This window comes from Biomphalaria glabrata, chromosome 7, assembly GCF_947242115.1.
Source record: "Biomphalaria glabrata chromosome 7, xgBioGlab47.1, whole genome shotgun sequence".
NCBI lineage: Eukaryota > Metazoa > Mollusca > Gastropoda > Planorbidae > Biomphalaria > Biomphalaria glabrata.
Genome location: NC_074717.1, coordinates 7167804 through 7398016, shown reverse-complemented (window position 1 = coordinate 7398016; position 230213 = coordinate 7167804). Strand labels below are relative to the sequence as shown.

Here is a 230213-nt window from a genome sequence, read left to right as displayed (position 1 = left end):
GCTATTCTTTTGGTCTCATGTGTCCCGCGATTGATCTTCGTGAGAGCTCTCCAGCGCCCAGTTGTCTCTTTCAGAATCCATCCGCTGCCATCGGCTTCTTTCCTCTATGCCAGTAAGGGCAAAAGGGCTCGATCATGAGATGACCTTTATAGAGCTTTCACGCATCTATAAATGCTCATCGAATGCTTTTAAATCAAGGGGCCTGCACTCTATAGTGAGCAATACGCTGCCAAGACTAACCGAGATGAAGACAGCTGGCTATTGTTACCGACAGTGGATACTATGCACATTTAAATTAGAACGATTATAAGAATGATGCTTGGTGTCCATGATTTAGGAGTCTCGATCATTTTAACTAAGCCTACCAGTTGGATGCGTCCTGTCCATGTATAAAAATGTATCGTGGATAGCCTACATCTTTTGTTACCTGCCGTCATAATAATTAAAGTTTTGATAATGTATCAAAAACTAAAAGTTAGCATGCAGACGTGAAGACTGGGACTTTTGGGATTTTAAGGGCGCCCCTGAGTCTATCCAGCTCTAATGGGTACCTGACTTTAGTCGGGGAAAGTAAAGGTGGTTGGTCCTTGTGCTGGCCACATGACACTTTGCTAGTTAACCGTTGGCCAATGAAACGGATGGTCTTTAAATCCTTTGCCTCATACGTATCGCAAAGTCATGTCAAAGGACATGATATAAACGCAGTGGACAGATTCACATATCTTGGCAGCACACTCCCCAGAAACGGAAAGATTGATAATGAAATCGTCCTGCGTATCGCCAAGGCCAGTGCATCCTATGGCAGACTGTATAAAAATGTCTGGAACAGACGTGGTATCACCATAAATACAAAGCTAGGGATCTATCGAGCCGTCATCCTCCCTGCATTGCTCTATGCCTCAGAAACGTGGACAGTGTACAGAAAACATGCAAAGAAACTGAATCCCGTCCACATGACATGTTTAAGAAAAATACTGAATGTCAAATGGCAAGACAAAATACCAGATACTGAAGTCCTTCGAAGAGCGGGTCTGCAAACCATCCATACAATCCTGATGCAGTCCCAGCTGCCATGGGCAGGACACGTCTGCAAAATGGAAGACCACCGCATCCCTAAACGACTCTTGTATGGCCAACTAAGCGAAGGAAAGCGCTTGCAAGGTGGTCAAAGAAAGCGCTTCAGGGACACCATCAAAGCTTCTCTGGAGGCGTTCAGCATAGACCCAGCTTCCAAGGAGACAGAGGCACATGACAGAGCATCATGTGAAATCTGGCGCACAGGTTGCTGAGGAAAAGAGAACAACGCTGGCAGAAGAAAAGCAAGGCCAATGACACTAGCTCCAGCTGGAATAACCTGCCCAGTGTGCAGCCGAACATTCCGGGCTCACATAGGTCTCACCAGCCAAATGAGGAGACATAGAACCCCAGTGCAAAGCCCTCAACCCCTTGGATGACAAAGTGGTCATCATCGAACCACGATGGATGAACTATATATCGCAAAGTCTGAAAGGAGGCACTTTACACTTTATTGTAGAGTATTTCTAGATTTAGATCTCAATTAATACCAAAAAAAAAAAAAATAGGTCAATTGTGACCTTAATTAGTTTGAATACAATAATTAATTACATTATTTTTAAACAATTTTATATAGTAAAATGAGTGAAGCATAACACTCGAAAAGGAAGCAACATGAAAGCTCTTGCAATACAATAATTTATCCAAATTCCATGATACAGAAAGGTCCCTCATCAACAAACTTTATCAACAGCCTTACAAGTGTTCTTATGTCATGATGCTTTTCAGCCTATTGTGTCATTCAATGTGGATTAACTTCTCTCACAAGTAACTTGCTTAAATATACAACGTAAGTACTAACGCAACTTCTACGTGACTTTACAAAATATAACCCTTATATTTGTTATTAGTTAAAATCGCATATTATGTAGAGAGGATTGTTTATGGCCAGTTGCATGGTATATGGATATAAGTGACTCCATTATTACGTACGTGGCTATTATTACACAGTAAAGACGGTTAAGTTCTTTTATATAATGTAAGCGAATGCTTGTCACATTCACGGTAATTAAGTGTCATTCAAAGTGGTCCATTCGGCGACCCCCTAACAACCGCCCACGGGCATTAGCCCAGTTGCACACATGGCCAGTCCGCCCCTGTCCATAGATCGCAATTTTAAAGGGGAACTTTACATTAAACATTTTTTTTTACTAACAACAGAAGATAGATTTACAGCACATTTGCAGGACATGGCTAGTGTATGGTCTATGATTTTTACCAGAGACAATTACCTGGGATGAACTATTGGTAAAAGATACCGAGGACTAGACCTCCTGTTTTGACTTGATAAAAAAACAAACTCTGCCGTTTGGCGTAGTGTTTTATAGCTCTCATATATGTCACGTGCCATTACAGATATGTGTTCCTTCACATCTCAGAGCAACGGACACTCACCGCAGTGACGACAACGGGCATCAAACATTGGACAGAATTTGGTAAAATGTGAACCAGGGGCGGACTGGCTATATGGGCATTCGGGCAAATGCACGGAGGGCCGGTACTCAAAATGGGCCAGTAACACCACAGAAATCATCTTTTTTTTTTTAAAGTCACATCTGTATTTCATAAGATACGATTTTATAGTATTTTATTATAAAAGGGCCCTATGAGTGACGTATTTAAAAAAAAAGTTATACAGAATCTATTAGGCTACTAATTTAATCTACCACATTTTCCAAAATAATGCAATAACCTACATCCGTAGATCTACTAGATCTAGTAGGCTTCATCCTTTTAGGGGCCTACACACTTAGCGATTAAAAAGCAACATACGGCTACGGTATATTCCTTATAAAAAAAAGGATATAGTGTTTACTGTAAGAATGTGTACATCTATCGATAAATTATCAAACTTAACAATGATTTTGAATTACAGGTAGGCCTACCTAGAATTGGATGGCCATTATATAATATACAGTTTATGGGCCCAATAGTAGGCCTATAGAAATTCCCGGGCCGATGATGACACCCAGTCCGCTCCTGATGTGAACCTAAGGGACAGGTTACCGTCCTACATTGTGCAAGTATTATTTCTTCTGACCTTTTTAGCCTCCATCACGTGACCACAGCCCAAGGGTCATCTCAGTTGGGGCGGCGTGTCTGCTAGCAGAGTGGCTCTCAAACTGTGGTCCGTGAGACAATCGTAAGGGGTCCCCATAAATATAAAAAAAAAATTATACAATTAAAATAACTTGTTCACTAAACGCCAGTTTATCCGATCGGGTAGTTTTAATAAGAATCAACTCGCCCGTCACTGCTGTTTTCATATGTCTATTACCTACTATTTTTTGACGAACCATAATTAATATACTATGCATTTATGTATTTTTTTCTCTTATGGGTTCTGGGGTCCCCGGGTCAAAAAAGTTTGAGAAACTCTGTGCCAACAGACTCTTCTGGATATTTTTTCGGATTCCTCCTAGAATTTCATGCAACCGTTGGTCCTGTAGTCACTCTGGTATGGCAATCGTAGCCTGTTGAAATGTACAAGTAGGCTGCTTGGAACGTACTGGCGCGGCAAGCGTTCCTTCTCGAGCTAAAGCATCAGCTGCCTCATTGTCCCTCACTTCACAGTACGATGGGACATTACTACCAATTGGAACTCCAATCTTCACTACCGGTAGGTAGAGAGAGAGAGAGAGAGAGAGAGAGAGAGAGAGAAAAGAGAGAGTCTATAATCGTTTTCATCACTATGAAAATTTCACGTTGGCCTATAGGCCTACAATCCATTCCAGTGCCACTACAGCCTGGGCTTTACGTCTCCATGTCCGGAGTCTGTTGTCTCTAAATCATCAGGGCACCCTACTCGTGGTCTTCCTTTGGGTCATCTGCCTTTTGTTTTTTTGCCGGTGAACAATCTTTGCTCTTCTGTTCTCTGACATTATTTCGAGGTGACCAACCCAACGTAATATGTTCCTTTTTATTTCCGTCATTATGGAGGAAGTCTTTATACAGCTGGTATAGTTTTCTTTTGAGTAGGCTATATGTGTTCGGTTGCCTACCGCTCGGCGCTAGTCGTTCCTTTACTTCTGACATTAGGTCATTTTTTGATTGTATACTAAAAATCCATAAATATGCGCTACTTAATCACTATAAAGTCGTTAAAAAGCTCATTATGTCCGACAGCACGCAGTAATGCCCACAATACGGCCCACAAGCCATGTCCAGCTTGTGATGCGATGTTATCTGGCCCACAGAAGTAACGTCTGTATTAATAAGATAAGATAAGACACAATGCATTATGAAGCCACCATAGACGTTTATAGAGATCTATGTCTATGGAAGCCACCGAGATCCATTTTTTATGTGTGCCACTTGGCATTCTACGTAGTCGTAAAATATATTTATAAAATTGTTTTAATTATTTATTATTGATTTTATCAAACTATTAATATAGTTTATATATATTTTTTTCCCTTCACAAAAATTACAAAATGACGTAGAATTATAGATATATTCAATTTAATTTCCAGCTTTAAAAAATAAATAAAGGTGTTCTGATCACGTGGGTATCTATTTTTATCTGAATTCGCGGGAAACTCTACGCGGCTTCATGACTTTATCCTAATTAATCTGGTACGATATCAACAAAAAGCTATTAGCTTTATTATTATTATTTTATGTATAATTATAAATTATTGTTTGGATACATTTTAACTTCACACCTCTTTTCGAAGTTGTAAGGTATCTTATTTAAATCTAAGCTTTAGTTAGATTCTAGTTCTAGTAAATATACTCTAAATTACTAAATTGCACTGAATTACAGACTGGTAACAGACGTTCCTTGTCTCACTACACTAGTCTCACTAGATCTAGATATCTAGTCACTACTGAGACACTACTGACACTAGTCTCAGACAGTCACAGTCAGTGACTCTGAGTGAGTTATGACAACTTTTATGACTAGACTCTAGTCTATATGAGTTACAGTATGACTATGAGTTGAGTTCCTAACTACTAGACTACTAATAATAAATGGCTCTAAATCAACACTGATAACAGTAAACTCAGGAGTCAGGTGTACCTCAAGAAACAGTCTTGGGTCCACTACTATTTTTAATTTACATAAATGATTTACCAAATTGCATTACTTCAGGAACAAAAGTCAGATTATTTGCAGACGATTGCTGCATAATATATAGAACAATAAAAACAACACAAGACACAGATATTTTACAAAGAGAGTTAGATGAAATGGGAATCAAATTGAAGCATGTCTTTCCACCCAGAAAAATGTCATTGTTAAGAGTAACAAAAAAACTAAAACAAATTAATTCCACTTATCTCATTCATGGCAAACCAGTAACACAGACTAAAAACGCAAAATACCTAGGTGTTATAATAAATGAAAAACTGTCATGGAATCCACATATTGATGAAACTACAAAAAAATCAAAGCATTAGGATTTATCAAAAGAAATTTCTATAAATCAAATAAGAACATAAAACTAAAATGTTATTTAACCTTGGTTAGGCCAATAATAGAATATGCATCCTCCGTTTGGGACCCCTCAACTCAAGAAAACATTAAGAAACTGGAACAGACACAAATTGACAAAATAGAGCAGTGAGATTCATAACAAACGAGTATTCACATTTGACTAGAGTAACACCTTTAGTAAAATCACTAAATTTAGAAAGCCTTCAGGACAGAAGGCTCAAAAGTAAAGTAGCAATCATACATAAAACACTGAACCATAATCTTCAAATACAAAAACAAAATTTAATAAAATACTCTGAAAGACACAAAGATAAAGGCACATTCCTCGTCCCATATGCTAGGACAAATTTGTACAAATACTCCTTCTTCCCTAGTGCTATTAGAGCATGGAATGAGTTGCCTGAGCTAGCCAGGAAAACCAGTGACTTGGCAGAATTTAAGTCATTGGTTAATATGCATGACTAAATGATAGTAAATGCATGACGCGTAGGACCTAATCATCTTCTTTTTTGAAGTAACGTCTGTATTATATAAGATAAGATAGACTCTAGATCTAACTAGTAACTTCCTCTTTCACTCTTTCATTCATTGCCTCTTCCAGAGAGTCAAAGTGACACCTGACGTAATTATTCTATTTCTAGTTAATCAAGATCTAGATTCTAGACTAGTTACTTTACTTTTACTAGATCTAGTTACCTAGAATCTGGATTATAACACTTAAAATTAAATAGATTATGTGGGCTTCACTACTAGATCTAGAATCTAGATCTAATACTAATAGTACTATAGTAAACTATAGTGTCTATATAGTTAATATAGTCACTAGGATAAAGTTTTAGATCAGTAGCATCACATGATTGCTGCAAGCTGCCTAATTCATTGGTGCTGATTGCTGGCTCATAGATTTTCCTCCCTCAGGCTGTTTGTGGGTATAGCGAGTATTATAGTATCTAGCCTCAAGGCAGTTGGGGGTTGGGTTGGATTCAGTTTTCCTTTTCATGAGTCAGTGATCATTGAGTGGGTAGCCAGCCAAATCTAACAAGCCCCTCCTGCCTGAAACTTACCTATTATTAGTTTATGATTTATGCCTATTATGGGTCAGTTTCTCACCTTTTGCCCCTTATCCTGTTAGTGTTATGTATGAAAGTAGTATGATTATAAAGTTAAAGGTCTAGAAAACACAATGCACAGACTTGTATATAATTATTTAACATTTCTAACAGACTAGATGCCATGATGTAGCATATATTAAAAAAAAATTATATATTTTTTGTACTGATGTAAAATGTAATTTATCTTAAACAGTAAACATACAGAAAGATGTCATCATCAAATGCATCTACCCCTAGACGAAGTAAGCGAAGTCGCACCTCAGAAGCAGGTAGCCCTGACAGTAAAGACAGTAATGAAGTCAGGACACGTAGGTTTAAGTTTTCTCTATTGGATCTAAGATTTTAGATACGAATTTCAATATATATAAAGAATAATTAAAGTTGCAGTTTTTCTCTAATTTTATTTCTTTTAAATTAGTAAACAATGTTGGGAAATAATAATAATATATACATATGATATTTTATATTTGAATGTTTTTCTAATTAGCTAAAAAATGTCTCTCTATAGACAGATAGTCTTTATCACTAGATTATTTGTGAGTTAGGGTCCTTTAGAATGAAATGTAATGATCAGCCACTAATTTTATATTATAAACCTCAATAAAATATGTCTGAAGCGCTAGCATAAATTGTTTGCTTGGGTTCTTTTTTGACACTTTCACTAAAATGTCTGATCACGCTATTAGCAATTGTGTGCCTAGAGCCTTGGTCAACACTATTAATAAATTGTTCACAATGAATCAACATAAGGGTTTAGTTCAAGGGTCAAATGGTGACAATTATTACTTAATTAAATTGGCCTGTTAATATTAGTAAACCTCTTTTCAACATCTATTTACAGCTACAAGACGGTCCTCAAGAGCCTCGACTGCAACACGTAAGTGAAATTATTTTTTCGTAATATAGTATAAATCATGATGAGGCTTGAAAGTTTCTTCTATTTTTAGTGGGAAATTAAAGTAAAACTATACAAAGCCTTTTTAGACACGTTCAAAATACGATTGTTTTTCCTCTTTTTTTTTTTTTTTTTTTTTTTTAGAATGTATTAAAATATAAATGACATTTAATTTAAAGCTTGTAAAATCAAGCCCTACAAATTGAAATAATTAATTAGTAATATTTTTCAACTTAAGATGAAATTTTGATATAGTGAATTTTTTTTTTTACTTTTTAGAATCTTATAATAAATCTGTGATAAGAAATATTTTTACCCATTTTTTTTTGTTTAGTTTTTAACTTTCTCAATGCGCTATGATCCTATCTCTTGTTGAGACCAGTTGGAAAGGGTGAGGAAGGAAGGGGTATCTTGGTGAATGTTAACCTGATTGTTGTTTTTTTTAATGCATAAAAAAAAATGATGTTCACTAAGGGTTCAAGATTCCTCAAGGGGACTAATTCAACTTATACCATCATATCTATCAAGTATGATTTCTTTCCCTTGTTCACGATTCTAAACAAAATAATTGTGTAAACCAATAGTTAATTAATTGATTAATTATTTATTTTTATTGATTCATGTGTTGTCTGGAAAAAGAAATAATTTTGCAAAATTTCAGTTATATCAGAGATGTGGTGTGGGAGAAATAATGTGTAAAATGCACATAGTATAGGTAATATTTTAAAATACGTTGTCTACATAATTATTTAAAAAAACAGTGAAAAACTATTTTATGTTAAAAGAAATGTAAAACTGACTTCATATCACATCTCCATGTTTTGCTCTCCACCTCCCACCCCCCTTTGTTGTATAAATCTTTAAGCTAAACTTAAATGTTTTTATCAGCCACAAGGTCAAGTGCAAGGAAAGCAAAAGAAGGAAATGAATTTTCTTCCCCTCCATCACAAAGGCGCAGAGTTGAGCCTTCGTCTGATATTGGCCCTTTGGACTCATCTTCTGTCGCAGCTGGGGATGAGTCATTTGTCACCAGTCCCAGAGGAGGTTAGTTTTACAATTTTTAATAAAGTTAATATGTGGTAAATATTTGTTATGTTGTTTTTTTTTATCCCAAATTTTAAATGTTTTGGGGGTTCAAATATGTAAACTATCTTGCCACAGCTATGCCTGCTAGTGAAATAGATCTCAGCTCACCACTTAATTATGGCACCCCTGGATCACTGAGTGGTGGAACACCTGGTCCTGGCGCCACACCAATCAGACACCGCCCTGACGTAAGAAGTGACAGAAAGCTCCGCCAAGTGGCAATAGGTGGTGCTGATCCTCCATCAGTAAGTACTAATAAAATAATTGTATAATATAGTCCATTTTTTAAATACATTTTTCAAATTGGTTTTGTTGATAATCAATTATTCTATAACAACAGGAGACAGACCGCAGTGAGGCAGGTAGCGATTTGGCTAGTGCTGGACCGCAGCTGGTTATCTGGGGCACAGATGTTGTGGTCAGTCATTGTAAGCTCAAGTTTCGTAGTTTTATCAGCCGCTATGTTGATAGGAGCATGGCAGATGATGAGCGTTTCTCTGGCATGGATGTGGATCAACCATATTATACCCAGAGATTAGATGAGGTAATGTTATTTTTTTATTTGGTCTGTATCATTCATGTAAAGTGAAGCATCTTTTTAGACCTTGCAATCAATGAGGAAGATGATGTAAAGGTTGTCTGTTTTTGTGGCCCACAGTTAACCACTCTAATTGAAGGCGGTAGTGCAAGAAGGTGGTTAAGTCACATTTTTATGAAAGTTGAGTTAGTTACAAATAGTCACCAGGATTCTCTGTGCACATTCTGACTAAACTTCCCATCTGTTGAAGTGTAGATATGTGTACATAGTGCCATTGAAAAATGTACATGTGATTGCCCTGTCCATCCTTAGCCATTTTATGCATGAAACTGCATGGAAATGACCACCTTATTGCACTGATTGGTGTTAAGAAAAGGAACACAATTTACCTGTTAAACTTCTGTATTGGTTTTAGCCTTTTAAGATAATATAACATAACATGTTACAATATTTTAGCTCAGAGTAGACTCGTATATAAAGAATTATTATGAGCATATTATCTCTTTCAATAAAAAAATAAATTATGGAGAATTGCCCCAGATTCCTAAGATAGCACAGTGGAAAATTGCCAATACTGGAAACACTAAATTTTAGTTCATAACCCTACAAGAACCAAATATAAAAAATAATGTGTTTTGCCATTTTTCTTAAATTGATCAAATTGTTACTTGACCATCTTCTTGATCCTGGCCCTTCAATTTTCCAAACAAACTTAAGACCCTCAAAAAAACAACTCTATGAAAGTGTTATTATTTCATGGATCTAGGCCATGTTTACAGAGACAAGATCGAAAGGATCTAGATCTAATTTTAAGAACTACACTTTGCACATATATTTTTTTACTTTGACACATGAAATTATAAAATACTGATTTCATTATTTAATAAAATTAACCTTCAAATGTGTGTTTTAAAAGCATTTTTACATAAATTCTTTCCTTATATCTGCGACTTTAGACGTCCTGACATACTTTATAATCCCCTTCTGTTAACAAATCGGGTAAACCTTTTTTAATTGTGCTTTATATCCTATTCATCTCCCACTACTTTCATTTTTATTGCTAAAGTTATCTCTATTCGCTTTTAACCAATCAGGTAAATTCATTTCCATAGTATTTTATATTTGATATGGATGTGAACCCTTTTTTGCAAAACTACTTTTATTTTTGTGGCGAAAGAGAAAAACTTGAAAGGAACATTAGCTAAGTTTGACATAGATATAAATCCGATCCACTAGTTTAATAATAACACAAACTAAGGCCCGCAGGCCGGAGGTAATGTCCTGCTAGTGTATATATATATATAATATGTCTAGACATTGCAGTGCTTGGGATTTAATATACTTTTCATCTTAGTGAAATTTCCATATAAACAAATAAATTGAATTTTTAAAGACATAAAAAAATATCTCATTGATATTTTAAACTTATTTTTAGATCAATGTTATCGGTGAGCCTTTCTTGAATGTCAACTGTGCACACCTCAAAGAGTATGATGCTGACTTGTATCGTCAGCTAGTCTCTTATCCCCAAGAAGTGATTCCAACCTTTGACATGGCTGTCAATGAAATGTTCTTTGAGCGATTCCCTAATGCCACAATGGAGCATCAGATCCAAGTCAGACCCTATAATGCTGAGCATACTAAGAACATGAGAGGACTAAACCCAGAAGGTTTGTTTTAAAATGGTTTAGGTATTTTATATGTTTAAAATTCTGTAAGCTACCATTTCAGAAAACATGAAAAGGACCAAGATGCCTGTGTGTAGTCGCTGAATTAACTTTTTATGTTGTGTCTGTTCTATTTATGTGTATGTTTCTGATGTGTTGTTTTTATATGAGAAAAGAGTCCTTGTAATCACAACAAATTTCCGTAAGGATCAATAAAGCAGTCTTAGTCTTAGTCTTCATTTATATTTGATTTAAAAGAAATAGTTGAATCCAGTTAATCAGACCACGTAAAGATGTGATCATTTTGGTCCTAATAAATGGCTGGTCCAATCAAGTGGTTTCAACTTAAAATATATTTTGTTTCGGTACCTTAGGTTCGATCTGGATTAAGGGTATGGTTGATTAACCAGATTCTGCTGTATTCTTCCTTATAACTTAAGTTCTTCACATATTGGGGAGAAGGGAGATAAATATTAATTCAGCAATAAAAGTTGTCAATCCATCCATCTTATTCTTAGCATCCGTAAAGAATGTGTATGATCCTTAATATTTCTATTGATTAATTTTAAACTTTAACTTTCAGACATTGACCAACTGATAACTGTCAGCGGCATGGTGATCAGAACATCTTCCCTCATTCCTGAAATGCGTGAAGCATTCTTCCAATGCCACGTTTGCCAGAACACCACCACCGTAGAGATTGACCGCGGCAGGATAGCTGAGCCCACCCTTTGCACCCACTGTAACACCAAATTCTCATACCAGATGGTCCACAACAGGTCACAGTTCTCTGACAAACAAATGATCAAAATGCAGGAATCGCCCGGTAAGTAAATATGATGTCAGTAAATCTAATGTCAATTCTAGGTGTTGATTGACAGGCATTTTGTCTGACCCCAAGCAAATGTCATCAAACCCTTTATTGATTCTTTACATTGCCTTATATAAAATTATCAGCTGATATCCATTGGTACCTCTTTTTTTTTTGTTAAGCATTATAACATTTGTATAAACCAATCAAGCATTGCTTTGTGAAATGACTTTTAATTACACCTATGTTATAAATCTTGCTCTCTGCACCAAATGCGCAGTTTTGCGTGACAAAAGATTTATTTTTACAAAGATTATATAATTTTAATTTCATTGTATTGTTTCATGCTTTGTTAGGGCCAATGAATAATTGTGAGAAAGGGAAGTAGGAGAAAAAACTTTTACAAAATTTGTCTGTCTGGTACATGAAACAATACAAAAAATTAAACAGTTAATTAACTGATTAGTGGTATTGAATTAACATTATATGTTACAGTACTGAGAGATATGGATAATAATGTGCATTTTTGTCCCTTAGTCTTTTAAGTAATATTTTTTATATTTTGCTTGTTAAATTCTATTTTGTGGTGTCCACACTATCACGCATTTCTTGTGGATAACTAAAACTGATTGTCAGGCCACATAGATATAGCACCTTTTATTTTGTTCTGGTTAAAGAAACAGTCCCATTTCAATTCCCCTGCATTATGAGCCAATAGCTCTTAGAGGGGTCTTTTGGTATATTCTTATTATATATAATCTTAAGTTTACATATTTTTTATTTTATTTTAATGTTTTTGTTAGAGGACATGCCTCCTGGACAGACACCTCACACAGTTATAATGTACGCTCACAATGACCTGGTGGATCATGTCCAGCCTGGTGACCGCATCACTGTGACTGGAATATATCGGGCAGTTCCTCTGCGTGTCAACCCTCGCATGCGTAATGTCAAATCAGTCTACAAAACACACATTGACGTAGTTCACTTTAGAAAATTGGACGTCAAACGACTGAATGAGCCTGTTGAAGATGGGTAGGTCCTAATCTTTCTTAAAAATTCTTTTATTAACCTAATCTAAATGTTATTTTGTTTATATTGCAATATTTCGCCCATATATGGCATAAAAAATTTAGATTTAAACCTTTTATTCAAATTTTTAAAAAATTCTTACATGAGAATAGAGTTAACAGACTTTTTTAAAATATGAATATTTCTACTTCTAGCAAAGTCTTACAAATGAGTGAAGAAAGAATAGAGATGGTGAAAAATCTGTCCAAGAAACCTGATATTTATGAGCGGTTAGCAAGAGCTATAGGTAGAAAAACCTGTTTTGTTTGTGCTGACTAATTATTACAATGAATTCATTAGCATAAATAGATTTAGTTAAAGTTGAATTTAATTATTTCTTATGATCTTTAGGTCCAAGCATTTATGAGAATGAAGATATTAAGAAAGGATTATTGCTTCAGTTGTTTGGAGGAAATAGAAAAGATTTTACAAACACAGGTCGAGGGAAATTCAGGTATAAAAAAAAACCAGTTTAGCTCAGATTGAATTTTTTTAAAAAATTCTTTCCCAGTGGTGCTACAGGGTCATGGCCTACATCAAAACGTCTTTTCATGCTGATCTCTTTGAGTTTTTTGTCTTCATGCTTGAACACTTGTTGTAGATTTCCCTCAACAACATCTAACATTTTATTTGTGGTCTACTTTTTGGTCACCTGCTATTGGTTTGCTTTTTTACCTTTCTTTTTACCATACTTCTATTCAAGTCACAACTTCATAGAACCTTCAGGAACCTGGATGCGTATCATGGATCTCAAAAACATCTCAAATGATTTTCCTAGAAACAGTTGATGTATACTGCTGAGAAAAGAATTACTAGCTCGTTGGCCACATGGGCAGGGACATAGTTTGACAGTTATAATTTTTCAAAGTAAAAAAAAAAATAAATGTAAATTTGGCTTGAGAACTAGACTTAGATCTAGAGCCAAAATTGGTTTTGAAAGGACTAATGCGTTTGGGAATTTACTAATGTAAGTCATTATTAATTCAAGAGTATAGTAAATTAATATTCAAGTAAATTTTGCACATTGTCTTCTAAGTCTTAGATTTAAAGGCCTATCATTGGAATTATTCAATAATTAAAAAAAAAACATTGCATAGTCATCCGTAGTGTATCAATATTATGCGATAACTGAATAAATTTAAAGTTGCTTCAAGTTTACTAAAAGATTATCTAAGCTTTACTTATAATTTTACATAAATGTAATATAGATTACACCTAGATTCTGGATCTAGAAGTCTAGGTCTAGTGTTAGATCTAGATGTCCATAAAATGAAAATACGAATAAATAATCGCACAAAAATGCATTGCCTACTGTCCGAATCAGTAACATTGTACCTTCATTCAGCAGATGGAGACAAAATAACTGGTTTAATACCTTATTTGAACCAAATATTTTTTAAATTTTCTAAAAATGATTTTATATTTCAAGTTTTATAATGGCGGTATTGTTTTTTGTATGAAATGTATTTTTAAAAATGTTTTTCTTGTTTCTAAAATGTTTCATCCAGTTTTATTTAGTATGGTTCTGTATATTTTCATAAGAATTCTCTTTTCCCAAGTATTTAGCAAATGTTTTCTGTTGTATTTTGTCTGTGTCCAGGTTTCACTTACATAACTACTGGTCTTATACTTTTTTCCTTGCTTCAGTTATAAACGTTGAAAATGACTTTTAAAAACTATAAAAGTGGGTCCTTTCTTTGTACAAGTTAAGATTTTATTATTAAACATATTGTTACATTTCTCTTATTATCAGGCCTTCTGTAAACATTGCTAAACACAACACATCAAGAACTTGACAACAAGGCTCCAAATAATCTGGTACTTTAATAATGGTCAATTAAATCAGCCAATATGACACAATTGGCAACACAATAAACTACTACTACAGTACTGAACTCTACTGTCTCTATTTCTTCCTGGACTCGTACATAACACTTGAGGTCTCGACCATGACCGACTTCAACAGTCCCAGTGTCAACGCTCTCCAGTCTTGAACTGCCGTTTCTTACACACTGTGTCTCTGGTCTGCGCAGGCTTATGATCAGATGACCATAACACTCGTCATATTTGCGTGCAAAATTCATACCAGTACTGTCCTTTGTCTATCGACAGCCCTTGACCTGTGTGTTGGCCTGAGTCGTGTGTGTCAGTAGGCCGCACACACATTAACCCTTTTGTGCCGCCAATAGGGTTATAACAATATATTGAGATATTTTGTTAAATAGAAGTTAAGATGATATTAGTACAGAAAAGTTTTGATTATAAATAACTTACCAACCTTTTTTTTTTCCAGAGCTGAACTTAATATCTTACTGTGTGGGGACCCAGGTACAAGCAAGTCTCAGTTTCTTCAATATGTACACCATCTTGTTCCTCGTGGTCAGTACACCTCTGGCAAGGGTTCCAGTGCTGTTGGTCTGACTGCTTATGTGACCAAAGACCCAGAGACAAGACAGCTGGTACTGCAGACGTAAGTGCATCTTCTATTTAAATTATTTTTAAAAATTTTCCTTTTTTCAATTTGAAGTAGGTTATATAGGGTGACTTCTGAAACATGACTTCTGTTTTTCTGAGTTTTATTGTTAAACCAAGCAGTTCAGAGTTCTTGAACATCTTTCATTAGAGATGTCTGCATTCCATCATTTTATGATGGCAAGACCGCACTATGAAATAGCGATGTTCTTGTGAATGCTGTTGTGGACATTATAGAGGGACTGCTTATAGCTTGGCAGCTAAGGCTGGGTATCACAACTTTAATAACAGAATAGAGTTATGAAAAAACGTAAAATATTGTCATGAACAACTTCAAAATAAACAAATTTGTTTATACATTTCAAAAGTATATAGTTGTTGTTTTTTTCTTTGAATTACTGTTAAAAATGTTAATGGACACATCATGATATGAAAGTGAATCTTAATTAAGAACTAAAGGCTGAAAGGTTAGACTTAGTTTTTTTGAATAAATAGCTTGTTATGATGTTAACAGGTATTTAGTGCAGAGAGAAAGATACATCACATAAGTCTAATTAAAAGTCATTTCAAATAGCAATGTTTGATTGGTATTATACAAATGTTATAATGCTTAACCAAACACTGAGGTACCAATGGATATCAGCTGATAATTCTATAGAAGGCAATGTAAAAATCCAACATAGGGTTTGACAACATATTGGGTTCAGACAATTAAAATGCCTGTCAAGCAAAACCTACAATTGACATTAGATTTACTTACCTGGTGATTCCTGCATTTTGATCTTTTGTTTGTCAGAGAACTGTGACCTGTTGTGGATCATCTGGTATGAGAATTTGGTGTTACAGGTAGTTGAAGGGTTATAAAGCCCTGAATGAAATTTTGTCTCACTATAATGTACTGATTCGTTCTGTTACAATGGACAGAGCAATTTTCTTTCGTTAAGTTAGAATGGTGTTTGCCATTGCATATAGCTCTCATTACCTGCCAAAAAAATTTTGCGGAAGTAAATGACATTTTTTTTTATGTAGTAATGATTGCAACAAAAACTTCTTGTCCAACTAAGAACCTAATTATATTTTTCAGAGGTGCTTTGGTGCTTAGTGACAATGGTGTATGCTGTATTGATGAATTTGACAAGATGAATGATAGCACTCGTTCAGTTCTTCATGAAGTTATGGTAATAATAATAACTTTGAATAAAACCCCTAGCTCTATTATTTAGGTTATTGAAGCTGAAACCATATAACGTTTTATCATCTAGAATTCACACATTTTTTTTTCAATATAGATCGATTTTAAAGAAAATAAAAGCTTAGCATATTTTCACGTTTCTTGTGAATGAAAGATAATTTAAGTGACAAATGTAGTTAGTTTTGTAAATGTTGAGGCTGTGTATAATATCATATATAACATGTTTACAATTCTAGGAACAGCAAACTTTGTCTATAGCAAAGGCAGGAATTATTTGCTCTTTGAATGCCAGAACATCAATTTTAGCTGCAGCTAATCCAGTCGAGTCTCAGTGGAATAAAAACAAAACGATCACAGAGAACATTATGTTGCCCCACACACTGTTGTCTAGGTAACAGTTTGTTTTGCCATTCAGACTATTGGCTATCTATAACTTATCAAAATAAATGACTTGATATAAAAGTAAACAAAAACATCTTTAAAAATTTCATCAAATAGTAAAATTCTTTTTATTGAAAAGGACAAGTGGAATACTATGAGAAAACTAATAGTATTTCAGGAACAATTTATCGAGTACTTTTTATGTATTGGAAATCTCTTAACAATAACATGGCAACTCTTAAAATTGCTGATTTGTTTTTCTATTATAGGTTTGATCTTATTTTCCTAATACTGGATCCCCAAGATGAACTGTTTGACAGACGTCTAGCAGGACATTTAGTATCTCTTTACTTCAGGAGTAAAGAAGCTGAGGAAGAGGACAATTTGGTTAGTGGCGATTTTCAAACATGAAAGTTAAAACGCAGTAATCTGCTCTTTGTTTACACTTCGATTATTTAGATCCTGTCTCCTTCTGTCTCGGAAGACAATGTAAGCACCTAGATGAGTCACTGGTTTTGGTTTCGTTTTGAGACAAATATATGTTCTTTATGCAAAAAAAAAATGCAGTAAGTTAGAAAAAAGAATATGAAGAAATGCTGTGATAAAATGAAACCTAAAGGAAAAAAAAAATTTGAAGTTAGCATAATTAATGTCAAGGACACCAAATAGAAATATCACTTTTGTCAACAAGATAATAAAAATTGCTTTATACTGCAATGGAGAGAGCCTTGAAATTCGATTCTACAGTGCTGAAAAGTCCTTTAAAAAAAAATTAAATGATTTCATTACATCCATATTTTGGATGCACCAAAATGCTTGCTATTTATGGAGTTTCCTCAATGTATGAAGATCTTCCTCAATGTATGAAGATCTCCAAACATTGCCTAATTTTTAGTTGTACTTGTTTTCAGAATTTCCTAATTAAACATATGGTTAATTTACAGAATAATTTATTTACTATTTAAGGATATGACCATCTTAAAAGACTACCTGACGTATGCCAAATCTTTCATTCATCCCAAAATTGGAGAAGAGGCTAGCCAAGCGTTTATCCAAGCTTATGTGGAGATGAGAAAAGTTGGCAGCTCAAGAGGTCAAGTGTCAGCCTACCCAAGACAGTTGGAGTCATTGATTCGTCTGGCAGAGGCCCATGCAAGGATGAGGTTGTCAAATGTGGTGGAAGTAGCTGATGTTGAAGAGGCCAGGAGGTAAGCACAAAGATTGGATTAAAACCTGAGTAATGCTTGATTTCTTTCAGCTGACTAATGTTAATCAGAAGCTCTCACCTCTTGTCCTTTCTGAAGGTCCCTCAATATATGTGTCATTGAATCACATTGTAGTGATAGGATGTGCTGTGGCTGAGTAGTAAAGTGCTTGGCTTCAGAACCAGTGTACCAGGTTCGAATCCTGGTGAAGATTGGGTTTAATTTTGGATCTTTGGGTGCCTCTGAGTCCAGCCAACTCTACTGGGTACCTTACATTAGTTGGGGAATAGTAAAGGCGGTTGGTCTTTGGGCTGGCCATATGACACACTCATTAACGGTTGGCCACAGAAACAGATGACCTGTCCTATAGATTGCAACCCGAAAGGGGGTACTGTACTTCTTTTTTTTTTATATGTGTAGTGCCAAACACCCAGTGGCTAGTATCAAAAATTGATACCCTAAAGTTTGAATAAGCAATTTTTAAATTGTTCTTTTACTTACATTAGCATTGAAAAAAAGTTTTATCACTATGCAATTACATTAGCACATGAATATCCATTGGACATTAATAATGATCTTTTTTTGGAATGCTCTAAAAGTTAGTAGAGAATGTCTTGGTTAAAATCTATAGTACACAGGAAAGTAAGAGCATGTCTTGGTTAGCATCTGTAGTACACAGTAAACTTATAACTGATATAATAAATAGCTGCAAGACTTCAATGACTTTTCATCAACCCAGGTTGTATAAGGAGGCTTTGAAGCAGGCAGCTGTAGATCCTTCCACTGGTAAGATTGACATCACCATCCTGACCACTGGCATGAGTGGTGCTGCTCGTAAGAGAAAGGCTGAGGTGGCGGCAGCTCTCAAGAAACTCATCCAGTCGAAAGGCAAAGTTCCAACACTTAAACACCAGAAGTTGTATGAAGATTTCCGTGAAACTTCAGACTTTGTAAGTCAATTTTTTTTTCTCTCTTTTTATGAGTCATTGCTGTCATCGAAAACTAAGACAGATAACACTTGATACCAATAGAGGCTGTTGATTGATGTGCTGGCCAATTTTGGTATTCACATTTATACATCGAATCGTAAATTACGGATAAATAAGAATATAAATAAATAAATACAAATTTAAAAAATACTCGAGCAGAGCTGTGTTTGTTGAGCGCATTAAGGAGACGGAAACCTTATCCCAGATACCCCCTCCCTCCACACACACACACACATAATCACTATGTCCATAAAAGAAATTGGACCATAGCTCACTGTTATAAGCATGAAAGATGCGCTGTAAAGAAATCAATTAAATAAAATATATGTTACCTTGAAATTTATGGGACAGGCGTGTTAGAGCCATTTTCTATCGCAGCACTAAATTTCAGGATTCTTTTAAAGAGTCTTAAAAACCTGAATTATAAACAATTTGCAGTCACGACTATGATTGTAACTCACTGCTGTTGGTTTAACAACCCAAGGCTTCATCATCACTTATTCATTTTATTTTATTTTTTAAATAGAATTAATTCTTAGATTTTGAATTATATAGATTTCATGAACCAAATTAGTTACGTTTGAATTTTATTTATATTTATATAAATCTGCACATATACTTACAGATTTTAAACATTTGTTAAGTTAATTTAAATTTGTAAAAGTTGGATAGATTTTATTATTAATTTCATAAGAAATATAAAGTTTGCTTTTCTTTACTTCTGCAGCCTATCACAAAGGAGATGTTTGATGATGCTCTACGTGAACTTCAGGATGAAGACTTCCTGATTGTAACAAACAAGGTCATCCGACTCTGCTCTGTTTAGTCACCTTTGGTATCACACATTAATCATTGCACAAAGTCTTGTTTTAAAATTTTTGTGAAACATGAATGTCTTATGTGGCAAGTGAGAACTTCAACTTGGTTGTACTGTTATCCTTGTCGAAAGTGTTAGCCCAGTAATTGCTAACAAGTGTATATTTAAATCGATTAATGTTTCGGAGACATTTGTTGGTTTGACTATACTTTTCAATAGTTTTAATATTTTAATTCTGTTAACTAAGATTTTTGTTAACTTCAAACTAGTTTAAAAAATAAACTTGTTTAAGAGTTTGACATTCATACTTAGGATGCAAGATAATATTGTAGAACCTGTATAGTTCAGGATTCATCCATGAAATTGTTTTGTTTATGTAAAATAATGTCAACAGTTATGTATTTTTATCAGTTCAGAAACTTCTTGTAAAACAAATATCTGTGGATTTACTTTACTTTTTGTGGTTCTGCTTTTGGTTAAACACATTTTGTTTATTTGGATGAAATAAAGTTGTACAGAGAAAGTTGTCAGTTGTAGTAAATTTGTTAAATAGGAAACTCATATTACAATAATTTGAAAAAGAAGTGTGTTTGTTTTTAAAGTAAGTAGTACTTTTTATATTACAATTTTAGTTCTTGGAGTTTATTTTGTTTAAATACCGGTAGTTGATTTATTTGGACATCATTAGAAATATATGTTTACAAAGCTTATATCAACTCGCTTTAAAACATTTTACAATTATTCATTGGCATAGACAATACAGGAATCTTTAAAAATAATAATACAAAAACAATTAGTCAATTACTTTTCTCAACAAGGGAAATTAATCCTTCAGTATTCACAGATATGGTTAAATAATAAATATGTAGGGTCTTGTCTCATTAAATAACCGTACACACAATTTCCAATCTCGAATAAGTTGAAATCATTTATTGTACCTAACAAAACATGAATCAATTTAAGAATTTACAAATTAGTCAATAGGTTGTTTTTTTTTAATATTGAAAAAGGGAAATGACTAACTGTGGAGTTCTTCAAAAAGGTATATTTTGCTAGTTTATAATATAATTATATGTGATAAATTATTTGTAGCCAACTCTTGTTTTAGCTTAAAACTATATTCCATGCACATTTTTGTTTGAGGGACAACGGTTACATTGATAAGGTCTTCGGGAAATTTTATAATCATTACTTACGTTATAACTTAAAAATAAATGATCTAAAACGTGACACCATTTTGTAAAACAAGAATGTATTTTAAAAACTGTGAATGTTGACAAAAATGTGCTCACATATTTATGGAACAAAACAGTGGAAGACTTTTCCCACCTCACAAGTCCAGTAGTGAAATAACAAGACAAAATATCAAAGCCTAAAAAATTGAAACAAAAAAAAATGTATTCAAATTCTTCACCAGGTTTTCTATGTTTATGATCAAGTAAGTCAAACAATGACTGATGGAATGTACTGAATGCAAATGTTTGTGCAAAATTACAAATATCTAAAGAAAAGAAAAGAATTTGAAATATAATACTCCTTTTTAAAAAGGAGAGAGCAGTGAGTGTATGAGTTGTTTTCAATTACATTACAGGATTTTAAAAAATGTAAAATGTTTTACATGTATTGGACATTCCTTCAGAGTTCAAGATAGTTTACTTCCTAGTCCAAACCTCCCGCAGGATGTTGGGGAATGGGAGCGGGCAGGGTTTGAACCCGGGACCATTGATAAATCCAAATGACAGTCCAGTGCACAAACCGCACGACCAGACAGCCATCCGATTATGTACACACATAAGCAATACCAGTAGCTCATTAGAACTCCAGGAGGAGATAACTGTATCAACCTATATTATTGGCAAGAACTTTTCTGATAACAAAGTTTTCTAGCATTGTAAATTAACTTCGTTAAATTGTAATTTACAACTTGTGACCCTGTGAGGAAGCATTAGAGTTGGTAAGAGAGAAGTACAATTTCTAAATAATGTAATTCTACTAAGATTCAAACTACATACTGTTAAGTGATTCACTAAGTATACATTCTGCTTTGTTAATAAAGCAAGCAATGAACCATTCTACAACAAGGCCAAGATAAAAGAGACCCCAGAGTCATGCTTATTTGTGAATCCAAGTTTCTGGTGCACTCTTTCACCCCCCCCCCCCCCCTTTCCTTTTCTTAACTATGAATGCTTGGCATGTTAACAGTTCTTACGGACATTATATTTTTGCTAATTTTACACAAAAATGAAATATATTGTAATTGAATTTTCTGTTGGTATTTGTACTCCTGTAATCATACCAAGCCTCTTTTATCCTGGCCTCCCTGTATTAATAATAATTAAGAATATACTCTAATTAAATTTTGCTTTCTTTAAACAAAAATCTGGCTAACTGGGTGTGTTGAATGAATGTTAAGTATATAGATCTATAATAAAGAAACAAGAATAATGGGAAAAGTCCGTAGTAACTGGCATATATACAAATATATATATTTAAGTGAAATTAAGATGATATGTGAAGTTCTATTCATAACATGAATAAATTTATTTTTTTTATTGAAAAAAAAAAGTCATAAATGCTAATTACCCATCACAGTACTGCATACTAAAATAAGATTTAAAAATAAACTTTCCTTACAGTATTTTAGAATTTCTATGCAACAAAGATATATACACATTTACAACAAATAACCAAAGTAATAAGGTCAATGACAGCCATTTTGATGTCTGAAAAAAAAAAAAAATTTAAAAAATGTAACGAACTTAAAAGAAAAATCACTTTAGTTTAGTTAATAGTACTACAGAAACACGTCAGTTGCTGTACGCTGGCAAATGAAAAAAAAAAGACTCGTAGGACACCATATCTGAAATCCCTTTTTTGATAAAAACAATGTGCTGAGACATTGTCCCTTGAAGCATGTGAGAAGTTTTTCTTAAGATCTCCCTAGCCTTATACAAGGGAAAGCCTTACCTTTGCCTTAAATCAGTTCTCTATCATAAGTTATGTCCCCTGATGTGTGAAACTACATCCTGAAAGAATCTATCTCACAGTTATGTCAACCTCTTATGCAGTGTCAGTTGGCATCATGTAGCATAATTCTCCGGGAACAGCTCAAATAATCTCTATGGGGCAGTCTGTTAGTCATGTTGACTAATGCTGAAGTTCCCTGCGTACATGTTTGATGACACAGATATGATGTAAACCACATCTGTTGGTGTAAGCAAGGTGGAGTATTAAAAAAAGGACTTCTAGGGTTCAGCACTTATCAGTGGCTGAGTGGTAAAGCACTTGTCTTCCAAACCAGGGGTCCTGGTTTTAAATCCTGGTGAAGATTTTTAGTTTCAGAATCTTTGGGTCCCTCTGAGTCCACCCAACTTTATGGGTACCTGACATTAGTTGGGGAATAGTATAGATGGTTGGTCGTTGTGCTGGCCACATGACAACCTCGTTAACCATAGGCTACAGATACAGAAGACCTTTACATCTGCCCTAAAGATCACAAGGTCTGAAAGGGGAACTTTACTTTACTTATCAAGAATGATTAAATCTTAAGCTTTACAACAGTTTGATATGCTCCTCATATATCTACTGATGCATATAGACTACTCACAGTGAACTCTTAATTAAAACTACAGTATTGATTAAAACAATATTTGGTGGCTGTATCTAAGTTTCAACTTCCCATTTTCATTACATTTCATGACCATAACATAATCATCTTACCTCTAATGATTTACAAGAAGTCTGACCATCTTTCAATAATCAATAGCTTTAAAAAAAACACATTTTATTTTAGTACTTTATTTTTTTATATGTGAAAATAATCAGCAGTTTTAGGTATGAAAAAAAACACAAAAAAACTAAACAAGGCCAAGAAAGTTCCAAAGTAACAGCTATCAGAAAAGATCTGAAGCTGCCTTGAATCTGAAGACAAGAAGACATAGTATGCATAGATGTTCTTTTGTAAAGTGCAGTCAATAAAAATACATCAACAGCAGTGAAAAATAAAGGAAACAAATGACAATTTTGTTCACCCTGTCTTGTCAACAAAGGCTTGAAAAAAAAAAAAAGCTTTATCAATGCACTCTGTTATCAAAATAATTTACCAAGTAACTTAATAAAAGCCATTTTCACAAAATGTTCAAACTTAAAAAAAATTGTTTTAAACCATGCTCACACAATGTTTAAAATTCTTTTCTAATTTTCAATCTTATCACACAACCGACTATGCACATCTCAAACAATCTAAGATAAATAACTATCAAAACATTTTTACTCAAATGTAAATGCAACTTTCACTAATGTCAACATTTTTCACACAATTTTTATCTCCAAAAGAAATTGGCAAAATGGCATGAACACCCATGTGTGATGAAATTATATTATTCATATATTGGGCACCAATCTAACCAAAAAAATTTACAATACTTAAAAATTTAAATAAAGTTCTTATTATAATGTCAGCTATTTGCACAAACTAAAGATGTTAAGTGTAAAGCCTGTGCCTTATATGAGAATTTACTTAGACATACGTCCATCCTGTTTAGTGCATAGCTGCAAGTTCTTTAAATATAATTTAGAGAAAACATTGTTCTCAAAGAGGAATTGAGGATTCTTTCATTCAGTTAATGGCGTAACAAATGTTTGGTGTTTCTAATCAGACTCTGCTACTTTTGAAGTTGTCAAGATAAACATTGTAACTTAAGAGTTAATCATGTTAAAAAAACCCAGTATGAAATGAAAAAAAAAGATAGAATGAAAATACATTCTTAATCAGAATGGGAAAGAAATAGCTCTGAAAGAAATAGTGCTGACAAGCTAGTGCTTTTCACATAGACATGTGTCTTTAGAAAGAGAAATTACAAACAATTTATTTTAGGTTGAAAATTCATGTCAAGAAGAAAAAAACTGAACTATATTAATCAACTTGCTATTCAGTGCTGAGAAACACAAAGTTGGCAGCTGATCGGAATATTGAGAACAAGCTGCAAAGAATAAATATCTACAATCAGCAAGATTACCAGAGAAAAAAATGCTTAACAATAAAATTGAAGCTATTAAGATGCAGGAGGTCAATAAACTCAGGGTACGGTTAAATCTTGAACACAAAAAGAACCAAAATTAATCAACTTACAACATTCCTGAAGTTGTGAGGAAAAGATTTGAGCAATCTAATTTTCTTCTTGGATGATTAGCTTAACAACTATAAACAAATGCAACAATCATATTGCTTAAAAAGTAGATCTATGTCTTTGTACAGCTTAACATTTTAAATACAGATCAGGACAATTTTCTATTAAATTCACTTTTTTAAACATGACATTATGATGCCAATGAAAAGTAGCAACATGCTTTAAAATGTAGTAGACCTCCTACCTGTATTTCATAATTTAAACACACATTCAAAAGGTTCCTACTGAGAGTTAATTTCAGGATTTAATGGGTAATCAGATGGCTACATTTGTTTTTAAAGTAGTGTTTTATTAAGGACAAATAATTTTTTCTAATTTCCACTCCATTTCTATCAAGTCTCTAGCAGTGTTAACCAAACTGTGTTCCGTGGAACCCTAGTGTTCCACAAACGACTGGATATAATTAACTAGTAGGCCACCACATGAATTAATCTCTCTAAACAATAAGCAAAGTGTTCCACTAAATACTCAGAACGTGCGAAGTGTTCCATTAAGGAAAAAGCTTGGGAACCACTGAAATAGAGATATTGCGATTTTGGCTTTTGAGGATTGAATAACCAATAACAATGTTCTAGCATACTTCCATAAAACCTTTTTATACACTGTGAAAACCATTTTCAATCTAAAACAAAATAAAGAAATGTAGAGCCCAATCTCAAGGAAATAAAAATTAAGCTAAGATTCATTAACTATATAAGCATTTACATGCTACTAAACATAAGTAGAAGTGATCAGTATGTACATTCTACAAACACCTCAACCATTCGGTACTATAAAAGCCCTAGAACCTCCTCATTGGTACTCTGAGCTAACAAGGAAATAGTTCCACTTCTTTGTACAGGCATACATTCATTCATAAAGATTAATTTTATAGAACTCATTCTAATTAAATGAAAATGTGGCTAAATGTAAAAAAAAAAAAAAAAAAAAAAATCTATTTGGAAACAGTCAGATATTAACACAGTCTATGATTTCATAACAGGAATGTTGAGCTAGGTGTAATGAAAAAAAAAAAAAAAAAAAAATTTAACAATGATTGAGATTGATTAAGACAATTATCTCTGAATACAGTGCAGCCTTTCAACTACAAAAAAAAAAATAAAATGAATACTAAGAGTACAGTAGAATGACATGAACACATAAATCCCTTATATCTTTGTTCAATACAATGTATTAGAATGGTGCAAAATGTCATCAAAGTTTGAACTACAATAAGAAATTGGGAGATCATAATATGCAGGTTTTTTTTTTCAAGTGCATGAAGTGGACATTAAAGGTAGGGCCACGAAGACTTAAAAATAAACATCAGTAGATTTTACTAAACAAAACCTTTTAACCCTTAAAGTGCTGAGCTGTTTTACTCTAAGTGCATACAAAAAGGAGATTGCATTTCTGATGTTTAGAGGCTAAACTACCACACGCGTTTTAAGTGTTAACAGATACTTTTTTTTTTAAATAGCCAACACAATGTCCATCAGGCACTGATGTCAAGCAGGAACTGATGACACTATTCAAATTAACACACAAAAAGATTACATTAGATCTCTCATGATGTATTATCTACCAATTCCCATTTGTTAACCTATTCCCATATGTTGTCTACCCATTCCCTTAAGTTATCTACCAATTCTCTTATGTTGTCTACAAACATGTCTGTGCCATCTTCTAATGTTGATAGCATAGTCTAGCTTGTTCTCAGCAGTGTACCTAGGCTTGGCTTCAGCAGCAACAGGTTTGAATGTTTCTATCTGTTCTCAACTGTCAAATGTTCCATGTGGAGCATGCCTTTCTTGATCTCAGCACGATATTTGGCCAAATCTTTTCTAGTCACCATTCCAATAGGCTAAAAATCAGACCAAAACAAAATCTCAGGACTTCAGTGAATTGAACTAGACACAGGCAGGCATGTGACTTCTTTCAAGATCATTCATCACAGAAGGCTTGAACACTGACCTGCAATGTTGCAACATGTGGGCAGTGGAGACCAATAGCTTGTTGCCACATTGTACAGAATTGTGGTGATGTAGCAACCAGCTATTGGTCAAAACGTCCCAAATGTTGTGACGTTGCAGGACAGTGTTCAAGCCTTCTATGACCATTGGTCTCGCTAGTATTATACACAGGCAGACCTGACAATGTGGCACTTCATAAATTCATATATAGTAAATCATCAGTCAGAAAGCAATGAAAATACTAATTAATATTGTTATCCCAAATGGTTGATTACAAACTTCATACTTTTATTCCACTCAATGTTTTTAAAAATATTTTTAAATGTATTTTATTATTTAATACTGTCCTGTCTTATCCGAAGTAGGGAATTCTGAAGTAGAAATGCAATTGTTTTTTTCTGAGTTCACCATTATGGAAGTGGGGATAACTGATCTATGATCTTGATTGTTCGTACCAGTCTCTGTTTTTGGCATGGGTTCAAATCCTACTGCTGTCTAAAAAATTTATGGATGGAACAACAGACAAATGAAGTTAAAGAAATGGTATTTAGAAATGTAAAAGACAGGAGATGAGTCTACTGGGGTAGAAGAGGGAAGGAAGTTTAATATTCCAGCGATGATGTAGTTTATGTCAACAGGCCACCTTGCATGTGCACTATGGGCCAACAAATATAATATAATAACCTATGTGCGAAACTAAAAATTAATAAGAAAAAAACTAAACATTTGGTTATAACTTTAATCCCAGAGCATTTACAAAGAAGTTTACCTCAAACTCATCACTGACAACTACAAGATGTCGAAGTCCAAGACCTCTGAACAGCCTAAAGACCCTTGGCATTGAGAAATTCTGAGGACACAATATCTAACAGTTCATACTTAATATTGAAAACAATTTGTTCAAGTCTTACTCTACTAAACATAGAACTAAGCAGTGACTACTTCCATTTATAACATTATATATTAAACTAGAACATTAGTTGCTAGGAAAAACCAAATGCAATGAGTTACCAATGAAACTGTGTATGGTGTCTGATTCATAAAGGGACGGAAATCAATCACATACTGTTTCTCTTGATCAGTCAATTGAATATCCTATAATGAAACACACCTAAATTACTTTGAGCTCAATATCTCACAAAAGAAAACACTTTTACTACTATAGTAATTGTTGTTTTTTTCCCTAACCATCAAGAACAATAAAAGCAAATTTAAACAATCAATGGTAAAAAAAAACAACTATATAATGTGACAAACATCTTCTTCCATTTAGTCATTCGTGTCTCTAGGTTTATTACTAACTTTACTACCATTTGTAACATTTTTTACATGTTTTGGATGCTGTCAAGTTATTATAGAATTTTCTCTTTATCTAAATATATCAGGGAGGCGCAGTGGCTGAGCGATAAAGCGCTTTGCTTCAAATTCAAATCCTGGTGAAGACTGGGATTTTAATTTTGGAATCTTTGAGCACCTCTGAGTCCAATTAGCTCTAATAGGTTGGCTACCTGACATTAGTTGGGGAAAAGTAAAGGCGGGAGCTCGTTGTGCTGGCCACATGACATCCTCATTAACAATAGGCCACAGGAACAGATGACCTTCATATCATCTGCCCTATAGACCGCAAGGTCTGAAAGGAACTTATAAATATATCAGATAGCCCTACAATATGTATATCAGATATCCCTACAATATGTATATCAGATATCCCTACAATATGTATATCAGATAGCCCTACAATATGTATATCAGATAGCCCTACAATATGTATATCAGATAGCCCTACAATATGTATATCAGATATCCCTACAATATGTATATCAGATAGCCCTACAATATGTATATCAGATAGCCCTACTATATGTATATCAGATAGCCCTACAATATGTATATCAGATAGACCTACATTATTTCTAGCCTTGTTGAGTACTACTTTGGAAGATTATGAATTGTTATATGTGTTTGCTGACTTCTAATCTTTACTTTTTAATATTGCATGAAAAACACAAGCAATCAAGTCTGATTAAAAAGCAAGTTCAAATATTGACATAATTTGACAGTGAGTTTTCAAACTTTTAAAATCTAAACACTTCCTCACCTCTATCCTGACAGCAACTGGACTAGTTTTCTGAAAGTCTTTAAGTGTGATACTGTTTTGATTGGAGGGTACCTGACCTTCCTGACAAAACACCTGAGGGAGACAATAAAATCAATGTTTGAATATAGGTCAGTGGCACAGCTAGGAATTAGACATCATTTAGGGGCACGGGGGGCTTGACCTCTTTAGGGTCGCCTGCATATTGTCATTCGACATCATGTAGTGAGATAATGAAATAATATTTAATATTTAATGTAAAAAAAAATTTCAAACACTCATTTGGGGGCCCACCTCAAGTGGGGGCCAGGGGGGATTTTCATATTCTCTCCCCCCCCCCACCCCCCAAACCATAGCTATGCCACTGAAATAGGTTAACATATTATATGTTTTTATAAAAAATCTAGCTAGCCTTCATATTATAGCTTCATATGATGGCTGCTTGGTCAAAAGATATGTGCTCTGGACTGTCAATTTTATGATGCAGGGTTTGAACCCTTTCAGCTGCCCTCCCCTGACATCCAATGGAGGGTTTGGGCTAGGATATAATTATCTTCAGTTCTGAAGGAATGTCAAAAACATGTAAAACAAACAAACAGGTATAAATAGTCATGCTTCTACTATTCTCTTCAATCCCCTTATATGTAATAATTAGATCAATTAATACTAAATAGTTTACTTAACTTTAATCCTTAATACAAGCATTTAAATGATAATGACACTATCATTCATCCACAATCCAGTCCATATTGGCACAATTTATTTACAATGTCATTATGCCAATAAAATGCTAATGGGAAAATTTCTGCAAGAACTTTAGAAAATAATGACCTAACTAAGGGGAGAGAAGGCTGGACTTTAAAAAGTCCATATTGCAAAGACAAAAGGAATGTGAAATAAGCTCCCTTTTCACTGGCAAGTCTTTTTGTTAAGACCTAGTTTCAAACAAAAATCAAACTCTAGAACATATAGAGACAACCTTAAGAGCAGAAGGGTTTGGAAGAAAACATTAGTAAAAGATAGCAGAGATATAATAGAAACATCAAATAACATAAACATGACCCACTTTGAAAGAAATAGAAGACCTATCCTCCACAGCTCACATTTGTTTGTTTTTCATCTTTTGGTCATTCCTCCAGATTTGAAAAAAATTACATCCTAGCCAAAACTTCATGCAGGACGACAGGGGGGCAGAGTTTGAAACCATGACCATTAATCAATGGTTCAGAATCCCCACCACATGGCCAGGCAGCTCATAATTCTGTAAGGTGTATATACACCAAATGTTTTTAAAGTCAGTGGGGTTTCTTTTAAATGTATATTTTCCAGTCATATGAATTCATCAGGTGAATAAATACCTTTTTACTAAGAAGCACCAGTATCTGAAATCGTAGGATGATTCCTCGCAACTTCCCTTTGTATCTTGAGTCACACTGGACAAGATTAATAGACATTTCTTTTAGACCCATTTGTTTATTTTAAAAATTTACTATGTACTAAATAAGAATAAAGGGAAAATAAACAGGTAAATTTATAACAGGCTAATTAATCTCAATAAACAGATGAAATAAAAAGCCTCCTCATTTAGCTATTTAGAAACTGGGTAAAAACTAGACTTATATATGAATAGAGCCAAAACACTAATTGTAATAATTACATTGGGATCTTGTTCAATTATAGGAAAACCATTGAAGGATTCCCCCATCAGACATTCATACACATGACCAACTTTTTCTACTGGCAGGAATGTCATCACTGGCTGGCTCATAAAGTCACTGAAATCATAGTAAAAGTCAGGACTCACTAACCCAAATTTTTGTCAAACTTGCATTGTCTTAACTAAATTTACATTGAAAAACTTTAAACAGACTGAAGAGTAGAATTTTTAAAAGTCTACCTGACATAAACATGGTCACACAATGGTGGTGGTTCCCATGACAACAATGGAATGCCACTGACTTCTACATTCATGTCGTAGAGTCCCTATAGGAAAAACAACACATAAATAAAACTTTTATAATTAAAAACAAAAACAACTTAAAACTTTGTTGTGATTTAAAAATAATGTGTCTTTTAAGATTTGAAACAAATTTAAAATAAATTATTTTAAAGATTTGTAATAATTTTGCAGATGTGAAAGAAAAATATTTACACGAGCAAAATATTTTTTTTTGTTACATATTTTACAAAAAAAAAGGCAAGGTTACATTTTGTCATATTCTTCATACCAGGATGATTATTTTTTAATAAAGCAAATTAATTTAACAAACTTTTTATTTTACAAGAAATAATAATTTTTTTTTAAACCATAGATACATGAAAAATATTTTTGCAACACTTATATTTGTGTTTTAGGCTGAATAGGTGACTGACAGAACTCACCGTAGTAAAGAAATCCCCAACCCACTTTGAGATCATAAGAGCCAACATGATGCACAAACCAAAAGTGATGTCCCCTGTACACTCTACAATAATCACAGTCAGAGAAATGGTGGTCCTTAGACAGCCACCCAGCTGAGAGGCTGCACCAATCAAAGCATATTTCCCAACATCTTTAGCCTAAACAAAAGTAATTAATTATTAGGCTAAATGGATAGGTTTATTACTATTGCTATTGTTCTTATAGAAAGCTCAACTCTTTGGTGGACTTGTGGGAAGGTGTTATCTGGGAGAAGATCCCATGATGCCTTTAAGCGTTCAGCAAACACAAGTTTGCTGGATTTTGCCTATTCTTATCTTATAAATTACAGACGTGCCATCAAAAGATAAGACAATTATGTCCTATGCATATCCTTGAGTAAATCTTGGCATGAATGGTAATTAGAGGTTTAAACTTTGCTAAGACTCTTGTTTCCTGGCTGATTCAGGCAACCCATAATGCTGTAATGGCTCTAGGGAAGAAGGAGCACTTGTATGATTATTTGTCCTAGCATAAGGATTAAGAAATGTGCCTATATAAGAATAATGTCTTATTCAAAACAAAAAGAGCAGTCTTAATAAAGAAAGGGTATTCCATAATCATTTTAAAAAAAAAAGAATTTAACATATTCTCAGATTATTCATCTCAGAAATAGAAATAATTATCTCACCCATCTCTATGAGATCAATAAAAAGCAGAATCAATTAATTAATATCAATTATTATCAGTGATGGGAACAGACTTTGCAAAAATTTTAGGAAATTTTCCACACCTGCATTTTTTAACCGGCCAGTCGCAGTGACTCAAATAAGAAGTTGCTGAATTCTTTTTAAATTATGTATAATTATTTATATTTAATATTATCTTTAAATAATATTACATATTAATCACACTGCATAAGCTTTACTGCACTCATACACACAAAATAGGCTACATGCACTGTTTGTACATAAGAGGACTTAGACAGCTTTCTGCAGCTTTATATCTAGTCCAGGCAGTCTGAGCAATCTATAAAATATAATTATTTACAGACATTGTAACAACTTCTCTCTCTCTAGGACAACTATAAAGAATTAATGTTTTTGTTAATCAAAACATGCTTGAATTTTTTTGAAATGCTTCAAAAGTATGTTTGTTTCACAGGACATTAAACTCTACATGAATGAAAAGGAACTTCCTTGGGTTCACTAAAAATGCTTACAAAAGGTTGGGGTATAGTTATAAAAATAATTTAAAAATCTGCTGTAGGGCTAAGTGATGTATATTTAAGTTGAATCAAATAAAACAGAGAGCTAGAGATCTTTTTCCTTGAAAGAACTGAACACACAAAAAAAAACTATTTTCAAATCATTTGATATTAATAGTTGAAAAAACTAAACTTCAGAACAAACAAGTTAAAGAAAAGAAATCAACCTTTAAAATCATATACCTTTGATGTCAACACCTAATTGATGCAAAAAATAAAAATATTGATTTTCATTTCACCTCAGGCTAAGTTCATAGAAGGATTGAATAAATAAAAAGCTTTTCATCAATTTCATTTATATATAAGTAAAATGTTTCTCTTTCAAAGCTTCAATATATTTAGAGTTAATTTTCACATAGCAAAACGTAATTCATTTTTGTATCAAGGGATTTGCAATAAAAATCGTATGAAGCGAATCAAGTAAATGCATTAAGTTTGCTAAAACCAGTTAAATCTAAGTACATTCCCGTATTCAGGCTCTGGGAATACTTACTTTCTCTATTACTTCACAAAATGACCTACCTGGTTAGGGAAGAGTTGGATCACTCCCAGGCCAATGAGCCGGCCCCAGGCAGCACCAATGGTCAAGGATGGAATGAATACCCCACTGGACACACTCAGACCATAGGTCCAGACACCAAGAAAGAAAAACACAGTAACAAACAGCACAAGTGTGAGGACGCTATAATTATCTGTGAGACAACAAAACAAGTGTATAAGGATGGTGTAACTATGTGTAATACAACAAAAGTATAAAGCCCTTACAACTATCTGCAGTGCAACTAAACAATGGATATTATCTATAATATAGCAGCACAGGTTTGAGGCTGATAAAATTATTTATTGGAGAATATTTGAAAATAAAGTCTGAACTAAATTTTCACCATAATGGTGTGCTTATTGAGCTTCTCAAAAGATCTGTATCCCAACCTTTTGACCCATAATGTAATGCCCAGAATTTTATAATAACAAACATTTTTTAAAAATGATAGTAATTGAAAAAGATTCTGATTGATTAGAAAGATTACCGTAAGAATCATGTAATAATGCTTTCAGACATCCTTCAGGAGTTGTTAAAAACATGGTTGACATAGCATTGTGGCCTTCCCCATCACACCCCATCTGAAATAGAGTTCAATGGAAACTTATTGAAAGTCTTCAAAGTCTTTCTCTGCTCCTGTTTGGCAACCATTCTATACTATGGATTCCAAGTTACTTAACTAGTATAAAACAGAAGGCAACTGAAAAAGGTGTTGGAAACTATTTCACTCTGTCACTAATCTGATCTTATTTCCTTAAAAAAAAAAAAAGAGCACAACATTTTCATTAATATACCAAAACAATAATAAGAAAGTAATATATGAAATGGAGGTGCTGTGGCTGAATGGTAAAGCATTTGGTTTTCAAATGGGGTCCTGGGTTTGAATCCTGATGAAGACTGGTATTTTTTTATTTTGTGATCTTTGGGTGCCTCCGAGTCCACCCAGCTCTAATAGGAACCTGACAGTAATTGTGGAAAGTAAAGGTGGTTGGTCGTTGTGCTAGCCACATGACACCCTCATTAACCATGGGCAACAGAAACAGATGACCCTTACATCATCTGCCCTATAGATCACAAGCTCTGAAAGGGGAAATTTACTTTTTATAAATGAAATGCGACTTTCTTACCGTTGTATTAAATGCATGGCCATTGTAAGGCTCAGCGGTGGTACAATCTTTAATAGTAAACATTAGAACAAATGCTGCTAAGGCACTGACACCTGAGACCAAACTTGCTTCAACGACTTTAATCCACTTCTTTCTATGAAGATACCTACACGAACACAGCATGAAAGGGATAATACTCTTGTATATTTTAAATAATACAGAACAAATTTATCTACAAAAAGACAACATAAAAGGAGCTTACTCGTGTGTTTTAGAGAATATAGAAAAAATAAAGAATAATTTTTTAATTCACTGAAACATGAAAGGAAACTATTAATTCGTATGTTTTACTATAAGAATGTAAATTTAAAAAGTAAAATTTTTGCCTTTGAATAGTTTTGAAAGCATTTTTTTTTTCGCAGATATTTGTTTTAATTTTTTACTGTACAATTTTATCACACATATATCTATTTTTACCTTGCAGAAAAGTATTATTTTCCCTAATGTATGTTGAATGAAACATATTATCTTGCATTCAAATGGTTAAAAGTATTGTTTTAAATTTCATTTTGAATCAAGATCATTTAAAATTTATTTTGGACATTGACTATACCAGAATGGGAAATAAAACCCCCCACTATTTCTGACTAATTTTTGCAGCTATAATTTGAAGTGTTAATTACATTAAATAAGGAGAGGGTGTACACTGATCTAAATAACTAAATAATGATAAAACAATGAACTTACTTTTGTCTAAATACTGTCAACTTGTAATTCATGACAACAAACAATGAACCAATCAAACCACCTGGCAAGGAATGAACAATGGCATTAACTCTACCCTACTTTTGGTTAAGTACAATGCACATCCTATGGCAGCCTACATACACACACACATCTACTATACATCCATCTATCCAGTAACAATACAGCCCATGGAGGGTTTGGCCTGCTTCAACACATCCCTCCATTCAGATCTCTTCTGGGCCTTTTGTCTTCACCATTTAATCTAAAGCTGTTGTAGATCTGCCTCCACATCATCAATCCATCACATTCGGGGTCTGCCTTTTTGGTTTTTGCCTGTATACAATTTTCACTCCTCTGTTATCTGACATTCACATACACACGAAAATTCTTTATATGGAAAAAAATAAATTAAAAAAAATATACTGAGAAAAATAGTATTTGGAGTCTGTATAGTCTTCAAGACACCAGTGAGATGTTGGTAGAAACAGTTTCATTCCCAGACAATGACTTTGTGAGAAGTGTAACTACAGATTCTTTAACCTGCACACTTCATGACTCACCAGCCACCTAGATTGGTCACTAAATAAAAAAGAGAGGGACATAGGTAGTTGGGAGTAAACAAAAAAGTTCCCCTTTCAGACCTTACAATCTATGGGGCAGATGATGTAAGGTCATCCGCTTCTGTAGCCCTTGGTTAACGAGGGTGTCATGTGGCCAGCACAATGACCAACTGCCTTTACTTTTCCCCAACTAATGTCAGGTAACCATTATCGCTGGGTGCCAGAATATTAGAAATCCCAGTCTTCGCCAGGATTTGAACATGGGACCCCCAGTTCGGATGCCAAGTGCTTTACCGCTCCGCCACTGCGCTTCACGGGTTGGGAGTGAGAGGTAAGAAGTTAAGAAATTAATAACAACATACATATCAAGATGTTTTTACCAATTGATTGATGGAACTAAAGAACTGATACATCTTTGGCCTTCATGGATATTCTTATTAACATTTATATATTACAGAAGAAAAGAATAAAGGAAATGCAAAAATTTTTTGTTAAAAACATTACCTATAGCTGCCATAATGATAAACACAGGAATTTCAATCAAATCAAAAGTTAAATTCTGTTGAAGAAAAGTAACAATTGCAAGAAGCCCAAACAACAAAGAATAGTAATTGTATGTCAAAGTTCCAAAACACTACAAATTATAAAATAATATTTAATTAAACTAAAAACTGACGGCTTTGACATTTATTTTTGAAATCATGCTAGTTAATCTAAGTTAAAGATCTTCTTATTTAGAAAACATTTTCATGCTCTACCTAACAATGGAGGGAATGACAGCTGTAGGTGATATGTACTAATGAGAGCTGAAAGAGCTTTACCTACAATCAGGTTACTCTATGATAACAAAATGTTATATCAGTTTAATTTTACATTATCTATTGAAGTTGAAAGAGATAGGGAATGAAATCTTATTTATTGCAAGTTCATTTCAATCTTTCTTTTTAGCCCTTTTTATGTACTCCCAACGAGACAACAGGAGGTCACTCATGAAGGCCGCGGGATACACATTTGAGACCAAAAGATAATCTGCTGCCGAAAAAAACGCAGACGACGAAAAGAAAATCTAAATCGACCACCTGCGGACAATGGTTATGCTTGCCCTGGATGTGGCAAAATATGCAGGTCACAGCTGGGGCTGCACAGCCATGGGAAATACTGTATTCCTCATTAATCTTCGGACTCAAAGACAAGCCTTATATGTACTCCCCCACAAAAAATAAAGGCAATTTTTAAACCCTTGATGTGTTTTCGTAAATATATATATATATATACATATATATTAAAACATGAGTAGGAATGGGTTTGAAGTCAAGCTTAAAAAATTATCGATTTTACATTCAAGAGGAACTATTTTGATTATTAAAATAAACCTATTTAGTTAAGAAGACTATACATTTGAGTAGGTCATACAGCAACAAAAATTCTGTAAATATGACAAATTACAAACACTTCCAATAGAAAATCTAAAATGACATAAAAATTGTTAAAAGCCATAAAATGGGAACAGCTCTATCAAAATTTGTATTTACTAATCGCTTTACTATAACAGAAAATGCATATTTATTCAACTGCATAAAATATGTCAAAGTTCTAAAAAATCATTTGTTGGTTCTTTCTTTTTTAAAACTTTAAAAAATCTATAGATATAGGCGATACTGTTTATTTTTTTGAGTAGTAGTATTTGTAAAATCAATAAATCTGTCAAATATCAGTTATTAGTTTCATTTCTTACTGCTAATTTTATTAAAAAGATATTTCACTGATTCACTAAATTAAACTGTAATAAAAAGCATGTGTGTTTATAATACTCACAGGAAATGTATTGAACCGCACTAAGCCTGGGTTAGAAAGTTGAGTTGGATGACCTTCATAGGCACTTAGTAGAAAGTTGGTGGAAAAACAAGCAACCATGGCTGAAAAAAACTAGAGAAACAAAATAAGTCATTTTTGTTTATTAATAGAATGAGAATGTTACACTAAGTTAATATGAAAATTATTCAATCAACATGTCAAAGTTAAAAAGATGGCCAGGAAATGTAGAAGATGTCTAATTGAACAGACCAGCAATTCAGAAGAAGTCTCATTGGACAGAGAAAACGTAGAAGATATCTAATTGTCCAGAAAATACATGTTAAAGATGTCCATTGGCCAGGAAATACAAGTTAAAGATGTCAAATTGGCAAAGAAATAATGAAGAAGTTGTCTCATAAACGGGTAATGCATACAGACAAGATGTCCAATTGGCCAGGGAATATATATAGTAGAAAACAGCCATTGATGAATAAAACAACTCAAAACTATGATTGCTTAGAAATCTACAAAAAATCTTGCTGTCAACTGTAAATGCTAAAGTTAAGTGCTAATTAAGATAAGACATGATAGACTTGTTTAATAAAAGAAATGCAGGTTGAAATATATAGATCTTTTACTATCAAAAAATATAAGCAAACTTGAGTAGTAAATAAAATATGCTCTAGTGCTCTACTTACCACTTTCCACACAAGTTCTGTATTCCAGAAACTGGCAGCCTCCTCCACACTGAAAAGAGTTCCTCCCACTGGTGCTCCGAAAGCGGCAGATACCCCTGAGGCGGCACCAGCTGCAACCAGGTCTCGAATGTTATGGTCTGTCCTGAAAAGCCCATACAACTGTAGACAACAAAGTAAAGATTTACAAAATTTACACTTTTGAGCAACTAAACAACCAGGTGACCTATATCTGAATCAGAGAATTTTACAACTATAGAAATACAAAAATAGTGTTAGTGGAAACTAGCCAGATAGACAGAAAATAACCAGGTGCAGTGAGTTCAGATCCATGTCCACATATAAAATGTAAATATGTTAAAACAAAAAACCCTTTTTACAATAAATAAAAAAGTCATATTTTCCCACATCAAGTTTGTTTTAAAAAGAGACCTAGGTGGTGCAATGTGATTAAACTAAAGAGGACTACAGTTCACACCATGTGGTTCAGTAATAAAAATAAAACATTAAAATTGTATTTCTTCTTCTTCCTCATTCTCATTGATGAGGTTGCGTGTCAATGTGTTATGTGACAGGAGGCCCGCTGACTCTGATTTAAGCCTGCTTGCCTTTTTGGGTTAGCTTCCATAGCCTCTGATCATCCAAGATCATCTGCAAGGCAGCAGGTGTTTTTTTTTTCAGAGTTTTCTCTCCTAGATGAACTGCTATCCCAAGCTAACGAGCTTCATCTGCCCATTTTTAGAGTTAGAGCGCCCTATACTTGCATTTTGCAAACATTTTCCTGGATTTCTGAGATGTTTTTAGTACATATTCTAATCAATAAAATACTACACCTCATTCTCAATGACTGCAAACCAGTTGGTCTGCTGCTGTTTATTTGGTATTCACAGCTAACCCTTTTATCTAAGGGTCCTCCCCTATCTGCCACCTGGGGACGATCTTGGTAGAAGGTGGTACCTCCCCCAAATTGTACAACCACTGTATTTTTTAGCTCTTAAAATCAAACATCCTTAATAACCAAAGAGAATAGTAACATTCCTATTGAACAGTGCTAAGATGGGCTTGAGGAATTTCTGTACATTGGCCTCTGGATAATACAAAGAAAACCATTTACAAAAACCATCATCAGACACAGTCATACATGCAAGCAAAACCTCCTGGATGCTGGCAAAAAACATAGAAAATCTGATAGATCGATTTAAATATGACACATTAAATATAGAATCTATGCATCACCTTTCCATATCCCACTCCACTTGGGAAAGAAACATTTATCATGCCATACATGAGGAAACTGGATGGAGGATTTGCACCAACCAAGAAATATACCAACTATATGAAGACCCCTCCAAAGTGATGGAAATAAAAAGGAACAGATTACGTTCGGCAGGTCACCTCGGAAGAATGCCAGAGAACAGAGAAGCAAAGATTGTTCACAGGTAAAAAAACAAAAAGCAGGCGCACCGAAGACAGAAGACAAGTACAGTGGCTTGATGACATAGAAGCAGATCTACAACAGCTGAAAGTCCAGGCATGGAGACGTAAAGCCCAGGATAGATCAGAATGGAGAGATATGCTAAAGCAAATCGGGGCCCTGATTTTCCGTACACACCTACCTAGCCTAACCACTCCCAACACTGGGTAACCAAAGGTATTTATATAATATGTGTAGAAAGTTCTGATAGTACAAAAGAAAAAACTTTAAAGTACCAGACACTTACATCTATATATTTCTTGAACCAAGGTATTCTCCCTTTCCCAATCCCAGCAGCAATGATGCCTCCTGAGTGGGCCATTGGACCTTCCTAGAGAAAAAAAAAATCAAAATACAAAGAGTGTCCATGAACACATTTTCTAGATTTATAAAACACATTTCCATGTTATTTTTATCTGCATTTCAAACATGTTGTTTTTGTGTTATGCTACATTAGATATAATACCCTAGATTCTATGTAAGGCTATGTCTCTAACTCTATGATTATCATAATAATATTAATAATTATTATTTTATATAGATCTACTTTTCTATGACCATGCCATGATGCACTATGCTCATAATGATTCTTACATAAAATCTTGATTAAAATTATGAATTTATGATCTGCTGAGCTGTTGAATTTACAGCCCTACAAAGTACATTTAACATTAGTAAGTAAGTGCATTATAATATTATATTAAATAATATTATAATTATATATTAATAATAATTATATAATATAAATTTATAATTACCATATAAATGGTATATATATATATATATATATATATATATATATATATATATATATATATATATATATATATATATATATATATATATATATATATATATATATATATATATATATGACCTGACCTATAGATCTGTTTAAATATGACTTGCATTAAATCTAGAATCTATGTATCACCTTTCCACATGCTAGTCCCCCAAGAATGGACAAAACTACACCCACACATTTGGCTACAAATGCTTGCAATGACAGGAGACCTGGTATTCGTACACCATTCAAATAGGATTTGATCAAAGGTATGCCACTTCCTGCTGCCATGGGCTTTTAAGAAAGTAAAGTCAAATGTAAAGAAACAACAAACATAAACAATAGTACATAAAATAAATTTCCATCACAATATTTTATTGTGAACGATTACATTTAAGCATATATAGATCTATCTAATTAGTGAAGTAAAATCATAGACAAGCTAGATTATCAAGCTTGCTAATTTCAGAAAAAAAAAAATTAGGCCCTACCTGTAAATACGTGACTAGTGCTGATGCCAGTAACGTGATGCCAACATTGATGCTCATCCATATTAATATTGGTTGGTACAAACAATTTTCTTTATCTGTACTACATTTGTCTAGATCTGATTCAAGTTAAGATTCTTTTCAACACATTTGCTACATAAAAAGACCTTGCGATCTATAGGCTAATGGAGATGTTTCTGTGGCACAAAGTTAACGAGGGTAGACAACTAAACCGCTATATGCATATTATATTTTAACTTATAAAACTTGAAATACAATAATTTCTTTGCGATCAACGATCAACAGCCTTTAATTTTCCCAACTAATGTCAGCAACCCATTAGAGCTGAGTGGATTCAGAGGCGCCATAAAGATCCCAAATATTAAAAATCCCAGTCACCACCAGGATTCAACACACAAAACTCCCAGTTCGGAAGCCAAGCGCTTTACCACTCAGCAAACGTAAAGTCTTATAATGAAGATCTAGACGCCTGTTCTAGATCTATATTTATAGCTCCTACTTCGTGGTCCAAGAAAATCACAAACTTATTTCTTATGAAACCTTCGCTTTGAATAGTCGAGTAGGGTTGGTCCTGTTGCAGAGTTGCCCCCCTTTCTTGTAGAGTTGAATAATATACAAACTGACAACTGTGTATTAGACAAAACAAGCTTTATTACGAAAGGCCGGGGAATTTACGCCAAGCTAGTCAAAACTATTATGAGCCATCCTCAACCATTTTAAAGACATGTATAACAAGATTTCAAGAAGTATTAGTAAAACTATCAAGCCATTTCTCTCTTGGTATGGTCACAATTCAAGGATACATGTTTTCAGCAGACTAAACTTCTGATGTGCTATCAATTCAACTATTATCTGTACACCGGCAGCCATCAACGCGGTACCAATGCCAATAGCGAAGTACACCAGCCAGTTGCTCAACATCAACATCGCTAACTTTCTCTGTTGGAATGAAACATTCATCAAGTTTAGCCGAGTTTGAGAGGGAAAGTGAATACATTATCTTAGGCCTATCCTATAGGCCTACATTGCAGAATTTCTTCATTGCGAAGAGGTACTCCCGTACTTATATTAATGTAGCCCATAGCCTAGGAGGATCCTAGGCAGGGGCGGACTGGCTATATGGGCATTCGGGCAAATGCCCGGTGGGCCGGTACCTAAATGGGCCGGTAAGGCCACCTAAAGGGCCTCACGAATGTCACTATAGAAAGTATTAGGCCTAAATTTTTGAAAGGTTTATAGCAGCATTTTGTTGCAAAAGGGACCTTCTGAGCGTCGTGTTTAAAAAACAACTTTAACAGACTCTTACAGTATAAAGCTCATTTTATCTATCACATTTTCCGAAATAATGTAGGCTACTAGCCAACACCCGTAGTAGGCTTCATCCTTGAAGAGCCCCTACATACTTAGCCATTAACAAGCAACATAACGCTTATATTTCTTATAAAGATATAGAGTTTACTGTGTGCATGCGTTCAGTTATCGATACATTATCAAACTTAACACATTAATTTTTAGGACAAGTAGAACTAGAGTTGGATGCCTATTATATGACATTCAGGTTTGGGGCCGAATGGAATAGAAATGCCGGGGCCGATTTTGACAGCCAGTCCGCCCCTGATCCTAGGTATCACATTCAAAGACCGCATCACAAACCAAGAGATTAGAAAAAGGGTTACTGCAGCGATTGGACCCCATGATGACCTGCTAACGATCGTTAAAAAAAAAATTGATGAGGAGACCCCTGTTCTCTTTAAGCTTCATTATAAATGTAGGTCATATTTGTGAAGAAAGAAACGAGTAATAAATTTTAATCTCAATTTTCTTATATTTAGAATTTATGTTTTGTTATAAAAAATATATGTTTTTGCAATGCGGAAGCTCATAATAAGGGGGAGGCCCTGTGTAGCCGCACATTCTTGTAATGTGGTAAATACGGCCATGGTAGTATGAAATTGTTTGTTTCCTTTTTTTTTAAATTTAACTTTCTTCTTGTCATAAAAAGAAAGTCCCCAATGCCGAGCTCTCCAGGCTGACAAAACAATACCTTGGAGACTTTCTCCTCGTTCAGTTTTCTCTGCAACTGACTGTCTATAATCTCGTAGTTCATACTCTGAAACAAAAAAAAAAATACACCAATGTTCTTCCTCTTTTTTTTACAAAGCTTATATATAACTCAATCTGTCTTTCAGTCAGTGTGTCTGTCTGTGTGTCTGTCTGGCCAAAAGTTTGTACACGTTATTTCTCCAAAACTCCCAATCTCGGATCCAGCTAAAATTTTGCACAATTATTTCTTTTACCTGACAACACAAGAATCAATAATACAAATTTACCAATTAGTTAATTAACTATTGGTAATAAATTACTTTGTTTGATATCTCAAACGAGGGAAAGAAAAAGTACTTGACTAAAGTGGTGGTATAAGATGAATTAGTTCCCTTTATATTAGTCTGCCGTCTCAAGCTTATTGAGCACAAACATGAATTATAAACAATAGTTAAAGATACAATCTTCCAAGGCTTTAACCCTCAAGTTCGGATTCAGGTCGTTTCCTTTTTTTAAAAAAATACATTTAAAAAGCGATCACCCAGATACCCCGTTCTAAGGCATCCTGGTATCTGGGGCAATCAATGAGGATATGATCCACCGTGATGCGAGAGTCACAGTACTCACAAAGTGGGGTTCCTCTTTCTTCAGCACAAAGGAATGCGTGATGTAGATATGTCCAATCCTAAGTACATCCATGCGGTACACCACGATAAAAAGGAACGGAAAGATAACTCTTTTATTTCTGCAAGTCGGACAAGAGTTACCCCACGTAACTTTCGCGGTGACAGAGAAAGAGGCTCAGAAAAAAGAGGGGGAGGCGTATGCTACGCGCGGGTCGGCTAGTTAACTATAATAATGTAACCAGACCGATTGGTTTAAAAGTACCTAATAATGTTTTACAATGGAAAGATATAATCATAATACGTATTTCATTGTCTTTAAAAAAATACATTTCTGCAAACAACAATGATTCTTGACTCTTTTTTCGAATATATTTTCATATATTTTTCTCTGCTGGCCAGCGAATTTTCTTACAAACAACAAGGCAAGGTCTCTACTTGAAGCTTTGAGGGACGTCCAGAACGTAATATTTTCTACTTTTTTCAAAGCTTCTATCAACTCACTCTGTTTGACTGTCTGTCTCTTATTTCTTCCCATTCTCGGATCATGTAGAAACTTTGCTTAATTATTCATTCATTCAACATGTGAATCAAGCATAGAATCAAACAATTAGTTAATCAATTTGTCGTAATTAATTTTATATATGTTATATATATGTTTTATATAGAAATATTTTTTTAAGCTAAGGGGAGATAAGCCTTGTGTGATGAATTTGGTCGTTTGCTAAAAATTTTGTTTACTATAAAACCTATTTTTATAAGTAAAGCTAAAGATTAGTGGCTAACGCGTCGGCCATCCATCATGTAGGCTTGTGACCCCAAGTTCACACGAAGAGCATCACGGAAACGTTCTACAAAGTACCCCCTCAACCATAAATGGACCTCATTCACCAATCGTAAACAAACAACATTTAGCCACGTGATAATATTGATGAAACAATGAGAAAAACAGTATCACGTGATGGCCTTTATGGATTGCGTATTTTGTATAGAAGAGATAGAGAACCACGTGCCTAATTGTTGTTTGCTGAAAAGTGTTTGGACTGATCATTCGGTAAGCATGAAAATTTGTGCTAAACAAATTAAAAATGAATAAAAATGTTTCCAAACGCACGTATTTATTATTGATAGTTTAAGTCAATTACAAATTAATTTCATGACTGATTTAAGACCTCTTTTCAGCTGTTTTAATCCAAAGGTCCAGGAGCGCAGGCGTACAGGGCTGGAAAGATACAGGCGCCCAAAATTCTTTACTACCTCTTGACAACTACATTGTTTTGGAGTACCAACAGTTTCGCCGTAACATTTAGCAACAGGCTGTTTCACAGGGGGACAATGACCTTCATGCCTGGGAGCCACAGATGTGTTGCTGCACTCTAAAGAAACTAGTCACACCTCACAGACATAACATTTTAAGTGAAAGGTTGATCTAGACAGTTATACACCTAAATGTAACTCTTGCATTTGTTTGTTTTCATCGCGTTCCCAGGATTTTAGCACCCGTAGAGGTAAGCAGAGTATTGCGTCAGTTTCCGCAAGGGAAATAACTCCAGACTAGAGGTTCTCAACCCTTATAAGAATTAAGGATTACGTACAAGAACATTGCGGGCCTATGGTCGTGCGCCCTTATATCGTATTATTGGAGCGCTGTATAGTAATATAATGGCTATTTAAAACATTAAAATATTGGAATCTAAACTTAAATGATGGTGACAACAGGCCTTACAGGTAGACCTATTCTAGGGTCCCTGAATGTACTTTTGGTAGTTTTTTTGTGATTAGTCAGACTAGTGTTAGTGTTGCAAACGTGTCACGTGATAAGAAACAACGGTAAAGACAGACTATAAGAAGTTTTGTTTCTTTTAAATGCCTCTCTATCCAGCCAGCAGATAGACAGACAGACAGACAGACAGATAGATAGATAGATAGATAGATAGATAGATAGATAGATAGATAGATAGATAGATAGATAGATAGATAGAATAGATAGATAGATAGATAGATAGATAGATAGATAGATAGATAGATAGATAGATAGATAGATAGAAAGATAGACAGACAGACAGACAGGCGAACGTGTATACTAAAATACATTTGCCATTCAAGATCGATGAGTAAGCCATGTTAGGGTGAGGAATGAAGGTAGTTGGGCTACTATTGAACAGATACATCACCTATACAAAGGCACATTCTTCACCCCTTTCTCCAGCCTCACATTTTGTTAGCAGACTTCCCGAGTTCCAAATAACAGCATATGTTGCGTTAGATAACAAATCGGATTGTGTATCAAAACCACGGGATTTTTATTTGCCCCCTGTACAAGATTCCTTCCAACTTTTGCATGCCGGAGCGTGCTGATTCTAAATAGCTAAGACAACTCAAGGTGCAACAAATTCGAAGGACTATGCTAATAAACAGACTGAAACGCTCAGACACATACACACACACACATATATTCTTGCACGCTCATACATACTCGAGTTAGACGCACGCACACACACACACACGCACACACATACGAGATAGGCGCCCCCAACAGGTTGGCTAGGGAATTCATTGAAGTCATTTTTCATCATCTTTGACATTCTTGTGAGGGTCGCTCTGCCCTTATCCCAGGAGACCCAAGAAAAAAAAATCAAGAGTGACTACCCCAAATGAGTTTATGGTAAATAAAATGGATGTACCAAGCTTGTACCAACCTTGCACTAATCGAACAGAGTTGTAATTCATCCTTACCCGGAAACTTGAAATTACAATGACTTATAATAAAAATAATTAATAAAAAAGCTTTTGTTCGAGTCCGAAGATTAAAGAGAATACAGTATTTCACGAGGCTACGCAGTCCCAGATGTGACCTACATATTTGGCCACACCTAGCGTAGACATAACCGTTGTCCGGCGGTGGTCCATTTAGGTTCTCTTTTCGTTAAAATAAAATGACCGAACCGAAATAAATTGTATGGTTTTATTAAACTATCTTCAAAATATTTAGTACTCTGATAGCTCCCCCAGCGGAGTCCTAGTAGAATCCCTGCGTCAAGCGCTTTCTTGCATTCTAAGCTGACGAGAAACGCAGGAATGCATTCTCTTGGCGTCTGCTGGGCAATATTCATCCTCTAAAAAAACTCAGGTCAATAATTCAAATAAAGAAGTTTTTTTTTTTGGGGGGGGGGGGGGGCTATGAAATCTCAGAGACATGCGAGATACAGAAAGTGCATGCGCGTTTCTGATGGTTGTAGTCATCGTAATATTATCTTTGGTTGTAGCAAGATGTCTTGCAGTGAGCCTGTTCTAGTCAGAACGATGTATGCTAGCTAAGATTATTGAAATGTCTTCGTAACAACAACAACCACAACATCAACAAAACAAGTTTTGGTCAATCTTGTTGCCGAACTTCGGGATTTGTTGGACGCCCTTGAATCCCCCCCCCCCTACCTTAATGGCTACCAGACATACGTTGGAAAAATAAAGGAGGCTAGTCGTTTTGATGGATACATGACAACCCCGTTAATGGTCGGCCACAGCGGCGTAGCTAAAAATTTGGGGGCCCGGGGGTGCTCATTTTGACATTCGACAATATCATGACATGATATAATGTACTTAATAAATATATGTCTAAATTCCAATTGGCAAAGTATAGAAATAAAATTAATAACAAAAAAAAATTGATGATTAAGATTCTTTAATTGTAAAATACCGTTATTTATTGGCGAGATAATGCACAAGTGGCAAATCTCAAATCATATCGCCTCACGTCGTGCTTTCTGTGCAGCAAAGTTTTCTATAACATCATCTAGATTCTAGACCAATGCTGCCTTGTATTTTTGACTCCACGTTAATAACAAGATTACATTACGTAACGTGACGTAATATTTAATAAACATAAAAAGGGCATTCATTTGGGGAGCCCCTCTCAAGTGGGGGCCCGGGGGACTTTAGAATTAGGACCCCCACCCCACCCTAGCTACGCCACTGGACGGTCACAAAACCATCATCTGTCACCACAGAAGGGGTTCCTTTACCTTACTAGCTATCACTATATTAATAGCCGTTTCAGTACAAGGCCCGTGCTAAACGAATTCTTTGTTTCCACTGCTTGAGTGGACCATGGTGAGGATGGTATGTGTCATCATACTGTCATATATCTTGTGGTGTTAGGCTTTTTTACAATTCCTCTTTTCAGCTTGCAAAGTCATCTATAGCTGTTTCTGTGGCCCACGGTTAACGAGGGTGTCATGTGGCCAGCACAACAACCAACCGCCTTTCCTTTCCCCAAATAATGTCAAGTACCTATTAGAGCTGGGTGGACTCAAAGGCGCTCAAAGATCCTTGAATTACAAATCCCAGTCTTCAATGGGATTCGAGCCCGGGACCTCGATTTAGTAGTCAAGCTCGTTATTGCTCAGCCACCGCGTCTCCTATTATCAATACTGTAAGATTTATTTCCTCTTTTCTATATCAAACAAAATGTATTAACTACCACTAGTTAATTAATTTAATGATTAATTTTTTGATTAATTCCTGTTTTTTTTTTTTTTATAGGGGCTGGGGAATAAATATTTGTGTAAAGTTTCAGCTTGATTCAGGAAGAAGGGTTAGAAATAACGTGTAATATATTTTTACCAGACATAAACAGTAAGATGATATAGACTTTGTAAACAAAAATAAATAATTAGTTATTATAGACATCATTGGACGCCGCCAAGCACTATATCTGGTATTGAAAGCCAACAAAATGCATATTCTGAGGTATCTACAGTGCATTATCCTGCGCTGTTGAAAATGTTTTATTTCAAAAACATAATGTACTGACTTAGACCCTCCCGTGCCGTTCGGTGCATTTGCCGTCAAGCTGTTTGCACAAAAATCTGTCAATGGTAATGTCTGAAGCCTCTGAAGCTATAAGGTTGGGAATCACTATATTATGGATTATTTACAATGTACTGAATGTACATGATTGATAGATCTAGATATGAATCTAGATTTTAAAATAATCAAGTCACGCTGCTGTGTGAAGTTGTCAAGAGTAGAGCCCCTTGACAGCTAGTAATGTAATGTATAAGCCCGGTTAGCTCAGTCGGTAGAGCATCAGACTTTTAATCTGAGGGTCAAGGGTTCAAGTCCCTTATCGGGCGATATCTTTTTTTCCCACATTTTTAAACTGTCTTTTTTTAGAATTATTTCTTTATTTTCGTTATACAAAATTCATTTAATAATAAAAAAAAAAAATAATTTGTCCTCTGAAATATTTAATATATATTTATGTACGGGGGGATGCAAAATTACAGTTGGTATCATGGGCGTAGCCAGGATTTTTTTCTGGGGGGGGGGTAAAAAAAAATATTTGTATGTATATATGTATAATTGTGTGTGTGTACGTAATTAATCTTTATTACAGCCATCTGTAGGAGAGGGGTTTAAACTCAAACCAGCCAGTAGGCTTGGCTACTCTCAAATAATTTTAGTATCTAATTTGCTTTTTTTTTTATATTAAAGAGGTATTTTTTAGCATCCAACCCCTCTGAAGGGGGCTTTAAACTCAAACCCCCTTTTGGCAATGCTCATAGCATTTTCAGTGCGTAATTTGCTTTTTTCTTTTATATTATATTATATTTTTATATTTATATTTTTAGCTTCAAACCCTACAGAAAAAGGGGGGGGGGGGTAAACTCAAAACCCCTTTGGCTACGCTCATAGAATTTTGAGTGTGTAATTTGCATTTTTTATATTGAAGAGGGGGTTTATCGTAAATTTCAGAGGGGGTTTTAAAATCAAAATCTTCCTTAACTGTGCTCTTGGAATTAGGGGATTGTTGTTTGCATTTTTTTTGTTTTGTTTTATAGAACAGGGGAATTTAACTGCAAAACCCCCGGCAGGGGTTTTAAACTCAAAACCCCCTGGTAGGGGTTTCAAACTCAAAACCCCCTTGGTTGTGCTGGGGCAAGTGATGGTTTAGTATTAAAATCTCACCTAAAATAAACAAAATCAAAGCAAAAAATCAGTCACTAAATTCCGACCCCCCCCCCCCCCCCCCGCGGGAAGTTGGGATTTCATTTCGGGGGGCACCCCCTGGCTACGCCCATGATAGACATATTTATTCTAGAGAGATGTAGATCTAATCTATGAAAGTATACACGTCAGTGACGTCTGCGGATATGACAGATGATAGCTAGTTGACAGTGCAGTATCCAATTATTAGATCCAAACTGTATTCAGTAATGTAAAAATGATCAAAATTACAATAAAGGTCAAAGTTTACCAAAAGTAACAATATAGGTTTATTGGTGTAATTTGATCAGCGAATAATATACATTTTTAGAAAATAAAAAACTAAGATTTACTTTTTTGTTTTGTTTCATTGGTTCTATTATTTCGCACATACTTGAGCTGCCAGCACTTCAAGAAATAGTTACACTATTGGAAGACTTACCTCCCACTTGGAGTGAAGTCTTTTGCGGAACCGCGGTGAGTCGACGCCATATTGTCTCCATCTTTTGGCTACGTCCTGTTGAAAAGAAACACAAATTTAAGAAATTTAAATGGTTTATTCTAAAAATTCACACGAGTCAATGTTTCTCATGATCTTTAGGTCTATCTTGTGAAGCAATATAGCGATTTGATGATGACATTGTTGCTACTGCACACATACCGCTAACACTTAGACGTTAACACTGGATGCACTCACCAAACGAAACGAGGAGACTCTCTTAAAAGACATTTGTTACGATTCCCTTCAGTGTTTTCCCATTGAGAGATAATGAAGACTAATCTCTCGTTACAGTTACAACACGGGACTACTACTAGACCACTATACAGTGAAAATGAATGTCAGAGTTCTTAATAATGATAATATACAGTACTGATTGACATGGAACTTAGGCCTGTCTATGGTTGGTGGTCAAATGCGTCATTGGGCATTTAGTCTTCAGGACAGTACCTTGTGAATATTGTTTCTTAAAGATAGTACCTTGTGAATATTGCTTCTTAAAGACAGTACCTTGTGAATATTGTTTCTTAAAGACATTACCTTGTGAATATTATATCTTTAAGACATTACCTTGTGAATATTATATCTTTAAGACAGTACCTTGTGAATATTGTATCTTTAAGACATTACCTTGTGAATATTATTTCTTTAAGACAGTATCATGTGAATATTGTATCTTTAAGACAGTACCTTGTTAAAACTGTATTTTAAATACAGTACCATGTATATTTTGTCATAAAGACTGTATCTTGTTTATATTTAGAGAAATTATATAATCACTTCATCTGCCTGTCTGCCTGCGTGTCTGTCTGTCTGTCTGTCTGTCTGTCTGGTACAAAACTTGTACCCGTTATTTCTCACCCCATGACAATAAGCACGCACAGAACAAACAAGCAGGGAACTATGTTGTTGGCTAAAACTTTCAAACTAACAATAGATTAATACAAACTTCTATTTTTATAAGTACTTGAATAGCTCAGTGCCAAAACACGTCGGCCTTCAATCATGGAGGCCCGAGTTTAAATTCAGACTTGAGCTACCCGGGTTTAGAGTTTAAGCGCCCTATACTCGACTTATCACGGGGTCTTCAGGGCTTGCAAAGATTTTCCTTCAGGGAACAGTACCAGGAAAAAGAAGAGGCAGACAGAGATAGCAGAAGAAAGACAACATTAAAGAATGGACGTGCCCATTCGATTGAGGCTCCACTCAGTTACTAATTATATTTCTAATCATGATGGTTATCACAGGTCAACTATAACCTGAACCTTAAAGTCTCTGTTTGAATCCTACCATATAACATCCTTTCTATAATAATTTTTTAAAATCTAAACTCTCACCACTCACACACACACGCAGGTGCACACACACACAAAACTGGTTTTGATTTCGGTTTAACATTTTCCGTTTGTTTCTGGTGAAATGGACATTGGTCACGACGCAATAGTCACGTGACGAGGACGTGCAGAACCAGCGTTCAACAATATCAGTGAATCTTGAATAGGACTTCACGCGCCACGCACGCGCTTCCGTGATTTGAAAGCACGAACGGAAATTTGGGATGATGTAGTTTTCACTCTTTTCTTAATAGCAATGGGCGATGGTACGGGGCGGTGGTAGTGGGGGGGGGCTATGTTTCGGGCGGTGGTACGGTGGGGGCGATGGTACGGGTTGGTAGTAGGGGGGCGATGATACAGGGTGGTAGTGGGGGGGGGGCGATGGTATCGGGTGGTAGTGGGGGGCGATGGTACGGGGTGGTAGTGGGGGGGGGATGGTACGGGGTGGTAGTGTGTGGCGATGGTACAGGGTGGTAGTGGAGGGGTTGCAATGGTACGGGGTGGTGGGGGCGATGGTACGGGGTGGTGATACAGTGAAGTGATACGGGACAATGTTAAGGGGCGGTGGAGCGCAAGACAATAACACTATGTACTTAAAGTATTATTTCTAGTTGTTCAGCTTTGAAATGATTTCGTTCCTTGGACTTTTACAACAAAAATGGCGTGGTGGCAAAGTGATAAAGCGCTTGGCTTTCTCAACGGGGTTGACGCAAGTTCGAATCCTGGCTAACATTTTGGATTTTTTAGGGCGCCCATTGAATGGGTTCTTGGCATACGTTGGGAAAGTAAGGGCGGCTGGTCTTCGTGCTAGCACCTTGGACACCCTGGTTAATAGTCGGTCATTGATACGCATTTAGACTGTCCGCCCTCATAGATCATAAAACCTGAAAAGGTTATCTTTACTTTTACAAAGCTTATAGCAAACCACTTCGTCTGTCTCTCTGTTAGTCTGACACAAAGTTCGTACAAACTTATTTCTCCCACTTGCCATTTTCAGATCAAATTGAAACTTTGTACAATTTCTTACTGTCCCTAACGAAACATGAATCAATCAGAAAATTAATCATTTAACAAGCTAATTATTGGTAAATAATTGATTAAGTTTGATCTAACATTATTGAGAAAAATACTTATAAATGTGCAGTTCTTTGCCTTATATACGCTTTGCTTTTTTATGTTATTTAAAAAAAAAATTGTTTGTTTTTCTTTACAGTACAAATTAGGCTTTACTTCTTGACATCTACCTAATAAAAAACGCACTATTTATAGTGTATAATGCGTTTGATATCTAGTCGAAAAGTTGGCCACATAAGAGTTGTTTAAGCGAAGGAAAGTGCTCGCAAGGTGATCAAAAAAAAGCCCTTCAGGGACACCCTCAAGCTTCTCTGAAGGCGTTCAGCATAGATCCAGGCACCTGGGAGACAGAGGCAGAGACAGAGCATCATGGCGACGCGCTGTGAAAACTGGCGCACAGGTTGCTGAGGAAAAGAGAACCACGCTGGCAGAAGAAAAACCTCAGAGAAGAAAAGCAAGGCCCACGACACTAGCTCCAGCTGGAATAACCTGCCCAGTGTGCAGCCGAACATTCCGGGCTCACATAGGTCTCACCAGCCATACGAGGAGGCATAAAACCCCAGTGCAAAAAGTAAATACGTCGTATAAAGCCAGAAAAAATGAACCGTCTCTGTAAGACTTGAACCCCAGAACTGTCATGCTTTATTTGTATTTTTCAAAATAGTCCAATGCATTGTGCGAGTGCGTATTTTTTTTGTTGTCCTCAAAGCTTATAGCAACTCCCTTTGTCTGTCTGATACAAATCTTGTACACGTTTTTTCTCCCAATTACCTTTCTCGGATCAAGTTGAAACGTTGAAAAAGCTATTCATTGTCCATAACACATGAATCAAGGAGAGAAAAAAAGTTTGTTAATTAATTAGTGGTAATTAGATAATTTTGTTTACATTGAAAATGATAAATCTGTTAGTATTTAGATGTATGGCAGCAATTGTGCGGTTCTTTACCCTTTATAAGTTGCTGTTATTTAGTACCTTGTAGGCTTGAACCCTCGAGTTCGAATTGAAGTCTCGAACAACTTTTTTTTTTTTTTTTTTTAATTGATTTTAAAAAGCGAGCACGTAACCCTTCTCCCAGATTACATCTTCGTTTTGACCAAGTGGTCAAGTGCTGTGCTTTCAAGTCGAGGGGTCTTGAGTTCAAATCCGGGTGAAGACTTTTAATCGATTTCACCCACTTACCTGCCTAACCCTTGTTACCATCGGCCATAGAAAATTAAGAGATTCACATCGTCTGCCCCCTTAGATCGTAAGATATCAAAGGGTTATCTTCCCTTCACTTACATCTACAAATAAACACGTTGAAGACCAGATTGTGTGCCAGCTAGCTTAACTGGCATAAAGAACACCTGGCAACAGATGGCTTACCGAGGAGACAGCTGAAGATCTTTTACGACTACGGGGTAAAGATTTTTGAGACCAAAAGGAAAGCTTTTGCAGACGACAGGTGTAGACGGGGAAAAGAGACCTTGCAGACAACGGTTTTGTCTGCGATGTACTTGGCAAAATATGTAGATCACTTCAAGGACCTTAAAGACAAACCTAATTATATACAAATTAATCATAATACATTCCCTTTAAGGTCCACCATAACAATTGTATTTGTCGCGTAGTGTACGCGTACATGTTGCCACAGACATGTAAGCAGAAAGTTTTTACACTTTGGTTTCTAGTTGCTTCGAGTTTCTACACAGAATAGTAAAGAATGAAAAGGGAGATAAAAAGGTTAGTGTATCAGACCATTATTGAACTTTCGATTTCTGAGTTTGGAATATTAAAAATTGAAGGATCGAGCTTACTTCAGGGTCCATACAGTTCATAAATTTCAAGCGTTAAACTCTAGTTTGACCGTTATAATTTTTCAAAGCTGGAAACTAAATCTAGGTCTAGAGCCAACATGGCCTAGTCAGCCGTCATCTGTGGCGTTTTACGTCTCGAGAGATGATCTTTTCCCTTTGCAACTTCTTGTGTGACTAAAGAGGCTAATCCTTGATACACAGCTGCGGTCGCATGTTGGGCATATATAATCACCAGGCGCCGATGCATTTTCACCCTTCTTTCTGCTTCTGTTATGTATGGCATCTGCAATCCGTGACTCTTCCTTTATGCTCTCTCTCCATGTGGATCTATCCAGTGTCACGTTTCCGAGCTGCTAGTGTCAATTTTGAAGAGCTTCATGTCTCGTTTGCATACATCCGTATACCGTAAAAGTGGACGACCAGCGGCTCTCCTGCCTTCTGTTAGATCGCCATACAGAATGTCCTGTGGAAATCGACCTACTGGCATTCTACGAACGTGGCCAAGCCAGCCAAGGCGTCTGCTGCTGATAACAGCGCGGATGTCCTGGCACCCTGCTCTTCGTTGCACTTCCTCATTGGTTATTTTATCTTGCCACATTATTTTAAAGATCCGCCTTAGGCATTGGAGGTGGAAGACATTCAGCTTTTTTTTTCCTGCCATGAGTAGGTTGACCATGTCTCACTTCCGTTAGTCAGCAGTTTTACCGTAATTATGCCATAACTGAGTAGATTTAAAGTTGCTTCAATTTTATTGAAGTATAAAAGTGTTGCTTATACTTTTACGTACATCTAATAGAGATTACATCTAGATTCTAAATCTAACGGTGGATGTAGACTAGATCTTAAGAGTTCCAATTCAGAACTTTAGGTCTAGTGTTATATCTAGATGTCCATACTGAACCTGAACATACCAATAAATATTCGAATATCTTCCTCGCTGGTCTAATAAAAAATGGCGAAAGTTTTTGCAGGTGACGGTGTCACAGGTTCGATATTCAACTGAACCAACAATTATTTAAAATTATTTTTAAAATTATTTTTATTATATCTGAAGCTTAATAATGGATTCGAGGTACTGTCTTTAAAAAAAAAAATTTCAAAAATGCTTTTCCTGTTCAATTTGAATTATAAAGTGTTTCATTTCTAATATCTGAAACAAAGCCATTTCCTGTTAGTTTCCATTGAGATAATGTTTCAAAAATCCTAGATGGAAATAACTCATGTCTGTTTGATTTTAATCATCTTATGTACATTTAAATAGAATGATTACATAGATCTTTGTAGATTAGGTATCTAAAAATTGCAAAATAATAATTATGAGACGAGAGTAGGCCTACTCTTATTTTTGATGTTCAATTACTAGATCTAAATCCAAAAATTAAAAATATATGTTACATAGGTTAGGGTTGAAAAAAACAACAATATCATTTATAACTACTTTACAAAACAACACCTTGTTTAAAAAAAAATTCACATTTGTTTTGTAGTGTTACAAGATCTCCATGTCCAGTCTAGATAAAATATATATAAGTCTATGATTATAACATAATACTGTCATATTAAATCTCATAAAGTCGCTTCACAAAAATGCGTAGGTCGGTAAGAAGTTAGAACTAAAGATTTTATATAGGCTATAACCTAGACTCCTATAGACTGGTTTAGATCACCGTGACCCAGATAAACAGCGGGCATCCTTTAACTTATTTATTCTTTAAAATGTAGCCGATAATTAAAACCCGCATTGTTTTGTTACGTAAAAACAAAATTGTCCACACCCCAAAAAGCCGGCAAATTGTTTTGTTTTAATTTGAAATAAATTTGAAAGAGAATTGTTGGGGAGGGGGGGTGAAAATCAATAACAGCTCTGTTTTTTAATTTATTTTTTAAATTCCTCTATTCAGCTTGCAAATTCTTCATCGACAAAACATGGGGACAGCCTGGAACCTGGACACGTGTCTCGAAAACGGCTCTAAAAAAACAACAGTCAACTTCGGTAAACATAAAGTTCTATACGAAATGTATGAATTTTCTGTTAATCTGTCATACTAAGTGCCGTTAAGAAGCTTATTACGGATGCCCAACCTGTGACCGCCATTGTGTATCAAGATTTGGCCTCCTCCGTCACAAGAGCAGTAGCAAAGGGAAGATACTCTTCTCTTAAGACGTAAACTGCCACATCACTGTTTCTGTAAGCTAGTATTTAATACAGTTAGTATCACTATATTCATGGGTGGACTAGCAATATTGACATTCGGGCAAATGCCCGGTGGGCCGGTACCCAAATGGGCCGGTAGGGCTACTATGCCACTGTTGCACACATCAAATTGTTAAAGGTTTTATAATATTCTCTTAAAAAAAGGCCCACAGAGCGTCGTATTTAACATATATCTTACACAGACTCTACAGTGTGACACTATTTTAAGTTAACATTTTCTGAAATAATGTAATAGCCTTCATCGGTAGGCAGTGCTACTAGTAGGCTTCACCCTTTTAGGGCCTAAATACGTAGCGATTAAAAAGTAACATAAGGCCTATATTTTATATAAACATATAGAGTTCACTGTATGCATTCATATCAATACACTATCAAACGTAACATAATGATTTCGAGGACAGGTAGACCTAGAAATGGATGTCCATCATATGACAAAGAATTTGTGGGCCGCATTATTTAGAAAAGCCCGGGCCGATTTTGACATTCAGTCCGCCCCTGACTATATTGACACTTCACAGTGCATTCCTTGGCTAGGCCTAGTAGTTTCATATCGTCTTTAATAAAACAATTAATATTGAAATAAAAATAATTAGAGAAGAATCAGAATCCATCGAGCTGTGAGGTCTAAAAAAAACTGAGAAGTGGCAATTAAAATTACATTTAATTATGGCAATTAGAACAAAATTTAATTAACGCCATAATTAATGTTGTCTTTGATAAATCTTTTTCTCTTTCTATCTCACTCTGTCTCCCCCTCCCTCCTCACCCCGCCCATTCTCTCTAACTCTCCCTCTCCATTCCCTGTAGATGTATTATTATAGAGCTGCATTAAAGATGAGGGTTAACAGATGCCAACTTGATACATATTTAGGGTGAGTTGCTTCTTAGAGTAAGTTAATGAATTGTCTGTTAACCCACGAAGAAAATTTTTTTAATGACTTTCGAAGTAACTAATGTTAACCACCCCTGTGATCTAGATTGGTCACAGTAAGACTTGAAAAAAGTAAAGTTCCCCTTTCAGACCATGCGATCTATAGGAAACATGATGTAAAAGGTCATCTGTTTCTATGGCCGACGGTTAACGAGAGTGGTGTCATGTGACCAGCACAACCACCAATCGCTTTTCGTTCCCTAACTTTGTCAGGTACCCATTAGAGCTGGGTGGACTCAGGAGCGCCCTTAAAATAATGAAATAAAAAATATCGGTCTGCACCGAGATTTGAACCTGGGACCCTCCGTTCGGAAGCCAATAACTTTATCAATCAACCACCACGCCCCCCCCCCACACACACTTTTATGTTATGTTAGTAGATCTTGCTATTCCTACAGACCTAGTGGTACATAGATCATTATAGCAGATCTTGTGGTTCCAATTGATCAATTAAAGACAGAAATTTAATTTTTTTATGAGTGATGGGAGTCGCATTCTTCTTCAGAAACTACACCCATAGGTTTATTTCATCTCCACAAGGTTTGATTGAGGAATAGTTATAATGATAATTGAATTTACAGAGGCTATTGACAATCAAAAAATAGTCTATCAACTATAAGCAAGTTGTAAGTTCCTGAATTAAAAAACAACAACTAAGTCGTAGATTAAAAAAAAAAAGAAAAGAGAAATTATCTAATGAGAAAAACTCCACATTTACAGTCATATATCTCAACACTGTACCATTTATTTCCCCTTACGTTATCAAACCAAAATATACCGCTATTTCACTGATTGTTTGTTTTTTTTTAATTGATTTTTGTTTTGTTAGACAATTGTGCAAAGTTTCAGCCTGATCCATGAATAGGAAGTGGGAGAAATAACTTGTAGAAAATTTTACCAGACAGACAGACTGACTCTTAGTGAGCTGATATAAGCTTTGTAAAGATATACACAAGTTTTGATGAAAAAAAAGCGTTAGAACTAGAATAGATTAGTCCTCGAAACACAGTACATTTATAATGATTCGATTACTGATATACAAGAGTATTTTATCATTATAGATTCACTGATGTCAAAGTGTTAAAACCTTGTAATCGATTCTTACACTAGTAAGATCGTATGTATGTTTGAAAGCAGCCTCGCCCCTAGACTTGCGCAGAACTATCCGCAGCGCTGGTGTGTTCCTTGATACGCAACTTACGCACTGCAACACACCTTGTTCCCATCCTTTCACTTTCATGCTTAAATGTCACTTACCGATTTCTTGCTGGTCACTCAAACATGCATACCAATCAGTTACCCACATATACCCATCACTAACCCCACACATACCCATCACCTACCCCGCAAGTAACTATCACTTACCCTAAACTTCGATGACAGTAGTGACGTGATGCTGTTCTGGGTCAAAGTGTCCGACTGGTCAGCCTCCACGTCATAGCCCTGGGCCGGACTTTTAAGGCCAAACTTGTGACCGTTTCCAGTTTGTTTCCCTTCGCAGAACTGACCATCGTTGCTGACCGGAACGACGGTGAACTGCAAGTAAAGAAAAACAATTTTAAAACAAGTTCATTTAAATAATACAAACTGGATTCTGTGGCCGAGAGGCATAGACTACTGCCTACTTATCAAGAGGGCTTTAGTTCAAAACCCGACTCGAGCAGAGTTGTGTTTGTTGAACGTCTTAAGGCGGCACGGAAACCTTTTCTTCAATAGCCCACCCACCTACTGTTTTGGGAAGACAGGGGAGTTGTTTTCCCCCCCAAGAAAAAAATTGATGCAAAAACTTTAATTTTCGAAAATTACAGAGCACTGAGGAAAAAAAAAGGTTGTTCATACCAAATACTAATTAAAGAAAAAAGGTTTTTGAGGACGTGAAAGAGCGTCCAGAAAGTGTAAGTATGAAATAGATGTATACTAGAATCATATGTTTAACAACAGAGGGCGTGGAGGCCGAGTGATGTAGCGCTTGGCTTCCGAACCGAGGGGTCCAGTGAAGTCTGGGATTTTGAATTTTGGGTTTATTTAGGGCGCCCGTGAATCCACCCAACTCTAATGTGTCCTGACATTAATTGGGCAAAAGTAAAAGCGGTTCGTCGAGTACTGGCCACATGACAACCTTGTTAAACATGGGCAAAAAAAAACAACAGACGGCCTTTACATCATCTGTCCTATAAATCGCAAGGTTTTAAAGGGGGAGCAATATTTAACAAGAAATGATAAACTCAGAGTTCAGGCTAGCTCTACTTTAAGAAGATTGCAATGTTTAATAATCTGACAGAGTTCAACTCTGGTACTTCTATATAATAGCATTAAAATACATTTTAAATAATTAATTATTCCTTCACCAATTTTATTGTTACATTTCAATATATAAAAATGATAAAGTCAAATAATATATATGTAAATTACCATCAATAGTACCTAAAAGCTCGGTTACATTTTTTTAAATAATGTGAGCCGCGAACCGATCTGACTTTTGATGTTGACAGTTGAGAAAAAAGGAACACCGTTTTTCTTGGGGCGCCAAGGTGACACAGGTGACACGATGACGTCATTAGGTGAGTGATGTGAAAGGTGAAAGATGACTGGCAGTGACATTGTCAGTAAACACGCACTTCCACGTCGTCTACATTGAACAAATCCTGAGCTTAGGTCGTAATTGTACGTTTAAGATTAAGACACTAAACTCAAAAGGAAGGTGACGTCACAAAAGCCATAGGTCATCAATCCCCTTCCTTAAACCCCTTCGCCCCGAGGGCGCTGAAATCTTATTTCAAAGTAACCTAAAGTAGAAGTGTGATCAGGCTAGGAAGCCATTTCAAATTTTGTTAAGGGAGTTGCGTTATTAGTAGTGCACTGGTTCCGCAAGGTTGTTAACGCCGGAAGTGATAATGGTTCTAAGCCCACCTTTACCTATAAAATGCTTCCAATGGCACGCGTCTCAAATAGCCTCTGACAACCAGTCCAACTCCTGGCCTTCACGTGCGGTTCAGATACTGAGCCCGGCGGAACGGTTATCACCAACAGGAGAAGGGACAAAGGCGAGCAACTGGCGCCTAAACCATTAAGCTTCTGGCAGGAGGGGCTCGTTAGCCTTGGTTGGCTAACGATCTAGAGAAGGAAAACTCTGAATCCAAACCTCCGCTGCCTTGCGGCTATACCCAAACATTGGAAAGGCTTCGGGAGACAACCCTGATGAAAAATCAGGAGCTGATGACCCTTAGGCAGAATGCTGCACACTGTGCTACGGCCTGGCAGAGCCTGCGGCGCTACTGATCCCAAACTGTATCGGATATTCCGTTCCCTTGGTCTCATCAGCTGCCCGGAGAGGGGGGAACTGCTGTGTAGGCGACATCGTTCCGACCATAAACAATGCCGAGGCTTTCATCTCGCTTGTTCGAGATGAACCGTAGTCGTTTCACGACTGAAGGAGGCCAATGATGACAGGTAGCGTAAGAGTACTGTAAGAGCGTACAATGTTTTTTGTTACTAATGTTTCTACTAGATGATAATCACGTTTAATGTTAAGTGAACATTTTGCACTTAAACATCAGGTTATCTGGTAGTGGGGGGGGGGGGGGGCTGAGTCGTACAGCGCTTGGCTTCTGAACCGAGGTGTCTCAGTTTCGAACCCCATTGAAGACAGCGATTTTGAATTTCTGGAGTTTTAAGTCCACCCATCCCTGACATTAGTTGGGGGAAAAGTAAACGCGATTGGTCGTTGTGCAGGCCACATGAATCCTCGTTAATTGGCCACATAAGCAGATGACTTCTACATCATCTGCTCCATAGACTGCAAAGTCTGAAAGCGGTATTTACTTTTTTTTAAAACAGGTCATCTAAACATGGCTGTATATTTGACAGATTATCGATCCGAACTTATCTTCTAGAACGACTGACATTGGAAGGAATACATCTCGCGGGCACGCTGCCCTGCCTCATCGTGGCGCCCGCGTGGAAACGGCCATTTGAGGAAGTGGCTAGGCGAAATGGGTAGCAAAACAGGACTCCCGTGGGGATGCCCACGGGTAGACGAGAGTCCACCCCTTGCACGGGCGGGGTTGCAACAAAGTCCCCACAAACACGTCACCAATCCATGCGCTGTTCCTCAAAGGGACCGTTACATAAATGGCGGATCCCGCACAGTTAGCTTGGTACATTGAAGGAAAATGGCAGAAGTCCCCGGTGCAGTCCCGGCCTTCGGCCGTGTCTCTAGTCCACGTGTCGGGGGCCGAACGCATCGGTAAACAGCAATGCCTCACATAGGCATTGTCTAGGGTCTCTCCCAAACAGAACTGTGTGTTCACACAGGTTTTTTTTTTTTTACTGTTTGGCGTCCAAGCAGGTTTTTTTTCAAACTTAGAGCTCGAAGAGCCTTCGGCTCAGCTCTTAGACATCAACAAGGAATACATCTAAGCTCAGCTGCAAGTATTACAGGATGTAATGGATAGAGATATAGAACATTCACACAAAGTCGATAAAAAAGACACATTATGACTTGGAGTTGTCGACGTTTTGCTCCTAAAACTAACAGGCAATAAATTAAAAAAATATTAAACCAATGGAAAGGAATCGAGACAATTTAAAACGTATTGAGTGTTTGAGATGACTTACTCAATGAGTCAAAAAAAAAATAAAAAAAAATTAGGTCGTCTAGGTCTCACGCTGACAATAACAGGAATCCTGTGGGTGTGGCCTGATAAAAGATTGAAGGGGGGGCAGATATAAACGATGGTTTGGGGGGGGGGAACAATGCTCTGTGTCTAAGGAAACAAATAATTTCATTGTGTTTACTGTTTTTGTCTGTTTCCTCCATAAATTGAAACATTAAAATCATTTTTGTATTCACACAGAAACATAACCCTTAACATTAGTCAGAGAGAGAGAGTGAGAAAGAGAGAGAGAGTGCAGATGCTAGAGACAGAGAGCAACAGAGAGAGAGAAAGAGAGTAAGAGATCCTAAAGAGATTAGGAGAGAGAAGGAAGGAAGAGAAAGATTGAGAGAGAATGATGATAGAGACAGAGAAGAGAAAAACAAAGAGAGAAAGATAGACAAAAGAGAGAGAGAGAGAGATGGAGAGAGCGTATGATAGAAAAACAGAAGAGCACCACAGGAAGAGAAAGACAGATGGAAGAGAGAAAAGTAGCTACTGATTTCGCGCCCCTGGATAGACAGTACCCCCAAGTTCTAATCAAATCCATGTAAAAGATCATCATGGATACGATCCAGGAATCTCATTAAGTCCTTGTGCACTAACAAACACATTGTTCTATTTACATCGACTGCTTCAACTAGTGTAATTAAACAAAATAAATATATAACTGGTAGTGTGCATTACAAAGGGTTCAGGGTGAAGTTCTGCGACAATGAACCCTAAAAGTTTAAATCTCACGTTTGTATAGCTTTGTTTACAAAAAATAAACACTAAAACTCACAAACAATACATTCTTAGTTTACAAACCTACAGTTTATGTGTTTCGGCAATAGCGAAATGTGAGTATGTGTGTGTGTGTGAGTTTAGTCTCACTGTATATGTAGCACTACTAACGTGAATGTCGTTATATTTAGTGCTAATAACGTGAATACAGTCAGATTTAGCGCTACTTATGTAATGCAGACATATTAGCGCTACTTATGTAATATAGTCATATTTAGCGCAACTTATGTAAATACAGTCATATTTAGCGCTACTTATGTAATGCAGTAATATTAGCGCTACTTATGTAAATGCAGTCATTTTTAGCTCTACTAATGTAAGTATAGTCATATTAGCGCTACTTAAGTGAATGCAGTCATTTTTAGCTCCACTAACGTGAATACAATCATATTTAGCGCTACTTAAGTGAACGCAGTCATTTTTAGCTCCACTAACGTGAATGTAGTCATATTTAGCACTTTTTAGGTAAATGCAGTCATTTTTAGCTCCATTAACGTGAATGTAGTCATATTTAGCACTTTTTAGGTAAATGCAGTCATTTTTAGCTCCACTAACGTGAATGTAGTCATATTTAGCACTTTTTAGGTAAATGCAGTCACTTTAGCTCCACTAACGTGAATGTAGTCATATTTAGCACTTTTTAGGTAAATGCAGTCATTTTTAGCTCCACTAACGTAAATGTAGTCATATTTAGCACTTTTTAGGTAAATGCAGTCATTTTTAGCTCCACTAACGTGAAGAGTTCTTTGTTTTGTTTTAAATGTTTGGATGTTCCTCTAGAAGTAAAGATTATTAGACCCTAGCCCAAAGTTCCTGCAGGACGGACGGGATGGCGGAGTGGGCAGGGTTCGAACCCGTGACAATCCATAGGATAGTCCTGAGCGCATATCATATGACCAGGCAACCATCCAATGCAGTCATATTAAGCACTGCTAATGCTCATGCAGACACACATTGAACAGAAATTTCGGAGACCCTTATTACATCATCTCTTGATCCATTATGCAGTGTTGACCATTCTTCAGGGACTGCATGGTTGCTAACCCCTATTAAGTATCAGCCTTAATAGCGATCAATATATTTTTCCCCCACCCCCCTTTATTCCCCACAGCAAGCGTCATGTCGAGTGGTACCCCTGTCCCAAATCGAGGCAAAGAATAAAAAAATCCTCGCGTCCCTACATGTGTCATCCCTAACTGACCTCCCATCAAACTCACCATGGTCTGTAGTTCTTCAATCTCTGCCATTTTGGGCTTCTGTACTGCCTCGCTTGGGCGGCACGGGTGACTACTCCTTTTCCCCCCCTTCCGTTGCACGATTCTATCAATAAAAAGGGAGGCAAACACGGGAAAAGTGTTCGATACGGACCACAGAGACAATAAAGCATAAACAGCCACCAAATTTGTTCTTCGCCAGATCTATAAATGGAATTCCACTTTGGAATATGTTCCTGACATACAAGGCGCTATTTTCCTAGTCCAGCCACACTAAATGCGATAATGTGTTCAATATCCAATTCCAAGACCAGAATAAAAACACAAAATCAAGATATTGGAGTTATCGAACTTTGAATATTTATTTTAAATATAGAGTTATCGGACGTTGAATATATTTATTTAAAACTCAGCCATTGAGCTGTTTCCTTACATCTTTATTTCACATTGCAAATAGACACTTTTTTGCGTAGAGTTTAGTATTTAGTTAAAGAAAATTAATGTTTACAATGTATGAAAATGGCAAAAAAAAACCCACATTGGCAACAAATACATGTAAGTAAAGTTCCCCTTGTGGTCTAGAGGTCAGATGCTTTAAAGGTCATCTCTTTCTGTGGCCTGCGGTTAACGAGGGTGCCATGTGGCCAGCAGAACTACCAACCGCCTTTGCTTTTCCCCAACTAATGTCAGGTACCCACTAGAGCTGGGTGGACTCAGAGTCGCCCAAACATCCCGAAATTAAAAATATCCAGTCTTCACCAGGATTCGAACCCGGTAATCCCGGTTCGGAAACCAAGCGTTTGACCGCTCAACCACTGCGCCTCGTAAATACAGGTAGATGAGCATATATAAATAAACTTATGATTATCAAATAGGCACGTTTCGGTTGAAGCTGCCAATGATCAAGACAAATACAGTACAAATATTTAGAGACTATCGTTTTGTTTCATTAAAATATAGCCTACGCAAAATAGTTTTAATGTACTAATTAGTTAACAGTATAACACGTTAATATAAATAAGCAAATTCTAGGCGAACGGTATAAACTAAATATAAGTGAACAAAAAAAAAAAACCAACTTGCTGCAAAGGCGCATTTAAGGTCGTTAAAAGGGTGACCTGTATTTACACATGTTAGTGGGGACGCTATATTCTTCTCCGTGACCTATCGAGTCATTGTTCAGTCAGCTGCAGAGAGGTATATATGTGCATATAACTTTTTATTTTCTTAACTTATATATAGTTTAAGCCTATGTGCATATTTATGCAATAGAAGTGTGTACATTTTTGGATGATCTTAAGTAAAGTTACACTTATTTGAATCATGATGAGGACGACGGGAAAAGGGACACATTTAGTTCAGGTCTGAATAGTGTTTCTATTTACAGTGTCCAGTCAGTCGACAACCGGACCAGTAACTTTTTTACTATTACTCTCCCAAGGCCAGTTTTTTGTTTCAAACTTAAATCGAAATAAAGTGATTCAGAATTGAAGACTATTAGAATATTACATCTTCTACATCCTGGTCCAAGCCAGAACGGCGACCATCAAAACGAATTCCTGAGCGGATACCATACGACACAAAGAGCCATTACGAGTTTCTTTATCCATTTAATTCAGGGCCGGATTTAGGACAGGGCAGGCGAGGCTTACCACCCTGGGGACCTCCACAAAAGGGTTTAAAATATAATACAATTTTTGACAGGTCAACAACTTAATGTTTTTTGAAAACTTTTTTTCGCATTTTTACTGGCAATATTTTAAATCTTACGGTTGCCAATAGTGTCGGAGTTAACCCTTAAAATACTGAGTTATTTTATAATGAGTACATAGAAAAACAAATATTCCAAGGATTAAATGTTCGCTAGTATCAGGAAATTCCAGAGGAATTGCCAAAGGTTTATTAGAAGCTATGCAACAAATGTAGATCTAAGTATTTTAAAAATATTTTTCTTGTCATATTTCAGTGTGTAATTTTTTTTCTTTTGATGGTCTCGCAGTGTACTGGAGGGCTGCTCGTTTTTAAAAATGATAATGATAAAGAATAAGCTCTGAACGACAATTGGACAAAACCGGCTATCGAAGCTAACCCCCACACTTAGTAGTGAAAGTAATTAACTCCGGGAGCTAGAAGCTAACTCCCACACACTTAGTATTGAAAGTGATTTACTCTCGGAGCTAGAAGCTAACTCCCACACACTTAGTATTGAAAGTGATTTACTCTCGGAGCTAGAAGCTAACCCACACACTTAGTAGTGAAAGTGATTTACTCCGGAAGCTAGGAGCTAACTCCCACACACTTAGTATTGAAAGTGATTTAGTACGGGAGCTAGGAGCTAACTCCCACACACTTAGTATTGAAAGTGATTTACTCTCGGAGCTAGGAGCTAACCCCCACACTTAGTAGTGAAAGTGATTTACTCCGGAAGCTAGGAGCTAACTCCCACACACTTAGTATTGAAAGTGATTTACTCCGGGAGCTAGGAGCTAACACCCACACTTAGTATTGAAAGTAATTAACTCCGGGAGCTAGAAGCTAACCCCCCACACTTAGTTGTGAAAGTGATTTACTCCCGGAGCTAGGAGCTAACTCCCACACACTTAGTATTGAAAGTGATTTACTCCGGGAGCTAGGAGCTAACTCCCACACTTAGAATTGAAAGTGATTTACTCTCGGAGCTAGAAGCTAACCCACACACTTAGTAGTGAAAGTGATTTACTCCGGGAGCTAGGAGCTAACCCACACACTTAGTAGTGAAAGTGATTTACTCCGGGAGCTAGGAGCTAACCCGCACACTAAGTAGTGAAAGTGATTTACTCCCGGAGCTAGGAGCTAACCCCCACACTTAGTAGTAAAAGTGATTTACTCCCGGAGCTAGGAGCTAACCCCCACACTAAGTAGTGAAAGTGATTTACTCCCGGAGCTAGGAGCTAACCCCCACACTTAGTAGTGAAAGTGATTTACTCCCGGAGCTAGGAGCTAACCCCCACACTAAGTAGTGAAAGTGATTTACTCCCGGAGCTAGGAGCTAACCCACACACTTAGTAGTGAAAGTGATTTACTCCCGGAGCTAGGAGCTAACCCCCACACTAAGTAGTGAAAGTGATTTACTCCCGGAGCTAGGAGCTAACCCACACACTTAGTAGTGAAAGTGATTTACTCCCGGAGCTAGGAGCTAACCCCCACACTAAGTAGTGAAAGTGATTTACTCGCTAGGAGCTAACCCCCACACTTAGTAGTAAAAGTGATTTACTCCCGGAGCTAGGAGCTAACCCCCACACTAAGTAGTGAAAGTGATTTACTCCGGGACCTAGATTTCAGGTAATTAATCAACGACTTTTCATCCAAAAAAAAAAAGCCCGCCAACTTTCATTCGTTAACTTCGCCATTTAGTTTTTCATTAAATTGAAATTTAACTTTTAACAACCTACAACATTGTTTATTCAACTAATTTTATTTCATGGCAATACATTTTTCAAAGACGTGATGGGAAAAAAGTTTCGTTTATTTGGAACATAATTAGGGCCTCCACTCCTATGTTGCTCCCCCGGGGCCTCCACACCTCTAAATTCGGCCCTGGTTTTATGACATACTGTTACATAAAGCTCACTTGACTACATAACAATTCTTATCCCGAAGTAGTCACGTGCAAGCCATTCTTGAACGTGCTGAGCACGTCCAATGACTCTTTAAATATTTTAAACAATTCGATTGATTTTTACCGACCTAACAGTACACCCTATACTTTTGTTTCCCCATAACAGATCCCAGAGATAATATTAAGAGACATTCGGTTATCAAGTAAATAATTAAACAGTCTCACCATCTATATAGCAGGCGCGGTGGCTGAGTGGTAAAGCGCTTGGCTACCGAACCGGAGGGTCCCGGGTTCGGATTCTTGTTTTCGGGATCTTTAAGGGCGCCCCTTAGTCCAGCGAGCGCTAATGGGTACCTGACGTTAGTTAGGGAAAAGTAAAGGCTGTTGTGCTGGCCACATGACACCCTCGTTAACCGTGGGCCACAAAAAAAAAATATGACCTTAATATTATCTGCCCTATAGACCGCATAGTCTTTACTTTACTTTACCATGTATATTTTCTCTTTCTTTGGATATCCAATGAACTAAGCCACCTTCTACCAAGCCGCAAACGAAATCTTAAAAAGATCTACATTAAAACTTGCAATACTCTGCAGAAGGAACGGAACAAAAGTTCTCGGACAAAACCAAAATATAATATTAGTATAGAAACTACCGTGCTCAATATTTTTAATTCAAACGCGCTCTTATAAATAAAATTTATTATTATTCAGAATCAATTCTAGTTTATTCTTCAAAACAAAAATTATAAACTAGATAACATATATAGAGTACTTTTCAGCCGCAGTTAATATTATAGACTACATACAAATATCACGTGATACCATTCTATTAGTTAACACTTTTTATGACACCGTAAGATGTTTATTAACTGTATAAAAATTATAAGTGCAGAAATTATTGAATTATTTTGAGTATTTCAAAGACTTGCGGAATCAACACGGCATAATGATTAAGTAAAATAGCATAGAAATGTTATAATCATCAAACTATGTTTAATTAAGCGATTTACACAAAACACAATTTGTCGTTTCAAACGTATGCACACGAGTTGTCTATAGTTGAAATACAATTCCTATTGACATATCCCAAATAAATATGTTAGAATTATTTGTTTCACTATTGACTTAAACTTTCATAAATAAATCATAAAAGTAAAGAGCCGCAAGTGAGTCTTTAAAAAAATTGGAATTGAACTAAATACTGCATCCTGCTGGTGGTTTTATCTATCTCTATATTTGTTTTGTTTCGTTATTGACCAAGATGTCAGTTAAAAAGAGAATTGTCTTTTTTTCTGTTCATAGCTTTTTGCGTCACGAGCTAATTTGCGGTGTTTCGTAGACGATTTGGGAGGAGAATCTGGACAAGAAAATGTTGACACGTACATAAGATGTCTACGTTTACACGCACACATACACATGTTGAGCCATCAAAAAATTAGACCTACTCTTGTCAATGCCAGTTAAAAAAAATGAATATCTTGAATGAACCTCTGTGTGTCTGTCTGTGTGTGGCTGTATTAGTGAGTGCGCAGTTCTCAGACATAGAGATGTCTCCAGATAACGCTCAGATATCTTATCTCTACTTCTGCGTAGAACAATTAATAATAACAAGTTGAACTTGAAATACTAATTAAGTTTAAACTATATAACAAATTTAATGAACAGTAATTGCTACCGATAAAGCAAAACAAAAGATTGAAAACTAAAGGCGGACAAAACTTTTAAAGAAAGCTAAGAAAGTGGGATGTATAGCTGAGGGAAACAAACCGCTGGGCTAACTATCAAGGGGCTAGAGTTCAAAGCCCTTCTTCAGCTAAAGGCAGAATGGAAACCCCCTTTATCCCAGATGTCATCAAAAGAAATTGGCCATATTGCAGGGAGAATGCTATAGCAAGAAAGAAGCGCCTTGAAAGAAACAAACAAACAAATAGATTGGTAACTATTAGAACCTGTCAACTTGAAGACGTTTGATAAAACTCTGATTACGAAGTTTCTAAAGAAACTCAGTAACTACGAGCGTCATAAGCAGATTTTTAAAAAACATTTATAAAATAAAAAAGATAAATCGACCTGAATTCGAACTCGTGGCTCAAGCCTCCTCAAGCCGACATGCTAACCACTCTGCTAGTGAGATGCACATGAAAATAGAAGATAGTAAACTATCTGGGTTTTTTTTTGGGTCTTTTTCTCTGGGGGTTCCACTCTAAGGCCTGCCTTGCTCTGTTGCTGGTATCTTTTCTAAGGGTGTGACCAATCCATCTCCATCTCCAGAACATGGTGTACTTGAAGAAGCAGAGAAGACCGGGAAGAGCTGGGAAACCATAAAAAAAGCTAGCAAGAGACCGTGGAGAGTGGCGTGTTTTTGTCGAGGCCCTATGTTCCATGAGGAGCTCAAAGAAGTGATGTTGATGATGAAACTATCTGGGTGTCGGAGAAATAACGTTTACATACGTTTTACCAGACAGACAGACAGACAGACAGAGTGAATTGATATAAGCTTTGTAAAACAAATACCCTAAGCTAAACACTAGGCATAGATAAACTGAAATTGATAAGAGACATGAAGATGTCACTTTTAAAATTTCCTAAATGTCACCAGGTGACACACATTATGATGTCAACTGTCATTCATCAGATTCGTTTTTCTACACTTATAAACCAAAATGGTTGCCATCACATTTTATATCTTTCCCGTTACTGTTTAAATAAACATTCATGCATCTAACACACTGAGTTGCGATTAAACCAACAACAACATAAAAACCTACATACTACATAGATATTGTGTATTCGGTTGTAGTGGATATGGATGCGTATCTCAGCAAAAGATAAATAAATTGATTCCAATGTTTATTCTGGTTAGATTACATTTGCATATTAAGCATGTTGCATTTATAACAGCACGGCGTTAATTTCATAATAGTTAAGCTACCCTTTTTTTTTAATTGTGCAATGCCCTATAGATGCCAAGAAAGGGGAGACTAGAATGCCTTCAAATAACAATGGATAAAATTCTACTGGGAAGGCGAGTCGCAAGGGTGTGGTATTAAAGATCTAGTGTTTCAAACATTCTTAAAGCGTCAATACCCAATGGATCGCATTCACCAATCGTAAACAAACAACATTTTGCCACGTGGTTCTCTATATCTTCTATACAAATTACGCAATCCATAAAGGCTGTCACGTGATACGTAATTTTCATTGTTTTATCAATATTATCACGTGGCTAAATGTTGTTTGTTTACAATTGGTGAATGAGATTCATTAAGAAGAAACAATAGATGCAAATAAAAGTTTACATGCAACATTTTGTTCACCTTATTTAAAACATTTACTTAAAAAATATACAGCATTAATACCAATTTCTTAGTAGGGCTATATCCACACAGTATAGAGTAAACTTTATAATTATACATTTACAGCTATACTAATAAATGTATTTAAACAAAACATGATGACCTCATTAATCTTTGCCTGCGACAAGTTCCATGACTGAAAAATACCACATTCCATTGGAAAGTTCAGAAAATAAATCTACTAAAAATGAATTCAGATTCACACGATTAATACTGGTTCCATTAAAACAATTAATTATTTTTATTTATTTTTGTTTGAGTAAAATGCAACTTTTTTTGACTTGGATATTATATATCACCATGGCCAGCGTCTGCAGTGTTGAGAAAAAAACACGTGATATTACTGGTGTAGATCTGTTGTTTGTCTTGGAAGGACTATCAGTAAGATGGGTGGGTAGACATAGCCGGGGAGAGGAAGGGTGATAGAAATTTGCAACTTAAAGCTGGCTAATAAATCAAGAGGTCAATATCAACAAAATGTAGATAAGAATATTTCCTTTCTCGTGCATGTTTAAAAAAAAAAAAAAGCAAAATTTTCCATCCCTGGGGCCGATCTGTTCATATGGTCAAGGACTAACGAGCGTGTCATGTGGCCAAAGCAAAAAGACAAAGCACCTTTACTTTCCCCAACTAATATCTTGTCACCACCTCAAAGTTGGTGCCATAGAGTAGAAACCCTAATTCTGTATTGTGTATGTTAATTCCATATTGTGAATCTTATTCACAACCCATGTTGCACTAAGGTGAACACTTTTGACCTTAGGTGAACCAGAGAGTTAAAGGCAGTCAGTCCACATAGAGATCTTGTAGCAAGCACTTGTATTGAGTCACTTAAGATATAAGCAGTAGAGTTAGATGTTTAAAGTAGTTGGTTATAGAATAAGTACTAAGTTGTGATATTCGTATATTACTGTTGGATTAATACTGACCATTCCTGGGTCGAATTGTATGGTGTATTCACTATGTGGTGTTATATTAAACTTATTGTATCTGCTACACCCAGCGTCATTTCATTATTCTGTGATTTGTAACAAGAACCCAATGTCACCACCACGCCTACATTGATAACCACAGCCACATTCATAACATATAAAATCACACAGTGACATTTATAAAATAATTCGGTGACATTTTGGTGTCAGAAGTGTCCAAAGTGCAAGTCATTTATTGTCAGAAAATGACATCTTTGGTGTCAGAAGTGTCAGCAAACAGCATTTATAGTGTCAGAAGTGTCAGCAAACGATATTTTATGATGTCAGAAGTCAGAACTGCTAACTTAAAGGATTTATGAGCACCAGAGGAACAAGTGTAGAATTTTTTTCTATTGCTGTCAGAAGTATTTTAATACTACAGTTACTTACAGTAACATTTATAGGGATATTTTTGAAGTTGGCAAGTGAACTATTTAGTTAACACATGGAAAAGTAACTCTAAAAAATATTTGTTTACACAAATCATGACGCCACTCAACGAGCAAGAAAGCTAAAACCTGATTATTATAGACTCTACTATTTTTCTCATTTGGTCGTTCAGCGACACATTCAACATTATAGAGATGACCTAGATCTACATTTATTGAGACCAGCACACAATTTTTCAAGTGAGATTCACGTGATCCAAGAGTGACATTATTATTATCTTCAGCTAGTCTAACACTACTAACAGAAAACAGAGCTGAAATTGAAAGTTAACTGTGCCTACTATTTTAACTTGTACTTCAAGATTGAACTCTACATGAATTACAACGAATCCAGAATTTATTAAATTTTTTTTGACTACACACTTGGTATCTAGAGCTACTACTACATGTCACATTGACCTGCCATGACACAGTTACCATTAGCAAGCTATTTTTTTCATCTGTGATGAAATGAACAATTTGAACTGTTCCTGTCTGAGCTGTATTTTCAACTTTTCCAGTTGACTACTGTCCTAAGTGTCATTTATCTGGAAGCCTGATTTATGTGGTTGTACTTTTACACCAGTTGAGATAGCTTTAGGAGCACAGCATTGTTCAAAGTTACTTTAACATCATAAGCGAAAGAGATCAAACATGATATGCTGAGACAACCTGATCTTACAACCTGTGTGGGTGAAACTAGACAACCGTGATACTACAACCGGTGTGGGTGAAAATCTAGTACTACAAGTCATTCAAGTCATCGTTTGAAGACAGCTGATATATGGTCAGTCGAAGTAGCTGACATATTCAAGAATCATCTACATCGAGTGCTCGTCATAATTCTAATGACACACTCCTATTGTCGCTGTCTAACAGCACAGTTAATAAGAGAGCGCCCTCACTCTTAGACCTCTCTTGTCGTCACTACCTAAGGTCATTTTTAGTTATTTATATTTGTTTCAGCAACTGTATGAAAATGGATTACTATTGTTCAAGGACTTGAGTACCGTATCATTTAACATTGTACTGTGGATTTAACAAGTGGATTACTTATGAACTGTAACATTGTACTGTGGATTTAACAAGTGGATTACTTATGAACTGTACCGTTGTGCTGCAGATTTAGCAAGTGGATTACTTATGAACTGTACCGTGGACATATTTTATGTGGAGCATCACCGGAACTTTATGTACAAGTCAAGCATCAAGTGAATATTTAAGGGAAGTAACTTTAATTACCCTTTAGTATTAATGAATATTGATTAGTTCTCTTTGAACTACACCACAATTTTTTTCATTGTCTACATTTGTATTTATATATATACATTTGACTTTAGGGACTAAATTTAATTATCTATTGAGTCTGAGCATTTATATTTTTTTTCAAGTAAGCATCCAGGTATTGGTAGGGACTCTTTAGATAAAGTAAATACTTGATCGTATAGCTGTATTAGTTAAGTTTGTATTTCGTCAAGTATCTATCATATTGTTAAACTCTTGTGTTGATATTGTCTTGTTTACATCTGTTGAATTTTTTTTTTGCGTCATTGTTATTTCTCATTGTAATTCTTTTGTCTACTATTTCTACTATCTTGTAATGTCTCTTTAAAGCAGACTGTTTAGTATCTATAGTGTATTTATGTTTGTCTAATTACTTATTAATATATATATTTATTTACTTCTTATTTCAACCTATTTTTTATTATTATCAACACTACACTACACACTTGATACACTATGGGATATATTTTGATTTGAGATTGTGACAAGATTGATTGTAAATAATATATACTTTGAGCACATTCAACTATTTGATACTATTGATACATTGATCACTATTTATCAGACTAATAAGGCTCACACAATTGTGAATTATTTGTTGCAATAAACTTTTACATTGCAAGGGGAGATACTAAAAATACATAATCACATAATTGATCAGTAAAGTATTACATTACGAACTAGACAAAGTACCAAGAATAACTTAAGATACCTCATAACCTCAATGGTTTCGCACAAAATATATATCTACTATTACCTGTAATTACTATTTGAGCAATAATAAGTATTTATTGTACAATTATTCATTTACAACTACCTAGTACACATATCTATTAATTAACTATATTACTAATTTGAATCTTTGAAAATGGCTGAGTATGAAAAACTAATAGAGATAGTGGATAAACTAAAGTTAAAAGAAGATGATAGAGCTGCATTCATTAAAATTGAAATAGATAGAATTAGAGTAGAAAAAGACAAGCAACGGGAAGAAAGGCTACATGAAAGAAGACTGAGAGAGAAAGAACAAGAAAACGTAGAGAAAGAAAAAGAACGCCAGCATGAAATAAAATTAAAAGAACATGAAGAAAAAATGGCCAAGCTAGCAAAAGAAAATAAAGACAATTCAGCAAGTCAAACTTCATCTCATCATCAGTATCATAGCAAATTTAGGAACTTTGACCCAAAAGAAGACACATTAGAAAATTTCATAATACAATTTGAATACATCTGTCAAACAGCAAATATGAATAGTGCACAAATGGCTCAACAACTTCTAGCTAACCTAAGAGGTGAACCACTAAACATCATCGACACACTAACTATGGAGCAAAGAAAAGACTACAACACAGTAAAACAAAGACTAATTGAACATTTTGGCAAAACGGAGGAGCACTATCGAAAACTTTTTAGAGAAATAAAACTAGCCAAGAATGCAGATTTAAAAAGAACAATACATGACATGCGCCAGAACATGACAAAGTGGCTACAACTCGCAAACTGTAACTTAGATGACCCCAAACAGATCTTAGATTTTTTTCTCATTGAGAATGTGCTAATTAATGTTACAGATGCAGCATTCTCATTCCTGAAGGAGAGAAAAATAAAAAATGAAGCTGAATTGATATCAAACTTAACAACATACAAAGACTCACACCCAAACATCACCATTGACAAAAGGGAATTGTACAATGTAGCTGCAACAGTGACAGAAAACCATCCAAGATCTACAAATAAATTTAAATATGCCAAGAGCATACAATGTTTTTTCTGTGGCATATTGGGTCACACCAAAGCAGAGTGCAGAAAGAGAATGGCATCAGAAAAACAGCAATATGTAAATAGAAACCATAAATATGGAAGAGATAACAGAACTTTCCAGAGCTTCAGTCCTAACTATAATAGATCCTATCAACAACAATATAACAGAAGAACATGGCAAAGCTACAGTCCAACTAACAGTAGATCACATCAAACAAACAGAAGATGGCAAAACAACAGAATGTCTAGAAGAGATCAATTTCAAGATAGACAACATACTTACCACAATAACAATCATACCAGACAAAATATAGCAGCTGTAGCAACTGAAACACCAATAGAATATGAAACAGCAGCATATATACAGACAAAGGTAGCCAAATTGAAAGTGTATCCTGCCTATGTGGATGGCATTAAGGTATATGCATTACGTGACAGCGGCTGCACCTCAATCATTGTGAAGAAATCACTAGTAAAACCTGAACAGATACTTGAAGACAAGGTCACACTGACTTATGCGAATAAAGACTTATGGGAAGTATGTGAAACAGCATTAGTTTTCATTGAATCACCATGGTTCACTGGTCAATACAAAGCCATAGTAATGAACAACCCAGCTGAAGAACTAATTATAGGGAACATAGAAAACATAGTTGAACTGTCAGAAGAAGCCTTAGTAAAATGGGCCAATAGTGTAAAACAAGAAAACATTGAGTTAGCATCAACTACTAATTCACATGATTACAACAATATCAGTATAAATGAAACAACTAAAGATAATCAGTCAATTACAAATACAAATAAAATAGATGTAGAATGTCAAACTGATTTGCTAACAGAAGCACCTAAACTAAATAAAGATTGCCAAACAATTAACACACAAACAAATGATAGTGAAATACAAACAGATGAAATACAAATAGATGATAAAGATAAAGCTGAAAAACAAGAAATACAAAATGACATTAACACTAGCTCACCTAAAATAATAATAACAGAGGAAATATTAGCCTTGACATTTAAAAACAGCAAACAGATAGAAGTATATGATCTAGAAGTCAATTATCAGGATGTTGTATGCATAGTTGATGAAGAATCCACAATCACTTTTGTAGAGCCCAATTTAGTAGAAAAAGAAGATTATTTGAATGATATAGCCATTGTAACCTTACCAAACTCTAGAAAGATAGAATGTAAAACTGCCATTGCTGAAATCAAATCACCATTTATAAAAGGGAAAATAAAAGTTGTAGTACTTGAAAATACTATCAGTCCAGTAATTATTGGATCTTATCCAAAAGTTAAAGTGCATCAAAAGCCAGTAATACATAAAACAATATGGTTTTATGACCTGTCTGATTCTGATTTTCAGAAAGAAATTTTTCAAATAGTACAAGAAATAACTTGTGATTTTGGATATAAAAAAGTTTGGAAACATCCAGAACTTGGAGAGTCAATGTGGGTACAAATAAAAAACTTTGGCCATTACAAAGAGTTATTACATAAAATATACGGAACACCAATTAAGGGACTCACAATTAACATCAGTGTTGTTGACTTAATACATCGCATCTGGTAAACATTGAGCATTATTCTGTAAACATTGAGCATTATTCTGTAAACATTGAGCATTATTTTGTAAACATTGAGTACTATTTGTAAACATTGAACTAGAACTAAGACTTCATTTTTTAAAAACTCTATTTGTAAACAAACTTTGGAATTTGATTACTACATTGTAACCAACAATTTTTTCACATTCTTTTGTCAACAAGAATAACATTTTTGTACTCAACAATGTAAACAAACATTGAATTTTTTTTCCCAACTTATTCAGTACCTAGCTTAATTTTTTTTCCATGCAATGTAAACATTATTTTTTCTCATTGTATTGAGAACAACTTTGACAATTTTTTTTTCTACAGCTATTGTAAACAAGATTGGAATTTTTTTTACTATGTCATTTATCACAATTATATAACTTAGTCACATTTTTCAATACTATTGATAAAAAGGAGATTGATTCATAATGTAACTTATTTATTTAACGTCAATTAGTGTAATTAAATATTGACATACACTTGTATTTTTTTGAAAACATTTTTGTCAAACTATTCTTATGGACTATATTTTTTTGTAACAATCATTGATGTAAACAAGAAGATTGTTGTACAAACTTTTTGATATTTCAAGTACTGAAAGAGACACTTGATATTATTCTTTTAAATTGGACTTACACATTTTTTTACAACAGATTAAAATGAATACAACTAAACTAGTAGGATGTTATGCTTGTATATATATGCTTGAACAAATTAATGTAAACTCAAAGATTGTATCACAACTGACACATTTTCTCAGTTGAATTTTTTTTGACAAAAGAGTTTTTTTTGAAATTTGTACACAATAATTATTTGATAAACAATGTAACATTAAACTTTTGCCATTACTAGCTACAAATTATTTGAACTGTCATATGGAGAAATACTTAATTGAAACATAAGGTGCATGCAACAAGCACTATGAAAGATATTTATTTTGATTTCATGTTGATACTTTTGATCCAATATTTTGATACTTGAATTATACATATTTACTTGTGTAATATTAATGCACAACAATTTTTTATGGAGATGTCAAACCTCATATTGAAGTAAACAGATACATTGAATTTGTAACAATGATCATTAATCAATTTGATCTTGAATTTTGACACATATATTTTGAATTTTTCTATACTTATCACTTACATATTGAGACTTACTTGTAACATTTTCTACATGATTTATACATATTGTATTATTGGTGTCAAAAACCAGACTTCTAACATTTCTATAGTGTCAAAGATTTTTTTATAAATAGATATTGTGAATAAAAACTTGTATTAATTTTTCACATTGTGACATAGGAGATTGTCATTGAAATTTTTGTCACACTTTGCACATATTATTATGAAAAAGACTTGTAAATATTGAACACATTTGAATATTGATGTATATATTAGAACTACATGTAAAGAATTATTTGGGATGTTAAGCATTTGACTCAGAGAATTATTTGAATTGCCTTACAAGAATATGATGAATTAGAGAATTTTGCCCTTGTATGAATTTTTTTTGATTCAGCAAATATTTTGTGTAACACTGTCATATTATATATTTTATTGCAAGTTTGTAGTTCTATTTGAACTCAGCAATTGTACATTTCATAGACCCCAAGAATTCCAAATGATCCTACTTATGATAATTATGTCGTCAAGCTGAAAAAAATTTCTTCAAAATTTTTTTCAAAAGGGGGGTGATAGGTAATGTCACCACCTCAAAGTTGGTGCCATAGAGTAGAAACCCTAATTCTGTATTGTGTATGTTAATTCCATATTGTGAATCTTATTCACAACCCATGTTGCACTAAGGTGAACACTTTTGACCTTAGGTGAACCAGAGAGTTAAAGGCAGTCAGTCCACATAGAGATCTTGTAGCAAGCACTTGTATTGAGTCACTTAAGATATAAGCAGTAGAGTTAGATGTTTAAAGTAGTTGGTTATAGAATAAGTACTAAGTTGTGATATTCGTATATTACTGTTGGATTAATACTGACCATTCCTGGGTCGAATTGTATGGTGTATTCACTATGTGGTGTTATATTAAACTTATTGTATCTGCTACACCCAGCGTCATTTCATTATTCTGTGATTTGTAACAAGAACCCAATGTCACCACCACGCCTACATTGATAACCACAGCCACATTCATAACATATAAAATCATACGGTGACATATCTCATACTCGTTTCAGGAGCTGGTAGGACTCAAGGGTATTTAACTCTTTCTCTCCGTAATTATTTACCACATGCTGATGGAATCAACGTTGGTATCGTCTGTTAGGAGAGAAAGAGTTAAACAAAATATCACCGAGTTCAAAATATTAGACATCGCAGTGATTCAAACCCGAGATCCCCAGTTGTGAAGATTTATCACTATATCCTAATGTAGATCAATATGCTTCACTTTTAAATTAGATCATTTCATTTTTTTCCACAGAAAATAAAAGTTTTCCTTCCTAAGGTTTAGAGAAGGAACATTGGGAAGTTTCCCCGATGTACTTGGCCGTTGGCCTCGCTACTAACCTAAGTGTCTAGGGATACGAGATCATTCCCAGATAGAAGTTTGTTCAGACAGGAAGGTGGAGGCGAGCTTCTGTGAGTTCCAAAAGTCTTAGACTGAACTCTAAGGTCAATAAAGAAGAAGCTTAGTGCACGTGTACAGCCTTTATCATCCTGGGAGGCGCATAGATTTTAACTCTTTGACACCCATGTCACGGGAAAGGGTATTGAAGAAAAGAACAACAACAACAGCAGCAACAACAACAACAGCAGCAACAACAGCAACAAAAAAGAACAACAACAATAACAACAGCAACAGCCGCAGCAACAGCAACAATAGCAGCAGCAACAACAGAAGCAAACAGCAACAGCAGCAGGAACAACAGCAGCTACAACAGAAACAATAACAACAACAACAGCAGCAGCAACACCAATAACAGCAACAGCAGCAGCAACAACAGCAGCAGCAACAACAGCAACAGCAGCAACAAGACTGGAACTGAGCCTCGAAGCTTTTCATTATGAACTGTGAGCAAAAGTTTCGATGGACTGGATATAGCACAGCGTCACGTGACAAGTAATTTAAAATACGCACACTAAAAGTACACGAAGGAATCTTTAGAAAATCTTCAACCTATTTACAGAAAACTAGACACTTTTCAAGTGCTACTTCCTATCCCTCCTTCGTCGTAAAAAAACAACAACAAAACATTGGAATAATTTATTTTGACTTTTTCTTCTTATCCTCTCGAGCTGTAATTGTGCATATAAACAATCGGTATGACACAATAGTTTATTACAAATTCAGAAAGATCCCTTCATTAATTATGGAATAACAAAAAAAACAAATAGTTACCATTACAACCTGTGGGAATCAGAGAAAATAACAATTATATTGCAAATTTCTTATTACTGAGTATCAGATATATCCCTTATGCATATGGCCACCCCCATGCAAAAGCTAGAAAAAGAATATGAAAATTCTATTTGAACATACAATGGCAATAATTTTTTTTTACTTTCAAAGAGAATGACTCTTTTATGCAATAAGATGGTACTTAACAAGTCAAGAGTTTGTTTCAGAACAAGACCATGAGTAGATCGTCCATCGTAGCCATATGAATACACAGTCGTTCTGGCTTTATTGAGCACTCTGAACAGAGGTTTCGAGGGACTAGCTTTGGCCCGCGGGGAGTAGGTTTGACATCATTGTAATAGAACAGATAGTGCAAAAATTTTTTTTTTTGTTTCGCACGCGTTATTTCAGAAGATTAAAAAAAAAAAACTTTTTAGAAAAAAATCCTACCATGACACATTTTCGCCCTGCCACCAGTGCCCCTTTCCCCAATCTTATTCCCCAACTGATAAAGTTTTGCTAATTACAACGTGAAAGGTAGAAAGGAAAACAAAGTATTTGTTAAAAGATAAGGTTGAATACCAAAGAGACGCAACTTGGGCGAGAGCTGTCTTTCTTAAATGTAGCCAAAGTACGAAGTAACAATGCCCCTTATGTTCAGAGCTAGAAAACAAAAATCCAACTTAAGAAAAAAAAAAAAAAAAGAGCTTATCTAATGGGAAGAACTCCACGTTTACATCTAAATCTCTCAGTAATGGAGACGTTATTTCCCTTCTTCAAATATCAACCAAAATAATGATCAGTAATTAATTAACTAATTGGTTGATTTACGAATTGATTCATGCTATGTCATGTACAATAAATACGTTTTCAAAGTTTCAACTTGATCCGAAAATGGGTGTGGGAGCAATAATGTACACAATTATCTAAAGGTACAAAACCCTATATATTTAGCCATATCTCTGAATACAAAAAAAAATATATATATCTTTTGGTATACACAAAATTAATTATAGTAGTTCATTGAGGTAGGCACAGAATACAAAAGAAAACATATATAGATTCCCCGGCGGACAACGGCTTTGTCGGCAACAGATGTGCAAAATATGCAGGTCGCCACTGGGTTAGCGTCATGTGAAACACCGTATTCATCTTTAAACTCCGGAATCGAAGACACTGCCATTATTATTATTTATTCAAATTTAAAAAGCTAGAGTCTCTAACAGACCACGCTATCAAAAACTCAATTAACCCAACCCTTCAGTCAGACTCCTTAACAGGTCACTAAGGTCAGAAAGTCTTGACATGCCTTTATGTCTGTCATCAATTAAAAAAAAAAGGAAAGTAAAATTTCCCTTTCAGACCTTGCGATCTATAAGGCAGATGATGTAAAGATCATCTGTTTCTGTGGCCCACGGTTAGCGAGGGTATCATGTGGCCAACACAACGACCTACCACCTTTACTATATCTCAAGTAATGTCAGGCACCTATTAGAGCTGGGTGGACTTAGAAGCGCCTAAATATCCCGAAATTTAAAATCCCAGTCTTCACCAGGATTCGAACTCACGACCCCCAGCTTGAAAGCCAAGCGCTTTACCACTCAGCTACCGCGCCTCCGTTGCAGATCAGTGTTGAGGCCTTGTATAACGCATGGTCTCGCTCTAGACCTAGACCAATCTCTTAAGTCGACATGGGGAGGGAGGGGGGTAGAGCAGTGTATCTCAAACAAGAACATTGTGGCGCCGTTGCCAGTCAATTAACTTTTCAAGGGATACAAAATATGAATATTAACCAAGTAGATGAACGCTATTGTAAGTGAGAAGGAAGATGTATCGTCTGCTACTTTAATAGGTAGACTTTTCGTTGCAACAATATTGACTTCAGGCTTTACTGAAGGATTAATTTCCCTTGTTAGTATCAAACAAAATAATTAATTAACTGATTGGGTATTTTTTTTATATAGATTTACGTTTTGATAGGTATAATAAATAATCATGGAACGTTTCAACTTGATCCGAGAATGTGTGTGGGAGAAATAAAGTGTTCAAAATTGTTTACTTGACAGACAGACAGAGTGAGTTGGTATAAGCTTTGTAATAATAATAAAAAGAAAAAAAAAACGCTACCATTATCGACATCGCCGTACCACTGTCTCATAATTTAAGAAAAACTGAGATAGAAAAACCAAGAAAATATGGGAACCTAGGCTTGGAGATTAAGCGTCTATGGAAATTGTCCAAAATAACAATATACCCCATTGTTATATCAACCGAGGGAATAATAACAACTGACCTCACAGACACATTCAAGGCCCTTAACATTCCTAGGAACATCCTTGTTGCCTGTCAGAGGGCGGTACTGCTGCAGACCTGTCACATCACCAGAAAATTCCTCAGTGGAAACTGTTAAAGGGACTACGATGAATTTTGTTTCTCTTTAGCGAAACTCGACCCTGGCAGCGCCAGAGAATGACTACTCGTTCATTTCTAACATAATAATAATAATATAAATAATAATAATAATAACAATAACAAAAAAAATCAAGAAATTGGGGTTCTGAGTTATTGTTTATGTGTTCACTATACGCATCCATTGGATGCCCTTGCTGCCCAAGGACTATATCACTGAGCATGCTTTGGCGGCCCGAGGGCTGTATCAAAGCGCATGTCTTCGCGGCTGTAATCCGGACAAGATTGTTGCCGCTCTGACATTTTATCGCTTTCTTTGACCTTTGTTGTCTTCTGTAAACCCCCTACACCTTGGCTCACTCAGGTAGAGATAGTATTGTCTGACGAATTCAAACGATAAGATTTGTCAATGGACAGAAGGTTAGAACAACAAATAACGGGCCCATCTCTATTCTCTCTATCAACCTGCGTGTAGAACTAGAAGACAAGGTTTCTCAAACAGTTCTTCCCGGCACTACAAACCCGTGAACAGGAGAAAGCAATCGAAGATGTTGACACAATAAACACGGAATAGGAGAAAGCAGTCGATGTTGTCACAGTAAACGTGAAATAGAAGAAAGCAATCGATGTTGTCACAGTAAACGTGAAATAGAAGAAAGCAATCGATGTTGTCACCGTAAACGTAACTAGAAAAACAGTACAAATACAATACCCACTTTGTACAGCTCATAATAGCTTGTTTTCGAGTCCGATGATTAATGACAAATGCAACTTATAGAGCAGAAAGTCGAAATCGGTTAAATATTATTTGTTTTTTGTTTTTTTGTAGGAGATCGTTAGCCATGATTGGCTACCCACTTAGGAGAAGTAAACTCTGAATTCAAATCTCTGCTGCGTTGCAGCTCCTACCCAATAATGGAAAGGCTTCGAAAGTCTACCCTGAGGAAAAATTAGGAACCGGGGACCCTTAGGCTGTTTGTAGCACTCAGTGCTTCACACTGGCAGAGCCTGCCGCTGGCCCCTCTTGCCGCTCCATTGGATATATCAGCTGCGCAAAGAAGAGGGAACTGCTGTGTTGGCGACATCGTTCCGACCATTGCTAATGCCCAGGCATTCATTTCCATGGGATTGGGATGAACCATTGTCACTTCGCAACTGAAGGAGGCCAAAAATAAAAAGAATATTTTTCATAGATTTAGATTACATTGGAAAAAGGTCTATTGCGTCATCAAGGCTTGATGTTCATTAGCAGACGGTGCATTAAATTATTCTTTAATTTATTAAATTCTTTAGGTAATTAGTAATGCCAGTTCGGAAATTCACGAACGCGATAGTCCTTTCAAAATCACGTTGGCTCTAGATCTAGAAATAGTTTTAAAAATCTAATTGAAATGTGTTTCTTTTTTTTTATATTTTGAAAAATTATAACTGTCAAACTAGAGTTTTTCCAGTGTGGCCAACGAGATAATAATTCTTTTCTCAGCAGTATACACCAACTGTTAAATTTCTAGGAAAATCGTTAGAGCTGTTTTTGCTATTCGTGTCCAGGTTGCACACACCCCAGGTTCCCCAACAAGGTTCTGACTTGAATGGAGGTATTGTAAAAATAGGATAAAGCAATCGATGTTATCAAACGTGAAATAGGAGAAAGCAATCGATGTCACAGAAAAAAAATGGAATAAGAGAAAGCATTGGATGTTGACTCTATCAAGGTGTAAAAGGGAAATACATCGATGTTTGTGACTATTTACACTGAGTTTGAAACTCCAGGACCCTTGCATTCATAGCCGAATGCTGAAGCCTGCCATTTTTTACCTCTATTCAAGTCATATCTTCATGGAACCAGCACAAACCTGGATCTTGGATCCTGGACAGCTGATCTAAAAAATGACTATAACTTTTAAACTTGTAAATTATATGCATTGATGTGTATGTGGTCGTGGTCGAGAGGACAAGTGCGCTTGAACTTGGCTACCCGACTCGGGCAGAGTTGTGTTTACTGAGCGCCTAAAGGCAGCACGGAAAACCAACTCCTAGATACCCCCTGCCCCCAACTGGTCCACAAATGAGATTGGACCAAAAAGCGCTCTGAGCATGCAATAAGCATGAAAGTCAAAGCATAAAAGCTATAATAATAATATGTAATGTATTCGCCATTTCCACCGATTTAAAAACAACAACAACAACAAAATCTGTAGGTCCCGGACGTCAACAAAAAGGGCACCAATTTAAAAGATTAGGCCCTGTCATGACATGATTAGGATTTAGTTATTTGTTTCGGGAATAGGGGGAAAGTTTTACTTAGCGACGATGACGTAGAGTTGGTTAACCCTTAAAGTGCTGAGTTGTTTTACAATGAGTGCATACAGAATGGAATTACAATTCTGATGTTTAGAGGCTAAACTACCACAAGCGTTTTAAGGGTTAAAAAATAAGAACGCTCCATTCGACACTATCAACAAGACGCTTTTCATTAGAGCAGTGAAAACAAGAAGTTAGATCCAGACAGCTAGTAACCGAGGACATTAGACGGATCCCTTCTTGAGGATTAAAAATGTTTCCTATTTTAACCCTAGTGTCGACTACCTATCTTGATTGTTTTGGCATTTCGCCGGTGTTTGAAGGTTACCTCCTGTTTATTTCATTGTTTGTATTTGACACGGCGGAAGAGCCCCAACAACCCACATAGTTCTGCTAAATCTGCTTTATCAAGTGTTAATTTATTTTAATTAATTGGACCTATGCATTGATTTACTGCTTTCTTTTTTTTTTTTTTTTGCAGACGAAATCATCAAAACTCATCAAAAATAAAAAGCTGGTCATTAAACAGACATTTCGAAAGAAGCTGTAGACAGAAATAACTTTAAAATTACAATGTCTCGCCAAGACCAATAAAAAAAAAAAAAGAGTTCGTTAATGTTTGTTAATTATCGCTAATGGTCGTTAATTTCTGTTAGTTTTCGTTAACTTTCGTTAACTTTACTGTTTTTTTAGATTAAGAGAACGGTTTTCGGCATTGCGTCAGCCTGCTACAAGTCAGGGACCACGTGGACACAGCTTGAGAACAAAGTTTCGAGATAAGGTAGAGATATGAACGTGCTTGTAAACAGACTATTGGTGTTCAGACTGACCCGCATAATTATAATTAAACCAGTGATGACCAACCTTTTTTTTTTTGACCTTAGTGACCCTATATGCAACATGAACATTAGTACGAAAAATCGCTGAGATTAACGGCACCAATCTCAGTGTAGGCAGACTGATAGGCGCTTTACCACTGTGTCTTACGCAGAAAAATCAAACGGAGGTAGCACTCAAAATAATCCAAATAACACAGGCGAAGGTCCAACAATATAAGTTAGTCGACGCTGAAAGCGAATGTCGAACCATGAAGGGAACCGTCGAATGTCGTCAGGCTAAATCTCTACGTCCATAAAAAACTGTCTCTAATATTCCTCAAAAATAGTCTGTTTACATTTCGCTATTTTTGCCTAAAACCTTAGTCTTATTTCTACTAGATCTAGCCGTGTCATTGTCTCTAAGTCAAAACTTTCCCTTTCTATGAAACAAATAACTAATTCCTTAATCATGTCACAAGACGATAAGAGGGGCCGGAAAGAGTACATCAAAGTACAGCCCAGATCAAAATAACATGATCTTTTTTTTTATCATTCGTCAGGTCAAAAAGATGAGTATTATTTATAATCTCCTCTTAATTAAAAATAAATAAATCCAATGACTGTGCTTTAGTTAATAATTATGCAGCTAGCCAAAGACTAGATCAGAAGATGCATTGTAAATGATAAATTGCCCGCGAACTCCATCTCTTTTCTTCCACTCCCCAGGGTCCGTCCACCTCACCCGGACTTCAAAATTCTAACACTATCAGCAGATCACGTGAGCAGGTGACGATGTTCGGCACGCGCTCCACCAGAAAGAGAGAATAACGAGTTTAGACATCGGAAGAATTTCTGCGACATGACGTGACAGGGCTAAAGACGAAATTAATCCGCCGCTAAGAAGAAAGTTAAAGGAAGAATGAAAAGAAAAAAAGATCACGGAAGGTCTTTAAAAATGAATTCGATGGCTAAAAGAAGAAAAAGAAATGCTCTTAATTAACTCAGAGGCGTACCGAAAAAGAGAGATGGGGGAGGGATCCGACAAGAACGCAGGAGCATAAAGAGCGCCAAAATGAGCATCCAAACACTATACAATATATATATAACAGTTGCTACATATAGTTCGCTTATTAACATCGTTTACATTATATGTAAGTTTTCTATTGCTTACTTGGGACGCTTCATATGCTAATATGGATTGTAGGAGTAAAGATAGATAGATAGCAAGAGAGAGAGAGAGAAAGAGAGAGAAAGAATTACCATAGGGAGGGGCGAAGATGCCGAAAGGTCTTGTTTCCCACGGTCGCCTGGTCTCCTCGATACGCCATTAAGTTTACCAAAGTTAATAAAGAAAATTGCAATAATGATTTCCTTACCTTTTCAGACTTTGAAACGTGACTAATATTAGCTGTTGTTTTTCACTACAACTTTCGTTGGATACACTAAGACCGAATCTATAATTAAATCCCTCAGAAACAATCTTACGATCCGCTGGACAGACTAGATCACTAACGAGGAACAGTGGCAAAGAACAAAGCATCTGCCTGTTTAAGTAGGTATCCTTTACTTTTACAAAAAAATTCCTGATGCTGTTCGACTAGTTATGGGAGATTTCAATCATCTTTCGTTAGCTCAACACTTGCCAGCATATAGTCAATATGTTGATTGTCCTACAAGACACGATAAAACCTTGGACATGTGTTATAGCAACATATAAATGGCCTACACATCTCGATCGCTATTCCTCCTCGGAGAGTCAGACCACACAATGATCCATCTTACACCCACGTACAAACTGGTTTTAAAAACAACAAAACCCGTAGCACAGTCCATCCAGTCATGGTCTGACGACGCTGTTTTACAGCTACAAAGCTGTCTGGAGCAAACAGATTGGGACATGTTTGTAAACAACTGACCTGACATAGATGAACTTACCACAACTGTTAATTCGTACATCCAGTTCTGTGAAAACATGATTGTACCGAAGAAGAAAATTAAAACATTCAGTAATAATAGACTCTGGGTGACCAAAGACATTAAGGAAGCGATTCTATACAAGAAAAGAGGGTTCAAGAGCAGTTCTTCTGAATTCATCTCAGCCAACAAAGCCCTTAAAAAGAAATTATTTGAAGGAAAAGAGAGATTCAAGGAAAAAAAATAAAATTGAAAGCTCTTTCAAGAAAAATAACTCTACAGCTTATTGGAGTGCCTTGAAACAAATTGCTGGCTACGTACCTAAGCGCGAACCAATGTGCGTCGCTGACAACAACAAATTTGCCAATGATTTCTACAGCCGATTTGACTGCCACAACTTCGAGAAAGACCACCATGATTTATTGGCATCATTCGAAAACAGCAATATAATCCAGTCTCAAGAACTGTTTAATAAACAAGAAGTGATTAAAATATTTAAACAAGTTAAACACCGCCAAAGCCTCGGCACCTAACAAATAAAGTGGAAAACTTGTAAAGCTATGTGCGGAACAACTGGTTTATATCTTTTGTGCTATATTCAACAAGTCCTGGCAAACGCACAAAATACCTTCCATTTGGAAGACGTCTGAAATAATTCCAGTACCCAAAAAGAAGATTATTGCTTCCAACAACGATCTACGTCCCGTAGCACTTACATCAATTCCAATGAAGTGCCTGGAGAAAATGATTTTAAAACATCTATTGAATGAAGTCAAAACACGCCTCGATCCGCACCAGTTCGCTTACAAACCGCCAAGAAGTACAGAAGATGCAATACTATTTATGCTGAATTGTCTATACCATCATCTTGATACTCAGAGACACTACGCCAGAGTTTTATTCGTAGATTTTTCATCCGCATTCAACACCATCCAACCACATCGCATGATACAAAAATTATCGTTAGCAAAAACATACAAGCTTGGATTCTAAACTTTCTCATCAAACGCCCACAATATGTAAAAGTGAACGGGCATGTGTCAGGCACTAGAGAACTTAGCACTGGAGCGCCGCAGAGGTGCGTCCTGTCACCAGTATTGTATACCATATACACAAATGACATTCAGAGCCTATCAGCTTACACTCCCATCATAAAATTTGCTGACGACACAGCAATCATTGGCCTTATTGCAGATGACGAAAATATGTACCATTCAACAATTAACACCTTTTACGAATGGTGTATAGATAACTTTCTAATTTTAAATGTTCAGAAAACTAAAGAAATGATTATTGATTTTAGGAAAAACAATGACCATATTGCAGAAATTCAGATAAACAACCAAACCATAGAACAAGTACAAGAATATAAATATCTAGGCACAACTATCAACAACAAATTGATATACAAAGAAAACTTCTAAAATATATACACAAAAATTCACCAGTGACTCTTCTATCTCAGAAAGCTAAGAAAATTCAACATAGACAAAACAATAATCAAACTTTTCTACACAGCAACCATCAGCAGTCTTATTAACTTTTCCATCACCTGCTGGTATGGTAATACTTCACTGGCACAAATACTTAGAATAAATAGACTAATTAAAAAAGCATCGTATATCACTCAAGTACAGCTTCCATCTCTTGAAGAGCTTTTTCATGAAAGATGCCTTTCAAAATCACTCACGATTCTTAAAGACAACCTGCACCCATTAAACCACTGTTACATAAGATCTGAAAGAAGTGGTCGTCTCCTTTCCGTTAGGACTAAAATTAAAAGATTTAAAAACTCCTTTATCCCACTTTCGGTCAGATCAGCTGTCGTCATCGAGAAGTACATAGAAGTCAAATTCATAAAGCGCTGGTTGTGAATGTGTATGTGTTTTCATGTGTGAATGTTGTTCGAATTTTTCATCCATATTGTTTTTGTACAATAGTTTCGCTGAGGTTGTCCGTTGTCCAAGCCTGCATTTAACATCACAAGGCGCGCCCTCCAGCTAGAATCCCAAAGGAAAAAGGACGAAGAAAGGGCCCCAACATTTTGAAGCAGACGGGCAAGACGTGGGGACATTTAGAGAAACTCGCCCAGAACCGCGACGCCTGGAGAATTAGATCTAGTAAAGTTCCCGTTTCAGGTCCTTGCGATCTATATGGCAGATAATGTAAAGGTCATCATCATCATCATCAAACTCCATTTGAGTGAGGGCTTGAGAGGCTCAAATCCTCTCTTGCAAAAGCCCTGGATAGAAGCCCTGCTGTCTTGCGTAGTGCATACATGTCATCATACAGGTCGAGAATTTTTGGTTTCCCAGACCTGTCGAGACGGAGATCAGCAAGTCAGGGGCAGTCAACCAGAATATGAGGCACGGTTTCCTCTTCTTCCCCGCAGCGAGGGCACAGTGAATCGAAATTTGACCAAAGCCGTGAGAAATATGAGCCAACAAGACAATGGCCTGTCCTGCACTGTGCTATAATAGCTTGCCTCCACCACGGGGAAGTGCGGTCAGGGCGCCTCATGCGCTTCCAGACTCCACGGGCTTTTTGGGACTTGTCCCAGCACTCAAACCACTTTTCCATTTCTGTTTGAATTATAGCCAGGGCATGATGAAAACTTAGCCTGATCAGTGGGTGTAATTTACCCTCCCTGGTGGAGAGTCAATGACTTTTAAGGCTTCACAGACTGCCATGGTCTCCGCATCGAAACTGCAAACACTACCACATGGTCCCAAAGATTTTGACTGAGTGAGAGCCAAGAATTTCGATGTAGGCTCCATAGCCTGCTCTTCCAGAATCTATCGATGCAGCCCAAATGTAAAGGAAATCTATTTCTGTGGCTAACAGTTAACGAGGGTGTTAGGTAGCCAACACAACGACCAACCGCCTTTACTTTTTCCCATCGAATGTTAGTTGGACTTAGAGGCGCCCAATGATCCCAAAATTAAAAATCCCAGTCTTCACCAGGATTCGAACCTGGGACTACCTGTTTTGAAGCCAAGTGCTTTACTCCTAAGCCACATATTTAATAAGGACAAATTATTCCAAAAAAAAAAAAAAGGGTGAATAGCATATTTGAAAAAAAAATAGAATGGAATAATTGAGCTTAACCTATGCCAACCAACATGCAGTCTTGTTGTAATGTTTTATTGCTGTCTCACGTCGAGAAAACGCTCTGAATAGACATAATGTTAAGTACTACAATGTGGGTATGTAAGAATATGTGTGTGTGTGTGTTTGAGTCTATTTGTGATTTGGTGTCTTTCTGAGTGCATGTGTGTGTGAAAATGTTTTTTTTCCTATAATTGGAGCCAGCGGAAGACGCTCATTAATAAATCTAATAAGCACCCCAACCCTCTCGTTCTTTCTCTCTCTACCTCCTGGGGGTGTCATGTTCAACTGTTCTCCCCTGTCACCTAAATCAGGCGATGATTTGTAGCCCCCCCCTGCTCCTGATGGTGTATGCCGCAGAACGTACTGATAGCTTCCGGCATTGGTTGAGAGTCCTTCTCCCCATAACCTTCCCCCTGTGTGTGTGTGGGGGGGGATAACCGCACACTGGGCTCCCACACAGATGGAAGTAAGGGTGGACATGTGTCTATGTCTAAATGAGGCATGTGATAACAAGCAAGTTGTAGCCAAGCATTCTTGTCTTCTGGGGTCTTAGCCGAGGTCAGCAAGACCTTGGTTTAGGTCAAGACTGTCAACAGTCAGAGATTTCTTTTTATTTTAAGTCAACTGGCTTAGAAATGTTACCAAACGATCTGGAATATCTAACAGTGCAATTATACAAAAAATGTGCATTTCTGGTGTCTGTGAGCATCTCCAATAATATTAATCTTAAACCTGTTAAATATTTAAAGTTTGTAATTAAAGAGGTAAAAGTATACTGCAATTTATAGATAGATATAAAGATAGACAGAGACAAAAGTAAAAAAAAAAAACAACATAAAAATATATAATTTACAGAGAGGAAGAAAAATGAAAAGATAAATTTAATGTGAATAAGAAGATACTGAAGGTTCACAAAATTAAGAGAGAGAGAGAGAGAGAGAGAGAGAGAGAGAGAGGGGGGGATTAGGACTATTACGTATTTATTGATCCAGATGATGGAATGCGTTGTGATTAATCAAACAATTTACTTAATTAAAAACAACATTCTATAACATAGAACAGACTCAATACACAAAAATATTTTAAAAACAACTTTTTAAAAAATCTTATATAAGAGAAAAACTGTACTAGTACTGCCATATCAATATATACTGCAAGGTTTATCTCCCCTTTTTATATAAAACAGTTAGTTAATTTTTTTTTATTGATTCGTGTGTGTTCATCTTTAAAAAATAATTATGCAAAGTTTTTATTTGATCCTAGAATGAAAAGTGGGAGAATTAACGTGTACAAGATTTGTACCAGACAGACAGAGAAACAGAGTTGATCTAAGATTTGTACCAGACAGACAGACAGACAGAGTTGATCTAAGATTTGTATCAGACAGACAGACAGAGTTGATCTAAGATTTGTAACAGACAGACAGACAGACAGAGTTGATCTAAGATTTGTAACAGACAGACAGAGTGACAGAGTTGATCTAAGATTTGTACCAGACAGACAGAAAGAGTTGATCTAAGATTTGTACCAGACAGACAGACAGACAGAGTTGATCTAAGATTTGTACCAGACAGACAGACAGACAGAGTGAGTTGATCTAAGATTTGTACCAGACAGACAGACAGACAGAGTTGATCTAAGATTTGTACCAGACAGACAGAGTGAGTTGATCTAAGATTTGTACCAGACAGACAGAGTGACAGAGTTGATCTAAGATTTGTACCAGACAGACAGAGTGACAGAGTTGATCTAAGATTTGTACCAGACAGACAGAGTGACAGAGTTGATCTAAGATTTGTACCAGACAGACAGACAGAGTGAGTTGATCTAAGATTTTTACCAGACAGACAGAAAGAGTTGATCTAAGATTTGTACCAGACAGACAGAGTGAATTGATCTAAGATTTGTACCAGACACACAGAGTGAGTTGATCTAAGATTTGTACCAGACAGACAGAGTGAGTTGATCTAAGATTTGTACCAGACAGACAGAAAGAGTTGATCTAAGATTTGTACCAGACAGACAGAGTGAGTTGATCTAAGATTTGTACCTGACAGACAGAGTGAGTTGATCTAAGATTTGTACCAGACAGACAGAAAGAGTTGATCTAAGATTTGTACCAGACAGACAGACAGAGTGAGTTGATCTAAGATTTGTACCAGACAGACAGACAGACAGAGTTGATCTAAGATTTGTACCAGACAGACAGAGTGAGTTGATCTAAGATTTGTACCAGACAGACAGAGTGACAGAGTTGATCTAAGATTTGTACCAGACAGACAGAGTGACAGAGTTGATCTAAGATTTGTACCAGACAGACAGAGTGACAGAGTTGATCTAAGATTTGTACCAGACAGACAGAAAGAGTTGATCTAAGATTTGTACCAGACAGACAGAAAGAGTTGATCTAAGATTTGTACCAGACAGACAGAGTGAGTTGATCTAAGATTTGTATCAGACAGACAGAAAGAGTTGATCTAAGATTTGTACCAGACAGACAGACAGAGTGAGTTGATCTAAGATTTGTACCAGACAGACAGACAGAGTGAGTTGATCTAAGATTTGTACCAGACAGACAGAAAGAGTTGATCTAAGATTTGTACCAGACAGACAGACAGAGTGAGTTGATCTAAGATTTTTACCAGACAGACAGAGTGAATTGATCTAAGATTTGTACCAGACAGACAGAGTGAGTTGATCTAAGATTTTTACCAGACAGACGGAGTGAGTTGATCTAAGATTTGTACCAGACAGACAAAGAGTTGATCTAAGATTTGTACCAGACAGACAGAGTGAGTTGATCTAAGATTTATACCAGACAGACAGAGTGAGTTGATCTAAGATTTGTAAAAAGTTCATTGAGTGACTACACACAGACGTTCTGTGTTTCCTGGTGAACGAGTAGCGCAACGTTTGGGAGGAGAGAAAAAGAAAGAAAATGCTGTATTTTAATTATGTGAAAAGAGCAGGAATAGGAAGTTAGCAAGAGAGAGAAAGAGAGAGAGTGAGAGAAAGAGAGAGAGAGAGAAATAAAGAGAGAGAGAAAGAGTGATATTAAAAAGACAAAGAAAGAGAGAAATAAGAAGAAGAAGAAGAGAGAGAGAGAAGGAGAGAAAGAGCGAGAGAAAGAGAGAAGGAGAGAAAGAGCGAGAGAAAAAGAGATAAAAAGAAACAGAGAAAAAAATAGAAAAGGAGAGGGAGAGAGAAAGAGAGTAAGAGAGCGAGACAAAGAAAGAGAAACGGATAGAGAAAAAGAAAAAGAGAAAAGGAGAGAAGGAGAGGAAGAAAGAGAGAGAAAGGATATAAAGAGAAAGAGGGTATATAAAGAGAAAGAGAGAGAGAAAGAGAGAAAGCAAGAGAAAAAAATAGAGAGAAAGAGAGAAAGAGAAAACAAAAAGAATGAACGAGAAAGTGGAAGAAAAGAAAAAAAAAGAAAGATGATGAGAACATGAGAAAAAGAAAGAGACTTAAAAAGAGCCAATTAAATGTTCAAACACTACAAAACAAATTACGTTAAAAATCACTAATGAAAGAAATATCCGGTTGTGCTCTGAATTAAAATTTATTGTTTCCTGATTAGAGCAATAATTGCGATTGCACATAGCAGAAACCTCATTATGTGACACTATCCCATTGCTACTGGCCGGATCTTCCATAGAATCCCTCAATTGTTGTTGGTACGACCAGTCTAATTTATTTCTACTGTCTGAATAATGAGATGGCGTCCTATTGCTAAATAATAACGTTAAAACTTTCCAGAAATATTTGTCAAACACAGTAAAGAAAAGGTAACTAATAAAATAGTGATCCCAAACTACGGCCTGCAGGCCACATCCGGCGCGTAACCCCCTCAAAACTACTGACCACAGGGCATAACGAGGCTCAGCTGCAGTGAACTGTACGATATCTCGCGACGATGTGTCGGAAAAAATGTGCCCAAAAGATTGCGCAACACTGAAATAAGGTATGAGGAGAGGCGGCCGTATGGAAAATGCGGAGCCTTTCGATCGACGCCTAAATCTGATGGGGACATGCCTGATAAAGAAAATGCAGGCGACTTCTAAAAGGACTTTGATGCAATTGCGTCTTTTTAGGAGACCCAGAGACAGTGTAGTGTACTGGTGGTCTGCTGAGGGCCGTGAGCTCCATAGGCAGCTGAGTAGACCAGATTGAAATGATGCGTGGTGGAAACTTAATCGTGCGGAACAGGCCGTCCTAGTCCAGTTCCGAGTCGGACACTGTCCAATAGGTGCTTACTTCGGACGGTTCAGGGAGAATTACGACATACGGTGTCGCCACTGCGTAGAGAGGACGTAGAAACAGTGGACCCTATTCTTTACGAATGTCGCGTTCTGCATGAAGAGCGATCGGGTCAAGGATTTGATAGAGAGAGAACTGGCATTTGGTCTGTCCTAGTACGGGGGCAAGGCGACCTTAAAATTCACTGCTCGATTCCTTTCACGTGCTCTAAGGGAGTTATTCTCAGCTCGGTTTGTTTCTAATGGGGTTTCTGATTCAGTGGGGTATACTGGAATCGTCTTATGTAGGTACGCCCATGCCTAGAGACAATCTCAGTACAGAAGATGAAATTTATGGGAATTTTACCTTAAAAATAATTTCAATTTCATCTATCTTTATTGTCCCATTTAACTCTTACTATAAAATTAAAGTCGGCACACTCATAAGATCGGCAGTAGGAGATTGAAGCCACCTCATCCGCCTCCCTTAAACGCCGCTCATGATAATCGACCTATGTTGAAGACAAAATCTCAATTTTCTTAAGTGTACTATTCTAAGAGTGCATCTGATTTAGGTAGGAGCTAATTAATTGTCTTTCCGTAACTGTACCTTAACTAGAGAAGCATACGTTGAAACCAGATGCTGATTTCTCGTGTACTATAAAAAGTGCTTAGTCGCAGACTTTAATTGTCATTATAGAAGTACTGGACTTTGTGCACCCTAAACAGCCTTTGTTTTTTCAGAGCTCAGCAATGCTTGGGGTCCTGGGCGAGAGTCAGGTCAAGGCCACGGCTGACGTTGACAAACGGTAATCCTTATCCCCCCTCCCCCTCCCTCCCAAGCCTGGGACGGTTGTCACACTCAACATCCAAGGCTTCACGCCACGAGGAGCTATCAAAAACTAGGGTTTCCCAGTCGTAGATGTCAATGTCGTAGTCTTTGAGGGAGCACTAAAGAGTGTCTTTCTAACGATTCCAGTGAGAGCTCTTTCCAGCAAACAGATTCCTCTAAAAGCCAAATCCATCGCTATGGTTTGTTATAGACATCAACAATTTCCGACAAAAAAAAAGCTACATTTGTCTATGAATTGCCTTCGCCAGTAAACATGTAAGCTAACGTTGAATTATTGCGGCGTCTAGAAAACATCATAAAAAGGACATCAAAAATTACACTCACAACATTACCACATTTAAAGGAACTTTTTGAACAAAAGTGTCTAAGGAAAATCGAAAATCTCTTGGAAGACAACGGTCATCCGCTCCATCAGAACTACGTCAAGTCGTCGCGAAGTGGGCGACTGCTGTCAATCAAAATAAGAACGGAGCGGTACAAAAAACTCGTTCGTACCTCACTCGGTCAGACTCTATCACCGCCACTCGTTGATCAGGGAACATGAAAAGCAACAAGATGCCTGTGTGTAGTCGCTGAATGAACTCTTTATGTTGTGTCTGCTGTATTTATGTGTATTTTTCTGTTGTGTTGTCTTTATATGAGAAAAGAGTCCTTGTAATCATAACAAATTTCCGTAAGGATCAATAAAGCAGTCTTAGTCTTAGTCTTATCGATGCTACCACAATGTAATTAACACCAAGGAAGGTCTGGTGTTGGCCTAACATATCCGGGTCTTGATACTACAGGTAGGTTAAATAGACAATAGATTCCAGGTGCGCAAAGTTCATATTGACACCATCACGTTTTACCGTCGTCGGGTGTAAGGTTGGAAGAAAACTTAGCCATGGGGGCGAAATAACTTCAGCAAAAAAATAATAAAACAAAACCAAAAGAAAATAGCGAACTTTTTTGTCTACGGAGGCCGCAAGAAAAGTAACGGTCATGTGATGTCCACAGAGTATAAAAGAGCACGTTATTCACACAGATGTCATGTTATAGAAGTAAAAAAAAAGAGTAAAGTGCCCCTTCTAGTCCTTGCGATGTATAGGGCAGACGATGTAAATGTCATCTGTTTTTTGTGCCGACTGTAAACGAGGGTGTCATGTGGCCAGCACAACGACCAACCGCCTTTACTTTCCCAAACTAGTGTAAGGTATCCATTAGAGTTGGGTGAACTCAGAGGCGTTCTAAAAATTCAGGAATTAAAAATCTTCACCAAGATTCGAACCTGGGACTCCCTAGGTTCGGAAGTCCATCGCTGTACAACTCAGCCACCACCCCCCCTCCCTGTTACCTAGAAATCTAGTGGCACAATTGATCAATTACTTCTAAAGATTGTAATCTTATTTTTCAAAATTTAACATTTTTAAATACCGAAAATAAAAGCATTTAAAATAAAAGTGGGAGAAATAAAATGTGTACCGGACAGACAGACAGAGTGAGTTGATATAAGCTTCGTCAAACATATTTGAGAAAACAAAAATATTATGCTTAATATAAAAACCCACATTAATGCTACATTATGCTACATAACACGTGATAATGGGATTCGCTACGCAAACTCTGCAGGGAATATTTCGCTACACCAACTCATCAGAGAAACCATTCACACCAAACAAGTTTTGGACGGAACCTGAAAACCCAATGACGTCAATAGCACAGTCCCCTGTCAAAACATTACTATCGGAGAAGGGGGGTAATGCAGGATTTTTCGTTGGCACCACAATGATTAAATGGTGTCATTAGTAACGTGACGAAAAATAAAATGCTCGAAAGACCATTTAGATTTTTAAAAATGTGTAAAAATGATGGCATGGCTTCCATTTGTACAGCCACCAAGCTAATCATTGGCTTTTACAGTTTGGTGCCTATTCTAAAAAAAAATATCATTTCAAATTATTCTTGTCCATGAGAGTGGACATCCAGATCGAACGTATCTCAAAGCAAGCACAGCTTTAGCCTCAATTGCTAGGTACGTTCCATAACCGCAGGCTTTCGGCAGCAGACGACTCTGTGTAATTTAAAAAAAACAACAAAATCAACCTAGGAAAAGAGTTTGCGTGATGGAAGTCATTATAGGCCCTAGGAAATAAGTGACTACAGTAATGATGATGTAATGAGTGTCACGTGACGAAGAGATCGACCCTCCCATTGGTTGGAACCAAAGTTCATGAAGAACAAACATCTTGTAATAGGGTAAAATAGATAACTACAAAGTGGTCTTCTAACGTTCACAAGACTCATTTTGTAGTCAAACCATCTTTGAATGTTGGTCTTTGTTTTTACAATTGCTCTTATCAGCTTACGAACTCTTCATGTGTGGAAACAAGCAAAATATAAAAAATCTTTTTTAAAAAAAAGTTTATCGAAAAGGGAAGAACTTCGCCCTTAAACTATATCAGTAATGTACACGTTACTTCCCTTATTCAATTTCAAACAAAATAATTAATTACCAATAATTAATTGACTAATTGGGTGTTTGTTTTTTAAATTGTTTCGTGTTTTGTTAGGTACAATAAATAATTATTTAAAATATCAACTTGATCGGAGAATGCGTGTGGGAGAAATAGCGTTAACAGTTATTTAAGGGGACAAAACCCAAAATATTTAGCCATATCTGTGAATACTGAAGGATTAGTTTCTCTTGCTGGTATTAAACAAAATAATTAATTGACTAATTGGTTACTTTTTATTGATTAATGTCGTGTCTATGCCAAGGAATAATTGTTTGAAGTTTCAACTTGATCCGAGAATGGGTGTGGGAGAAATAAAGTATACACATTTTTTACCAGACAGGCAGACAGCCAGACAGAGTGAGTTGATATAAGCTTTATAAAAACTGCGTGGAACCTGAACACTAGGGGGAGGGGTTGGAAAACGACTCTAAAGATTTTCCTAGAAATTAGAGTTTATGTATAGTTTTTGAAAAAAATTATTACCTAATTGGCTATATAACTCTGGTTTGACGGTGTTTGATAGTTAAAATTATTAAAAACACAATCATCATAAATTAAGTTTGGCTATTTTTAACACGCATTTAGTGGTTAGTCTATCACTTGACGTAATGTCTGAGTGGTTAAGCGATTGGCTTCCGAACCTTGGGTTCTGGGTTCGAATCTCGGGGAAGATTATGAATTTCGGTATTTTCAGGGCGCTCATGGTCCACCCAACTCTAATGGGTACCTGACTTTAGTTGTAGAATGTAAAGGCGGTTGGTCGTTGTGCTGGCCACATGACACCCTGCTCGTTAACCGTTGGCCATAGAAACAGATGACCTTTACATCATCTGCCCCATAGATCGCAAGGTTTGAAAGGGAAACTTTTCTATAACATTGCTAAAACTAGATGTCACATTATCTATTCGACAATGCACAGATTAGGCGGTGATCCGTTAAAACAAAATACAGTAGATCCAAAAAGTAAAACCCTAAATGACCTTAAAAAAAATTGTGACTAGAGAAATCTTTCACAGCTGAGTCTACATGTTTACGTAATATTCTGAAACCTTTCTATTTCTATGACTCGCAGATGAGGCTTTGTCATTCATTTTCTTAGCAATGTTTCAACTAAGCAATGTTTCAACTAAGCAATGTTTCAAATAAGCCATGTTTCAACTAAGCCATGTTTCAACTAAGCCATGTTTCAACTAAGCCATGTTTCAACTAAGCCATGTTTCAACTAAGCCATGTTTCAACTAAGCCATGTTTCAACTAAGCCATGTTTCAACTAAGCCATGTTTCAACTAAGCCATGTTTCAACTAAGCCATGTTTCAACTAAGCCATGTTTCAACTAAGCCATGTTTCAACTAAGCCATGTTTCAACTAAGCCATGTTTCAACTAAGCCATGTTTCGTAGTGGAAAAAGAACAAATGTTATTGTTACACATGTCACAACATCCTCCTTCAATTTGTTTTAAAAACTTTCTCTCACTTTCACTTTCTCTCTCTCTCTCTCTCTCTCTCCCTCTCTCTACCTCTCTCTCTCTCTCTCTCCCTCTCTCTACCTCTCTCTTTCTTTCTCCTTCGAGATAAATGCCAAACAACTATGCTCAATCATAACACAAAAGCCAAAAAAAGCAGACATATATTCTAAAACCTAAGACTTTTTAAATATCGATTTGACTAATTTTGGTTGTTCCATAAACGTTTCAAATGTTAACATAGACGGTAAGTCTGACGGTTACACAGTTTAATATCTATCTATCTATATATATATATATATTACTACAGACATTGGACCCCACGATGACCTGCTAACTTTTGTAAAAAAAAAAACGCAAACTAAAACTCTATGGCTATATTTACAAGGTTTTCGGGGCTGGCAGAGAGCCTCCTTCAGGGAACAGTACCAGGAAAAAAAGAAGAAGAAGCAGACACAGAAAGCGAATGGAAGATAATATAAAATAATGTACGGGCCTGCCATTGAAAGAAGTTCCATCAAAGACAGAGGAAAAAGGAGAAAGACGGTCGACAGATCATTCGTGGTGCCCCAACGGTCCAACAGACTAAGGGATAGATGAAGGCAAAGGTGATATATGTATGTGCATGTCGCAATATAGAACTTATTACTTAAACTCTCTCCAAAATGACAATGATAAATAACACAAAAAATACTTTTATTTTTTTTTAAGAAAACACTGAAATGCAAACTTTGGGGAGGTAACAGTCGATTGCAGACACCTTAAAACAAATTGATATTGCCTTTATAAGAATACGAAAACAACTGTAGGTACGCTCGTGTGTTAGTGCGCCTTACGTTATGGGCGTGTGACAGGGAATGCTATTAACTCTTTCTCTCTGTAATTATTTACCACATTCTGATTTTTCTGGTGGAATCAACGCTGGTATCGTCAGTTAGGAGAGAAGGAGTTAAAGCTTGATCTGCATCTGATATAGGCTTGAAGAGACGACGCGTAGTCAGAGAGTGAATGTAGGAACCTTTTTTTTTGAGGGGTGGGGGTGAGGGGGACTGGGGAAATACAGCAATTCATGGGCCAAAAGTATGTTCGGGAGCATTTATAATGCTGGAATAGCGAAACTCGAGTATCAGCAAGAAACGGATTCACCTACGGAGATGATATTGTCACCTGAACATACTGAGGACCACACTTTCAAACAGTTTGTTCTGTTGAAAAGAGGATGGGGGTAAGGAATAGAGAATAAAAAAATGACGGGCCCATAGAATGATGTTTGCCGGAAGCGTTATAAAGGAAGGGGTTTAACATAGTAGGTAGGGCCGGCCTTAGGTAACTGTAGGCCCTAGGCGAAGTGATTTGGGTGGCCCCCAACTAGAAAATTAAAAATAAGCAAAAATAAAATAAAATGAAGTAATTTATTATAAACATATCTGTATTTATATCAAAATCCATCAACATGTTTCTGCCATTTTATTTATTGCTAATTGAAAATGGTCTTAAGCCTAGATCTCTCCAATCGAAGCCAATATGCTGACTCTCCACTGCATCGGTTAAGCCTGTATCTCCTTTTGATGCATCAGACTGAAAATAACGTCTAGACATTTTTACCAAAAGGTCTTTTAACAAGTGAATCTAAGCCTTCGTTAATAAGCATTGAGTCATGGGAAACATAAAGTAATAGAGCTTTGCTACGTTTGAGATTTGATCCAAGTTATGCTGTTTATGTCTCTAAAAAAATATTTTTAAATCCTATGCGATTCCACTCCCCCCACAGTAATATTATATTATGGCCTAGGCGGCTGCCTAGTTTGCCCATACCTAAGCCAGGCCCTGAAGCAGGAGTAACAGCCAGTAACTTACTAATCTATGATGATATATTATTGTCATCTAAACAGATTGAGGACCACTATTTCGAGACATTTGTTCGGATACAGTATGTGAAATGGAAGCCATTCTCGTTCTTTTCTAAGAAACTATCTTCGGAACGCTGTCACTACATTCCATTGTAAATGGGCATTTCACTGAATTAATTAAGGGAGGATAACTCAATTAACATCTGCCGACTTCAAGCTGTGCGTCATAGGAACACCTACAAATTGCACACAAAAATATAAGCAGACACACAGCAATAGTGCTTCCAAACAAACTTTCGAGAAATTTCCCAGAAACTAGATATTTAGACCCAGAAATGAGATATTTAGACCCAGAAAAACACTAAGATTATTTTATTTTCTTCATGTTCACGGAAATGTAGAACATCTAGGTTAATGGCGGGAATAGCACGATATGAGCAGCAAAGAATTCACACAAATATTGTCAAATATTAATTGGCCCAAGACCAGTTGTTATAGAAGGCCCGAGGACTGACCTGCAACGTCACAACGTGTGGGCAGTTTATACCAATAGCTCGTTGCCACGTCACAGGTCTGTACGACGTGGCAACGAGCTATTGGTCTAAGCTGCCCACAGGTTGTGACGTTGCAGGTGAGTGTTGAGGCCTTCTATGACGAATGGTACAATTGGCCAGAGTTTCTGTAAGCCTTAGACATACAGTTTAATAAATATCTTCAGAGGTAGCGTGTAGAATATAGAAATACGCCCTATCTATTACTGTATCTGTAGCTTTAAATCGCTAGCAAGCCGAAAGCTGCATACAATTAACTGGTTTATTGGGGAAAAAAATCATTTTTATTAAAATCTCTTTTCTAGGCAGTATATAAGTTAATCACAATTGTGAAACATCAAAAGTGTGAAACATGAAAAGTATGAAACATCACAAGTGTGAAACATCACAATGTGAAGCATCACATGTGTGAAACCTCACAAGGATGAAACATCCGAAGTGTGAAAAATCAAAAGGATGAAACATCAAAAGTGTGAAACATCAGAAGGATGAAACAACACAAGTATGAAACATCACAGTGTGAAACATCATCACAAGTGTGAAACATCACAATGTGAAACATAACAAGTGTGAAACATCACAAGGATGAAACATCACAAGTGTGAAACATCAAAAGGATGAAACATCACATGGATGAAACATCACAAGGATGAAACATCACAAGGATGAAACATCGCAAGTGTGAAACATCAAAATGATGAAACATCACAAGGATGAAACATCACAAGTGTGAAACATCCGAAGGATGAAACATCATAAGTGTGAAACATCACCACAAGTGTGAAACATCACAATGTGAAGCATCACATGTGTGAAACCTCACAAGGATGAAACATCCGAAGTGTGAAAAATCAAAAGGATGAAACATCACAAGTGTGAAACATCAGAAGGATGAAACAACACAAGTATGAAACATCACAGTGTGAAACATCATCACAAGTGTGAAACATCACAATGTGAAACATAACAAGTGTGAAACATCACAAGGATGAAACATCACAAGTGTGAAACATCAAAAGGATGAAACATCACATGGATGAAACATCAAAAGGATGAAACATCAAAAGGAAGAAACATCACAAGGATGAAACATCACAAGGATGAAACATCGCAAGTGTGAAACATCAAAATGATGAAACATCACAAGGATGAAACATCACAAGTGTGAAACATCCGAAGGATGAAACATCATAAGTGTGAAACATCACCACAAGTGTGAAACATCACAATGAGAAACATAACAAGTGTGAAACATCACAATGAGAAACATAACAAATGTGAAACATCAGAAGGATGAAACATGACAAGGATGAAACATCACGCTTGTGAAACGAGTGGGAAACATCACAAGTGTGAAACACGACAATGGGAAACATCACGAATATGAAACATCGTAGGTGTGAAACCTCTTTTCAAGAAAATATGATTAAATTTTTTTTTCTATTTAGATCGGTCGCTAAAGTTGATTAACGTCTAAAATAAACCAATTCGAACAAGAGATCCTACAATGTACTATCATCATAACGGGAAAAAAAAATTCCTTTTTTTTCGCAAGAAAGTCTTGAGCCTTAGTTTATGACATTATGTTAAGACATAGTTTACGACATTATGTAAAGAGATGGTTTACGACATTGTGTTATGACATTGTTTACGACATTATGTTAAGGCTTAGTTTACGACATTACGTTAAGACATAGTTTACGACATTATGTTAAGACATTGTTTACGACATTATGTTAAAACATGGACATTATGTTAAGGTACAGTTTACGACATTATTTAAGACATGATTTACAAAATTTTGCTAAGACATGGTTTACGATATTTTGTTAAGACATAGTTTACGACATTTTGTTAAGACATAGTTTACGACATTATGTTAAGACATGGTTGGTGTAACGCTGTACATTTGCATTTTCTCTTTTTCTTCTTTCCTTTTATCTAGACACTCTAGCTCTTTGGTTCTATAAACTTCGATCTATCCCAGAAACGACTTTTGTTTTCAATATAAATAAAAATCCGTGTTTTTATAACTGACCCCCTCCCCCCCTTCCCAGATCTAGATCTCGTAGCCAACAACCTAACCCTAAACCAAAGCATGAGACATGTCTTTCACATATTGACACAGTTAAGTTTTACGCTTATGAAAAAAACCTAAAAAACTGGGTGATAAAAACATATCATGAATTCCAGCTATTTAAATCCCAAAGTGCATTACCCCCCTTATTTCAATTTCTCCTTTCCTTTTTGTCGTGCAGACCAAATGTTGAGGGAAGACTTTCAAAGTCTCAGTGTCCTAGGAGAAGTCTTACAGACGGTTCACAGAAAGACAACAGAAAGGTATTAGTGAGATGAACAACACAAATCAATGTCAGCAGTGTGTTTTGTTTTGTTTTTTAAAACCACAAGTCTAATGGACATTTTGTTTTTCTCTTTGACCTGGACAAAAAAAAAAGGTGTCCAATTAAATTTGAGCAGGGAAGAGAGATCAATTATTGATGGTCGGCTGAGCGATACATTTAACATTCTCCACATCTAGTTACCACACACACACCCACACACTCTCTGCTAATCGATTTTTTCCCTTTGTTTTACACTGACGCACTTCATACACCAACTTATTATATAAACACATTCACTGAATAGCTCAGTCCTATCAACACCACTCGCAATATTGACATATAAGATCAACACATTCCTTACATTCAACCTAACCCACCCCCCGTTTTTTTTTTATCTAACACTCACTACATTCAATGCTATCATTAATTATCACTAATTAATGGCCTATAATTAGACCTTACACAAATATTCGAAACGACTTCCATGATGTTCCTCAACCCTTAATGAAAATATGAAAATACTACATAGAGTTTAAGATTTTACCATATCTTATAATGTTATAATTAACCCCTGGTTAGCGGATCATAAGAATCTTCCTGGAATTTTTTTTTTTTTTCATGGTGGCCAGACAAGATTTGTAATTAAGGAACTGTGGCAAAGAGTAAAGCAGCAGTCCATTAAAGAACATTGGCGATGGAGAGATCACACCCTTATCCAGCCTGCATCACAAGACAAGCTTTCACCAAGAACCGGCAATGAAAGAAGAAGAGGGGGACCGCGCTGCGATTGGGAAGCAGATGCCAAGCATTTGGGGACAGTTGGAGAGACTCGACCAGAACCGAGTCGCTTGGAAGAAGCTGGTTGGTGGCCAGACGGAACTACAGGCAAACATGTGATACGATAATAAAATCTCATTACTTTATTTTGCAAGTTTTAGTTTCTTTATGATTTCTTGAGCTTAAGGGTCCCAAGAAGAGATATATATATAATATTGGTCTGATCAAATTTAAATAGCATTGTTTAATTTGTAAAAAAAAAATTATAATAAACAGTCATTTATATATATATATTAAAAAAAAAGTTATCTTTTCAGACTTTGCGATCTATAGGGCAGATGACGTAAAGGCATTGTTTCTTTGGCCAACGGTTAACAAGCAGTGTGTCAGGTGGCCAGCACAACAACCAACCGCCTTAACATTCCCCAACTAAAGTCAGGTACCTATTAGAGTTGGGTGGACTCAGGGGCGCCATAAAAATCCCGAAATTTTAAATCCCAGTCTTCACTGAGATTTGAACCTAGGACTCCAGCTTCGGAAGCCAAGCGCTTAACCACTCAGCCAACACGACCCCGATTCATTTATATGTATGAGTGGAACTAGTAAGAACGTACATTTCGTTTGCTATCGTTGGAGTGTTTGTAAAATGTTTGTTTGTAAAATGTTTGTTTGTAAAAGGTTTGTTTGTAAAAGGTTTGTTTGTAAAATGTTTGTTTGTAAAAAAAAAATTGTGTAAAATATTTATAAAACTTTTGTTTGTAAAATTTTTGTTTGTAAAATGTTTGTAAAATGTTTTACAAGTTTCAGATATCCCTTCAAATTTGAATATAATTACATCAAATCGCCCAAATCTCCCGCTGGACTACGGGGGATGGCAGAGGAGAGGGTTGAAACCCGGGACCATCAGGAACACCTAACGACAGTGTAATACAATATTAGGGTTAAGGAAGTTATCATTTAAAATCTATTTTATAACATTTTGTTATTTGTAATGCAAAATTGGGTTAAGGTAGTTATCATTTGAAAACATAGAAGTCTAGAGATATTTCATGATCTTAATCGTAACAAAAAAAGCGTCGTATATTTATTATTGAGATAATTTTCTGTTCTTCGGTGCTTATCATATTAATCAAACATCAAATAATAGTTGGTAGTCATTCAAAGGTATCAAGTTAAGTATTACAAGATGTGAAAATCGCACTTTTGGAGACTGATTTCAAGGATTCTAAATGTGTAAGACGTTTAAGTTTTTTGATTTGCACTGTTTAAAATGTCATGGTAGGGGTCATAAAGATAGTTGCTTACATTAAACTAAAACAAATTTATACAAAGAGAAAAAAAAGTTTTTGTTTTTCTGTAGATGTAGTATGTAATGAATGAAAAATAAAAAAAAAGAACAAACCTCACTGTGGAACTCTTGTTCCTGAAAGTTTGAAGAACGGCAATGTTCACAAGAGCAAGATTGACTAGCTGGACAGGGGTAGGTAGATTCCCTGAACTGAGGTAACGCGTGAGTTAGACTGGAACTAAATCCACTCTCTAATCCTAATTGCCTAGCCAGGTGTGCGTAAGGTCGAATGTTATCGCCGTGAACGCCTATCACAGATCTGCCATGAGACGATTTGAAAGCGCCAGGTTTATTCGATGTTACCGGAAATTGCCTCAGCCATGTTCGGGGACTTCCTAAAGACGTCGTGCTTGTCTGCAAGTGATCACTGGCCAGCTTTTCTTTGCACATTTTATTCGTTCTGCCAGGTTTGCTAGGCGCAAGGTGCCCCTTTTTGGCGGCGATGATGGAAGACCGTCGCATGTACTGTCTCCTCCTGGGTAAAGATTTATGATGTCCGCGGCTCCTAGAGGTGGAGCCTATCAGCGGGGAGTCAGAATCCGAGAGCTGGCTACTTTGAGACGGAGCGTCGGAAAATTCCACCGAGCTCCTGTTCAGCTCAGGACTATCCAGACATCGACGAGCATAATTCTCAAAGCTTTCTTTCCTGGACTGATCAACGACTCTTAGCTTGGCCTCGTTTTGGAGCCGTTGCACGTGACTTAGAGATTTGTTGTGAACATTATAGTCGGACGCAGTTGCACTTTTTCCTTTCACGCTCTCATACGCAATGTCACTAGGCAACTCCCTATGCCTTGAAATCTGACGCCGAGGAAGAAGGCTAGTAGTCTCATCAGCAGCCCCGATGCCGGAGATCTCGATGTCATCCTGCAGACGAGTACTGACGGTGATATTCTCTTTATGGGAGATATATGTTGGCTGCTGTTTTTTCCAGTGCTGATCTCTACCTCGTTCATTTGTGTAGGATGAAACTCGGTCCCGAGAGACGCTAAACATCTTTGATGCCACGAAGTCAGGGCCGTTCGCTTTCCGAAGTTGGCGGAGATCCAGTAAAGAAACATTGCTGTGTTGGTTTCCATAGCAACGATGCGTACTGCTCCCTCGCCGTAGTAAATCGTGAGACGACACAGAAACGGATTTGCTTCTCAGAATGGGTTTGCTCTCTCGGTAAGCCCTTGCGCAACGTAGTGCATCATCAGAGTACAGAGAACATTTGCGTCTTGGACTAGGATTCAGCCTCGGTGGCTTAGTTTGCTCTGGAAAAGACTTCAACTCACTGTCATGGGGGAAAACTACACACTGTGTTGATTCTGGCAGCTTCGTATCCGTGGCCTCGACTGCACAACGTTCAATCACTTTCCTACATCTCTTGGTTGATGTGGTTTTACATCTGCCACAGTCATCCTGAACAACCTCATCGTCCTCCCTTGGCCCGCGAATGTCGGAGTCAAAATTGTCCAGTTCAATAGCCTCCACGATTCTCATGGCTTTCGCCATCAGTCTAGCATGTCGCGGATCAGCAGCGAGGCACATCAACGAACAGATCGAGCTGACCAGCGAGAAGGGGGCGACGCGTCTGTGAGCTGGACATCCAAACAGCAGCTGGTCATCGCGAATGAACATTGTACGACTTGCCTCAGCTATTTACATTGCCTCAACAACATACGGTTGCCCATGAGCGTGCCTTGGTCTTGTTGACTTCCATGTATGTTGACCATTTCAAGCAACATATCTTCAATGAAACATCAAAGTTCTTAGTTGTATCCCCAACCACACAGTCGATCTGTCGTTACATAACAGCATTTATCCAAAAAGAAGCACCAGAAAAAAAAAAGAAACGAAAAATTGCTTTACACAGGTAATGTCCTATCTAGCGCTAAAATTCAATGCGACGCTACCCTAAGGGGTCTACAAATCGATACATCGATGTATCGATTTGATCCATGCCCACTGAACCATTCTTAGATTGATATAATGAAAAAAGGATATAACTGGAGCGAAGCCGCCAGGCCAATCAAGCGTAACAAGTACGCTATGGATATACTGGAACGCACCAGACATTGCGCCCTTAAAATCTAAACCGGAAATCAAGGAATTTAACTCAAAATGAAAGGTTCAAATTTAAACCGGAAATGAACGATTTATACTTTAAAAATGAATTGTGTTTTTGAGGATAACTTGTTACTGGGTGGAACCTTTGCAACGGCCGAAACTTCAAGGAGTCGACACGAAGAAGATGCTAGAGAATAAGTTCACACACAGTGCCAGGTTTGAGTAAGTAGAGGCTCTGACCGTGTGATTGTCAAAAGAGCTGAGCCGAAGGTTCTTCGAGCTCTAGGCGTGAGAAAGAAAGAGAGACGGTAAGACATACAAATGAGTGTTTGATTCATTAAGAAGAAATATGTGGATGGAAGAGATGTGAACACGAGAGAGAGAGAGAGAGAGAGAGAGAGGGGGGGGGGGAGGAGGAGGGAGGGAGAGAGAGGGAGAGAGATAGGGGGAAGGTAGGGAGGGAGAGAGAGACAGAGAGAGAGACAGAGAAAGAGACAGATAGAGAGAGAGGAGAGACAGAGAGAGAAAGAGGGAGAGAGAGAGGGAGGGAGGGAGAGAGAGAGAGAGAGGGAGGAAGAGAGAGAGGGAGAGAGAGAGGGAGGAGGGAGAGAGAGAGACAGAGACAGAGAGAGAGACAGAGAGAGAGAGAGAGAGGGGGGGAGGGAGGGAGAGAGAGACAGAGAGAGAGAGACAGAGAGAGACAGAGAGAGACAGAGAGAGAGAGAGAGAGAGAGAGAGAGAGAGAGAGAGACAGAGAGAGAGACAGAGAGAGGAAAGTCCTAGTCTATTAGCACCCTATAATTCCTAAGGGGAATTAATCTACTAACAAGAGAATATATCAAATAATTTAACTCTTTCTCTCCTAATTGACGATGCCAGTGTTGATTTGAACCCATTAAATGGATTTTTGGATTTATAAACTTTGATTTGTGTTGTGTAAAAAGAGCATGCATTCCCCTAGAATTTGATACCAAATATAACATTTGTTGATAACAAACACATTTTTTTATTGAAACTTAATCTGAACAGGATAGTGAAGAAAATAATTGCGGAGAGAAAGAGTTAATAAGAAAACAACGAAGCTTATATTATGCGTAGTTGTATCAATCAGTTTCCATCAGTCATGTAATTAAATTTGTAATTGATCTAGACTAACAATAATAAATCTGTTTGATTAGAAATATTTTTACCAATTATTTTTGTTTGGCTAAGCTTTCTCAGTATGATATGATACTATCACTTGTCTGGACCAGTTGGGAAAAAGGGTAGGACGAGAGAGAAGGCGGGTATCTGTGTGAATATTACCGTGATCGCTTTTTAAATGCGTTTATAAAAAAAGTTAAAGTTCAACTAGCCGGATAGGAACACGAGGGCTCTAACCTCCTCAAGCCAACGCACTAACCACTGTGCCAGCGAAACGCTTATAAAAATATAAGGTTTTATAGTTATCTTTTGTTAGCTTAAAATTAAGCGGTGATGTATAAAGGGTGCTAATTCAACTTATACCAACACATTCTTGTTCGATACCGAATAAAATATTTAATTACCAATAGTTTATTAACTAACTGGTTATTTTTTAAAAATTGAATCTTGTTTTGTGAGGTAAAAGAAATAATTGTGCAAAATCCCAGCTTGATCCGAGATTGTGTGTGTGTGAGAAATAACGTGTACAAACTTTTTACCTGACAAACAGTCAGACAGACAGAGAGAGTTGATATAAGCTTTATAAAGAGGTACATTGTCAGAAGATTTGTATGCTACGCAAGAATGGGCGTACTGTCCGCAGTACGATGCCTTCAGCCTTTCGGAGATCGCTTCTTAGCCGGAACTAATTATTTGTTTTTCAGCCACCGTGAGTATAGGCTAGAGTCGGTACATTAGATTAGAGAGTGCAGTCAGTACTCGCGAATAGAGAGTGCAGCCAGTACTTTCAATTAAAGCTTACAATCAGTACTTTGAATTAAACACTAAAGTCAGTACTTTTGATTAGAGAGTACAGTCAATACCTTCGACTTGAGACTTCAATCGTTACTTTTGATTAGAGACCAGTGAAGTTCAGTCGGTACTTTTGATTAGAGACTTCAGTCAGTACTTTTGATCAGAGACTTCAGTCAGTACTTTTGATTAGAGACTTCAGTCAGTACTTTTGATTAGAGACTTCAGTCAGCACTTTTGATTAGAGACTTCAGTCAGTACTTTTGATTAGAGACTTCAGTCAGTACCTTCTATTAGAGACTTCCGTCGGTACTTTTGATTACAGACTAATCTGTCTCTCAGTTTCAGCTGTAATCAACGTATACTTCCAACGATTATTCCGTCACTTAGAGATGTGGAACGTGTCAATTAATTAGTTCTCTGATATGTCTTTGTTATTCTTATCAGTAGCCTATCGAGGATGTTATGCGGCTCTATCCCCACGTCCCAAAGATATACGTCACCAAACTTTGCGTAAGACGTCACCAACAACACATAACTTTCAGTTAACCATTTACCAAATAAAAAATTAGCACACATATGAAAACTCGAAACAAAAAAAAAAAAAAAACGTGAATTGGTGAATTCGATTAATTACGTTAGTTTCTTTGATGTAGTGAAACATGATCGTTTCTGTAGTGTTTTGATGCCTAGTTTGGCGACTCCTGCGCCCGGGACAACTTCCCCCCTCCCCTTACTGCAGCCCCGTACTGCAGGTGCGTCGCCGATACATAAATGGAGCTATTAACTTTTAAAAGGAAAAATTCATGATGTTAATTAATTGTTTGTTTTATCCTCAAAGAATTTAAATGAATATATCTACTACTTAACAAAATCACACATTTGATTCATTACTTCATTTTAAAATCAAATTTGCTTTATTATGGTATCTAACACACAAATACTTTTTCTATATGTAATACTTAGTAACACAAGAGATGTAGCCGGGGCTCTATAAACTTGTTGATTCGCTTCTGCACAAACTACGCGATTATCCAGGTCCCTTTGAATTGGGTGCCATCACATATGGTAATACGCTATCAAACGCACACAGAAATGCCATTGCAATGCTCCGGAATATTTCTGATGAAAATAGTCCCTTCTCACCTTCTAGCCACTCAACATAAAAGTCCTCTCTCTCTCTACCCCCTCTCTTTTCGGACCCCCCGATTCCTCTCTCCCCCCCCCTCCCGCAACATGCACTCGTGACTCTCTCATCCACCACTGTACCACACAACCAGGAACAGATGTTCCGCTGACGTGCCACGGAGATCACTAGGAGTGAGTGAGCGTCGGGCAGACGACTGGCACGCGCCTCCTCCGCGGCGGAAGGTTTCGCAACATGTCACGTGTTCAGTACAGGTCATCAAAGAGGGGGGGGGGAAAGCATAACAGGAAAGTTTGCAGAAGTCCATATATTGGTCAATGTGACAATCGAGGGACGTTCGTATCTTTCAGTGATTTGTTTTAACTCTTGTAATATCAATGATTATTAATCCCTGTTACTTTTTCTTTCCGTGTTATGCACTTAGAATCAAAGCTGCGCTTAAGAACAATTAACCACACGCTGGTCAACAGAGGCGTCGCTAAGGGGTGGTGTCACCCGGTGTGGTCAGCTCAAATCACACCAGTTGTATGCTTTGCATGTTTAGAAAGTTCCTTCAGGTTTAAAGATTATTACATCCTAAGCCAGACCTCCCGCAGGACGACGGGAGATGGCAGCAGGGTGTTAATACTCGGTCGTTGGTTTGTAGCTCCAAACAACTAGTGCACCTAAACCGATGTAAGCGTATTACATTCTTAATGTGAAAAAAACAACATAAACAAGCTTCTTTTAAAAGAAGAACTGAATGTAACTTTTAATTTTTAAATGTACACATATTCAATTTGAAAGTAGACATATGTAGAAACACATGAAATGATAATTTAAATAAGTCATAATAATAAGGCTTGTCTTCGAGTCCGAAGATTAATGAGGAATGCAGTATTTCCTGTGGCTACGCAGCCCAAGCTGCGACCTACATATTTTGCTATATCTAGCGCATACACAACCATTGTACGTCGGTGGTCATTTAGATTCTCTTTTCGCCGTCTACGTCTGTCCTCGGCAGCTGATTTTCTCAAATGTGTATCCCGCGGCCCTTGTCATAACTCACAAAAAAATTAGCGTCTTTACTATCGTACGTCTCTTGCTAGTCTCCCCTTTCTCCCCAACTTTCAGACTATTATTTATTAGCCTGAATCGCAACAGACCACTTTGTGGTTTCATTACACACTATTCAGCCTACACAACCAAAAACATCCGCCCGTGTCTCATGGCTACATCATAAACATGGTGATACACTCGAAAACACATTGTTCAGACCCGGTGCCATCGTGACCACTGAACGAGAGAGCTCATACCCACAAGATAACAAGCTAGCATTATTATTCAATTCGCTGAAGGTTATATAAGGGATCCCGCTATGGCCGGCCTTAGACAACTGGAGGCTCTACGGCACTATAGGCGAAATGGCACCAAATGAAATAGAAAACTAAAAAAAAATATATAGCGAAAAATAAAATTATGCAATTTCTTTAAAACCTAGTGTACTCCAACAATAATACTGGGCACAGTTTCGCTGTTTCTTCTCTAAATTTTTTTAAAGAGTACTGTACTAGTGTTGGCCAACGTTTTTCGGATATATTTCCGACACGCGAGTAACGGGATATATCAACGCAAAAAAACAATAGAGTCCAATTGTACAGTGCCTCAGCGGTTTCATCCTGCTCTGTGGACACAAGATTTCTGGGGGCCGGATATTACTGCGCTACGGGCCGGATTTGACCCGCGGGCCGTAGTTTGTGCGTCACTGACTCAGTTCTTTAATAAAAATCAGGCAGGCATCCCTTTTTTTTTCCATAAGCAGTATCTATGGTGGGGGCGGGAGGGGGGGGGGTTGAGTGGTTAAGCGCTTGGCTTCTGAACTAGGGGTCTTTGGTTCGAATCTCGGAGAAGAATTGGATTTTGAATCTCATGTTTTTTATCCCCTGAGCTCACCCGACTCTAATGGGTTCGTGACTTTAGTTGGGGAAAGTAAAGGCGGTTGGTCGTTGTGCTGGTCACATGACACCCTGATCGTTAACCGTTTATCATAGAAACAGATGACCTTAACATCATCTACCCCATAGATCGCAAGATGTGAAAGGGGAAATTTACTTGACTAGTATCTATGGCAGTAGATCAGACAAGAGGAATGGCTGTAGATTTGAGGTCTTCACTACCCCCATTCATCACTGAGACTTAAGATACGCTGTCTTACACCCGTGTACATACACACGCATAATGTGGACATTGTTCACCCCAGATTTTGTTTTTTTAAAGGTGATGATTGAAAGGAGAGATTCTACACACTGGCCACGGAACTGAGGTTGTAGAGCGTGCTAGATTTTACCTAACGCATTGTAGCACATACTTTTTGGTAGAACTGATTCTTAATAAATATTTTGTTTCAGATTATTTAGGCAAGAGTACGAAAGGGGAGAAGACGCTATTAGTTTTGTGTGAAATGTCTGTCCGTCTGTCCGTCCCGTTTAGATCTCGTAAACTAAAAAAGATACTGAAAATCCAACATCATAATATTTCAGTCCATTCAAATTTCTGATGCAACGCAATTTTTTTTTTTAAATCGAAAAATCTAATTTTTAAAAATACTTATGCAAGCAGTTTTTTTTCATAAAAATACACCACTTTTACAACTATTCACTATTAATTGTAACGAGGAAGGAGAGATTTTGTTAGGTAAACCATAGCTCATCATATTTTTAACACATTTATGCAAGTAGTTTTAGACTTTTTGTTTAAAAAATATTTTTTTTTTACATTTGTATTGCTACGTTATGTAAGTTCTGTCCTATTAATTACTACATTTACCCAAAAATAAAATTTATTTTTTTAAAGATAAAAAAATCTATTTAGTATGCATATAAGTTGGACAAAACAACAATTAATGATTGACCCTTTACAAGACAATTCGATCAAATGTATACCCACAGAATAACATTAGTTAGGTCAGGATGACATTTAACATTTTCACATTCACTTTCACTTATCCTTTGGTCTGCTGGACCGCTAGGGCATCACACAAGATCTGTCAACATTCTTTCTCCATTCTTCTCTGTCATTTGTCTATGATAGAATTTAATTCAGATGTTCTTTCTGAAAATATTGATACCTGCCTTTTTACCTGCCTGGGTAGACCACTTCAGGGGCCGATTTTGAGTTTGTGTTTACACACAAACTGTCTTTGTAACCTTTTTATATTTGTAACATTTATTCTAAGGAATTTTTTTTAAAAATGTGTTTATATGTTTGAATAGTTCATTTATGTAAAAAATTAAATCAATCGCATAAGGCATTACTACACAATTCTAAAGAATCGTCTTCACATTAAAACAGCAATCTTTCACTAGTATACAATAGTGTTTCACTAGTACAGTACAGTGTTTCATTACTACAGAAGAGTGTTTCACTAGTACATAACAGTGTTTCACTACTTCAGTACTATACAGCAGCTGCCGAGTTTCACTACTAAACAGCAATGTTTGACTATCATGTAGCAATGTTCACTACCATACAGTAGTGCTTTACAGCAATGTTTCAATGCTATATAGCATTATTTAACTACTATGCAGCAATCTTCAAACTTAACAACAGTGTTTTACTACTATACAGCAATATTTCACTACTATACAACAATGTTTCATTACTATACAGCAGTGTTTCACTATTACACGGCAGTGTTTCTTCTTATCTTATCTTATAAATTACAGATGTTTCTTCAAAAGAGAAGATAATTACGTCCTACTTGTATCCACGAGGAGAGACAAGCAAACCCAGACTGGAGACCCTCGAGGAGGGACAAGCAAAGTCCCGAGCCAGACTGGAGACCCACGAGGAGGGACAAGCAAAGTCCCGAGACAGACTAGAGACCCTTGAGGAGGGACAAGCAAAGTCCCGACCCACGAGGAGGGACAAGCAAAGACCCGAGTCAGACTGGAGACCCACGAGGAGGGACAAGCAAAGTCCCGAGCCAGACTGGAGACCCACGAGGAGGGACAAGCAAAGTCCCGAGCCAAACTGGAGACCCACGAGGAGGGACAAGCAAAGTCCCGAGCCAGACTGGAGACCCACGAGGAGGGACAAGCAAAGTCCCGAGCCAGACTGGAGACCCACGAGGAGGGACAAGCAAAGTCCCAAGCCAGACTGGAGCCCCACGAGGAGAAACATGCAAAGCCCAGACTGGCGCCAGACACTAATAAAAAAAAGTATGCATAATGTATCTGTATATGTAAAGTTGGAGCACAATGGGACAGATCGTTTCTAAGGCCACTCAATACAGCTACTGCTGTACAATGTTGCCAGTCGTCTGTGGTTTGTCCCCTTATTGGACCTTGCTGTTATTTCTCTATATTTAAACCACCAGATCCTCTAATTAGAAAATATCGTATTCACTCTACTGTCTCTCTATATATCACCTGTTTATCCCTAGGAGTTGAAGCAAAGGTTAAAAAGAGAATCCGGAAGCGGAAACATAATGAATTAGGAGGACAGTTCCGGTGAGACTGTCTAACGATATTGGCACCACCTGATGATTAACTCCCCTCTCACGGGACAGGACTGGTCTAATTGATTAGGTCAATAGACATGAATATTTCAAAACAATGTTTATTTGACTGAACGGTTCGTCTGACTGCGTTGGCTCTTCTACACGTATATGACACCAACGTGGACTGAAAGAAAGGAAAAATGTGTCTGAGAATAGACAAATGGGATGATCATAATTAAAAAGTACTTTTATAATTACTGTATGAACTCTGTACACAATAGGGTGGAAATGTCTTCAAAGTGTAAGCAGGTACAAAATAAAAACATATTTTTGTCAATATTATTTGTCTATTGAAACTTTTAGGGCGAATTCTCTCTCTCTCTCTCTTGATTTTTGGTCTGGGGACCCTAACAATTTCTGACACGCCTGGCCACATCACCAAAGCTGTCCAGCCTTTGCGGCTTCAGTATGAACTAACATCGCACCACTGGCGCCATATTTTGGGCGTCTCTGGCATAGATAATGCTTCAAGCAACAGTTTTCGTATTTCAGGACACTAAAGTTGTATCTACTCATCTATATTATTTCGATTTCTAAGTCATAGGCGCAAAGTTTGTTTTAGATTTTTTAAAAAAAATGTTCCTTCAGATTTGCAGATAATAACAACATAACCTAATCCTCCCGCAGGCTGACCGGGAAGGACAGCGGGCAAGGTTCGAACCCGACACCATGGCGACCAACGCACGACAGCCCAGAGCGCATACCAAACGACCTGCAGTTTGCCGAAAACAAGCGCCCACAATCTTTATGTTAGTTTAAAGTAAGTGGCTCAAACCTTTCAACAAAGGAAATCAAATCCCCCCCCCCGCTACTTTTTAATGTCAGGTAAACCTCTCCACTTGAACTTACATGATTCCCCTCCCTGAATGGATGACGTCATACAAAGGTCAAGGCCGGTCGTCTAAAGTCGTAAGAAGCCAGAGACAACGTTTAAAAAAAAAAAAAGAACACAGCGGGAAGGCACAAGCATGAGTCATTACCAAACGTCAAGCTGCCCCCAATGCTCCTTCTTCCCTGCCCCCAATGCTCCTTCTTCTTCCCTGCCCCTTACTTCGTAATAAATTTCCATTTCCGTCATGTTATTATACTTACGTCACTACATGTATAACAAGCAGAGTTTTTATTATATGTAACGGAAATTGAAGAGAATCAAAAAGAAGGAAGAACGAAACGAAACAAAAAAAAAGAGGAAACAGGGGAGATTATGCTGCTTTATATTTGCTATTTGCAGGTCTATTTATAGACTTTCTTTTTTTTTTTAAATTCTATTTTAAGTCTTAGAAACTCTTTTTAATTGTAACCATTAATCAAACAGTAATCGCTATATTAATTTTTTTTTAGTTCTTTCTACGGCGATAGTTTATCTTGTCAACTTCAAGATATCACAAGGTCTTCAGGGCAGTGGAGACCAATTGCTCGTTGCCACGTCACAGGACTGTACGACGTGGCAAAGAGCTATTGGTCTAAACTGCCCACAGGTTGTGACGTCGCAGGTCAGTGTTGAGGCCTTCTATAACGATTGGTCTCGCACGCAACGGGTTCTTTTTTGCGTCCCTAGTGACCTAATTGTCTCCTCTGACGACCGTTTCCACCCGCGCGCCACGGTGAGGCTGAGAAGCATTGGCCGGGTACAATAATCATGAGTCAGGAAAAGGTTTCAAAGTGAAGAAACTAAGAGAGAAAGAGAGAGAGAGAGAGAGAGAGAGAGAGAGAGATAAAGAAAGAGAGAGAAAGAGAGAGAGAAAAAAAAAGAGGGTGATGAGGAATTAATTTAAATATGCATTTGTGTATGTGTGTATTTCTAATGTCCCATCAGAATTGAAGATTATTAGATTTTATCTTGGTTCAAACCTGCCTCAGGACGAAGCCGACGAGCAAGGTTCGAACGCAGGACCATCGAGACGATAGTCATAAATGCGTACCACACAACCAGGAAGGGAGAGAAAAAGAGACGACCTAGTCGGCGAGATAAATCCGAAGAGCATGAGAGAGAGAGAGAGAGAGAGAGAGCAAATGGAGAGAAAGAAATAGAGAGAATGGAAGGAAGAGATAAATAGTGGCATGGAGACATACAACAAGCAATAGAAAAAAAAAAGAATAATTAAAAAAACAAAAAAAAAACAAAGGTTATCTAAGGGAAAGAACCGCTAATTGCTGCCATTTACATGGAAAATTACAGGGTTTAGCACCCTTTTTTGCACTATAAGGAAAATCAATTATTATTAAATGATAAACTAATAGGTTAATTTTCGGATTGATTCTTGTATTGTCATTGACTATGAATAATTATTCAAAATTTCAACTTGATCCGAGAATGGGAAGTGGGAGAAAATGTCAACGCAAAATAAGGGGATTAGCTCCATACATACATCCACATCTCTCATTATCTTATCTTATATAATACAGACGTTACTTCAAAAAAGAAGATGATTATGTCTTACGCGTCATGCATTTAGTCATACATATTAACCAATGACTTAAATTCTGCCAAGTCACTGGTTTTCCTGGCTAGCTCAGGCAATCCATTCCATGCTCTAATAGCACTAGGGAAGAAGGAGTATTTGTACAAATTTGTCCTAGCATATGGGACAGTGCGTGTGTCGTTATCTTTGTGTCTTTCGGAGTATTTTATTAAATTTTGTTTTTGTATTTGAAGATTATGGTTCAGTGTTTTATGCATAATTGCTACTTTACTTTTCAGTCTTCTGTCCTGAAGGCTTTCTAAATTTAGTGATTTTACTAATGGTGTTACTCTAGTCAAATGTGAATATTCATCTGTTATGAATCTCACTGCTCTATTTTGTGTATGTTCCAGTCAGGGGCGTAACTAGGGATTTGGGGGCCCGGGGAGATTGACCTCTTTGGGGGCCCCTTGCATTTTGACATTCGACATATGACATGAGATAATGTACGCAAAAATATATAAGCCTCAAATCAAATTGGTTCAGTATATCAGTAAACTTAACAAAAAGTAATCATCAAGACTCTTTTAATGAATAATATCGTTGTTTATTAGTTAAATAATGCACAAGTGACAAATCTAAATTGATATCGCTTCACGTCCTGCATTCTGTGCAGCAAAGACATCTATAACATCAACTACATCGATACTTTCTAGTATTTGTGACTTCACTGACATTAAAACCATGATAAGCCTTTCTTGCGTCATTGTGCTCCTGAGATACTTTTTGATGAGCTTGAGCTTTGAGAATGATCTCTCACATGACGTAATGGAAGTGGCCTGAGTTAGCGGTATTCGGAGGAGGTTGCAAAGTCTGAGCACACGTAATTCCCATATGAAGCCTGTTTCCTCAATATGTCTATTGGTGATTGTATTACTGTTTGTTGATGAAAAGTGCTCGTGCATCAATGACATCATTGAAAAAGCGATTTTCCATTTATTTCATCATACAAACAGGAAAAGTAGCACAGTTTGTCACAAGCGTGTCTTCTAACAGGTGTCTTGGTTCAAGAAGAAACTTAAAGGTATCGGATATCCATTTTCTTTCCAGCCTTTGGAATCTTCCCTTCATCTCCATATGAAATCTGTCCAGCACTTCTGTCGCAACACGTTTGAATTGCAGTTGTATTGACAGTCCTACATTAGAACTCAACTTCCCATCAAGTCTTTTCTTTCATATGGTTGTTTTGATTACAGGGAATCCATAGTATTCACTACCTTCTTTTGATTTTTCGATGGATTGGGTTTTTGTCAGTTTCTCTTCATTTTGCAGAAAGTATGAAAGGGTACTAATTTCTTCAGCAGATTCCCGTATATGCAGTCCAGACTTTTGTAGTTTCTTCCGAACTATATTAATTGGGCACAGGAGCTTTGACCAGAATTCAAGATAAGCAAAAAAATCGTAATTTTCCACTGCATGAAGAAGATTATGTGCTAATATTATATGGCATTACGTCATTGTTGGTTGTTTATGTTTTGTGCGAAAGCAAAAGGATTCAGAGTATACAAAAGTGGGAAAGATCCATATCTCGTTATGCTCGAGTATAGAAATACTCCGATAAGTGGACTGCCGTATTCACCATCACAACTGCTGACGAGTAGAAGACTCAGGGAATCATTCCAACTGATCACAAACTTCTGAAACCATTGGTAGCTGAAAATGCAGAGACATTACTCAACGAACGACAGATGAAAAGCTAAGTGAAATACGATGCAAAAGCAAGACTACCTAAAGATTATTCTGTCGGAGAGTTCGTCTAGGTCAAACATGGCAGAAAGCAGTTGTCATAAAAAAAAATTCAGCACCCAGATCTTACATCATAAAGGCAAACAATGGAATAACATACAGAAGAAATCAACGCTTTTTAAATAAGAGTTTCGATGAAGACATCTCTGGGTACTATGATACCGATGAAGACAATGAACTGCAAACTGTTGCTACAAACGAAACAGACAGTTATAGACCAACATCTAGAGAACTTGTTCAGTCAAGACAACCAGAAGTGGACGAATTGTTAAAGTTCCTAGTAGACAGTGCCGGTCGCAGTGGGCGCCGCGCTTTCATAGGCCCCGTGCTAATTCCAAGTGTACATTATTAAATTAAACAATTATAACGTATATAAAATAACAGGGTTTTCGCGACCTCCTGATTTTTCAGGGCCTCCAGGAAATCTCATGAAAAGGCAAAATATACGATAAAGTCCTGAACTTTTTTTGAATTTATTCAAATCTCCTGAAGAATAGACGAAATTGACGTTTTGGGGTGCCAATAATTAAAAAGTGGCATTGCGAGGCTGCGAGCTTTCATTTGATAAAAATGTATTGCAAAGACGAAAGTAGGCCTATTTTCTAATTCAAAAAATAATAATTTTGACATTATGCTTATCCCTACCCAGACTAGGCCCCGCGCGATCCGTTTTGCATAGGGCCCCGCAAATGCTAGGGCCGGCCCTGCTAGTAGATATCACTATTAAGAACTTTAAAAGGAATGGTGTGATAATAACTTCAATAGGAAGGATGTATTAATATTATATGATATTACGTCATTATTTTTTGTTTATGTTTTGTGCGAAAGCAAAAGGATTAGATCATTGGATTGAGGAAAGATGAATAAAGGGGTAATAACTCGAGTGTGAAGTTTAATTCTGAAATTATAGACGCCAAACCCGATTAATTGACAATTTTAGCATTGTTAAGAATAACTTTTAGTTATACTCGATTCTGTAAATTTTGCTTCAAGGTTAATTAGTGTAGCCATATAATACTCGCCATTTAGATTATTAGTAAAGGTAACAAGATATCTGGAATTCGCTGTATATCATGCAGTTTTATTCGTGGCAACAAAGTTTAAAGTGGAAAACAGAAGTCAATCTTTAAAAACTGATCTGTGCGGCAAAAATATTTTTAAAATATCTAGGTTTAGTCTTTGTGATAAATTTAATCCATAAATGTTGATTAAAAAAAGACACCCGTTGACACTATTTATCAATCAAATATATTAATTTATGTATTTACAAATAAATTTCGGACACCCATTTGGGCCCTCCCCCCTAGGTGGGGGCCCGGGGGGATTTTAAAATTCTCCCCCCCCATCCCCCTCCCCCCCTTAGTTACGCCACTGGTTCCAGTTTCTTAATGTTTTCTTGAGTTGAGGGGTCCCTAAAGGAGGATGCATATTCTATTATTGGCCTAACCAAGGTTAAATAACATTTTAGTTTTATGTTCTTATTTGATTTATAGAAATTTCTTTTATTAAATCCTAATGCTTTGTTTAATTTTTTTTTTATAGTTTCATCAATATGTGGATTCCATGACAGTTTTTCATTTATTATAACACCTAGGTATTTTGCGTTTTTAGTCTGTGTTACTGGTTTGCCATGAATAAGATAAGTGGAATTAATTTGTTTTAAGTAGCATTTATTCCCGTTATTTTGATATCAAACAAAATAATTAAACACCAATAATTAATTTACTAATTAGTTAATTTTTTTTTATTGAATCTTGTCCTGTCAGGTTCAATGCATAATTGTGCAAAAGTTTTAACTTGATCAGAGAATGGGGAATGGGAGGACCAAAAAAAAACATGTTCAAACTTTTTTTTAGACAGACAGACAGACAGACAGACAGAGTGAGTTAAGAGAGAGAAAGGGAAAGTGAAATAAAGTAAAATAAAATACAAAGAGATGGAGAGAGAAATAGAAAGATACAGAGAGAGCGAGGATTGTAAAGAGATACAAACACAGTAAGTGCAAAGGATCTAAAGCGTCTACAAGCTAGAACAAGCTCTTGGTCTATGTGAGATTACGTTCCTTTAAACAAGATCGATTCATAAGAAAGAAATGGGTCAGACACTTTCTATACATGTAACAAAAAGAGAACTCCTCATTTCTTTGTCAAAATGTATAGATTTTAGATAGGCTTGTTTTTAAAAAACCTAGACATTGACTTGCTGTGTTTACTTATTCATGTGATTCTTTCCATCGTATGAGAGTAATGCTGAACAAGTCTGAAACACATTGTTGATTACAATAGAACGTATCGGTCACAAGTCCTTCGTCTTATACGCAAAGACAGAACAATAAACAATAAAAGCCAAGAGGTAAACAACGACCAATACACAACGCAGTGAAAATAAAACAAAGGCATTCAGAGACTGCAGACAGCGCCGCCGTAGGCGAATTCCCAGGCACACATCGATAACTCAGAAATCCATGCATAGATGAAACAGATCAAAAGAAAACAGAAATTGGCTTTCGGGAGAGTAATGCAAGATAGATGGTTACATCCTGTTAACAAGACATGATTACATAATTTCTTCGACTACTATTGTTCTTGTTGATATTCTTTTGCACGTAGTAGATATCATTCTATGCTGCCTTTGGTACGACTAACAAATCTTTGTGCATACTTTACGAATCTTACGTAATTGTTAAGAAATAATGTTTTGTTAGAAGTCTTTCATTTCAAAGACTCAATACATTGGCTATCTATCCATTTCTATAATCCATCCCTTCTCTCTTTTGGTCCGTCCGTCCGTCTGTCTGTCTGTCTGTCTGTCTGTCTCTATCTATCTATCTATCTATCTATCTATCTATCTATCTATCTATCTATCTATCTATCTATCTCTGTCTGTCTGTCTGTCTGTCTGTCTGTCTGTCTGTCTGTCTGTCTGTCTGTCTATCTATCTATCTATCTATCTATCTATCTAGCAATTTATTCATTTCTAATGACTAATGTATCAATATAGATATTAATATTTCGTCATTTTACTTTATAACTGATTTCTCCCTGCCTCCTAAAGTTAACGAGGCGAAACAAACACTCAAAAAGAGGCAAGAGAAAGAAAAGAGGCCTAGGGCCCAATGATTCTTACGATGAAAACGCTAAATGCACTAATGCTGAGGTTTCCTTCAGAAAAAAAAATTATTCACTTCTTAAACATATAAGTGACATTTAAACTTTCTAGTATTAGTATTCATTAATATCCATTCTTTCTACTGCAGCAAAAACAGAAAGCTCCTTAAATGTGCACAAACTGTTAAGACAATGCAATATGCAACATTCACTTCTTTTTATTTACCTTACAGCGTACCTAAACAAAGTTTTTTTTAGAGCTGTGCTGTTTGGTATCAGTACATCAAAAATAAAGTAAAGGATAAAGGTGCAAGGTCCCACAAAGGTCACTTATCGTCATAAGCAGACGTATTATCCGACTAGAGCTTCCGATTGGTTGGGGGCCTGGCATTGGACACAAAACAATTATTTTTAAAGAAGAAATTGCGAAACTTGTCCCCAATACCATTGTTGGAGTACATACTTTTTAAATAAATTTCGCAATTTAATTTTTCTTTTAGCTGTTTATTTTTAAATTTCATTTGGGGCTGCCAAGTTCACTTCGGCTAGGGCCTCTAATTATCTAAGGCCGGCCTTGATACAGTTAATGTTCGCATTAAATCTTCTACTTTCTGCAATCATCTACGAGTGGCTACATGTGAGATTAGATTAGCTATTTGGTGCTACATTATGACATTTCCATGTTATATTATAATATTCATTCCTCCCCCCCCCCTTTTTAGTGCTATCAAGATCCACTCAGGCGCCATTCTGCCCTCACTGGCATAGAGGAAAGAAGCTGGCAGCAGATGGCCTCTGAAGGAGACAGTTGGAGAGCTCAGGGAACAGTAGCAGTAAAAAAAAAAAGAGGCAGACAGAGAAAGCGATGAAAAGACAATATAAAAGAATGGGCGGGCCCGTCATTGAAAAATATTCTATTCAAGGCAAAAGAAAGAGATGGGTGAAGAGGTGCCTCCAACAAATCAGGCCCCAAAGGTGATTTTATGATTTGACTTGTGCTGTTATTCTAGTCAAATTAGAATATTCATTCGTTATAAATCTCACGGCTTTATTTTACGCCTGTTCTAGTTTCTTTATGTTTTTCCTTTAGTTTAGGGGTCCAGAAACAAAGGACTCATATTTTAAATACTCTTAAAAAATTCCAATCCTTTGTTTGATTTTTTAAAGAATTTCATCACTAGGTTCCATGAGAATTTTTTTTTAAACCGCTTGATATTTAGAGGTTTTAGTCTGTGTAATAAAAAGTAAAGATTTCTATAAGTGATATCAAAGTGTCCACAAATTTGCTTTTGTTTTTTAAAATATATATTACAGATGTTCCTTATTAAGGATGATTACATCCTATCCAGGGGGGGGGGGGCGCGGTGGCTGAGTGGTTAAGCGCTTAGTTTCCGAACTTGAGGTCCTGAGTTTGAATCTCAGTGAAGACTGGGATTTTGAATTTCAAGATTTTTAGGGCGCCCCTGAGTCCACCCAACTCTAATGGGTATCTGACTTCGGTTGGGGAAAGTAAAGGCGGTTGGTCGTTGTGCTGGCCACATGACACCCTCATTAACCCTAGGCCACAGAAATAGATGACCTTTACATCATCTGCCCTATAGACCACAAGGTCTGAAAGGGGAACTTTTACTTACACCCTATCCAAAATCTCTGGTATCACGTCGGGAGATGGCATTGGGCAGGTTTTGAACCGGGACCATCGTGATCATAGCTCATGACCCTAAAAAAATGTAACAGTAGACAAAACTGTCGCCAGGTAGTGTCATTGAGGTGATAGATTACTTACCCTGACTTTTGTTTCTTTTGATTTTGGTTGCCTGCTCTTGTAGTAGACCACTGTCTTCTCGGCCTTTGCCTTCTCGACCTTTGCCCTTTCTGCCTTCGCTTTCTCTTCGCCGCCTTCCACTTGGACGTCTGCTGGGATGTCTCCAGACGTTTCGGTCACAACAGTCTTCCTCTCATTCGGATTCAAAATCATTTCATCTTTAGACACCCCCATAACTTTCTCTTATCGTAAAGTTTGCTGGCGTTGACATGAAATGAAAACATTGCTTGAATTCATTGCCTAATTTTTTATGTCTTTATGAATTAAAAGAAGAGTTCCACATTAAGCACTTCCGTTTAAAACTTCACGCTGCACGTTTTCGCACCTTCCGCACTCTTGACAATTATTTGAGGCTAGGTAAGATTACATACGTAAGTGTGCAAATAGTTATTAGACTTGTCATAAAAACAATCCACTTCATTTCAGGTTGAGAGGGTGTATGTGTTGGGAGCGCATTATGAAGCGGGTCTTTCCAAATCAAGTCAAAAGTCTATATCAGAGAAATTACGCTGCGAAAAAGAGAAAGGAAAAAGGAAACAGAGAGCAGATCGTGAAATTTCATTGTAACATATACTCTAATTCACAGGATTAAAAAGTATGTTAGGTCTATTGTTACAATGTAAAAAAAAAAGTAAATTTCCTCTTTCAGACCTTTTGGTCTATATGGCAGATGATCTAAAGGTCATCTGATTCTGTGGCCTACGATTGACGAGGGTGTCATGTGGTCAGCACAACGACCAACTGCCTTTACCTTTCCCCAACAAATGTCAGGTACCCATTAGAACTGGGTAGACTCAGAGGCGCCAAAGATCCCGAAATTAAAAAACCCAGTCATCACCAGGATTCGAACCCGGGACCCCCGCTTTACCGCTCAGCCACCGCGCCTCCAAAAGTTTATGAAAAAATTTCCCATTCCAAGAATCGAACTCTGTACCTTTGGATTAAAACTCCAATGCTCTACGCAAGTGCCACACAGCACTGTTACAATGTGGCTCGGTTACAAAACAAAAAGGGAATATCGGCCATGATAAACATTATAAAGCCTAGGAACCAATCAACGGGCGTAGCCGGTGTGTACTGCTAGTTCTCAATAAGTTCTGTACAGATCAACTCGTCATCATTTTGAAACATAATTACGCAATCCCAGTAAAGGCTATAGAGATCAACAAGAAATAATTGTGCGAAATTTCTGATTAATCCGAGATTGAGTGTGGGAGAAATAACGTGTACAAACGTTTTCACATACTGACAGACACAGACGGACGGACAGACACAAACAAATAGCGGCTTTTGCCCTGTCAGGGGTGACCACTCAAACTAATAGCAGCTTATCCCCTTTCATGGACCGCTAACAAGATAATACCAAACACTTTAAACTACTATCTTTTCTTTAAATAATTTTTTTCTCCCACAAAAAATATATATAGGAAAGGGATAAAAGTAAATTTTTAACAAATTAAAATTGAATTAAAAAATACATTTAAAATTCATAAAATGAAGTGATTAGTATCAGTTTTAAAATAATATTTGGAAGTCTTAATGTAATATTGTTTCCATAATGGGCCTACTGAGTTACAATTTATTTAATATGAAATTAAATATTAATCAAAAACAATATGCACAAATAACGAATCAGAATTTTAACAACAATAATATCAACAATTGTCTTTTTGACAAAAATTTTTTTTATTTTGTTATGCCAGGAGTTAAAGGAAAAATTACACAGAACTAAAATATTAGTGCATCTATAGTGACTATTAATATTGGACAGTTAACACATGGAGATCGATACCAATAGGCCTACTCCTATTTTATTCGGCTGCTATTGTGTAATTCCAGTAATTCACTTTATTACTACTTAGTTACTTACCTTGGTGACTGGCTAATTTCTGTATTTAACTATTTAATTCAGACATCCTTACGTTATCTAATATCTATTAAAAACTAACAAAACGATCGTTCCGTTCCTTCCATGTTTTCATCCTGGGTCTACTCAGAATGCTCATTAAAAAGACAAAATAATTCGGGACCTAAGGACGTTAAGGACAAAGGTGGAAAAACTTAGGGGGAGGGGGGGGGGAAACAAATAATGAAGGATGACCAGTATAAGATATTGTAGATTTATAGGCTCTGACAATTGAATCTTCCCCCCTAGCTCTCTCTCTCTCTCTCTCTCTCTCTCTCTCTCTCTCTCTCTCTCTCTCGCCTTACTTCGTCAACTGACATTTCCCTTGTCTTGGTCTGTACTCCTGTCTACCGAACCTACTACGAAGGATTTTGCTCTAGACCTGACGATCGTAAATTATGTCCCCTGTTTCACAAACACTATTTGATAAGTCCATTTTGTGTGTGTATGTGTGTTCAACATCTCCTGCTTCCTGGACATTGACTGATGAATTAAGGTGACTACAACTACACAAGAAACATAAATGGATAAGGTGCCTGTCTCTACATTTCCACGCAGGTGCTCGTTTGAGGTCCCCACCCTACCTCACAATAGACAGACAATCAGAAATAAGAACAGGTCAGTTAAGGTTTGAATTGAATTAAAAAAAAAAAGAATATATTACTTAAAATAGAAAACAAAACAACAAGAGCGTTCAAATAGCCATTCTACTTTGTGATATTGTGAGTGTTATGTGTAGTGCGATTTTTATTTAAATTCATACTAATAGTTTCGTTTCTTTCTAATGGTAAAAAAAAACAAAAGTCAAAAACTCAAAACCACAAGTTAAAATTCAAAATTAAAAAATGTATAAACAACTTAGTGCACACTAGGTAAATGTAACGGAAAAAATATATCTCTCAATACTATAAAATTTATTTCTCTTTTTTTTCTATATAAAAAAATTACAAACTAGTTATATTATTAAATGGTCAACTTTTTAATTGGTTCATGTTTTGTTAGGAACAATGAATCTTAATTAATAATGAATATATTTAAAAAGTTACTTCAAATAATAATAATAATAATTACGTTCTACGCATTTCATGTGCCAATCCATTCATGCATGTTAATCAATGACTTGAACTCTGTTAAACTTTTGTCTGATTCAGGCAACCCATTCCGTTCTCTAATGGCACCTGTAAATGTGCAAAGTGTCAACTTGATCCAAGAATGGGAAGTGGAAGAAACAACTTGTTCTAAATGTGCTCCAGACAGATGGGGTGTCGAGCGGTTTTGTTAAAGAATCTTTTATTTGAAGTTCAGGTTAAGTACACAGTTGGGATCCTATTTAAATAAGTTGATAGAACTTCTTGTTAATAAAGCAAGCGTCGTGGGTTCTATCCCCTACTGGCTATTTTTTTTTAAAATATTTCCTTAATGACAAAAAAAAAATGTTTATCTTATCTTATAATTTACAGACGTTCCGTCATAACAGAAGATAATTGCGACATACACATCCATGTGTTAATCTAGTCATGCATGTTGACCAGTGACTCTGCAAAGTTTTCCTGGCTGATTCAGGCAAGCCATTTAGAAAAAGAGAGAGAAAGAAAGATAGAGAAAGAGAGAGAGAGAAAGAGAGAGAGAGAGAAAGAGAGAGAAAGAGAGAGAGAGAAAGAGAGAGAGAAAGAGAGAGAGAAAGAGAAAGTGAGAGAGAGAAAGAGAGAAAAAGAGATAGAGAGAGAGAAAGAGAGAGAGAAAGAGAGAGAGAGAGGAAGAGAGAGAGAGAGAGAAAGAGAGAGAGAGAGAAAGAGACACAAAGAGAGAGAAAGAGAGAGAGATAAAGAGAGAGAGAAAATAGAAGAGAGAGCGAGAGCGAGAGCAAGAAAGAAAAGAGAGATCCAAAAAGAGAGAGGTGTATATATATATATAAAACAGGAGAGAGAGAAAGCCAAGAACATGATGAACGAGAGTGCAGGAGGATACGAATGAAAGTAACCAAAAGATCTTAATGTTCTGTGAATGTCTTTTATTCATAAGAATTCCAAAAGGCCAGGGTCAAGGATCTTTAGAACATAGGACCCACGTTTCCACTTTAACAGAGCACTAAGACGGTAGTCGACTTGTAACACCAAACTGCTGGTAGACAACTAAACAGTTGTATGCGTAATAAAGTTAACTAATAACATTTGAAATAACTTGAGTAACTGTTTTTTTGCGAACAATACTAAATATTACTTTTATTACAATATAGAAAAACAAGGTTACAAAGTGGTCCACCATGGCAGGCAAAAAGGCAGGTTTCAATATTTTCAGAAAGAATATCAGAATGAATGAAATTCTATCAAAGGCAAATAACAGAGAAAAATGGAGAAAGAAGGTTGACAAATCTTGTGTGGTGCCCCAACGGTCCAGCAGACCAAGGGATAGGTGAAAGTGAAGAGTGAAGGTGAAGCTAGATGTGAACCTGACAGACAGACACACCACACAAAACTAATTTAGTCTTTTCCTTTTTCGGGGGCCGCTAAAAAGGTGCAAAACATTTGTCGTCCTAAACGTTCGACTTCAAAAAAAAAATTAAAAGTTAAATCTAGTTCACAAAGGTCGTCCTAAGAAATAGAGCAGAGCGTCTGCTTGTGTCTTTTTCGATCTCATTTTTCAAAGAGTCAAACGGGCAACTCGGTCAAGGCCGGGCGAAATCGTAATTTACGTGAATAACTCGTTTCATATTTTTTTTTTTGCCGATCCGGTATACCACGTGACGTGGACATTCGTTAAGTTAATTACATCATGTCCACATTGACCTGAGCAAATGTTTACCTGTGTTGTTTGGAAACAAGCATCCATTGGTTGTAAATGTTGATTCTTAAACCATTCTTTCCATCTTAAAGTAGGCTTAACTCTACGAGATGTACTAACTTTTATAAAAAAAATATTAATTAAAATAAAGGCTTTGATCCCCCAGCGCTGAGGTAAAGATCAATCACCGTCAATTTTTACAGCCTCTTCTCAGCTGACCACCTTATATCCACTGCTTTTAAGCCTTCTCTGAAAGCACTGCTATGCCATGTTATACGAGAACGGCCTTATTTAAGTTTGCCTCGTTTTGGCTCTCATGATAGATTTCATTATTTCTCTTTGGGGATCGGGGTTTCATTATGTGCAAGGACAAGTCACGCCAACCGCTCGGTTATGTACGCTTAGTGGACGAGTGGCCGTTCGGCAAAGGCTGCCTGGCTGCGTGATTTGCGCTTTGGACAGCCGTCTCAATAACCCAGATTTTGTCATTCTCGCTGCCCCCCCCCTGCAATTAACCCTTAAAGTGCTGAACTGTTTTACAATGAGTGCATACACAATTCTGATGTTTAGAGGCTAAACTACCACACGCGTTTTAAGGGTTAAGCCGGGACGAAATAATCTGATGTAACGTCCGAAATATTTGATCTTCTTATCTTATATAATACAGACCTTACTTCAACAAAAAAAAGAAGATGATTACGTCCTACGCGTCATGCATTTAGTCATGTATATTGACCAATCACCTAAATTCTGCTAAGTCACTGGTTTTCCTAGCTAGATCAGACAACCCATTCTATGCTCTAATAACTCTAGGGAAGAAGGAGCATTTGTACAAATTTGTTCTAGCATATGGAACGAGGAATGTGCCTTTATCATTGTGTCGTTCTGAGTATTTTATTAGATTTTGTTTTTGTATTTGAAGATTATGGTGTAGTGTTTTATGTATAACTGCTACTTTACTTTTGAATCTGTGTAAAACACAGAAAGGACTTCTCTATTGGTCCGAAACATGTTAACACAGAAAGAATTTCTGTTTTGGTGACTCCCCTGCATACAACCTTTCCAGATTTCGTCGTTGGGATAGCGTTGGCTTTAAATGTGAATGCCTGTCTGCAAGCTATTTGATTGGTTCAACCAGATATGGAGGTTTTTTTTTAAGATGGCACATATTCGGCAAGATGCAGCGTGATAGCCATCCTTGTTAACACTTTGCTTAGAAATCCGAACTTTTTATCTTTTCCCTAGCTTATCCTTACAACTTTCCTGAAATTTATTGCTACAGGGTCCTGCTTTCCTTCAGCAAAGAAGCTGCTCTCTCTGTGTAGCTCAGATACAAGATACCGTTAACAGAAAACAAACGGACACAAATCTCCTTCGTTCCTCTGGTCATGGCATCATTGAATAGAATTGATCTAGCTCAGCGGTTCTAAACCTTTTAAGCTCGGCGACCCCTTTTTACAATCCCCCACCACTCTGCCGCGACCCCCCCCTCACACACACATACAGCAATAGAAGAGTAGACAAAAACAATCCATATTTTCGATGGTCAAAGGCGACCCCTGGCAAATCGTCAATCGACCTCCAAGGGTATCGCGACTCACAGGTTGAGAACCCCTGATCTAGCTGATGTTAATATTTCATATGAAACGTTTGAGGGAAACTAATGCGAACGTATGATTTGTTTCTATAGTTATAATGTATGCACAAATGGTAAGACAAATTTCCTCATGCGTGTGGGAGAAGTAACCTGTTCGAACTTTTTTACCAGAGTGAGTTCAAATTGCTTTGTAAGAACATACTCTGTACTTGCGTAAAGCCTATACCATAGACTTATATACTATACTAACTGGAAACCGGAAATAAATTCTTATCCTCGACTGATCCATTCACAGACCTATATATAGATTTTTATGTACGTAAACTCTTTTTTAAGCGCTAAGGGGAGTCGCCCCAATAAGTCTTAGAAAAGTAATGATCTTTAGTTTTCAAAGTTTATAAATAATGCAAAATCATTTCTGGGATATTCACGCAAATATATGAAACAAAGCCATTTCCTGTTTGTTTATAATAAGATAATGTTTCAAAAATCCTAGATGGAAATAATTCATGTTGATTTTAATCATCTTATGTACATTTAAATAGATTACTTAGATCTTCCTAGATTATGTATCTAGAGATTGCAAAATAATAATTATGAGACCAGAGTACTCTTATTTTATATGTTCAATTACTAGATCTAGATCTAAAAACTAAATTATATGTTACATCTATAGGTTAGGGTTGAAAAAAAAAAAGCCTTTACTTCTTTTAACTACTTTACAAAACAACACCTTGATCCAACTTTCTAAAACATTTTCACGACATTTTTTGTAGTGTTAAAAAGTCTCCATGTCCAGTCTAGATATAGATCATATAGTGTATATAAGTCTATGGCCTATACAAATTGAGATATCTTACTGGAGTTATCCGTTGGTTTATGTAGTATACTGAAACTGTTGTGTCTAATTTTAGCGCTGTTCTAGGTTGCCGCTAATTCCCCTGCACGCCACTCCATAAAGAAAGTCAGCTGGTCGTTTTCACCATTCGGGGGTCATTCGGGTGCTAGGTGGTCGCAACTGGTGCCAGTGTCAGACTGCGGATCTACCAGAGGAGCTGAGAATTAGTGTCATTAATTTTTATAAACTCTTTCAAAATCATGATGCGTAGGCGTGTTTAGTGAGTAGATTGGATACTCATATAATTTATTCCTATGTTTGATTATATATATATATATATATATAAATGTATGTATATATATATATATATATATATGTGTGTATAATTAATCTTTATTACATTCTGATCCTTCTTTCGGAAGATGTTTATTGTACCCTAGAATAGGTTCTTCCTGGAGTTAGTGGAAAAATTGTAGGACTTCCCATTGCCAGCAAAGGGTCTGTGAACTCCCCCAGCGCGCCTCCAAGCACCATTTCCGGTATTGAAAGCCAACAAAATTCATATTGTGAAGTATCTACAGTGTATTATCCTGCTATTAAAAAAGTTTTATTTCAAAAACCTAATGTGCTATTCTTACTGACTTAGATACTCCCAATGTCTGAAGTCACACCTGCTCTGAGGACCTCCATGAAAGTGTGGCGCCAAGTTGTACTAGGATGTCCCTGTTTGCGCTTTCCTCGTAATGGCCTCCATGTCACCGCAACTCTTGGTATGCGTAATTCATTTTTAATGCATAATGCCGTTTTTATTTATCGCGCGTAGGATTGGCGTTTTCCATATTGAATGACACCCCAAAATAACTTTTTTTTTTCTATATATTTCATGAGATTTGTATGAGTTTTCAAACGATTTTTTAAATTTCCGGATATTTCCAGGAGCTCCTTATTAATCGACAGAAGGCCGCGGCAAATCTGTTATGAGTTATAAAATGGTTTAATTTAACAATTTATACACCTAGAATTAGCGCGGGTCCTATGAAAGTGCGGGGCACACTGCGGACGCATAGGTTGCAGTGGCCTAAGGTCGACTAGTTATTAAATATTTTTCCTACAGTTTAAACACAATCCGAACAAAGCACTGTAATGCATTTTTCTAGATGAAGAACTAATTTATTATTAATTTTTTTGTTGGTAAGGGGAAAGTTAACTTTTATTATAACTACATTCATATAATTAGCAACGTGAAAAATGTTTTTAACTAAATTTGTTACATTTGATCTACAATTGAAAACAAATACATTTCAAGAATAGAGTAGCAGGCATTTAAGGACACCTTAAGAACAACCTGGCAGAAATGTGTGCAGGTCCGAAAAGAAATTAAAAGAGAAAGGCATTTGATCAAAGAACTTTGTACTTTTCAAGAATACAATGACAGCCCAAACTGAATGGACCCCTCAACTCAAGAAAACATTAAGAAACTGGAACAGACACAAAATAGAGCAGTGAGATTCATAACAAACGAATATTCACATTTGACTAGAGTAACATCTTTAGTAGAATCCCTAAATTTAGAAAGCCTTTAGGACAGAAGACTCAAAAGTAAAGCAGCAATTATACATAAAACACTGAACCATAATCTTCAAATACAAAAACAAAATTTAATAAAATACTCAGAAAGACACAAAGATAAAGGCACATTCCTCATCCCATATGATAGGACAAATTTGTACAAATACTCCTTCTTCCCTAGTGCTATTAGAGCATGGAATGGATTGCCTGAGCTAGCCAGGAAAACTAGTGACTTGGCAGAATTTAAGTCAATGGTTAATATGCATGACTGAATGCATGACTCTTAGGACATAATCATCTTCTTTTTTGAAGTAATGTCTGTATTATATAAGATCTAAACTTGTATATATACAAATGGCCTGAAATGGTTAAAAAATATAAATTTGAAATCTACTTCAAAAGGATGAATACAAAATTGAAAAAAAAAAAACATTTTTAAAGAACATAACTGGAAAAAAACAACAACAAACAAACATTGTGAAATTAGTTAATAAGCTGTATTAAATGTGTAAACTACATATTTATACCTTTATCAATAAACAAGCAATATAAACAAAAACTTTATGTTCAAAATATATATAATTTTAAAAATTAGCAAATGGGAAACAAAAGTTGGAAACCCCTACTGTAGAACAGAATTTTTCTCCCTAAGGCCTGATGAGTAACCCATATTAATAGGCAAAAAATTTAAATCAAATACATAGATCAAATAAATAGTCATTTAATACATAATACATACATATTAATAAAAGAAAGATTTTGTCCTTATCTCTTCTTGGTGTTGGCCAGATGAAGAAGGGATATTACCGATACTCATTTATATGAAAAATAAAAATAGTTGTTAGTTCTCCAGAACCACAGAGATGGAACCACTGGGCTTGAACAGTAAATACGAAATGTAATTTGTTGAACAAGTTGTTGCAAAATGTCAATTAAATAATGTATTGTCACATAGTGCATATGCACAATTTTAGAACCATAAAAAATTGTCAATAATTGAAAACAAAAATATCTGAATGAATGAATAATATAAACGAGACTATTAGGATTAGGTACTGAAACTACTGTTTCTACGACTCGATTTCCAATTACACGATGAAGGACGCAAACTTTGTCAAAACAAATCAGCAAAGAAAATAACTTCCAAAACCATCCTAAATTGTTTTAAAATATAAAACTAATGTAAAACTGAAAACTACTTTGACAAGTTGCTGTATTTTCCAACATCCATGAAATGAAAATCACCAATGACAGAGAATTGTTATTTATGTTAAAAAAATTTGAGTAAAAAAATCTTTTTAGACAACACAGAGACGTAGTGAGCAGAACAAATCCTGGAGGCAAGGTACTTTAATGGCGCCCCCCTCGCCCATTTACCATGAACATCACATAGAAATATAGGCTTGTAAATAAAAAAGTATTTAATAATAGTATAACACAAATAAGCTTAGAATGCATTACCTAACTAAAATATCTACCTACAATACATTCTTTTGGCGCCTCTATGAGTGTGGTGCTTCCCTCCTCCCCCCTTAGGGTAGGGCCGGGGATAGTGCCCCCCTTGCCCCCTCCTCACTACTCAACAACAAAACAAACAACTATCAGGGCTTAGAAAAAAAAAGATGAATTCTTCTCAATAAATCATACAACTTTGATCATATTTTTTAGATTTTAGAAAAAAAAAAAGACTATATTTACTCCATGTGAGAAACTTTCCAATAATAAATAAATATACTTCTATTTTTTATCTCTACATTTAATAAATAATATCAGCTACAAATATAATTTTAATCAGAATTAAATCTGAAATTTGACTATTATATAAAGAAAGTATCAGAGACTTTAACAAGAATTTATAATGTACTTCCATTCATTTAATTTTAATAATTGACCTAAATAAATGTATCTTATTCTGGCACTATTAATAAGTAATACATCAATGAAAAAAAAAAAGAATAAATAAATGATAAATATCACAGGTAGATTTAAAGCCAGTTGGGGTAAAGTTTATTTTACTTCATAAACATTCAAATAGTATCCCATCATGCCATTGTCCCAATCCACCAACTTTATTAGTCGAAGAGCATTATTGTACCAACAAAAAACAAACACATGTGGTTCATAAATTTTATTTAGTAAATAATAATGCATGTTCATATTAAAAATTTTAAACAGCATTAAATTTGGTTTATTGCGGTTAAAATTCAGCTATCCAAAATATTTTATAAGTTCTATAAGAAACTTCTAAAAACCAGGGGCGTAGCTAGGAATTTGCCATCATTTGGTGGCCTGGGGGGTTTGACCTCTATAGGGGCCTCTGCATTCTGCATAATATTCAATGTAAAAAAAAAAAACATTTGGGGATTTTCAAATTTCCCCCATCCTAACACCCTCGCTACGACACAATAAAAACTGCTATAAATTAAAAAAAAAAAAATAGAAACACCACAATGCTTTTTGTGAGACTAAAAAAAATAACAACAAAAACTTGGAATGATATAATAGTAAATCAATTTGGACGGATTAGAGTACATATTGCAATCATCAGTAATGAATTATGAATCCAGATCATCATCGTCATCATCTGTGACATCAAAGTCATCATCATCATCATCGTCATCATCATCTTCATCTTCCTCATCATCAACCTGAAAGGGAGATAATGAAAACAAAAAAATCCAATGAATATAAAAACAAAAATTTCTATGGGTCTCAAAACATAAAAAAAAAAGGTTAACACAAAATTGCTATCTAAACTTCAAGATCTAAATCTCCGTTGAGCAGGTCATGTAAAGTTAATGGCCAATAGTTAACAAAGCATCGACTGATAATCCCTATCACCAACTTCTTTTACTTTAAAATGCTAATCGCCATTTAAACCAGTTGAGTAATTAAATAATTGGAATTATAAAACACAATATAGATTTGAACTTAATAACTTATTGGCAACAAAGTGATTTCCTAACTGCCACACTTCTCTGTATATTTATATTATTTTTACATTTATGTGGATGCTATGTGTTGCAAACGATAGTAATCTTTGGGATGTTTAGTAAGAAGAATTTTTTGCTGATGATATCTTGGTATATGACTTTTAGAATTTATCTCAAGCCACTTTTAGTCTCCTGTAAACCTTTACTTCTCCACTTTGTGAAGTTGAACAAACATTGCAAGTCATTCGCTGGAATGTCCCGAGACAAGGTGAGACATCTTCTCCAAAAACTGCTATAACATGAGGACTGAAAAGAGGACAGTGGGATTAGGGTTGACCCTGTCTAACACCTGCTGGGAGGCTTAGAATGACACTAGCAACCGATCCCAGAGCATAGAAGTCTGAAAGCCCGATGAGTCTGACATTAAGTAAGTCTACAGAATGTATAGTCTGTGTAGGTTTGAGTCAATGTAGTGATTTACTTGCAATGACTATGACACAGAGTGTCTAACAGACTAAATAACTTAAGTTTATCCCCCCATACCAGATTAAAAAAAAAATAATATGGTTGTGCTAAGCACGTGTCAGCCAATAAGCATGTGAGCTCAGTGAGTCAGACTACCAGTTATTTTTATGTTTAACTATTTTATTCAAGTGGATTTGACAATTATCTTATTGATTTCAAACTAGACTTCATCTACCAGTTGAATTAAAGAGCTTGGGTGTAAAGCTGGACACTATTATGACAAAGTTGGCGTGAAAAGCTATTTGTTTCATAATTAGTTAAGTTTTGCTTAGAGACGGTGAGGTGATCATTAAAAACAAGGCTAAGATTTAAAGTGTAGTGAAAGTAAACACAGAGGACTTTTGGCAGCTTTAGAGAGAGGTCGTTTTTAGTTTCTGGAGTAGATTATTTAACTAAGGGACATTTGATGACTCCCTTCATGACGTAGTAAACTTATAGATAGACATCATTAATCAGCGTCCATTATTTTCTGCACTGTTGGCCTTTCACCTGACTTAATTGATTTGGTTATTTGAGTTGCGCCTCCGTCTAGACTTTCTTTGCAAGACATAGTGTGGTAGGCGCTTAGCAACACTAGATTTTACGCTCAACTAAAAAACTACAATTCTCTTATTATCTGATCTTAAAATCTACTAATCCTGCTTAAAATTTAAAAAAAAAAAAGAGAAACATAATAATTTGTAGTGGATCTACATTTGGCAGAAACATTTTCAAATACTCAATACTAATTCATATATATGATGTGCAAACATAACTTGCTAATTATCATTTTAATTTGAACAGTGTAATTATGCAAAAAAAATAAATAAATAAAAGTTGGCAAATTAAAAAAAAAATAAAAGTTGGTAAATTAAATAAAATAAAATGAATTTTAAAGAATATAAGTATATTAACATCGAGAGAACTAATAAAAAATGACTAGTGTACAACATCAATTAATACTTTAAGATCTAAACAAAAACAACAAAAAAAACTAATAAAGTAAACTTAATTTGTAGAAATGAGCTCTGCACAATTCAACATGTATTCCTCACTTACACACAGAGAAATATTTAAAAGTCAGAGTCATTCATTATACGTGAGTGTACCATCTGAAAAAATAGCAATGTTGAGTGACTGAACATTTCAAATGTGCAAACATGCTTAGGTCAGTGCACAAAATGTAAACAGTTATTAGTATGCATAAAGTGGATACCACATTGGCAGTTAGAAATTTTTTTCTTTCAATAAACTGTTGTTTTGTTTATGTAATGTATGCAGGATAGGAAACTTCTTATTTGCTTTGGAACACTAAGTCAACCTATTTCTACACACCCTTTGCATAAAATTTCCTTTTTTTGTGTTTTTTCAAATGTTAAAAAGATGTTAATGAAAATGGTAACTACTTTGCAGCCACCCTAAGTAACAATTTTTCTGAGCACAAAAAGATTAAGATGTGTAGAAAAAAACAACAACGCACAAAAACTTCAGAATTCATGCACCATATATTTAGTAAAAAATAGCTTAAGATCTTTGAGAATATCCTAAAAAAAAAGATTTAGAAAAAGGTTTAGAACCTAATGAACTTTAGACATACAAAAATTAAACTCTGAAAAATGCTATAAAATAAAATACATTTTTGTCAAATACAAAATAAAAAAAATTGATTCATTATAATAATAATAATGCTAGTCTTCGAGTTTGAAGATTAATGAGGACTGCAGCATTTGTTTCAGATGTAATGATGTTCTTAAAGAATTGAAGATTATCGCATCCTAAACTAAACCCAGGAAGATGGTAGAGATGACAGCAGGCAGTGTTTGAACCCGGGACCCTTAAAAAGAACAGGATGAATGTGACAGACGTACAGAGGAAAGAGCTTACCCCTTGAACACCTGGCCGCTGAGGAAGGTACGTTGGTTGACTAGTAGAAGTTGAAAACAAAGCGTAATTAAAACCGTAGGGTGTCTGTGACTGCCCCAGTGAAGGAATGGACGTCATGGTCTGGTTAGGTGTCAAGCCTGTAACATCAAGCAGCCTTGCTCGGAAAAGCTGAACAAATAAAATTAAGAAAATATATTTTATATATGAGTCAAATTAAAACTTAAATGAAAGCATCATTTTTTTAAGACATAAAAACTAATTAAAACAAATCTTGTTCTAATAAGCATCATAAGACACTCAACATTAGCCGTTAATACTAATTGCCTTAAAGCACAGGTAAACTCTTCTAGATATGCATAAAGTGTATACCACTATGGAGACATTTGAAAATGATATTTGTAAAATTTTATAAAAATGGAAATGTCAGAGCGAGAAGACACTTGCTTATTAAATAAATGCATCTTAAGGTATATAGGATATGTAGGATATAATAATCTTCTTTTTTGAAGTAATGTTGTATTTTATAAGATAAGATATAAGAGAAACAACTCTAGCATCATGAAATGAACTCACATCCTGTGTTTATCTACTGAGTTACTAAAAGAAACTACTAGAGATTAAAGGGATGCAACTTTAGATTAAGTATATAGGAGAGACAACTGAAGCATGACAAGAAATGAGCTCACATCCATGCCAGCATATGTGTCTATCCAGTGACTTATCGAATGAAACTACTTCAGATTAAGGGAATGTCACTTTAGAATACTTTAGATAAAGTATATAGGATTAGAAACTAACTCACATCCATGTCAGCATCTGTGTCTATCCTCTGTGCTGCTTGATAACATTCTGACAAGTATTTCAAAGCACGGGCGTGAAACATCATTTCTATCTTCACATATTCACTTAGGATTGACTGGGAGAATAATATAAATGATACACTGCTTTATAATAATGAGAGGCATGGTGGCTTAGTGGTAAATCGCTTGGCTTCTGAATTGGAGTCCAGGGTTTGAATCCTGGTGAAAACTGGCGATTTTTAATTTCGGGAACTTTGGGCGCCTCTGAGTCCATCCAGCTCTAATGTGTGCCTGACATTAGTTGGGGAAAAGTAAAAATGGGTTGGCCATTGTGCTGCCCACATAACACCCTCGTTAACTGTGGGCCACATAAACAGATGAATTTTAAATCATCTGACCTATAGATCACAAGGCCTGAAACTGGAACTTTACTTTACTTCTATAATAATGAAAAAGGGACCTTTCTTCAGACTCAAAGATTTGAAAAGGAAGCAGGCATTTGTGTGGTTGGAATGTGGGACCATCTTTACCGTTGGTATTATTTGACTATTGAGAAAGGTTGGCTAAAGTTAAAAAGTGTCTGTAGTAGGTTGAAGCCTTTTCCCTCACTTACACATTGCTACTTTTTATTAATTTCTAAAATTTTTTCTAAGACTTAGTCCTGATTTGCAAAACATTTATTTGTAATGTTGTGTCAGGATTTAAAATAAAAAGATCAATTACTTTTAAATCTGTCAGTTTATCCTTTTCAAACTTATCCATCTCTGATATAAGTTGCTCCTTGGAGTTGCCTCCATCTTGTCGTATCTTCTGCAAATCCAGTTGAGCCTGCCAAATGAAGAAAAAAATGTATTTAGCAGCAGGAATATATAAAGAAATGTGTTGAGATGAATGACCAAAAAATGTACTGTATGTAATTTATTAAGACATTCAGTTTAACTAATATTATAAAACTATAACTAATTAAAATGCTTAGATAACATATTGAGATGAAACTTATTAAAATACTACAATAGGAATACATTTTTCTTCATAAAAATTAGTTTAAAGCTTAAATTTTTTACAAGTAGAAGAGAATGTTACATAAAGAATTTTTTAAAATCTTGCATAATTATGAGAAACAGATGAAATATCTACTGCTCTGGAAGGTCCCAATGAACTTTACTTTTTATTAAAAAGAACAATATTTTATCAAGAATATAATAGTTCAGTTATATGAATCTGATGTTTTCATTTTAGACGTTGACTGACTTTTGCAAAGTATTTTATCAGGGCAAGTCATATAAAAAAAAAAGCATGGAATGGGTGGTCCAGAGGCTAAGTGTGCTTAAACTTGGCTAGGCTACCTATAAAGGGGGTTCGAGGATCAACACCCGACTCGAGCAGAGTTGTTTACTGAGCGCCTAAAGGCAGCATGGAAAAACCTTTTCCAAGATACCCCCTCCCCCTCACCGTCCACAAATGAGATTGGATCATAGCGCTATTAACATGCTATAAGCATGAAAGTAGCGCTATATAAAAGCTATAATTTTAATTTACATTTGGTATTGGTAATTTGAACTGCTAGTGAAATGCTAAATATTTAAGTACAATGTAGAAATAAAAAGCACTGATATAATTATTTTGAAACAGGATCAACCAGTGCCATGCTTGAGCTAGAAATATGAAGAGTCTCAAACCTTAGCCTGGAAATGGGGTTAAAGAAAATACATTTTCATTTAAAGGTCTATTAATTGAGTAGTAACAACAAGTAATCACTTCAATATACATAGCATGCAAATTTTGCTTAACATTTCTCTTTCACAAGCATATATATTTATATATATTTATACATTATTTTTGATCTACTATGCCAATAAATATTTTACTTTCATACTTTATAATTATTTTATTAGATAACCTTAGAATCTTGTCATGTACAAGTTTGAATACCCAAGAACAATAATCATGACAGATATAAGCTAAACATGCTTATTGCCCTTTTTGGAACCGGTGTTCCAATAACACAAAAGACGGCTAGTTGAATTAAATCCTAATTTGGCCGTTGGGTAGACTGGCTCTATTGCCTTGGTGGGCAGCCAGTCAAGGAAATGGAAACTCTGTAAAAAAAAACAACAGGAATTTATTGTAAAGAGTGGTATTGACCTGCGCAAGCCTTACTACTTTAAAAATACAGAGCACAGGCTACAGGAAATGCAATATATTGCAATCATTCTTAACCCAATAGCTTTTAATTCCAGTTTGAAAAATTCTTTCCATATCCTAAGCAAAGAGGGGTGACTGAATAAAAAAATTCTTAAAAATAAACCTTATGAAAAAATATAATTTAATTTAAGATCTAATACTAATAAATAAATAAACAACACATATCTAACTAAAAAAATATACTTTTAATACTTTTATAATATTAAAAAGGCTTTAAAAAAACTAATTTTCCTGGATATAGATTTATACACTGGGGCTATCGGCCATTTAATTTGAAAAATTCTTTAAAAAAATAATTAAAAAGTGATACACATCCAGTTTTTAAAAAAACGTTACCGCTCCATTCTCATTCGAATTAAGACATGATGAGCTCTTTGTAAAGGAAAGTTTAAAAAACTATTGCTAGCATCATAATGCATTATCTTTCTGTAGGACTTAAACGTAAAAGACGCACTGTACTGCGGTAGGAGCTATTGGGTTAATCTTAGGACTTGAAGACAAGCCTTACATAAATAAAACCAGGAAGAGCTATCTAAAGAGCCTCAAACCAAGATTAAAACAGAGGTTAATTAATGTATAAAGCCAAGGATACAATATCAGCACTATTGGCCTGTGGGACTTTCTGTTGAAGTTTTTCTAATTTCTCTAGCTGTTTATCTTCCCTTTTTGTTGCATTTTGACTTTTCCTGACACTGCCCTGGAATTAGAAAGTAAATCACACTCAGGCTACAAAAACTAAATGAAACATACTTTTAGAAAATTAAAGGTTCCAGAAGTGTGGAAAAGGTGAAATCTGAACAGAATTTAAGACATGACGCTGGTAGTATTAAAGAAGAATTAACAATACTAACTTTCAAAGTTTTACGATTTAAGGATAAAAATGTATAATTATCTCAAAGGTTGATTTTAAAATTTAAAAAAAAAAGGAATTTATGTGAATCTTTAAAGATGGCTGCCTGTGGTATGCGTTCTAGATTATCATCTCAATGGTCTAAGGTTTGAATCCTGTCTGAGGTTTGGGCTAGGACGTAAAATATCTTCTAAAGGAATAAGTGAAAAATATAAAGCAAAAAAAAAATAATAATAATAGTGAATCACGGTAAATCATAATACCTTAATATTCTTACAAATCTTTCCGTAAAGAATCAAAGGTTTCAAAACTTTTTCCTCCAGTCTTTGTACCTGTTAGCATTAAAAGTTTTGACAATTAGTACACACAAAGACATTTATCAAGCTGAAGAGATATTCAATTTTATGTCAATTTTAGCTCTTAAGAATTTATAATGGAAACTAGCATTTATTTTCTTCAAAAACTGTTTGAATTCTGATTTGTTTTTAAATTCTCATTTCAAAATTCTATGAGGTTTCAACTACAGGGAGATTTAATCTTCAGACTTTGTAATTGCCAGTAAGTTGGTAGTGCTTACCTTTACATTTTTGTTTTGGTTGCAAAAGAAATTCCAATTCATAGTATTCTTCCTTAACTGGTTCGACTCCTGGTATAGAATGAGATTTTTAATTTCAGGATTGTTAAGAGTCTCTACCTCAACCCAGCTCTGATGGGTACCAGACATTAGTTGGGGAAAAGTAAAGGTGTTAGTTTCTTGTGTTGGCCACATGACACCCTCATTAACCATAAGCCACAGATACAAATGACCTTTATCATCAGCCCTATAGATCACACGGTCAAATGTTGTTTTTTTTACTTAAAAAATCAACATCACAAACACGAACCTCAGCATTTCTGTAATCTTGCACGGCTGAAAAATTCTGGGCAAATGTAACCAAGTTGAGTTTTGTAGATGTGTTGATTTGTTCTATTTCAGCATACGCTTTCAAATGTTGGGCAAACAAATCACCTAAGAATAAATGATTTTAAACTTTGTCAACACAAAATAGGTTGTGTGGTATCTAAATAAACAAAAATAATAAAATGTTTTTTTTTTAAGTTAAATTTTTACGTTATAGAATATTTTCTCATGTCTAAGAGTAAAACCCTAAATATTTCAATGTAAAATATTCTTAGAAATGTTACTTTTTTTTTAGTATTTTATTTTTTTATAGAAAATCTTTTATTCTAAAGCATGCTAAATGTATACAGGCACAATCTCTTTTGTGATAGGGGCATATTGGAAAGGAATCTGGGCTGCCATAGGGTGCTCAGCAAACCCAACTCAATTGAAGACAAATCTCAATTAAAAATTCTTGGTCTTCAACATTATATGAGTTTGAGTGCCCCCCCCACCCCGCCACAGTGGATTTCGACACACAAATCCAACATTTTGTATGACTGATTCTCTGTTTGAGAGTTTGAGTTCATTTATCTTTATTAAGTAAAGTATCTATGGAAAAAGCCTGTTCTTTTGTTTGGTTTCAATGCTAAATGCTTGGCTCCTCATACAATTTTAATCATGGTAAAAAGAACTTGAATTTATGAATCTGAACAACATCAGCCTATCCAAATGAATTGGGCAACAGACATTTTTTTTATGGTGGTAAAGCAAATTTTGAGAAATCTGCACCCCCATCAAATATTTATTGCCCTAGTAACACCAAGCAGAAGTATCTTCTTTTTTGAAGTAACGTCTGTATTATATAAGATATGATAAGAAAGTCATTAGTGGAACCCTAACTACCACCAAAAAGAATGACGGGATATCTTTAATGATTAATCCATATGTGCGGTGACTAAATAGAAAATTTGAAGCTATTCAAATGCATATTTCATAATTAAAAAAAAACAAACCTTTGTCAGATTCTTATCTAATCTTATACATTACAGATGTTACTTCAAAAAAGAAGATAATTATGTACTACGCATTTCTAGTGTCAATCTAGTCATGCATGTTAATCAATGACTTAAACTCTGCTTAGTCGTTGGTTTTCCTGGCTGATTCAGGCAACCCATTCCATTCTCTAATAGCAATAGGGAAGTATACTATTTGCCCATTTCTAAAATAATTTTCATGCTATGGATATTTCTTAAGAAATAGCTGAAATAGATTCAATGTGTATAGCAAATCAATTATTGGCAGAACTTAAAACTGTATGGGAAAGTTTTTAGTCTACAATTAAAAAAGTAACAAACCTTTATCTCGCAGCCTAGCTGATTTTCTAATAACAGACCCCAAGGTGTCACAAAAAAGTCCATAAAATTTTTCAACCGTTGTGACTCTGTCTTGTGAAAATCTGACTTGATCTTGTCTGTTTAAAAAATCAAAGTAAAAATAAATGAAATAGTTTTGTAAAGTTCCATTAAAATTTTAATTAGATTTATTTTACAGTAAGAATCTTGAAAGTCTTAAAGTTATCAATAGTAAGAGCTTACAAAACACAGCAAAACGCAGGTTATTTTTAGTTAGTAAGCCACCACATAATGACAGGGTTAGCGACCAGAATGTTTATCATTAAGCATGTTTCGTCATTAAGTAAGAACCTAGATTTGGGTTAGGCATTAATCATTTTTTAATAGCGATGGATTTTCTGGATGTTTTAGCAAAAGATCCGATAGAAGTTGAACTCTTCCTTTTGTCGGCCATGTTAAAAAAATGGTGTACACAACAGTTTTCACTGATTTAACCTTTAAAATAGGAAATTTTTAAAGCTTTACCTGATTTGAAACATAAAGCTAAAATTTAAACACATTTGAGCCATAGCAAAACCAAAGTTTCTATGCACAGTTTGATACAATCTATCACTCCATTCTTACATGCTCTCAAGGAATGTTATAGACAGTCATTTTGAGGTATCAAATTTTAAGATACCAACCAAAAGATCACGCTTCCAGTCCAATTAAGCCCCATTCACTAAACCAAAGAGAAACTTTTCATAGCAAGCATTTTTTAATGAATCTTTCACATGGGTTGATACTCATAACATGTAAGAATTAGGGCTAGGTCTAGAAACAATTATATTAAAAAAAGCAACACTTTTGTAGCAGAAACACATAAATTAAGTTTGATACCTAAAAAATGGCAGAATTCTACATCATATGACACAAAGTCCAGGAATTTAAAGTGCTTATATATTGAGAGTACCTTCTTAAGCAAAGTATTTTAATCACTTTGTTAATATTTTAGATGATATCAAAGCAACAACTATAGACTTTTTAGACACAATATATGGCCTCTTTCAGTCATATGGTTCATCCTATGGTTCATATTGTAGAACACTTTTCATGTGACTGTGGAGCCTTATTTTGGAGACACACTCCTATCCACATATATCGCAGGCTAATGTGGCTTTCCCTTTGGTGGTAGAGGGGGCAATAATTTTTCATGTTACAGAGCTGAGGCCCATATTTTTTCGTCCATAGCTATGTTGGTCACCATCTCTCTCCAGGTAGTGCAGTCTGAGGCTATGTCTTTCCAATGGTCAGTATCAATGTTCACTGTTTTGAGGTCCCATTTGATTATATCCACATAGCGGAGTTGGGGGTGACCAGTTTTTCTTGAGCCAGACGCAAGTTGCCAGTAAAGAATGACTTTCGGGATATGTTGTCCTCCATCCATTAAACATAACTGAGCCAGCACAAAGGGCATTATCTGATGAGTGTAAAGATGCTTGAAAGACCTGCTCATGCAAGGGTCTTAGTATTGCACATTCACCCTTGCCATGTGATTTTCAAGATCCTTTGGAGGCAGCGCAAGTGGAATGAGTTTAGTTTTCTCTGTTGCTTTGCATAGGTAGTCCACAACTCACTGCCGTACAGTAGCGTGCTCAGAACGCATGCCTTGTTGACAAGTTGTTGACCTCTATTTTGGTCGCTGTAGTAAGTTACTGGTTTTGCCAAACTCTTGGTCAGAATTTAGAAGTTTGCCACCAAATCTGGACTGGAGATATATGCCACTGGTGGATTTGTCAAATGCATGGTCGATTAGCTGTGAGAAAAGTATTCCAAAAAGGGTTGGGGCCAGGACATTTCGTTGTTTAACTCCAATGCTTATACTGAAACTTTTGGAGCAGGCACCATTGAACTGCACAGCACCAATCATATTTCGGTGGAATGAGACAATTTCAATAAGCAGTTTGGATGGACAGACACAATATGTCTCTGAAAATGCTAGTCAACTTTCTCATCACAGCTACTTAATTATTAAATTTAGACCTTCTAGATATACCAGTATTAATATAATTTAATTAGATCTAGATCTACAACTTGACAGTCACTTGTACTAATTGTACTAGATATAGATCTAGATCTTTTTACTCAATAAATAATATATATATATATATATATATATATATATATATATATATATATATATATATATATATATATATATATATATTATCTCTACCTATTTTAGACTTGGAATAGGCCAAGTTGATCTAATAGACTGAAGGTTGATATGTAAATAATGGATGATTCAATATATTATATAGATCTAGCCAATAGATCGATAGGTAAATAATGGATGATTCAATATAAATCTAGCCAATATAGAATTCTATATAGATATAGATCTATATAATCATATTTTTTTCATTATGAGGCTGCATCATGATAATTATTCATAATCAATCATAAAAATGTAGACTAGTCTAACTCTAAAGTCTAGATTCCCTAGAGATTGGGCCTAGATTATGAGATTTAACAAAGCACTCTTATTTCTAGTTCTATTATTATTATGTCTAGATCTAGATCTTGATCCTTCACTTTGATCTAGATCTAGATTAGAAGTTACTTTTAAACTTTACAGTTTTCTTTTACTGACTCAAACATTTTTATTATTTAAGTCATTTGTTGACATTAGAAACCGCAAGTGACGAACTCAAAGCTAGAGATTATTTGTTTCTAGATATCCTACAAATTCGTTTATAGTATAAATAAATAAATCTAGAATATAGATCGACTTGGATTTAATTAATAAATTACTTTTTTGATGAAATTGTACTGCTTCGACTCATTTTTATTGTACAGTTTAAAAATTTATGTTGTTTTTAAAGGTCTGCAACCAAGTATAAACATGCATAGCTTTTTAAAAGAAACAATTCGATTAAAAATTGTAACCGCACTAATCTATATATATCTAGATTACGATTCAATTCGATAAACCTAGATCTAAACTTATAACGATGAAATGTATTAATTTTATCAGCCGGAGAAAAAAAAGTTCTTTAAATAATCCAGGTCAAGATCTATATAATATTATAATAGTATATAGTACTAGCCTGGCATTGCGGGTCTAAGTTTGTGTTTACTAATGTAGCGGATTGGATTTAGATGTATGTTAAAGTTAGCTAATGATCCTTTCACGTTATTTCACTTTCGCTACGTAAATAAAATTAGTTTTGCGAACATGGGTTTACCCGAGGTCGATACATTCTTATCTATTAAAAACGAAAAGAGCGATAGCTTTTAAATGAATGGGATTATAAAGTAAACAATTAAACGAAATAATTTTTAGTACGCGATTCATGAATAAATATAGATCTAGGCCTAGCTCAACTCGGCTTCGAAGCTTTCGTAAACGAATGTAGTCTCTTAAAAATGCTTTAGAAAACCAAATTTGAATGTTTATTTGATCAAAATATGAAATGAATGGACTATAATTAGTATGTTCATGTGTTAAAGTATAAAACTATCTGTGCGAAGAGAAGTTTTATCATCTTAGTGTTGAATTAGAGTTTTAGATCTAGGGATGGGATTATAAAGTAAACAATTAAACGAATTATTTTTTAGTACGCGATTCATTACGGTATTGTCTAATGAAAGAATGTTCGCCAGGAAATCTGTAGTCACAGATATAACGAACTAATTAATGCAAAAAATGCTTTTGAAACACAAAATTAAAGGTTAATTTTATTATATAATAAAATCAATGGATCTTCTTTTGTATTTTCATGTGTCAAAGTAAAAAACTATCTGCGCAAATTAGATCTAGGTCTAAATCCTTTCGATCTTTTCTCATGTCAACATTGTAGACATGGCCTAGACAGATCCATAAAATACTATAGCTGTAATAGAGTCGGACAACTTTATTTTTTTTGAGGGTCTTAAGTTTGTTTTAGGGCTAAAATACATACACTAAGGTCTAAGTTGGTACCCAAGAAACATTCCTGCCGAGTTTTATCAAGATTGGTCAAGCGGTTTTGATGTCTATAAGTAACATACATACATCTCACATTCTACTTTATAGTATAGACTAGACATATGTTACCCGCGACCCGCGGGTCTTTATTTGCCCATTACTGTCGATATAGTCACTGAGAGTGTTTTGTAAACAATTAAACGAAATAATAATGTAATAAGTAAAGCGAATGTGTCAATGTAAAAATAGCTAATAGGCTTAAATCCATTTTTTTTTAAAATTAAAACATTAGCTTTTGAATAATCTAGTGGATTGGATTTAGATGTATGTTAAACGTAGCTAATGATCCTTTCACGTTATTTCTCTTTCGCTACGAAAATAAAATTAGTTTTGCGAAAATGGTTTACCCGAAGTCGATACATTCTTATCTATTAAAAACGAAAAGAGCGATAGCTTTGTTAAATAAATGGGATTATAAAGTGAACAATTAAACGAAATAATTTTTAGTACGCGAGTCATGAATGAATATAGATCTAGGCCTATCTCAACTCGGCTTCGCAGCTTTCGTAAACGAATGTAGCTTTAGAAAACCAAATTTGAATGTTTATTTGATCAAAATATGAAATGAATGGACTTTAATTAATATGTTTATGTGTTAAAGTATAAGACTATCTGTGCGAAGAGAAGTTTTATCATCTTAGTGTTCAATTAGAGTTTTAGATCTAGGGATGGGATTATAAAGTAACAATAAAACGAAATAATTTTTAGTACGCGATTCAATACGGAATTGTCTAATGAAAGAATGTTCGTCAGGAAATCTGTAATCACAGATATAAGGAACTAATTAATGTAAAAAATGCTTTTGAAACACAAAATTGAAGGTTAATTTTATTATAAAATGAAATCAATGGATCTTCTTTTGTATTTGCATGTGTCAAAGTAAAAAACTATCTGCGCAAAGTGTATTTCTTAAAATTAGATCTAGGTCTAAATCCTTTCTATCTTTTCTCATGTCAACATTGTAGACATGGCCTAGATCCATAAAATACTATAGCTGTAATAGAGTCGGACAACATTATTTTTTTTTTTAGGGTCTTACGTTTGTTTTAGGGCTACAATACATACACTACGGTCTAAGTTGGTACCCAATGAACATTCCTGCCAAGTTTTATCAAGATTGGTCAAGCGGTTTTGATGTCTATAAGTAACATACATCCATACATACATACCCCTCACATTCTACTTTATAATATAGATATAGATCTATTACCTATCAAATTAGGGAAATAACTTCCACATTACTGAGAGATAAAGTTGTAAGTGCGGAGTTCTTTGCCTTTGTGCAACTATTTAGCTCACTACACTTAGAAATTAGTATAATAATAACAATAATATGCCTAATAATAATAATAATACTCGTTCATTTCTAACATAATAATAATAATAGATAAATAAAAACATTTGAAGTTGATAATATGTAAACAATAAAAAAAAGCGCAATATTTGCTTCGCAAATGTAGGCTACCGAAAAACAAAAGACATGCCTTTATGTGATAAAAATAAATGAATCTCCTTTCTAGACTCTTATGAACTACAGACGTTACTTCAAACAGGCGAGTGTGACGCTAAAAAAAATATTACGTCTAGATATAGTCTTAGGGTTCTACAACGACAGCGACCATTGCGGTTTTAACTGAATTGGGTCGTGTCATACACGTAGCGCTCGGCTTCCAGATCCGGCCCTCTCGCTATAAGCGACGCCGAAGTCCGCGCTAACCAAGGTGAATTTCCTCATATTCCTATACACTGTAGCTTCAACACTACCGTAAGGGAGGAGGGGGGGGGGGGGAGGGATAGCCGTACCAGCTTTCTCATTCTCGATGATTCCTTTTGTGGAACAGCGTTGTGGACTTTTGGATTTTAGAAAAGATAGGGCTGATAACCATGGAGGAGTTCTTTTAGCAATAAAAAATACTCTTATAGCAGAAGAAATTACCTTACCTAACTAAAAAAATATAGAATCAACATTTTGTAAAATTAATACCACCTCAACATCCCTAATAATAGGCAGCATTTACAGACCACCAAATTCTAGTTTAGAATACATGCAGGAACTATGTAATCAGATTACTACACTTAAAGAGACAAATAAAAATACAGTTTTTTGGATTATGGGTGATTTCAACCTACCTGATATAAATTGGAAAACACTAACCATAGATAAACACCAAAACCTTAAGGACATAAATGAGCTTTTCGTAGAAACTTTACACAACCTAAGTTTAGATCAAATCATTAAAAAGCCAACGAGATTAAACAACACATTAGATCTCTTCTTAACCAACAGACCTGGATTAGTAGTTGATTATGAAATTATCCCTGGTCTATCAGACCATGAGATCATAAAAATACAGAGTCAGATAAAAGCAGTAGCCATTACAAAACCCTAAAGAAAAATCTTACTCTGGAATAAATGTAACCTAACACAACTACACCAAGCTGCATTAAACTTTCAACAAACATTCTTATTAGAAAAAGACATTAACCAACCAGTCGATGACCTCTGGAATTTCATTAAAAACCATCTTAAAAGTATTATAGAAAATCATATACCAACTAAATACACATCAAACAAAATAAATAAATGCTGGTTTAATAATAGACTAAAGAAGCTTTGTAAACAGAAGGAAAACCTATATAGAAAATTTAAAGAAACTAATGCAGAAAGAGTTTACAAAAAGTATATAAAAATTAAACACTTAACCAAAAAAGTAAGCAGACAGCTGCAGAGTGAATACATAAACAATGTAATATCTAAAGATAACAACAAAAACCTATGGTCATACATTAAGTCTAAGAAAATGGAAACAACAGGCATAGCACCATTAAAAGATGAACATAACATAATACATAATGATAATGAAACTAAAGCAAACATCCTAAACAAATACTTTGCATCAGCATTCTCAGCCCCAGGAGACAAAGACATATTACTGAATTTGAACCAAGTAGACAACATAGAAGATATAGTAGTACAAGAAAATGGAATTCAAAAACTATTAGCCAACACCAAACCAAATAAAGCTTCTGGACCTGATGGTATTCCAGCTAGATTACTCAAAGAACTAAGCAATGAGCTAGCCCCAGTGTTCAAAATACTCTTTCAGGCTTCACTTAACCAGGGCAGAGTACCAAAGGACTGGAAAGAAGCTAATGTCACCCCCTATTTAAAAAAGGAGAAAAATCTGACCCAGGAAACTACAGACCAGTATCACTTACCAGCATCACAAGTAAAATCCTAGAACACATAATATGTAGCAACATCATAAACCACTTAGACAAACATAATGTCCTCACACCATACCAACATGGCTTTAGGAAATATAGATCATGTGAAACACAACTAATAGGACTAATTGATGATTTTTCAAAAAGTTTAGATAATAGTGAACAAATAGATGCTATCTTACTAGATTTTTCTAAGGCTTTTGACAAAGTTCACCACCATAGTTTGCTTAAAAAATTAAAATATTTCGGCATTAATGGTCCACTGCATCAGTGGATTAAAGATTTTCTGATAGGGAGAGAACAAACTGTAATAATAAATGGCTCTAAATCAATACCGATAACAGTAAACTCAGGTGTACCTCAAGAAACAGTCTTGGGTCCACTACTATTTTTAATTTACATAAATGATTTACCAAATTGCATTACTTCAGGAACAAAAGTCAGATTATTTGCAGACGATTGCATAATATATAGAACATTAAAAACAACACAAGACACAGATATTTTACAAAGAGAATTAGATGAATTACAGAAATGGGAATCAAATTGGAGCATGTCTTTCCACCCAGAAAAATGTCAGTTGTTAAGAGTAACAAAAAAACTAAAACAAATTAATTCCACTTATCTTATTCATGGCAAACCAGTAACACAGACTAAAAACGCAAAATACCTAGGTGTTATAATAAATGAAAAACTGTCATGGAATCCACATATTGATGAAACTAAAAAAAAATCAAATAAAGCATTAGGATTTATTAAAAGAAATTTCAATAAATCAAACAAGAACATAAAACTAAAATGTTATTTAACCTTGGTTAGGCCAATAATAGAATATGCATCCTCCGTTTGGGACCCCTCAACTCAAGAAAACATTAAGAAACTGGAACAGACACAAAATAGAGCAGTGAGATTCATAACAAACGAATATTCACATTTAACCAGAGTAACACCTTTAGTAAAATCACTAAATTTAGAAAGCCTTCAGGACAGAAGGCTCAAAGGTAAAGTAGCAATCATACATAAAACACTGAACCATAATCTTCAAATAGAAAAACAGAATTTAATAAAATACTCTGAAAGACACAAAGATAAAGTCACATTCCTCGTCCCATATGCTAGGACAAATTTGTACAAACACTTTTTCTTCCCTAGTGCTATTAGAGCATGGAATGGGTTACCTGAGCTAGCCAGGAAAACCAGTGACTTGGCTGAATTAAAGTCATTGGTTAATATGCATGACTAAATGCATGACGCGTAGGACGTAATCATCATCTTTTTTGAAGTAACGTCTGTATTATATAAGATAAGATAAGAGGGGGGGGGCGCTCTGTACCACCATCACCCCGAGCGAGGTTAAAAAAAACAACTACAAATGCTCGCCCAGGATAACCCACATACGGTGTTCGGTTTTTATCCAACGAACAGGCCTGGACATGGGGTTCTTCCCCCTTGTCTTGTTTGAGGGCTCCCAGTAGTAGCGGCCATAATGACTGGACTATAGAGTAGACCGTACCACGTACACAGCGTATCGCCATAGTTCCACTCGCTATAAGTGGCCGGATGTAGCGCTATCCATGGGGAGCTAGTCTCATATTCCTATACTGTAACCGCCACTGTTCCGTGCAGGGACTGACACTCTACCAGACTCTACGAACTCAAAATACGAACTTTCAGGAGTGAGTGTCATTACAGAGTTGTCTTTGTGTGTCTGTACGAGTGGTCGTTAATGGTCGTTATTTGTAATGCTATCTTACTTATATTCTTTTTAAACCTTGTCTTTTTTTTTTCTACTTAAATTTGTGTTTGTGCATGTAATTTTTTTTTTAGTTGGATGATAAATACCTTAAATAGGGCATCTAAGGGGCATTATCAATTGCCTTTGGAGACATAAGCCTATGCTAAGGTTTCTAACCTGCCTCTCAGCCTAAAAGTGATCCAATATCAAGTGCATTGATGGTTGGTCCTATGTTGGTAAAAAAGTTTATCATATACCAGCAGGAATAAAAAAAAAAAAAGCGAAACAATGTTCTCTTTCTTGAATCACGTTTCACAACTGTTTAAAGTAAGATCTTATGTTTGCTGACAGAATGAAGCAATTCATTTTTTTGGACACAACGCATGATGTCCTCCATCGGATGAAATGGAAACAATGTGGAGATGTAAAGCGTGTACTACACAGAAAGGGAAGGGTCTATAAGGTGTGTATGGTTGAAAATATTTTATCTACAAAGTCAGATTATTAAAAATGATTTTTTTTTAAACATTTATTTTGCTATTTTATGTCAGCAGGAACTTGCTTACAAATATGTACAAAAAGATCTGAAGGAGAGAGAAGAGGTTTCTAGAGGTGCCATTAAAAAAAAGTCCATGAGATAATCGAAACTGCAAAGGCATCCTCAATATCCCATTGCCCAATATCCCATTGCCCAATATCCCATTGCCCAATATCCCATTGTCCAATATCCCATTGCCCAATATCCCATTGCCCAATATCCCATTGCCCAATATCCCATTGCCCGAATTAAGGGAGATTTCTATCAATGGACTTGTTTGTACCGAGACCATTCATTACAGAAGGCCTGAACACTGACCTGCAACGTCACAACCCATGGGAAGTTTAGACCAATAGCTCGTTGCCAAGTCGTATTCAATTTCACCCCATTTCTTGTCTGAAGGTTCCACAATTGGGTCCACATACGTGACGCACGTCCAACGTTACTGGACCTCGCTTGCTACAAACGTCCCGAGACTGTGCTGAGCATTTCTTCATACTTTCTATTCTGTAACCGCCACGATACCGTGTAAGGACCGCCACTCCAACCCACGGACACTGATGTCGGCCCTTTTGTGCAACACTGTGGCGGACTTGTTGGGCTGGGTTGTCAGGTCTTTCTTCCATCCTGACCCCAATGAAATTTAAAAAAAAAAGCACACCCAGGGTTATCTGACGGATTTCTTATTCGTTACACGTTGTTCGACTATCTGCTTCCATTAACAGATGCTTCCAACGAGGCGCTAAAATCTTTGCAAACAGAGGCACCAGTTTTCTCCAGCAATCGTTTATACTCCTTTCTGGTTGATACTGTACAAATCCATGCAAATATCTCAAATAAGGTACTAGTACGAAAATATTTTTTCACAAAACACATTTCAAACACCATGTCACTATCAATTTTGAAATTGGTGGGTAACTTATTTAGGGGGTGTGGCTCAGAACACATCAGATTCAACCTTTCGGTGCTCGTAAAAGTTAAAAATCCCAACCTTGTTCTTAAACATTCCATCCTAATTCTTCAACGAACCAAATTATATTTTCGGCCAACCTGTCTAGTCAACCATATCTGGATTTTTACTTTGGAATCTTTAGGGTTCCTCTGAGTCCACCCAGCTCTAATGGGTATCTAACATTAGTTGCGGAAAAAGTAAAGGCGGTTGGTCGTTGTGCTGGCCACATGAGACTTTCGTTAAGCGTGGGCAACAGAAACATATGACATATAGATAGCAAGGTCTGAAAGAGGAACTTCACTTTTTAAAAATAAATTTCATGGCTCTTTTTTTGTGCCTGTTCTAGTTTATTTTTATGTTTTTCTGAGTTGAGGGGTCCCAAAATAGAGAATGCATATTCTAATACAGGTCTAAGGAAGGTTATAAAACATGACATCACGCAAGAAAAAAAAAGTTACACATTACCTCACCGGGTGTCTCTACACCCTGCGACGCTTCTGCACCTATACGTAGCTTTTCTTAAAAGAGTGCAGACTATGAATATTTCGTACTTTTCCCCCTTTTTTTTTCTCCAGCATTGCGACACAGTAGGCCTTAATGTTTGTTTAGGAAAAAAAATCTAACCCCAGAATTAAAACTTATATTGCGAAAGACTGAAGAAACGAGATAAGAGTATTTCAATTTAGTCTACCTGCGTCAACTCCAGGGCACCCTCTTCCCCTTCAGTCTGGTCAAACTACGTCAACCGGAGTCGAACTCTTTCACGTGATATTTTAGAACTATGTTACACTTATTAAAAGTGTAAAAGTAGAATTATAGCCACGAGTTGATTTCGTGGTGGTCAAGTGGTAAATTGCCTGGCTTTCGAACCAAGGTGACGCGGGTTTAAATCTCGGTGAATATTTAGAACTTCGGGAATCTTTTGGACATCTTAAAGTCCACCCAGCTCCAATGAATACCTAACATAAGTGAGTGAAAAGCAAATAGGAATAGTCGTTGTGCTGGCCACATGACACCCTAGTTAACCAATGAGTATATCAACTAAAACGTTGTATATATCAGTCCGATAAACCGCAAAGTCAAAAAGAATTACTTAACTGTATTTTTTTTTTAACTGGAATTATGACAAATTAAAGGATTACGGTTATTTATTTTTTCATTTGTTGTGTAAATGTTTCGATGATTTGGCCTAACCAGACTAAAAACAATTCGACATAAATCTACATATTTGTCATGCCTGTTTTCCATTGCCTGTTATCTAGCTTCAAGCACACAAGATAAAAGTAGCACACTAGCTCCATATATAGGTCTCACTAGCGCTAGCCCCACACACTGGTGTCACTAGCCGCACGTATAGGTCCACTAACCACACATATAGGTCTCACTAAACCTACATATAGGTCTCTCTAGCAAAGCATTTAGGTCTCACTAGACCCACATATAGGTGTCACTATCTGCCAATGTAGATTTTACTAGCCACACATATTGGTCTCACTATCCGCCAATGTAGATTTTACTAGCCACACATATTGGTCTCACTATCCACCAATGTAGATTTCACTAGCCACACATATTGGTCTCACTATTCGCCAATGTAGATTTCACTAGCCACACATATTGGTCTCACTATCCGCCAATGTAAATCTCACTAGCCACAAATATTGGTCTCACTATCCACCAATGTAGATCTCACTAGCCACAAATTCTGGTCTCACTATCAACATATGTAGGCCTCACTAGTCCCCCCCCCCCCTTTTAACTAAGGGAAAAAAAAGTAAAAATTAAAGTAAAGTATCCATTTCAGACCTTGCGATCTACGGGGCTGATGATGTTAAGGTCATCTATTTCTTTGGCCAACGGTTAACGAGCAGGGTGTCATGTTGCCAGCACAATGACCAACCGCCTTTACTTTTCCCAACTTAAGTCAGGTACCCACTAGAGTTGGGTGGACTCAAGAGCGTTCTAAAAATCTTGAGATTTTTACCCCAGTCTTCACCGAGATTTGAACCCAGGACCCCAGGTTCGGAAGCCAAATGCTTAACCACTCAGCCGACTTATGGAAAATAGTGCCAGAAAAATGTAGCACAAACGAAATTGTGTTAACTAAAAGTTATTGATACAATTTATCCTCTAAACTCCAGCGCATTGATTGTAACGCGTTCAGTCGTAGTCAAATCATTCACTGCGGTTACTGCTCTGAATTCTAGCGGACTACTTTTTTCTCAATGAGTCGTCTGCAAAGCGTCTCCCTCTCCCTTTCCAAAGCCGACATTTTGTTTTTCAAGGCTTATATTGACAAGAATGATGACTTTGCGGCTTGATTTTTATCGATGGTAAGAAGCTGGGGATATAGCTTTTTTTTTTAAAGGTCAAACATGAAGTCTCATTTAAATCTCGTAATAAGGAACTTCACGAGATTGACCTAGTCTGTCTATCGGAAGTTCAAAGGCAATGGAACAATTTTTATAATGCCCTGCTCCCATCGCATTCAAGAGGAATCAAGTCAGTCAAATTATTTAAAAGCAAATAGAGAAGCAGACTGAAAGCGTAAATAGATAATGATGTTATGGGAAAAAAAATAATGTAAGAGGTCAACTCAACTTTAATGAGGTCAACTCGACTTTAACGAGGTCAATTCAACTTTGGCGCGATCCCGATATTAGGAGATGAATAAATTTAAAAAAAAAATTAAAAATTATAAAACGATTTATGTAATAAGCAAAATATTTTAAAAAAATTACTTGGTAGGCCTACTTGATACAAAAACAAAGCTTATCTAAGGAAAAGATCTCTGTTCTTACAACTATATACCTAGATAATGTAGAAATTATCTCCCTTATTCCATATGAAATAATATATTTAATCGACTTATTAATTTTTTAATTGATTTATGCTTTTATAGGTAAAAAGTTTTTTAAAAAAAGTTTCAACTTGATCCGAGAATAGGTGGGAGAAATAACACATTCAATTATCTAATGGGACGAAACCCTACATATTTAGCCCTATCTGTGAATACTGAAGAATTTTTTTTATGATTCATGTCTTGTCTAAGCCAATGAATAATTTAGCAAAAGTTTAAACTTAATCCGAGAATGGGTGTGGGAGAAATAACATGTGCAGTCTTTTTACCAGACAAACAGAGTGACTTCATATAAGGTTTTTAAAAATTAAGCTGGATTGTACTAGAATAATTAAATTATGCATAATAATTACTTATTGTACCACCATTACTCAATCAGTACAAAAAAGAAACAAAACACAATGAAACTTGTGGGGCTGTATTAGGAGAATTGATTTTAAACAATCTAAAACAGTTGGCCAATGTATAAAAAAAAACTTGATTTGAAACACTATTTAATTGAACTTAAAACAACCAATCAGAAACGCAGTTATTTTCAGCCCAGAAAAGTCCAATGTACTGTATCTCTCCTTGATGTTATCATGTGTTATTACAAACTTTTGTGATTTTCCTAAATCTTTTTTATTTTGTATTATGAAATAGGTCAGTGGTGGCAGGTGGTGTAAACCCCTATTCTACCCTGTCATTTCAGGAGTTATCAATCTTTCCACCCTGATTAAATTTTACCTCATATGTCTCCTATTTTCTTCAGATTAATGTCTTATTTTATTTAAAAAGAAAAAAAAAGCTCTAAAAATAACGGTGCATGTATTGCGCAATGGGTTGACGTGTTCTATTTTCAACTGTTTTATTTCTCATTGTCACAGTACATGCCAGAAGTATGACTTTTCAAAAAAAAAAAAAATCAATGCAACAAAACATTTGTAGTTCAAAAAAAAAAATGGACCAAAGCTCTTGCGTCCTCTCGTACTTTATCTCAAATAGGTCTGTCCAGAGCAAGTTTGAAAGTATGTCACCCCAGTCTTTGGTGCTCAGAGGTGAGACTGTTATAACTCTCATTTCGATCGTGCAGTGTAAAAGGATTTATAACTCTGTGCTTGTTCACCTTTAACCTACAGGAAGTAATTATCTTTTTATTGTTTCCATGCCTATTTGACTTACAATATAAACATACACGATATTAATATAAGTATGTTCAATAAATTAGAAGATAAATATAAATTTGCGTGCAGAGTTTTCGATAAAGAGTATTAATTTATTTTAGGAAAATATTTTTTTTTTTTTTCATTTTCTAGAATAATTTTTTAGTAAAATAATTAGAAATTATTATTATTATTAACTTTGTAATAAAATAACTTTGAAGACGGTCTACATATAAAACATTGATACTAAATATACGAATGGATACAAGGCAGCTAAACTTTTCTCTATGGTCATGGTATTTCTTTTTCTGAGTTATATAACTATTTAGCTTTAGTTCCTACAATACCTACAAGTAATGTAATATAATACAATTATTCTACGGTGCCTATTAGGAACTAAACTAAGGACTTTATACTCTGTATTAAAAGATATTAAAAGATCACCGTGGCCAACAAAATAAAAGATAAGTTTGCGCTATACGCCTAGGAGCTTAGAAATGTGACTTTACAGAAGCTTAGAAATGTGACTTTGTAGGAGCTTAGAAATGTGACTTTACAGGAGCTTAGAAATGTGACTTTACAGGAGCTTAGAAATGTGACTTTGCAGGAGCTTAGAAATGTGACTTTACAGGAGTTTAGAAATGTGACTTAACAGGAGCTTAGAAATGTGACTTTACAGAAGCTTAGAAATGTGACTTTACAGGAGCTTAGAAATGTGACTTTACAGGAGCTTAGAAATGTGGCTTTGTAGGAGCTTAGAAATCTGACTTTGCAGGAGCTTAGAAATGTGACTTTACAGGAGTTTAGAAATGTGACTTAACAGGAGCTTAGAAAAGTGACTTTGCAGGAACTTAGAAATGTGACTTTACAGGAGCTTAGAAATGTGACTTTACAGAAGCTTAGAAATGTGACTTTACAGGAACCTAGAAATGTGACTTTACAGGAGCTTAGAAATGTGACTTTGCAGGAGCTTAGAAATGTGACTTAGCAGAAGCTTAGAAATGTGACTTTGCAGGAGCTTAGAAATGTGACTTTACAGGAGCTTAGAAATGTGACTTGACAGGAGCTTAGAAATGTGACTTTACAGGAGCTTAGAAATGTGAATTTGCAGGAGCTTAGAAATGTGACTTTGCAGGAGCTTAGAAATGTGACTTTACAGGAGCTTAGAAATGTGACTTGACAGGAGCTTAGAAATGTGACTTTACAGGAGCTTAGAAATGTGACTTTACAGGAACTTAGAAATGTGACTTTACAGGAGCTTAGAAATGTGACTTGACAGGAGCTTAGAAATGTGACTTTACAGGAGCTTAGAAATGTGACTTTGCAGGTCTAAAAAGTGCTCACACTCAAATGAAAATCTATTCCTATTAATAAAAAAAATCTCTGGTTGCTTAAAAGGTGGTACAAATAATTCTACAATGATGTTTGTGGAGGATTTAACGATCATGTTTGTGGAGGTTTTAACAATGATGTTTGTAGAGGCTTTAACAATGTATGTTTGTAGAGGATTTTACAATGATGTTTGTGGAGGCTTTAACAATGATGTTTGTAGAGGATTTAACGATGATGTTTGTGGAGGTTTTAACAATGATGTTTGTGGAGGCTTTAACAATGATGTTTGTAGAGGCTTTAACAATGTATGTTTGTAGAGGATTTTACAATGATGTTTGTGGAGGCTTTAACAATGATGTTTGTAGAGGCTTTAACAATAATGTTTGTAGAGGCTTTAACAATGATTTTTTGTGGAGGCCTCTAACCTCTTCAAGTTTCAATATAACTGCATTTAATCTAATAATATTCAATAATTGAATTTGTGCCAGGTTTGTGAAGAAAGGAAATAGAACACTTATAAATTAAATTTCAATTCCATTTTTTTTGTTAATGCATTTTTAAACAAAATAATTTTGAAATGTGGATCATTTTAAGGACGAAGGTCATGGTTGGCCCTGCAGTTTTTCACTTTCGTAAATCCGGCCCTAAGAATATTTACATGAAACTTTTATATTTATAAATAGACTATGAAATCAAATTCACATAGAATGATTATTTCGTATAAATTTATACCAATTGTTTACCATAAAGGGTGGCCCAAAAGTAGGTTAACATTTATCATGTAGACCAGTGTTTCCCAAACTTTTGACCTATACGTACCCCTTCTAGAATTTTCTTAACGTTGAGTATCCCTCGCCTCCCCCCCCCCCAAAAAAAAGGATTTTTTTATAACAATAAAAAAAAATTTGAATTTTTTTCTAAGCCTTCATACACAAGATAATAGTTACTCTATCTCAAGTATTCAATTAGTGAGTTTATTTTTGGCATGCATCAGAGATATATCAAATACACTGTAACTAAATCGAAAATTAGGTTTTACACTGAAAATGTGGGCGTGTCGACGGAAGTTGTAACATCCCTATCCATTTCCGGATCTTTGTAGAAATTAAAATGTAAAGTAGCACAGTGTTTGAGTTTGTAAAAACTTAAAATAAATAATAAAAATGGATTTAAAATTATGATATTTTATTCTAATTTATAAAATAAATGGGTATTAAAAAAATCAGCATAGTTATCCATGTGCAACGCGTACCCCCTTCAAATTCTTCCCGGGGTGCACGGTTCATCATCTATGCTGCCCACTGCCGCCGCAGACTTCGCTAAAAAGTCAGCCCTCTGATGACTGACCAGACCACAGTGGGCTGGAACCGCCATTGCTTCGAGGACGACGAAACAGTAAACCACATTCTTTACGAATGTCGCGTTTTGCATGAAAGACGATTGGGACAAGGAAATGAGAGAGAGAGATAACTGGTCCATGTGCGGCATTAGGTCTGTCCTTGTACGGGGACAAGGCGACATTAAAACTCACTGCCCGCTTCCTCTTCCGTGCTTTAACTCTTTCTCTCCGTAATTATTTATCACATTCTAGTGGAATCAGCGTTGGTATCGTCAGTTAGGAGAGAAAGAGTTAAGGGAGTAATTCTCAGCATGGTTCGTTTCTAATGGGGTTTCTGATTCGGTGCCCATTAGAGCTTTGTGGACTAGGAGCGTTAGTCTATCTGGATCTTTAAACAAATATTTTATCCTTTACTGTTTAAAAACAAAAAAAGGAAACATGCTTTGATAATTTATTAGCAGTTCAGTCTATTATTTTTTTTACAGTTTGTAAGAGTTATATCCCCTTTTTTAAAAAATCAAGACAATGGCGAACTACAACGACAGCCATTTTGATAATATTGAAATGCAGCCAGCGGTTGGATATAGATCAGCCAGTGACAGACACAACTCACAGCCAGGTCGAATCAGCTCTCAGACCACGCCGAGGATCCACATCCAAGCTGAAGAAGACCCAACTAGGCTCCAACCTAGACGTGACGGGAACATTGCTGACCTCAACAGTCTCAGCCATTCCGTCAGGTCAGACAAAAGTCTGCTCAGCGCTGACCACCCGAGCAAGTCCAATTCCAGTTTAAACAAGGTACAAATTAAAGAACAATATTTTTTTTTTCCCATATTAATGCCATCCCATTGTTTGGAGTCGCCAGTGTTAATTTGGGCTGTACGCACCCCTCGCCTGACCCCAGTGACGCATTGGCTCTTTTTTAATTTATTAATTTTGAAACTAGTTATTTTTGGTAAGTTATAAATTGACGATGATGTTAAAAAGAACTCTTCAAATCTTAGTCTTTTATCTTATCTTATCTTATCTTATCTTATCTTATAAATTACAGACGTTCCTTCTCAAAAGATAATTGCGCCCTAGCGTATCCATGTATCAGTCTAGTCGTGCATGTGAATTAGAGAATTAAACTCTGCTAAGACATTTGTTTTTTTTTTTTGGCTGATTCAAGCAGCCCGTTCCTTGTTCTATTGGCGCTAGGGAAGAAAGAGTACTTGTAAAATTTGTCCTAGCATATGGAACATACAAATTTGCCTTTAGCTTTGAGTCTTTCTGTGTATTTTATTAGGTTGTGTTTTTATACCTGTAAATTTATGGTTTAGCGTTTTATGTAACTTTGGGTAAAATAAACATTTTTTTTTTACAGCATGGACAAATAGATATATTTATTAATGATCACACAGTAGCTGTTTTCCTTATTTTAATATGCTATCTTTATCATTTAGCGAAAAAACATAATATAGGTTTGGGTTTCTGTGAATTTTCTCTTTATCCCAAAAGTAGTAAACTTGTGATCTTCAGTTTTAAGAGTATAAATACAAATCATATATTCCCGATCTCCACATAAAGAAGAATGAGCTGTAAACATAGACATAAATAAATATAGACTGGAAAAAGGAAGTAACTTCATGTAACTTGAAAACATGTATATCTATTGTATTCGGATTTCCGAATTCTGAAAAATTGAAAAATCGCATGATCTTCAGTCTTAGAGATTAAACAAAACTCCTAGACATAAATAAAGTACACAGAAGTGGAAGTCACAAATTTTCGTTTCATAAAACTCTATTATCGGCCAGTCTCTGTAAATTATTTGCAGTCAGTCATTCTTTATTTGTTTATGAATCATCGCTTATTGGCCAAACTCGACCTAGATTTTAGTTGTAATCTTATAGTAAAATAATCAGTGGGCTCTCAAACATTGTCGCGCTGTGCGAATCATATGCTTATAAAATCAATGGGATTACTCCATTATTGCCATTATTGAAAATAGTATTGACCAGTGTTTCTCAAATTGTTTTTTTTTTAAAGGAACACTTCGCACATTCTGAGAATTGAGCGCAACGCTTTAATTATTTATGAGGTTGGGCTATTTCCTATTTATCTAAATGAAAACTATATAAATTAAACCCAATTCTAAATTTAGATTGATTCTTTATTTTCACATTGAAGACTATGCTATAATACGGACAGAAGGATTAGAGTTAAAAGTTGAATCCCTTTAATGATATAGTTCGTCCATCGTGGTCCGATGCTGACCATTTTTGGCATCCAGAGGGCTGAGGGCTTTGCACTGGGGTTTTGTTCCTCCTCATGTGGCTAGTGAGACCTATGTGAGACCAGTGTTTAGCTGCACACTGGGCAGATTATTCCAGCTGGAGCTAGTGTCAAGGCCTTGATTTTGCTTCTACGACGCTTTTCTTCTGCCAGCGTTATTCTCTTTGACGATATTGAGTCTTTGAAGAGCATAACTAATTAGTATCAAGTACGCTATTGATAAGCTGAGTTCCAATATCTAGTGTGTTAACTCTTTCTCACTTGATCGACGATACCATCGTTGATTTGACCTCAGTAAAATAAAATTATTGTTTAATTTTATAAACTATACTTTGTGTTACATAAAAAGAGCATGCATTTCCCTTTTAATTCTAGACCAAATACAACATTTTCTGATAACAAACAACAAAAGCTATTGAAGTTTAATCATAACAGGGTAGTGAAATAGTAATGAGCCAAATAAAGAATTCCTTCGAAATGTGGACAAATAATAACGGAGAGAAAGAGTTAATGCTGCTAGTATACCGTGTCTTTTGTTTAGGCATCAGAAAATACAGCTTTGCACAAATAGATTGAAAGAAACGGAAGTAGGGTTGTTCTATTTTGTTGTAAAATATTGTGTTACTCTTTTAGACCAGAAATCATGTAATGGTAGATCTTTTTTATCTCTGTTTAAAATGAGTCAAATCTAGAGAAGTTCAAAGTTCATAGAAAATCCCCATTTCATTCCTTGCTATCTATAGGGCAGATGATGTAAAGGTCATCTTATTCCGTGGCACGCGATTAACCAGAGTGTCATGTGGCCAGCACAATGACCAACCACTTTTACTTTTCCTCAACTAATGTTAGGTAGAGCTGGGTGGACTCAGAGGTGCCCAATGATCCCGAAATTAAAAATGCCAGTCTTCATCAGGATTCGAACCTGGGACCCCTAGTTCGGAAGCCTAGCGCTTTACCTCTCAGCCACCGAGCCTCTGTAAAGTTCGTTGAGATGTTAAAGAATTATTTCCAATGCCGAGAAAAGTTAATAAAATCTTTTTTTTTTTTCTGTTCTGCATTTACAGTGGAATTAATTCATGAGTAGACCTACTAGTTCATTAAGTACCTATTTAGGCATCTATGGTTCCTCGGAACACAGTTTGAGAAACACTGGTATAGACTAAAGAGACAAGATTTAGATCTAGACAACTGTAGACAGAGACTGTTTTAAAAATAGGACTCTATGTATATCTTAAATATAGAAGACAACAGAAACATACCTACTGAACAGCTTGAGTGACATATTTATTTTTCCATTCACTTATCAGGTGCATTCACTCAGCAGCGAAGACCTGATGAAACTAGAGAGGTTTGAAACTCTACGAGTGTCTTTCATTGATAGAAAGAAAGGGGTAAGTACTTTCTTACTAGGTCTTAAGACTTAAAGAGTCTTTCATAATGAGACAGCTCAAAGAGAGAGAGAGAGAGAGAGAGAGAGAGAGAGAGAGAGAGAGAGAGTGATGAGTAAGTAATAGAGAGGGTTTGAGAGAGGGAGAGAGAAATACAAAGAGAATACTACGAAGTGATACTAAATGGAACTGAGTAAAACAAAGGACGTTTGGGCCACGAGGCAGGGCCGGCCTTAGGCCACTGTAACCTATGCGTTCCCAGTGGGCCTCACAAATACATAGGCCCCGAGCTAATTATAGTTGTAAATCAATAGTTTAAACCATTTTCACTTGTATATAATAACAGGATTTCCGCTGCCTCTCCATTTTTCAAGGACCTCCTGGAAAACTCCTGAATATCTCATAAAAATGGACAAAATTGTCATTTTGAGGTGCCAATCCCACAAGCGATAAAAAAATAAACGCATTGTCAGCTTTCCTTAATAAAAACTTATTGCAAAGACGAATGTATTTTCTAATTTTAAAAAAACTTAAATTTTGACATTATGCTTAGCCTTATCCCTGCCCAGACTGGGCCCCTCGCGCAACTCGTTACGCATAGGGCCCCGCAATAGTTAGGACCGGCTCTGCCACGAGGACTTCTTCAAAACACAATCTTTGTATTTTTTTTATTTGTTTTGTAGCTGATAAAAGCCTTGTGGCCTAAACATGTTTTGTATTACTTGGTCCCTCAGGGTCACATGTAGGCATGTTTCTTGTATTTTCTATACAGTCGTTCACCCCTGCAGCAGTAAATCTTTGTTTTCGAGTCTTTAAATGAGACTTCAGAAAGAAAAGGGCTTGTGAAAATGACAGTTTACTTTAATCTACTTGTTGTATCACTTATTTACTTTGACCTTCTTGTCAGTGGCGTAGCTATAATGGGGAAGGAGGGGCAAGAGTTTGAAAATCCCCCCGGTCCCCACTTGAGGGGCCCCCAAATGAGTGGGTTTTTTTTACATTAAATATTAAATATTAGGCAAATTGCAGGGGCCCCCAATGAGGTCAAGCTACCCGGACCCCCAAATGATGGAAAATTCCTAGTTACGCCCCTGCTTCTTGCTGAGTGATACATTTCTGACCTAATTCTTGGGTTACACATTGACTTTGACCTACTTATTTGGGGTTATTAATTTACTTCTTCCTTTTGGTCTACTATGTGTTTCCCGCGGGATAAAGAAAATCCGCTGTCGAGGACACATGTAGACGGCGAAAAGAAAATCTAAATCGACCACCGGCGGACAATGGTTATACCTGCGCTAGATGTGGCAAAGTATGTAGGTCGCAGCTGGGGGCTGCTTAGCCACGGGAAATACTCTATTCCTCATTAATTTTCGGACTCGAAGTCAAGCCTTATTATTTCACACATCGACGTTGACCTATTTATTGAATCCCACATTGACTTTGACCTACTTATATCCCACATTGACTTTGACCTACTTTCTTCTGTCAGCCTAATTAACTGATGGAACTGATAATCAACATTTGCCTTCCGCAGGTTGAATACGACGCTAATGGTGATATACTACCACCGTCATCAGCAGACGACACAGACAACAACCACGGCGACTACTACCCGGAAGACTATCCAGATAACTATCCAGATAACTATCCAGAAGATCAGTACCAGACCTCGCCAGATGGGTACGCCTCACCCACTGAGGGCAGAGGCAGAGACTCGTATGGAAACTACAATTACTCTTCGGACCATCCACCGGCGTACCCAACAAGCTACAGTCAAGGCGAGGCGCCCGGAGGGCACGCGGACTACCAGACGAACGGAAGTGGCTACGCTTATGGGTCACGTCTAGAATGGCAAGGAGGGACGTTCAATCCATCGCCAGCAGACCCGACATTTTCAACGGTAGGTTTTGTAACGATTGCATATTATAATTTCATTATTTGAAAGAAATGTAAGGGAAAAAAAATCTCTTGCATTAATAACTCCAATCAAAATAACAAAAAAGTTTAGGAGAAGATAAGATAATTTTTATTGGTTCAATAATTTTTTTTTTAAATTTTAGTTATTTTTATTGGTACATAAGTAAAATTTGATATATGTTTTGGCCTTTACATTCGTTCTCTTTCACGAAAGGTACTAAAAACGTATAATACATATATAACCTTATTCAATGTGTACTGCCTCGCAATTTTTTTCTTAGTAACAAATATATATTTTATCATATTAATACTAAAAACATGTACATCGGAGCAAAAAAGAAACCGGTCATCGGGTCTTGACTTGAACCCCCTGAATTAAACACACTTCTTGCTGTAAATAAACATTTTGAAACACTTAACTCTTTCTCTCCGTAATTATTTTCCTCGTTCCGATAGTATTATTCTTTTTGCTCATTTGTATTTCACTATCCTGTTCTGATTAAACTTCAATAACTTTTTGGTTTGTAATAAGAAAAGGTTATATTTGGTATTGAATTGTAGAAGAAAACACAAAGTAAAGTGTATAAATCCAAAAATCATATTTAGTATAATGGGAGTCAAATCAACGTTGGCATCGTCAATTAGGAGAGAAAGAGTTAATAACTTCATTATCTAAAGTTCGAAATGAAAATTGTACACTAATAACATGTATACACTTAAATAGTGTGTATAATGACATTGTTGTTGGCTTCCTTCTCGTGGCGTCACTAGGGAGTTCGAAGGGTGCGGTCCGCACCTGGTGACACCCTTTTTGGGGTGACACTCAAGTTTGAAAAATTATATCTTGGCAAAAAGTAGGACACAATAGAAAAGATAATAATGAAATCTCTAGACAAATGCCTAGACACAACTAGATGGTAGTTTCAGTTTAAATGGCACAGCACAACGTTATAACAAAGTAAACCTGTTCAGGTGATGTTAAGTCTGTTAAGTAATATTAAAAGTCTGTTTCTAATTTTAATAAAATTTTATAGTAAAATTTGCATTAACAATACATGTCATAAACAGTGGGATTTTATAATAGAATTGACACTCATTTTACATTTGAGTAACAATCAATAATAGTAGCTAAGCAGCTCACTGTATTGGTTCAACAAAAAGAACTAGCAATAGCTTTTATTGGAGCATGGTTAAAGAAAGTTGATGGGGGAGAGGTGACATCATGAGCTAACCGCACCAGGTGACACCGACAAGAGTGACGTCTTCAAATACACTTCTTCATTCGGCTCTAGAATCCTACTGTAGAGGTACATCCACAGACAATGCCGTGACATTTGATTTCGTGGTTTCTCTGTCGCTGCCCGTAACATTTTTGGTTACATTTTGTTTTGTAAATGAGTTAGACTTGAGTCATGGACTTTTGAAACTCGTGTCAAACGAAGGCTTCCTTCGGCATGTTTGAACGATTGTTCAGATTGGAGAGATCCAAACAAATGTAAATAAATCACATCTTCATTTCCTGTAAATCGAATCCTAAGGCTCTCGGGACTGGAAGCGAAATATTTTTTTCCACTTTATTTTACAAAAGATACATTGCAAAAAAAAAACAACAAAAAAAAAAACAAAAAAAAAAAACAACGAACTTTATGGTATCACAACAACAAATGTAAAAACTTTGTTCAGAAATTGTTCATAATTCTTGCTTTCATTTGCTTGTCCTTTTTCCTGCCCTAGACGCATGAAAGCTCGCTTACAACCCACATGGGCTTACATCTCACACGAAATGCATGATGTCCGAAGTTTTGAAGGTCAATGTCTTTATTTACTAGTAAAGTCCAACAGTTCTGGGACACATACACACACAGAAGTTTTTATGGAGGGTGTGTTGTCAGTACTCAGTCATTCTGAAACTGTGGGGGAGGCTTGTGTATACAGGCTCTGTTATCTTGTAGTCGCAGACATAGGAGCATTAGTGAGTGGTCAAAAAAATATCCGTTTTTTATGTTCAGTACAAGGTCGAAGATAAAAAATTATTCCTAGTTAATGATTTTGTGGGATCGTTTACCAGCTGACAGATCAGCCTGAAGTCCTATTGATCTGATGTTTTTATGTCCAACACCCAAAGCTGGGCTAATCAATGTTCCTGGACATCACGCTGCGGAACTCCACAATTGGACAGACCGGTACAATTTCCTAATGTTAACTTATCGTCAACCCAAGACTGAAGCCAAACAGCATTAGAGTGAGCTCATGAGGAGTTTAGAGGACTATATATAATCTAAGATTGATTACCCTTTACAAATTGTCTGGTCTGGCGATAAAGTTTTCCCCAATGAAGTCCCTGGACAACAAATCACCACCAGTTGACACCGATAGTTCCTGGAGTTCTGTTAGAATCACCACAGACTGAAATTATAAAAAATAGAATATGTGAGTAATTTGTATATATTATTTTTTCATAATAGTCCCCAGTACAAATTAGGCTCCACAAGCCACTCCAATCTTCTTTGCTATGCAACACCTCCAATGGGTCAAACCCTTACTTTACAAAGTTACAATAATAATAATAAAAACATTATAATTTAAAAGCAAAGATATGCTACATAACTATTGAGACCATCAGAGACAGAAAAATGTTACAAGGATTAGCGTATCATCAAACAAAGGATAACTAACCAAGAATAAAGGTAAATACACACCCTAATAGATGCACAGCCACACCCACATACCAAAACTTGATATATCCACACAATCATCTTAGATATATACACATAATCATCTTAGATATATACACACAATTATCTTAGATATATACACACAATCATCTTAGATATATCCACACAATTATCTTAGATATCCACACAATCATCTTAGATATATACACACAATCATCTTAGATATATACACACAATTATCTTAGATATATACACACAATTATCTTGTAATGGACCAAAGGGCTACAAAACAGAGTGTCGAAGACTTCTGAGGGAGCAGTCCAACACATTAATGACTACCCAAGAACACATACAAATACATCCCAATACAAGCCCGGCAGTTATTTTATGTAAATAATTCTATTAAGTCAAATACTTTTGCAATTAGAAAACCACTATTGTGTGCTAATACTGAAACTACATACATATATATATATATCCCACGAACTACCTTTCCGCATACACTAAATCGTACATAATAACTACATGCATATAAAACAAAACATCTTAGAAGACATGGGGATACGACAACGATGCGAATATGAAAGAAAAAGGAATCGTCTACAAAAATAGATTTAAATCAAAGAGCGCTTTAGGTACCGAGGTCTAGCTCAGTCTTAATTAATGATTTTTTTTTCTAAAAAAAAAAAGGAGGGGGGGGCCTTTTTAAATTTCAAACACAGGCGGCCACAGCCCTCGCGGCGGGCCTGACTACTAGGACTACATTAAAATTTAATACCTGTTTTCATTTCAGTTATTCCAACGTAACAGGTAAAAAAAAAAAAAAAAAAAAGTAAAACAAAAATCAATAATAGTGGGTCCGAAAAATTTTTTACTAACGAGGTAAAAATAATTTTAGGTGTGTTCCGTGTGATTGTCAAAAGAGTTGAGCTGAAGGCTCTTCGAGCTCTAGGCGTGTACGCCTGCTGGAACAAACCGTTCTGTCTGGAAGAGGTCCAAGTCAATGCCTATGAAAAACATTGCTATTTCCGATGTATCTGACACTTCGGACGCATGGACAAGAATACATGGCCGAAGGCCGAGCACACCGGGAACCCCCGCCATTTTGTTATGTTTTACCAAGCTAACGGTGCAGGACTTGCCATTAGCCACGGCGAATGGATTATCGACAGGGACGTGGAAGCTCTCTTTCAACTCCGTAATGTGCAATGGGAAAACTCTCGCATTCCCTTAGATCAGGGGCTCTCAACCTGTGGTTCGCGACCCCTTTGGGGGTCGATTGACGATTTGTTAGGGGTCGCTTTAGACCAGTGGTTCCCAAACTTTTTTGTCTCGTAGACCCCTTGCCATGTTTCTTATTTTCGGTAGACCCCCTGCTTAACTTGCACTCATTTTTGCAAATTCATCTTTTTTTAAAAACAAATTTCTAACTGTAGTGAGTTGAAGAGTGAAAAAGTAATTTAAAACTACACATTACGTTATAGAGACCTATCCTTTTTATTGATAACATTTAAATTTAAACCAATTAAAAGTTTATCATCCGTTGCTACGGATATTATGTTTCATATAGAAATTTGTTGTTCCATGAAGTAGTCTTTTAACATTAAATATTAATTAATTAATTAGTTTTAAGTATCATTGTAAAGGGTTTTGCTAAGAGCAGTTTCTCGTGTATTTCTTGATCTTTCATGTGTGGATCAAATATTGAGTCTGCAGAACTGTTTTCATTAACAGGAGAAGGGTCGAAGGCGAGTAACTGGCGCCTTAACCAGTAAGCTTTGAGCTGGAATGGCCTTGGCTTGCTACCCACCTGGCAGAAGGAAAACTGAGTTCAAAACTCTGCTGCCAAAATGGGAAAGGATTCGTGGGTCACCCCTGAGGAAAAATAAGGAGACGGCGCTACACCTTGTCACACCTGTGATGTCGTTGATCCCAAACTGTATAGATGTTGTTTGTATGGAATTACATAAGAAGCTTATACTTGTATAACTCATGCAATTGATGTGCCCTTGAACTGAATTAAAGAAATTCTTTTAATAATAACAGATGTAGGTTTTTGTAAAACGACTGGTTTAATCAATGTTTGACTTTTGCTGTGTTCCGTATTTTGTTATAAGAAAAGATATATTGTAAGACTTTCAGAAACCATCATCCTCTCTCTATGATGTGGAAGAGAGATTTTGTGGTTCTATTCTAAACTTTATCTTTGAGTGTTCGACTGTTTTTCAAATCGTTATCTATTTTGTCAGGGTGGTATTGTCTCAGATGATCTTCCAGTGTAATTGGTTTCATATCGTCTTAAAAAAGATACTTAGGCAACGGCTTGTTTGACAAGGAAGGAATGAATCCAAATTTTAAATAACCAATGCTGTAAAGTCTACCTTGCTTTTTTAAACACATTAATTACATGTAGACAAAAATTAAGCTATTAAAAAAGTATTGACATTGAATAGAACAATTTTTCCTTTGAATAGCAGGATAAATATTTATAGGATTGACTAAGATACAAATCATATATTAGTGTATGAAATAATTACATAAATGGAATGTGAAAAATAAAGTCACGACCTCATTAAATAAAATCTATTATCGTAGACCCCCGTGGACATCTCATAGACCCCCAATTTATTTTTTCACTTTCGTAGACCCCTTGGGGTCTATATAGACCACTTTGGGAATCACTGCTTTAGACCATTGAAAATATAGATTTTTGGGGTAAATTCTAACATGTAAAGCTTGACACATTCAAATTTGTTTTTTTCATGGAATTGACAATTTTTATTGTTATTTGAAAAGAGATGCTGCAGACAACTGAATCATAATTGATTTCAAACATTTTAATTTTTTTTCAGCAGAAATATTTTTAATAGTTAAAGTTAATGTGCAGTAATGTATAACGTATCGTTACGTCTGGTTGTGTTGAAAAGCTCTGGGCTGTCGTCTGTAAGGTCAAGTATCAGTATTTATGGTTACTATTTTAAAAGATATTAGTGAGTACACGGACCGTTACTTACATTAAATTAGAAATCGTTTCTAAAAGCAAACAAAATTTTAAATTATGTAATATGTAACTAAAATGTGTACGTTTTAAAAAAGGTTGAATAATGCATCCATAAATTTCAATTTTCATTCGTAATCTTTGTATAGAAATGCATGACGTATTTGATAACATGAACTTTGGATGAACTCCTAATGGCAGCAGGGCAGGAAAGCGCGGGCCTCCCGTATTGGTATTGTAAGAAACTCTGTTGTTGAACGTAGTGGCCCAGAGCTCCTCCATGCAGTTCAAGTGACACTTCAGTTGTCTCCCCGCAACTCTTGGACATTATTTTAAGATATACACCACTGTTTCCTTTGCCTGCCTCATTAGTTAAGCAGGAATTAAAACCCCCAGTTTGTCATTTGTAACGAAGTTCTTTACGTCTATGTAGCCCAGGGGCTCTCAACCTGTGAGTCGCGATCCCTTTGGAGGTCGATTGACGATTAGCCAGGGGTCGTTTAAGACTACCGATAAATGGATTCTTTTTACCAATTCTTCTATAGCTGTGTAAGTGTGGGTGGGTGGAGGTCGCGGAAGAGTGGGGGTTGTAAAAAGGGATCGCCGAGCTTAAAAGGTTGAGAACCGCTGATGTAGCCGAAATAACTGTAATGTCATTTTGATAGCTAGCATCCGAACTTTGTCGTAATGGATACACAGTATTTTTGAGGAATGGTTAGGTATATAATTGTTATCTATTTAAAGATTTTAGCAATCCACTTTACATTATGTGAACCTGCTAGAGAATTGGTTCATCTGTAGAAAAGTGGAAAACATTTTTGAAAAATATTAGTGGTGTCTGCAAAGAAGGTGCTCCAATTATTGAAGTGTTTCACCAAAAGTCATCGGAGCTCAGTTTGTGATTCATCGTCGAATATTAGTAACGAAGACTATGCTAAACTAAAATTACAAATAGCAAAAAAAAAAAAAAGTCCCAGAATGGGTCAAGTGTAATGGATAATTTTGTGAAAGAATATTTGCTAACACATTAATTAGACTTTTCAAATTTACTTAACATTCCATCAGCACTTGCCAGAACTCCAATGAAGGTCAAAGTTGAAGATGTTTAGGAGACAGAAACAGTTTATTGAACTCATTAATAGAGATACAGCTACGAATTTCTCTATAATTACACAAATATGTATCAAGCGTTTGCAGTCATGTCCCAATTTATCTGTGTTGCACCTTCAATTTGCAATCATACATTATTAGCACAACATACTGTTCATTATCATGTCTAACTAAATACAGACAATCGTCACATGTGTATGAAATGTGACTTAGAAATAGAAAGGTCAATAAATGCGTGTGTCATAAAGTTATTATTTATTTAGCGCTGATTGGATGATGAACAAAAGGAAAGATATAATTCAAGAATATGAATATAGTGTAACATATTACAACATACTGTTTCATCATTAAACATACAGGTTTGACAATGCAAATCATATATTTACATTAGGCCTACAGTTACAACATTATTACACTAGCGAAACGACACAGTTACTGTTACTTATGAACGAAAACATTGTACTGTTTGGGGGTCGCGGCAAAGTGAGGAATTGTAAAAAGGGATCGCGGAGTTAAAAAGGTTGAGAACCGCTGCCTTAGATACTCCCCAAAATGTATTCTTTTGCTATTCATTTAGCCTAGTGATCGTTTCCACCCGAGTGCCACGTCGAGGCAGAACGGCGTACCACTATTGACGTTCTTAAAACAAAACAAGGGAAACAAATATGATTCAGACAAACCTGCCTTTTTTAAAAGCTGAATTATTTCCCTTTTATACGACTTGAAATTTTAAACAATATAAACCAGTGATGCCCAAAATACGGCCCGCGGGCCAGATACGGCCCGCGACGTGGTTCCATCCGGCCCGTAGAAACGTCGACACAAAGTGTAGAAAATCCCCCCTCTTTTTTTAAAGTTGAAAAGTATCTTGAAGTACGTTAGGGCCTCTCCTTTTCTCTGATGGATTGGTACAAGGGCCTTTAACATTATAACCTGTACGTTATGTAATGGAAGACCCGAAGAAACTCTGAAGTTAGAATCTACCTGGAAAAGTTGAACGGATCTTTAATTTTATTGTGAAACGTGATAATAAGCCAACATATTTGATTTATAAAGAAAGTTTGTCTGTTTTAAAAAGGAACAACATATACACGGTGTTATAAAACAAATATGTCGTCATTCTTGATTTGAGTATCAGATACAAAGATTGTTAAATTCGCCTAGAGATTGGAGGGGTAACAAAAGAAGAAAATGATTTGTTGGGAAGCTGGCTACAATTTCGCTCGCTTTTTAAGTAGAGGCGCGTAAAAACAAAAAGATACATTTCAGATATCCAATTAATTAATGTAAGCAGGCTACTAGATCCAGAGGTTTCTAATAAAATTGTTTCAGTTCAATTTTATTTCGGTTTTGTACCTTTTCGGTCTTGTGGCCCGCGACACGAGTGTCGGAAAGTGAAATGGCCCGCAGGTCGAATTACGTTGGGCATCACTGATATAAACAAATAAACAATAGGGCATATATTATATATACTGACTTGTAGGCCTATCATTTTATCTTAAACGCTGTCCGGAACCACACTTTAACTCACTCTTCAATTTCATAAATATTGTCCTCATTTTCAGGGACAGAATACAGGGCCAAAGATTCCAAACTACATCCACTGCAGTATTGTGGTAGCCTTCTTGTTTTTCTTTCCTGTCGCCGTCATAGCCACCATGTATGCTGTCAAGGTAGGTGTTTTGTCAGTCTTCACGAATGCTAAAATGTAAATATTGGAACCATGATTACAATTCGTTGTAATCAAAGCAGCAAAATCAGTGTACAGAGGTTTCTAGTTCAGAACTTTATAAACCAAAGGGCGTGGTGACTGGATAAGTCAGTGGCGTAGCTAGTGTGGGGGAGGGGGGAGGGGGGAGAATTCGAAAATCCCCCACTTGAGAGGGGGGGGCAATTGAGTGTCTTTTTTTACATTAAATATTACGCAAAATGCAGGGTCCCCCAAAGAGGTCCAGCCACTGGGCCCCCCAAATGATGTAAAATTCCTAGCTACGCTCCAGGAATAAGTAAAGCCTTTGGTTTCGGACCGAGGAGTCTCGAGATCAAACCACCTGAATATTATCGACGAGGCTATCACCTGTTATGTAAAAATTAATATTCATCAACTTCGGGGGCACGACATTGCCTAAATTGTGCCAATAGCCCCCCCCCCCCCAAAAAAAAAAATATATAAAAAAATATATATTTCATCATCCTCGCCAGCAGACCAGGGACTCCTTTTAGAAATGTGGGGACCAAGAAGCAGACGCCCACCTACTTTCCCCTTTCAATCAGAATTCACTCAGATTTGAACTCCAAACGAAAAGATCTGTAAGATTTTTATTTTACTTACAGCATTAACAAAATTTTCCCCATGAAGCTTTATGAACCAATGAACCAAAGGGCGTGGTGACTGAATAACTAAAGCCTTTGGTTTCCAGACCGAGGAGTCTCGAGATCTCGGTAAAGGATGGGATTTTGAGCTTCAGAATTTTCAATACTCTCCTGAGTCCAGGCAACTCTATTGGGTGCCTGAAATACGATAAGGAAGTAAAGGTGGTTTGTCTTTGTGCTGGCCACATGACACCCTCGTTAACTGTCATCAACATCATTAAATTCCATTTGAGTGAGGGCTTGAGATGTTCAAATCCTCTCTTGCAAAAGCCCTGGGCAGAAATTCTGCTGTTTTGCATAGTGCATGTATGTCACCAAACAGGTCGAGAATTTGTGGTTTCCCAGACCTGCCAAGACGGATCAAGGGCAGTTGAAAAGAATGAGGCACTATATCCTCTTCCTCCCCTAAGCAAGGGCACCGTGAGTCGAAGTTTCCTCAGACTTAGGCCCTCCCGCGCCGTTCGGAGCATTCTCCACCAAGATCTGTCATTGGAAATGTCTGAAGCCTCATCCCACCTGGTGTCCACTGTTCTGAGGTCCTACATGAAAGTAGTTTGTGACTACATGAAAGTATGGCGCCAAGTTATACGAGGACGTCCCTGTTTGCGCTTTCCTCGTATTTGCATCTATGTCATCTCAACTCTTGGTATGCGTAGTTCATTTTGTCGGCGAACATGTCCCGCAAACCTCATGCGATGCTCCGTCACAACCTCACTAAGTGGTCGACTCCCAGCTCGGCATAGGATCTCCTTGTTTGACACCAGATCTGTGTAACTGACACCCAAAATCCGTTTCAGCCATTTTTTGTTGAGACACATTTAGTCTTTTCTCAATCTTGGCAGATGACTTCCATATCTCACATGCATATGTAGCTGTTGGGATGACGATTGTGTTAAGAGTTGAAGTTTAGCCTGAGAGAAATAAAGTGTACAAACTTTTTACCATACATACAAACAGACAGAATGAGTTGTTAAAAGCTTTGAAAAAAAAGAGGGAAAAAAATCAACCTCCCCCCCCCCTTAACCCTTTCTGGTCGAATGTCCCACTAGGTGGGACATTTTTTTTTCCCATTCTGGTCGAATGTCCCAACCAGTGGGCCATAATAACTTGGCTCGAATTTAAGTTAAATATCAAAGTTTTTGTTCCACTTCCTGATTCCTAAATTTTAAATTACTATTTTATAAAGCAGAAAGTAAATGATAATCGTGAAATTATTCTAAAAAATAAATAAAATAGCTTGACCAAGATCGTTTTTCACATCATCAAAAGCGGTGCTAAAGGGAAAGGGGGGGGGGTCTGACCAGAGACAAAAAAAAAATTCCAATATTTCATAGCTAACTTTCCAAACAGAAAGACTAAAGACTGCATTGTTTGCAGTAACAGAAAAACACCAGGCAGTGGGTGTATGACTATTCTAGTGTGAAACTTACTCTCAGTTGGTCAGTTACGTCACCCTGGAGTGCACCCTCGGGAGTGCTTCAAAAAGTATCATCCACAAATAAATTTTCAAAACTAAACATTCAGACATCATGTTTGGAACATTTTTCGTTGTTATAAATAAAATTTAAAAAAAAATAAAAACTGGATGTCTGTTTTATTTTATTTTTCTAATTTCTTGTAAAATACTATGAATCAGCTAGAATTTAATTCAGACCTGGCTGCAAACTCCTCAAAAAATGAAAAAGACTATTAAGGGCTAAAAAAATAATTAATTTAAAAAATCCTGCCAATGTAAGTTTGTGTCTGCGTATGTGTGTGTGGATGTGTGCCTTTTACACAAACAAGGAGAATTCAGGGAACAATTTTCTACACATTCATAACACATTTCGATAAACCAACACATTCATTTTAAATATCTGTTGTTTTTTTCTTAAATTTGTAGTTCGCTTTCAAATTCCTTTTTATTTCTTATAGGCTTTCAAGATGAAAAATGCTGGTCGCCATGCAGAGGCCAAGGCATTGGCCAAGCGGGCCTTGCATCTGAACATACTGGCCGTGGTCCTGGGTGTCATTGGTTACGGTGTCACGGGATTTATGATCTGGTACAATGTGAAACGAATAGAGAAATATACTGGATGACGGAAGTGCTGCTCCGCGAAAGTTTTAAAAATATTATTCAGACTTTAAACAGTTGAAAGAAGAAAATAACTCGCGAGTCATTAAACACTTGAATTTAGTCGAATGAGACTATGTCATGACTATTCTATCAAAAGTAGAAAGTACATTTGTAGAGATTAATAAAATATAGTTGTTTCCCTTTAAATATACACGAATTCAAACAATTGAATAAAGATTGTCATGCATGGCAGAAAAACTAAAAATAGCAATATTTCCGGTGTATCCGGTACTAAATAATGGATGCTATGATTAGCTATGTATTTTCAAATTTTAGCGCTTTCGTTTGAAACACAAACTCATTTCAGTATGGAGAAGGCATTAGACTTTCACTCTGACTTGACAACTTATTTGAAAACAAATGGGCAACTAATTAGCGGTGATTAAGGAGATTTGGTACGAAGTTCAACCGTCACGCCAGGGAGATATTGTTACAATAAATGCTCATTTATTATTAAAGTTGACAACACTGAAGCTCAGCTTATCAACCTTGACATAATTCAGTTTGTGAGTCCAACACTGAATTCTAGTGTTTAGAGGCTAAACTACCACACGCGTCTAAAGGATTAAGTTGACAAAACTGAATGGATACCTCACACCTGCATTGAACGATCTACACTGAATGGATACCTCACACCTGCATTGAACTGTCTACAAATGTTCAGTATCTATGGAGCAGACCAATTAATATTTACAACTAGTTAGGAATGAGATTTGAAGTGGCGAGCTTGAAGATCCTATAGTGTTCACATTTGCACCATCTTTAGTGTAAGAGTGGTGATAAGTTGCTAAGACTTGCCATAGTATCCCCTTTCTCCGTCAGCTGCCCCAGTTAGTTTTCTTTACCCTCTTTCTGGTTATTCCTGCCTTTCTTTTCCATAGTTGCTTCCCTTTCTTTTCCATAGTTGCTTCCCTTTCTTTATCAATTTCATCAAAACTAGAAATGTTGAAAAACTGCTGATTTAAAGTATGGAATTAAAAAAAAAGGACAAACTGGTAGTTGCCGGCTAGTATTAATTAAATTTTAAACAAGCTCTCTGTATATAAGCTTGTTTTGATTTCATTGAATTAATTATTACCAGCTTCGATAGTTTCCTTTGCTCGTAAGCAAAACCATGCACTTGACTTGTATCGATCTGTAATTTAAAATTTATTGATTTTTTTGTCTTTGTTGTTATCAAACATTAATTGTAATGAACAAATTTGTATGAAATCTTAATTAATCATTTATTAATTTAACTTAGTAGCATTTGTATTTCGTAATTTGAAACATACAAAGTTTATATTTTTACTTTATTAAATTGAGAATATTACATTTGTAATATTCATAACAGATCAGAGCTATAGCCTACATAATTCAACAAAACATATCGTGTGTATATAAGCCTATAATCTATTGTTCAGCTCTTTCGCGGTGCTGAGTACTTGAATTAGAAACAAATCCAACTGAGGTAACACCGAACTCAATGCTGAACATGAACACCGAACGAAAGGCCAACAGTCGATAAATGGAGACGACGCTAGTGTTAAACAATAAACACTTTTAATACTCAAAGAGAGGAACGTCGAATGTCATCTAATACTACCGTCTTATATATAATGCTTCTTGTTTCTACTGTGATAAGAAAAGCGTCTTCTTTCTAGCGTCGTCTAGAGTGTTCTTACTTTTTAAAGATCTATCACGTCATTTGTCACTAAGTAAAACTTTCAACTCATTCCCGAAATTACTAATCATGTCATAACACAATATAACTTTTGTTATATATAAATGTATATATAATGTATATATTTATCTTTTGTGAATAACTATAAATCTAGGAGCTAGAGGTGTTAATACATTTTATTAGTTTAGCTGCTTATTTTATGAATACATTGTAATAGTCACACTTTTGTTTGGAATAATGCAATAGTTTTCAAGTTTTTGTTGTAGACCTAGTCACCTAAGTCCTTTACTAAATTGTTACCCAGCCGTCAATGTCAAGGAGTTTCATCCCATTTCTATTTACTATATACATACAGATATAGTTTAAAGTTTAGCATACGTTTTGTAATGCCTCGAAACTAAAATAATCACAATGTGATGGTTAGCTGTAGTAAAATTTCTTAAACGTTATTTAGGTTTTAATACTTTGAATATATTGTTTTATAGCCTTAACATTGTCATTTGAAACTAATGCTTTTTTTTTTCAAACAAATTGTGCAGCTACTTTGACAGCTTATGTATCTCAAGCTAGATATTTTGCTATAGCAATATTCAGTCATTTTTATTCCAAATTAATATAGTATCACGAACATGTACCTCATTAACATGTAGCCTCACGAACATGTAGCCTCATGAACAAGTAGCCTCATGTACATGTAGCCCCATGAACATGTAGCCCCATGAACATGTAGCCTCATGAGCATGTAGCCCCGTGAACATGTAGCCTTACGAGCATGTAGCCTCACGAACATGTAGCATCATGAGCATGTAGCCTTATGGACATGTAACATTATTAGCATGTAGCATTACGAACATGTAGCCTCGTGAACTTTGAAAAGTGTTTGAAATTAAAAATAATTCAATACAAAATAAATATCTAGGTACTTCTGTTATTATTGCAATATCAGGTGACCGAGCCTCGCTCGGATGAATAATTTGTTAAGGAAAGATATATACCCGGAGTCATTTTGGGAATATTTTTGTAATTACGAAAATGAACGGTCGGGTAAAGACTATCAATCCGAAGAGTTGCTTTTTCGTTCTGTCAGTTCTCAATGTAATTGTACATGGCGATTAGAATAGAAAGTCCCCCCAACAGTAGGCCTATAGAAAACCACAGCTCACGTCTAAACGTTTTACATTGCTTCTTTCGCGTAAAACTATTGGGCTATTGTTGTCATTACGAAAATGAACGATCAGATAAAGACTACTAATCTGAAGAGTTGCTTTAGTGTTCTGTTAGTTCTAAATGTAATTGCACATGGCGATTAAATATAAAGTCTCTTAAGTCCTCCTACAGTCTAGACAAACCACAACTCACGTCCGTCTTATAGTTTCACAATTCAATCTTTTGCGTAAAACTATTGTAGGCCTACTATTATTGGCTTGGAAGAAAGTCTTTGCAGTGTTACTTCTCAGATGGTTACGTTCAGACATTTAATTATGAAATTATGGCTTTAGTACGAAACATCAAGTGACGCAAATCTCTACGTTATAAGGTAAAGCAGGCACTTTGTGACAAAGTAAAATGGCACATTTTTTCTTAATAGACTTAAATCATTGTATTAGTTTTCTAAAGAAACGTTTCCGTGGGGCACCTCTGATACGCCGAAAAATATGTTCGTCCCCCATACGGAATACGTGTCCTGCCCAGCCTGACTGTCGGACTATAAGAAGTTCATACCGGCTTTTGTCATCCATCCCAGTGGTGCTACATCCCGTGGAGGGATATGGCCTGCTTTTATAGATCTCTCCATTCAGATCTCTCCTGGGCCTTCCGTCAACACGCCCTAACTCCAAGCTTTTTACCGAGGTTTATAATTAAATCATAAGAGGCTGCAGCGTACGCAAACTCGTTGACCGCTAGATGGATATCATGTTTAGTGTGAGCAAGTAAGGCGTAGAGAAGCTGTGTTATGACCATTTCCTTTTCTTTTGGTAGAGGACAGTAGACACCGAAGCATGAACACATGGTAATAATTCACCATCAAAATAATAATAAGGCTTGTCTTCGAGTCCGAAAATTAATGAGGATTGCAGCTATGACCTACATATTTTGCCACATCCAGGGCAAGCATAACCATTGTCCGCGGTGCTCGATTAAGATTTTCTTTTAGCGTCTCCGTCTGTCCTCGGCAGCAGATTTTCTTTTGGTCTCAAATGTGTATCCTCGGCCTTTGTATAAAGGGAATTCTTTAAGTCCGACAGTTACGCTGGACAGAGCAGTATCCTGTATGGGAGACGAATCTCAGTCTAACGTATGCCAAAGGCAGTCTTTTTTGTTGAGCTAAAAAGTGGTTGACGTAACACCGTAACGCTTAAAAGACCAGCTTAGGCTCCAACTTGCCTTAGCTGTCATAGAAGAGACCACATGGTTACATGCGGCCTCAGAACGAGACAGCTGGAGGTCACCAGCAAAATAAACAACAAAGTAAAAGGTATCTACACCGCTCTACGCAATTAAAGAGTAAACAATTTATTAAGCACTTACAACACAATAACTAATTATACATCGGCACATTTAATTTCAGTACTTTTCTTTCATAGTTCTATAATAAATCAATCTACAATAAGATGGTGCGCAAATGTTTAATTAGGTCTATTGATCCTTTAAAACTCGTTCTTGTTTGCAAAGAAATATTTTAGTGTACTGCGGTAAGCCTAGTGACGTAAGCAGCGTTTTTCCCGTTTACGTCATGGAAAATTTTCATTCATAAAACATTCTAGCCAAAATTAATTTTTCGATAATGAGGCATTTTCAAACCAATATAACGGTCAACCTCGAGTTTTCCCGATGTGGCCAATGAGTTGAGATTTTTTTTCTAACTAATATGCACATACCTTATAATTTTAAAGAAAATCGTTAGAGCCGTTTTCGAAATAAAATTTATATATAAATATATATACATACATACATACATACAAGAATTGCTCGCTTAAGAGTATAGGATATTTCTAAATTTGGATTTTCCCGTTGTGATTCTAATAGAAATGTTGTGGGCATATAATTTAAAAAATACTGTATATCTATCCACTTAGCGAGAAGCATTGATGCAAACAAATGATCGCAAGTGACTAGTGGAACAGATTTTTGAAATTTGAACGTTTTCTTCTGGAGTTATAATAAAATTTTTTTGTTTGTTCTTGATAAAGGGAAGGCATACATTTCACCGTGAACTTCAAAATAATAAGTTATATCCCCTTGAATGTGCAAGTAAATACAATACACAGGGGAGGGTCAGGAACAAGCGATACGCGGGACATATGTGACCCGCCGAGACTTCCACGTGGACTGACGAATCTGGATAAACTACTTTCGACGAATGATTTTAGTTTTAAAAGAATAAAGAACTTGCAATTTGCTTCAAAATTACAATAACTTTACTGATGGAAAGCTATCAATTTGAAAACGACATAATAATTCTACAAGGTTACAAAGACAGTTTGTGTGGAAACACAAACTCAAAATAGGCCCCCGAAGTGGTTCACCCAGGCAGGTAAAAAGGCAGGCATCAATACTTTCAGAAAGAACATCAGAATTAAATTCTATCAAAGACAAATGACAGAGAAGAATGGAGAAAGAAGGTTGACAGATCTTGTGTGGTGCCCCAGCGGTCCAGCAGACTAAAGGATAGGTGAAAGTGAATGTAAAAAAGTTAAATGTGAACCTGTCCTAACTGATGTCTTATAATGAATATCTAATTGATCTAATTGTTTTGCAAAGGGTCAATTTCTTATTCAAATCCTCAAAAAAAAAAAAAAAAAAAATTCCTGTAGTTAAGTGTTCTATTGCTATTTCGCAAATGTACAGTGCATCAATTCACGAAATAATATGAAAACTTACTTACTAATTGTTGTTTTAAATTATGTCCAACTTATATGCATACTAAATAGATTTTTTTCTCTAAAAAAAAAAATAAACTATATTTTTGGTTAATGTAGTACTTAGTAGGACAGAGCTTACATAACGTAGCAAAACAAATGTAAAAAAAATATTTTGTTATAAAAATTCTAAAACCATTTGCATAAGTGTGTTAAAAATATGGTAAGTAGTTATCTTCCCTACTAAAGAGCATCCGGAGTTTGTTACTATTAATAGTGAATAGTTGTAAAGTTAGTGTATGTTATTGGAATGAAGTAACGTCTGTATTATATAAGATAAGATAAGAAAAAAAAACTGCTTGCAAAAGTGATTTTAAAAATGAGATTTTTCGCTTTTAGAAAAGAAAAAGAAAAAAGTAATCTGATGCATCAGAACTTTGAATGGACTAAAATATTATGATGTCTGATTTTCAATATATTTTCTAGTTTACGAGATCTAAACGGGACGGACGGACGGACAGACATTTCACACAAAACTAATAGCGTCTTTTCTCTTTTCGGGGGCCGCTAAAAATAATGTGACCCTTGGCTTAATTAGGGGGATAGGCAAATAAAATGCCCTTATTATTTGATTGCAATTAGGTGTGCAGTAATTGGCACACTTACAGGATATTTAATACAATTTATAACATCCGTTAAAAAAAAAAAAAAAAAAACTCTGATATATATATATATATATGTCTCTACAATAATGTGGTCCAACTAGTTAACTACATTTAATATAGAGCGTTTAACTATTATAGCTATCATACATAGGTGTACATTTGTAAACATCATCTGAAACTGGGACAATTGACAATTCAGGTGTGTCGGTATTTTGTTTGGCACTGAAAACTAGGTGGCTATTTATAGAAGCTGCTACCGAGAAAGAAGCAACAGGGGAAGGTAAATCTAGATCTACATCCGGGACAGATGACCCTCGAAGGCACAGAAGGTGATTACTTTACGGTTCAACGGATTGTAGTTAATGTCGTAACATTAATAGCGTGTTGTCGCAAGGGAGGTCAATGTAAAAAAAAATGGGTTTCTCAGTTTCTCTCTTTGGCAAAAGAGAAAGAAAACTGTTTTGAGAAAGCTTATATCAACTCACTCCGTCTGTCTGTCTGTCTGGTCAAAAGTTTGTACATGTTATTTTCCCCGACACCCAATCTCCGATCAAACTAAATTTGGCATAATTATTTCTTTTACCTGACAACACACGAATCAATTTAAAAAAAAGGTAAACTAATTAACTAACTATTAATTATCAATTAATTTTTTAATCTCACAAGGGAAAGAAATAGTACTTGACTGAAGTGCCATCTGAGGCTTAGTGAACACAAACATAAGATAGAAACAAAACAATGGATGACTATACCATTGTCCATGTTCATAGACTCTTCGTTAGTAGAGTGGTTACCGGCGAGTTACCGCGTTGCCTTGAGAAGCCTGTGAAGGCGTTAGCCCACAATTTCGAATTCAGATCGGTTCCTTTTTTAAAATTTATTTTATAAATGCTTTTTTTTATTGTTAGTCTAGATCTATTACAAATTGAATTACATGACTGATCCAAGATTCTTGATACAAGTACGCTTAATATAAGCCTAGTTTTCTTTTAATGTATTTTTTATGTTTTTTTAACAAGCTTATATCAACTCACTCTGTCTTTCTGTCTGTTGCCTGTCTGTCTGGTAAAATGTTTGTACAGTTTATTTCTCCCACACCCATTCTTGGATCAAACTTTGCGCAATTATTCATTGGCATAGACAAGACATGAATCCATTAAAAAACCACTTATCAGTCAATTAATGACTGGTAATTAATTATTTTGTTTGATATCAACAAGGGAAATTAATCCTTCAGTGTTCACAGTTTTGGATAACCCTATTTCTCCCACACTCATTATCGGATCGAGTTGATACTTTAAACAATTATTTATTGTACCTAAAAAAAAACAATGAACCAATAAAAAAATTAACCAAGGAACCAATTAATTATTGACAATTATTTAATAATTTTTACATTATTGAGAGATGTAGTTGTAAGGATGGAGTTCTTCTCCTTAGATTAGCATTGTTTTTTAAAAACGATTGTCTATATTTTGATTGTTTAAAGTTCTAGACTTACGTATAAATCGTATACTAAAGTCTAATGCATATAGCAGGTAAGAACTAGATAAGTTGTAAGACCGCTAGATTTTTACTTCCTTGCTTACAACCAGCGGCGTAGCTAGGAATTTTCCATCATTTGGGGCCAGGGGGTTGACCTCTTTGGGGGCCCCTGCATTTTGCGTAATATTTATATTTAATGTAAAAAAAAACAACAACACTTATTTGGGGGCCTGCCTCAAGAGAGGGGCCCGGGGGGATTTTCAAATTCTGCCCCCCCTCTTCCCCCCACCCTAGCTACGCCACTGCTTACAGCTTGCCCACTCGGTTGGAACGTGTGCGACTATCAACTGCTGTACATAGTTCTCATTCCTAGACTATCTTGTCACCAAACTTTTCTCCAGTTAATGTCCAAGTACCCATTAGAGCTGGGTGGACGCACAAAGGTCCTCATATTAAAAACTCCCAGTCTTCACCGGGATTCGAACTTGGGACCTCCATTTCGGAAGCCAAGCTCTTTACCGCTCAGCCACCGCGCCTTCAGGTAAGCAGAACATACGTTGTAACTTTGTAACCATTCAATTTTTACTTCCTTGCTTGCAACCCGCCCACAAGATTGGAGCATGTGAAGTCAATAACTGACCTATATAGTTCTCAGTCCTAGACCATCTTGTCATCACACTTTAAGGTGTTCATCTCTAGTTCAGCTTCGAGGCTTCCTTTCGCCCCTTTGCTTCATGATTCTTCAGGTACAAGAGCCTTTTTCACCCAGGGCAAAGTCTTCTCTTTTTTTGGCCTTTTCTAGCGCTGCTAGCCCCACGCCCGGCCCTCCTCCTTTGTCTTGACTTGAGATTGACGGAGTGGTCAAAATGTTTATTCTATTTTTTATCCAAAGATTTTAATAAATTATCTTATTATTTAAATATATTGTACTGTTTATTTAGCTGTGAAAGAAATAGTGAAGATAGATATAGGAAAGTGATATATGGAGAGAATAATTGAGTGATAGAGAGAAAGAGAATGAGAGAGAAAGAGAGAGAGAGAAAATGAGAAAGAGAGAATGAAAGAGAAAGAGAGAGAAATAAAGAGAGTAAAAAATAGAGAGAAAGAGAGAGAGAAGGAGAACGAAATAGAGAGAAAAACAGTGGTAGAGTGAGAAAGAGATAAAAAGGAAGACAAAGAGACCGTGGATGAAGAGAAAGAGATGGAGAGATAGATAAAGAGAGAAAGAGAAAGTGAGAGAAACAGACAAAGAGAGGCATGGACAAGAAAAGAAGGAGAGAGCGAGAGGAGAGTACTTATGATCTTCATCTTCTTATAAATTACAGACGTGACTTCAATAAAGAAGATAATTACGCCCTACGCATTTCATATGTCAATCTAGACATGCATGTTAACCAGTGACTTAACTCTTTTTCTCCGTAATTATTTACCACATTCTGGTGGAATCAACGTTGGTATCGTCAGTTAGAAGAGAAAGAGTTAAACTCTGCCAAGTCGTTGGTTTTCCTGGCTGCTTCAACATCAACCCGAACCATGCTCTAAAAGCACCATGGAAGGAAGGAGCATTTGTACAAATTTCTCCTAGCATAAGGAATAAGGAATGTGCATTTTTTGTGTCTATCTGAATATATATATATATATATAAAACATTTACGGATCTGTTCTGACAGCCTAACGCAGGACTTCAAACTCACACCTTTCCGTGACACTGTGTGACGTATATCAGGGAGTAGTGTACATGTTGATGTCGATTAAACAATTCTTCTCTCTCTCTCTCTCTCTCTCTCTCTTTTTTTCCGAATTACATTATGCCTTTCTACATAAACAAACTCGACGCAAAGGACATGGGCCTACTTTGAATCTAACCGGATCTTCACAAATCTTTTTTTTTTCCATGCATGCATGCATTTAAATGTTATTTGTATCCTTGAGATGTAAAAGTTTGGTTCTGAGTACCGTTAGTCTTCATTGCATACATTTATCTCTGAGGATATTGAGTAATCCACTTATGAACTTTTGATTCTTTTAAAATGTAAGTAATGCTTAATCAGCTTACCAATGATAAGTTGTTTAACTCTTTCTCAATTTCTTTATATATAGATACTTATACGTATTTTATAAATATATATATATATATATATATATATATATATATATATAATAATAATAATAATAATATATATATATATATATAAATTAAATAAGTGCCGGTACTCGGTGATGGATTGCCTAACTTTTAATTACTAATAAATTAATAATAAACGTTGCAATACAAGAAAAGGAATACTTTTTTCCTCACATTGAAAAAGGTGCCGGTACGCCGTATCGGTGCGTACCGTCACAAAAAAGCACTGTAGGCCTATATATCTAATATATAAAGCACAAAGTAAGGCGTATGTATATATGAATGTATGTATGTGTGTGTATGTATGTATGTATGTATGTATGTATGTATATATGTATGTATGTATGTCCCGAACCTTTGATAAAATGTCGTAGTGTATCTTTAATGTCCTCTAACAACCTTGTGGGGGTAAAGGGGGGGGGGGCTAAAATTAAAAATACCTAAATTTATCTCTATACGGTTTAAGTTTTAAACAAATCAGGTAAACTAAATCCGTCCCGCAGGCCGCGGGTCACATTCGGCTAGTATGTATATATATATATATATATATAATCTTATCCTTGAGACCGAAGATTAGTGAGGAATGCAATATTTCCCGTTGATGCGCAGCCCAATCTGTGACCTACATATTTTGCCACATCCAGTGCAAGGGAAATAAATTGTACTTGACTGAAAACGTGGTACAAAAATGAATTATTTCCCTTTTATAGGTCACTGTCTGAGTCTTAGTGAATACAAACACGAAATACGAGGAGACAATAAAATCAAGACATAACATTACAGTCTTTCATGTTCATAAGAGCTTCATAAGCAGAGTGAATAGAATGTCTGCTTGAGGCTTGAGCCATAAGTTCGAATTCAGGTTGTTCACTTCCCGTTTATAAGTAAATGGTTTTTCATTGTTAGTATAGATCTAGACTAATTAATACAACTATGCATAATACAGTGTTTTTCTATATTTTCTATAAGTCTGTAACTATATATATTTTTCTATATTGTCTTGTAGTCTGTAACTATATATTTTTCTATATTTTTTTGTGGTCTGTAACTTCCAACAACAGCCCATGGTACGTTACCTGCTTTAGAAGACATTGTATAAAAACAATCGTATTATTTGTCACTCATTGAAAACTTAAAGTTTTGGCCCATAACTGACCATGAGGGCTGGGAAAAGACGTTGGGGGTTTAGAAGCGTCGTAATGCAGGCCTTTTTATTGAAAGATCAAAAAGGTGTTCCGGACAAAATACACATTTACACATGTACGCAACTATTTCAACCGTAGCGCAGCACGGGTATAAGCTAGTTTAAATATGGAAATATTTCTCAATTAGAATAGTTCAGGTCGTGCTTGTAAGTTTGTTGATTCTACTTCCTACAGCAAATGTTGGAATATATTCTGCGGTTCAGAACTTTTAGAAATAGGAAGTTTCTCAGTAATATTTTGTATGTCTACTATGCGTCAAGTCGCGTTTCTTACTGGATACAAGATTTCGATATTACTGCAAACACGAGAAACTGTGCAATCACAGAATAGGAATTAGTTTAGAATTTATCTTACAAAGTACTCACAACAAATGAAACAAAATTCAAATGCACAATATAAAGTTAGGGCAAGGGAAACTCCCATTCTACCTGAAAGCTATAACATCACGGAAAAAACATGTCACTTTTTACCGTACGGTCGAACCCCGTAGTCTGTAAGCGCCCTAAGATTTTAACGCCTCTAAACTCAAGTATGAACATGAATAGGAATCATCCAGTGTCTCATCCAGTGTCTCATCCAGTGTCCCATCCAGTGTCCCATCCAGTGTCTCATCCAGTGTCTCATCCAGTGTCCCATTCAGTGTCTCATCCAGTGTCTCATCCAGTGTCTCATCCAGTGTCTCATCCAGTGTCTCATCCATTGTCTCATCCAGTGTCTCATCCAGTGTCCCATCCAGTGTCCCATCCAGTGTCTCATCCAGTGTCTCATCCAGTGTCCCATTCAGTGTCTCATCCAGTGTCTCATCCAGTGTCTCATCCAGGGTCTCATCCAGTGTCTCATCCAGTGTCTCATCCAGTGTCCCATCCAGTGTCTCATCCAGTGTCTCATCCAGGGTCTCATCCAGTGTCCCATCCAGTGTCTCATCCAGTGTCCCATCCAGTGTCCCATCAAGTGTCCCATCAAGTGTCTCATCCAATGTCCCATCCAGTGTCTCATCCAGTGTCCCATCCAGTGTCCCATCCAGTGTCTCATCCAGTGTCTCATCCAGTGTCCCATCCAGTGTCTCATCCAGTGTCCCATCAAGTGTCTCATCCAGTGTCCCATCCAGTGTCTCATCCAGTGTCCCATCCAGTGTCTCATCCAGTGTCTCATCCAGTGTCCCATCCAGTGTCTCATCCAGTGTCTCATCCAGTGTCTCATCCAGTGTCTCATCCAGTGTCTCATCCAGTGTCTCATCCAGTGTCCCATCCAGTGTCTCATCCAGTGTCCCATCAAGTGTCTCATCCAGTGTCTCATCCAGTGTCTCATCCAGTGTCTCATCCAGTGTCTCATCCAGTATCCCATCCAGTGTCTCATCCAGTGTCTCATCCAGTGTCTATCGAGAAAGAAGGATCCCTATCACTTTTACCTTTACAAATCCCTTAGACTGTTAGAACGTTGGGGTACCATGCAAGATACGTCGACCAACTTTCTCCATTCCTCTCTGTATTTTGCCTTAGAACCTCTTTCACTGGCAGGCCCGTTCATAAGGATCCTTATGTTGATGGTTATAAGAAATATATATTAATTCATCTCCCTCACTGGAGGTCAAATGTTAAAATTTCCTTTTTTTGGTACATTTATTTGTCTACTCCCGGCAAAGGTACACACGTAGTTTTTGGAGGTGTTGCAAAGCTTCAAGTCTAGAACCCCTTAAAGAGGGTCAGGACTCGTGAGGATTAAAATGGCGTTGTCATCCCCCCCCCCGCCTCTATCTGCATGGTAAAGTCTGATATTAGCTTGTCACGGGTACATTAATGGTCGAGTGCACAAGAAGGCGGTCGGCGTATGGGTTTACACCAGGCATTTCAACTTCCTGCTTCTATTGTATGGATAAAAGTCTTCATTGTGTTCAGTATAGACAGAGGGAGAGAAAGAGAGAGAAAAAGAATGAATAAGTATAGAGAGAGAGAGAGAGGAAGAGAGAGAGAGAGGAAGAGAGAGAGAGAGAGAGAGGGAGGGAGAGAAAGAGAAGGAGAGAAAGATAGAGAAAAAGATAGAGAATAAATACATATATAGAGAGTTATAGAGAGAGAAAGAGAGAACTGAATCTACATTAGCTGGTTAAGGTATATTTCTAAGTCTTTGCAATTTGCATACGTTGATTTATACAAAGTGTGTTGTTAATGATCTTGTATATAAATCTATATATAGATTTATAAAGACTCGAAGCTCACGTACTTTACAGGAGAAAAAAACACTTACTTCAGTAGGAAAAACACATCTACCAAACACTTAAACATTTTTGTTTTGGCATTGCAGTCTTTATTTAAATTAACTGCATACAAACACATGGACAGACGACACCACGACAGAGAAGATGAAGAGAGACTTCAAAGATTCGAGCCACTGGGTGTTACGTTCTTAGATCGAAAGACAGGGGTAAGTGTTCGCACACACATTTGTTTTCACAAATAACCAGATATATTAATACCCAGAATCTCACCCCCGTTCAGGGGATCAATCTGTTATTTTGTTAGTGTAATTAGTAGATCTAACCAGACATTGATCTTCCTGACACAAAGTCACGTGATTCTATTTCGTTCAATCTATATCTGGTCAAAAGTGTTTAACGTTGGGATCTAAATCTATCCATAAATAAGACGGGTCCAATAGTACAAAGAAGAACTTTCCAATGATATATGTACACAGGCATTCTTGAAAGGGTGTTATTAATTGTTGTATGGTATTATTAGCGTAGCGATGTGAAACACTGCACTTATCCTTAATCTTCGGAGTCAAAGACATTGCAATTATTATTACTATTATTCATGGGCGTAGCCGGGTGGAGGGTTCAATCCCTCCCCCGAAATGAAATCCCCCCTTATGTGGGGTGGGAGGGGGTGTCTGGAATTTAATGAATGATTTTTTGCTTCGATTTTGTCTATTTTAGGTAAGTTTTTAATTCTAAATCATCACTTACCCTGCGCAGCCAAGAGATTTTGAGTTTAAAAACCCCTACCAGGGGGTTTTGCAGTTAAATCCCCCTCTTCTATAAAACTAAAAAAAAATAATTAATGCAAACGACTATCCCCAAATTCCAAGAGCATAGCTAAGGAAGATTTTTTTTCTAAAACCCCCTCCGAAATTAACGATAAAACCCCCTTTTCAGTATAACACTATCCATTCATCAGTCACCAGATTGAATGAGCGTAGCCATGACGGGTTTTGTGTTCAAAACACCCCTCCAGCGGGGTTTGCAGCTAAAAACCATCTCTTCATTATAAGAAAAGCAAATTACACATTCAAAATTTTATGAGCGTAGCTAAAGGGGTTTTGAGCTTAAACCCCCTTCAGTGGGGTTTGATACTACAAAATATATCTTCAATATAAAAAAAAAAGAAATTACACACTAAAAATTCTATGAGCGTAACCAAGCCGAGGGGGGTTTTGAGTTTAAACCCTCCCTCGTCCAGAATTTGTTAAAAAAACTCCAGAGCTTTTTTAGTTTAAAAACCCTTAACAGATGATTTTGACGATACAACTTCCCATTTCGATATAAAATCTAAAGCAAACTTCAGTCACCTAATTCCAAGAGCGTAGCCAAGAGAGGTTACAAATTTCTACAATTGGCAGGGCTCCATTAATAAAGGGAAGTGAATAGTATTCTGCCGAAATTGAAAAAGACTAAATGTGACCTTACAAAGATGGCTAAGACGGATTTTAAGAGTCAGTTATAGAGATCGGGTCTCAATCAAGGAAATCCTATGCAGAACATGGAAATCGACCCCTTAGTAAGGTTGTGACAGAGCTTTGCATGAGGTTTGCGGGACATGTTCTCCGACAAAATGAATTACGCATAATAAGAGTTGCGATGACATGGAGGCCATCACGAGGAAAGCGCAAACAGGGAAATCCTAGTACAGCTTGGCGCCACACTTTCATGGAGGTCCTCAGAGTAGGTGGGAAGAGGCTTCAAACATTGCCAGTGACAGATTTTAATGGAAGCAGCTTGCTGCCCAATGCGCCGAACGACGCGGGAGGATCTAAGTCAGTAAGAATAGCACATAAGGTTTTTGAAATAAACCTTTTTAATAGCAGGATAATGCACTATAAATACCTCAGAATATGCATTTTGTTGGCTTTCAATACCGGAAATAGTGCTTGACGGCGGGGCTCCTGCGCTTCCCTAGACCCCAATGCTTGCAAGGGCGGAGAGTCTACAATTTTTCCACTAACTCCAGGAAAAACCTATTCTAGGGTACAATAAACGTCTTCCGAAAGAATGAAGGGTCAGATGTAATGAAGATTAATTATGTATACACACACACACACACAGATACACACCACATATATATATTGCCCCCCGGAGGGGGTTGTGGAGAAAAATTCCCCCAAATTCCCTCACCCCCCCCAAAAAAAAAGAACACATGGCTTCGCCCAAATTATTATTATTATTTTAAGATGATTAAATATACATTTTCTGGCACTAAAACAAATGAGATTCGATATATGGAGACAACATTCATTGACGGCCCATTAAAAGTGTCAACTAATACATTTACTGATGATGTGGAAATTACATTAACATTAAATTAACTTCTTAATTTTTTATTAAAAAAAAAATTCATTAGAATCTGAAGAGTAATAAAACATAGATCTAAGTTTTTAAACTGTTAGTTGGAACGCAAGAGAAGAATGAGAATGTGAGTGATTCTGAAATAAAAATAAGACAAGGTATTAAAACATAGATCTAAGTTTTAAAACTGTTAATTAGAACTCAAGAGAAGAATGAGAATGTTAGTGATTCTGAAATAAAATCAAGATGTAATAAAAAAAAAAGAAGCTACTTCAAATGGCTTATGGGAGTTGAGTTAGAAATGCAACAGAGGACAAAGAGCTAATGCGATACAACTGATAGGTTATGATGTATAAGATACGAAATATGAAATACAACAGATAACATACAACAGATAACACAAGTGATAATATACAACAAAAAGTACACAACTGATAAGATACAACTGACATTAAACTGATCAGATAAAACGCACAATATACAACTGATAACATGCAACTGACATTTAACTTATAACATACAACTGATAACATACAACTGATAACATACAACTGATAACATACAACACATAACATACAACTGATAACATACAACACATATCATACAACTGATAGCATACAACACATATCATACAACTGATAAAATACAACACATAACATACAACTGATAACATACAACACATATCATACAACTGATAACATACAACACATAACATACAACTGATAACATACAACACATATCATACAACTGATAGCATACAAAACATAACATACAACTGATAAAATACAACACATAACATACAACTGATAACATACAACACATATCATACAACTGATAGCATACAACACATATCATACAACTGATAAAATACAACACATAACATACAACTGATAACATACAACACATATCATACAACTGATAACATACAACACATAACATACAACTGATAACATACAACACATATCATACAACTGATAGCATACAACACATATCATACAACTGATCAAATACAACACATAACATACAACTGATAACATACAACACATATCATACAACTGATAACATACAACACATAACATACAACTGATAACATACAACACATATCATACAACTGATAGCATACAAAACATAACATACAACTGATAAAATACAACACATAACATACAACTGATAGCATACAAAACATAACATACAACTGATTAGATACAACGCATAATATACAACTAATAAAGTACAGCGGATACTATACAAATGATAAGATACAAGCTATAACATAGAATTGATAAGATACAGCATATAGCATACAAATGATAAGATACAAGCTATAACATAGAATTGATAAGATACAGCATATAGCATACAAATGATAAGATACAAGCTATAACATAGAATTGATAAGATACAGCATATAACATACAAATGATAAGATACAGCAATTAGATTTGTCTTCGAGTCCGCAGTATTTCACGAGGCTACTCAGCCTCACTCGAGAACTACAAACTTTGTCACCACCAAACATAACATACAACTGATGAAGATACAGACCATACCATTTAAATGATCCTATTAATGTATTCAATCTCCAGGTGGAGTACACAGCTGATGGACAGCCATTCTGGTTATCCCAAGAGCAATCAACAGACTCACAGAACTATTCTGAAGAGGGTGCCAACTATCCCTCCCAACCCTGGCACGGAGAATACACTAATGAATCGGTAATAGACTTCTCCTACTGTTTTGTAATTTCATTCAATCTAATTCTTTTTTTAGATACAAGTAACATCGAAAAACAAAAATCTATTTTTTGCTTTATAGAAATTAATTCTGGCCGTCCGGCTCATGATTTATCTTATATAATACAGACGTTACTTCAAAAAAGAAGATGATTACGTCCTACGAGTCATGCATTTAGTCATGCATATTAACCAATGACTTAAATTCTGCCAAGTCACTGGTTTTCCTGGCTGGCTCAGGCAACCCATTCCATGCTCTAATAGCACTAAGGAAGAAGGAGTATTTGTACAAATTTGTCCTAGCATATGGAACGAGGAATGTGCCTTTATCTTTGTGTCTACATAAAATGATGCGTAAAATCTTCATGAACATCTTTCTGTTTATTTCAAAATACACTTGGGAATTTCCGCTGACGCGTTTTCAAAATAGACCAAATTTAATTTTAAGATGATTATATTTTGAAAAAAAAACTATAACTCGAAAGCCAGTTTTCACTGTGAGGCCAATTAGCTTGTAGATATTTTCATAAAAATATATATCAATTGTCAATTCTCTAGATACATTGTTAGAGCCGTGTTCGAGATTCGTTTCAACCTAGGTTCCATATGAATTAGCAAGCTAATATTTAGTTAACCGTTAAATATTCACCTATACTCAATCTATGTATGAGATTATCAATAGTCGATTCCCGAATAAAGCAGGCCATAGATCTAGTAACTCAAGGAGTCTAATAAAAGGCTTTATCAATACATTAGATGCCAACATACCCCGTTTCATTATATTTATGTGCAATGATTGTCAAGCTCTAGAAGATATCTTTTTAAGGATTCCAACCTACTGGCCTATATCATGACCTAGACAGAAAATCTCTTTTGTATAGGTATGTGATCTGAGATTCGGTCTCTAAACCATATCATATTGAATCGGAAAAATAGATGAATAATTAAACAAGAATGGGTTAAAACGTTGATTCCGTAAGTTACGTCATTGACGTCAAAAGCTAGAACATTGATCCAATAAGTTAAATAATTGATGTCAAAAGCTAGAACATTGATCCCATAAGTTACGTCATTGACGTCAAAAGCTAGAACATTGATCCCATAAGTTACGTCATTGACGTCAAAAGCTAGAACATTGATCCAATAAGTTAAATAATTGATGTCAAAAGCTAGAACATTGATCCCATAAGTTACGTCATTGATGTCAAAAGCTAGAACATTGATCCAATAAGTTAAATAATTGATGTCAAAAGCTAGAACATTGATCCCATAAGTTACGTCATTGATGTCAAAAGCTAGAACATTGATCCAATAAGTTAAATAATTGATGTCAAAAGCTAGAACATTGATCCCATAAGTTACGTCATTGATGTCAAAAGCTAGAACATTGATCCAATAAGTTAAATAATTGATGTCAAAAGCTAGAACATTGATCCAATAAGTTACGTCATTGATGTCAAAAGCTAGAACATTGATCCAATAAGTTAAATAATTGATGTCAAAAGCTAGAACATTGATCCAATAAGTTAAATAATTGATGTCAAAAGCTAGAACATTGATCCAATAAGTTAAATAATTGATGTCAAAAGCTAGAACATTGATCCAATAAGTTAAATAATTGATGTCAAAAGCTAGAACATTGATCCAATAAGTTAAATAATTGATGTCAAAAGCTAGAACATTGATCCCATAAGTTACGTCATTGATGTCAAAAGCTAGAACATTGATCCAATAAGTTAAATAATTGATGTCAAAAGCTAGAACATTGATCCCATAAGTTACGTCATTGATGTCAAAAGCTAGAACATTGATCCAATAAGTTAAATAATTGATGTCAAAAGCTAGAACATTGATCCAATAAGTTAAATAATTGATGTCAAAAGCTAGAACATTGATCCAATAAGTTAAATAATTGATGTCAAAAGCTAGAACATTGATCCAATAAGTTAAATAATTGATGTCAAAAGCTAGAACATTGATCCAATAAGTTAAATAATTGATGTCAAAAGCTAGAATATTGATTCCATAAGTTACGTCATTGATGTCAAAAGCTAGAATATTGATTCCATAAGTTACGTCATTAATGTCAAAAGCTGGAGCATTCATCCTATAAGTAACAGAGGTGATGACATTGATCGTCACCAGACCACCGTTTTTCGTTGTAAACTTGGTTATGTAATATTTAATTAAATAACCTTGCGATCATTTGAAACCTAGGGGTCTGTGACGCAGACGATCAGAAGTATATCTGTTTTCTCTTCTCGCCGTTTATTGCGTGGGTCACAAAGTCGGCACAGCGACCGACGGCCTAAATATCAATTACCTATTAATGTGTAGGGCGTGGCGGTCAAGTGGTAAAGCGCTTGTATTAAAAAAAAAGAGGTTTCTAGTTCGAGTCCCGGTGAGTCCGCCCAATCCTGAAATCAAATACATCTAATTGAGGAAGTAAAGGCGATTGGTTGTCGTGCTGGCCACGTGAAAGATAATTTTATTGATCCAATCAAATGAAAACTCAGTTTGCCTACAATTGACAACATCAGCGTAACATACTGTACAATAACAGTATAATAATAACTGTCGGCCTTAGAAACATACAAGGTTTACATCAACTGGCCCTTTAGATCGAAAGGTTTGAAAAGGGGGCATTTTGCCTTATTAAAGCCTACAGAAGGTTTGGAACTTGAGATCTTTCGGTTTCCAAATTAAAGCGCTTATCAATCTGTCACGACCCCCACTGTTTAGCTATTAACAAGAAAAACAGTATACATTGTTTTTAAGACACTATATCCATTATCAAATCTCAAATATAGCCTAATAAAATAATTTTAAAAAATAATTTTATAAATTTTGGTTCAATTCGGGTATACGTGATTCCGTCAACAGCTAAAACCTACGCATTCTTGTGCGATTATTTATAAGTATGATCATTCTATGGAAATAGTATCGACAACTAAATCTAACACTAGAACTAAAATTCTGATTTAGATTTCCTAAGATCTAGTCTAGATCTACTTTTAGATTTAGAATTTAAATGAAATCTATCCTAAATTCACGTAAAAGTATAAGCAACGCTTATAAACGTCAATAAAATTTGAATCAGCTTTCAATTTACTCAGTTATCGTATTATTACGATAATACGGCTCTAGACCTAGATATAGTCTCCAGCCGAATTTACATTTATTTTTTATTACTTTGAAAAATTATAACGGTCAAACTAGAGTTTTTCCCGTGTAGCCAACCAGCTAGTAGCCTAATTTTTTTCTCAGCGACGTACACCAACTGTTAAATTTCTAAGAAAATCGTTAGAGCTATTTTTCAGATCAGCTGTCCAGGTTCATTGATCGAGGAACCTTAGATCCAGGTTCCTAGTTCCACGAAGTTCTGACTTGAATAGAGGAATAGTAAAAATATATTTTAACTGACTATATTTAAACTCTGCATTTTGAACAAAAGTTGTTCTTTTTTTTCTAACTAGATGGAATATGACACCGCCAGATTTCCATACTCAGAGTTAGAAGATATAGCGCCATCTGGCAATCAGCAACACTGGAAGGAAACTCACGAGACTGAGATCAACACGTCGTCTGCTGGTAATGACTTTTCAAGAGTTTTCACCGTGACTGGAAAACAGCAAGAACCTCCTCCTTCTTACGGCAGATACCACGAATCCCAGCAAACACCTGCACAAGGCCGATATTGGTCCGAACAAACTCAGCAGTGGCAAGGATACACTCCACAGTTATCTGGATCAACGCCACAGTGGTCTGCACAAGATCAACAATGGTCGGGACAAAACCAATGGCCTATGACCACTTCCTCTAACGTCACTGTAACACAGCCGTCCGTAACTAACAACGTGGTGGTAAGTAAAGAGAACTAAGTGTCATAAAAACACTCTTTGACCATCTCTAGAGTTAGCGAATGCCGGCGAAAGGAGGACATTTTCTCTTTTAGAGGTCGTTTCCTCCTTACAGAAGTTTTTTCCATGACTTGGTTGTCAAGGGAACAATAGAGCTCTTGTTTTTATGATCGCTGTCTTGTATCTTTTCTGTGATGGTAAAATGTTAAAATCGTGACCTAAAGGGTGTTTTTAACTTTAAAAAAATCTTTTAATCATTTTCTATTATTGTTTTTCTTGAAAAATTACCCAAATGGGATTTGTTTGTTGCTAAGGACCTTACTTTTTTTTTGTTTGTTGCTAAGGACCTTACTTTTTTTTTGTTTGTTGCTAAGGAACTTACGTTTTTTTTTGTTTGTTGCTAAGGACCTTACGTTTTTTTTTTGCTTGTTGCTAAGGACCTTACGTTTTTTTTTTGCTTGTTGTTAAGGAACTTACGTTTTTTTTTGCTTGTTGCTAAGGACCTTACGTTTTTTTTTGTTTGTTGCTAAGGACCTTACGTTTTTTTTTGTTTGTTGCTAAGGACCTTACGTTTTTTTTGTTTGTTGCTAAGGACCTTACGTTTTTTTTTGTTTGTTGCTAAGGACCTTACGTTTTTTTTTGTTTGTTGCTAAGGACCTTACGTTTTTTTTGTTTGTTGCTAAGGACCTTGCGTTTTTTTTTTTGCTTGTTGCTAAGGACCTTACGTTTTTTTTTTGGCTTGTTGTTAAGGACCTTACGATTTTTTTGCTTGTTGCTAAGGACCTTACGTTTTGTTTTGCTTGTTGCTAAGGACCTTACGTTTTTTTTGCTTGTTGTTAAGGACCTTACGTTTTTTTTTTGCTTGTTGTTATGGACCTTACGTTTTTTTTTTGCTTGTTGTTAAGGACCTTACCTTTTTTTTTTGTTGCTAATGACCTTACATTTTTTTTTGTTGCCAATGACCTTACGTTTTTTGTTTGTTGCCAATGACCTTACTAGCAGCATTGAACATTTTGTAAAGTTTAGAGATATAGACTTTTCATATTGAAATGTTAATTTTATGTCTGAGATGATAATTCAGTTTGTATTTAGCTTCTATGTCACACCGTTTCTTTTCTTTTTCAAAACGACCAACAGATTGTTCCAAGTTCTAAGCCTGAAAATCATTTATGCATGAGTATATTCGTCTTGATCTGTTGCTTTTGGCCGGTAGGCATCTGTGCTGTGGTTCAATCAAGTCAGGTAAGTGACCACAGCCTATAGATTTACAACAGCAATTAATGTACGAAGTGTTATTTCCATGTAGTGACGCATAGATTAGGTTGCTGAAATAAAAAAAAATATCACGAGGGTTGCAAACGTATGTATAAAAGGGATTAAAAAAAAACCTACCTATATATTTCCTGTATTTATTATACAAACAAACAATATTTCATTTCAATTTAAACATTGATTATGTTTATTTGAGCAAGTAGATACATTTAATCATTTCTTTTTATTCTTTTAGTATAATAAATGCAGTTACTATAAACGTGTTCTCCCCCCCCCCTTCCAATTCTAAGGTATACTGATATATGATAACGCGACATGAAGCTCTTCAAAATCGAAACTAACAGTTGGGAAAAAGTCACACTGGATAGATACACATGGAGAGCGAGCATAAAAGAAGGGTCCCAGATTGCAGATGTCATACCCAACAGTAGCAAAAAGAAGGGTGAAAGTGAAACAGCCATTGCCCCTGGTGATTACTTATGTGACCGCAGGTGTCTTTCAAGGATTGGCCTTTTTAGTCGCACAGGAAGTTGCAAAGGGAAAAAATCAACTGTCGAGACGTAAAATGCCACAGAGTTACTTACCTTTGCGTCCCCTTGTATAGGTGACAGTCGCAATTTGAGGCCGATTTCCCAACTTGAAGTTACAACAGAAAAGATGCTGATATGCATAAGACGAGCAATATAGTTTATACCTCGGACTCAAAGAGGCAAAAATACATTTACTGTAGCCTACCAGCCTGGATCTGAAACTAGATCAAAATCTAGCCAGCATTTATATATTTTAATAGGTCTGGGATCTGATCTAAACTAGGAAGCAGCCAATCCCTAAAAAATATAGAAATAATTAACAATTAATTAACTTTTAACTAAAATAAAATAAAGTGTAAAAATGTCAATATTCAGCTAGCGATAAACTTTTTTTTCCCCAATAGGTCCTACTTACTAGAACTATAATTTGTAAAAAAAAATATTTAAAGATGCCTATCTAAGGGGATGAACTCCACCTTTACAACTAGCTCTCTCAATAATGTAGAAGTTATTCCACTTGTTCAATATATATCAAAATAATTTATTATCAATAATTAATTGACTAATTGGTTAATTTGTTAACTGATTCATGTTTTCTTAGGTACAATAAATAATAGTTTAAATTTGATCCGATAATTTCGTGTGGAACAAATAGCGCCGACAATTATCTAAGGGGACAAAACCCTACTTATGTATCCATATCTGTAAATACTAAAGGATTATTTTTCATTTTTGGTATCAAATAATATAATAAATTACCAGTAATAAATTCACTAATTGTTTTTTTTTTTTTTTAAATTGATACATGTCTTGTTTATGCCAGTGAATGACGAGCTCCTTCGCGCCATGGTCGCTACGCCCCTGGTATTGATGTTTTTAAAACGTAAACATTTTTCTGATACGTTTCTATTGCGTCATTGTTTGTTGTGGATGTTTTTGTCAGAAAGTAGGGCCTACTTCAAAGGATGTGACGCAATACAAGGGTACTCTTCAATGTCTACTTATATCAGCACGACGTCTGTGTTCATTAATTGTTACGTTTAATTGCATTCAGTAATTTATTTATTCTCTGTGACAACAGCAAAGTAGAGATACACAACTTGTGTAGGTCAACTGGAATTCTCTAGAACTGTTTTGTATTTTTGTTTTCCAGGTCAACGAACTATATGCACAAGGGAAGCACGTTGAAGCCGAGAAGAAATCTAGATCTGTCAGAAGCCTGAACATTGCAGCAATAGTTTCTGGTCTTATTACCTACGGCATTGCAGCAGTTAATCTGTATTTCAAACTTAAATACAGCAATTTAATATAAAATGTGGATAATTCCATCAATGAAGTGCGTGTATTATTTGGGTTGCAGTTCGAATGAAATTTCTGTATTGAATGGAGCCGGTTCAAACTGAATCAGTGCGAACGAAGCACATGTAAGATCTTTGGACTTTTAGATAAAAAAAACAACTACGACCTGGGAACCATTTCCGACCCGTCTCTTGATAGTTCTACCCATTGGACTTAACAACTTTTCTGTAATGTAGCCAGTGACAAATGTTTCGGACATTGACTTGACCCTTAGGCCGATAAATGTTGGCCAACACTGGTCTGCAGTAAGGTTTCCCCTTTAAAATCTTGCGATTTAAAGATCAACTGTTTCTACGGACCACGGTTAACGAGGATATCATGTGGCCAGCTCAGACGATCAACCTCATTTACTTTCTTCAACTAATGTCAGGTAGTCGTTAGAGTTGGGTGGACTCAGGGGCGTCATGAAAATCCAGTTTTCACAGAGCTTCGAACCCGAGACCCATCGTTTCGGAAGCCAAGCGATTTACCACTCAGCCACCATGCCATCTAAAGCTTGGGAGAAATCGTTTGAGTTTCTGAATATACAACATTCCCTAAACATTCCAATGATTTCAGAGTTTAGGACAGTGATTCTCAAACAATATTGATAAAAAGTCATTCTTCACCATTTTTATCAAGTCGATATATTTGTACAATTCCTCTTATTAGCATGCAATACATTCATGGGCTCAAAAGGTTACACTAGATAGAAACTGGGAACTGGGAACTGGACGGGTATTTTGAAAACGGCTCTGACAATTTTGCCCAAAAATTTGACATTATATGTACATCTTTGGGAAAAAATAAATAACTTAACTAGTCACACAGTGAAAACTCTGGTTAGACCGTTATAATTTTTGAAAATGTAATCAATTTAAAATTAAATTTGGCTTACTCCTTAAACGCAACTCAACGGGAATTCCCTCATTCGACTCAAATGTTTGTTTCTACTCACTAAAGAATGGATGGAATACATCGACGGACCTGAACATTTTGCGAATCTCTTTATGTAGAAATTAGATGAACTGTTAATACAAGAGCTTGATTGTGTAAGGTCACTGGTAAAACTCCTTGTAATATTGAACAATTATGGCGACTGTTGCCGTACGGATGTTAAAGATCAACATCACTTTTATAAAGAAGAAATTGACGTTTTAAAAAAAAGTTGAAAAAAAAAGATCATTTACTGAAATACCTGTTAGTATGACTGTTACACACTGGATAACCATAGCCTACATATTTTAAGAACTACAAGTTAATACAAAATAACATTCCAGCTGGAAAAATCCGGTTCTAAATAAATATGACAGGAATTATGCATTCAGATTTTGATTTTGCTTATTTGGATTCACGATTGAATAGATTTTTTTAAAAAACCAATTGTTAACAAAGGTGGCGGACACAACGACCAAACTCCATTATTTTGCTTGGCTAATGACAGTTCCCAAGTATAGCTTACTGAACTCAATGGGGGCTAAAAGGGTAGGTATAAACAAAACTATGTCCTCACCTCTCTGCGATTGAGTGCGTATTTGATTTTTTTATTACAATTATTTGTTGTATATTTACGTAAGTACAAAAAAGTGAAACATTTTTAATTTCCTTCCCATAAAAGCCTAAAGCTTTTGGACCAAATAACAGCTGACCATTGGGATGTCACCTTTACCTCGATCCCCTCCCATGTGGGCATAGAGGGAAACGAAAGACAGAGAAGCAAAGAGAGCCCTAAATCAAGCTGTGTCAGGAACTCAAACTCCCTGCTCGGACCTGAGACAAAGTAGAATATTAGGGGGAAATTTTTTAAAGCGAACAACTAAAAAACACTGTTCGATAATGTCTACCCTGGGAAGGTACTGGGCTTTGTCGGGGAGGCTGGGTTGTCTACGAAGATTTTATTTGTGAAATTGTGAATATATAATATTTACAAAAGATTTTGTATTAAATTATTAAATTTTTACTACCTTTACTATTTTAACCGTGAATAGACCTTGTTTTTAATAACTTAACTAAATAAAACTTAGCTTTTGTGGTATGAAGGGAGAGTGACCTTTTAGGGATTAAAGGCACGACATGTGCCAAAAACTTTATTTCATTCCTATTCTTCAATGATACATGGCATTTATATTTATGTATTGCTCCGTGGAGTCCTTGTCATTCTTTTATTCAAATAATCGATGTACACAAAAGTCATTTTACAAATATTATCTAGCTTAAAAAAAAAAACTGTTGTCGTCTATCTTTAATAAGTGTGAAAAACATTCACTTTTGTTGGATTTTTTAAAAAAAAAGATTTTTTTGTTTTGCTTTTCGTTTAATTTTGAGAGAAGGTTGACGAGGGCGGCGTCTTTTTAAAATGATTAGATGATGTTGGAGAATAATTTATGGTAAAAATAAATGAGATTCATTCCCTAAGATACTCGGCAAGACACCCCAAGATAATGGCACATTCATCAATCCATCTGCTAGGACGAGTTTGCACAAATGCTCCTTCCTCACCATTTCTATTAGAGCATGCAATGGGTAGGACGTAATCATCTTATTTTTTTGCAGTAACGTCTGTATTTTATAACATAAGTAACCCCGTACGTAAAGAGTTAATCTGTGAATAATACATGCAACAGTGTCACTAACTTGCATGACAACATGAATAGCAATATTAAATGGCAGAAGCGAAATATTTAATATTTAATGTAAAAAAAATAAATAAAATCGGACACTAATTTGGGGCTACCCTCAATGTGGGGGCCAGGAGAGACTTTTGAATTAGGACCCCCTTCCATCCTAGCTACTACCTATAAAATGCTTCCGATAGCATGCGTCTCCATAGCCTCTTACAACCAGTACAGCTTCTGACCTTGGCGTTTGGCTCAGATATTGAGTCCGGTGGTTCGGGAAAACTAAAAATACTTACATTTATTCGAGTGAGACCTCTAGAACTTTATGATTCTATTTTGTTGTCAGGGGGAGGTATGGCGAGAGTGAATATGTTACTTTGATATTTTGGTATGATAGTTATATCCCCTTGTTTAAGCACTCCCATGTTATGAATGTGAATAGTCTTGCACGTGTTATGTACTGAATGGTTGAATGTGCGAGAGAGTGTGTTAACTCAGTGAGGCTTTATTACCGGTCCAGAAAGGTTGTATGGTTGCTTCCTGGACTGGTGTTTGTGTATTAAATATTTATTGAAGTTGTTGTCGTTATTTGTGCTCTATCGGATATTATTAAAGTATTAAAGTATTATTTGTGTTATCCTTATATATTTGGAATTGGAGTTTGTTTAGTGATAACTGTTCGTATTTGAGTGACCCTTAATGAGCCAAGCAAATATTAATTAAATTGTAACTGAGTAAGGGAGTAACCCCTAACGAGCCAAGACAAAGCAAAGCAACAAAGAGAACCCTGACATTTGTGTTCTATCAAAAGTATAAATGACGTTCGTAGAAAACCTGATTTAGAAAATATGTTTATTTCCATTTAATTATAGGCCCACATGAAATTAAACGATTTATTAGAGTCATTCATGCGTGGCGGAAAAAGAACTAAAAAAAAGCAATCTGTTTGGTGTATCCGGTGTGTTAAATAAAAGATGTGATGATAAACTAGGTATTTTCAAAGGCATAGATTTAACTAGATTTTAGCATCAACAGAATCAGATGTTATAGCTCTTCCGTTTGAAACACAAAATAGCTATTAATTTCCTTTAAACATAAAACTTTCACTCTGAGTTGACAAGTTATTTAAAATGGGTAACTAATTAGCGGTGATAGCGGAGATTTCATACGAAGATCAACTGTCTTGAATTGATATATATATATATATATATATATATATATATATATATATATATATATATATATATATATATATATATATATAGCTCCTCCTTCGTGATCGAAGATGAGCACATATGTGGCACGCTGAAGTTTCCACGTGGACTACCAAATCTTGATAAACTACTTTTGACAAATAATTTTACTTTAATAAAAATAAATAACTGGTATTTTGCTTCATTATTATAACTATTATAACTATTACTGATGCAAAGTCTGCCCTAACCCTTGCCTAATGTTGGCCCTGTATATATATATATATATATATATATATATATATATGTGACAGGTGGGGAAATGTGACGTGTGTTTGGCACGTTTTATGTCTAGGGGATGATTATTTTTGAAAGCAATCACACCCCCACTTATCAGCATATGAATTGGGAGCAGACACGCAACGAGACAAGCAATGAGAGATTGATACAAATGTTAAAATAAAGGATATTTATTTACATAAATATACATATAATAATAAAAAGGGGGAGGGTTTGCATCTATCTCTAGTATATTCTATGTTTAATCATCACTCTTGCACATAATAAGAGAGTATGTCACTTTGTCCTCTGACTTAGCTGGTTGTCCTGTTGATGTCGCAGCTGGGTGTGTCCTGGCTTGAGGTTCTGCAGCTGGAGGTGGCGCTCTAGCGGATAGAGGGACGCCGGCGATATAGTTCTTGTGGAGTCTCAGTCCCAAGTTCTAGTATCTGTAGTGGGCACAGTATGGCGGGTGGCCGGATACCGTGGGCACAAGGTTACTGCGGGCAGAGCTGATCTGCCGTGGGCAGCGTGGTTGACAGGATATGTCCAGTGAGTTGCAGAGGGTTGGCGTAGCTATGACGTCTCACACAGATCTGGTCTATAGGGACGTCGCACCTAATAGCTTGACAGGTGGGCTGTCGAATAGGCGGGCAATGCCGATAGCGCCAGGTGGTAGAGTTGAGTAGATCTCAGTAGGCAAGTGCAGTGCTGAATAGCACTAAGCACATAGATAGTAGGTGATTCTTGATATCAAACAAATAGGCAGACACCTGAGGGAGGCTGCGGATAAATAAAGACAAGTTAGGACTGTCTCTCATACATCTTATCGATGCCCTCGTCTGAGGTGCATTCGTCAGATTGGTAAAATTGCTTTAGAGCATAAAGGGGAGATGATGACAAATGGGATTTGGAAAATAGATGGCAGATAGTAGCAATATAAAAATGTACATGAAAGGGAAAGTAATAATATAAAAATGTACATAGCAGGGGAAATAATAATCTCAAATAAACAACACAGGTGGATAGAGAAAGAAAAGGGGGGGGGTGAGTTGGGTGGTGGTCAGCGATCCAGATGGTTTGTTTACATATGACCGTGGGTCGAGAACAATGGAGCGTGCTTGAATGTCCCTTCAAGCGTCGCAACTCTCATTAGAGTAAAATGAGTAAAGGGGAGATAATTCGTTACAGGGGAGATAACTCGTATCTCTCTTCTAGACGCAGTATCAGTGCGCTAGTAAGATTATCAAGGCGGCCAACCGAGATAAAGGAAATAAAATAAGATGTACAAATATATACATGGTTGCATCAACTATCAATTGAGCAACGTAGCATTAACAGGGTAATGCAGTATACAAATAAATACGTAGAACATGTTTATGTTTTCTACTTACGCCAGTGAGAAATACACAATGCACTAATTAAATATAAGTGAAATAATAAACTACGCATGATAATATCCAATGGAAATATACACAGAGTAATTAAGATGGAACTTGTGATTAAGTTCGGCTTACCACCAGGTATTCCTCTAGGAGAAAGAATGTATGAAGTAGTCCAGACTCGATAGCTCAGCTCGAATGAGAAATGAAAAAGGGTCTGGCTTGAGTTGGTTTACTTTATATAAGCCTGGAAAGTGCGGGCGGACACCGGAAATGCCCTAGGCTAAGATTTATCTTACACGTGGGTGGATTTGACTCGAGGTGGGAGCCGCACCTTGGAATATCACGCGGTGTATTGACCAGGGTAGTCTCTTAGATCAAAGAGAGACGTGAGAGAAGGGGGGGGGGAGAAGGATTAGCTTGCATTCAAACCAAGGTGGTGTGAACCGCGATCGTCCTTCAAGACATCCGGCGGGTAAGACAAAGGAGATAGTGTGATTATCTTTCCCCGATCAAGGGCAGATAAATGAAAGGACTGGCCTAGTTTTCTCCAAGGTGGTGGACTAAGTCTAGCCTGGTATAGAGGAAAAGGTGGGGCGGGTGGAGAATTTAGGGGTAGGATGGGGAAATAATTAGAATAAAATAAATAAATAATGAAAAATAATAATTAATGCTGTGATAAATTTGAGTGACTCTGACAGCGAGTTTTTGACTTGTCACAATATATATATATATATGTTTGTATGTAATAGTACGATTCCACATAATCATTAATTGCGTTTTGTTGATTAGGGTGATCGACAAATAAAATGGCCTTATTATATGATTTCAATTTGGTGTGCAGTAATTGCCATGTTTATGGAATTGAGATGCTACAGAAGGATCCTAGGCATTACTTTCAAAGACCGCATCACAAACCAAGTGATAAGAGACAGTGTTACTGCAGCGATCGGATCCCACGATGACCTGCTAACCGGTGTAAAGAAACGCAAGCTTAAAATATATGGCCAAATTACAAGATCCACGGGGCTCGCAAAGACCTTCCTTCAGGGAACAGTACCAGGAAAAAGAGAGGCAGACAGAGAAAGTGATGGGAGGATAACATGAAAGAATGGACCGGCCTACCATTGATAGAGGTTTTAAACAAGGCAAAAGACATGGATGAATGGAGAAAGACGGTCGCTAAATCTTGCTTGGTGCCCCAACAGTCCAACAGACTAAGAGATAGGTAAAGATAGGTAAAAAAATTGCCATATTTACAGGATGTTTCAGACAATTTATAGAATCCGTTTAAGAAAAACTCTGAAATATCAAATAGGCCTACATATTGGTCTCTACAATAAGGTGGTCCAACTAGTTAACTACCTTTAATACAAGAACGTTCGACTATTATACTTAATTGTACATTTGTAAACATCATCCGAAACTGGGACAATTCGGGTGTGTCGGTGTTTTTTTGGCACTGAAAACGTGGTAGCTATTTATAGATGCTGTTACCGAGAAAGAAGAAACAGGGGAAGGTAAATCTAGATCTACATCCGGGACAGATGACCCGCGGAAGGGACAGAAGGTGATCACTTTGCGGATCAGAGATGAAATGGAGATTTGTATTTGATGTCTTAACATTAAAATTGTGTTGTTGCAAGGGAGTTAAATGTAGAAACAAAAATGTTTTCTCAGTTGCTCTCCTTGGCGAATGGTAAATAAATCGTGTTGAGAGTATTGCGCTACTCCTTTTGAACAAGCTTATATCAACTCACTCTGTCTGTGGTTGAGAGGCTAAGTGCGCTTGAACTTAGCTTGGCTTGGCTACCTATGAAGGGGACTCGAGGTTCGACACCCGACTCGGGCAGAGTTGTGTTTACTGAGCGCCTAAAGGCAGCATAGAAAAACCTTCAACCTAGATACCTCCTCCCCCCCTCCCCACTGGTCCACAACTGAGATTGGACCAAAGCGCTCTGAGCATGCTAAAAGCATGAAAGTAACCCTATATAAAAGCCATAATTTATTTATTTATTTTCTTCGACACCCAATTTTAGCACAATCACAATTATTTCTTTTACCTATACAAAAATTAATTAATTAAAATTAGTTAATTAACTATAGGTAATAAATAAATTACTTTAAAAAAAAAAGAATTTTTAATCAAGGGAAAGAAATAGTACTTGTCTTAAAGTGATGGTACAAGCTAAATGAGTTCCTTTATATAAGCCTGCCGTCTCAGGCTTAGAAAACGCTAACATGAAAGAGATACAACAGATGACTATACGCTCTGTCATGTTCAGAGACTCTTCGTTAGCAGAATTGTTACCGCATTGGCTTGAGAAGCCAGGGAAGGCTTTAGCCCTGAAGTTTGTATTTAGGTTGTTCCCTTTTAAAAAAAAATATTTTTATGAATGCTTTTTTTTTTATTGAATGTCTAGCTAGATCTATTACAAATTAAATTACATGACTGATCCAAACTAATTGATACAAGTACGCTTAGTCTATGCCTTGTTTTTTTAGAAAAGAATTTTCGAAATGTTTTTTGATACAAGCTTATGTCAACTCATTATGCCTGTCTGTCTGGTAAAAAGTTTGTACAGTTTATTTCTCCCGCACCCATTCTTGGATCAAACTTTGCACACTTATTCATTGACATAGACAAGACATGAATCCATTAAAAACAAAAGACACACAAAAAAAATTTACTGACAATTAATTAATTTGTTTGATACCTACACGGGAAATTAATCCTTCAGTATTCACAATATAGCTAAATTGTAGGGTTTTGTCCCCTTAGATAATTGTTAACGCTATTTCTCCCACACGCATTATCGGATGAAGTCGATAGCTTAAACATTTTTTTATTGTATCTAACAAAACTTAAATCAATAAAAAAAAAACACACCCTATTAGTCGATTAATTATTGACTATTAATTAATTCTTTTGATATCAAATAAGGGAAATAACTTTTAAATTATTGAGAGATTCAGTTGTAAGGGCGGAGTTGTTCTCTTTAGATTAGCACTGTTTATTTAAAAAAAGATTTTCTATATTTTGCTTGTTTAAAATTCTAGACAAAGATCACCTGTTTCTGTGACCTACGGTTAACGAAGGTGTCATGTGGCCAACACAACGACCAACCGCCTTTACTTTTCTCCAGTTAATGTCCAAGTACCCATTAGAGCTGGGTGGACGCACAAAGGTCCCCATATTAAAAAATCCCAGTCTTCACCGGGATTCGAACTTGGGACCTCCATTTCGGAAGCCAAGCGCTTTACCGCTCAGCCACCGCGCCTTCAGGTAAGCAGAACATACGTTGTAACTTTGTAACCATTCAATTTTTACTTCCTTGCTTGCAACCCGCCCACAAGATTGGAGCATGTGCAGTCAATAACTGACCTATATAGTTCTCAGTCCTAGACCATCTTGTCACCACACTTTAAGGTGTTCATCTCTAGTGCAGTCCAGAGGCTTCCTTTCGCCGATTGGAGTCATTATTCTACAGGTACAAGAGCCTTTTTCTCCCAGGGCAAAGTTTTCTCTTTTCTTTTGTGGGCTTTTTCAAGCGCGGCAAAGCCCCACGTCCGGCCCACCTCCTTTGTCTTGACTTGAGATTGACGGAGTGGTCATGGTGTTAAGGAGTTGATTCTATTTTTATTCTAAAATTGTAATAAACAATCTTTTTATTGTAATATGCTATTGTGCTGTTAATTTAGCTGTCAAGGAAATAGTGAGGATATATAAGGAAAGCGAAACAAAGAGAAAAATTGAGAGAAAGTGAGAGAATGAGAGAGAAAGTGAAAGTGAGAAAGAGAGAGAGAGAAATATAGAAGGAGAAAGGGAGAGAATGAGAAAGAGAGAGAGAGAGAATACGATAGAAAGAGATTGAGAAAGAGAGAGAATGAGAGAGTGAGTGAGAAAGAGAGAGAATGAAAAAGACAGAGAAAGCGAGAGAAACAGACAAATAGATGCATTGACAGGGAAAGACGGACAGAAAGTTTGAGAGAGAGAGAGAGAGAGAGAAAGAGAGAGAGAGAAAGAGAGAGAGAGAGAGTAGAGGGAGAGTAATTATGATTAGGATGTATAAGATATTTCGCATGTATATTAATTTAGTATGCGTCTAATATTCTTATTCTATAAATTACAGACGTGACTTCAATAAAGTAGATAATTACATCCTGCGCATTTCATGTGTCAATTTAAACATGCTTGTTAATCAGTCACTTTAACTCTGCCAAGACGTTGGTTTTCCTGGCTGATTCAGGCAACCCGTACCATGCTCTAACAGCACCATTGAAGAAGGAGCATTTGTACAAGTTAGTCTCAGCATAAGGAACAAGGAATGTGTATTTATCCTTTCGCCTTTCTGAATATTTATTTTATTGACGTTTCTGTCCTGAGCCTAAGGCAGGACTTCAAACCCACACCTTCCCTTGACACTGTGTGACGTATATCAGGGAGTAGTGTACATGTTGATGTCGATTAAACAATCTCTCTTACTCTCTCTCTCTCTCTCTCTCTCTCTTTCCGAGTTACATTATGCCTTTCTACATAAACAAACTCGACGCAGGGGACATGGGCCTACTTTAATGCTAACCGGATCTGATCAAATCTTTTTTTTTTCCATGCATGCATACATTTAAATATGTTATTTGTATCCTTGAAATATAAAAGTTTGGCTCAAGGCAACTGTTGGACTGCTTTACACACCTTTTACTCTGAGAATATTGAGTATTTCTATCTTGGACTTTTCTTTCTTCTGAAATGTAAGGAATGTTTTATCAACTGACCAATTCGTTATTAAACTCTTGTCTTCCAAATTTTAGTTTATTTGTATTATGTGAGTATATATTATATACAGAGGCGTAGTGATGGGGGAGGGAAAGGGGGAACGATTCTGGGGCACCACTTTGGGGGGGGGGGCATAATAATAACATTATTGTAGATATTTTGGTTAGGTAATACATTCTAAGGTTATTGTATTATAAAATATTATTATAATATCATTATTATTTTTTATAACCCTATATTTCAATGTGATTTTCATGGAAAAAGGGGGCGGGCCACAAAAAAGTAGATTTCCCCGGGCGGATGTTTAGGTCACTACGCCTATGATTATGTATGAAATATTTAATATATATATATAAATACATATTTATTTATATAAGCATATATATCAATTGAAAGCAACTGTGGTGGTTGAGTGGTAAAGCACTTGGCTACCCTGGTTCGAATCCTGGTGATGACTGTGATTTTTAATTTAGGGATGCTTAGAGCGTCAACCCAGCTCTAATTGGCTACCTGACGTTAGTTGGGGAAAAGTACAGGCGGTTGGTTGTTGTCCTGGCCACATGGGACCCTCGATAACCGTAGGCCAAAGAAACAGATGGCTTTTTACATCATCTGCCCTATAGATCGCAACTGTATAACTTTATATGTCAATACATATTGATCCCAGACACTCCCTTTTCCATACATATACACATACCCCTTCATTGTCTCATTCACAAACACTCCTGAATATTCGCATCACGGACCTATATATATTATACCATAGACTATAGACTGGACATGGACATCTCTAACGCTACACAAAATGACGTGAAAAACTTCAAAAAAGTTGAAACAAGGCTTTTTTTTTTGTAAAGTAGTTATAAGAATTAAAGGTGTTTTTTTTTCTCAGCGCTGTCCTATGTAATTGAAATATGTGTAATCTCATAATTATTATCTTGCAGCTTTTAGATACATAATCTAGAAACTTTTAGGTAACAAATCTATTTCATTGTGCATTCTAAAGTCATAAGACGATTAAATCCAACAGACTTGAATTATTTCGATATAGGATTTTCGAAACATTATCTCAATGGAAACTAACAGGACATGGCTTTAAATCATAGATTTTCGTAAATATACAGTTTTGTGATCAATATTGATAATAACCCAGAACCCATGCAATATAAAATCCGTAAAATGGTATTGCATTATTTCTAGACTTTGAAAATTAAAGATCATTACTTTTCTATGCAGGGGCGGACTGGGTATCAAAATTGGCCCTGGCATTACCATATAAACCGGCCCACAAATGGCTTGTCATATATTTTCGGCGTGGGGTGTGTGTGTGTGTGTAGATTTTTACCCCACTCCGCAATTTATAAATATATATATATATTATGATACAACTTTGCTTAATATAAGCCTTTTGTTTTTAAAGTATTTTTCTAAATTTTCTTGTTGCTTGTCAAGGTGAACAACACTCCTTGGCAAAATCCACATTGACACACATCCCAACTATTTCAACCGTTGCACAGCACGGGTATACGCTAGTTTACATAGGCAAATAGTTCTCAATACAAATATTGAAGTCGTTTGTTTATTCTATTTTCTACACCAAATGTCGGAACATATTCTGCGATTCAGAAATATTATAAACAGAAAAGTTTCTCAGTTTTATGTTTCCTATGTCGCGTTTGTTACTAAATACAATGTCATGCACACAACAAGATTTTAAAATTACAGCAAACTCGTTTGGCTTAATGGAACTTTTAGACAGTCATTTCTTGCTGCTGAACTCGACAGTCGCCACACGGTTCGTTGGATCGAGACCAATCGTTAGGTCTCGCTTGGACTCAGTAGACTGACTATATGCATACTCTTACACAATACACCTTTTAGCTACACGGCAACAAGAGACTAAACAAAATTACAAAACAGGAGCTCGTTCAGCATTCACCTTACAAAGTCTTCAGTACGTATATCGTGGGGTTCTTATGCAAAAAAATATAGTTATTGTGTAATACCACGGAAAAAACGTGTCTTTTTTCACTGTAGGTCAAACCGCATAGTTTGCAAGCGACCTGAAATTTTAACGCAGCTAAAATTCAAGAATGAGTACAGATAGGAATCATCACGCGTCTCTCGAGAAAGAAAGATCCATGTCTTGATGGTTATAAAAATATTTGAGTTTATCTCCCTTACCGGAGGTCGAATGTTAAATTTTTAAATAAAAATATTTGAGGTTATCTCCCTTACCGGATATCGAATATTAAATTTTTTAATAAAAATATTTGAGGTTATCTCCCTTACCGGAGGTCGAATGTTAAAAATTTCCTTTTTTAATACATTTATTGGTCGGTAAAGGTACATGCGTAGTTTTTTGGAGGTGTTATTAAACTTCAATTCTAGAACCCCTTAAAAAAAGGGGGCGGGATTTTGAGGAGTAAAATAGCGTTGTTATCCCCCGTATTTTTCTAGATAAAATTGTCACGGAGACACCAATGCAAGAAAGGGGATTCAGTGTCTAAGTTTCTCCATCAGACATCACGGATTTCAACTTCCTGTTTTCATTGTATGGATCAAGGTCATCAGTTGAAAGAGAGTGTGAGTGAGATCATAAAAGCATTGACCTTTCCAACGTATCCGAGTTATAGAAAGAAAATAAAAGATACTATGTAGATATTAATAATAATAATAACGCCACAAGAGGTTCTCGAGCCTACTGACGAGCTGCTGTACTGGGATTGGTCCAGCGTTGACCTACAAAACAGTAGATCTTAATCGCCCTTATCTGCTGCTCATTGATAAAAAAAAGAAAAAGACGATACCATTTTCAAAATCGCCGTACCACTATCTCATAATTTAAAAAAAAACTGAGTTGGAAAAACAACGAAAATATCGGAGCTTGGTGATAAAGTGTTTACGGAAGTTATCTAAAACAACCATGGGCGTAGCAAGGGAGGCTGGGGATCAAACCCCCTCCCCCAGAAATGACCCCCCCCCCCGCAGGGGTGGGACGGAATTTAGTGACTGATTTTTTGTTTTGATTTTGTTTATTTAAGGAAAGATTTTAATAATAAACCATCACTTGCGCCAGCGCAGCTACGGGGACATTGAGTTTAAAACCCCTACCAGGGGGCCTTGAAGTCAAATCCCCGTCCTCTATAAAACAAAACCCCAAAAAAATATAATGTAAGCGGAAATGCCCAAATCCAGTGAGCATAGCAAAGGGTGGCTTTGATTTTAAACCCCCTCCGAAATTTACGTTAAAATTCCATCTTCAATGTAAGGCTATCCATACTTCAGTCACCAGATTCCATAAGGGTACCAAAGAGGCGCCTTGTGTTTAAAACCCCCCTCCAGCTGGGGTTAGCAGCTAAAAACCATGTCTTCAATATAAAAAAGCTTACAAGAAATTTACCCCCTCCCCCGCCGAAAAAAAAATCCTGGCTACACCCATGAAAACAACCATATACCCCATGTTATACCAACTGAACGGATAATAACAGCTGACCTCGCAGATACCTTCAAGGCCCTTAACATTCCTAGAAAGATTCTCGTTGCCTATCAGAGGGCTGTATTGCTACAGACCTGCCACATCACCTTCAGTGAAGTCCAGTAGGGAGTCGGCGCCGTAGGCGCCATTATCCCGTTGGAGGTTAGAAAGGCCTTTATCCAACCACCAGGACTGGACATGGGGCTCTTCACCCCTGTCCTGTCTGAGGACTTTCAACGGTAGACGGTCATATCGGTTGACTGGGCCAGACCGGACCGTGCCGTGTACACAGCGCACCATCCCCGTTCCTGGGTCCCACTCGCTATAAGTGGCCGAGAACAGTGCTAACTGCGGGAAGCTTGTCTCATATTCCTATACTGTAACCGCCACTGTACCGTGCAAGGACCGCCACTCCAGTGCCACATCACCAGAAAATTCCTCAATGGAAACTGATAAAGGGACTACGATAAATTTGTCTTTCTCTCTAACGAATCTCGACCCTGGCAGCGTCTGAGAATAAATACTCGTTCGTCTCTAACATAATAATAATAATAATAATAACAATTAACAATCATATTAATATTAATGACTCTTTTATTCTAGCTCAAAGATTAATGAGAAGTATTTCAGGAGGCGCGTTGGATGAGTGGTAAATGGTTCACAGGTTCGCATCCTGGTGAAGACTGGGCTTTTTAATTTCGGGATTCTTAAGCGCCTCTGAGTCCAACCAGCTCCAATGGATACCTGACATAAGTTGGGGAAAAGCAAAGGCGGTTGGTCGTTGTGCTGGCCACATGACACCCTCGTTACCCATAAACAACAGAAATAGATGACGTTTACATCGTCTGCCCCATAGACCACAAGTTCTGAAAGGGAACTTTACTTTTTTTTTCAACAGTATCTCATGTGGGCAGTCTCAGCTTCGACATACACATTTTCCCACTTCCGCTGTCCGTCTAATAATCACAGTGCTTTTGTCTTCTGTGCTATGTATAATCTCAGACAACGGACAAGAGTGTGCTGTGTGTCTACCAAAAAGTTGAACATTTTTTTTAACATTACAGATCTTATATATAAACTGAACTGCTTACAATTACATGGACAGACGACGCCTCGACCGCGAAAATGAAGAGAAACTTCAAAGATTCGATCCACTGGAAGTTACGTTCTTAGATCGAAAGACAGGGGTAAGTCTCAAGTCTCAGCACACAAATTTGATTCACAAAGAACTAGATGTATTAATACCAATAATATCATTCCCTGTTCATGGGACCAATCATGAATCTCATTTCCTGTTCATGGGACCAATCATGAATCTCATTTCCTGATCATGGGACCAATCAGGAATCCCATTTCCTGTTCATGGGACCAATGATGAATCTCATTCCCTGTCCATGGGACCAATCACGAATGTCATTCCCTGTTCATGGGACCAATCATGAAACTCATTATCTGATCATGGGACCAATCATGAATCTCATTCCCTGATCATGGGACCAATCAGGAATCACATTCCCAGTTCATTGGACCAATCAGGAATCTCATTCCCTGTTCATGGGACCAATCTTGTATTTGTTAAAGTAATTAGTAAATCCAGCTCAGCATTGATATCATGACACAAAGTCACGTGATTTTATTTCGTTCATTAAAATATCAGTTCAAAAGTGTTTAATGTTGCGATCTAAATCCATCCATAAATAAGACGGGGCCAATAGTACAAAGAAGAACTTTCCAATGATATATGTACGCAGGCATTCTTAAAAGGGTGTTATTAATTGTTGTATGGTATTATTAGCGTAGCCATGTGAAACACTACAATTATCCTTAATCTTCGGAATCAAACACATTGCAATTATTATTATTATTATTATTATTATTATTATTATTATTATTATTATTATAAAAGAACGAGTAGTCATTCTCTGGCGAAGCCAGGCTCGAGTTTCGTTAAAGGGAAACAAAATTCATCGTAGTCCCTTTATCAGTTTCCACTGAGGAATTTTCTGGTGATGTGGCAGGTCTGCAGCAGTACCGCCCTCTGACAGGCAACGAGAATGTTCCTAGGAATGTTAAGGGCCTTGAAGGTGTCTGTGAGGTCAGTGAATAAATATCCATTTTCTGGTACTAAACCGTATGAGATTCGATATTTGGAGACAACATTCAATGATCATCAATTCAAAAGTCAACTAATACATTTTCTGATGATGGGGCAAGTCCGCAGCACTAAGTTTCTTTTTTACTTTAACATTACATTAACTTCTTATTTATTTTTTGGCAAAAAAAAAAAAAAAAGAAAAGAAACAATTAATTAGAATCTGAAGAGAAAAAACAACATCAATCTAAGTTTTTTAAAATGTTAGTTGGAACGCAAAACAAGAACGAGAATGAAAATGGTTCTGAAACGAAAATTACTTAAAAAAAAAAAGCTATTTCAGATAGCAAATGATTTACGGCAGTTGAGTTAAAAATACAACAGAGAACGAAGAGCTAATGTGATACAACAGATAGGATAGGATGATAAGAGACAGAAAAACTAATACTGATAAGATACAACACGTAAAATACAACGGATTAGATGCAACGTATAATATACAACTAATAAGATGCAACACATAACATAAAACTGATAACATACAACACATCATAACAAACAACTGATAACATATAACACATCATAACAAACAATGATAACATACAACACATCATAACAAACAATGATAAGATACAACACATAACATACAACTGAAAACTGAAAACATACAACACATCATAACAAACAACTGATAAGATATAACATAATATAAAACTAATAAGATACAGCTCATACTATACGAATGAGGACGTATAAGCTATAGCATAGAATTGATAAGATATAAACATAACATACCAATGACAAGATACAGCAATAAGGTTTGTCTTCGAGTCCGCAGTATTTCACGAGGCTACGCAGCCTCACTTGCGAACTACAAATTTTGTCACCACCAAACATAACATCTAACTGATAAAGGTACAGCACATAACATTTAAATGATCCTGTTTGTATTTGATCTGCAGGTGGAGTACACAGCTGATGGAAAGCCATTCTGGTTATCCCAAGGGCAATCAACAGACTCACAGAACTATTCTGAAGAGGGTGCCAACTATCCCTCCCAACCCTGGCACGGAGAATACACTAATGAAGCGGTAAGAGTCCCATCCTACTATTTTGTAATTTAATTCAATCTAATTATTTATTTAAGATACAAGTAACATCGACAAAGTTTTTAACAAAAATCTATTTTTCCTTTACACAAATTAATTCTGGATGTCAAGCTCATGATTTCTACATAGAACAATACGCAAACTATTCCTGAGCATCTATTTATCAATTAATAACTGAACAGAAGACATGCGGGAATTCCCGCTGACGCGTTCTCAAAATAGACCAAATTTAATTTTGAGATGATTATATTTTGAAAAAAAAACAAACTATTACGCACAAACTAGAGTTTTCACTGTGAGGCCAATTAACTAGTAATTGTTTCCACAAAAATATACATAAATTGACAATTTTCTAGTTACATTACCAGAGCCATATACGAGATCCGTGTCAATCCAAGTTCCACCTATGAAATAACAAGCGAATATTTAGGAAGCTGTTGCTCTATATTCAGTATTTCTATGTTTAATATTATTAACGTGAACTCACTGATTTTAAACGCTAAAAAATTGATCCCAAAAGTTACGTCATTGATGTAAAAAGCTAGAATATTGATCCCAAAAGTTACGTCATTGATGTCAAACGCTAGAAAATTGATCCCAAAAGTTACGTCATTGATGTCAAACGCTAGAAAATTGATCCCAAAAGTTATGTCATTGATGTCAAAAGCTAGAATATTGATCCCAAAAGTTACGTCATAGATGTCAAACGCTAGAAAATTGATCCCAAAAGTTACGTCATTGATGTCAAAAGCTAGAAAATTGATCCCAAATGTTACAGAAGTAAGCTACAGAGGTAATGATATTTGTCGTCACCAGACGACCGTATTTTGTTGTAAACTTGGTTATTAAATGTTGAATAAGTTTGCGATCATTTGAAACCTAGAGGTCTGAGAAACAAACTTATCAGAAGTTCTTCTGATTTCTAGTACTGCCGTTTAACGCGTGGATCACAAAGTCAGCACAGCGACCAACGGCCTTGCCATTGCACACTAAATATCTATACCAATTAATGTCTGGCGGCGTGACGGTCAAGTGGTAAAGCGCTTGTATTCCAATAAGAGAGCTCTCTAGTAGTTCTAGCCCCTGTGAGTCCGTCCAATCCTGAAATATATTGGAGAAGTAAAGGTGGTTGGTTGTCGTGCTGGCCACATTACACTCTCGGCAATAAAAAAAAAAAGACAACACGTTTTGGCTCTTTAGATCGAGAGGTTTTGAAAAGAGTACCTTTTACCTTATTAAAACCTACAGAAGGTTTGGAAGTCGAGTTCTTTCGTTTCCAAATTAAAGCGCTTTATGCAGCTGACACGACCCCCCAATATTTAGCTAATAAAATATATATTTTAACTGACTTTATTTAAACACTGCTTTGTGGACAACAGTTATGTGTCTTTTTTTTTAACTAGATTGAATGTGACACCCAAAGATTTACATACTCGGTGCCACAAGATATAGCGCCATCTGGCAATCAGCAACACTGGAAGGAAACTCGCGAGACTGAGATGAACACGTCGTCTGCTGGTAATGACTTTTCAAGAGTTTTCACCGTGTCTGGTAAACAGCAAGAACCTCCTCCTTCTTACGGCAGATACCACGAATCCCAGCAAACACCTGCACAAGGCCGATATTGGTCTGAACAAACTCAGCAGTGGCAAGGATACACTCCACAATTATCTGGATCAACGCCACAGTGGTCTGCACAAGATCAACAATGGACCGGACAAAGCCAATGGCCTATGACCACTTCCTCTAACGTCACTGTAACACAGCCGTCCGTAACTAACAACGTGGTGGTAAGTAAAGAGAACTAAGTGTCTTTAAAACACTCTTTGACCGAGTGCCGGCAAACTGAGGACATTTTCTCTTTTTTGAGGTCTTCTCCTCCTTCCAGATTGTTGTTACCAAGCTCATATCGACTCTGTCTGTTTGTCTGTCTGTTTGTCTGTCCGGCAAAACTTTGTACTCGTTACTTCCTCCACACCCAATTTCGGATTAAGGTGAATTAAAATTTTTTGCACAATTATTTCTTTTACCTGACAACACAAGATGATAAAATGTAAAAATCGTGACCTAAAATTTGTTTGTTTCTAACTTTTTAGTAATCTTTTAATCTTTTTTTTTACAAAGCTTATAAAGACTCTGTCTGTCTGTCCAAAATTTTGTACACGTTATTTCTCTCACACCCAATCTCGGATCAAGTTCAAATTTTACACAATTATTTCTTTTACCTGACAACACAAGAATCAATTTTAAAAACTCCAATATGTTAATTAACTATTGACAATTAATTATTTTTGTTCGGTATCTCAAACAAATGAAAGAAACTGAACTTGACTGAATTGTGGGTGGTATAATCCGAATTAGTCCGCTGAGTCTTAGTGAAAACAACATGAAAAATAGGACGAGACTAAAGAAACGATAGATAACTTTACAATCTTCCATGTTCATAAGCTCTCCATTAGCAGAGTGGTTACCGTGTTGGCTTGAGAGGGTTGAGAAGGCTTTCGCCATGAGTTCGCATTCAGGTCGTTCCCCCCACCCCTCCTTCCCCTTTCCCTTTTTATTTTATATTTATAAATGCTTTTTAATTCTTACTAAAGATCTATTGCAGCTTCGGTCGAATGGTCCAAACTAACTTATACAATTATGCTTAATATAATCTTTATTGTTTTGTTTTTTTTAAGTTTTTTTAAAAAATATTTTATCTTGTTTATGATTCTTTTTCTCGAATAATTATCCAAAATGGGGTTTGCTTATTGCCAAAGAACTTACCAGCAGCATGAAAGATTTTATGAAGTTTAAAGATATTTTACTTTAATTTTATGTGCTAGAAATGATACTATACTTTGGATGTGGCTTTCATGTCATACTATTTCCTTTCCTTCACTTACAACAGATTTCCTCAGGGCGTAAGCCTGATAATCATTTATGCATGAGTATATTCGTATTGATCTGTTGTTTTTGGCCGATAGGCATCTGTGCTGTGGTTCAATCAAGTCAGGTAAGTAGTGACCACAGCCTATAGATTTACAACATTACTTGTATGTACTGAATGTTCTCGAAAAACATGTGAGAAATACAAGAACATTTTATATATATATAGATAGATAGATAGATAGATAGATAGATATAGATATAGATATAGATATGTATTTATATACATTTTAATATATATATATATATATATATATATATGTATTTATATATATTTTAAAATAACATTTTATAAAGATCAACCCTAAAAAGGTAAGGTCATGGTCAAGGCAAATCGCTAGGGAAGCAGTGTAGTGGGGAATAGGCTATGTTTCTGAAAAAGCTAAATAAATAAATTACTAAATATATATATAATGGTGCGCATCAGAGCACCGCTCAACACGAGAAGACTTGTTGATACAACAGAAAGGACTTTTGTAGATTCGGTTGATGGGATCTGCTGGTTATGGGAGTCTAAACTGTCTGGGCTAAGTGTCGTCCTTTGTGATACCAGTGGCCTGTTTGGAGGACCTGAAGCGACACTGGGAAGTGTGTCGGTGGTCTGTTCTAGTGTTAAGTAGGACTCTTAGAACTTAAGACATTACACCCTGTGACTTCATAGCTGAGGTCCATGTCTATATATATACATGATAGTTGCAATTTGAGCCCAATTTCTCAAATTGAAGTTACGAAAGAAAATTATGACAATATATTTAGGTATTAGCTGCTTACAACCTATGCATGGGATGATCAATAGTCGCATCTTGACTTAAAAAATGCCAAAAATCTATCAAATCTAATTCTATCATACAATCTAATAAAAAAAACAACTGTATCCATATTTAAAGCCAATATACCCAACAAGACTCCAACTCAACTGGTTTAGATCTAGAACTAGATCAAAATCTAGACAGCATTTATATATATATATATATATATATAGATTCGTGATCTGTGATTTGATCTAAACTTTAAGTTCGTGAATCGTTAAAAAAAAACCAAAGAAATGATTTTAAAAAAAATCAAGTTTTAACTAAAATAAAATAAAGTGGAAAAATGTGAACTATTCGGCTACCATATTTATTGACCTACATTTTTAAAATGCAACTATACGTCTGGATAAAACCGGATACATTTCCTACCACACATCTTGGGTAAAATACATGACATAGAAATTACTGCTATTGTGTTGTTCCCTCTCGCGGTGTTTCAGGTCTTCTGGAACTACTCGCGTTTGATACCAACACTTTTTTATTTTTTTACAGGCTAATTTAGTTAAGCAGTTTAATTGAGACTTAACTCTTTCTCTCCTAACAGACGATACCAACGTTGATCCCACCAAAATGTGGTAAAAATTACGGAGAGAAAGAGTTAAAAGCGTAATTTATGCTTTCAATTAAAAAAAAATAATTTCAGGAGAAACGTTCGACCCCATTTCATTTGAGTAAAAATATCGACCATTGCTTTCTGAAAGCTGAACACATTAATATAAAAGTACAGTTCTCCTTCCAGACCTTGCGATGTATGGAGCAGATGATGTAAAGGTAATCTGTTTCTGTGGCCCACGGTTAACGAGGGTGTCATGTGGCCAACACAACGACCAACTGCCTTTACTTTTCCCAATTAATGTCAAGTACCCATTAGAGTTGGCTGGACTCAGAGGCCTCAAAGAGCCTGAAAAAAAAATCTCGGTCTTCACCAAGATTTGAACCTTGTCCCCCGGTTCGGAAGCCAAGCGCTTTACAGCTCAGCCACCGAACCTCAGAACATATTAATATGCTATTTGTTTTTATATTGATTTTTAAGATCCCGTTTAAGTTATTTAAGCAAAAAATACAGTAAGTTAGAAAAAGAAGGCAGAGCCTATGAAGATATCAGCCAATGCTGATATAATATAACCTAACGAACCCCTTCGCGCCATGGTCACTGATGCCCTGGTATCATTGTTTTTGAAACGTAAACAGTATTATTAGCAATAAAAACGTCTAGATCTACAAGCTGTGTACAAATACACAAATTAAGTAGGTCAACTAGAATGCTCTAGAACTATTCTGTAATTTTTTTTTCCAGGTCAACCAGTTATATGCACAAGGGAAGCATGTTGAAGCCCAGCAGAAATCTAGATCCGCCAGAAGCCTAAGCATTGCAGGAATGGTTTTAGGTTTTATTAGCTACGGAGTTGCTGCAGTAAATGTGTTTTTCAGACTCAAAAACAGCCATTTAATCTAAAATGTTCTTTTTTTTTCCATCAATAAAGTGCGTGTATTTTTTTGGGTTGTTCAAATGAAATTTATGTATTGAATGGAGCCGGTTCAAACTGAATCAGCGGAGGAAGACGGTGTAAGATCTTTTAACTTATAGCAGTGATGATCTAACTACGACATGCGGACTTTTTCCGATCCGTCTCTTGATAGTTCTACCCGTTAGACTTAACTTAACGCAGCCAGTGACAAATGTTTCAGACTTTGACTCGAACCCTAGGTCGATAAATGTTGGCCAACGCTAGTCTGCTGTAAGGTTACCCCCTTTCAAATATTGCGATGTAGAAATCATGTTTCTATGGCCCACGGTTAGCGAGGGTGTCATGTGGCTAGCACGGACGATCAACCTCATTCACTTTCTTCGACTAATCTCAGGTAGCCGTTGGAGTTAGACTCAGGGGCGTCAAAATATATCAGAAATTCTAAATCCCAGTCTTCTCCGAGATTTGAACCCAAGACTCATCGGTTCGGAAGCCAGGCGATTTGCGACTCAGCCCAAAGCGCGTCTCATTCAACTCAAATGTTCTTTGTACTCACTATAGAGTGGAATAAATTCATAGACGGACACGAGTATTTTGCGCATCGCCTTATGTAGAAATTAGATGGACTGTTAATAGAGGACCTTGACTGCGTAGGCTCACTGATGAAACATGCAATTTTGTATAATCTGACGACATTCGTCTATTACAGATCAACATCAGCTTCATAAAGAAGAAATTGATGTTTTAAAAAAACTTTCGTTGTTTAGAGCTAAGAAGTTGGGAAAAAAAAAGAATTTACAGAAATACCTGTTAGTAAAACTGTTACTCACTGGATAACCCTAGCCTACATATTTTAAGAACTACAAGTTAATGGAAATAATTTTCCAGGTGAAATCTGGTACTAAATAATTATGCCGAGAATTATACATTCAGATTTAGATTTAGCTTATTAAGATTTACGATTGAATAGATTTTTTTAAAAACCAATTGTTAACAAGGCTTGCGGACACATCGACCTACCTCCATAGTTTTTATTTTGCTGGCTAATGTCAGTTCCCCAGTATAGCTTACTAAACTCAATGGGGGCAAAAAAGTCACCAATAGAAATCTTCACCGGAACAGTGTGTCAGTGCTGCGTGTTTGTGTGTGTGTGTGTGTTTAATTGTGTCTGTGCGTATTTGACTATTTTGTACATTTGTAAATAATTTTATTTTGTCATATATTTACTTTAGTTTTACTGTGTTTTGTTTCGTTTAAATGCAATTTGAAAACTGAAATATTTTTAATTTCTTTTGTTTTCTTCCATGACATTTTGGTTTTAACAATGGCATTTATATTTTATGTATTGCCCGGGGGAGTCCGCGTCACTCTTTATCCAAATAATCGATTCAGACAAAAGTCATTTTACATATATTTATCTTGTTTTAGAAAATGAAAACTATTTTTGTATATCTTTTACTATGTCAAAAACATACAATTTAGTTGAATTACATGTTGTTTTTCTTTGTTTTTCTTTTTAATTTTGATATCATTAAATAATGCAGGAAAATAATGTCATATTTATTTTCTTATACATACTTACATATAGACATACATACATACATACATACATACATACATACACATACATACATACATACATACATACATACATACATACATACATACATACATACATACATACATACATACATATGTATATTGTTAGACACATAGTTTGTAATATTAGTTATGTAGAGACGCACCATAGTGGACAGATTTTGAACGTGACTAGCGACGCTATGACTTACTTGGGTTGGAGGCTTCTTAGAGACAGAAAATCAGTTGGTGATAGGATTTCACAGGGTTAGGACGTATTTTATCGATAACTATATATATATAGTTCCGTAGGCAATGGCGTAGCAAGGATTTAGAAGCCCTTTCATTTTTACATTCGACACCATAACATGAGATAATTTACTTAATAAATACATAATTTAATAATATATCACTCAGGTTACTCCCCGAGTTTAACCCCGCACAGAAAGAGTTAATCTGTGTGGAATACATGCAACAGGGTCACTAACTTATATAACAAAATGAATAGCATGAATATTTAATGTAAAAAAAATAATAATTTGGGGACCTCCTCAAGTGGGGCCCGAGGGGACTTTTGAATTTGGACCCATTTCCCCCATCTTAGCTACGCTACTGTCCGTAAGATTGTCATAGCCAGAATTGGTAATAAACACTACAATATCTATAAAATGCTTCCAAAAGCAACCACAACCAGTCTACTTCACGTCTGGCTCAGATATTGGGTCCTGCGGTATGGTTATCACCAACGGAGATTTTCTCTGAACAATGAGAATCTATCTGAATAATACAAATCTATCTGAAAAATAAGAATCTATCTGAACATTAAGAATCTATCTGAACATTAAGAATCTACCTAAACAATAAGAGTCTATCTGAACAACAAGTATCTATCTAAACAATAAGAATCTATCTGAACAATAAGAATCTATCTGAACAATAAGAATCTATCTGAACAATAAGAATCTATCTAAACAATAAGAATCTATCTAAACAATAAGAATCTATCTGAACAATAAGAATCTATCTGAACAATAAGAATCTATCTGAACAACAAGAATCTATCTGAACAATAAGAATCTATCTAAAAGGACGTTGAAGAAAGAGACAAGTTGAATAACATAAACACCTCAGTTGTGCGGCAGTTTGACGTCATTCGACCTGGAAGTGTTCATATCCTGAAATTAACTAACAAAAAATACTTTTTGCTTGGTGAGGTCATTAACAGTATGGAGCGATAACAACCAAAGATCAGAAAATTGATACGTAAAGTTACAAAATGCAAAATATCAAAAACACATTCTCGATACACTTACCTTATCTAAGGGGAAGAACTCCAAATTCTTTCTAGCCATTTATTTCAATACTGCAATATTTATTTCCTCTTTTCGGTGTATACAAAAATTTTAAGATTGATTAATTGTTGCCATCGACAAAGTGTAATTAAGCAAAGGTTGTAATTGAGCCGAGAATGATTTGTGGGAAAGATAATGTATTCGAAATTTGTACCAGACAGACAGACAGACATAGTGAGTTTAAAGGTAAACGATTACTTTATTTCCAACTTGTATACTGAGACTACTAACCTATGCTAGAGTGAGAAACGTATATGATTGTCTCGTATTTCGAAACACAGACATGCTTCACGCCATGAGGTTTCCACCACTTGTGTTTCTAAGTCGATATGTTTTTCTACCTTTCTGATGTAGATAGACTACCCCAACTAGTAGGAGATACTATATAGAGCAGAAAGAGGTTGGAATGTAGAATTGCATCCTGGTCCTACTTGGACGTTGATGGACTGAACATTACTTGGACAACTTTTAGCGGGAAACAATTTTCATCGGGACGTGTTTGGCAATAAGACAATGTCTGCAATTCTAAAGACTAAGAATGGGTGTATTTTTTTTTTATCTCGACCATAGAAGTCCTGATGCGATAAATTTCCCCACACCTGATCCCTCATCTAAATCCATGTCTGATTCCACATTTCATTCCAAGTCTGAACCAAGATCTGACTCCACATTTCATTCCAAGTCTGAACCAAGATCTGATTCCACATTTCATTCCAAGTCTGAACCAACATCTGACTCCACATTTCATTCCAAGTCTGAACCAACATCTGATTCTACATTTCATTACAAGTCTGAACCAACATCTGACTCCACATTTCATTCCAAGTCTGAACCAACATCTGATTCCACATTTCATTCCAAGTCTGAACCAACATCTGATTCTACATTCCATTACAAGTCTGAACCAACATCTGACTCCACATTTCATTACAAGTCTGAACCAACATCTGATTCCACATTTCATTACAAGTCTGAACCAACATCTGACTCCACATTTCATTCCAAGTCTGAACCAACATCTGATTCCACATGTGATTCCACAGCTGATTCTACATCTGGTTCCTAACCTGATTCCACATCTGATTTT

At 36.1% G+C, this 230213-nt stretch overlaps 6 protein-coding genes and 1 non-coding gene across 14 annotated transcripts; 5 read left to right on the top strand and 2 right to left on the bottom strand.

The window, feature by feature from the left end:
- Positions 1-4512: 4512 nt before the first annotated feature.
- Positions 4513-20335, top strand: LOC106069890 (DNA replication licensing factor mcm4-A). Of its 3 annotated transcripts, none has more exons than XM_013229657.2 (18): positions 4513-4650; positions 6821-6935; positions 7469-7504; positions 8411-8566; positions 8684-8853; positions 8949-9152; positions 10582-10816; positions 11397-11639; positions 12428-12659; positions 12851-12942; positions 13047-13149; positions 14989-15165; positions 16252-16345; positions 16596-16750; positions 17010-17127; positions 17707-17948; positions 18685-18895; positions 19662-20335. In XM_013229657.2, the coding sequence occupies exons 2-18, from the start codon at positions 6836-6838 to the stop codon at positions 19758-19760; spliced, it is 2667 nt and encodes an 888-aa protein (XP_013085111.2). In that variant the 5' UTR covers positions 4513-4650; positions 6821-6835; the 3' UTR covers positions 19761-20335. The 3 variants fall into 3 exon arrangements, with proteins under 3 accessions (XP_013085111.2, XP_013085112.2, XP_055891042.1); XM_013229658.2 differs by having other exon boundaries at positions 4613-4758; XM_056035067.1 differs by having other exon boundaries at positions 4630-4753.
- Positions 20336-20983: 648 nt separating this feature from the next.
- Positions 20984-127595, bottom strand: LOC106069891 (H(+)/Cl(-) exchange transporter 7-like). 6 transcript variants are annotated; one of them, XM_056035062.1, is made up of 25 exons: positions 127536-127595; positions 125627-126174; positions 58732-58902; positions 49959-50033; positions 42907-42972; positions 41666-41801; positions 40845-40960; positions 40504-40647; positions 39817-39900; positions 38099-38257; positions 37422-37532; positions 36111-36165; positions 35047-35107; positions 34321-34465; positions 33681-33774; positions 33175-33344; positions 32836-32850; positions 31370-31546; positions 30885-30970; positions 30645-30762; positions 30346-30420; positions 28991-29083; positions 27904-27987; positions 27662-27742; positions 20984-26783 (listed from the first exon to the last, which is right to left on the bottom strand). In XM_056035062.1, the coding sequence occupies exons 2-25, from the start codon at positions 125837-125839 to the stop codon at positions 26685-26687; spliced, it is 2628 nt and encodes an 875-aa protein (XP_055891037.1). In that variant the 5' UTR covers positions 125840-126174; positions 127536-127595; the 3' UTR covers positions 20984-26684. The 6 variants fall into 6 exon arrangements, with proteins under 6 accessions (XP_055891037.1, XP_055891035.1, XP_055891039.1 ...); XM_056035060.1 differs by lacking the exons at positions 125627-126174; positions 127536-127595 and adding exons at positions 106906-108634; positions 111801-111998; XM_056035064.1 differs by lacking the exons at positions 125627-126174; positions 127536-127595 and adding exons at positions 64025-64294; positions 68632-68788.
- On the top strand, positions 48591-48663 carry Trnak-uuu (transfer RNA lysine (anticodon UUU)). The gene has a single exon. It is a non-coding gene; the product is annotated as a tRNA-Lys (tRNA).
- Positions 127596-134838: 7243 nt separating the features above from the next.
- LOC106072625 (CBY1-interacting BAR domain-containing protein 1-like) lies at positions 134839-148658 on the bottom strand. The gene is made up of 9 exons (XM_056036752.1): positions 148561-148658; positions 145771-145886; positions 144417-144541; positions 143796-143864; positions 143266-143379; positions 141201-141305; positions 140480-140593; positions 139678-139845; positions 134839-137004 (listed from the first exon to the last, which is right to left on the bottom strand). Exons 1-9 carry the CDS (start codon positions 148590-148592, stop codon positions 136912-136914), a joined length of 936 nt encoding a protein of 311 aa, XP_055892727.1. The 5' UTR covers positions 148593-148658; the 3' UTR covers positions 134839-136911.
- Positions 148659-160086: 11428 nt separating this feature from the next.
- On the top strand, positions 160087-182339 carry LOC106072464 (uncharacterized). The gene is made up of 6 exons (XM_013232841.2): positions 160087-160210; positions 163388-163703; positions 166490-166573; positions 168108-168473; positions 176839-176946; positions 179561-182339. The coding sequence occupies exons 2-6, from the start codon at positions 163428-163430 to the stop codon at positions 179723-179725; spliced, it is 999 nt and encodes a 332-aa protein (XP_013088295.2). The 5' UTR covers positions 160087-160210; positions 163388-163427; the 3' UTR covers positions 179726-182339.
- A 6939-nt stretch (positions 182340-189278) lies between these two features.
- On the top strand, positions 189279-207319 carry LOC106072172 (uncharacterized). The gene is made up of 6 exons (XM_013232505.2): positions 189279-189467; positions 193067-193186; positions 196910-197038; positions 200533-200919; positions 202054-202158; positions 203872-207319. Exons 2-6 carry the CDS (start codon positions 193097-193099, stop codon positions 204028-204030), a joined length of 870 nt encoding a protein of 289 aa, XP_013087959.2. The 5' UTR covers positions 189279-189467; positions 193067-193096; the 3' UTR covers positions 204031-207319.
- A 6817-nt stretch (positions 207320-214136) lies between these two features.
- LOC106061272 (uncharacterized) lies at positions 214137-227686 on the top strand. The gene is made up of 6 exons (XM_056036877.1): positions 214137-214280; positions 218848-218970; positions 220838-220966; positions 222388-222774; positions 223878-223982; positions 226025-227686. Exons 2-6 carry the CDS (start codon positions 218881-218883, stop codon positions 226181-226183), a joined length of 870 nt encoding a protein of 289 aa, XP_055892852.1. The 5' UTR covers positions 214137-214280; positions 218848-218880; the 3' UTR covers positions 226184-227686.
- The last annotated feature ends 2527 nt before the right edge of the window (positions 227687-230213 follow it).

Bases quoted from the DNA above. Each gene is read 5' to 3' on its own strand.
- LOC106069891 (XM_056035060.1), bottom strand. From the start codon at position 108,474: ATGTTCATTCGCGATGACCAGCTGCTGTTTGGATGTCCAGCTCACAGA. The intron at 30,763-30,884 runs GTAGACTTTTAA...CTATGATTTCAG, and splicing joins TGTGACCATGTTTATGTCAG to TGACTTTATGAGCCAGCCAG. The intron at 30,421-30,644 runs GTAATTATTACA...AATCTTGTCCAG, and splicing joins TAATTGAACAAGATCCCAAT to TGTGACTCAAGATACAAAGG.
- LOC106061272 (XM_056036877.1), top strand. From the start codon at position 218,881: ATGGACAGACGACGCCTCGACCGCGAAAATGAAGAGAAACTTCAAAGA. The intron at 220,967-222,387 runs GTAAGAGTCCCA...TTTTTTAACTAG, and splicing joins GAGAATACACTAATGAAGCG to ATTGAATGTGACACCCAAAG. The intron at 222,775-223,877 runs GTAAGTAAAGAG...CACTTACAACAG, and splicing joins CCGTAACTAACAACGTGGTG to ATTTCCTCAGGGCGTAAGCC.
- LOC106072625 (XM_056036752.1), bottom strand. From the start codon at position 148,592: ATGAGTCGAAGCAGTACAATTTCATCAAAAAA. The intron at 143,865-144,416 runs GTTCGTGTTTGT...TAATGCTAACAG, and splicing joins AAGATTACAGAAATGCTGAG to GTACAAAGACTGGAGGAAAA. The intron at 141,306-143,265 runs GCTTTATACATT...TTCATTTGGCAG, and splicing joins GTGCTGATATTGTATCCTTG to GCTCAACTGGATTTGCAGAA.
- LOC106069890 (XM_013229657.2), top strand. From the start codon at position 6,836: ATGTCATCATCAAATGCATCTACCCCTAGACGAAGTAAGCGAAGTCGC. The intron at 9,153-10,581 runs GTAATGTTATTT...ACTTATTTTTAG, and splicing joins ATACCCAGAGATTAGATGAG to ATCAATGTTATCGGTGAGCC. The intron at 11,640-12,427 runs GTAAGTAAATAT...TGTTTTTGTTAG, and splicing joins CAAAATGCAGGAATCGCCCG to AGGACATGCCTCCTGGACAG.
- LOC106072464 (XM_013232841.2), top strand. From the start codon at position 163,428: ATGGCGAACTACAACGACAGCCATTTTGATAATATTGAAATGCAGCCA. The intron at 168,474-176,838 runs GTAGGTTTTGTA...CCTCATTTTCAG, and splicing joins CAGACCCGACATTTTCAACG to GGACAGAATACAGGGCCAAA. The intron at 176,947-179,560 runs GTAGGTGTTTTG...TATTTCTTATAG, and splicing joins CCACCATGTATGCTGTCAAG to GCTTTCAAGATGAAAAATGC.
- LOC106072172 (XM_013232505.2), top strand. From the start codon at position 193,097: ATGGACAGACGACACCACGACAGAGAAGATGAAGAGAGACTTCAAAGA. The intron at 200,920-202,053 runs GTAAGTAAAGAG...AACGACCAACAG, and splicing joins CCGTAACTAACAACGTGGTG to ATTGTTCCAAGTTCTAAGCC. The intron at 202,159-203,871 runs GTAAGTGACCAC...TTTGTTTTCCAG, and splicing joins CTGTGGTTCAATCAAGTCAG to GTCAACGAACTATATGCACA.